The 253,002-nt window shown below is 51.3% G+C and overlaps 16 protein-coding genes and 1 long non-coding RNA gene across 44 annotated transcripts; 13 read left to right on the top strand and 4 right to left on the bottom strand.

Moving 5' to 3' along the window:
* Window positions 1-6,475: 6,475 nt before the first annotated feature.
* Window positions 6,476-11,622, top strand: GNB2 (G protein subunit beta 2). Its single transcript, XM_036904586.2, has 10 exons — window positions 6,476-6,615; window positions 8,829-8,974; window positions 9,185-9,223; window positions 9,341-9,447; window positions 9,779-9,842; window positions 9,924-10,086; window positions 10,180-10,246; window positions 10,552-10,753; window positions 10,846-11,062; window positions 11,145-11,622. The coding sequence occupies exons 2-10, from the start codon at window positions 8,918-8,920 to the stop codon at window positions 11,249-11,251; spliced, it is 1,023 nt and encodes a 340-aa protein (XP_036760481.1). The 5' UTR covers window positions 6,476-6,615; window positions 8,829-8,917; the 3' UTR covers window positions 11,252-11,622.
* Window positions 11,623-11,837: 215 nt separating this feature from the next.
* Window positions 11,838-26,359, bottom strand: GIGYF1 (GRB10 interacting GYF protein 1). 14 transcript variants are annotated; one of them, XM_036904569.2, is made up of 28 exons: window positions 26,062-26,196; window positions 23,000-23,123; window positions 21,050-21,200; window positions 20,909-20,969; window positions 20,693-20,801; window positions 20,469-20,598; window positions 20,265-20,360; window positions 19,989-20,100; window positions 19,785-19,893; window positions 19,383-19,435; window positions 19,005-19,175; window positions 18,561-18,826; window positions 18,339-18,447; window positions 17,701-17,838; window positions 17,376-17,476; window positions 17,005-17,176; window positions 16,726-16,892; window positions 16,507-16,607; window positions 16,308-16,421; window positions 16,080-16,180; window positions 15,863-15,945; window positions 15,619-15,759; window positions 15,320-15,535; window positions 14,879-15,066; window positions 14,617-14,777; window positions 14,368-14,525; window positions 14,173-14,302; window positions 11,838-14,079 (listed from the first exon to the last, which is right to left on the bottom strand). In XM_036904569.2, the coding sequence occupies exons 5-28, from the start codon at window positions 20,725-20,727 to the stop codon at window positions 14,027-14,029; spliced, it is 3,105 nt and encodes a 1,034-aa protein (XP_036760464.2). In that variant the 5' UTR covers window positions 20,728-20,801; window positions 20,909-20,969; window positions 21,050-21,200; window positions 23,000-23,123; window positions 26,062-26,196; the 3' UTR covers window positions 11,838-14,026. The 14 variants fall into 14 exon arrangements, with proteins under 14 accessions (XP_036760464.2, XP_057343286.1, XP_057343284.1 ...); XM_057487303.1 differs by lacking the exon at window positions 26,062-26,196 and adding an exon at window positions 26,222-26,357 and having other exon boundaries at window positions 20,909-21,200; XM_057487301.1 differs by having other exon boundaries at window positions 20,909-21,200.
* A 6,939-nt stretch (window positions 26,360-33,298) lies between these two features.
* On the top strand, window positions 33,299-34,490 carry POP7 (POP7 homolog, ribonuclease P/MRP subunit). Its single transcript, XM_036904568.2, has 2 exons — window positions 33,299-33,564; window positions 33,810-34,490. The coding sequence occupies exon 2, from the start codon at window positions 33,820-33,822 to the stop codon at window positions 34,240-34,242; it is 423 nt and encodes a 140-aa protein (XP_036760463.1). The 5' UTR covers window positions 33,299-33,564; window positions 33,810-33,819; the 3' UTR covers window positions 34,243-34,490.
* Window positions 34,491-42,210: 7,720 nt separating this feature from the next.
* On the top strand, window positions 42,211-45,392 carry EPO (erythropoietin). Its single transcript, XM_036904462.2, has 5 exons — window positions 42,211-42,293; window positions 42,630-42,915; window positions 43,127-43,213; window positions 43,466-43,645; window positions 43,798-45,392. The coding sequence occupies exons 1-5, from the start codon at window positions 42,211-42,213 to the stop codon at window positions 43,954-43,956; spliced, it is 795 nt and encodes a 264-aa protein (XP_036760357.1). The 3' UTR covers window positions 43,957-45,392.
* Window positions 45,393-56,947: 11,555 nt separating this feature from the next.
* Window positions 56,948-84,314, top strand: ZAN (zonadhesin). The gene is given in 49 exon segments (XM_057487986.1): window positions 56,948-57,125; window positions 57,457-57,543; window positions 57,711-57,794; window positions 57,904-58,050; window positions 58,268-58,392; window positions 58,566-58,837; window positions 59,122-59,185; window positions 59,352-59,421; window positions 59,704-60,177; window positions 60,180-60,293; window positions 60,902-61,086; window positions 63,065-63,153; window positions 63,155-63,204; window positions 63,390-63,506; window positions 64,048-64,172; window positions 64,413-64,558; window positions 64,658-64,818; window positions 65,183-65,328; window positions 65,689-65,810; window positions 65,890-66,059; window positions 66,696-66,898; window positions 68,049-68,105; window positions 68,107-68,191; window positions 68,490-68,644; window positions 68,647-68,742; window positions 68,976-69,153; window positions 69,444-69,555; window positions 69,916-70,013; window positions 70,315-70,491; window positions 71,216-71,424; window positions 71,667-71,792; window positions 71,794-71,809; window positions 72,166-72,413; window positions 72,503-72,667; window positions 72,857-72,905; window positions 72,908-72,980; window positions 73,321-73,616; window positions 76,077-76,288; window positions 76,769-76,910; window positions 77,286-77,533; window positions 77,984-78,113; window positions 78,301-78,475; window positions 78,671-78,844; window positions 79,077-79,194; window positions 79,197-79,215; window positions 79,634-79,833; window positions 79,934-80,072; window positions 80,560-80,700; window positions 81,561-84,314. Coding segments are annotated over 49 exon segments (7,212 nt in total). The 5' UTR covers window positions 56,948-56,971; the 3' UTR covers window positions 81,830-84,314.
* Window positions 84,315-84,405: 91 nt separating this feature from the next.
* EPHB4 (EPH receptor B4) lies at window positions 84,406-99,070 on the bottom strand. Of its 2 annotated transcripts, none has more exons than XM_036904546.2 (17): window positions 98,585-99,070; window positions 95,893-95,963; window positions 95,389-95,676; window positions 94,309-94,705; window positions 93,233-93,388; window positions 92,799-93,155; window positions 92,363-92,487; window positions 91,816-91,981; window positions 90,666-90,768; window positions 90,404-90,468; window positions 90,173-90,286; window positions 89,816-90,063; window positions 87,617-87,832; window positions 87,171-87,320; window positions 86,583-86,776; window positions 86,229-86,384; window positions 84,406-85,139 (listed from the first exon to the last, which is right to left on the bottom strand). In XM_036904546.2, exons 1-17 carry the CDS (start codon window positions 98,634-98,636, stop codon window positions 85,010-85,012), a joined length of 2,988 nt encoding a protein of 995 aa, XP_036760441.2. In that variant the 5' UTR covers window positions 98,637-99,070; the 3' UTR covers window positions 84,406-85,009. The 2 variants fall into 2 exon arrangements, with proteins under 2 accessions (XP_036760441.2, XP_036760442.2); XM_036904547.2 differs by having other exon boundaries at window positions 92,799-93,131; window positions 98,585-99,067.
* Window positions 99,071-110,698: 11,628 nt separating this feature from the next.
* Window positions 110,699-119,508, top strand: SLC12A9 (solute carrier family 12 member 9). 4 transcript variants are annotated; one of them, XM_036904549.2, is made up of 15 exons: window positions 110,699-110,848; window positions 111,016-111,102; window positions 111,591-111,813; window positions 112,034-112,168; window positions 112,645-112,776; window positions 113,197-113,505; window positions 114,075-114,182; window positions 114,311-114,422; window positions 114,703-114,860; window positions 114,963-115,045; window positions 115,193-115,317; window positions 115,460-115,652; window positions 115,824-115,998; window positions 116,192-116,338; window positions 118,254-119,508. In XM_036904549.2, the coding sequence occupies exons 3-15, from the start codon at window positions 111,633-111,635 to the stop codon at window positions 119,138-119,140; spliced, it is 2,745 nt and encodes a 914-aa protein (XP_036760444.2). In that variant the 5' UTR covers window positions 110,699-110,848; window positions 111,016-111,102; window positions 111,591-111,632; the 3' UTR covers window positions 119,141-119,508. The 4 variants fall into 4 exon arrangements, with proteins under 4 accessions (XP_036760444.2, XP_057343280.1, XP_057343279.1 ...); XM_057487297.1 differs by lacking the exon at window positions 118,254-119,508 and adding an exon at window positions 116,985-118,235; XM_036904548.2 differs by lacking the exon at window positions 111,016-111,102 and having other exon boundaries at window positions 110,717-110,848.
* Window positions 119,509-119,641: 133 nt separating this feature from the next.
* On the top strand, window positions 119,642-123,415 carry TRIP6 (thyroid hormone receptor interactor 6). Of its 3 annotated transcripts, XM_036904563.2 has the most exons (9): window positions 119,642-120,087; window positions 120,328-120,455; window positions 120,538-120,663; window positions 120,934-121,311; window positions 121,589-121,682; window positions 121,796-121,965; window positions 122,421-122,599; window positions 122,859-122,979; window positions 123,089-123,357. In XM_036904563.2, the coding sequence occupies exons 1-9, from the start codon at window positions 119,979-119,981 to the stop codon at window positions 123,218-123,220; spliced, it is 1,437 nt and encodes a 478-aa protein (XP_036760458.2). In that variant the 5' UTR covers window positions 119,642-119,978; the 3' UTR covers window positions 123,221-123,357. The 3 variants fall into 3 exon arrangements, with proteins under 3 accessions (XP_036760458.2, XP_036760461.2, XP_036760457.2); XM_036904566.2 differs by lacking the exon at window positions 122,859-122,979 and having other exon boundaries at window positions 120,378-120,455; window positions 123,089-123,415; XM_036904562.2 differs by lacking the exon at window positions 122,859-122,979 and having other exon boundaries at window positions 123,089-123,415.
* An 878-nt stretch (window positions 123,416-124,293) lies between these two features.
* Window positions 124,294-135,077, top strand: SRRT (serrate, RNA effector molecule). Of its 5 annotated transcripts, none has more exons than XM_036904553.2 (20): window positions 124,294-124,476; window positions 124,781-124,920; window positions 127,845-127,973; window positions 128,227-128,373; window positions 128,595-128,807; window positions 130,584-130,753; window positions 130,882-131,066; window positions 131,244-131,342; window positions 131,425-131,539; window positions 131,658-131,815; window positions 132,104-132,165; window positions 132,276-132,354; window positions 132,606-132,794; window positions 133,131-133,304; window positions 133,396-133,549; window positions 133,713-133,906; window positions 134,096-134,252; window positions 134,463-134,552; window positions 134,671-134,797; window positions 134,894-135,077. In XM_036904553.2, exons 2-20 carry the CDS (start codon window positions 124,799-124,801, stop codon window positions 134,967-134,969), a joined length of 2,640 nt encoding a protein of 879 aa, XP_036760448.1. In that variant the 5' UTR covers window positions 124,294-124,476; window positions 124,781-124,798; the 3' UTR covers window positions 134,970-135,077. The 5 variants fall into 5 exon arrangements, with proteins under 5 accessions (XP_036760448.1, XP_036760450.1, XP_036760446.1 ...); XM_036904555.2 differs by having other exon boundaries at window positions 124,295-124,476; window positions 128,619-128,807; XM_036904551.2 differs by having other exon boundaries at window positions 124,295-124,476; window positions 134,451-134,552.
* A 67-nt stretch (window positions 135,078-135,144) lies between these two features.
* UFSP1 (UFM1 specific peptidase 1 (inactive)) lies at window positions 135,145-136,743 on the bottom strand. The gene is made up of 2 exons (XM_057487985.1): window positions 136,642-136,743; window positions 135,145-136,198 (listed from the first exon to the last, which is right to left on the bottom strand). The coding sequence occupies exons 1-2, from the start codon at window positions 136,741-136,743 to the stop codon at window positions 135,290-135,292; spliced, it is 1,011 nt and encodes a 336-aa protein (XP_057343968.1). The 3' UTR covers window positions 135,145-135,289.
* On the bottom strand, window positions 136,737-141,980 carry ACHE (acetylcholinesterase (Cartwright blood group)). Of its 3 annotated transcripts, XM_057487298.1 has the most exons (6): window positions 141,834-141,979; window positions 140,565-140,758; window positions 139,174-140,254; window positions 138,334-138,818; window positions 137,506-137,675; window positions 136,737-137,413 (listed from the first exon to the last, which is right to left on the bottom strand). In XM_057487298.1, the coding sequence occupies exons 3-6, from the start codon at window positions 140,230-140,232 to the stop codon at window positions 137,289-137,291; spliced, it is 1,839 nt and encodes a 612-aa protein (XP_057343281.1). In that variant the 5' UTR covers window positions 140,233-140,254; window positions 140,565-140,758; window positions 141,834-141,979; the 3' UTR covers window positions 136,737-137,288. The 3 variants fall into 3 exon arrangements, with proteins under 3 accessions (XP_057343281.1, XP_057343283.1, XP_057343282.1); XM_057487300.1 differs by lacking the exon at window positions 140,565-140,758 and having other exon boundaries at window positions 141,834-141,980; XM_057487299.1 differs by lacking the exon at window positions 141,834-141,979 and having other exon boundaries at window positions 140,565-141,505.
* A 5,272-nt stretch (window positions 141,981-147,252) lies between these two features.
* Window positions 147,253-180,432, top strand: LOC118922158 (mucin-3B). Its single transcript, XM_036904567.2, has 10 exons — window positions 147,253-147,477; window positions 176,480-176,595; window positions 176,709-176,767; window positions 177,379-177,527; window positions 177,925-177,990; window positions 178,222-178,390; window positions 178,521-178,688; window positions 178,775-178,866; window positions 179,096-179,148; window positions 179,298-180,432. The coding sequence occupies exons 2-10, from the start codon at window positions 176,503-176,505 to the stop codon at window positions 179,337-179,339; spliced, it is 891 nt and encodes a 296-aa protein (XP_036760462.1). The 5' UTR covers window positions 147,253-147,477; window positions 176,480-176,502; the 3' UTR covers window positions 179,340-180,432.
* LOC130679374 (mucin-3A-like) lies at window positions 166,290-171,524 on the top strand. Its single transcript, XM_057487984.1, has 3 exons — window positions 166,290-166,420; window positions 168,092-171,198; window positions 171,300-171,524. Exons 1-3 carry the CDS (start codon window positions 166,363-166,365, stop codon window positions 171,522-171,524), a joined length of 3,390 nt encoding a protein of 1,129 aa, XP_057343967.1. The 5' UTR covers window positions 166,290-166,362.
* LOC130679373 (mucin-3A-like) lies at window positions 171,634-176,014 on the top strand. Its single transcript, XM_057487983.1, has 5 exons — window positions 171,634-173,337; window positions 173,439-173,647; window positions 173,738-173,919; window positions 175,317-175,505; window positions 175,911-176,014. The coding sequence occupies exons 1-5, from the start codon at window positions 171,658-171,660 to the stop codon at window positions 176,012-176,014; spliced, it is 2,364 nt and encodes a 787-aa protein (XP_057343966.1). The 5' UTR covers window positions 171,634-171,657.
* Window positions 180,433-180,967: 535 nt separating the features above from the next.
* On the top strand, window positions 180,968-203,764 carry MUC12 (mucin 12, cell surface associated). 3 transcript variants are annotated; one of them, XM_036904543.2, is made up of 12 exons: window positions 181,515-181,645; window positions 190,119-195,080; window positions 195,473-195,574; window positions 196,045-196,172; window positions 196,493-196,557; window positions 199,080-199,231; window positions 199,606-199,680; window positions 199,782-199,944; window positions 200,618-200,779; window positions 201,396-201,472; window positions 203,195-203,283; window positions 203,446-203,764. In XM_036904543.2, exons 1-12 carry the CDS (start codon window positions 181,573-181,575, stop codon window positions 203,485-203,487), a joined length of 6,090 nt encoding a protein of 2,029 aa, XP_036760438.2. In that variant the 5' UTR covers window positions 181,515-181,572; the 3' UTR covers window positions 203,488-203,764. The 3 variants fall into 3 exon arrangements, with proteins under 3 accessions (XP_036760439.2, XP_036760438.2, XP_036760440.1); XM_036904545.2 differs by lacking the exons at window positions 181,515-181,645; window positions 190,119-195,080; window positions 195,473-195,574; window positions 196,045-196,172 and having other exon boundaries at window positions 196,495-196,561; XM_036904544.2 differs by lacking the exons at window positions 199,606-199,680; window positions 199,782-199,944; window positions 200,618-200,779; ... (1 more) ...; window positions 203,195-203,283; window positions 203,446-203,764 and having other exon boundaries at window positions 180,968-181,645; window positions 196,493-196,561; window positions 199,080-199,203.
* Window positions 203,765-204,643: 879 nt separating this feature from the next.
* On the top strand, window positions 204,644-211,428 carry LOC130685152 (uncharacterized). The gene is made up of 3 exons (XR_008999529.1): window positions 204,644-204,728; window positions 210,799-210,900; window positions 211,346-211,428. It is a non-coding gene; the product is annotated as an uncharacterized LOC130685152 (long non-coding RNA).
* Window positions 211,429-217,575: 6,147 nt separating this feature from the next.
* LOC118922112 (mucin-17-like) lies at window positions 217,576-233,319 on the top strand. The gene is made up of 12 exons (XM_036904459.2): window positions 217,576-218,142; window positions 218,263-218,491; window positions 221,040-221,222; window positions 221,656-221,783; window positions 222,115-222,173; window positions 225,317-225,468; window positions 225,973-226,041; window positions 226,127-226,289; window positions 227,279-227,440; window positions 228,054-228,151; window positions 231,389-231,468; window positions 232,754-233,319. The coding sequence occupies exons 2-12, from the start codon at window positions 218,437-218,439 to the stop codon at window positions 232,793-232,795; spliced, it is 1,191 nt and encodes a 396-aa protein (XP_036760354.2). The 5' UTR covers window positions 217,576-218,142; window positions 218,263-218,436; the 3' UTR covers window positions 232,796-233,319.
* Window positions 233,320-253,002: the final 19,683 nt, after the last annotated feature.

Genomic DNA, 253,002 nt, shown 5'->3' with positions numbered 1-253,002 from the left:
CACCAGGAAAGGGAGGGAAGGGAAGACGGAAAGAGAGAGGTATGGAAAGGGGTCTGTCTCCATCTTCTCTGTGTTTCTTTCCATCCTTGTCTTTTTGATGGCCCCTTTTTTCCTCACGCTTCCCGTAGCGCCTGGGCCTTATACATACACACATGTACACACAATCATAAATGGGTGCTCAGCTAACCCAACTTTAGCTTCCCTTCCCTATCTCTCTCTCTTCATCTGTTCTGGCATTTTTCAAGCAAGTAGGTTTTCCACTAGCCGGCTCCTCTTTTCTCCTGGGCCCCTGGCCTGACACCAGCTGCACAGCAGTTTTGATAGTGAAGGCAACTGAGCCGCAGCTCTGACAGCTTGGCTTAGATGAGACTCTTGTGTGAGCACGTGTATGTGTTGGTATATTTGTGAAAGTGTGTATGTATGTGTGTAAGTGCAAATGTGTGTGTACATATGTGTGTTGGGGGCACTCCCACCTACTTGCTTAAGGGTGGGAGGAGCATTAAGACCAGAGATGGTAGAGGAAGAGGGTACTTCTTTGTGGTGTCCACATTCCCCTGAAGGTTCTCTGCTCACCAGATGCCACTCTGGAAGATGTGCCCCTCCAGCCAAAGGACAGATAGTTTAAACTGGCTCATCAGTTACACACTGGCAACAATGGCATTTCACATGCCCGGGTTTTGTTCTGAGTCCAGGCCTGGCTCCCCAGACTGGAGTAGTCCATTTCAGTGGGAAGGGTAGAACTGTAGGGGACAGAGCTGACTCAGGAGCTGGAAACTGAAATATTCCTGCATGACCCTAGTTTGGTAACTGGGCTCTATAAATAGGCCTTGATGAATTGGATGAGCCGGCACCTGTATTTCTGCCATCATTCAAAATGCTTAGGTGAAGATTAAGGGGACACTGGAGGGGAAAGTGACTCTATTCATAGCCTGCACCTCCCCTTTTGTTGATATTTAATGATGTTGCTACATTTCCCTTGTAAGTTCCCCTGTCAATTCCCACTACCTCTCCCCAAACCCAGTTGGGATATCATATTCAGAGACTGCCCCAAGTCAAGAGGAGCCTTCCTGATCATGGATCCAACCCCTGGATTTTTACAGGGGTTTACCCAGTTAGAGATAGGCTCTGTTTTGAGTCTCACAGCCCACTAGGGCAGAACCAGTACTAGAACTCACATGTCTTATCAGCCAATTGAGCTGTGACCTTGTTTCATAACTTCTGTGTCCTCCCCCTTCAAGCTTCCCGTCCCCATCTGTAGTGATAAGGACTACTGATGAGGACTCAGTCTGGTGCCAGAATCAAGTGCCTGGCTAAGGGCAAGGCACATAGGACTATTCAGTAAACATTGGGTCTTAAGAACATTCCCTGGAAAGTTTTTAAGGCTTTAATATTAGTATTAATAAGTTAGAACTCTGTAGTCTATCTTGTAATAGTGAATTTTCCTGTCAGGTTGGTGGAAAAGCTAGTCAGCTAATTAAGGGACTGGACTTGTTTTATTTGCTGGCCAACTGTGGCCAGTTTTCACTTGCCATAGAATCTGACATTAAATTCTATTGGAAGTGGTTAAGGTAAAGGTTATTATTGCATTTCATTTATCCATTCATTGATTCAACAAACATCTTTTATACTTACAGTGTGTCAGGCATTGTGTGAGGCAGGAATACTGAGATGTACGAGGGATATCCCTGCTCTCAAATAGTTTTGGTGCAGTGGGGAGCTCAGACATGCACAAAAGTAGGGTGATATGGAGATCCAGAGGAGGGAGGGGCTACCTGAGAATCCAGAAAGGCTGGAAGTAGAGTTTGAGCTGAATTATGATGAATAGGGCTTCACTGGCAAACAAGGTGGGAAAGTCCTCCACACAGAGAATAGCACGTGCAAAGTTCTAGAGACATGAATATTTCTGGCACATGTGGAAATAGTCGGGAGCTCAGTCTAGAAGGAAGGTTACATATAAGCTGGTGGTGGAGATCAGTGTCAGGGGAGATAAGCCTGGAAAAGTAGTCAAAGACCAACTCATTCATGCCTGAACTCTTTATTTAGCAAACACAAAGTATCTACTATGTGTTGGAACTGTTATAAATACTTTACAAATATTAATTAAGTCCTCATAATGACCTGATTTTTATTCCCTTTTTGTAAGGCAAGCAGAGGCATGGAAATGTTAAGTGACTTGCTCAAGGTTACTCAGCTGGACAGTGACAGAGCTGAGATTTGAATTGTGGCATGTAAAAAGTATTGATCCTGGGGAAAATGCTGCCATGCTTCTGTTCATTTCATACATGTTCTCTAGGTACCTCGTAGACCCTGAAAATAAACTGCCTCATATAACTTGATGTGACTCTCATAGCTTTTAATGTCTGTCCTGGAAGATGGATGATTAAACAATTAACTCAGTAAAGTCATTCGGAGGTTCTCATATTCCAGGCCCACATTCAGGTTGGCCAAACCTGATCACTTGGTATTGACATCAAAGGTGGTAGGGCCAGGACGCTCAGACCCCACAACCTGGAAACTATTTGGCATTTTGTGAGGGCCTCCTCCTTGCTTGGTGAGCTCTCCCCCAGCCCTCTGCCAGATAAACCAAATGCCTTGGCTTCCCAGGGAGCCCCTGGCCTACTGCAGGTGGCAAGTGCCCAGAAATAAACAGTCCAATAAAGGCTACAATAGGAATGCAGCCAGCATTGCAGTGGGGCACAAACAATGTAGTCAGGGAGGCACTATTTAAACTAAGCTTGAGAAAATGACCTGAATTTTCCTGGCTGACAAGGGAGTAGAGTTGAAGTGGGGCTGGGAGGCATTCTGAGTGGAGGGGACAAGACCTAGGTTGTGTGTCATGCAAAGAAGTTTGGCCCTTCTCATGGAATCAATGGGGAACTACTGCATGGTTTTGACCAGCAAAGATATATGACCCAGTTTGCATTTTAGAAAGACATCTCTGGCAGCTCTTTGATGGTCGGAATAGAGAGGGACTATCCTAGGGGCCAGGAAACAGGCAAGAACGAAGGTAACAGCAGCTGGCATAGAGTAGAAGGGATGGATTTATGCAATATACAGGAGTAGCATTGACAAGATGCACCCTGCAAGGACACAGAATGCTAACCTTACATCAACAGCCATCTCCCTTCTTTCTTTATTAATAATGTTTCAGCTGAGTATAAGGCTAGGAAGTACATTTCCCAGCATTCTTTGCATCTGGCCAACCTCTGAGCAGAAGTTGCAGTGTCATTAAACAGGAAAGAACTTGTGCTTCCCACTGCACCCCCCTTCCCAATGGATGAAATTTAGGTATGATGGTGGACGCTACCTCGGCCACAGTGGATACAGAGATGGCAGGTATGTGTTGAGGATGGCAGAGACCTCCCACCGTCCTAAAGGACTTATTTTGGGGTTGTCACTTAAGCCACTGAATTTCTGGGACTCTTTGTTATAGCAGCCTGGAGTATACCTTAACTAGTTGGCCATTCTTTGAATATGGGGAACAGGGAGTGAGAAACTCGCAGGTGGCTGGTGATCTTGTTAACTGGGCCAAGAGACTCAGAGAAAGCATAGGGCTAGATGGGGTGGGGTGGAAGAGGATTAATTTAGTTTTGAATATGTTGAGTATGAGATGTCTGTGAACAGTGGTGTATGATAAATGTTTTAACAACCATCTTTTTGGGAAAGGGGAGCCCTGATCTGAAGCATTTGCCAACCTTCATGGTGTAAATACTCCCATCATAACCTTTACAAGTCACTACTGTCAGCATGACTTCACTGAATGAGGCGTTGGGAAGAGAGGTATACAGTGGGCTCCTGTAAGCTGGTCTGAGCTGGCACAAGTTGACTCCAGCACGCCACTGTCTGTGAGCATCCAGATGGAGATATTCAGTCTGCAGTTGGACATATACCAAGTCTGCACATGGGAAAAGACATCTGACCTGGAGATAGAGATTTGAGAGCTTTGAGCAACTGAGGGTGAAGGCACAATAATGGATGAAGTCACCAGTGAATAACATGGAGAGTGAGAAGAGAAGGGTTAAGTGGGATCCTGGGAAAAGCAATATTTACCGTGTGCCCTGAAAAAGAAGAGAAGGCCATAGGGAAGCCTGAGAAAAAACAGTCTGATGAGGAGGAAGTGTCTGACGACTCATCAGAGCCAAGTTCTCCATGTATGCTCAGGGCTTCTTGCCTTCTCAGAAAAACTGGCCATCCATCACTCATCCCCTACCTGTCTGTACCCTTCACCTCTCTCCCCACTGTCCTCATTATAATCTAAACAAGCTCCAGTAGCTCCCATCAAAACCCAGTTATCTTGACTCCACATTCTCCTCCCATTGCTGCCCCACCTTTCCACACCCTCTCCAAGCCAAGATTCCCAAAGGCTTGGCCACTCTGGTTGTCTGCACTGCTTCATTTCTCACTCACTCTCAGCCCACTGCAAGCACAGCTTCCCTTGCAAACCACCTAGGACAGAGTCACCAGCAGCCTCCACATTACTCCATCCTATCCACACTTGCCAGTCCAAACTTGCTTCTCTGCAGCATTCGACACAACTTACCATTCCGTTTGGAACACTCTTCCCTTTTGGGTTCCAGAACTCCACATTCTCCTGATTTTGTTCTTAGCTCTCTAACTTCTCCTTTGGCAGCTTGCTCTCCTCTGCCTGACCTCTAATGTTGGAGTTCCTCAGGCCTTGGGCCATCTTGTCTTTTCCCTGAACCTCTTTATGACTTCATCAGCTCTGAACTGCCACTCATTCTCAAGGCTCTATTCCAACCCAGACTCTTCTGCTGAGCCCCAAACCTGCTTCAAGAGCCATCTGCTGAATATTCTTCCTTGCATCTCTCCTAGTGCATCAAACCTAACATGTCCCAACTTAAAACTCTTTGATCTTCCTCCCAAATACCTCCCCTCCCAAATCTACTTGCTCTCCCCCTTCTACTTTCAGAAAATGGCACTTCCAGGTGACCAGCACTAATTGTTATTTCAATGATAACAGTCTCTAGACTGTAACCTCCCTGTAGGCAGAAGACGGTGCACATGTTCATGACTGTATCTCAGTGCCTAGGACAGTACCTAATATTCATCATTGGGACTCCATAAATATTTGCTGAATGAGTTAAAACAAGGAAGCATTATTAGCACAGAAACCAAAGTGAGAGGAAGCAGTGTCAGATGCCCTTTAGAGATTAGCAAAGTTGGTTTCTAGTTTTAGGCTGCTAGTTTTCTAAGTGACTTTAGGGAAGTCACTTTGCCCATCTGTAAATTGAGAGGAAATTGGAGTAAATTTTCTAAAAGGTCCTGTCCCAATTCTAACATGTAATTGACTGCCAATATACTGTTTTTAATCGGTAAGTGCACACAAATGGAATTTGTGCATAACTAAGAATGTGACTTTATTTTCTTAAAACAATTGAGCTGCTTTGAAAACTCTTTGTAATGCCCCTAACAGAGGCTACAAGGAAAGTGTCTGTTACATACTTTACTTGTAAACTGCACGAGGCCTCAATGGAGGCTATTCATTGACGTGAATGTTCCAAAGCATTTTCACAATATGTGGAGACCTCAGAACAATACAAGGTGATTTGCAGGGCAGGTTGCAGTCAACACTCTTTAATTTTACAGGTGTGGAAACTGAGGCCTATACTTACATTCTCATCCCTTTGCAGGGATGGTCCACAAGAGGGTTCATCAAGAGGCTAGCATTGATATTGCACAGTAAAGTCGCTAGCTAGCGCTGCCTTGATTCATATCTCAATTCTGCAGCTCTAGGCATCTGTTTCCACTACTATAAAACGCTATTACTTAATATAAGTTTAGGGGACAATGCAATTACTTACCTTCATAGTATTGTCGTAAGGATTAAATAAGTAATGAACTCAAAAAAATATGAGTTATTACAGTTTCACTCGGCCCCATAGAGTTCTACAAACCCCACTGGGCAACGCTGGGAAACTGCCTGGGCAAGACTCTTTTCTCGGCATTCCCAGGTTCCCAAGGGCCAGCACCGGCTCGCTCAGATTCTTGCTCTGGGACTTCCGGAACCGCCGCTCTTTCCCTCTGTCTCTCGAGGCCGAAGACCCTGTCCTGCGCGGGTTGGGCTCTCCACCTCAGTCCCTTGTGGAGGGGCGTGGCCTCACTAGGGCCGGGGGCGTGGCCAGATAACTGGGGCGTCGAGACCCCCTTCCCAGTCTGGAGCCGCCCAATCCGGGAGGCTAGGTCACATGACCGCTGAGGGGTTTCTCCCTCCCCTATGCCGGGTCCATCTTGCCAGCCCAAGGGGGGGTGTCTTCATACTTTTCGGGAAGTAAAGTATTTATTTTGGCCCACTTTGCGTCGAAATAGCGTGGAGTAATAACCTTGCTGTGACGGAGTCAATCTGTGCCTCTTAAGTGGTGTTTTCCCTTCCTGCCTCCCCCCACTAAATAGTTGGTCTCGCCCAGCCGGGCCCTGGGCGCGGCGGCGACGGTCGCGTCACTGGCGGGCGGGATCCCTCCGCTCTGGGGAGAGCAGCGCCGGACGGTTGAGTTGAGGTGACTGAGAAAATCCATCCGCGTCGCCGCCTCCGCCGCGGAGGAAGACAGGACCTTCCGCGCTCCTTTAGCGACCCTTCGCAGAGTCCTATCGCCACAGGTACTTCCGCTGACAAGAAAAATCCTCATCTCCCCCAGACCCAAAATCCCATGGGGGAACCTCTCTTCTGTCTCCCCGGTCTGGCTCTTCGGGAACGGACGTAGCTCCTTAGACCTCCCAGCCCTCTGGCCCCGTCGCTCGCAAACCCGGAAGGGGAACTGGGGGGACCCTCGCCTCAAATAATGCACTCCGTCCCTGCACCATTAGGGGCATTTTGCGTGACTCCAGACCCCATCCCAGCCCCGCTTACCTCTTGCTCCTGGAGAAGTTGGGGGACCGAATTCGGGGCTTCCTCTAGGCCCCGTCCCGCCCCCTTTCTTCACCACCACCACCCTCCCTCCTGCCCCTGGGTAGCACCCCTCGTGTCCTTCCGTTACGCACCCCTGCCTGCATTCGCCTTGCAAAACTCCCGAATCCTCGGAGGCAGGCAAGGCCGCGAGGCCACCCTTGCCTTCGCCTCCATTTGGGTTCTGCCGGTGTTTTCTGGCCACATGACCCTAGACCGGAGACATCGGCACCCTATTACCTCTTCTAGTCCTAACCCCAAGCCTGGCTCCCGGGCGCCGCCACCCCTAGCCTAGATTTAACTTGGATAAAAATGGAGGTCGTGGGGTCCGGAGGGCCAGGCCCACTGCGTTTCGCAGCGCGGCACTGGCCGGCGCCTTCCAGCTGCCAGATCCGGTACCCTTCCTAGTTCCCTCCCTGTCGCCCCGCCAGACCTGCGGGGGCAGTGGCACCCCCATTTCTCCCTGGGGCTCAGACTACTCTGTGGCCAGAATCCGGGGCCGCGGAGGGACCCTGGAGGGTGATGGGAGGTGAAGGCTAAGAACGGCGCCCCCGCCCCCAGCGGCTTCCTCCTGGCTTGCTTCCTTCTGTTTTCAGCTTCTTGCGTTGCCGCCAGGCTTGGCTGCTGGCAGCTAGAAGGAAGGGGCTTTCTCCGGACATGGGCAGGTGGAATTGGGGGGAAGGGGGTTCTGCCACCCTCCTTTTATTTGGAGGGCATCCCCTGGCACTGGCGTATTAAGCTGAATTGACAGAGGGGGAAATGTTCGTGGGGAAGAGGAACGCCCAGGGCCTGGGGGAAGTGGGAGCTGGGTGGGGGATGTCTGCGTCGGCCGAGCACAGTGTGCATGACCAGATCACACAGGTGTCCAAAAGGTGGGGCAGGACTCCGGGTCCTGGAGCGGAGCCAGCCAGGCCCCTGGGGCCCCTGCGCGGTGTCCGCGGACTGGGCTCCTGGGGTGCCGAGAGCGCAGCGGCGGGCGCCTTGAGGCCGGCTGCTCGCCTGCCCGCCCGCTTCCTCGGAGCCCTAATTACTCGAGAGCAGCTCCCGCGGGCTTTCTGCGGGCGCGCCGGAACGGGCGGCCTCGGAGCGGGAGGGAGCTGCTCTTGGAGCTGCCTTCCCTGCTACCCTCGCCTCCACCCGCCGCGGGCGGCTAATGGGGCGCAGCAGGCCCAGGGATTATCCGGGTGAGCCGTCCCGAACCTATTAGTGCCAATCGGCTTTTCCCAAATCCTGTAAACAGCCACCCTGGCCGGTTCTGGGTCGGGCTGGAGGCTGGGTCGGGTGGGGGTGAGGGGCCGGGGGTGGGGTCACCCACCCTACAGGTCTCTGCCGCGGATGCGGTTGCCTTGGCAACAGGGCTAGGGGCATTTCACCAATGAGGTGCTCTCAGTCCGGGTGACGGTTGCCTAGGCAACCCCACGAACAGCCCAGCTTCTTCCTCTAGTCTCTCCCCCCACCCCAGTCGAAGCTGGGGGGGGGTGTGGAAGGGTGTACTGTCTGTGTGGGTGAATTTAGAGGCACCGCCCCTTTTAAAATTAGGTGCTAGGAGGGCAGTGCCTGTGCTGGCCGGGCGGATGCCAGGTCTGTTTTCTCAGGGACTCTCCCCGCCGCCGCCGACATCCCCAGCACCCCCCTAGTTCCTGCCGCGGGTGTCCCGGCCGGGCGGCTGTCCGAGGGAGGGGTTTCCCCTACGCTTCCTCTCACACTTCCCCCTCCGTTTCCGGGGGGCGGGAGGACGACTGGGGAAGTCAGCTATTCCTGGGCACCACCTCTCCCGTGCCAGAGACCCCGGCACTGCCTCGGGGACCGCGGCCGCCCCCTCCCTCCTTCGCCCTGCGCTTACCCCTTCCGGGCCGCGCTTCAACCCCGCCTTGCCCCCCTTCTTTCCCTGGCGGCCTTGGGCCTGACGTCAGCCTGCATCCCCCAGGCTTCGGGCCAGAGGCGAGGAGCTGCCTCCCCCAGCCCCCGTCTCGCGGCCCCCAGCCGCCCCCAACCCCGCCCCACGGGCCCGGCGCCATGAGTGAGCTGGAGCAACTGAGACAGGAGGCTGAGCAGCTCCGGAACCAGATCCGGGTGAGGGCCTGGCGGCTGGTGTAGGGAGGCCCAGCGGGCAGGGCCAAGTGGCTTGCATGTACTGGCCTGGGAGGATTTATTTTGCACTTGCGGGTACCCTAATCTCTTACTGTTTCACCCTCTCCATTCCTGTATCTCCTGTTTTCTTTCCCTCTGGCTCCTTCCCCATCTCTCCTGCCTCTCTTTGACTGGCTCTGCCATCCTTTATAGGATGCCCGGAAAGCATGTGGGGATTCAACACTGACCCAGGTGAGATGAATCCAGGGCTGGACATGGGGTTTAGGGAAGGAGCAAGGGTTTGAGGCATACTGCTGGGTGGGCCTTGCTGCCTGAACTTCCCTGAGCCCGTTCTGCCTCCACCTCCAGATCACAGCTGGGCTGGACCCAGTGGGGAGAATCCAGATGAGGACACGGAGGACCCTCAGAGGGCACCTGGCAAAAATCTATGCCATGCACTGGGGGACAGACTCAAGGTGTGTGTGTGTGCATTTGAGGCTGTGTGCTGAGCTTTTGTGTCGGCTGGGGCTGACTTTATAGCAGGTGGGGATGGGGGACATTAGCCTTGCAGATCTGGTGGGAGAAACAGGATGCCAGTGGTGTTGAGTGTGTTTGGAAGACCATGATTCCCAGACATGCCCAGGAGACGGGAAACAGGACCGACCACACTGTTAGGAACCTCTGGGCTTCTGTTGGGAGTTGTATCCGAAGGGCCTCCCAGCTCATAGGAGCAGAGGGAAGGGTGTCTTGCCTCCAGAGGGGGCTTCATGCCCTGACCCCTTTGCCTCTCTCTGCCATTCTCAACAGGCTGCTGGTCAGCGCATCCCAGGATGGAAAGCTCATCATTTGGGACAGCTATACCACCAACAAGGTAGAGGTTGTGCCTGCGACTGGATGGAATGGAGCTGCAGGCCCCAGCCAGCTCTGACCTGAGCACTGCCCTCCTCTCCAGGTCCATGCCATCCCACTGCGCTCCTCCTGGGTCATGACCTGTGCCTACGCGCCTTCAGGGAACTTTGTGGCCTGTGGGGGGTTGGACAACATCTGCTCAATCTACAGCCTCAAGACCCGTGAAGGCAATGTCAGGGTCAGCCGGGAGCTGCCCGGCCACACTGGTGAGAGGGGCCTAGTGGGGCATAGTGCTGTTGTTGGGGGAGGGGCTGTGCTGCCCTCCCTTAGAGACCCAGCTGACCAGCCCCTTTCCCCAGGGTACCTGTCATGCTGCCGCTTCCTGGATGACAACCAAATCATTACCAGCTCTGGGGATACCACCTGGTGAGGCCCTGCCACAACTAGGCAGTTGGGGCTCACCTACAGTTCTGCCTGGGGGCTGGTATCTGTGTTTAGTACATTGTACAACACCCTGAGAAAGCAAGGGCAGAACCTTCTGAGCATCTAGCCTCCCTCTCCTGGTGTGGGGGTGGAGGGCAGGTACAGGGAGAGACTCCTGTGATGGAGTGGCTTCCAGCACCCCTTTCTTGGAGGCTCTATCAAGGCTGACCTCACATAGTAGAGGGACAGGGAAGCAGGGAGTATGCCCTACACCTCTGATCCCTGCCTTCTTCCTGTCACGTCTCCAGTGCCCTCTGGGATATTGAGACAGGCCAGCAGACGGTGGGTTTTGCTGGACACAGTGGGGATGTGATGTCCCTGTCACTGGCCCCCGATGGCCGCACCTTTGTGTCAGGTGCCTGTGATGCCTCCATCAAGCTGTGGGATGTGCGGGATTCGATGTGCCGACAGACCTTCATTGGCCACGAGTCCGACATCAATGCAGTAGCTGTAAGTTCCAGGGCAAGTTGGGCTGGCTCATTTCTGCCAGGCTTCTGGCCCTGCTCTGTGCCCTCATCATGCTCTGATCCTGCACCCCACAGTTCTTCCCCAATGGCTATGCCTTCACCACGGGCTCCGACGACGCCACATGCCGCCTCTTCGACCTGCGGGCTGATCAGGAGCTGCTCATGTACTCCCATGACAATATCATTTGTGGCATTACCTCGGTTGCCTTCTCCCGCAGTGGCCGGCTGCTGCTTGCGGGCTATGATGACTTCAACTGCAACATCTGGGATGCCATGAAAGGCGACCGTGCAGGTGAGCTCAGCGCTGAGGTGGGCAGTTGCAGGCAGGGACGCAGAACCCAGATGGGTGATACTGTTGTCCCCTTGCCTCACAGGTGTCCTTGCTGGCCACGACAACCGTGTGAGCTGCCTCGGGGTCACTGATGATGGCATGGCTGTGGCCACAGGCTCCTGGGACTCCTTCCTCAAGATATGGAACTAACAGGCCCAACCCCACTGGGCCCAGACCAGGAAGGGCCCTGCCCATGCCCACACTACAGGCCAGGAGCTTTGGGGCTGGGTACATACACCAAGCCTCCCTCTCTGGGTCACTGGGCCTTGGGTCCCTGCTCCCCTACCCAGGTTTGGTTCCTCCCGGGGCCCCCACTGTGGAGTTAAAGATGGGGATAGAATGGGGGAAGAGGAGGCACAGAATACCCTCACCCTTCTGCTGCCCTGGGGTTGGGGCCTTATCCCTCTGGAGGGCCAGAGGCAGGAGGTGGAAACTCCAGGGGCTGGCTTTTTTAAAACTGGTTTTATTTTAATTTTTATTATATTTTCAGTTTTTCCATAAAGGAACCAATTCCAACTCTGTACCTGGTCTCCACCCTTGCTTGTCTTCCTTATTCCAGGTGTACCCACAGGGGCAGACCCGCAGCCCCCGCAGTGGCCTATGTGACCCAGGAAACCCTTTCTCAGCCTAAAGCAGATCACAGGTGGCAGGAACAGAAAGGCCCCCTGCCAGCACTTCTCAGCTGAGAGGCACCCACAGTGCCCTCTTCCCCAGAGAAGAGATGCAAAGGCAGAAAGGGAGAACACACACCAAGTTTTATTAGGGGTTAGGGGAGTATTTACAGGGGTGGGTAGAAAAGGGAAGTCACACAGGGTAGGGGGAGACTGCAGGTACAAGGCAGACAAGGGGACACAGGATGACCCCTGCACCCAGCACAGCCCTGGGAAGGGCAGAAGAGCAGATGGCCCAGGAAGCTGGATGGGGCTGCAACAGACAGTGACAGGGTGGAGTCCCTGGGCTGGGGAGCTCAGGGGCTTGTAAACATTGACCACTCTCAGAAGGGGATAGGGGTGGGAGAGGTCTCCCCCTACACTTCCTCACAGGGTTAAGGCCTCTCCAGGCTCAAACCCCCCCCACAAGTTCAGTCTCTTTGGGGGGAGGGAGGGGAAGGAAGAGACAGGGAAGTGTCATCCCCCCCTACATTGGCTGGGGCAGGGGTGGGGGGGTTACATTCAGTCACAACAGCACTCCCCCAACGCCTCTGATGCCACCACACACTGGCGTGAGGAAAGGGGGAGTTGGGGGGCCAGCAGCAAGACATCTCCCCCTGGCCCATCACCCCCTTATTGCTTTAGAGAAATATTGTCTTTTCACGGACGCTAACACTGTTGAAACCAGGGAGAAGCAGGTGGAGGGAGCTCCTCCACCCCGAAGGCCAGCTTTACCCCCAACACTGACCCAGTTGCCACTTTGGTGCAAAAAAAAAAAAAAACTCTCTAGGAACAGAAGGGAAAATGGGGGCCACTCCCCATGTCCCCAGGGCAGGAAGGATAAATACATTCATGGAGGGGAGGCAGTGGCAGAATCCTGCCCTAATACTGCGCTCTCAGCAATGAGGTCATGGGAGAAATTAGATGAGAAACTGAAAAGACAGAGCTGTTAAAAAAAACACACAAATGGAGACATACCCAGGTAGGTGATTGCAAAGTGAGTGAGCAACAGAAGCACAACCTACCCGTGACCCAGGAGAGACTTCTATTCTTGACCCCCACCTTACCCAACTAGTCAAAGGAGCAGGGAAGGGAGAGGCCATGCACTCCTCCCCCATATGGTCAATGGAGGGGGTCAGGGCAGAGCCAGGTGGTCCACATCCCACACAGCTGGCTTGCAGGTGGGGGCTCCTTCTAACACCCCCTGCACTGCAATGCCAATTCCCAAGCCAGCCCCTCCCTTGGCCTCCTGGGCCCCTCCCCTCCCCACCTTCACAGGAGGAACAGTCATGAAGTGGTGCCTCTCTCCAGCCTGGAGGAACTGCTCCACCCCCACCCTCCCTCAAGGTTGAGGTAGGGGGTACAGCAGGGGCTTGTGGCCCGAATAATACATTCATGTGGCAAGGCAGGGGGCTGGGGCTTGCAGCTTCACACCTAGGTCGACCCCCAAACGGCAGCGACGGGGGAAGCCCCTCACCAGGGCAGAGTGGAAGTTCTGCTGCCCTGATGGCCAGATGAGGTTGGCACTGGCCGGCCCTCTCCCATCAATTCCATCAGCCAGCGGAGGATGGTAGCCAGGGAGCTGAGGCAGCCTGGCCCATTTGTGCAACTTTCCCCCAAAGCAGCAAAGCCAAGGGGCTACTTGGGCCCCCACCCTGGACATCTGTGCCAGTCACAGCAACAAGGGAGCCGTTCACAGCGGGTCCGGCCGGCGGGGCTGAGGAGGCCTCGCTGTGCAAACTGCTGGCACCCCAGCTTCCAGTTACCCCAATGGCCCACCTTGCAGGGTAGGGAGGGTAAGTGCAGCCTGGGGGCCAGACAGGACAGGTCCATGGGGCCCAAGTCCCCACTGCCCCAAAATAACAGTGTGTTTTTTCTTTCAGTCTCCTAACCTTTTTTTTCATTGTTTTTCTTTTTCTTAAAAAAAAAAAGGAAACAGCGGACCTTCCATTGTCACCTCCACTATCCCCACAGGGGGAAGGCGGTGATCAGAGTGTAGCTTTCAACAACTGTTTTTTTGTCTTTCCTAATGGTTTCTTCAATGTTTTAAAAATTTTTTTAAAATAAAAGAAAAACAAAAAAACCCTTCCCCCCATCTGTAAAGTGCCTCGTGGTGGGTGAGTTAAGGTGCATCGTGTGGTTTGTAACAAGTGCTGGGGACCCTGCCCCTGCTTCCTCCTGTGCTCCTCATGGGGAGCCTGCAGGCTGGGGACCCAAAGGTCCAAGCTGCTGCCACCCCTGGCCCACAGCCCAGGGGCCTGGTGGGATGGGCTGGTCAGTAGTCATCCATGCTCTCGATCTCACCAGAAGGTCCATGCAGGGAGTACCCTGAGGCCAGGAGAAGCTGGGTGTGAGCACTCTCTCCCAGGCTTCTGCTCCAGGCTGGGGAAGGAGACCCCCTCCTGTACCTCCTTCCCTTACCCAGGATGCTGGGGTCTGAGTGCAGCATCAATGCCCGCCTCTTGGCCTTACTGCCCTCCCCAGGGCCGAGTTTGGTGCTGTGGTTGGTCTGAAAGGCTGTCTGCAGGGAGCCACTGCTCAGCCAAGCCTCCTGCAGGAGGGGAAGAGTCAGGAGGACGCTGGCACTCACTCTGCACCGGGGCTGAGAAACCTTACCTGCTGCCGCTGCTGGCTGGCTTTTTGCTTGGCCCTCCGCTCCAGGAACTGTTTGGCAAATTCTTTGGCTTCGAGCGTGTCCCCCAGGCAGGAACGGATATAATCATGGACATCATAGGGGGACTCCACCTCCTTGAGGATCGCTACAGCCATGGGCACTGTGGGGCAGGATGGGGGCTGTCAGGACCCACCCAATGCAAGTCAGGAGCCATTGGCCCAGCCCAGCCTCCCAGGGTCTGCCCTGTGTACCATCCAGGCTGCCTGTGGTGCTCAGCGTGTGTAGCATCTGCTCACACCACTGGGTGAAGCCATCCTGGGGCCGGGGGATGCCCTGTAGCAGCTTCAGCAGCTTCTCTTCCTCCTCTGTCTTTTTGCGCACAGGCCGACCTGAGAGGTGGCTGTACGAGTCACTGAGCGGGATGGGGGTCAATTAGAGGCAAGAAAACAACTCAGGTGTCCCTCATCCCTCCACCCCAGGCCCTACCCAGACCCTGCAGGCCTCAGCACCCACCTGAGAGAGGGGCTGCTCCGGCTGTTCTTCAGGCCCAGGCTGCGGGCCAGGCTCCCACTGCTCTTGAGGGTGTCCTCCCAGAGCCCCAGGCTGCCGCTGCTGCCCCCACTCTTGTCCGGCCCGCCCCACAGTGGCCCAGCCTCAGCTACCCACTGGTTCAGGGGGGCAGCGCCCAGGCCCCCAAGCTGCTATAAACAGCAGAAAGTCAGGGCCCAACAGGAATACACACACTCAAGAAAGCAAAGTGGAGAGGCTTGTTTCTGTAGTAAAAGTGGGACAAGGTGAGGGCCACATAGGAAAGCAAGCTTTCAGGGTCAGGCCGGACAGTCTAAGCTCAGCGACTCCCCCCGCCCAAGGCTCACCCTGGGAGCTGACTGGAAGGGGGGATTCCCAAGGGCCCCAAAAGTACCAGTCAGCAGGGGACAGGCCCTGCCTGCTCACCACGCGGTGGTTGGACTGGGCCCTCGATGGCTCCCGAGGCGGGGGCTGCTTGTGCAGTTGCCGCTCACCCTCCAACTGCAGCTCCAGCAGCGTCTTCATGGACAGTCCCTGCTTGGCCAGACCGGCCCAGAGCGGGGGCGGGGAGCTGGGTGCAGGGGGCGCGGCGGCAGCCTGTTGCTGCTGTAGCAGCTTCAGTAGTAGCTCCTGCTGCCGCACCTGGGCCAGAGGCACGCGGTGAGGGAAGTGGGGCCCCAAGCGCAGGCCCGGAGGCCAAGGGTTCACCCAGCTCAGGCGCCCACCTGCTTACGCCGGAACAGCTCCTCTTCCTCCTGCCTCCGCTTTTGCTCCTCCTGCTGCTGTTGGCGTCGCTTCTCCTCCCGGCGCTGGCGCTCCTCCTCCTCTCGCTTCACCCTGAGCTCCACTTCTCTGCGCTCTTGGAACTGGCGATCAGTTCACACTCCCAAGTCAGGCCCGGGGCACCTGGCCCTCCCGCCTCAGCCCCACCTGCCACCCCAGGACTCTGTTCCCAGGACGCCTACTCACTTTATGTTGCAGCTGGAGCTGTTCTAGAATTGGACCCTGAGTCGAAGAGTTTACTGGTATGTCCCAAAGACTGGCCTCACCGCCTGCAGTAGGAAAAGGCAGATGCAGGAGCTCAGGCCCTGGGCTGGAGCTGACGGGAGGAGCAGCCCCTGGCACCTACTTGCCTAGAAACTGCAAGGAGGGCAAGACAGGGCCACCAAGCTGACTAGCCACACACCTGATTGTGATGAGGCTGAGGTATGTATGTCCCAGAGGGAGCCTGAATCTGGCACCGATAGGGATCGGTTCATCGTCGGGAGCAGGTTCTGGTCCCCACCTCTGAGGAGCAAAGCACTGATTTTCAATCCCTGATCTCCAGTGTGGTTCACCCTCATCCCCACTCCGTATCCTCATATACACAGTGCAGGCACACAAAGACTGCGACACAACAGACAAGCCCGCAGACCTGGGGGGTTTGAGAGCTTGGAGCTGCTGCAGGAATGCGCTGAGCTGCTGCTGTGGTGGCGTCAGGTCCCCCAGAGCCACCTTTTCCCGGAGCGCACAATGTGGGAGCTGCCGGCTGCAGAGACAGGACAGGGGTGACAGGCAAGCTACACAGCCAGTGTGCCCAGCCCTACCTTCAATCCCTTCTGGGCTCCCCATACCTGCTGACCAGCTGAAGAAACTGCTGGTGCTGCAGCTGCTGGTACAAGGCCGCTGCCGCCAACTCCTGTTGCTTCTTCAGCCGCTCCTGGTCCATGTTTCCCTAAGCCAGGTTGAGAACGTTCCCGTGGCTCTGACCTTGTCTTGCTCTGCACCACCCACAGCCATGCACCAGACTCCCAGCTCCCCTCCCTGCTCTGCGCCAAGAAGGGTATGCTCACCAGCAGTGGGGGTGGTGAGGGCCCCGGCGCAAAGGGGACACGACCCCACATCTTGATCACCTCACCCAGCGGCTGGAAGCCCTCATCACAGCCCCGCTTCACCAGCAGGGACATGGAGAAATAGCCTGCCTGGAACCACTCTGCCATCTCCTGTGTTGTGAAAGGGCCTGGCCCGAAGGAAGAGGGACTCGATCAGGAAGGTGCGCCAGAGAAGCCCTGAACAAGAATGGGCTTGTGTGGTCCTCCTGCCCCGCTGTAGCCCTGGCTCCCCACAGACACCTTGGATCTCCCCCTGCGGGTCCTTGTAGAACCACTTCCGAGCGGCACCGTGGCTTAGGGGGAGGGCAGTGACAGCGGCACAGTGGCGCAGGCCCTGTGCCTGAATGGCAGCCGTGAACTGCTCTTCCTCCAGAGAGCTGTCCTGCAGGGAGGCCACCAGTTTCTCTGCCTCCTGGGTATCAGGGAGAGAGAGAAGGCTCAACCACCCAGTCACAAAGACATCAGGACGGGACTGGGGCTGGGGCTGAGGTCAGAGTGGGGTCAGGAGATCAGGTCACAGATGCAGCAGGACAGACAGGGAAAAGCTTGAAACAGCAGCTCTCTGTCCCCCTGCAGGGATGATCCCTAGAGCCTTCTTCAGGCCCTCACACCTGCTGCAGGTGCTTCAAGCCTTCATCATCTTCCAGGTCTCCAGGTGGGCCAGGAGGAGAGCCCACCCCAGGACTCAGTTGCATTTCCCTCATATCATCTCCTAGGAAAAGTGAAAAAAGAAGGTAGAATGGGGAGGTCCAGAGAAGGGGGAGCCAGCTGCTCATCCACCCTATCAGAAAGTGGGCTATGCTTCCAGCCCCCATCCAACCCGATGCCCTGCGCGTATGCGTCTCCTTCCCACAGGAAAGCGGGGGCAGGGGTGAGGGACGTTTTCCCATCAGTCCCAGGCTCCAGCTGCAAGGACAGCTCCCACCCTCTGGCTACCTTCAGCTGCTGGCAGGTCTTTCTCCACAGCCTCATCACCTTCCCCATTAGCTCCCCAGAGTGGGCCCAAGGTAGGCAGTGGGGACGGGGAGCTGGGCTTCTCCTCCTGGGGAGGCAGTGGGGTCAGTTCCTTCCCCCCTAGAAGAGAAGGGTCGTCAGCAGAATTCAAAAGCAAACAGGTGAAAGGCTTTATTGTTTAGCACAAACCCTCCTTTTGTGGCCAGAACTGGGGCCTCTGGGTGTTGAGTCCTTGCCCTTCACTGTGATCAACCCAACCAGTGCCCAGCAAATCACCACCACAGACCTGCTCTGCACACTTGCTTTCATGACCCCACAGTGCTGGACACATCATTCAAATGTCCACACCACCACCCAGAGCTTATACACAATACCACAGATTCAACACCATGTTCTATAGATTTCTAAAAGGACTTTCAAAGGTTGTTTCAATTATGCCTGACTTCCACCTGACATGCTGCCTTGGAGAAGCAGTGCTGCCATGCCCATGCACACTTGTCAGTACCCGCTCCTCCTATGCAGCAGGTGGGCTGCCGGGACCTGGCCTGGAGGGGGCCCCTCTGCTCCCATGGCCCAGCCCAAGGCTCTCAAGCACCCCCCGCCCCCCTCTGCAGGCTTACCTGCCTCAGGTCCCTCCTCATCTAGCCTTTCTGGAGGCTCTTCCTCCTCTTCCTCTAGGCCCTGGAAGTCGAGGTCCTGCTCCTCAGGAATGGGCTCCTTGGGGCCCTTCTGCACAGCGTTAGGGGACGCAATAGGGAGCAAGGGGCACAGGACAATGGGTGGAATGAGAAGGTGCCATCCAGCAGGCTCCCACCAACCACTAATAGAAACCTTCTCCTGACCACCTCAGATACCTTGAGGGGCAAGAAGGCCCCAGAGGCGTCAAAGGTGCCCATTTCCTCATCCTCATCGTCCAGACACCACTCCGGGAGCCCATCCTTCTCATCATCAAAGCTGTCAGGCCCGCGGCACCTCCGGAGGTGAGAGCTGCCTCCTCCACCCCGCCCCTCCTCTTCACCACACCCTCCTCGATCCCCTCGCAAATCAAATTCAAACTTGCGACGTCGGTCCCCATGTTCCCGCCAGCCAGCAGAGCGGGGACCACCATCTGGGCAGAAAAAGGGAGAGGCAGGGGATTGGAACCCAGTCAGGCCAGAGCCTCTGCTATTTCACTGCCCACCAGTACCCCTGGGAACCACCAGCACTCCCAGGTTTGCTCCGGAGCGCCGTCCAGAAAGCTTTCTGCTCCACCTGTCCCCAGGCCACCCATCTGGCCCCAGTCTCACCAGGGCTGGCTGAGCGCCAGCGGTCGCCATCTCGCCGGGGTCCTGCCCCAAGTCTCCAGCTGCCCTCTTCTTCCTCTTCTTGCTCCTCTCGGAGAGAACGCCAGTTCTCGCTATCTGAGCGGGCGTGTTCCTTCCTCAGGCCAGACCCTCCCTCCTCAAACCCGGATCGAGCTTGGGGGTGGGGGAAGACAAGAGTCAGCAGAATGGCAGCCACGGTCCCTGGAAGACTCCTACTATAACCTTGCTGGGAGAGAGAAGCCCAGCTCCAGGCCCTCCTCCCCCCCACCTCTCTCAGGCAGCACGCCCCTAAATGGGGTCACCCACTTCAGACCTCCCCCAGTTTCTCAATGGCATTCACGGCCTGGCCATCACCCTCACCATTCTCCATACCTCCATCCCTCCTGGCTGACTTCTCAAACCGCCTCTCGCCTCTGGAGGAAGGAAAATACTAGTCAAGGGAGGGCAGCCTCCCTTCCCCAGCCTGTGGGATCCCTGCACACCTTGTCCGCTCTGCCATGAGAAAAGCAGGGGAAGGGGCAAGGAGACTTGGAAAAAGTTAGGCTTGGGAGGGAGCCCAAGGGGAGCACACAGAACAGGTCAAAGGCAGAGGGCAGGAACACAGGGGTAGTAGAGTATAGTGAGGTCTCTGACCAGGCCTCATTTGGCGGTCTCCTGTTGCCCTCTAATGACAAAGACCCAGGCCTCCCTCTGTGGAACCCTGAGACCTAACCCAGGGCTTCTCTCTGCTCTGCCTCTATACCACCTCCTTCTGGCCTGCACCTGTCATCCCAACTCTGGCTGCGCTGGATCTCCCGGGGGTTTCGGCCAAAGGCTCCATCGCCTTCTTCAATGCTTCTTTGGTAAAAGCAACTGTCACCGCGGCCGCGGCCTGGAGAGGAACAAAGTGCACGTGGAACATGCCAGACCCTTTCCCCTCAGCCCCACCTCTGCCTGCCCCCACAGCACACCAGCAACCCCCTCTACCTCGGCTCCGAGTGCTGCCCCTGCCACGGGAGGCGCCACCTAGGGGGGGCCCAGCCCCTTTTCCCATCAGCCTCAGCACAGCCACGCTATTCACTGACAGGGAGAAGTTTCTCTGAGGAGGGAGCCAGGGATGGGAATGAGGACCCGGGTGCCCAACCACCCCCACGCCTACCCAGAACCACCACTTCCACCATCTGTCTTCCCCACTTTAGCCCCTCTCGCCAAGGTGGAGGAGACCCAGCGCCCTGGCCTGCGCCTGCCCTGGCCCAGCCCCACCTGCTCCTCCTCAGTCAGAGGCTCCAGTGCCAAGGGCTGCAGTGGCTCCTCCTGCAGCACCGCAGCAAACTCCTTGTCCTGCAGCTCATCAGGAACCTATCAGTTGGGGCAGGAGGGCTGAGATCCCACACGCTCCTTGGCCTTCTCTACTGACTGAGGCCAAACAGGCAATGGGCCACATACCCACACCCACTGATCACCCACCTTGTTCTCCTTGACATAGAGGGCCAGCATCTCCTCTCGCCCGTAGCGATAGTCAGCCAGCTTGTATTTGGGCATGGCGGGGGATGGGGGTGGGGAGGCCACACTGCCACCACTGGAAAGGGCCCTCAGCCTAGAAAAGACACATAAAGGATGGATAAAGACAGGAGTCTAAGCAGCCCTATTCTTCCTGCTTCTCCACACCACCCAAAGCACATCTGACTCACCACTCAGGCCCAAAGTTGAGGGTCTCTGCTGCCATTGTGGAACTGGGCGTGTCCTAGTGGTTGGAAGGGGTGAGCAGAGCGGGGGACCTAGCATTCACTCTCCAAACACCTGTGGAGGCACAGGGACACTGGACCTTGGGAACAGCTCACGAGGAGAAATCTGAGGATGAGGTCCCCATCTTGGTGGGCACAGCAATGGGCTCTAAAAGGTTTTACCTAAGCCAATCACGTGCCACTCACACCATGAGTTCACCAAAGAGCCACGATGGGGGAAAACCTGCAGGAGGGAAGGAAACAGGGCATCTAGAGCTTCTTCCAGCTCCTGCAGGGGGTGCCCTCCCTCTGCCCCAGACTCACCTGGCAGACTTGCCGGGGAAGCAGGGGGGGCAGGGGCCAGGCTTTCTTCAAACAGGGGCCTATGCTGGAATGAACCAGGGTCCCTAAGCTACTGGATGTTGGTCTGACTGCAGTGGTGCCCAGGGAAGGACCTTCACATCTAGGAAAGATCCTTCAGGAGAGGTGAGGGAAGAAGGTGGGGTTAATCTGGCCTCCCTGCTAATGATACTCCTCTGACCATCCTCTGTCCTACCTAACAGGTTGATCCTCAGCTGCCCAGAGGTTACCTCATCTCTGGCACCCACATGCTCATTAGGCCTCGAGATCAGTTAACTCACTCAGCAAAGCCTGACAGAGGTGCTGGGGGTGTGGCGGAGCAAGCCAGGCACCTCTTAGGCCTCAGGCACTTTAGCCAGATGGTGCAGCAGTTTGTAAGACGGTGCTTAAGGTAGCATGGCTGTTCAGAACAACAGAAAAACACACTCACATACACACAAGCAAACAGGAAAACCCACTGGAGCCATGAACATTCTAGAGAGGGAAAAGGTCACTTATGAAGAGGTGTATTAGAAATGACATGGGGAGCAAAATTATCTCCCTCCTAAAAAAACTCAGGGCCGGCTGCTTGGTGGCTAGAATTCAGGGTTTACAAGGGGAGTAGGGGGGCTATTCCAAGGTCAAAGGTGGGGTACACACAGAAGGCAGGCAAGTCAGTCAGCACACCCACAGGCTGCTTTACCAAACAGGGATCAACACCCAGAGCTCTCTCGATCAGGAATACCCCAATCACGAGTACAAAGAGCCAAGAAAGGAACATTATTATGAGAGTAGCTAGGAAGCAGGGCCCCTCACCATAAGTGGAAACAAGGTCAGTGTTACTGAGGTTGACAGAAGAAGGGCAATGGCAGCCATCTGTCCCCTACTGAACAATGGAGGCAGCTCTCGGGGGGTGGTTCATCCCCAGCAGTGACAAGCAAGGACGGGTGGGCAGGGTCTCAGGGGGCTGCCCTCACTGGCTGGTGGGGAAGCTAGACTGGATTGCATCCACAGTTCCCATCAACTCCAAGACTCCACACCTCTGGGAAGAAGGCAGAAGGGAATCCACCACAGGGGCCAAGGGCAAGAGGCTCCCACCTACAGCTGCAAGCTGGAAGGTGAGGCAAAGCTCCACGACACAGAACCCACTCCCAAATCCCAAAATCTCAGGGCAAAATGCAGCTTCTGAGACCATCTAGAGCAGAGCTGACTTCCGCTGGCATGGGCACCTCTTCTACAAAAGCCCAGCTGCACACTGTGGTGATGGAGCACAGCCCCCGTGGCTGTTGGGAGACACACATGCTGAGCAGCTCTTACAGTCACCGAATTCAAGTAGGCCTCCCAGAACAAGAGAGTAAGGGCCACCCTCTATGTTATGCCCTTATGTGATCTGGCCAATAGCAAACCTTGAAGGCATCATGCTAAGGGAAACAAGCCAGTCACAAAGGAACAGATATTGTTTGTGTTTCCCCATATGAGATTCCTAAAGGAATCAAATTCAGAGACAGAAAGTAGAATGGGGGTGGGGGAATGGGGGCAGCAGGAGGCAGTGTGCCAGACCTGGGAGGCAAGGGAGCAGGGAGTTGTTTCACAGGTACAGAGTTTCCACTGAAGTGGGGAAGACTGACAAAGTTTTGGAGATGGATGGGGGTGATGGCTGAGCAACGTTAATGTATTTAACATTGCAGAACTGTACGCTTAAAGTAAAATGGTACATCTATCACTGTTACAGAAAAGAAAAAGGAGAAAAGGACATCTGGGGATAGCTATCACATACCTGAAGTCTTCCCCGCTCCAAGAAAACACCCTACATTCCTTCAGACCAGCCTCAGGAGAGGCTGTTCTGAGCCTCCCCAGTTCACTCCTAAGAGCCCAGTCTCCTAGAGGGACAGAGGTGTGCTGCGGGCACAGAAGCTGGTGGGGGGGCACACTCACCCTGCCACCCTTCCAGGGAGCAGCCGTGCTCCTTGCCGCTTCCCACTACTGGCCTCTGCCTTTCTGTCTTGCTTGTACGGAGCGGACTGAGGGAAAGCAGCTCCCAGCATGAGAGGCAGGGAAACTGCAGAGACAAGGAGAGGCAGTCAGGAGACAAGAAGCTGATGAGCAGCTGGAGAAAAAAGTCAAGCTCTAGGTGGACCCAGCCAGAAAAGGACCTGGTCCCAGAAGCTGGGGGCTGCCTGGCCCTTCCTCAGAACAAAGGAAGCGTTGTGAAGCAGCGCATCCGCCGCCCCACGTTCCCAGCCCTCCAAACAGGTGCTTCTCTTCCACAGGCTGCCTCCAAGCCAGGGTTCTCACCTGGAAGTGACTCTGCTCTCCAGGGGGACATCTGGCAGTATCTGGAGACATTTTTGATTGGCATAACTAAGAGGTGCTACTGGCATCTAGATAGTAGAGGCCAGGGATGTGGCCGAACATGCTACAGTGCAAAGGGTGGCCCCACAACAAAGATTATCTGGCCCAAAGTGTCAACAGTGCCATGGTTGAGACACCTCCCCTGTGCGAAGAGCACAGGTAATGTAGCTTCCGTGTTTGTGGAGAAGAATGGAAGGCAAGAGAAACCAAATTTACTCCAGCTCATTCTCCCCTGTGAAGAGCAAGGAGATCATTCCCTAATTACACTGTCCCCTGAGAGACATCTGAAATCCTGCCAGGAGGGAAAGAAATCCTTGAGAAAATGAACAGATTAAACATAACATTATCCTAAGATTCTCCGTCTCAAACTCTCGAAGCCAAGAGTCTGGATCCCTTGCCAGTAAAGGAAGAGAGGGCAACGTGGCAGGTAGAGAACCAGGGACAGCATCCTTGCCTGGCTGCTTAATCGAAGGGGTTCCTCACAGGCTCACCCCAGCTTGGCCCCACCTCTTGACCCTGCACTCAGCACCTGTCTGCCTCATCCAGCTCTCTCCCTTGCCCAGCCTTCCCTTTCTCAGGCCTCAGTATACCCTCACTCCCCAACACCTTAATTACTGCTATTAAAAGACTGCCCCCTGCTGGAGTCAAGAGGAGAGGACACCCCAGGTCCTGGGTGTTCACAATAGGCTTGAGGGAACAGAAGGGGAGCCTGTTTTCTGGAGTTCAGAACTCAATGGTGAAGGAAAAGATCCAGAGAATAAACAGCCCCGGTACACACTAAATTAAGAACATTATTTCCTCACTCCATCACCCCTAAAATTAGCCCCAATCCAGAGGGCATTGTGCCTTGGCACAGAAAAGTACCACTGCTAATGGAAGTGAAGTCCCAGATTCCCCAACATTTGAGCAAGCAGCAACGGCCCAGCCCCAAGCCTGCTGGAGGTGACTCCGCCCTTTCTCAGGATGGATATTTTCCATGTGCGGTAGGATGAAAACTCCTTCGAGGCTTAAAAAGGGGCACAAGCCCATGGTACCCCCCAGCTGGTCTACTACCCCAGCTCTCTACTCTGAGCTATCATGAAAAATAATGCTCCTTGGCATGTCTACTGGTTTTCAAAGCCCTTTCACACTTTACTTCGCTTTGATCTCTTCTGCCCACTTGCCCAGTGTTGGGCCCCAGCCAGGGAAAACAAGGAAGGTGGCTGCAGCTGCCCGGACAGGAGACCCTGATGTCCCTAGACACTCTATCCAAGTGGAAAACGGGCGCACAGGCAGTAGGAATCACCTGAAACTCACAAGCATACTTTGTGAGTTTTAAACCATTTTTAATTCATTAAGATTTTTAAAATCCTTCACACGGCCACCTCTTCTCACCTTCTCTGCTCTAAAGTGGGCTATTTTTTCTATCCCAAACTCCAATTACAAGCGTTAAAGGACAAAGTGGGTCCTGTAATCCATCAAATTATTCACAATGTTAGTATGTCTACTGGCTGAAAAAGCCAGGCCAGCAGTCAAAAATTACAACTCACTTGGCTGTAATCCCTATATGGGACAACCTTCAAGGCCCCTGGTCCGCAGGCCATGGCAGCCAACACAAAATCCAGATCTGTCTCAACCCTTCACAATTACATGTTGGCCCTACAATCTAGGAAATAAAATTGGAGCTGGGGTGAGGGTGGGTGACCGAGACTGCACGGGAACAGTACTGACCCAGGAGCCAGAGCTCAAACTCCCACATAGCGAGCAGCAAATGAGACAGCCTGTTGGTACCAATGGTGTTGCAGCTGCAGAGGCAATTGACTGGGGGGTCTAAGTTGCAACTGGCAGATCAGCTCAGAGGGGCAATGGAGCAGTTATCTGGAGGCTGATCTCTGAGCAAAGAGCAATGAGAACCAAGAGGGGAGTAACACTTGGGCAGAGAGTGTGGAAAAAGAAAGAGCCGGCCAACAAGTACTGATTTTTAGCATCTCCTGCGCGACAAGGCCCTACTCTGGAGCAGACCTGGAAGCTCACTGGGAATTGTAGTAGTGACTGAGTAAGTGGGTCTCTCTAAAGTTAACCTGAAAAGGGAGTAAAAAGGGCAAAGTGCGAAGGGCCGTGGCCAGGGAGCTGCTGCATCAGAGATGGGCTGGGAAGAGCCCAGCATGGCAGGAAAGACTAAGGTGTTTAACACCGCCGGACAACAGGGAGGAAGGAGACCCCAATGACCAAGCACTAATGTCGCTGGCTGAAAAGAAATAAAACCCAGTCAAGGTGCTTTCGTTAAAAGGAAAAGCCTCCATGAAGCGTTAGCCAAAGTCATGGAACACTTGCACTTTGAGACCCGCAGGGCCCAGCTAATTCCGATAAGAACCCGAGGAACATTGGGGAAACCTCCAGGGAGTGCCGGGCATGATGGTTGGGGGCCCCCGGACTGGCCCGGCAGAGGATGAGGGCGAGGGCCCCGGGCAGGGCTTCCGCGGGGCCGGAGAACGACCGTTAGGAGCGCGGGGATGGGAAAGAGGCGGGCCGGCCGGGGAGGACGGCGTGCCCTTCAGGGAGGGGGCCAGGGGCGTGGGGCGAGGGCGGACACCCGCAAGAGGAGTCGACCTCCCTTGGGGCCGCGCTGGGGGAGGGCCCGGCGGGAGGCCCGGAGGCGGACGCACCGGGCAGCGAGGGCGGCGGCCTCGAGAGGAGTCGGGGGAGGGTCTGTGCCGGCGGCCCGCGCTCTCGCTCTGGGTCTCGCAGGCTCCGCGCGGCCGCCTCGGCGTCGGGGGCGGGCTTGCCCCGGGCCCGGCGGCGGGCCGGGGGCCGCCGAGCGCTTACCGCAGCGGGCGGGCGGCGGGCGGCTCCGGTCCTGGGGCGTTGGCGGCGCGCAGCGGGCCGGGGGCGGCAGCAGCAGCGGCGGGGGAGGGGGCGCTGGCGCTCCCGCGGCGGCCGCTCCTCTCTGTTTGTGTTTGTAGCAAGATGGCTGCCCGCCTCGCACCACGTGACACGGACGCGGGGCCACGGGGCCGCCCCCTCCGCAGCCGCCGCTGCCTCCTCCGCCGCCCCCTCCGCCGCCTCCCTTTGCGGCTCTGGCTCGCTTCACCCGCCCGGCTTCTTGCCCTCTCCAGGTGCCTGGCGGTCAACGCCTGCTGCCCCCGACCTCCCCACCCCCCCGGCACGTGACCCGAAGCTCGTCTTGTCACGTGACGGTGGGCCTGCCCCCCGGGATGAAGGGTCTGAGATGCTCCCCGCACGTGCCAGGCGATCGTCGCGACAGAGGCTGCGGCTGTGGCGTCGCCGGCCTCTCCTGGCCAGTGGGCTTTCTGTAGGAGGCCCACCTGGGTTGAAGGAGACAACGTACAATCCCGAGGTCGTTCATTAGATGTTCAGGGATATAGAAAATAAGTGGGGAATCCAGTGATTTAGAAACAGTCCGAGGCAGCCCTGCCTGGTGAGACCTGGAGTTTCTATCTGGCCCCTCCACAGACTGCCTTCTAGACCTGGGGCGAAAGAGTTGAAGCTTTCAGGCCTCCGTTTATCCTGTATTGTAAGGTGTAAGAGGTGTTTTCCGCCTCATGCCCGGCCCCCACTCCACTCCCTTCCTGGAGCGCTGAAGGAATTAAGTAAATGTGAAAGGGTTTGAAAAGACAGGAACTGCTATGCAAAGAGGAACTGCACTTGGACACGTCCTTTGTTTTAAAAATGGGGTTTTCAAGAATGACTTTAACGAATTCCCAAACTTTTGGGGATGAGAAAGTTTTGTATTTGCTTTCACCATCCAGAATGTGTCTACTTCCCAAACAGCTGTTACCAAGCAAAATGTAATCCTCTTCAGGATAGCTACAGGTAAATTCAGAGTTGTAGCTTGAGTCCCCTGTGTTGTGCCATAAAGGAGCTCCGACCTCAGGAGCTACCGCGAGGATCCTTTGTTCCTGCAGCGAGTACCTCCCAGGCTTCTGTGCCCTTGTAGTTTCATTGTCAGCTTTTTTCAGACCCCTCGACTTTCCTGCTGTCAGGATTCCTCTCTCAGTCTTAGTCAAGCTGCTTGCTCACAGGCTGGAAAATGCAACTGTTGAAAGCAAGAGCTCTGGTGCTGGTTCCATCCTTACTGTCTGTGGCCTTGGGCAAACGAATTAATCTCTCACATTTAACAAGGTGCCTGGCAAGGGGGCGAGCTATTCCACAAATGATAGCCAACAGGGGCTTCTGGTTCCACAGGGTGACAGTATTCAGATTGTTAACACTATGAAAATGTAGCAACAGAACCCAAGCTTGGGTCAGAATTCTCCTATAATAAAGTTCTAAGTTTATGACAGCCTTTTTTCCTTACTCAAAGCTTCTGTTGTTGCTTTTTTTCAACTTTTCTAGATTGTGTCCTGGGTAGTGGAAGTTTCCGGGAGCCTAATCTCTGAATGAATGAAGTCTTCCCATGTTTTGTTAATTAGCCAATGTGAAATTGTAAATTATGGTACAGTAACAACGGTACAGGGAAAAAAGGGGAAGGGACCTCTGGAAGGGAAGCAGCAGAGGACAGTGGCAGCCTGTGGGCAGACTTAGGAAAAGGTGGCATTGGTTTTAGGATAGCTACCATCCAGACTGATGGGAGAAGACCTGGATAGTTAGTTGAATGGGAAATTAAGTGAAACAAGTTGAGGGCATTGAATGCTACCATGAAAATGTTTATGATCGGAGAGCAGCACCCACTGGACCTGCCTGTCAAGGAGGCACTCAGGACTTGGGGGTTGTCGATTGGGTGATTACCCAGCATTCTCCTGGGTACCAGCTCGTGACCCCCACGACCCCAGCTGTAAAGTGTGAATGCTGCTGCTGATGACACTGTGGAAATTGAATCATATTAAGTGCTCTCTTGAGAAAGGAAACTGAAATCAGAACTGTGATTCTCCCATACAGAATTTATTTTTTTTTAATTATGAAGAAATCACTTGGACCTAAAATAATTTTGTTTACTCAGGTACTATGTTGTAAAATGTCTTGTTCTGTGTTTTAAACTTGCAAACTTTTGAACTAGAGATTTGGATAGATGCTTAACCTCAACAAAAGGAACATCTCAAGTAAGACCAAACAGCCACGCTCTGCCTTTTTTCCTAATGGCAGATTGCTCTGCAGCGTTTACTTTCACTGAAATGCAAAAAGATATGGACCATCTTGGTGTGGGATCAGAATCAGTTTATTACAGTGCCTGGCTTCAGCCACCTTAGATTGTAACCTTTATATTGACCTGGATGTCAAAGTTTGGAAAACATTTTAGATATTGTGACAAGACACACAACCTGAATACTGGAGCAATAGTTCATAAATTTTGCTTGTTATCACACAAAATGTGTCTTAAAAATATTTATTGTATTCAGAATTACTTTCTGCCATGAGCTAAGTTCTTTGGTTGAACAAATGTAACTGCTTGTCCAGTTGCCAATGACCTCCACATTGCTAAACCCTCTGGCCCATTATCTTAATGTGGCCCCTTAACAGCATATGACACAGCCAGTACTCACTCCTCATGAAATTTGTCTTCATGTGGCTCCCAGGACACTATACGCCCTTGGGTTTCCTCCTACCTCACCATCTGCTCCCTCAGAGTCCTTTCCTGGTTCCTTCTTACTTCCCTAGCTCCTAGGGCTCAGTCCTTCAGTTAAGCAGGAAAACAGATAGGAGCGGGGTGGAGAGGCAATTAAGGCCAGTTCCAGACCTCTCCATTGTAAGAGGAGGGATTGCAGAAGATATATGTCCTACTGCGAGACATCTCAGCTTAGCTATTGCTTCCTTTTGAAAACGTTGGGTCCCCCAAAGTCATATTGGCTATTCCTACTTAAGAGTCTACTGAATCCTGTTCATGCTCCCTGCTGAGCACTGGTCACACTATCTTGTTCATCTCATTTGCCTTCCCACTAAACTATGGACTGCTTAGTGCAGTGTTCTATGATGTAACCAGTATTCCAACAGCTTAACAGGTGTCCTTGATCTAACTTTTATTGCTGAGTAGTATTCCACTGTCTGGATGTACCAGTTTGTTTAACCAGTCACTCATTGAAGGACACCGGGGGTTGATTCTATGTTGGGGCTATAATAAAGAAAACTGCTATGGACTTTTGTTGACAGGTTTTCAAATACCCATGACTGCTCTTGCAGGGTCATATGGTCAGTGTATGCTCAGTTTTAGAAGAAACTGCCAAACTTTTTCAGAGTGGCTGTACCATTCACATCTTCACAATGTATGAGAGATCCAGTTTTTCTGTATTCTTGTTAACACTTGGTGTCATCAGACTTTTTATTTTAGACATTTTAATAGGTGTGTGGTGGTATCTCATCATGGTTTTAGTTTGCATTTCCTTAATGGCTAATGATGTTGAACATCTCATGTGCTTATTTGCCATCCTTATACCCTAAAGTGTCCAAAGTGTCTGCTCAAGACTTTTTAGGAATGGGGTGGAGAGACAATTAAGGCCATTTCCAGACCTCTCCATTATAAGAGGAGAGATTGCAGAGGTGTCTTTATTGGGTGTCCTTATTCACTTTCTAATTGGGTTGTTTGTTTTCTAAGTCTTGAGTTTAAAGAGTGTTCTTTATGTATTCTGGATACAAGTCCTTTGTCAGATATATGATTTGCAAATATTTTCTCACAGTCTGTGGCCTCTCTTTTCATCTATTCATGTGGTCTGTCAGAAAGTAAAAGTTTTTAATTTCAATGAAGTACAATTTATCAATATTTTAAGCTTTATGGAGAAGTAATAAAATAGAATTTTTTTTTTCTTGAATAGATTGTACATTTGGAGTTAGGTCTAAGAAATCTTCACCTGACTTCAGGTCACAAAGGTTTTTTTTCCAAAATTGTCTTCTAAAAGTTTTATAATTTTATATTGTATATTTAGATCTACCAGCCATTTTGTGTTGATCTTTTGCATAAGCTGAGGTTCAGTTCTTTGTCTATTTGTCCAACTGTCTGAGCACCACCTGCTAAAAAAACTCTTTCACCTGCAACTGCTTTTTGTGCCTTAGTAACAAATCAGCTGGCTGTACTTGTGTGAACCTGTTTCTGGGTTCTGTATTCCATTTTACTGATTTTTATGTCTATCCCTTGACAGATACCACACTGGTTGATACTATGTTTATAGTAAGTCTTAACATCAGGTAGTGTGAGTGCAACTTTTTTGTTTTTCAAAATTGCTTTAATTTCCTGTGCTCTTCCATATAAATTTTACAATGAATGTGTCTATCTACAAAAATTCTTGCTGGGATTTTCATGGGAATTGCATTGATCCTAGAGATCAGTTGAGAAAGAATTATCTTTACTATGTTGAATCTTCCAATACATGGACATAGTATCTCTCTCCATTAATTTAGATCTTTGATTTATTAGCGTCTTGTAGTTTTTAGCATACAGATTTTGTACATATTTTATTAGACTTATATCTAAATATTTCTCACTCCTCTTCCCTTCTCCACCCTCCCTGGAACTCCTTTATCTAGAGTACTTGTAAGTGGTATTGTATTTAAAATTTTGGTGTCCAGTTGGTAATTGCCAGTATATAGAAATACAATTGATTTTTGTATGTTAATCTTGTATTCTGCAAACTTGCTAACCTCATTAATTATGTAAGTTTTTGCAGATTCCTTGGGACTTTTTAGGCACACAAATCACATCATTTGCATATAGAGACAGATTTATTTCTTCCTTTCCAATCTTTATTTTGCTTTATTGCACTGTGTCCTTTTCTTGCTTTATTGCACTTTATTGTACTTATAGCTGAGGCTTCCAACAATGAGAGTGGTGAGGAAGCCATCCTTGCCTTTTTCCTGATTTTAAAAGAAAAATGTCCAGTCTTCTTCCATTAAATATGATGGTAGCTGTAGGTTTTTTGCAGATGCTCTTTACCAGGTTAAGGAAGTTCCTTCTGTTCTTTGCTGAGTTTTTATCATAAATGGGTACTAAATGTTAAATGGCTTTTCTGTATCAATTGATACTGTCATGAGGGTTTTTTTCTCTTTAGCCTGTTAATATGGTAGTTATTGATTGGTTTTCTTATAGTGAACCAATCCTGCATCTTTGGAATAAACTCTACTTCATTAGTTTATAATTCCTTTTATATACTGGATTCAATTGCTAACGTTTTGGTGAGGACCTTTGCCTCTTTGTTTATGAGAGGAATTGGTTTGCAGTTTCCTTCTTTTGTATAATCTGTCTGGTTTGGGTCTGATAAAATTAGTTTGGAAATGTTCCTATTCTCTTTCCTGGAAGAGATTGAGCAGAAGTTGTGTTTTCTTTTTTCTTTTTTTGTAGAATTCACCAGGGAAATCAGGTAGGCCTAATTATTTCTTTTTTTAAAGATTTTTTTTTGCACTATGAATTTAATTACTTTAGTTATAGGACTGTTCTGATCATCTCTCTCATCTTAGATGGGTTTGGTAATTTGTGGTTTTCTAACAATTGGTCCATTTCATTTAAGTTGTTGAATTTATGTATGTACAGTTTGTACTGTTCTTTAAGTATCCTTTAATATATGAGGGATCTTTAGTTCTATTCCCACGTTCACTTCTGATCATCATAATTTGAATCTTGTTCTCTTTTGTCAGTCTTTGAGAGAAGCTTGTCAATTTTATTCTTTTCAAAGAACCAGTTCTTAGTATTAGTTTATTGTTTTTCTGTGTTGATTTTTGCTTCTTATTTCCTACCATTTTCTCCCTTTGGCTTTATTTGGCTCTTCTTTTTCTAATTCATTGAGGTGGGAACTTAGATCATGCTTCTATTCTTTAAAAAATATTGTTCAGTGTTTCCAGAATACTCCTTGGTTCCCTGAAGAGCTTCTGTTAATCCAACAAAACTCAATACAGCTATCACTTCTGAGGCAGAATAGGGTTGTAGCCAGCCTTTCCTCCTCACCCCACATAAACCCCCAAATTTGTGGTTAATGAAAGAATCTGCACCTAAAGGATTTAAGTGGTGCTGGGAGGGAAGTTCTCAGGTACCCAACGTCTTTTCAACATCCAGTCAAATGGGGCCAGACTCCCCCTAGGCAATTAGATAAGGGTCTGGGGGGCATAAAAATGCCAGCTCACCTGTGTAGGCTTATAGCTTAAATGGTTATGTTGAGATTCTCAACTCAATGGCAAAATAGGAATTATCCTCATTTCGGTTATGGGGAAATTCAAGCAGAGGATACAGTTTGAGTTCCCAGTGCAGGTCTAACTTATTTCCGGAGGGGTCTCTTTCAGAAGCTACATCAATGAGGCAGAGGAAACTTTCCCCTTCTCACTAGGTGCCGCCCCCTCCCGGTAGGGGGCGCACGTGAACGCTGCCGAAAAGCTGGTGGGCAATGATTGAGGGGTGTTGGTGAGAAGGTGTGAAGCTTTCCTATGACTCGTTGCTTGGGTCCCCACATTGGCCTGGCGTCAGCCCGTCAAGAGAGAGGGGAGAGGGACAGATCTCCATGAACTGCAGGGGGGTCTCGAGGCACCGTCCAACGCCGAGTCGGGCCTTGCCACCCCGTCTTTGGGCAACAGAGACCTTGGCAGATCAGTTCTACCAGCTCTACCCTGCCACCCCTGACCAGAGGAACTGTGATGGACGCGGGCATTCAGACTTGTCTTCAGGTCCCTTCGCGATTACCATCCTGAACTCCCCGTCCTGACGCCCCCCCGCCCCAGCCCCAGCCCCACTATCCTCCACGCCCGAGAACAGCCTCCTTTCCTTCCTTCTCCCCTTCACGACCCGTCCGCGGGCGAGGAACTTGGACTGCCCTAGGGATGCTGACCCTGCAGCTTCCCGGAACCTCCCGGGCGTAGAGTTGGTGTACGCCCCCTGCCTCTGGCCCCGCCTCCGGGGCGTACACGTGGTAGAGCCTATCACCCCCGGAAGTCGCGCAGTTGCGTGAGCGCTCGGAAAAGGGGCGGAGAGAAAGGGAGACGGGAAGACGATTCGTGGATCGCTCGGGCCCGACCGCCGGGGACGGGCGCGCGTGCGCACGCCGCATCCCTTACGGGAGCCCGGCGCACACTGGGCACCTCTGGTGTGGTGCTACGGTCGCGTGCCCCTTTCCTTTCTTTCCCTTCTTGGGGCCTGTGGATCCCAGGCAGTGCTTTCTGTTCGGAGCACTCGGCACAAGGCTTGAGTCGCCTGGCAGGGGAGCGGGCTGCGTGCGTGTGGAGGGCCCTGTGGACCAGAGAGAGTAGGCGCCCGGGCGAGGAGGGCAGTGGGGGAACCTGAGGTTGGGGGCAGGGTCTTGAACTAATAGAAACTGCGGGTGGGTGAGATACGGGAGCTTGGGGTGAGTGGGAAGGGACAGAAAGGGTGCAAGGGAAGAGGGGCATCCAGTGCCTCCTCTGCCGGGTGAACCCCTTGGGCAGGAAACAGAATAGGAAAGGAAGCAAAATCGCTTGTCACCCCTCTGATCTCATCCCTTTCTCGTGCCAGACCACACAGCATGGCAGAAAACCGAGAGCCCCGCGTGACCATTGAGTCTGAGCTAGACCCGGTGGAGTACACCCTTCGGAAGCGGCTTCCCCACCGCCTGCCCCGGAGGCCCAATGACATTTATGTCAACATGAAGACTGATTTTAAGGCCCAGCTAGCCCGCTGCCAGAAGCTGCTGGACGGAGGGGCGCGGGGTCAGAACGCATGCACTGAGATCTACATTCATGGTTTGGGCCTGGCCATCAACCGTGCCATCAACATTGCCCTACAGCTGCAGGCGGGCAGCTTCGGGTCCTTGCAGGTGGCTGCCAATACCTCCACCGTGGAGCTTGTCGATGAGCTTGAACCAGAGACTGATGCCCGAGAGCCGCTGACCCGCATCCGGAACAACTCAGCCATCCACATTCGTGTCTTCAGGGTCACACCCAAGTAATTGAAATGAGGCAAGCCCTCTTATCTTCCTTCCCTCACACAACTAGACTTAGCTATGGCCCTCCTTGTATGGAGTACTGTCACATAGCTCCTACCAGAGCCATGTAAGAAAAAGCCTGTCCCCTCAGTCCAGAGGACTGAATTGAGAGGGGCCGTGTTGTTTCTTGTTGGGCCCACGCAGTGGGTCTTCCTGAATCTTTGTGGTCTGTAGCTATTGTCCTAGACAATAAAAAGTATCAAGTTGTGTTACTATCTGGCCATCTCATTGCCACTGCCTCTCCCTTGTGTGAATTCTATGTGTACCCGGAAAGGGAGAATAGGAAACTTTTCAAGTGTTGAGGTGCAGGAGGGGAATCCAAGGGTTTCCTGCCTTCACAGAGGGCATAGTATATCAGACTACAGATAATGTAACATAAAACATACTAGTACAGTGCAGAAGTCTGACGATCCCAATGTTTGCTTTACAAGTTTTTGTCTTCTAAGAGGAAAGCTAGGCAGATAGGATAGTTATATGCTTGGGAAGCATTAGGCTCTCTGCAGAAGCAACCCCTAGACTTTGCCACTGAAGAAAGTTGTATGAAAAAAGCATAGTTGTATGCTTGGGAAGCATCAGGCTCTCTGTGGTGGTTCCCAGGCTTAGGAAAGGTGAGGGTTTAAGAATGAAGGAAGTAATAAGGGTGAATGTAAAAACCACATTGTTTTTCTTGTGAAACCTTCATAAGAGTATATCAATAATACCTTAATAAAAAAAAAATGAAGGAAGGAAGCAGATGCGGGCCCCTTCTGTGGTTGGGTCTGACTCACTGCTTCATTTGATTCCTGGTCCTATAGGGCCCAGATTGTTTCAAGCAGCTATGGTCCAGAGCCTTTCAGACATCTCTGGCTGGGCTGCTCTAGTGCAAAAAGAAAGCTACCCCTAAATTACTGGGTGCACAGGTAATAAATACTTTATGTCTGGATATTTGTTAGAGGACCTGATTTCTTATGTTTATCAAACTAGAGTCATCTTAAGCAATGTTTATCAAAGCGGGTGATGATCCATTTGTGGGTCATAACCTTTTAAAAAACAACTAAAAAAATGCAACTTAAATGCTCCTTCAGTTATAGATGGTATATACACATATGTCCTAATTATAATGTTAATTGTGATTTTTTACTGTTGGCTGAAGTCACGAGTTTGAAAGCCTTTGATCTAAAGGTTGGTAAGAGAAATTTAGTCTAGTTTGCTTGAAGGTCGTTTGGTTGGGGTTCTGAAAATTGGACTTCTAATTATGAAAATCGCTCCCTCTGGCTACAGTGTAACTGTTGATGAGGGACTTTTGGGTGAGTGACTGCCAGCAACTCAGGAAAGCCGACTCCTGACAAGCACTAGTGCTTCATCCAAACAACTAACAACGTGCTGAGTGCCTGCTGTGAACCAAGGCCTGGGTTGGGCCCAGGGGATAAAATGGCCCCTGTCTTCAAGCAGCTCACCATTTAATTGGAATGTGAGTACACAGATTTTTGTGAATGAGTAAAATATGTAAGAGGTTAGAGTAGCCATGATACCCAAATGTGGAGAAGGAAACAGCCAACTTCCTGGTGGTGTGGAAAATGGTTTCACCTTTGACCTGGGTATTGAAGGATGAATAGGAGTTTGCTCGGCAAAAGAGAGGGGAGAGGTCACATCTGGCAGAGGGGTTTGCAGGCACAAAGGGGATTCATGAATAGGCAGAGTGTGTTCTGGGACTGGAGGGTCATTCGGTGTGGCTAGAAAGCAAGGAGACACTAGGGAGACAAAATTGGAGACCTTTCTACCAGACCCTCCCCAACCTCCCCCCATTGTTCTGTCAGCCTTGACTGCAAGGCTTCCTTGCCCTGGAGCCCCCGAGTAGTGGAATGGGGAGCAGGCAGGGAGCTGTTGAACCATGTGTCTCCCCGCACGTATGTGTTCTTGTGTCTGCGCTCCTGGCCTGGGCCCAGCTGAGGTGGTGGCAGGCAGCCCTTCTGCATTTGGTTTGTTTTGGCAGCTACTATTTGTTTGTTGTTTTTACTCCATGTTCTCTCACTGCTTGCCAGTGGGGCTTTCCTCAGTGTCAAGTCTGCAGAAGCAACCCCAAGACTTTGCCACTGAAGAAAGAGAGGGTCCGGGGCCACTCTTTAGTGTGTGGGGGTAGTTGGGGGCATGGGGAAGGCTCCTGCATCTATTGGAGTCCATGCATCCCTCTGGTAAGGAGGCCAACTCTGGCCTCTGTTCCATTCCCTCCTGCTGGCTCTCTGAAGTGTCTTCCATCCAAGCTTGGGATAGGGTAGGAGGTATTTCCAAATGCAGTCTTCTCTCTTCTTTTCACTGAACAGCTGCTGAGCCCACAGTGAATGTGAAATGACCCCTACTTCAAAAGCAGATCCCCAGAGGCCAGAATTGAGATGCTGATCTTGGAGAAGGGTGTAGACTTTTGCTCATGATACAGCATTATTGAGCATCCAGCAGCTGTAGGAATCTGTTAGGTGCCAGGCCTGCCCAGGGAGGTATAAACTACCAGTCTTGCAAAGTCTAAGAGGAAGCAGGACACATAGATTTAAAAAGACAAATAATTCATATAGAGCTTAGAACTGTCCTGGCATTAGTAAAGGTTCAATACATAGCAGGGGGTACTATTGTTAGTATAAGCCATTTTGCTAAAAAATGGTTTTGTGTCTCCTGATGCAGATGGTGAGGGGAAAGAAGGTGATTTGTGTCTCATTTCTAAGGCTGGGTTATTCTGTTGGCTTTTATATTCGGGGCTCACCTGGTAGGGAAGAAAACTGGCCCTCAGGACACATGAACTGGTTTGGATAGGCTGATGTCCTCCTAGGAAGGTCCCCACACACCGTCCCAGGTGAGTTCCTTGGTCAGAAGTGGGGGAAGAAGGGCATGTTCTGCAAACCCTCGACCTCATGGAGAAGTTGAACTAGAAGTGTGTGTCAAATGTAGTTCCTTACAGACAGATGTCCAACTGTACAGAAGTGTAGGATGAGGCAAAGGTTTTCCCACCAAGAAAGTAGTCTGAAAATTACCACTTATGACTCCATCTTCCTAACAGCATCTTGGGTGTATCTTAATTTATGTATTTTGGTTTAGCCATAGTTGCCAGTTTCTCTGGTGTCATGCTTTGTTTTTGTAATAAGAAAAAGTTAATTTTTTATGAAGCCTGTTCCTTCGTTCTGTTCTCTCGAGGGGTGATCAGGGGAGTTAGTTGTCAAACTGATGAGATAACCTAAAGGAGAAATTGTTTCATTGCCCAATTCAGTAACTAGCAAATGTCTGACATATGAATGGAAAGCTGCACAGATGGCTGCCCAGGGGAACAGCTTGCTATCTAATGCATAACAAGCATCTGGTCCCTTAAGAAAGAGCAAATGTCTTGTCCCTGGAAGTAAGCGAGCAGAGGGTGGACTTCACTTTCATGGAGCCTTCTAGGACCCTTCCAGCTCAGAGTCTGAATCTTACTTGCTGCAAGAAAAATACACTTTCCTGAAAGTACAGAAACTTTTTGCTGGTGCATGAAGGAAGACATGAACAGTAATGTGCCTGATGCATACATTCAGCGATACCTCTGTCCACACCCCACTATTCTCATGATCTTTTCTAGTGGGTTGCTTGGTGGGACAGCTACCCCACCAGAGATAAGTGCTATGAACCTGTGCAGAGGACACTGGAGGAAGGCTGAGAATATGCTGAAGATTTGGTCTCCTGGCCTCCAGAGGAAGGACACATAGGAAAGCTAATAAAGCAGAGTGCAATAATAATAGCTTGCATTTATTGATTGCCCTGTGCCAGGCGTTACCTAATCCTACAACAGCACTACAAAGTGATTACTATCATTTACACCATCCCCAGGCTCAGAGGATAAAGTCTCTTGTCCAAGTCAGGTGTTAGTAAGTGGCAGAACTCAGGCACCAATCTGGGCTCCCCTGTTTACTGGGCATCCACTTCAAGCCCTGGGCCACAGAGTTGGTGGCTGAGAACAGAAACACAGATATCTGGTTCTACTGGCTACTTAGTGGCCAAATAAGCAGCCCTTGCCTCAGTTTCTCAAAATTGACCTTCACACAGGACTTTCTTTGGTTCTCTGGTAGGAATCCGTTGTCCGGTATTCTTGCTCCCTTCCCAGTTCCCCAAGGGCCAGGAAGCCCTCCCCCGCCCCCACACCCTCCATGGTCCCCAGCCACCTCACTTCCCAGCACAGAAGGTCTTCTGCGCCGCTGGCTGAACTCCCAAACCAAGCCAAGAAACCACTGCTTGGAAAGGAGGAGGGAGGAGAGGCCCAGAGGTCCCACCTCGTCCCCAACACGACTCCAGGCAGCTGGGGCTTCATGCTGCCTGGGGTCTGGGACAGCTCAGGGAGGCTGTAAATTTGCTTCTTGGATTTTCAGTCTGAGTTGGCTGCCAGGAAGACTCCATGGAACAGAGACTGCCTCCACCCCCATCATCCTCTTGTCACAACTGTGCCTTTTCAGGCCTTGCCTCAGTGGCTGCTTGCTCAGGAAGTGGATGGTGGCCTCACAAGCCCCCGAGACCCCAGAGCTAGGTTGTCCAGGCCTGGCTCCAGCATGCACTTAGGATTATCTCACTTCCCCTGTCAAGGCTTTCTGTTCTCTGGTTGAGGTGTTTGGAATGGAGGGACCACATAGTGCAAGCCACACATGAATACTGAACACAAACAGGCAACATGCTGGATGCCTGCTGGGTGGCAATGTGAACAAGACCTGCCATACACTGTCCTTTGCTCTCTTCTGTGATTAATAGGGTACCTGTGCTGCCTGACTCCAGAGAGTACCATTTCTATCAGAGTCTATATGAATGGCACCCCCTGGATTTGGGCAGAGCTCAGCCTTGACAATTGTATGTGGTGGCCCAGCCAGTGGGAAACATAAATGATGGCAGTGCAGAAGAAGGAGACAGCTTCCCACTGGGGGATCAGGGAAGGCTTCGTAGAGGAGGTAATGCTTGGGCTTGGGCTTTGAAGAAGGGAGGTTGGCTGGTGACCCAGGTGGAGGGCTCGGAGTGAGCAAAGGGCAGGAAGCAGCAAACCATCTAGTTGAACCCCAGTTATGTAGGGAGTGGGAATGAGCAAATGGGAGAATAGGCTGGAAAGGTAGGTGGGTGGCAGAACACAGAGGGTCTTGGTTCTGAGGGAGCTGGGAGCCAGGACAGGCTCCTGCTCTGGGGAGTGACATGAATGAGGCTCTTCAATGGGAAAGTTAATCTAGTGGCAGACTTGGGGATTAACTGGAGAGGCCAGTAAGGAGACCCTTGGCAGTGGTCCTAGGACTGGGCCAGCACCATGCCAGAGAACACACAGAGCAGATGGAGGGGGCACTGGCTGGGTGGTGGGCATCAGAAGGGGGACCCCAGGTAGCTGTCTCCTGCTTTCTTCATGCTCTCAGGGTACCCTGTTGTCAAGGATGGCTAGCTGGACTATGCTGGGCAGTACCCAGGAGCACGTGGGTTCAAGTTGGCCCCCAAACCAGCTTCTGCCCTCTTAGTAGGATTACTACAGTTTAGGGGCTGGGCATGGGACAGGTGAGATCCTCTCTCCACCTCTCCAAAAGCCCCAGAGGATGAGCTGGCACCACCTGGTCCAGCAGGTCCTAGCACCCAGGGGCTGGTGCTCATGGCCTATCTCCCTCCTTTCTTGAAGTTAGGGGCCAAGGGGCCTCAGACAAGCTGCTATAATGAAAAGAGTAAGTCCCCCAGCTCCAAAGGCTCCTCCTCTCCTCCTCCTCCTCAGGCTGTGTCTACCCCACATCTGTCTCTGGCCCCCTCTCTGTGGTCAGGTCAGGGCAGTGACGCAGGAATCAGGACCCAGAGAGCAGAGCCGGGGGGGTGGGGGTGGAGGGTGGGACAGAACGCACGTTCAGATGTGTGTGGACGTGAGTGTACATGTGTTTGTCCCACAGCTGGGATCTGGGAAGTGAGCAGATTCTGGCTCTGCAGGCCAAGTGGGGCTGGGAGGCTGCCTGGGTACCAGGGAAACTGGGACCAGCGGGTGCAGTGGGATTGTGTAGATGGGAGTCTGTCCAGCAGTGCTGGTGGGCCCCAGAGCAGGACAGGGGAGCAAGTTCAGGACTTCATCATCTCCTGTCAGAAGCACACCAGCCTGTCTCTGCCCCTCCCACTCATCCTTCTGACCTCCTCTTTGATCATGCCCCCACCTTGTATGGTTCCCTCCCTCAACTTCATAAGACTTTATTCAAGTCACTTCTCAGCAGGCATCCTTGACTGCCTCCTCTAAAACTGCAACCTCTTGGGCCCCTTCCATGCCTCTTCTCCTTGTCATTGACTTGGGAGAACCTCTGTCTTTAATTCATGTTTGTGTTTACCATCTGTCTCTCCCCTAGAATGTCAGCTCCATGAGGGCAGGCAATCTTGTCTGTTTCACTCACCTGTTCTAGCCCCAGGTCTTATGTATTTATTTAATGAATATTCATTTCTTGAAGAACTAAATATTTCTTGAATGAGTGAATGAAAGTTTCCCATTCTTTCTTAACAAAATTCAAATGCTCCAGAGTGGCATTCAAGGCCCTTCCCAACCAGTGCTCTGACCTAATCTCCATCTCTCCCTTCCATGACCCCACACCTGATCCTCCTTTCAGTTAGCTGACTCCTGCTAATCTCACATCTCTTCCCAATAAAATCCTACCAGCCCTTCAAGGCTGAGCTCCTTGTTGTTTCCACCATTAAATCTTCCTTGATTCCCCCAGTTCAGTCTGCATTCTCCCATCCCACACACTGCCCTGTGTACCCATCTTATCTCTGTTGTAAGCTACAAACTCCAGGAGGCAGGAGCTTCTCAGTCTTTTTGTCTTGAGAGTGTGTAGTCAAGTGTCTTGCACAAAGAAGGTGCTGAATGCATTAATAAAATAATATCATAGAGGCTGGACAGGGAGGAAAGGAATACATACAACCACCTGTATTGTAGGACTTCGCTGTCTTCCATGGACCCTCAGTGGGGTGGGACTGTATTGTCATCAATGTCCATTTAACAGGGAAAGCCACTGAGGCTACTTTCCAAAGTTAGAAAGGCCAGCCAGTCTTGGACTCCTGCTCTGGGGAGCTTGCTCCTCTGCCTCAGGGCTTCCTAGAAGCCATAAAGGTTTAGCTGCCAACCTGAACTGCCGTCACTGTGCTGGTTGGCTCTGTTTCAGAGCTCTTCAGAGTTTTGCCACGCAGGCTAACCTGCATCACAGGTCAGAAAAAGGATGTCAAATTGCATGTGCCTTGCACAGCATACCATGTGCTCTGTGCCCTAAAAGTTCAATTTCTGGGTGTTTAGAAAGTGAGGAGTGGGGGAACAAGACCCTCAAATTTCTTGCTTCCTGCACTCCCATCAAATAACCGGAACGAACAGCACTGGTGTAAGTACTAGGGCTGTGGGAAGGAAGGCAACCGACTTGTGCCTGCCAGCACCGTTCGAGCTTTCAGACCCGTCAGCCTTGCAGGCACCCAGGCGCTCCCAGCTCTGAGCCCCCCGACTCTTCGAGGAGTCGGGGTTCCCACCTTTCCCATAACGGCAGCCCTCTCGCCAGCGCCCACCCGGGGGCACCCTCGAACCCGGGGTCAGGTGCCCAGGGAGCGGTGCCTCGCGCCCGCCGCCGCTCGGTTCCCGCCCAGGGGATCCCCCGACCCAGGCGTCCCGGCCCTGTCTGACCCCGCTGGCTCCCACCTCCCGCGACCCCTCACGCACACAGCCTGCCCCCCACCCCCACACACGCACGCACACAGGCTGATAACAGCTCCGACCCCCTGCCGCAGCGGCAGTTCCTGGCCAACCCCGACCGGTCGTCTCGCCGCGCGTCCTGCCGGACCCTGGCCAGGGGCCCTCGCTCGCTCTGCCCCCGACCCGGCCGTGGGCTCGCCCTGCCGGCCGAGCTTCCCGGGATGAGGGCCCCCGGCGAGGGCGCCCGCCGAGCCGCGGGTCGCTGAGGGGCTGGGAGGGGCGCGGAGATGGGGGTGCGCGGTGAGTACTCGCCCGCCCACTTCGGCCTCTGTTTGAAGAGGAATTTACCGCTGGGGCTAGTGGCCCCGAGGTGGCTGGGTTCAAGGACCCGCCACTTGCCAAAGCCCCTGGAAGGGCAAGGGGGGTGGGGCAGCCTCCACGTGCCGGTAGGGCTTGGGGAGTCCCAGGGAGAGGCGCAATCTGACCTGGAGTCGGGGACAAGGTTTGGGCTGGGGTTTAGGGGAGCGAGGGGCCGCTCTCCAGGTGGAGAGGAAGCTGATACCTGGGTCTTGGTGCAGTAACCCGGATCTGCGAGAGGGGCAGCTTCTGTCACACTGGGACTGAAGTTTGGCCTGGAGAAGTGGATGCCGGTAGTTGGCGGGGGGGGGGGGGGGGGGGGTGCGCACTGCAGCCGGATTGAATGAAGGCAGAGGAAGCAGAACCTGAGCGTGGGCCAGGTTGGGGTCGGAGGACTGACTGGGGGCAGAGGAGCGGGATGCGTGAACCTGCCCCTCAAAACGAGCCTTCTCCTCCCCTCCTTGCTGCTCACTCAGCCTGGCTCTTTTCTAGAATGTCTTGCCCTGCTGCTGCTGTTCTCTTTGCTGCTGCTCCCTCTGGGCCTCCCCGTCATGGGTGCTCCGCCACGCCTTATCTGTGACAGCCGAGTCCTGGAGAGGTACATCCTGGAGGCCAGGGAGGCCGAAAATGCCACGGTGAGGCCCCCTTCCTGGGACAAGTCCATAGAACTCAGTCTCAGGGGTCCAGCAGTCTCCTTCAAGATCCGGGAACCTGGACTCCTTCCTGGCCCTTGGTTCAGGGGTGGAGGTGGGAAGCCAGAGCCCCCAGTAAAACCTACGTGGAAGCCAGATATGGGGCAAAGCTGGAGGGTCGTATGACCCGAGCCCCTGGGGTTGTGCGTTTCAGATGGGCTGTGCGGAAAGCTGCAGTTTTGGTGAGAATATCACCGTCCCAGACACCAAAGTTAACTTCCATGCTTGGAAGAGGATGGAGGTGAGTTTATCTTTTTCCCCTTCTTATTGGGGAGTCTTATTTTTGGAAATCCAATAGGATTGGAGGGAGAATGATACAGAGAGAGAAGAAATGGAGTAGCAAAGATGAGGGCTGAATGGAGTATGTTCATTCATTCATTCCACAAAACTTATTCCACACCTTCTGTTAGCTCAGCCTCGAGCTCAGGGCTGCTGAGAGTAAAAGGGAGGGGCTGCCTTGGGCCAACTAACTGCAAGTCTCCTTTCCCTTTAGGTCGGGCAGCAGGCCACAGAAGTATGGCAGGGCCTGGCCCTGCTCTCAGACGCCATACTTCGGGGCCAGGCCCTGCTGGCCAATTCCTCCCAGCCGGTTGAGACCCTGCATCTGCATGTGGATAAAGCCATCAGCAGTTTGCGCAGCCTCACATCCCTGCTTCGGGCACTAGGAGCCCAGGTGTGTAGCACACTGCTCTTTGCCCTTTCTGTAAAACAGCGGAAGGGCCCTGCCAAGGAACCCCAAGGCTCTCTCATCTCCCCTCCAGTTCTGTCCCAAGTTCCATCTCTCTCCGGGACCCCCCATGCAGTAACTTTTTGTTCTCTCTTTAGCAGAAGGAAGCCATCTCCCTTCCAGACACAGCCTCTCCTGCTCCACTCCGAACATTCTCTGTTGATACTTTGTGCAAACTTTTCCGAATCTACTCCAATTTCCTGCGGGGAAAGCTGAAGCTGTACACAGGGGAGGCCTGCAGGAGAGGGGACAGGTGACCAGGTGCTCCCACTCTAGGCATGTCCACCACCTCGCTCACCACCACTGCCTATGCCACACCTTCTACACCACCACTCCCAACCCCTGTCAAGGGGCTATGAGCTCAGCACCAGCCCGTCCCACGGACACTCCAGGGCCAGCGGTGACATCTCAAGGGCCAGAGGAAGTGTTCAGAGCTCAACTCATATCTAAGGATGTCACTGGGCCAGCCTGAGGCCCCAAAGCAGGAGTAACTTAAAGATCAGCTTAACCTCGGGGACACTGCTGTCCTGGGGCGACACTGAAACTCATCTTGGTGATGCCAGGACAAGCTGCAGGGCAGCACCTCCTTTTGTACCTACCAAGCAGGGACAGGATGGACTGGAGAGTTTAGGTGGCAAGCCATGAATTCTCCAGGTCTCATGGGACTCCCATGACAGCAAGAGCCCACTGGAGAAGGAGGAGGGTAAGAGCCATGAAGGCAGAATGGGGGCTGGTCCCAGGCCCTCCCTGGGTCCAGGTGTTGTATATTCCTCAATTTCACTGGCAAGAACCAAAACCACATGTGGCTCTGGGATTTTCTGTTTTCCTGGGAACCCCCTACTTCCCTGGCTCTGCTCCCATCCTGGTAGCAGGCAGCGGGCCTGGGAAACTAAAGGTGGAGGGGGTTGAGCCCTACGTGCTGCCTTGCATGGCCTAGCTGACCTCTTGACCCCAGTGGACCTGAGGCCACAAGCTCTGCCCACGCTGGTCAATACGGTGGCTCCATCAAGGCTATTTCTCAGTAGGCAGTTGCCAACCCTGGCCACGGGACCCTTATTATTTCCTGCCTCTTCTGTGGCCCCTTCAGCTAATGTGACATTCCTAGCATCAGCCTTTGCCTTCTCCACACACAAGCCCCCTCTAAATACAGCTGACCTCTTTCCTTGCCTGGGCGCAGTCACCACTGATGCTCTACTCTGAAACTTGTAGGAGGAACCATCCTTCCAGACAGCTCTCATTGAGATTCATTCTGTGTCCAGGGCTACTGTAGGTAGTTCTCCACTCTTGATCCCTACTTCTAAATCTACCCTTTACTCTGACAATCCGCTTCAAATTCCGTCCCAGAAATAATGCTTCTGCTGCAAAGTACCTACCCCCCAAGAGAGGCATGTGCAGATAGCAAAAGATGTCACAGAACTGTACCAGGACCCCATTCCTGGCTATTATAGTCTATGTGGGGACTCTTCCTGCTTATATCACAAGACTTAGAGAAGTCAGACTACGCCCTTGCAAATACGCAAAAGAGAGAATATTTGGCAATTTGCTGCAGGAGAAATCATGGGCAGTTGGGGAGTTGGAGGGTATTTACCGAGTGTATTTGTGGGGTGGGGTGGGTGTGAAGCCTCAGTGGGCGGAGTCAGCCAAGGGGTGGATCCAAAGGAAAATTTTGAGGGCAGCCATCCCAGCTCCTGGAGTACAGTGCCCTCTTCAGGCCTTTCTGGGAAATGTTAGGGAAATCTGCACACAATAGAATCCTTAAGAGCTCTGACCGCGTATTTCAATAAAAATTTGTATTGTGGTTTTCATATATGGCATCTGGTTCTGGTTTCGCTGCCGTGTATCTCTCTTGCTGGCAAAACTGAAGCTAAGACACTTTTCCTGAAGTCCAAGAAATCCCCCTAATAAATGGCAGCTCAGACCCGGACCAAAGATTTAGGACTCAACTCCAAAGGCTTGTCCACCTCTTAGCCTGATGTGCTGCCTAGACATCCCCTGGCTGCGTACCTGGCTCTTTTTCCCCCAGAATCAGGGCCACTCATCTTATTCTCTGACTACTCTTCAGACCTCTTATTGCTTCAAGTTTTTTAAAAAAATAGTTAAAAGAACCTGAGCTATATGACCTGGGCAAGGTGTGATGGGTGAGTGTGTTAAAAAGATTAAGAACATAATTCATTTATTCCATGTCTGTGGAGTGTCTACTATGTGCCAGTCTTTGCACTAAGTGATGGGGAATATGGAATGACAGTCTGTGCCACTCACGGCCCTGGTCCTCTGAGGGCAGGCAGGTCCCTGGGGACAAAAGATGGGAGCTGTTTGATGTAGGTATAGCCAGCTTGGTATGTGACAGTTCTGGTAGGTCCTGGATGGGAAAACCTGGTGAGCACCAGGGTCCCTGCGACATACACGACATGCAAAGAGGCCGCTGCTAGCAGAAGCCAGTATGGGCCAGGAGAGTGAGCTTTCTTCTGTACTATTATGACAATGATTAACAATATATTAAACTCTGGCACTTACATGATCTGTTGTGATTCTCATCACAAGTTCAAGAAATGGAGGACCTCAGGGATCATCTCCATTTATCATATTGGAAACTAAAACTAAGTTCCACCAGGTAAGTGGCAGAGCAGCTCCTCTGACTTCCGGGTGGGCCAGGAGCCCGCCCCCCCAGTTCTGAGTCAGCGGGTTATGTCATTGTTTAATGGAAGTGCCTTGTGTTTGTTGAGTGCTTTGTGATTCATAGGGTTTGTTCTCCTAACCCTATAAGCAAGCCAGAGACAGAAAAGATCCCCATTTTTTGAAAACTGAGAACTAGAGAGATTACAGGCATTACCACAGTTATAAGACATTGAGAGGAAGCGTCAGGACCAGAAGCCAGGCTTCCTGACGCCTAGTCCCTCTTCGTGGGGAGAGGAGAGAGTGGAGGGAAAGAACTGAGGAGAGGCCCATCCATCTCTCCATTACAACTCCTTCCCACTCCATCCCTGCCTCCGGCTCCCACTTCCTCCCAGGAGAGGCAGAAAGCACCTACCAGCCTCCCCACCACTCAAGTCTCCCTGCACTAGGAGCCAACTCAGCGGCCTCCTGCAGCCCCAGAATCCTGCAACCACCTTGGCTTTGGTTTCTTGGCCTTGGGTACTACTGGCCCAAGTCTCTCTCTGCGCCGGAGCACCAGGCTGACCAAATAAACCTGCCTGCTGCAGCCCACAGGCTGCCTGGGCTTTTCCTGGAACTGCCCAGTCTACTGGTCTCAGCATAACAGGTAATTGTTGCTGGAGTTGAGTTAGCTAAATGGAACCTCTTAGACGTTGTAAACGAAGCTGAATGTTAACTGTATTATTTCCATCTGGTGTATTCGTCTAAAATTCCATCATAAAACTGACATTATGAAAGATTACTGGCAACAGAAAAACAGACAGCATTATGACTCCCAGCTTACGTGAATCATGCCCAGATGTTTATAAACTTCCTTCCTGATTTTTAAAAATTGATCATTAAAATAAATCAATATTTTTACCCACAAATATTTCTGATTTAAAAAAAATTGGCTGTGCTAGTCTTTCCATCTTACAGATGAGGAAACTGAGGCCCAGAGAGGGTGAGCAAAGTGTCCCAGGACACACAGGAAGGGAGGCCAGGACTGGCTCCAGGTCTCTAGAGTGATTCCCAGGTTTTTCCAAGTCCTGGAGTCTCTTACACCAATTCCTGAAGCTGCCAGTCTTGTCAAGTGACAAACCCTTGTTCCGTTCCTGAGTCCTCAAAATGCAGAGCCCAATGGTTTCCTTCTGCACCACCAGCCCTTCCTGTCCTGCCTTGAGAGCTTGGAAGCTGTTATTGTCCAGCCTGGTGGCGCCAAAAGGAGGTCAGCCAAGCAGCCCTCAGCAGACTTATTGCCCAACCTGGAGAGGCTGTGGATCAATTGGCTTCTGCTGCTCTTCCCTATGTTAACCCTTTCCTGGCTTGGTCCCTTTGTTGCTCACTCTCCTAAGCTGGCATGGAGGGAGGGTAGATCATGGTGCTGGCTGGGCATCCTTTATAGTCTCAGATTTTATCTGAAGGGGCAGAGAACCTCTCTCCCCCTGGGTTTAACTCCTGCATGGGCCCTGTTGGTGCTCATTTGGGCAGAAGGAGTCTCCAGACTGCAAAGGGGTTTGGAACTTCCTCCTCTCATGCCTGGCACACCTCCCTGACAGCTCAAGAGAATGGTCAGCCCAGATGTCAGCTGTCACTTGTCAGGGGCAAAGGAGAAAAAGATTTGATAGTAGGGAGTAGGGAGCTGACAAGGTGACGGGAATGAGAAAGGTTTCTAGGAACACCTGGGTGTGGTGGGACACAGGGCATCTGGATGTGATAGCCGAGCCCCTTGCATGCCAGCTGGCCCTCCAGCCTATATACATCTCTGCATGTGAATGAGCATCAACAGGGTTTTCAAAAGCCTCCAACCTGCCCTTTTGGCTGCCATCTTGGGTAGAATAGCCATTTATGAAACAGATCAGAACTGCTCTGACTGTGTGGGGCCTTTCCCCCATCCAGAAGCCCCCTGACAGCCCCTGGGGGGCACCTCACAGAAAGGTGGGGAAGATACAGCGTGGGGACTGAGTGCCATGCTCCCATCTGGGCAATTGATTTAGTTTCTCCAGCGCTCAGACCCACACATGGAAAATGAGGACAATAATTTTGCAGTGAAGAGGATGTAAGATTCAGTTAGGTTAGCCTGCAAGAACTGCTGTTTGCAGCTCCTGGAGGGCTCTCAACGCACTCACATCCCCACTCCTGCTGCCTCATGCCTCACGCATTGGTGCCACCATTTCTCACCATCTCTCACCCTCCGCAATTCCTCCTCCCATCTCCCAGGCTTCGACCAGCCTCTCCTTGATCCCTATCCACCCAGACTGCCAGGACAGTGATTTGAAAATGCAAGTGGGATAAAGTCACCCCCACGTTGATTAAAAACTCTTGGTGGCTCCTCACAGCAGTGGCATTCGATATCCTCCAAGGCAGAGCCTCTTCCCAGTGTTACATCTGTGCACACGTGAACACACACACACATACACACACACACACACACACACACACACACACACACACACACACACACACACACACACACACACACACACACAGAGTCATTCTCCAAAAGCAACCGTACCCTCCAAGCTTGGAACATTCCCTCCTCCTGGAAGGCACCTTCCTTAACTTCTTTGTCTGGTTACCATCTCTTTGCAGTTTAGGAGGCCCCTCATGTGTCACTGCTTGCAAAAAGCTTTCCCTAACCAGCTCCCTCCCCTTCCCGCCACCAGTGACTGGGGCAAGAACTCCACCTGTTCCCTACCAAAGTACTTATCTGCCGGCCACTTGTCTGTCTGCCTACCAGACTGGGAGTGAAGTCCTGATGCAATTGTAAAGTGTGTCCTGCAATTGTGAGGTGTGGCAAAAGGCGGGAAGGCATGAGGCAGAGGAGAGGGGGCTGGCGTGAGCCCAGCTGGGAGGTAGGGGTGAGCTGGCTGGGGCAGCATTGGTGGCCTTCTTGCCCTGGGCCCTTCTCCACTCCCCTATTCACAGATAAAGCCATTAAACGTGCACAACGCCTGCCTCCTGAATCTTTCTCATCAAGAGCTGGCTTGTCCCTCTGTTGTCTGTGTTCTAGACTCTTCCTTCCCACCTTCTCATGACCCCTTTCTCATCTCGCTGGCTGTTGGACCCTCCCTTGAGCATTTATACAGGTTCAGATTTCTCTTCTCTTGAAAAATACCCTATTTTGCCTCAATTCTGTCCCTGCTCTCCCCTATAGCTCTGAAACTTGTCCCTGCCTCTTGTTGAGACCCTTTCCTTCCACTTTCACTCCCTCCTTAAACCCTCCCGTCTGGCTTTTTCCCAACCAGGCCCCTCACATGGCTTCCTCTCAGGTCTCTATAATGAGCCAAATCTGTCACACAGGACTGCACGGCAGCATTCTTGCTGTGTGCATAAATATGGAGAACACATGGAAATCCCGGTCACACCTTCCCAGATGAACCACTGTGAGCAGCGTGCTATGTATCCTTGTTCTATCTCTACGTCTAGACTTAAATACATGTCATAAACATATACATTTGTTTGGGGATTTTACATAAATGAGATCACACTGTAAGTTTGTTTATCTGTGAGTCATCTATTTCATTAAGAGAGCTGTTCTTCCCATATCAGAACATACAGATCTGCCACAATTCCCTTCTTCTCTAAGTCAGGAATAAATTTTAATATACAATATCATAATATCAAGTAACACTTTTTAAATCACTTTTTAAACTGTGGTAAAATACACATAAAATTCATCTTCTTAACCCTTTTTAAGTGTCCAGTTTAGTGACATTGAGTCCATTCACGTTGTACAACTATCCCCTCCATCCATCTCCAGACCTTTTCATTTTCCCAATCTGAAACTCTGTCCCGGTGAATCACTAACTCCCCATTCCCCCTCCCCCAGTCCTGGGCAACGGCCATTCTGCTCTCTCTGTCTCTGAGTATGACCACTCTATGGACCTCATGTGAGTCGAACCACACAGCACCTGTCCTTCTGTGTCAAGCTTGTTTCACTTAGCAGTGTCCTCAAGTTTCATCCATGTTGTAGCAGGTGTCCAAACTTCCTTCCTTTTCAAGGCTGAATAATACTCCATTGTGTATGCATACATTTTGTTTAGCCATTTGTCTGTGGCAACTTGGGTTATTTCCACCTTTTGGCTACTGTGAATAATGCCATATAAACATGGGTGTACAAGTACCTGTTGAAGTCTCTGTTTTCGATTCTTTGGGGTATATATCCAGATCATATGGTAATTCTATTCTTAATTTTTTGAAGAGCACCATTCTTTTGAACACCTATATAACATTTCTTAATATGAATAATATTCCTTGAATATGATCCCACCACATATCTACTGGTAAACACTTAGATAACCTCAATTTTTTATTCTGATTGTGAACAGAGCTGCAATGGACATCTTTAAGGTATGTACATCTTTGTGAAAATTCCCCTATAGTTCTGTGGGAAGATTTTCTAGAAAGGAAATGCTGGGTCGAAGATAAACACATATGAAAGTTTAGTAGTCATTGTCAAATTACCTTCTAAGAAGTGTTCCCCACCATACACTCTTAGCGTCAATGTACCTGAGTGTGTCTATTTGTGTCCTGGCCAACACAATTTTTGAAATTGTTGTTACTATGACTGTTGTAGTTTTGATGAGCATTTCCCTTATTACTAGTGACGCAGAGCACCTTTCCAATGTTCACTGGCTGGTTGTGTGTCTTCCTCTGTGACATCTTTCTCAATTCTTTGCCAGTACGTGTCTCCAGTCCTATGTATTTGATCTCTAGTTGTCTTTGCCACCGTTGCCAGCTCTTCAATTTTGAGTTTGAAGTGATTTTCTGTTGGAATTCTGCAGACAGTGTTCCACTACCTCTTAGAATCCATGGTGGCTATTCAGAAGTCTGATGCCACGCTGATTCCTGATACTTAGGATGTGACCTGCTGTTTTCCATCTGGAGGTGTTTAGGATTCCCTCCTCCCCTGATACTCTGAAATTTCATGACATGCCTTTCATGGGTCTCTTTGCATTCATCCTACTAGACCCCTTTTAACTGAGAGACTAGAATCTCAGCTCTGGGAAATCTTGTTTTTTTTTTAAGTCATTTATTTTCCTTAGTTCTCTCTTTGAAACCTTTTGGTTGGATGCTCGACCTCTTGGACTGATCCTCCAAGTATCTTTCTCTTTTCTCTCTCTGGCTCTGATTTGATTTCTTTTGACTTCAATTATATCTCTTCTATCGGATTTTAAATTTTGGCCCTGGTAGTTTCCGTTGCCCAGAGTGCTCTTGTGTTCTCTTACTGTCCAGTTTTCATGGCATCCTCGGAAAGATACCAAGCGAGGAGGGCTGGGGGGTATAAGGCAGCCCGGGGCACCTCACTGTGCCTTCCCCTCTCCCAAGAGCCGCATCTGAGTGCCCTCATGGCTTCTCCAGTGTGGACTCTGGTGCTGCTGGTGGGGGCTGCCTGGCGCCAGGGCCACAGGCCTGCCCCTGTTCCGTAAGCTGGGGAGACAGATGTGGGGATGGCAGGGGAGGAGAGTGGGGTTGGGCCCTCAGAAGATGGACAACATCCAGACCAGACCCAGCTGATTAGAGAGACTTCAAGTAGGGAGCAGCAGGAAATGATGGATGGCTTGGGGTCCTGGAACTTGTTTCAGGAGGACTTGAACATGTAGAACTTGTTCAAAGGACTAAAGAATTAACACAGAGGCTTTTCTATGTGGCCCGTGCCACCTGACAAGGGAAGCCGGGCTTCTCTGTGGGATTTGTGGTGTGGAGGCACGAGCCCTTTAGACTCATCTCTATGTTCAGTTGCAGGGAGCTAGGGCAATACCACCCCTGCCACCAGCCTGACAACACAGACCCATACAGTGCCTACTCTATGGGGAAAACGTGGCCTATGGCACAACAGACCTCAACCTGAAGGAACGAGATTCCCCAGGCGTGAACTCTTAAGCACTGTGTGAGTGAGACCCAGCCACTCATGGGCCATCTAGGGCACAGAGGCGTGGAGGGAACCAACGGAGATGACAGGAGCTCAGAGGGGAGAGACTTTTTAGGAGACAGATAAAAACTTAAGGTGAGGGAGCTGTGGGTGACCTCTTCGAAACCTTAAAGAAGGCACGTATACATGTTCACTGCATTCACTTTGATACGATGTGGATAACAAGAAATACCCTGCATAAACAACCACTCAGAAAGCTCACAATCATCGAGTATTATGAGTCTTGATAATAACAAATATTACTTTTTTTTTTTTCTCCAAATCAACCCCAAGGAAAGAGAAGCCTCCAGGCTGGAAGCCAGTTGTTCACAGCCCTAGGGAAAACTGCGAGTTAGAAATCAGGGCTGCTCAGACCTTCTCTCCCTGCTCGGAGTTGGGCAAAGACATCAGCAGGTAATAAATGAGTGAAGGACAGCCCCTCCATGATAGAGGGTGGAGAGAGAAGCAGGGCTGAGTACAATCCCTACCTAAATGATTCACATTCAAAGGAACCACAAAGTATATGCTGCCCAGACAAAGCTTAACTGTCTAGCTGAACCCAGAGCCCTGGAACTCAGTGTGCGACCCCTGACCTGGGCATTCAGCGCCCCCCCCCCACCAAATTTCTCCTCAGAGATGACTTATTTTCCAGATTCTCTTTCTTAAATCACTGCTCTGGACCCTAAATCTCAGTGGCCGCCTTCTCCAAGTTTAACAATCCCACTAATCCCTGTCCTCAGGTCGGCTCTGCAGCTGCTCCGTTCCTCCCTCCCAGGCTCACAGTGGCCCATTCTTCCCAGCCATTCTCACCAAGTGTGATTTTGAGGATGACTCCAAACCGCTCTGTCACTGGACCCAAGAGTCCGAAGATGATGGGGACTGGACTCTAGCCAAAGGGCCTGCCACCACTGGCACCCCTAGGGGGGTACCGCAGTGGAGATGAAGAAGCCAAGGATTAGGGAGGTCTGTGTGCAGGGAGAAGGGAGGCGGCATGGAAGTGTGCGCCCGGGGGTGGGGGTGAGGGTGAGCCCTCTGGGTGGCAGGGCCTCACCATCCTGGGCTCTGCCTCCCCCAGAGGGCTACTACCTGCACATGGAACCAAGCGCTTTCCACCAGGGTGGGGTGGCCCGCCTGTGCAGCCCCCCTATATGGGAGCAAGGCCCCCTCTTCATGCGCTTTGCCTACCATATGTTTGGGCTGTTGTGGGGCACCCAGCTCAAACTGCTGCACTTCTTGGGCACCAAGGGCAAGTGCCCCAACATACTCTGGAAACATGTTAACACCCAGAGCCCCTCCTAGATGCCCACTGCTGATCACCATGCCCATGGGGCTTACACTGCCCTGCCAGGTGAGACAGAGGGCAGAGCCTGGGGCCCAGTGGGAATCTGGGTGCTAGGGGACCCTATGAGGAGGGGGTGGGGGCTGAGCCAACGGGATTCAGGAGCCTTAGGCAAAGGGGCTCACGGGGGTGGTTGGTTTGCTCATCCCTCCTATAGCTGATGTTTGAAGGTGTGAGGGCAGCACGGCTTACCTGGACATTGCCCTGGATGCCATCTCTATCCATCAGGGCTCCTGCGATCAGGGTGAGCCCCTGGCCCTCCTCCTCTCTCTCCCTTCCCCACCACCTGCCCAGAGAGGAAGGAGTAGCTCAGGGACCATGATCCTTATTTCCCCCAAACTTGGGGCTACTTACTTCCCTCTACCTCCACACCCTACACTGTGAATCCTGCAGCAGCAACACCTAGAGAGAGCTTCTCTTAACAGATTTGTGGTGAGACTTGTCTTAAAGTGACCAACCATTCCCAGTTTGCCCTGGGCTGTCTCTATTTTTGCATTGAAAGTCCTACATATCAGGAAACCTTCAGTCCTGGGCAAACATGGACATTTGATTGCCCTGGCTATTACCCTAGATCCATCTAAAATTAGCCCTCTAAGGTGATGCTAGAGATTTGAGGGGAGCAAATTCAAGTGAAGGAAAATTTGAGAAGCTGGGTGCAAGGAACTAACATTCCCTGAGCACAGACACTGTGCTAGACGCTTGCTGCTCACGATCTAATTCACAACAGGCTGGTTCTGTTGTGCTCGGTTTGTAGATGAGGAAACTTTGAGACTTGGACAGGTTAAGTAATCAAGTGCCAGAAACATAGCCTCTAGACAGCAGGATTGTATCTGGGTTGAAAGCCACCAGTGGCTCCAAGTAGGACCCAGATCAGGACTCAGAATTCTGACTCCAGATCAAGACATACATTTAGGAGCTGCCTCCTCTTAGAAAAAGAGAATCCTCCCTCCTTTCTTTCCCCTCAGTCTGCACTAGGCAAATGTGCAGCTTCAACACTCCAAAGGATCTCTGTGGGTGGAGCTGGATCCCGACAGCCTCTGGGGCCAACTGGGTCCAGAAGCAGGGGTCGTCAGGAGTGCCAAACGTGGGGCCTGAGGATGACTTCTCTAGCCCTGGTATGAGTAATGGCCATACTTCCATCCTTTGACTTTCTGGGTTGGAGGGACCTCTGTGGGAGTTTACAATGTTTGCCTGTCAACCCTACAATAACTGCCTCGGGATGGCCTGAGGTGAACCCCAGCAACCTCAAAGCCCTCTCAGCTCGAGCTACACAGCAGAAAGCAAACTCCATGCACCCAGCCAGCTTCTCATGCTGCCACCCCACAAGCCCTACCAGGAAGACCCAACACAGCCTGCTCCTCACCTCCTTTCCCTGGCACCATTCATTCTTCCCTCATTCACCCCACAAATATTTCCTGAGCACCTCCGACGTGCCAGGTACTGTGCCAGGCACTCAAGATACATCAGCTTGCAAAACAAAGAGTGGCAGGGGGCGAGGGGGAGACAGTTCCTGAAACAATAAAGAAGTCCATCATGTAGTTATAAGGTTAGCAGTGCTATCAGTGAGTTGTAAATCTTAAATAGAGTGGTCAGGGTCAGTCTCATTCAGGTCACATGTGAGCATAAACTTGAAGGTAAGGGAGTGAGACATGAAAATATTGAGGGAAAGAACATTCTTCTAAGCAGAGGGGCCAGCCATGCAAAGGCCTGAGGGTCTTGGGGTCTGGTGCTGAGGCCACTGGCTAGGATGGAGAGGATGAACTCAAACAGGTCCTAGGCAGATCACATGGATCCTCAAAGGGCACTGTCAGAACTGGGACTTTTATTCTACTGGATAGGGAGCCATAGCAGAATCTGGAGCAGAGGAGTGACTTGATCTGACTATGTTTAAAAGAGTCACTTGGTTGTGTTGAGAAACCACTGGAGGAAAGGCAAGGGCAGATGATGGGAGGCCTTTTAGGAGCTTTTGCAATAATCCAGGTGATTCTCTCTTCTGCTCCATCTTCTATTCCATCCATGTCTATCCCCAGCTTCTTTCCTCCCTGTGCTCTTCGCTGGGCCTTCTTCTTCCTGTGGTGACCCCTTCCCTCCCTTCCCTCCCTTCCCTCCCTCCCTCCTTCCCCCTTTCTTTCTCCCTCTCAGGTCCTGCCCATTCTCCACATTTCCTTTCTTCCCTCCTTGCTTTCTTCCAACAGCAGCCACCTCCTCTCTCAACACTGACACAATGCACATTTCCAGCTTGAAGAGTGCATGCCATGCCATGCCAAGGTCAAACACAGAGGATCACGCTCCCTAATTTCCTTTCTGAATTTCTTCCTCTTCCGTCTTCTCCTTCCCTTTGCATTTCTCCATTCTCAATCCCTGCCCTTCATTTTTTCTTTTCTTTTCTCCATCTCCCCGCCCCTCCCCTCAAACCTTTTCTGTCCACTCCAATTCCATGCTCTTCCCTTTTCCGGCTGCCTGAGGCTTACCTTCCAGAAAGACCTTGAGAACCCCCATCGCATCTTAATTCTAAGCCCCAGCAAAGCAGGGCAGGGCCAGCCCAGCTCTGCAGCCCCCAAGCACGTAGCACCGCATACCATGCCCAGCGGTGTCAGTATGTTGAGTTTTTAAAAAAATTCTCTCGTCCTTTTTCCATTTTGCTCGCTTCCTTAAATTTCCTCATCTTTCCTTTCTTTTTCTCCCACTTCTTCTCCATCTCTCAGATGTCCCCGGTCCCCACTCCTTGCGTCCTCTTTCCCCATTTACCATGACCTTCCTTCCTGGCCCTCGTCCTTCCCTGTAGTTGCCGCCCTCTCCTCTCCCTTCCGAAGCCCACCTTCCGGGGGTGAGCGCGCGGCGCAGGCAGGGCCCCGTGGGGACCGGGCACGTGCACGCATGCGTGCGCGCTGTTGGAGCCCTCCTTAATTTCTCCTGGCTACCAGTTGCGTCATGGAGCGAGGTCCAGGCTGATTGGCTGCCTGAGCTGGTAGCCGTGGTAGGTGGGGACAGGCCTTCCGGCTCTTTAGGATTAGACCTGCCCTTTCTCACCAGTTGGTGGCAATCAGACTCGTCCAAGGGCCAAGAAAGGGAAGAGGATATGACTTTGGGGAACCTAAAATGTCAGAACCCAAAGGACAGGTACTGGCGGCTGCTTATGAAAGGATGCCGCGTTTCATATGGTGGCGTCTGCATCCTTACCCAGACCTGTCACGCACTTCTTAAAGGTTTGAAGGCTTTGGCCAGTCATGAGTCATATGTACACTCATCTCAGCAATGGCTGAGCCTAGGCGTCTGTTGGGGCTCCCCAGGGCCAGGGCCCCTGCCCTGGCAGGTCCCTATCCCTGTGCCGTATGCCCTCAGTTTCAGCCATCCTGCCTTATTGGCCTTCTTCACAGGTGGCTCCTACATGCTCCTGGACCCCAAGAATGCAAAACCAAAGCAGAAATCTGCCCCTTTGAGCCCCCTGATCCAGTCCTCTGGCTGTCTGAGCATGTCCTTCCACTACACCCTCCGTGGTCAGTCACTTGGCACAGCCCTAATCATCTACTCGTCCATCTCTCGTGAGATTGGCCAAACTGTGGGCTTTACGCTGACCTGAGGCTCATCTGCCAGAGTTGGGTTGATGGGAAGCTATGGGGCATCTCTCAGGATCCAGGGAAATCTGGGGCATGTGCAAGATTATTCCATAGAATAGAATCGGGGAGCCAGAAGGGCACCAGGTTCTGGAAAAAAATATAAGTGCCAGGAGAATGAGAGAAGGATGTGCTTGCGTTAGGGAGAGGGGTATATGCTCCAAGTATTCCTTTTGTTACTCATCCTTCTGAATACAGATTTGAAGTTGTTTTTCAATCCCCCGAATCTCACTTCTCCCTCGGATTCCTTCCTATGCAGGCAGCACCCAGAAACACACTCCCTTCTCAGGACAGTTCACACCTAGCTGGCAGCCTGTTTCTGTCAACTATACAGGCCAGGGACAGATTCAGGTACAGAAGAGCGAGAGCTCGGGATACTTTGCACGTGGTAGGCACCCCCGATATTGAAATGGACTGAGGGTCAGAGCACTGGGTTCCGGGGACCTGCATCCCTGAGTAAAACCAGGCAGCGGTGTGGGCGTTTGGACTGTTCTCTCACTTACTCTGCCTTTCTCCAATTCACCGTGCTGGGTATGTTTGGAAAGACCCTGGAGCCAGCTGTGGTGGTGGATGCAGTCAGCAATGCTCCCTGTGGGAGTGAGAACAGGGCCCTGGGAGGCCCAGAGTGCTCAGAATTGGGAGTGGGTTGGGGGAGGAATAGAGAGCATGGCAAACATTTCCCAAATCTCCCTTTTTGACCCCCTAGAGAGCTATCCTCAGTGTGACTTTGAAGATGACACTAATCCCTATTGTGAGTGGGCCCAGACATCAGAGGATGGTGGACACTGGACCCAGGGAAGTCAGAATAGGTCTATCCAAGATTCAGGCCCAGTCAGAAGTACCCTTAATGGAGGTGAGTGAGGACCCCAAGCCAATAGATGACTGAATCTGCCCCCAGCTGAGGAGGTGGCTCTTATGACTGATGGAGGAAGAGGTTGTAGATAGTGAAGATCAGCCAGCGGGTATTTACTAGGAAGCTACTGTCAGGCCAGAGCTACAGAAATGACAGAGACTGGGTTGAGTATTTTCATGACTGTGGAGTTATTGAAGCCTCCGCCCTCCAAATCCAGGCATCTCACTTCATCGAGTCCAAGGCTTCAAAATCCACTATCTCATTTTCAGTCAAGACACTTACTGGTGCAGCCAGCAAAGGAATCTGAGTTGCTGCTTTGGTTCTTTTGTGATCCTGCCTTCCGTACTTACAAGTCCAACATGAGCAGGGGGAGAAAGCACAATGCTATGTTATGGGAAGTTTGGGTGTTTGCCTCAAATCCCCATTTGAAAAGCAAGATGTTGCCAAGGAAAGGAGCACTAGTCTTGCCCCATGGAGGTTTCTTACCTTGCTCGTTGCCTTCTTTTGCTCAGTAGCTTACTGAAAAGTTCTCCCAGGCAGGTCAGTCTTTCAGACTGGTGAGCCGGCTCTTCTGTGCCCCGGGAGCAATCTGTGTGGAGTTTACTTACCACATGTATGGACTTGGAGAGAACACTGAGCTTAGGCTCCTGCTGGGGACTCCTGCGGGCAGTTCCCCGACTTCTCTCTGGCACCGCATTGGGTCTCAGAGCCCTGACTGGCTGAACACCTCTGTCAACATCCCTGCCAGACATCAGCGGCCCATGCAGGTGAGCAGCAGAGACAGCAGGCCCTGTGTCTGTGTGGGGCATAGGGAGGGGAACGTAATGCCTGGATCTGGGAGCACAGCAGGGGCTGAGAAGATGGAACGCTGGAAGGGAGCAGAGCAGAGAAGAACTTGGTGTTCCCCCGAGAAGGATATCTGGCTCCAGAAAAGGGGCAGGGGCAGAGCTGAGGCCAGAGCAAGGTGACGTTTTGGGCAGAGGTCAGACTCATTGCCCAGCAGAGTGCCTGAGTTGCCAGGGATTCACTTTCATTTCTCCTCTCCCTCCTTCCCTTCAGTGGATCCTCGAGGGGAACCAGCACCACCGTTGTTGTTGCTGTGGGTTTCGTCTTGATCAGTGATGGAATCTGTCGAGTAAGATAAAACCTAGGGCTCGGGAGAGGGGGCCATGCTCTGGGATGAGTGTCTTTTGAGTTTCTCTATGTGTTCTGCTTAAAATGCAAGTCCCCTTTTGTGCTTGCATTGTCACACAGCCTTGGGTTTTACTTGCTTCCCACCTCTACCTTCCCGGCCCCTTCAGGATGCTGGCTTGAGTAAATGTGATTTTGATGCCTTGACTTTCCGTGGCTGGATCCAGAACCCCTTACCTAGTGAGTGGGGATTCTGAAGGCAGGGCTGATATCCTATTCATTTTATGTTTCCTGTGTCCAGCGCAATACCCAACATACATTAGGAACAGTGTTTGTTGGGTGTTTGTTGACTGAAGGCTGGGGGTAGGAATAGAAGGAGAGGTGTGAGTGAGTTCCTCCTTTGAAGCCACCCTCTCTAGTTAGATGTGAGTGAGGAGGGTGGAGGTATGATTTTGACTAAATTTAAGGGATATTTTTTCTTTGTAGGATCTGCACCTACAGCACTTCCTTACAAATCTCCAGTTTCTCCCACTATCCCTTCTGAAACCCCTGTCTCCACAGAAAAACCTATGTTTCCCACGGAACAACCCACTGTCCCCCCTGAAGAGCCCACCATCCCCACTGAAAAACCCACAGTCCTCACAGAAAAGTCCATCATCCCCACAGAGAAACCCACAGTCCCCACAGAGAAACCCACCATCCCCACAGGAAAACCCACCATTCTCACAGAAAAAAACACCATCCTCACAGAAAAAAACACTCTCTCCACAGAGAAAAACACTGTCCCCACAGAAAAACCCACCATTCCCACAGAAAAAAACACCATTCTCACAGAAAAAAAAAACCACTGTCCCTACAAAAAACCCCACAGTTCCCATTAAAGGACCACCATCCTTACAGAGAAACCCACAGACCCCACAGAAAAAACCACTGTCCTCACAGAAAAAAGCACAGTTCCTACTGAAAGGACCACTGTGCCCACAGAGAAACCCACCGTCGCAAAACTCCTACTCCCACCTGGCCCAGCTCGACACTTGTGCCCACTAGGCCAACAATGATGCCTCCTAGAGCTCCAAGCACCTCCATGACCACTGGGATCCTGACCACTACAAGTCTAACTGCCTCAGGTATGTGAGAGGACATCACACAAGGCTGAAAGGAAGAACGGCGGCCAGGAGAGAGAATAAGGGCACTTTTAGGAGAAAACTGCAGTCTGAGAGGGGAGATAAATCAGATGTGAACTACCCTGGGAGTGAGCAACACACACACAAGTTCAGATGTGGGTTGTTAGGAACCAAGCGTAGATTACTACGTCTTATGTTTTTATGAAGATAGAATTCATATATCATAAAACCGATCCTTTTAAAGTGTACATTTCAGTGTTTTTCGTATATTCTTAAGATTGCACAAACATCATCAGGTTCTGATTCCAGAACATTTTCACCCCAAAAAGAAACCCGTGCCCATTAGCAGTCACTCCCCATTCCCCCTCGCCCCCAGGCCCCTGGCAACACTAATCTCCTTTCTGTATCTATGGATTTGCCTGTTCTGGACATTTCATACCCTGGAATCGTATAATATGTGGCCTTTTGTGTCTGGCTTCTTTCACGTGGCATCATGGAGCCAAGGTTCATGCCTGTCTTAGGACTTCAGGTTCACCCATGTAGCAGGACCTCTTTCCTGTAGAGTGGAGGCTTGACGGAGGCCGTTTTCCCCTTAGTGAACTGCCCCCAAAATGCCCAGTACGAGTCCTGTGCCTGTCCGGCTTCCTGCGAGAACCCCAAGCCCAGCTGTGAGCCCAGCTGCGCAGCAGGCTGTGTCTGTGATCCCGGCTTTATGTTTAATGACTCCCGCTGCATCAGTGCATCTTCCTGCAGTTGCTTCTACAGCAGCAACTACTATAAGGTAAGACCACTAGGATGCCCACAATCCCCACAGGTTGATAGTGAGGATAACACCTGGGTTCTGGCTTCATCTGCTCCCCAGGTGAGATGAATTTGGATCCATAGGACATGCTCAGTGGTGGACCTGTGTGGTTTTTGATTGTCATATCTGTTCATACAACAGGCATTTGTTAAGCACCCTCTGTAGCCCAGCATGATGCCAGGCTATGCAGAAGATTCCATTATCCTGTGGCCCTGTGCTAAGTGCTCCTGACAGTCTCAATATTTCTGTACTTCTGTCCCATACTGGCAGCCTTGATGCATTAGACACCAGACCAACCAGGTGGTGCAGGGCCCTCATCTCCATCCTGAGGAAAGCTGGAGGTTCCTGCATATACAGAGAGCCCTGGCCACTGTGTAGAGCTCCAGGCATGTTTAGGGCCAAATATCACATTCCAGAACCTTCTTCCAAAAGAACTTGGAAATCCTGATGGGATACCTCAAAAGAGAGGATTACTCTTCTCGTCTTCCCAGATTGACGACCCCTCCAGGGAGTTTTGACAAGAGCAGAAGCTCTGAAGGTCACAGGATGTGAGGGCTAGCACTGTCCCAAAATGACAACATACAAGCCTCACGCATCATTTTACATTTCCCAGTACCCACAATTTAAAAAGGAAAAGGAAATAGACTAAATTAATTCCAATAATCTACTCAACCCCAAATTGTCTTATTTCAATTGTAATGAATAGTTATTAGTGAGATTGCTTACATTCCTTTTTTTTTTCCTCCATATTAAGTCATCACAACCCAGCGTGGGTTTTATACTTAGAGCATATCTCAGTTTGGACTGGCCACCTTTCCAGAGCTCAGGGGCCACCTGTGGCTAGTGGCCACCATCCTGGATAGAGCTGCCCTCGAGTCAGGCCGATCCATGCTTAAATCTAGGCTCCAGCACTGGCTCGCTGGGCAGCCCCAGGCAAGGTTCTTTACTCCTTCACATCTGTTTTCATATCTATAAAATGTACATAGTGAGATTTTCTTTCTCGTAAAGTTGCTAGGAAGGTGAAATTGGAACCTGATACAGACAAAATGTTTAATAGACCTTAATTATAATTATTATTAGCAACTTACTATAAATGTCATATACAACCTATCAATTAAACATGTGTTAAGCTAATCATTAGTGTCCAGTGCCTCTTCTCGGTTCCGGGTGTTCCTCCCATTAATGGTCAGAATTCATACTTATCTCTTCAGGGTCTGCTTCCCCCAGGTCCCCTTAGCCAGTCTCATAGGTGTCCCTGTGTCAGTGTTAGGATTAGCTCCGGCTGCAGCCTGGGTAGGGAGATCTGTCAAAATTATCAGCATCAAGCGTCTCTTCCCTGCCCAGGGAGACATGTATTAACTTACTCTATATTCATTTAAGCATTCAGTGAATATTATTGAGGATTCTCAACTCTCTCGGCACTGGGGGTCCCCATGAACAGGGTGTGGTCCTTGCTCTCATAATGCTGTCGGATTGTGGGGGACACACTGGGTCTTGGTTCCCTCTTTCATCCAGCAAGTATTTATTGAATGAGAGCTCTCTGCTAGGCACAGCGCTGTACTGGGGCTAACACATGAGTGAAGATAGGCATGATCCCTTGCAGAGAGCTTGCAGTCAAAACAATCAAAAAAGTTCATATAAAGGGTAGCTGTGGTAAGTCCTGGGAAGGAAAGGTACCGTGCTCCTGAGCTATGAGGATGACCTAGATGGGGAAGTCTGGGAAGGCTTCCTGAGAAAGTAGTGACCCTTGTGCTGAACTCTGCTGGTTGCACAGGAATGACTTAAAAAAGGGCAGAGGGAAGAGCATTCTGGGATGCGAGAACAGCATGTGCAAATGTCCTGTGGTGGACAGGAATATCTGGTAGCTGATGGAAAGAGGAAGAGTATGGGCAAGGTTAGGTCTGCTGGTGTGGTGGAGAAGAGCGAAGGGCCCTGGGAGCTATAGCATTGCTCCCAGCATGTGTCATAGTGGCACAGTCCCACCTGCACAGAATGTTACCGCTGCTGGCCCAGCAGTTGGGTGGAGTGTGATATGTCTCAGTGTGGGAAATACAGTGTGCCAGCTGAAGAACAGCCAGTATGGATGCCACTCCTATGGTGAGACCCTCTCCTCATGCTATCTCTGCCTGCCAACCAGTCAGAGTGGTGTGACACCAGGGTCCCAACCCAACCTTGACCAGAGACATGGGGCATGCCACTGGGTGGGTGAGGTGGCTGTGGGTCTGGCTTGCCTGATGAGGCAGCAGCACCAGCTTCATGTATGCACTCTGTCCCCTCGGCAGGCACTGCCACCTGCTTTGTCTTTGGAGACCCCCATTATCTCACCTTCGATGGGAGGCACTTCAGCTTCATGGGAAAATGCACTTATATCTTGGCCCAATCCTGTGGCAGTTCGACAGGTGGGGCCCTGGTGATGTCCTCCCATGGCCTGAGTGAGGGGTCTGGGGTCAGAACAGCTGGGCTTGGGTGCCCAGTGGGTGGTGGGAAAGGGCCGGGAGCAGATGGGAGCAAGGCCTTCTGGGAAGTAAGGGCTGACACATCCACCCTAAAAGCCGGACTTCTCAGGACCAGACCCTGGGGACAAATGCACTTTCAGAGGCTTCTCTTCCTCAGTGGTTTCCCAAGCCACCTTTTAGTGAGAGCCCATCTGGCATATGGCAGCAAAGGGGCAAGAGAAGAAGCACAGACACCCCGCCCTGGAGGATGTCCCCTTGGTCCCTGGTCAGGAGACAGATCTGGGGCCCACACCCTTTACAGGCTGTTCTGGAAGAGGCAAACTGTCATGCCCACTCACTTGTGTTTGGGTCTGGCCTGCTCCCTGAACCGCAGAGCCGGCGTGTCTGTGGCCCTTTCCCCCAGGTGCCACCTGCAGCGGACGCTCGGAAGTGCTTGCTGAATTGGCGCTCTCACCTGGTGCTCTCCATCCCTCTCCCCACCCAGAGCTATTCTTCAGGGTCGCAGTGAAGAATGAGGTGAGAGGACAGGAGGGCGTGTCCTGTGTGAGCAAAGTCTTCGTGACCCTGCCCCAGACCACTGTCACCCTGCTCAAGGACAGACACAGGCTGGTGAGTCCTGTTCTCTTCTGTGTGTGGCAGCCTGTCCTGTGGCTGCTGTGGCCCCATCCTGGCCAGCCCTGCAGCCTCCAAACCCTCCTGGCGGCGGGCTCAAGAGAGGAAGAGGTCGTTAGGATTGCTGTGGATGGTGTCATGCTTTCCCGCATGAACGTGGGAGTCTGCTGGGGGTTCTCCTTGACCCTTGATCTGTCTCACTGTCTCTCTGTCTCCTCCCTCTGCCCTGCCTTCCAGGTTAAGGGTCAACAAGTCACCCTCCCAGCCATGCCTTCTAAAGGTGTCCTCCTGGCTGCAAGTGGGTGATTTGTGGAACTGCAAATGACATTTGGTTTGCGGGTGAGACAGGATGGCGACCAGCAGCTGTTTCTGAGCATGTCCAGGTAAGGGGGTGACCCAGCAAGGCAGGTGCCACTTCTCCAGGCTCTTACCTCCCTTTCTCGGGACCACCTGTTCCCTCCTCCCTCCTCTTCCATTCCCAGCACTAATTTAATTCTCACTCCCTGGGTGGGAAGCACATCGCTCAACTGGCAGGCCTCCCTTTGGATGAAGAGAGAGGAGGAAATGGTTTCAGGGCAGTGTGATAACAGCAGGATATACACACAGTGCTTTGAGAATGTGGTAGGAGTTGTTAATGGGCCTTGTGAGATTTCAGAAGAGTGGTCACTTGACCCTAGTCTCCAAGGGAGAGTGGCTCCCCAGATGGACAAACAAGGGAAAGAAAGACTTTGTAGCAAATGTAAGAAAAACCTGGAATGTCTTAGGGCCAGCAGGTAGTTTGTTATGACTGGAAGATGGGGTGTGAGCAGAAGGGGATGAGGGGAGGTGGTAAGGTTGGCTCAGGGTGGGGACTGTTAGGACCTTATGCCCTTATTAGGTCCTGACACCCAGCAAGGAACCCTGTTTAGAGTCCACACCTCCTAGGTCTCTGCTCGCCTCCTGTCCGAGGCCCCAGCTTAGGTCCCTTGGCTGAATGAATGTCTCCTCCTCCTCCACCTGCCCTGCAGCACCTACTCCAGGAAACTGTGGTTTCTGTGGCAGTTATGATGGCGACCTCAGCAACGACAACCTGAAGCTGGACGGCAGCCCTGCCGAAGATGTTCTAGAGCTGGGCAGCAGCTGGCAGACGGCAGAGGATGAGGACAAGGAGTGAGTGAGGACGTCCCGGTGTCTGTCTCCTCCCTCCAGTCCTGGGCCCCTTCTAAGAATCCAGCTCCTGACTGGCATCATCCCTTTTCTCCTTTCTCATTTTCGGCACGCACTGACTTCTGTCATTCTCCCAGCTCCCATCTGGGCCAAGTTCATGAACTCCAGACCACCACACCCATGCCCATGGTCAGTGGGTCCTCAGGGATTCCCAGCAGCCTGCCTCTCTCTTGCCCTGCTCCAGGTGTTCCAATGTCCTTCAGGGTTTGGTGTTCAAATGTTCTCCACTAGGGGTTGCTGAGAGCTGGGAGACCGCTGGGGTAGGGGCTGGGATGGAGGTGAGTCTTGGCCCTTAGGGCACTTGGAGTGGATCTCTTCCACGTGCCAAAATAACCAGGCAAATCCCCCATCCGGCGACCCAGCCTTACAGAGCCTTCTGTCAGAGCCAGAGTTCTGTGGACGGCTTGTGGACCCCCACGGAGCCTTTGAGTATGAAGGAGGGCAGGAAGGGCGGGCAGGAGCTATAGACACCAGGGGTCATTCCCTCTGACCTGGCCTTTCTCCTCAGGGCATGCCTGCCTCACCTCATGGGCCCTACCTTCTTCAAGATCTGCATAACCGACATGTGTAACTTTCAGGGGCTGCAGTCAGTGCTGTGTGCCCATATGGCGGCCTTGACTGAGACCTGCCAGGATGCTGGCTACATAGTGAAGTCCTGGAGGGGACCCCAGTTCTGCCGTGAGTTGTGCCGAGAAGCAGGGCCCCTTTGTTCAGACACAGACGTGAGCATGGGCCCAGCACGTAAGGGTCATTAGCACAGGCTTGGAGGGTGCTTTCACTTTCACATGGACAGGGAAATCTGCAGCGTCTGAAACACCCACTGAGAACACCACACAGTCACTTGCCAACTCAGAAAGTGACGCAGAGTGAGGCACATGTGTGCACATGCACGCCCAGGAGGCCAGATGCACGCACAGCATACAGACTGCCGGCTGAGGAGGGCGCTCCCTGACTGCCTCAGGCCAGTATGGGGAGGCAGGCCGTGCCCTCCATCAACGACACATGGGTGTCCCCTTGCTTTCCTTCCACCCTGAATGCTCACTTTGGGCAAGTCTACATGGCAAAACTATTTAGGCTCTTGGATCAACTGCTCCCTGGGACCTGCCTCTCGGCGGCTCACTGCAGGCTGCTCCCCCAGGGCCAGGGTGGAAGCTGAGCTCTAGTCACGCTCTCCTGCAGCTCTGCTTCCGGAAATGGGGCAGAAACCCCTGGCTGTGGGTCCTCTGAGCTCCTGGCTATGAACTAGCTCCGACCTCCTTTCTCTCTTCTGCGTTCCCGTCTTGCCCTCCTCACCAATGCTGCTCCGTCCACCAGCTCTGGCCTGCCCAGCCAACAGCAAGTATGCCGTGTGTGCCAAGCCGTGCCCCAGCACCCGCCATTCTGGGTTCTCTGGTATGTCCTGCCCGGAGCGATGCGTGGAGGGCTGTGAGTGCAACCCAGGCTTCGTCCTCAGTGGCCTTGAGTGTGTCCCCCCTTCCCAGTGTGGGTGCTTCGAATACACAGTGGGCTACTTGAAGGTGAGCCGCTGGAGCTGGGGCTCACCTGCCCCACCAGAGAGCATTCCTGCTTCTGAAGTGTGCACCCAGCTGGCGGGCAGGAGAGAGAAGGCCTGGAAAGCCCGGGCGAGTAGGGCTAGGATTAGGGAATTCCGGCTCTGAGCTGACTTCCCATTTTCTTTCTTCCTCTCTAGTGCTTTTCAGGCACATGGGGATGGAATCATAGCACAGTTATTTCCCACACTGCCCGGCAGAGCCTGAGACCCCTGGTTCTCTCCCTTCCCATCTTCCCCGTCCTTCCCATCCAGAGTCATTTTCCTAGAGTTTTATTCCTCTGAAGGCTCAGGCACTTAGTGTCTCATCTGGACTCTTTCCAAGCACCGTCCTCTCCCCTACCCAGAGCCCCTTTCTCTGCTGGAGGACTGCGGCCCTCACCTGGGCCCCGTCTTCACCATTTCTCAGAGGCAGCATTTTGAGCCAGCCTGGCATCTGTGGTGCTTTTCTCTTCCTTCTTTGCTTGTCCCTCACCCAAGGCCTGGTAAAGACACTGAAGTCCATCAGAACCCTCTCCAGCTTGGCTTTCTGTTGCTCGGCCCCCATTCCAGGCTGGCCCACTGCATGCTCCTTATCCACATCTTATTCTTCTCCCAAGTTCACCGTCTTCACAGCCACTCATGCATCTTGGAATCCTTCACTTCCTCTGAGGCGCTGTTGAAATTCGGCCTCCTCCTTGAAGCCTTCCTGATAAACAAAGTCAGAAAGCATCTCTAAACTCTTAAAACCAGTGCTTATCGTCTGTGTTGCCCCCAGGAAACTCTCACTGTACCTGAATTGTCCTGGCACAAAGCTGCATGTCTTGTTAGGGCATGTGAAATATTTGTTGACTTATTTACTATCCCCTCAACCACTGGGTTTTGAGTTCTGTTAGCATAGGGACATCGTCCATCTGATTTGTTCCTGAGTCCATAACACCTGGCACATTGCAGACAGATAAATTCCTGTTGAAATAGTGAAGGAACAAAGAAATGATGGCTAGCTGAGTAAATGAGCAAATGCCAGGCTTCTGCACCTGAGCCCAGAGCTGCAGGATGACAGGACACCTCCCCAGGGAGCAGTGGGCTAGCAGGGACACGTGGGAATAACCTTTCCCTTCCTTCCTTCCATCCCCCAGACAGGGCAGCAGTGGTTCAGGCCAGGCTGCCAACAGCTCTGTATCTGTGAGTACAGCCAACAGGACTTGGTGTGTGCTCTGGAGGTGCCGGGTCCAGGAGGCCTGTGGTCAGCAGGATGGCACATACGGCTGCCATTCCCGAGGTGAGCAGTCCGGTGGAAGGCAGAGGGGGCGCTGCCGTGTGGTCTTCAGCAAGAACAGAGCCCTGCCCTAAAGCAGGCTCCCCTGCAAGCAGGGGCATAACCAGGAGCAACAGGCAGTTGCCCAAGCGCAGAGCAGCAGCTCCAGGGACCCAGGACTGAGGCTGGGGCAGTCCCTAGTCTTGTCTTCCCTGAGCCAAGCTGACCACACCCACGAGCCAGGGGTGCCATTGCAGCACAGGCTGGCCAGCGTGGCAGCTCAGGCCCAGGGTGTCTCTGCACGTCATCTCCTCCTCCACAGGGTCTGCCACCTGTAGTGTCCCAGGAGACCCCCACTACCTGACATTCAGTGGCGTCCTGCACCACTTCACAGGCACCTGTATTTACACCCTGACCTGACTTTGCAGGTTGGACTCCCTAGAGAACAGCTTCATTGTGAGCGCCACCAATGAGTTCCGTTCCGAGGCGGCAACTTGGAGGCTGCCTGCGTCAAAGCCGTCCATGTGCAGGTCTCCAACCTCAGAAGCTCGCTGATCAAAGGCCACAAGGTCATGGTGTGTGCCTCCGCCCACCTTCCGGGCCACTCCACCAGCCCACCCAGTGTCTTCTCTCTGTCCCCCATGCCCACAAGCCCACCTGTCTGGCTTCTAGAGCCCCTGGGGGCAGCCTATGGCAGACCCAGCCTCAGTTCCTGAGATGCACTCAAACAGTTCCCCTCCTGTTCTCTGCACCCTAGTTGTCCCTGTCCTAAGTGCCTATCCCTTCTGTGTCCTCCCTGCCTCTGTAGCTGAACGGTCACCAGGTGACCTTGCCTGTGTGGCTTGCACAAGGCCAGGTGAGCATGAGGCCTAGTGGCAACTTCGTCCTGCTTCACACGAGTTTTGGGCTTCAAGTTCGCTATGACAGCCACCACCTAGTTGAAGTGACAGTGCTGTCCTATGCTGGCTGGCTCTGCGGGCTGTGCGGTGAGTACTTTGCACACCTGCTGCAGTAGCCAGGATGATGGGCAGCTGCCTGGCTTGGTGCTGCTCATCCATACACATGATTAGATGGCCTAAGAACTCTTCCACCTGTGCATTGGTTGAGGGCATTGTGTGTGAAGGTTGATGTTAAAGGAAGTCCAGGGTGAATAAAAGGAGGCCTAACCTGGTCTTTTGAGTGAAGGGTGGGGGACCTCTTCTGGGGAGGTGGTGGTCCTGGGGCTGGGCCTGTTGGCCAGGTCCCTGCCCATCTTGGTAACTACTCACTGCTCCAGGGAACTACAATAACAACGCCTTCGACAACAATGTGCACCCGGATAAAAGGCCTGCGCCCAGCTCCACCCAACTGGGGGCCTCCTGGAAGTTAGCAGAGTCCTCTGAGCCTGGGTGAGAGGGAATGGGGGCAGCCAGCCCTGGCCGGAGCCTCGGCAGGCAGCCTGGGGGGTGTTCTGTCCACATCCTCAGTCTCTGCCAGACGAGAACTGATGAATGTTCCAACCCCCCTTGCCCCTGCGTGCTCATTTCTCCCTCACTTACCCGTCTCTCTGGAGAACTCTCCAGGGAGGTCCAGCCTGAGAGCTAACCTTTTCTTTCCTGCTGCATCTTGTGACCTTCCTACTGGAGGGCAACACTTTTTTCTTTTCTCCTGTCATCATTCCCCTCCCTGTTTTCCTCTTCACTTCTGCTTCAGTTTTGGGGGGGTTCCACCAATCCTCAATTCCTCTCTCTCCCGTGTCCCTCATTCAGCTGCTTCAGTGAGGCTGGCAAGTCCTTCAGATGCCTGGGGAGCCGAGTGCCAGTGGCAGACACCTGGAAGAGCTGTGATATCTTAATGAACCCTGTGGGTAAGCCACAACCACTGCTGGCCCCTTTTCCCTATCCCCAGGAGGTAGAGAAGGGGGTGTCAGGGAGGGAAGAAGAGAGATAAGAAATAGGCTGAAAGTCAGGAGGAAGGCAAGTGGAAATGCAGAGGTGGTGCTCCCCTTGGGAGTTCTGGGGTCAGTCCATCTTTTGCTGCTCAGGCAGCAGGTTCCCAATGATCACGGGTTTTGATCAGAATGGATGTTGCATTCACCCCATTGTGTGGTTCTGCTCCCTTCTCTAGCTTACTCTGCTCTCTCACACCCCCATGGTTCTGTCCTCCAGGACCCTTCTCCCAGTGCCACAGGGAGGTGGCCCCGCACTCCAGCTTCACCAGCTGTGTGTATGGCCAGTGTGGCTCCAAGGGGAACGCCCTGACCCTGTGCCACTCCCTGCAGGCCTACGTGGCCCAATGCGCCCTCGCCAGCTGGGCCCCTTCCTGGCGTAATAGCACCTTCTGCCGTGAGTGCCCTGCTCTGCTGCCCCATGGCCCCAAAAAGCCCCCGGCACCCCAAGTTCTGCTGCTCTGCTCTTCCCTCCCACCCAGCTCTCCATCCCCCTGGAGCCCTCCTCCCAGCTGCTCTCAGACTCCCTGCTCAGGGAGCCTCCTCACCTGGTTCCATCTCCTTCCCCTCTGACCCACCAGCTCTGCTCCCTTTCTTCCTCTTTCCCAGCAGCTCTTTTCTTTTCTTTAATTGTGGTACAATACATATAACAAACTTCACTGTTTTAATAATTTTTAACCATCCAGTTCAGGGGCAGTAAGTCCATTCACATTGTTGTAGAGCCGTCACCACCACCCGTCTCCAAACGTTTTCATCTTCCCAAACTGAAACTCTGTTCCCAGTAAACACACACTCCCTGTTCCTCCTCCACTCCCATCCTGGCAGCCACCCTTCTACTCTGTCTCTGTGAATGTGAACCATCTGGGGACCTCACAGAAGTGAACTCACACAGAATCTGTCTCAGTGTGACTGGATTGTTTCACGTAGCATAACGTCCTCAAGGGTCACCATGTTAGTGTTTGCCAGAATCCCCTTCTCTTTAAGGCTGGATAATATTGCATTGTGTGGATAGACCCCGTTTTGTCCTTCCATTCATCGATGGGCTTTCACAGGAACACTTGATGCCCCAAGGTCAGGGAGCTGGAAAGCGCTCTGCCCTCCTCACACGGGTCTCTTCTCAGCTCTGAAGTGCCCATCCGGCAGCAGCTACAGCCCCTGTGCCAACCCCTGCCCTGCCACCTGCTGCACTCTGGACAGCCCAACAGACTGCCCTGCAGCGCTGCATTGTGTCGAGGACTGCAAGTGCCAGAAAAGCCATGTCTTGAGTGGAATGTCCTGTGTGTCCCTCAGCCAGTGTGGCTGAACTGACCAGGGGGGCTTGTACCACGTGGTGAGAGGCCAGGCCGCAGGGCATGTCCCGCCCTTCCCAGCTCCCCGAATTTGGGGGCAGGCAAGCTCTGAGCCTGTGCAGGATCGGTGGGGGGAGCTGTTCAGAGCAAATCCAGAAACCAAAAGGCTGAAAAGGGTTAAGGAGGGAGGCCAGCAGCCAAGGAAAATGAGCCTTGGGAGCCGGGGGTGGGGCTCCGTCCATCTCCAGGTTTCTGCAGCTCCGCTGATGCCCACACCCTGCAGGTTAGGGAGAGCTGGTACACAGATACCATCTGCTCCAGGCTGTGCACCTGCTCCACAAATAACATCTCCTGCATCCAGACAGCCTGCAAGCTTGGCTACATGTGCTGGCCCCTGGCTGGGCTGATTCCGCTGCCGAGGCACAGGTAGGTGGCCCCGAGTTAGCTCTCCTCAAGGACCCTCCGTAACTCTTGCTTCATAGCCCTGCTGTACCGAAGAGCTTCTGGCCGGGAAAGATGCCCCTGCACCATCTGAAAGGGCTCATCAGCCTCACTCAAGGTTCTCTTGTAGTGGCTGTGAACTTAGATGGGCTATTATAAGTCTCTCTCTGGCAGAATAACACCTCTACCCCCAAGCCTCACATCACACCAGCTGGGCCCTCATGCCTTGATCCTTGTCTTTGTTTTCCTTTTCTTTTGTGGCCCTGTCGCTTCACATCCTCTCCTTGCAGCAGGGAGAATGCCTGTTCTTGCTAGAGGCTCAGCATCCCTCTCTCCTCCAGGGATGGGCATGTGCCGCATCTCAAAGGGCACCCACTACGTGAGCTTTGATGGCAGTTACCATGCCATCAGGGGCTCCTGCACATATGTCCTGGTGAAGGTGTGCCACTCCACCTCAGACTTGCCTTTCTTCACAATCAGTGGCAAGAAAAGGAAGCCCCAAAGCAAAAGTTCCACACCCTACGTCCAACAGCTCAACATTGACATCTCTTGTTCTTGGGTCACCCTGCAAAGGAGCCACCACGTGCTGGTAAGTGGGGTGGCATGGGCAGGCAGGGAGGAAGTGAGCTGCGGGGAGAGGGCCTTCTTCCTGCTCATGGGCTGTGCCCACCTCTGTAGATCAATGGCACACAGGTCACCCTTCCCTCAAAGAACCAGATCCAGGGGGTCAGAATCGCTGCCAGTGGTGTCTACACTGTGCTCAGCATTCTCACTGGAGTGGAGCTCAAGTCTGATGGCCATGGTTGCTTAGAGATTGAAATTCCTAAAGCCTCTTATGAAAAGGTGAGGGAAGCACCTGACTCTTTGGGTTGGGGACTCAGCCTCCGGTGTGGGGCACCAGACGGGAGAAGTCCCTCCCCAGGATGGAGGGTGCTGTGTGGGGTGCCTTTCCCTTTAGAGTGGAAAAGCAGGTGCCAGTGAGAAATGCTTCTCTGCCTTTCTGGGTGCTGAAGACTCCCTGTGCCCACCCAGGTCTGCGGCATTTGTGGGAACTTCAATGGGGAGGAAGAGGATGAAATGATGATCCCAATGACGAGCTACCCCAGGATGATGCCAAATTTGTGGACAGTTGGTGAGACGAGACATCTGGCCCAAAGTAATTGTCCCAAAAGACTTTGCTTCCTCACAGGAACACGAACAAGTTGGGCTTCTAGACCTTTCGGCACACTTGGGATGGGAAGGTGCCAGTGTTCCTTTACATTGTAACCTGATAGGGGATGGCTGCTGGATCCCAGGAACCTATTTGGGGAAATATGAAAGTCTTTCTTCCTTGGCTTTGAAACGTGGGAGGGGATCTAAGCTGCATGGAAGGTGACCAGAGCTCAGACTAGCATCCTGGTGAAGACAAGAGGGGTGTTCAGGGTCCTTTAGGAGTGCCAAATCCTTTTCACAGATGGGCATTGGCTGCTCCTGTCATGACCCCTTTCCTTTCCCAGCTATCAACAAGACGACAGGAAGATCCAAGCAGTACAGCCAATGAGGCCAAATAGGAGCTGCAGGCCAGCTGACTTAGCAAGAGCCCAGGAGCACTGCCAGGCAGCTTTGCAGGCTCTGGCCTGAGCCAAGTGTGCCACCCACCTGGTCCTTGAGTCCTTCCTGCTCAACTGTACCCACAGCCTCTGTCAGTTTGGAGGCCTCGACTGGGTGCTCTGTGAGACTCTGCAAGCCTTAGGGGCTGCCTGCCAGGCCCAGCAGCTCAGCCCCCCAATCTGGAGAAACAGTAGCTTCTGCCATAAGTGACCACTATGGTCACCCCAAAACAGCTCCCAAACCGTTTCTCTCCATGTATTGCTTAAAGCTCTCCCATTTTCCTTTCTAGTTGTTCCGGACCTATTTCTGACCTCATTATCTCTGACGTGGACCATTTCAAATAAATAGCCTCTTAGCCGGGTCCCCCCACCGGACAGCCCAGCTGCTCCTCCTCGCTCCACTCCTTTGCCAGAGCTGTCTTTCCGAAGCAAAGTGATCATGTTACTCCCCCGCATGGCTGCGTTTCCTCCAAGATTAAGTCCTAGTTCCTCTCAGATGGACGCGCTCCTGCCGGCTGCCCCAGCCTCTCCTCTCTCACCCTCTCCCTGGGTGCCTGCATGTCACCAGTACCCAATGACCCGACTCCCTGCACCCCTGCCTGCCACCCAATGCACCTGCTCCCTGCACCTGCAAGGTTCTTTCTTCTCCCCTCCTGGGGCACTCCTAGGCATCCTTCTGTAACTCCTTCCTTAACAAATGTTTTAATTTATTATTCACGTCCCATAATATTCACCACTTGAAAAGTGTACAATTCACTGGTTTTTAAGATCTTCACAAAGTTTCACTCCATCACCACTATCCAATTCCAGAACCTTTAAAATTTTAAAACAACGATTAAAGTGTTTTCAGTATATGATCCATTCACATGTGAAAAAAATCAAAAGTATTTGAAAATTCCTTGTGAAAAGCCTTCCTCCCACCCTGATCCCTTGGGTTTCCCAGCCTGCTCTGATTATATCTGAGTGTTTTTCCTATGATCCTTTATTTACACACATACAAATACAAATTTATGTTCCTTAATTTCTTACCAACAGCATCCAAGGCATAGTATTTTGCACTATATTTTTCTTCACTTGAGAATCAAGCTTGGAGACCCTTCCACGTCAGATCTCTTTTCCAGCTCAGATTCCCACATCTCCTTCCCCTTTGTAGCCGTGTAGTAGTCCATTATATTAAATACCCATAACCCATTTAATTTATTTCCTACCGGTGGACTTTCTAGCTATTTCCAGGCTTTTGCTCTTGCAGACACGCTGCAGTGGACAGCCTTATGCGGTTAGGATTCTGTGTGTATGCCCACTTCCAGGATGAATTCTGAGGTGGGGCATCCCTGGGTTGAGGCTTGTGCGGATTCGTATTTATGAGGGATGTTGCCATTCGGCTCTCCCTAGGAGTGATTGACATTGCCACCAGCAACACCAGAGTGCCTGACACCCCATAGCCTTGCCAACCCGTGTCACCTCGCTTTTGGACTTCTGCTGATAAGTGAAAAAGAAAGAGTCTTAAATTGCATTTTTCCTATTACGTGTGTGAAGTTTTTCCTATTATGTGTGAAGTTGTGCATTTACCTATTTAGGGGCCATTTGAATTTCTCTTTCTGTGAGCTCTCTTCATGCCCATCGGCCATTTTTCCACTGGGTTGTTGGTTTTTAGTGAACTATTTTATAGAAGTTCTTTATCTATTACAGGGAGTAGCCTGTTACTAGTGTTAGGAGGTACCCAATTTTTTCCAGTCCTTTTTCTTTTCCATCTTTGACCCCTTTTTGCCTTCCAGAAAAAAGAACACGTATATATGTACATTTTGGGGGTCAAAGATACTAGGATTTGTTCTACGGCTTCTGCATTTTGAGCCATAGTTACAAATGCCTTCCCTGCTCTAAAGTTGAGAAAAAGTGCCCATGTTTTGCTTGAGTGTTTTTATGGATTTTTTTATATGTAAATGTTTGATCTACAGAGACTTACAAGATACAAATGAACTTTGTTTTTATTTTTTTCCAGCATTATTAAATGACCAGTCTCTCTTCCCACTGGCTGAGATGCCACAATTTATCCTATACTAAATTCTCATATGTATTTGGGTCCCTGCCTGGGCTTTTTCTCCTCTTCCATTGCTCCATCTGTCTTCACTTAACTAGTTAACCAGTGTTGTGATCACTGAGATTTTAATTATGTTTTAATTTCTGGCAGGAACATTCATAACCCACTACCATTTATTTTAAAAACATTTTCCTGGCTTTTCTGGTCTGTTTATATGTTCATCTCCACTTTATTGTCATCTTGTCCTATTAAAAAACAAAAACAAAATCCTGCTGGTGTATTTGATTGGGATCATCTTAGTGACATAGGGAGAACTGACATCTTTATGTTGTGGAATCTTGTATCCGTGAACATTTCCATCTGTTCACAACTACTTTTGCTTAAAGGGCTTTATTTAACTTCTCCAACATAGTGAGTACCTCCCTGCTCGGTGCCCCCATTACACCTCATACACACATGCCTGTCGCACGCCCACTGACCGTACACATCTAGGTGGCGTGGCAGCTGCTGGCTCTCCTCTGTGTCCCACGCTGAACGGGGAGAGCCCTTGCTATTCCTTTCTTTCCTTGGAGCCAGGCACAGAGCCCCCACTCAGTAAACGTTTATTTCTGCCCCTCTCCCCCAGCTCTGGAATGCCCTGCTCACAGCAGCTACATGACCTGTGTCTCCTCCTGCTCACCTTCCTGTAGGGACCAGGAAGGCCAGTGCAAGGACACCAGAGGCCCGTCTACCTGCAAGGAGGGCTGCACCTGTCAGCCTGGCTACTTGCTCAGTGAGAAGCAGTGTGTGCACAGGAGTCAGTGTGGCTGCAAGGACGCCTGGGGCAGCTCCTTCCCCGTGAGTGGGGACAGGAAGCAGGGATGGGGACAGCAGCCCTCGAGGGTGGCACCTTCTCCTTCCCTGGGCATCTGCCAGCTTGGGGCACTTGTGTGTGCAGCTGGCCCAGGGGTGTGAAGGCTGGTGAGAGGGCAGGTTGCTCTCCAGACTCATGGGCCTCATGGGCTGGGGGTATGTGGTTTGGGTTTTGTATTGGGGAATCCAAACAGCTGGGGTGGGCACAGTACAGTGGCAGGAGCACTCACGAGTCCTGGGACCTCTGTTAATGCACAGTCTGCATCTGTAAGATGGGTCCAGGGGCACCTCCTGAGTAGCCCATGCCTCCGGGGGCAGTACAGAGACGTCAGGCTGCAGATGGCACCGGAACTGCCTCTGACCTGTGTCAGTCAAGCCACTGGCCTTTGGGCTTGCGCTGCTGGGGTAAGAGGAAGAAGAGGTGGCCCTTCCTCCTTACTCCCTTGTTCTCCTGGGCTTCTTCAGGCGGGTAAGACCTGGCTTTCCAGTGGCTGCAACAAGAGGTGTGTCTGCAAGGATGGAGTCATTTGGTGCCAGTCCTTCATCTGCCCCTCTGGCTCCCGCTGCCAGACCAACTCCCCCGGCAGTGGCAACTGCATACCCACCAGTAAGGGGTGCCCTCGGGGAGGCACAGCAAGAGCCAGAGCCAGGAGGGACTTGGCTGTGGGCTCTGGAGAGAGAGAGGGGCCTGGAGCACAGGCACGGGATGGGCCTGGTTCCCATTTGGCTCTTAGCTCTGTGGTCACAGGTAAGTCCTGACTCCCTCTGGGATTCACTCTCTTAAGGGCACAAAGAGGGGACTGGATAAGGAAATCCTCTCAGGTTTTCAACTGGGACTGAGAGAGGGAGAAATTTGAAGATCAAATATCCAGGGAGCCCAGGGCTAAAAGGGAGGGTGACAGGAGGCATCAGGGCATGTGGGGGATTCTGGGGAGCGTCATATCTGGGCAGGGTCCCTTCTCAGCCTTGCCCTTCTTGGCAGAGTCAGAACAATGCTCAATTTATGGGGACCCCCATTACCATACATTTGATGGCCTCAGCTACTGCTTCCAGGGCCATATGACCTACACTCTGGTAAAGGCTGTGGACATGCTCCCTGATGGGGTGGAGCCCCTGGTCATGCAGGGACCCAACAAGGTGTATTTTCCCGTGAAGCCAGTCTTCCTGCAAGAAATCATCGTGAAGGTCTACGGCTATACAGTCCAGCTGCAGATTGACCTGGATCTTGTGGTAAGAGCCAGGCCAGGCCGGGAGGGTCTCAGGAGGCAGGCTGGAGCAAAAGAAACCAGGACTCTGTGTTCCCTGAGAAATTCCCAGCAGGCACTGGGAATCAGTGCCACCCTCAACTAGTGGAGAGAGTTATGGGAGGGCAGTGGGACTTGTAGAGAGAGAGGGGAAGACAGAGGAGGAGAGGGCATGCCATGTGGAGGTGGAGCCAGGCTGAAATAGTCCCAGAGGCATCCACTCTGCCAAGTTTTTTGCAAGGAAGGGTCTGGGGCTGCCTAGAGACCAGATCTTGGGTAGCCCTTTGCCATGTGGGTTAAGGAAGGCTACTGGGATATCTTGTTCCATGGGGTGATGGCATGGAGAAATACAGAGATGTGCAGAGAAGCAGAGGCAAAAGCAGTAGAGGGTTGGGTTGATTCAGGACTCCCCTCAGCTCCTGTCTTCGTTTTCTAGGTCAACCACCAAAAGGTGACCATCCCCTGTAAGCCCAGCAAGCAACTGACGGTTATCATGCATAGCCATTGCCTGTATCTGATCACCGACTTTGAGCTGGTTGTCAGTTTCAATGGAAGGGACAATGCAGGTACCTGAGAATGGGGACAGGAGTGCAGCCAGAGTGTTTCTGGGATGGGGGAGGGAAGACTACATTTTAGTCAGGCCAAGCACGGAGTGGAGCACTGCCTGGGAGTGGAGCCCCGAGCTCTGGAGAGGACCCAGGAGGGGCCGGAGAGGAGGAGGGGGCTCACTTCTGAATGCCTCTTCCTTCTCAGTGATCCGCATGCCCAGCACGTATGGGAGGCTGGTATGCAGGCTGTGTGGGAACTATGATGGGAACCAGAGCAATGAGTACGTGCTGCCCGACAGCACCCTCACCAAGAACATCAACGAATTTGGTAACAGTTGGGAGGCAAAGAAGATCACTACAGGCCTCGCCGGCATCTCAAGGTGAGATGACTGGGGCTCTGAGCAGGGAGGGCTGGGCCCCGGGGCAGTCTGTCCACCCCACTTACCCCCACATCCTCGAGGAGGAGGCACGGAAGGCTAAGGGCCCAGACTACTCACCTGCGTTCTCTAGCCCTGAACGTCCTTCTCAGACTGACCTTGGGGCCCCACCTGGCTCCTTCGCTGTCTCTGCCCCAGAGCCATAGAAGAGGAGGAAGGGGAAAAGGAGGAGGAGCCAGGCTTCCGTGTGTGGGAATGCAGCCCGGAGCAGCTGGAGCTCATGAACAGCACCCAGCCATGTAGGGTGCTGGTGGACCCCCAGGGCCCCTTCGCTGCCTGTCATCTGACTGTGGACCCGGAGCCCTTCCAGGAGTAAGTCAAGGCCCAGGACCCACTGGAACAGCCTTTCTCCAGGTCCTGTCCCCGGTTCTCCGATCCCAGCTCTGTTTGTCTCTTTTCCTTCTGCAGCCCGCGGTCCTCATGACTCCCATCTTCAACACGCACACTGCCTTTGTGTTGGGGCTGCCAGGCCCTCTTTTGCAGGGCTAGGTCCCCTTGCCCGGCCCTCTCTGACAGCCTCCCACTGTCCCTGCTGCCCCACTAGTCACTGCGTGTCTGACCAGTGTGCTGCCTGGAGACCCCAGGAGTGGGAGCAGTTGCGCTGCCAGGTCCTCAGTGGCTATGTCATCATCTGCCAGGAGGCAGGCGCCACCCTGGCCGGCTGTGGAACCACACCCACTGTGGTAAGACTCTGACCTTCCCCACCCCTGGCCCTGACCCCCCGGCCACTTCTGCCCTCTGCTTGGCTCTGAGCCCCACCATGGCCCCTCCCTGGGCTTCCCGTCCTGGCGCCCCAATTTCAGCTCTCACCATGTCAGTGTCCTGCCAACCTCACCCTCCTGCCCCTGCCCAGGATGCCAACCCCCGCCCTCTCACCCTGTCTGGCTCCTTCTCCCCAAACCTACCTTTGCTCCTCTTGTTCTTTGCATGCTTAACGTTTCAGACACTCAAAGCCAGCCCACGATTCTGGCCTCTGCCTGTACTGAGGCTGTCTTCTGTTGGGTGACCTTGCTCCGCCTCCAGCCTCCAGCCTCACGTTCTCCCAACACCTACAGGGGGTCCCAGCCCCACCACCTTCTGACTATGACTTTGTCCCCTCAGCCTTGGCGTTTCCGGCCAATACCATCTATCAGAGCTGCATGATGCCCAGCCCAGCCTCCTGTGCCAGCCTGGCAGCCCCCAGGGACTGTGAGGGCCCCTGTGTGGAAGGCTGTGCCAGCCTCCCAGGCTATATGTACAGTGGTGCCCAGAGCCTTCCCGTGGCCCACTGTGGCTGCACCTACAATGGCATCTACTACCAGGTCTTGGCTGGGGTGGGAGGCCCTGGGGGAGCAAAAGGAGAGCCAGGCTTGGCAGGGGGAGGACCCAGACCTTCTCCACTGGCCCTTTTCCCCTCTCCAGCAGGGTGACAGCTTTGTGACTGAAAGCTGCTCCCAGTGCTGCACCTGTGCCAGCTTGGGCATCCTGCTGTGTGAGCTGCTCAGCTGTGGTGCTGGGAAGGTTTGTGCACTGGGGAACCTCACTTGCGACTGCTTCTGGGGTGAGCCTGGACCGCCCCTCGGCTTCAAGCCCCGGGGACTGGGGAATGTCCCTGGACCATGGATTGGTCCTCCCAGGCATAGGACTAGGACTCCTCTCCATCGATGCCAAGAAGTTGTATGACACACTCTCACTCGGTCCATGTCCTTTTTTGGGAATGACAAAGGGATGTTCCCTGAGCATCTGATGTCTGCCAGGCATTGTGCTGGGGCCTTTTCCTGGCACTGGCTTCCCGTGGTTCCCTTTACTCAGCACTTCGTGGTGAGCACAGCTTCCCCATTTTATAGGTAAAGAAAGTGGAGTTAGAGAAGGGGAGGGATTTCCCTAGAGCCCAGGCTGGTGAGTGGAGCATTGGAAGCCAGGCCTGCACCCCGCTGGCCCATCTCTGTTAGCCACTGATTTCTCCCCTGGGCTCCCAGTCCCCAGCCCCTCTCCCTGGCTGTGAAGGGTCCTCCCAGAATCCCCAACAACCCCCTCCATCCTTTCAGAAAGCCCATGTCTATGGAACCCATGTCAGAATGATGGATGGTGCCTGGAGCAGGGAGCTCACTTCACCTATGAATGTGAACTTGGTTATGGGGGAGATGTGTGCACGGAGCCTTGGGATGTGCCACCCTGTAGAAAGCCAGGTAAGAACTTCATCCCAGGCCCTGTATCTTCACAGCCCCTTCCCCACGCACAACTGCCACAGCATTATTCCATATAAATAATGTCCAGGTGTACTAGACAACTGTTATAGATCCGTACAGATAGTATGTTATTAATGTAATATAAAATGTAATAACATTATAATATGATCCCTAGAGATTAGCAAGAACGGGGTTCTCAAAGAATTTCTGAGTCCCTCTGCCCATCTCCTACCCGCATATTCTGGAATGTTCTCTGAGCTCTAGCTCCTTTCGGTGGGTTAGATCTCACCCCTGCCCTTATTTCCCCCTCTTACACCCCTCTAAACCTCTCCAGTGCCTTTTATTGTTTTTCCCTATCCCAAACTGTAATTCTTTTGAGCCTCTGGGCCAGTGGTTCTCCAACTTATCTTTTGCCCAAGATTGGGGAGGTGTAGGTGGGGTGGGGTTGACTTGTTTAACACATTGGTTCAGGGACTCTCCCAGAGATTCAGCTGTGGTAGGTCTGGAGTGGGCCCAGAAATCTCCATTTTTAACAAGCTCCCAGGTGACTGATGGAAGTGATTCCAGGGCTACCTTTTGAGAAGCAACAGCCAAGAAGACTAGGGAACAGGCTGGATGAACATCCTCTTAAAAAGTCTTATGGAAATTGTGTGTCACAAAACAGAAAGGGTTCCTGGCAGGTGATGTGAAGGCCTTGGAGCCCCTGGGGGCAACAGCCTCCTGGAGGGAGAACCAGCCACACCAGAGATTCAGGGGGATACAGTCCTTTCTAGGGGACAGCTGAGGACTGACTTAAAGGGAGTGTCTCTTCCCACATGCCTACCTATCTAACGTCCCTGTTTCTGTTCCCTGCACCCCAGAAACATCCAGCTCTGTGGCCATCCTGTTGGGAATGCTGGTGCCCATGGTGATCACAGTGCTGGCAGTGGCCAGATAATGCATTTCCAGAAACAGGAGGCAGTGGGTTCTGGGAAAGGGGATAAGGAGGGGCCCATGCGGTGAGAAACCAGGGGGAATGGCCCTGACTACCTCTGTTCCCCGGTGCTCCCTGGGGAGAGAAGGCAGAGCCAGAACAGTCAGGCTGGTTGACAAGGGGGAGAGCCGACCCCACCTCCCAGAACCTTGGTGACTGGCCTTTGAGTCTGCCTTGGATACAGGTTTTCTCATTATCTACTCAGATTTTGTTGCAGAGCTTGCCTCCGAAGTCACTTAGTTTTGAGTTGTCCTCAAAAAAAGAGAGACAAAAGTTATTTATATTTGAAATGTGGATTTCCACATGATTTTGGTGGAGGAAGGGTCTTGAAGGTGGGTCATGGGGGGAGAAATAGGAGGGAGACAGGTGTGCAGGGGCCTAGGGCCGGGCACGCCACATGCATCCAGAGGGGAACCAGGGAGTGAAGGACCTGTGTCCCCTACCTTAGACAAGGCCATGTAGGGGTGAAGCGTTGAGCCCTCTGGCCTCTGGGATATAAAGTCTGCTCCTTTCCTGTCTTCACCGGGGAACCCTGGTTCTTAGAGGACTTGGCCTTGAGTTCCCCACTAGTGAAAGGTGATCCTGAGGTTTTAGATTTCTCATGATGAGGTGGATCACTGAGTTCAGACTAAGAATGCAGAATGTAGCTTTTCCAAAGAGTGACTGGGCCTGTGATCCTCTGGAGAGGCCCCCACGTTCGGCACGAGTCCATTTCCCAAAAGAGCAAAGGGGTTACTATGAACTGAGGGCACAGTCTGGGAGCAGCTTGCTGTGTTTTGGGCTCCATCCTAGCAGGAGTGACCTGCTCACCTCACCCTGAGGCCAAAGGGCAGACATTCTGACCTACCTCCCCACCCCCACCAAGTGCCTCCTGCCTCCCACCAGGCAGATTCTTGCTTGGAGAGGGGGCTGGGACATCTTGCTTGGGCTCTGAGGAGAGGTAGGCTGCCAACTGGAGATCAGGGTGTAGGACCCCAAGGGACAGGGACAGGATGCCAAAGCAGGCAGAACACTGGGGTCTAGAAGGAAATCCTCTCTGTGCTATCCTCTGCGATTGACTCCTGTCTTTAAGAAGTAAGACCCCACCTGGCTGGGGAAGGGTCAGAGATCTTGGTCAGGAAATCTACCCCTTATAGGGGCAAAGGGGGCCGTGGGCTGTGTCTCTGAGCTGGGAGGGCCATGCTTTAATCTGGGCACTGCGTCCCTATTGCCTTCCTGCCCCAACCTGGGCTCCCTTCACCTGGTCTTTGACCTTTGCTTGTTTTTCTTCTGTGCTCTGCTCCCTTGACCTGTTCCTCTCCCCACCAGCTAAGGTCACCTTATCTAGCCCGGATGTCTAGTTGGCAGGGAAAGGACATGGCCTGGGTCAGCACCCTCCAGATAGACCCTTGGTCTTTGGCAGCACTGAGTCCCTCCAACCATAAAATACATGGGTTGTATGTCTGAGGCGGTGGGGAGACAGAGGACTCAAGTATTAGGGACTTCATTAGAGGCTGGTACAGGTAGGACATCGGGGACAGCGTCATGGCCCAAGGCCCCATTGGCTGAGAAGGGGAGCTGTGATTTGGAGCGTGCACCGACTCTGTACCACAGGGCAGCTGAGGTGCAGAAATGGCAAAGTCGTTCCAGCTCAACAAAGCTGGTCCGGCCACACCTACCCCTGCAGGAGTGCCCAAGGGCAGGCGGAGACTGGGTGCAAAGGATACAAAATGGCAATAAAGGAACAGGTCAGTTTGAGTGAGGGATTGATTCCAGCCTGATCTTCCGTTTGGGGGTAGACACTCAGGTGGCTCCCCCTTCCCTCCCCAGAGACTGGTGGAACTTGCCTGGGCAGCATCTTGAAAGGGGCAATTGTATTCCCTGTGACTCAGTCATGTGTGTGTGTACACATTCACGTGTGTACATGTGGGGGGTCTCCATCCACTTGATTCTTTCCCCTCCCCCACAGCCAATGTAGACACTCCTCCCCCCACTGCCTTTCAACCAACCCCAGCTGTTAACATCTGGCTTGCATCTGTCTCCTTCATCTGACCAAACCCCCACCCAGCCAATGCCCCCCTCCTCCCCTTCAGGGGGTTGTAGGGCAGGGCTCAGCTCAAGGCTTTCCCAGCCTCACACAGCCCCCTGCTGGGGCAAAGGAACCAGGGCAGGGGCGGCCCCACCCCGGAGGTGCCCCAGGCTCTTGGCAGAGCCATCTGGAGCCGTTAGCAGCAGCTGCCAATGATTCATCTCCCCTTGCCCCCACCCCACCACAGCCCTGTCTCCAGACCTCAGACCCTTCTCAGTGTGCCAGTGGCAAAGTGCTTACATACCCAGACCCCACTCTCCAGAAATCTATCCCCCTGCTCCCAATCATCCCAGAGCTGTGACACTTCCCATTTTCTTTTATTTATACCAAAAAAAAAAAAGTTTTAAATATAATTTAAGAACCCCTCCAAGCACCGGTGTCTGTCTCTGGTTTCTGCCACCACCTCACCCCCCACCACTCCCCTCATGGACACAGCTGGGGGTACTTGGGGGCACAGAGAAAATGCCTGGGGGCTGTGGCATGACCACAGCACTGCTCTGGAAACAAACACAACGATGGGTCCCTGTTTCAACCTTGGGCAATGGAGGTGAAAATGAAACAGGTCCCCCCCAACACAAAGTTATGACAAGGACGGCAGAAAAACAAAAAAATGGGGGAGAAGGGGAAAGGGAAAGAAGAAAAATAAGACCAAAAACAAAAAATATACCTCAAAAACCTTCAATATGAAGGCAGCAGATGGGGGAGGGGCATTTACAAGGGAAAACTGAGTTCGGTGGAGACAGCAGCAAGGGTGGGACATCCAAGTCCTGTGGTTTTTGTCATAGGGTCTGACACCCCTTCCCACCTCCAACCACGGCGCGCTCCACTCCCGAGCTCAGGCAGGCCACCCTCTTCTCTTTGGTCTGCAGGGCTATAGCCCCTCAAGGTGAGGAGGGGCACCTGGGGGCCCTGATTGGGGATGAGAGGGAGTCTGTGGGGATGGTGCCCAACCACCCCTGGGAAGAAGGCAGATTTTGGGCACTTTCCTCCCTTGGTCACACCCAAGCCTGAGGGAAGCGCTCCGCACCCAGGGTGTGAGGTTCTCTGCCTGGGGGCATGTGATCTACGCTCCCACTTGGCAGATTCCCCAAATCCTGTGGCTCCAAATTGCCAGCTCCCCACCCCCATGGGTTCAAAGTGCAATCCAGTGGGGCGCAGGGATGGGGGCCTCTTGGGTCCGCACCAACTGCCCCAGGAAGAAGAGCTGTGTCCCCAGCTTGGGAGCTCCTGCCGCTCCAGAGCTGTGGGGCCAGGTAAGGCGGCGCAGGTCAGTACTGTGGAGCTGGTGCACCTGACCCGCCTGGGGCTCCAGGCTTGGCCTGGGACTTCATGTGCTGGACACTGGCCAGGATTTTCTTCTGGTGTCCCGCCAGAGTGACTCCGATTCGAAGTAAATCCCTGAGGAAGAATGAACAGCTATCTGACACCAAGGAGCACCCAGAAACCCGGCCCCGCCTCGGGACTGCCAGCCAATCAGGAGGGCCAGCGGGAGGGGCCCACGTCAGTGGTTGCCGGGCAGTTTCCGAATTTGGGAGCCAAGCAGCAATCCTCCAGCGCAGCCGCAGTAGAGGGTGGGGCTAGGTATCCCGCCGCCCCTGCGGGAGGCGGGAGGCGGGAGGTGGGGGTGCGGCCTGGATGCACAAGCAAAGATTGAGAAAAGGCGGAGAATCAGAAAAGGGGAGGAACAAAAGCGAGAGAAAAGCCCACAAAACAAGGCTGGGGTAAGGGGCAGCACAGATTGGTTTAGAGCAGAAAGAAAAGGCCAGAGGAAGAGCAGGGTGGAAAGGAAGGAGAGGGGCGGGGCGCAAACTGCCCCTCTAGTCTAGCCGCCTGAAGGCTGAGATAAGGGGAGAAAAAAGTGGTGGAAGTGGAAAGAACGAACCTGTGTAAAGGCAAGGCTGCAACTAGTTAGGGAGGAGAGCGCCTAGGTCCCGCGCTGGGGATAGACTGTTAGGGAGAGGCCTCCCACCGCTACTGCCAGATTTCTTTCTACTTCTGTTACTCAGATCTGGGCAGCGAAGAGACCTTGGGAAAGAAATAGGAAGGCAGAAAGGAGAACCCAAGAGATGCCAACAAGAGAAAAACAGTATTTGGGAGGCGTTGGAACCATAAAACCATTTAACATTAAAGCTGGAAAGGATTTCCAAAACCTAGTCCAACCTTCTCCTTTTATGGGTGGGAAAACAGCCAGAGTTGACACACTGTTAATGCGAGAGCAGGGTCTGGAATGCAGAAGATGCACAAAGAGACAAGATGGTCCAGGGCCAAGATGGGGCTGGAGGATGAGGCAGGCACAGCTGTCCTGCAAGATTCCAGGCCTTTCAGCCCCAGCAGCTGTTACTGCTTTTGGGGAGCTCTGTAAAACAGAGTTAGCATCAGGAGTTGACCTCAAAGGCCCTTGCTAACTCTGTGGGGCTGATTCAGATCCCAGGTGTGGCTCTGACTGCTTGGCTCACATGCCCACCTCCAGCTCCTGCTGTGACTTACTCAGTGGAGATTTGGCTGACCAGCTCAAAGGAGCCAAAGCCAGCGGCAGCAAAACTTTCTTCATATCGTCCCATCTTGATGGCTCGAAGCCACTCACCCACGGAGCCAAAGGCTGAGTAGTGAGGCTGCCGCTGATCCAGGAGTGGGTGCGAGGCCCTGGGAGGCAAGGATGGGGAGGATGAGCGGAGTACCAGGGCTGTGTAGGGGCAGGGACGTAGGGCCCAGCTGTGGAGAGGTGGCCAGGGACAATCCCACATACCACCAAAGGCACGGATACTTCTGAGGGGAGAAAGAGCGGTTCTCAGGTGGTGGCAAAGTACAGGAGAGACAGGGCCCATTCTCTAGGGTCCTCACCCGCCATTCTCCCTGGCTACAATTTTGAGGCTCGCAGGGTTCCGGATCATCTTGTCGAGGGCGCTAACCACCTGGGGGAAGCGAGGCCGTGCATTCCGGTCCTTCTGCCAACAGTCCAGCATGAGCTGGTGCAGGGAGGTGGGGCAGTCTGGGGGTGGGGGCAGCCGGTAGTCCTGTTCAATGGCATTGATTACCTGAAATGACAGAAGCACTGGGTGAGGATGTCCAGGGAGAACAAGGACGCCAATGGATGCCAAGGAAATGGTGACTTCACAGATGCTGGGAGACGTGCCATGGCCCCCACAAAGGGGAGATCTGGGGATCCTCCTGGATGGGGCAGAGGCTCGAGGCTCAACACCCCAACAGCTCTTGGGATATGATCTAGACATGCACTCTCCTAATCCCCCCCTTCCTGTGTCCTTCGGTGACCAGACCTGCCGTATCAGTCTTAGATACAAAGACCAGCTCTTCTTTATGCCACCCTTGTCATTTCAAGGACCCAGTGGTGACAAGCCCTCTGGGATCCCCACCCCATATTCCAGGTGAGAAGACATTCCAGAAAGCTTGGTTGGACTATGGGACACTTACATCCTGATTGCTCATATCCCAGTATGGCCGTTCCCCAAATGACATGACCTCCCACATCACAATCCCATAGCTCCAGGCATCACTGGCAGAGGTGAACTTTCGGAAGGCAATGGCCTCGGGGGCTGTCCATCGGATGGGAATCTTTCCTCCCTAAAGATGAGGGAGGAAAAGGTGAGCTGAGGGACAAGAGGACCCAGACACTCTGCTCCTGGCTTTGCCTTTCCCCCAGCCTTCCTTTCTTTCTGGGACCCAAGCACCCAGCTCCCTCACCCCCACTTTCCCTAGGGAAGCCAAAATGTAGGTTCCCTAAGCTCACCACCCCTCCGTGATCTGCTCCTACATCTTGCCCTGGACCAGAGCTGTCAATCCTTCAGTCTTCCCTCTGTTCAACCTTCCCTCCCCACCTGGCCCTAAGAATCTAGTTCATACATTGTCCCCAGCCTCACCAAAGAGCTCGTGTAGGTGGGATCAGAAGAGTTCTCCTCCAAGAATCGGGAAAGGCCAAAGTCAGAAACCTTGCAGACCAGGTTGCTGTTGACTAGGATGTTGCGGGCAGCCAGGTCACGGTGGACGTAGCTCATCTCAGCAAGGTACCGCATGCCAGAGGCAATGCCCCGTAACATGCCTACCAGCTGGATGACAGTGAACTGTCCATCGTTCAGCTGGAGACCGGATAAGGAACAGAGGCATGGTTAGGACAGCTCATTTACCGTTTCCCCTTTGTCCCACATTCTGGCACTTGTAGACCCATCTCATGCTCACCTTTAGGGCAGGTCGGCCGATTTAAGCCCTCCCCTTCCTTAAATTCCAAGCTCTCTCAGCTCCTACTACAGTCCCCAACACAATGCTTACAGTTGTTCCTGTTTCAAATATATGCATTTAATTTCTCTTGATGAGATTATAAGATTATTTTTGAATTTGTTTCCACGTAACCTAGTACAGTGCTTTACACCCAGGAAACAATAAATGCTTCTGATCTAGTATGTTCTTTTTATCTGACAGCAACAGAGTTCCTACAGGAGCATGCTCTGAGCTACCTGTCCACAGATGCAGAGGCATTTGTGCCTGCCCAGCTGCAATCTCACTCTGCCCCGTTGGACCAACTGTGGGTAGCACCCAAGAGAGCAGTGAGGAATTGGGTGTGATCAGCGACCACGGGGCTGAAACCAAGATCTAAAGCTTAATCTTGACCTTTACAGAGTTCACTCTTGCCAGGTAAGCCCATTTTCTCGGTTCAGCTACTGCTTCCCAGCACTGCCAAGAGGGTCTCCTTAAATCATCTCACTCTCCTGCTGAAATCCCTCCAAAGGCTGTCCCTGACACTTCTAATCAAATGCAAATTCCTAAGGCCATGGGGCACATGTGACCAGGCGGCCATTTGCATGGAGATCTACCATTGCTCCTCTGCTCTTTTCAGCTTCACGAGCCTTTCTGTTTCTCGAAATTGTCGAGTTTGTGCCCACTGTGGTTCTCTACTCTCAGTACCAACACACCCCCTGCTCATCTTCTTATTTGCCCAATGTCATCTCCTCTAAGTGGACCCCCTTCCCTGTGCTGCAGCTGGACCTCCGCAAGGGATAACCAGGCTGTCACCTCACCACACAAGGGTCAGCCTCAGCATCCCACACAGTGGAGCCAGGTGGCCTGTGCTTTCTGGCAGACCACCAGCTGAGGCACATAGCACCCCCAATGTAGGCTGGCCACTGGTATTTAATTTTGAATTGATCAAAACATCAGATATAGCTTCTCTTATAGGAAATAGAGGAACAAGCTAAACGACCCCGCTGGGAAGAAGCCTGTAAATCCAGAAGGTGAAATAATCAAAGAGACAAGTGGCCTAGCATGATAAGGGACTGTCCTGGATTTAGAAGAGGTTCTAAAATATAAACACCAGGAGCAATGCTTAATCCTGAACTGGATCCTGGTTTGGCCAAATCAGCTGTAAGGGTCATTTGGGGGAAAACTGGGGAAATGTGAATATCAACTGGATATCGGATGATACCAAGGAATCATAATAATTCTGTTCACTGCAATGTTATTTTGCTCTGGAAGAAAATATCTTATTATTATTATTTTTTATAGGATGCATAGTAAAGTTAATTCGATTCCATTCAAAATAATAAAATACATAGAAAAATAAAACAAGCCATTCTCCCACACCTCTAGCCACTCTTCTATGATCCTGTTTAATGTTTTTCACATCTGAAGTCGTTTACATTTTAAAAAGCTTGTTTACTTGTTGGTTTTCAGTCTCCCCCATCACATTGTCTGTTCCCCAAAGCAGAGATGATCACGATTATTCCCAGGGCCTAGGAGAGTGGCTGGTGCACAAGGAGGCACTCAGGAGCCATCTGTCAGAAGTTTTATATGTGTGTGTATATATGTACATATATATATATATGTATATAGCTATATATACATGCCTATGTAGTTATTTTATATAGTGACCCCTCTATATGTCAAGTTCAGCTGGCCCCACAGAGAGCCAGTTCTGCCCAGGGCCCCAGGAAAGGCCAGTCCCAGGCACACAACCTTCCTGAAGGGACAATGAAGGGCAGAGGTGGATGTGGACCCCAAGTATGTCCTAGGTCTTGGGCTCCTTAGCTGTTCTGGGGGTTGGGGGCGCGGGTGGAGATGGGGCTCACCCTCAAGAAGGAGTCCAGGGCGCCGTTCTCCATGAACTCGGTGAGGATCATGACAGGCACGCTGTTGGTGACCACACCCTCCAGGCGAATGATGTTCGGGTGCTCGAATTGGCCCATGATGGATGCTTCACTCAGGAACTCCCGCCGCTGCCGTTCCGTGTAGCCTCCCTTCAGGGTCTTGATGGCCACGCAGCTCTCCTTCTTTCCTGGGGCCTTGAGCCGCCCCCGGCACACCTCCCCGAACTCACCTTCAGGAAGGACGCTGGGGGTCAGCCTCCCACCCTGGTCTGTTCCGGCCTGCCCTCCCCCACCCCACCCCACCCTCACTCCCACTCACGCACCCATCTTTCCTCTCACCTGCGCCAATCACCTCCTCGATCTTGACATAGGAGACATCGATCTCTTTTGCAAATTCCCTCACAGCCTCATTAGGGTCTTCGTAAGTGAAGGGGTCAATGTAGACCTTAGTACCTGAGGAATCATGCAGGGCCCATTAGCCCAGGAGTAACTTCCTCAGTACCCAGGCACCCTGATCCTCAGCTCACAGCTCTTACCCAAACCTGTGTACTTCAGGACAGGCTTACCCACCGTGCCCGATGAGATACTGTCCATGCTTGTCCGAGTATTCAGCTTCTCTCCCATTGCTCTGCTTCCTGCAGCCAATGGGAAAGACAAGGTAAATTGAGTCATGGATTTCTATGTTCCCAAAGGGACAGGACAGAAAGAGCAGAGCTGGTATCAGAGAAGCTTCCAAGTGAAAATAAGCTCCTTGGGCATTGAGGGAAGCTTGCTCTGCAGCAAGAGGGCAGGTGGCCATCGACAAGGGCCTCCAGGCACCCAGAGCCCTCACCTGAGGCAGAGCACGGCGATGACAATGACCACCAGGACCAGCACCACACCCACGACCGCTGTGCCTGCTATCAGGGCCAGCTGCTCCCGCCAGCTCTCGCTCTCTGGGGAGAAAAGCTGGTGATCAGAATCTGACAGCCCAGGAGGCCCTGGCCCAGCTTGGGCACAGGCTGTGGTTCCCCTGAGAACGGCCCCCAAGCCAGAGTGGCAGGGCCGGGAAAGCACAGTGGTTCTCAGACTGCTTTCCACAAGCCTCTGGGCCCCTCTGCAATCCCTCAGGGCAAGGGAGGAAGTTTCTCAGCCTTACTACTGCCTGAGACAGTTTGACTTTGTTCAGTTATAAATACTGGTAACCACAGAAAGTCCCAGTTTAATGAAATGTTCCAAAGGCTAAAAACGAAAAGGTTTGTAACTAAAATGTGGAAACAACCCAAACGTCTGTCAACAGCTGAACGGATATACAATGGAATATTTTCCAACCAGAAAAAGGAATGAAGCACAGAAACATGCTACAACATGGATGAGCCTTGAGAACGTTACGCCAAGTCAAAGGGGAAGCCAGTCACAAAGGACCACATACTATAGGACTCCAGGCCGATGAAATGTCCAGAACAGGCAAATCCAGAGACAGAAAGATTAGTGTTTGCCAGCGGCTGGTGGGGAGGTGACTGAGGGGGTATAGGTCTCTCTTTAGGTGCTGAAGTATTTGGAAATTATGATGGTTGCACAACCTTGTGAAGATACTAGATGCCACTGAGTCATAGATGCCCTTTAAAAGGGCAAATTATATGGTATATGAATCATATCTCAATTAAAACTTAAAACAATGTAAAGGGTTAGAAAACCACTGGGCCAGCAAATTACAACTAATTCTCAGTTAATCCTGGGACCCCTGTGAAAGCTTCATGATATTTAAATTTTTGGATGAGAGAGCTGGAGTTCAAGGATCAAGCTTTTGTTTAAGGTCACACAGCTGGAAAGCCATTGAGTGGTCTCCACACCAAGCTGTTGGTTTTATGTTTCACACTATGCTCTCCTCCAGAGGCCAAAATGCCTGGGAATGTGACTCTGGGGATCCTCTGGGGTCAGAGGCAAGGCTTCCTGCCTAGTGGGGGATGCCACCCCTACCCACACTATGCTCCAAGGCTCACCGTCCAGCTGGGTCTGGCTGTGATGCTCCTGGCCGAAGGGCCCGTAACCAGCCTCAGAGCGTGCCCGCACCTGGACCAGGTAACTGGCTCCTCGCTTCAGCCCCTGCAGCTCTGCTCGGTTTTCCGATGTCTTCAGGAACCGCACGCTGCTGGGGCCCTCTGTGCCCTGTCCAGACGAGGAGGGGGCTGGCTGTAAGCCAGGGCCCCCAGTTTCCACTGCTCTTCCGCCCTCTCCTTCACTTGTATCTTGGTCTTGCCATGTGGCAGGTGAGGCCTTTGTGCTCACTTACATATGCACTGTGCCATGAGCTTTGCATTCATGGTATCATTTAATCCTTACAGCAATTCTGTGGGGTTACCATTTTCATTACTATTTTACAATGGGGATATTGAGTTCAGAGAGGCCAAGGGGCTGGCCCAAGGTCACACAGCTAGTACACAGTAGAGCTAGAAATCAACCACCTTCCCAGTGCCTATAAATCAGGTGTCCTGGCCTGAGCACATCCCACTACCCACCCCCACCCCCAAGGATGGGCCCTGGTCTCACCTTCTCATGGTACTTAACCTCGTAGTCCAGCACTGCACCACTGGGTGCCCGGGGAACAGCCCAAGACAGGCTCAAGCTGCTGGGCGATGACCGAGTCACCCGGATGTCAGACACTGGGGGTGGCACTGCAAAGAGACAGAACATGTTGGGGCCTCTGCATACACGTGGCAGCTTTCCCAGCTCTACCTCTGCTGGCTACACTTGTCCCAGCCTCTGCTGTTTCAGGAATTCCTCTGTCTGCCCTGTCCTTAGCTCTGCAGCCAGCCTTGCATCTTTCCCACTGTCTTTCTGCCTTATGACCTGCAAGCCTTCTCAGGGACCCCACCTCCCAGCCACTGCCCTTTTCCCTTCAGGTCTTTATGCTGTCTGCATCTCTCGCTGATTTTCCCCACCACCAACTCTCCCATCTGACGAGCCGCCCCAACTCCCATCTCACCCTCGCGGTCAGTGGTAACATTCACAGCCTCAAATGGAACTGGCCCAGTGGCTAAGGAAGACACCCCATTCCAGGCGGTGACCTCAAAGGTGTAGGTGAAGTCAGGACGCAGTCCACGTATTGCCACCCAGGGCTCCACCAGGTCCCGGGGGCCGGGGTCAAAGGTCAGGTCCCCTCCACAGGGCGTGCAAGACCCCCCAGGGCGGCATTCCCGGCAGCGGAGGGCGTAGGTGAGGTCCTCTCGGCCGCCTGACTCGAGGGGGGCACTCCACTCCAGGCGCAGGGAGGAGCCGTTCAGGCGGGAAACCACACTTCTTGGAGCAGACGGAGGCGCTGCGGGACACAGAGGCAGCCACACTGACTTCTCATCTTGGTTGGGCACCAGCAGGACAGGGCCAAGAGCAGGAAGGCCTGGGAGGATGGGAGTCACTTACTGGTACAGGGTGCACCCCGGGGATCTGTGCGGGCCCGGAAGTACCCGATGCGGCACTGGCAGACTGGTGAGCCGATGGTGTTGGAGTGGCTGTTGGCTGGGCATGGCTGGCAGGACCCCTCCCCGGAGAGGGGCTTGAAGGTGCCCTGGGCACAGGCTGAGAGGGAGAAAGTGTTTATCAAAAACATGCAATTGCATAAAGTGCAAAGCAGGGTGGGGAGACAGAGAGGGAGGAGCTCAGACAGTGAACCCCTAAGGAGACCTGCTCTCCAGACCAGGGGTCCTATCCTGTGTTAGCCCTGACACCCCCACCTCCGTGGCAGTCTGGTGAAACCCACAGACCCCTGCTCAGACTTTATGTTAATTGCCCACCACAAAATACACAGGATTACAAAGGAAACTAAATTAAGTTGAGATACAATGGTCCCAACATGATAAAAACATGTTTGTTAACATAGCAATGTGTGTGTTTCTTTACTAACAAGACAGCAGCAGGTCTAGCAGCCACTCTAATACTAAAGTGGTGATGAGCAAAAACAGCATTTGGACATTCTTGCATCATCTGTAATAGGTTGTGACAATACCCATGATCCGAATGCTGCTCAATCTCAGGTCCTGCTATGACTGCTGGGCTGTTGGAAAGAGCGGTCAATTTTGGGTGGAGATGAGTGAAGACGTAAACTCATTTTTCTTCCACCAAAGTTTACGGATCCCTTACATTGTCTACAAAACCTGAATTATGAACCCCTGCTCCAGAGAAAAAGCTAAAGTGAGAATCACTATAGTAAATCAGAGAAAACCCATAACCAACAAGATACAGAGACTATGTCTTTATCTTCCAAACCCAAAATGTGTCCCCCATCCTGAGGACAGTCTGGCACCCCAGGAGAGACTCCCCTGTCCAGAAAGGAGATGGACATAATTAGGAAAAAGAGTGACTATGTTGGGGGCTCTGAAAATAGGGCCCCCAGAAACTGAGTGCCCGGGAGAACAGCCTATTCAAACTGGATCCAAGAACAGCATACAGGACCTGCCTGCATGGTGGGCAAGTTTTACAGGGTAGGTGCTAGCCCTTACCTCGGCACTTGGTACTTCCCTCTGTGGCCTCGAACCCTGCAGCACAGCTGCAGCCTGTGACCGGCTGCTCAGCCCACTGGCCATCCTCCCGGCAGTAGAGACTGGGGCTGGGGCCAGGGGCAGGGACAGCGTCTGCCACACAGCTCCCTGCCACGGGCACCACAAGCTCACGGGGCACAGTCTCAGGGAAGTGAGTGAGGTTCACGGTCAGCGGGGCACACTTCTTGTAGAAAAGATGCAGGGACAGCAGGGCCATGCAGGCGCCCTGGTCCTGGAAGGCCAAGTAGAAGCCGGCCTTGGTGAGAGGGCCCAGACGCAGTGTCTTGACGTTCACCTTCCCAGTGGCCTCAGCCCCAGGGCGCTTCCGGGTCAAGTGCTCAGCAGCCACTGTGTCCACCTGCCAGGTCGGGAAAAGACTCACTGCTGCTGTACTCCACTCCCCAAGAACTCTGGCGACTGTCTTCTTTCCAGCTCACTCTCTCCTCCATTCTTATTCTAGAACCTTCTCTTCACCTTTTGCGCATTTTTTTGCAGGCCCTAACATTATTCAGTAATACTTGCTGAGCTCCTACTATGTGTCCAGTCTTTGTTCTGCACCCCTTTTCGTCCATTTGCTCATCCTACAAACTTTTACCAGCACCTACTCTAGGCCAGGCCCTAGACTCAGTGCCGAGGTACGAGAAGCGAAGGAAGCACAGATGAGTTGGAAGTGTAGTGCATGCCAGGACAGGTGGGACCCCAAGGCAGGGTGCTTCAGCAAAGGTGACCAGGGAGACTTTGGAGCTGGAACTCAGAAGACAGGTAGGAGGTGGGTAGAAGAGACAGAGAGGAGGCACTCCCTGGTGAGGCAAGGTGTACCTGGAGAATGGGGAAAGTGCAGGGAGGCCCAGGCACAGTGTAGTGGCTGAGATGACCCCTGGGGCCCAGGCTGGGAGCCAAACTGCTTGCTGCTGAAAACCTTCTTTCCTTCCTCCCTCCCAGGCCTGAGCCTCCTGCTGTCAGAATCCAACAACCCTGCCAGGGGCCCCCGAAGCTCGCCTGTCACCTCTAGGCCCCAGCCTGCCCCCAGGCCTTGGGCACCTTGATGTAGGGGTTCTCCATCCAGGCCGGTGTGACAGCTGTGGCCGTATCAGCATCACTCTCGAAGTAGAAGACAGTGAAGGTCTCCTTGCAGGAGCGGCTGGCCCGCAGCAGGGACAGGCACTCGAGCATGGTGAAGCGCAGGGTGGCGTACACATGCACGGCTCCTCGCCGCGGGACCCAGCCCGTGCGCAGCCAGTGTGCCAGACCCGGCGCCCGCTGCACATCGCACACCTCGTAGGTGCGAACGCTGTGCTGTTCATCATCCAGGCCACTCAGCTCCTCCCACTGTGGGGACAAGGGGGTCAGCCTGGGAGCCGCTGAGCTGGTGGGGTCAGTGGGAGGGCGTTTGTCATACAGCAAGGTGGGGCTGGGGGGAGGACAAGGGCTCAGAGGACACCTGCTCTACTGCTGTGATGGGGGGCAAGGACATGGGAAGCAGGTCAGGACAGCTGCCCCTAGTCCCTCCCTCAGTTTCCCTCAAGCTCTGGGTGCAGCTCTTACCTGCCCCTCCACCTGAGGGAATGTCGCCCACTTCAGATCCGCAGTTTCCAGTTTTGTGTTCAGCAGGGTCTCTAAGACAGACAGACAAGCAGTCAGTCAGTGCTTGGGGGAGTAACCAGATTCCTGGGAACGAAGGCAGGGGGTCCTATGAGCTCCAGTGGAGGAGCTGAGGTGTCTGAGCCCAGATGGGATGAAGAGGGAGGAAAGCCCTGCCTGTCCCCCCCTCGACTTCTCGTGTAATTTTCTGAGTGTCAACCTCACCCCTAACAGCTGGCAGGCATGGCTGTCCCCTCAGGGCTCCCAGATCTGGGCTTCTGTGAACCACTGTGCCCCGAGGACAAGGGGAGCAGGGCAAACAGCTCAGAGGGAGTTAAATTAGGGCCCTGACCTTCTGGGGGCAAAGGGCTGCTGGCATGGGACACCCCTACCTACAAGGCCTGCCTCATCCTCCCCAGTCCCTTCCCTATATCCAAAGTCAAGTTGCTACCTCTCCACCCAGTTTAGCACCTCTTGCAAGTCCCCGCCTCCTTTCGGACCAAGCCGAGTCCTTCAGATCCCTTAAAGGTGGAGCCCAGCTCCTAAGCCCAGCCCTGACCCCCACCCACTCCCCACCCTCAGAGGAGGAAGTGCTGGAGGCTGGGACGCTCCCCACTTGGCCCCTGCCTGCAGGGGCCTCACATCTGGATTTGGTTGCGAGAAGGAAAAGGGGAGGAATTTTTAGGGGTGTATGTATGGGGGCGGGATGTGAACACACCTGGCTGGGCTCTGGCCTGGGGGAGGGGCGTGGTCCTGGCGGAAGGGGGGATTAGGAGAAACAACACAGCCCCTGGCTGAGAAAAGCGGAGGCGGGTAGGGGAATCCCCTGGGAGGCCAGGGCAAGGTGAGGGGCCTGAGGCCCAGCCTTGCAGGAGCCGCAGAAGGCCCCCAAGGGAGTCAGCAGCACACCTGGGACCAGGTCCCCCTCCCGTGGGGACTGCAGGAAGAAAGGAAGGCGGGTGGTAGGGGCAACCTCCTCCCAGGACCAAGTGACGTCCACGGAGGGTAAGGGGTCAGGTGGGCTAGCCCGAGGTGAAAACCGGGTCTCCATGGGTGGTGGGAGACTGCCCAGCAAGCTGGGGACAGGATGCCCGGGTGCTGGGAAGGGGGTGGATAGAGGCTGCGTCTCCACCCTCCATTGTTCCAGCCTGGACAGTGTTTTCCTGTCTCCAGTTCACACACTGTCTCTGTTTCAGGTCTATCCTCACTCGGAGTGGCTCACTTTCTCTCATCCTATCTGGGTCCTGCCTGCCTCAAGCGCTCTGAGCTGTCAGCCCTCTGCTCTCACCTCTCTGTGCCCCGCTCTGTCCCTCTCCACTTCTCTGTCACTCTCTCCTGTGTTTTCCGCCTCCCACTTTTCACCTGCACTGGGGCAAACGACCTTGGATAATTCCAACAACTGTTTGTAGCCTCAGTCTCCTCATCTGTAAATTGGGGGCAACACCGCATCCCACCTGCAGGCTCGTTGCAATGGTGAAATGCCAAGCACTAAGCAAGGGCCTGGGGCTCGGAAAGCACTTAGGGGACAGGAATCTACTGCCCAGTTTCGTCAGAGCATCTCCGTTTCCCTTTCACCACAGTTCGTCCTGCAAGGTGGGTTTCTCCAGCTATGCCTCCCTCTCTCCCCGATGGTTCTCTCCCCTTCCTTCTCAGAGCCCAGCAAGGCCCCTCTTCCCCCACCCCCAGCCTTTGATCTCCAGCCTAGAGCAGCATGGCCCACCTGGGGGAGAGGGGTTTCTGATTGCCTTTTTGATTCCTCCTCAGCAGCCCCCATGCCCAACCCCGAGAGACCCCTCTGATTCCAGGCAGTGAAGGGGGGTGTGGAGACGGCTCACTGAAAGGCGATTAGGGCCATAGGAGCAGGTTTTATAGGGCTCTTGGCTCTCCATCCAGGAGACAAGGAGAGGGGAGAGACTCATGGATGAAGAAAAATTGGGGGAACGGAGACAAAAAGTAGAAATTTTGAGACTAGGAGGTGGATGGTGTGGTTAAGCTGTTTCCCAAACATGGGGGCTGTGTAGGTCACTTTCTGCTGGCCTGTTGGTTTGGAGAAAGGGACCCAGGCGGGACTGGGGTCTAAACAGCACTTAAAGGGCTGGGGTGCAGCCTGGGGAAAGTGGCCTCTGCAGCAGGGGCAGTGGCTTTGGGAAAGATTCGGGGGGTTTTTGGAGTGTGAGTGCAGAAAGTGGCCCGTTGTGCCAGAGGCATGTGGAATTGTAGGATGAAGGTATGAATTCAGAGGAATGGGGGGCCGGGGGTAGTTTTATGGCCTAGCACTAAGTTCTCCGTTGTCTCCAGAGACGTTTCTCATGTTTGGCGTTGGTGGGAAGAGGGAGAGAAACTGCAGAGTTTTTAAGATTGCAGCAGGGAGAAAAGGAGAGGCTGCTAAAGGCGCTAGGAGTCGGGAGCAAGAGTTTGGGGAGCCGGGGCAGGGGGACACGTCCCGGGACGCAGCTCGACTCCATCTCTTTCCCAAACAAAAGAAAACTCCACTCTCCGCTGGGCCGTCTCCTCCCCGCCCCCCGCCCGCTCTAGGACTATTGGTCCTCAGTGTTCGCGGTCGGGGTGCCGGGAAGGGGGAACGGGAAGTCGGCTCCTTCACTCCGAGGCCTAACTGTGGGGCCCAGGAGCGGCGGGGCGCCCCAAGGAAACTCACCTTCTAGAGCTGCTGCGAGCGAAGCCCAGCAGAGCAGAACCCGGAGCTCCATGGCGCCGCCTCACTCCAGTTGGATCCGATCCGAGTTTGGGGGGCGCTAGCCCCCCCAGGTCTGATCGCCCTCACCCTGAGTGGGTAGACGCCGACTCCCCGCGCGCGACTCTCTGTGCCTCAGCGTAGGCACATGTGGGCGCGCCGAGCACCGGGTGGCGGCGCCCAGGTGTGGCCCCACGTCCCCGCCGAGCGCGCGGGTGGCGGGCGTCTTTGCTGTGGCCGCGCCGAGAACGCACAGCGAGACGTGGCTGCAGTCGGGGTCCCTCCGGGGCTACGGGGTCCCGCCCCAGCTGGCTGGGGGTGGGTGGTCCGCACACGGTCTCCCCCGCCCCCCCTACAGTGGAGCTGCTCGTGCCTCCGGACCGAGTGCGCTCCGCGCCGGCAGGGAGGGTGGGAGCCGGAGCCGGGACGGGAGCGGGAGGGAGGGAGACTGCGGCGCGGGGTCGGACGGGCCGGGGCTGGGACGGGCTGAGACTGGGCCGGGCGGCGCCTGGCTGCGAGGGAGGGGCGCGCGGGGGGCGGGGGGGCTCCCCAGCCCCGGCTTGGCGAGGGGGCTGCGGCGCGCTGATTGGAGCGCGCGCTGCTGAATAATTCATGAGGGAAGCAGAGCGGGGCGCCGAGCAGAGCAGGTCGGGAAGTTGGGAGAAAGTTTGGAGAAGGGGGTGGGGCAGCGGGCGCGCAGTCGTGGGACCGCCTCGACGTGCTCGGCAGCCGGGCGTCCTCCCCCGGACCGCGTGTGTCGGGGCCGGAACTCAGGGACCCCTGGGGCAGGTTCGAACTCGGCAGACGCCAGGGAGCAGAGAAACATCCAGGTGCTGCGGGGGGCCGTTGGGGCGTGCGCGTAAATGTGCACCTCTCGGACCGTCCTGCGAACTGCAGATTCTACTCCTGGATGCGCCCACTACCCTCTAGTTGGCGCAAAGGGCCGGGTTTGGGGGAAGTTTTTGAGGGTGGAGCGTGGCCCTGCGGACTCCCGGGCAGCGATCCCAGCTTAGGTAACTATGGAGAGAACGTTTCACACAATCATGCAACAAAGATGAAGTGTTGGGGACCTACCTCGCACACAGCCTAGTGCTGGAAAGTGTGGGGCGATTAGGTTGAGATGGGGAGGAGTACAGAAAAGTCGAGGAAGCCCGGATAAGTAAAAGGTAGGTGGGTCCACGGGAGTGAGGGGTCCTCTTGGATTCCCCAGTCACGGCCCTCACTCTCACTGTCGCCGGGCCGCCCGCAGCCCTGACTCCTGGGGCTGCGGCCTGAGCGGCTGCTCTCTTTCCTGAGGCTGTTTCCTGTCTGGCTCCTGGGGGCCCTCGGGATGACTGGGAGGGCCCTTCCTCTCATTGCCACCCCTCACACCCGATCCCATCAGTTAGAGGGGAGGGTCCAGGAAAGCAATACTCCTCCCACCAGTCCCCCTTCTACGTCAAGGCACCTGTGGTGTGGGTCATGGGATGGATGGGGGTCTGCAGGAGTCCACCACTGAAAGAGCTGGAAGGAAAGGGGTTAGCCTTAGAAAGTGTAAGGTGGACAGAGTCTGGAGGAGGCCAGAGAGGGAAGAAATCTCCATGCTTGGGGAGCTGCCAAGCGCCTCTGACTCCCCTGAGAGGACAGCCAGGCCTGTAATGACCTCTTGTCCCAGCGCACTTATCTTCTTGCCACAAGTGGTGCTCCCCACACCCTTGCCCTTCCTCGCTGCCCTGCCTGGGTCCTGCTCCGGGGTGGGGGGTCACAGAGGGCAGGAAACAGCCGGCTTGGCTGGAGCCAGGCAGACCAGGTCTGGACTGGGAATCCCCTCCTCCCTCCCTGATCCAAGCCGGCTCTCTTTTGGAATTCAGCATCTCCTCCAGGTTATCCATGGACCCTCCCTGCTGGCCCCCATACTCCCAACCCACTCCCTGCCATCTTTTCTTGCTCTCACTCTGCACTGATCCTTCCTTTAAAAGTTATGTCTCTGTCTCCTCCTGGGCTTTGCCCTCAAACTCCCCCAAGCCCTTGGTTGCTCAAATTGTCTAATTTGGTGGAGGTTGCAGTACATCGTTAAAAGTGGGGATGGGGGCGGTGCATGGCCTGAATGGTAGAGAGACCCAGATGCACGGAGAAATGAGGCAGGGCGGAGGGAAAGGCTGATGAGACAAGGGTGAAGTGTAACAGCTCACTGCAGATTCAAACACTTATTTCTGACCTCTGAGGACCAGGCCCCTCTCACCTAGCACCTTAGGTAAGAAAATACCCAGCCAATCCCATATGGTGGGGTCCTTAGCCCCCTCACCTCCCAGCATATGACCTACAGCCCCTAGTATATACCAATAAAGGAATGAATAAAATGAAACTTTTATTGGGTACCTACTGTATGCAAGGTGATCGCTGTGCTAGTTTGCAAGATTTGTAAAACATGGCTCCTAGTCTCAAAGGTCTTACAATGTAGGGGAAATCCCATTATTTCCTCTTCCCACTGAGATGCTGAGATTTTTTCACTCCAAAGCTCAGGAATAACCATTGATCTATCTTGTGGGTATGAGGTCATTTCCTTCACCCTCTGACCACCCAGGACCACTTCCCAACAAGCTAATACATTACACAGCTGAGCATTCATGTCACTATCTGGACTGATGACCCAAACGAATGTCAGGCCCTTCTTTCCTTGTTAGTAGAGCGTTAGAGCATTTCACTGTCCTCCCACCGCAGATATTCAGCTGTTACTCTGTTCCCTGTCCCTGATCAACATGTTGCTGTCACTCCTTGCTGTGGCAATACCTGTTTGGAGCACCCCCTGCCCCTCAGTGCACACACAGCTGTTTTCTTTAGCTATCCACATGACAGATATTTGGAGTAGTGTTGGAGTTACAACTTTTCTTATGTGTCATCAACAAAACAATAAATCGTCCCTTTTCATCATGAATGGTAGAAATTGTCACTGTTCTTCCCATATCCCAGTCCACCTACCTGGCCAACTAACCTTTTTAAGTCTAGAGTTAAATTTATCTGGAAGTTCATAAAGTTTAAGCTTGGGCACCCCTCACCTGCCTGGTTCCTCCCACTGCCCTGGTTAATGAGTGCCATCAATTTAAACAGTTTTTAAGGTGATTCACAGCAGGAGAATGTTTGAAATGGCCTGAAACCTTACAGCTCTTACATGAAAGGAATTTGGTAGAGGTTTTGACACTACCAGTCATGAGTTGTAAAGCTCAATGAGATTTTTATGAACTCTCGATAATGAAATAAGTAAATAAATAAGTAGGTCATATCAGAGGGAAGACAGAATAAATTACAGGATAATTATATGAATGGGTGGTCAGAGTACATATGTAAGAAAAAGGTAGGACATGAAAGCATCATAGAGGTGTGTTGAGCCATTATTTACTACAAATATGTTGTTTTTCTAGACTTTGTAATATTTATGGTAACATTTGAATTTTGGTAAAATGTTGTAATATTTATTATGCAACATTTGCAACTGGTGATTTCTAAATCTAAATATGAAGTTAATTTATACCTAATTTTATAGTCATACTTCTGTTTTTGTTTTCTTAAGAAGGGTTTCCCAACTTGCATAAACTTCAGACTCACAAAACCTGAATCCAATGCTCATCTGACCACCTCAAATCTTCCTGACTCATCATATACAAAGTTGTAATAGACATGTATGGAAAAACTTTTATTGATTTATAAGTGATTGCATATTTACTTGTATGTGGCCCTAAGTTTCATGAAAGTAGGTATAACATGTTGCACTCACCTCTGTAAGTCCAATGCAGGCTTGGGCCATATTCAGCAAATATTTGTTAACTATATATTCCTTTATTAACTAGTCATTCTTTAATTTACTCAGGAATCATTTATTGCATATTTACTATGGATCAGAACCAGGACTGGGGATACAAAGTCATCCTCTGCCTTTGTGACTGACAGCCTGGAGATAAAAATAGCCATGAAACTGCAACAGAACACAGGAGGCCAGGTGTTAAGCATAAATGGGCCATACATTCCGTGGGATCACGGAGAAGGCACACCTAATACCGCCTGCAGTTTCAAGGTGAACTTTCTGGAGATGATGCTGTATAAATGGGTTCTCGAGGAGACTGGAGAAGGTTGCTTTAAAAGCAGAAGGAGCAGCAAATACAAACGCATGGATATGGTGAGAATGTACCTAGGAGGGCAGAGTTTACTGTGCCAGGGTGTAGAGTGCAAGGACTGTGACGACAGACGAGCTGGAGGGGTAAGCAAGGACCTTCCAGGAGTCTGGGCTTGTCCTAACATCTTAGGAGCCACAGAAGTCTTTTAGGCAGGAAACATCATCAGATTTGTATAGAAAGATCCCACTTGTATAACTTTGGGGAACTGATAGAAAGGGATCAGGACAGAACTCAGAGAAAACAAACGCAGTTCTCCAAATGACAGTGATGGCTTAACCTGAAACAGGTGTGTGTGTGTGTGTGTGTGTGTGTGTGCGTGCGCGTGTGTGCGTGCACGCGTATATGTGAGAGTTATGGGAGAATTCAAGAGAGGTAGAGTCAACACAGCCAGGACTTGAGCCTGCCTGTGGGAGTGAGGCATGATTCCAGCTTCAGACTTGGGCAGCTAGGTAGGAGCTAGTGAAACAGGGGCCACGGAGATGCAAGGTGATGGGCAGGATGAATTTGAGATCCCTGTGGACCATGCAGGCCACAGGTCCAGAACACAACTAGATCTGAGGCTTAGAGGCAGCTTTCTGGCTGGTGATACAGGGTCGGGAATTACTGGCATAAGGTAGTGATGGAAGCTGCAGGGAGTGGGATGGGCGTGTGTGGAGGAGACTGTAGAGATTGGCAAGACTGAGGAAAACTTCACTAATTCACCTTTTCATTTTTAAGCAAACATTGCTGTTTTTAAGTCCTCGTAAGAACTTTGTTAGTGAAGCAGAATGGGCGTTACTATGACATCTACTTTAAAGATGAGACAGGCTCAGAAGGTTAAGTGATCTGTGGGATGCACTCAGCCAGCAGCTAGCGGTGCAGCTAGGCTCCACTGTTCTTCCACTGCACTGGGCATACAGGCCAGCCCCTCTAGCCCCACCTCCAAGGACCTGTAGAACACCGAATATCCTCTTCCTTCCTCTGTCACCCAGGCTGGGCAGTGGGCATTTCCCTCCCTCTGCCTTGGACCCTTTCTCTTGCGGAGCCCCTACTTCCCACTAGCCATTAGGGGATGTGATTTACCTTCTAACACTGCCCACCCAGCCCCCAGTCTTGGCACTGATGATAGAGGAAGGGACCTGGAGCACTGATGGAATGGCAGGGGACTGAAGCAGCTAGCTCTGGGAGTTGAGCATCAGCGAGATGCACAGGAAGGAGGGAAGGGGACTGGCAGAACTCACAGCAGAGGCCATAAGGAGGTAGATGGGAAGCAAAGGGGCTGGGGACCAGAGCTAAAGAGGAGTGGTGGGTAGACCAAGGGGTGGGAGGGAGGGGAGGTAGCGAGAGGTTCATTGTCCCAGCAGGGGGAAGTCTTTTGTTTCCTCTCTTCCCTTGGCAGCTTGACAGGATATGAGGCCAAGCCCCCCTCCATGCCAGCATCCCCCCCACCCACTGGACGTGGCCCTTCCCTTAACCATTTTGTCCTTGACAGGAATGGGGGCAGGGGCAATGGCTCTAGGAGGGAATATGAGAAAGACTGTTTGTGGCTGGGGGTTAGGCTACGGGTCCTGAAGGGACAAGAAGCCCCCGGGGCTAGTGCGTGGAGCTTGGCAGGGAGAGCAATGCCTGGGGAGGAGCAGGAAGCCAGGCCTGGGTGGGGCCAGTACAGAGGGTAGCAGGTCGGGCCAGGGGGCGGTAGGCTGGGCCCCAGAGGAGATGACGCAGGTCTTCAGGCCTTTCCCAGCCCCCACCATTCCAGCCTGGGAGCTTGGGCTCACCTGACTCTCCCCTGTCCCCCAACCCCCTCCATTCCCTGAGGTTGACATCACCCCCACCAGGGCAGTGGATCCGGTAGAGCAAAGGTGTCCCGCCTGGGCTTCCACATCCACTTCTGTACTCTCCCCGGGATCCAGGAGCCTGGCTTCCCATTGCGGTCCGCCAGGAATCCTGGAGTCTCATCCCTTCCCTCCACTCCCTCTTGGGCCATTTTGCTCTATCAGCTGTTCCTGCAGGAAGGGCGCCCAGCTCAGCCTAGCAGCTCTTCACGAGCCTTTTGTTTGCTGGGTCTGCAGGAAATCGGTGGGGCGGTGGCCAGGGCTCATCTGCCCCTGGGGTTTGGGGGAGGGAGTCCGAATTCACCGACTTCATCCTGAGGAGCTCACCACGGGCCGGGGTGGGAGGTGAATGATAGTGGACGGCCGGGGAATTAGCATTTGAAAGTGGAGCAGCCAGAGGCTGGACAGCCTAGACGTCCCTGTCCCCGAGGTGCGGCGCGGGTGTGTGTTCGGGGGTCACTAGAACGAGGCTAGAAAGTCACTTAATAGATTGACCCGGGAACCAACACCAGGGGAGAAAAACCCAGACACGGAATCCCACCGCCTCGTCCTACATGCCTCGGATTCCGGGGATCTCAAGCGGTGGGGAAGGCGGCAGGCAGGTCAGACCAAGCCATCTCCGAGGATGAGCTCATTTCTATTTTCCTTAAAAAATGGGGAGGAGGACCAGCACGGAGCTCCAGAATTCGCGCCTTCCCACGACGCTACTGCAGACTCGTGGGTGGCGGGGCGGGGGCGCTCTAGCGAGCAGGCGCCCTCTCGTTGGTTGCCCTGCTCTGAGGCCACTCTGGGTGCCGCCATCTTCCTTTCCTAGCGGGCGGGGCGGGGCCGCTGCAGTCACGTGAGGAGCAAGCCCCAGATCCGAGAAGGTCCCTGCAGTCAGCGAATGGCTTTTGAGGGCCACCCGAGCTCCAGGGACTGTTAGAAGTACCGGAGCTACGGTGTGAAGGAAGCAAAATGTTTCCGTTTCGTGGAGCTTAACTTCCTGGAGTAGACAGTCAATGAAAAGATAAACAAGTAAATGACACAATTAGATGGTGTTAAGTGCGATGGAGAAAAAAAAAATTAGAAAAGAGGATGGGAAGGAACGTGTGGTTCAGTTTTATATGGGATTGGTGGAGGAAATTTCACTTAAGAAAATATTTATGTCCAGAAGGCAAAGGAGCCTCATGCCCACTGTGCCACAGAGCATTTTGGGAATGGCCCAGATGCCACTGTACCGCTGGAATAGATAAGAGGTGGGGGCAGGACGGAGATCGGGTAGGGTTTCATGGGTAGGGTTAGCCGTAGAATACGTAGACCGCTCTGGGTAACTTATGAGCAAAGGAGTAACAAGGTAACAGGCATAAACTGTTGTAGTCAGACTGTAAGCAGTCAATCGGGAGGTTAAGCATAGTTACCCTACCGGTAAGGGCTATTGCCTTTTACTCAGAGGAAAATGGGAAACCATTGGAGAGTTTTAAAAAGAGAAGCATCTTAACCTGATACTGCTTTAACATCACTCCATCTGCTTTGTTGAGGGCAAGGGTTCTGCGGGGGCAAGAGCAGAGCAGGAAATGAGTTAAGGGCTAGTGCAGAAATGCAGGTAAGAGCTGATGGTGGCTTGGACTAGGGTCGGAAGATGTGGTTGGACACTGGTTATATTTTAAGAGTAGGAGCTAAAGGAATTGCTGATGGGTTGGACGTGGGACATGAGAAAGAGTATTCAGGCATAACCCCAAGGTTTTTTACCTTAGCAACTGGAGAGGTGGGAAGACCATAGGAGTAGTTGTTTGTTCAGGTATTTGATTTTGGAATTCAAAATTTGGGTTGCCCATTTGATATCCAAGCAGAGATGTTAGTAGGATGTTGGGCATACAGTCTGAAGTTCAGGTACAGATCTGTGCTGGAGATACACCCTTGGGGCACTCTTGGATAGTGGTATTTAAAACTGAGATTGGATGACATCACCAAGGGAGTGGGTATAAATGCTGAAAAGAAGTCTGAGGACTAAGCTTCCAGGTCACAGTGGCATCTTGGCTGTTCCTCCAACATTTAGGGGTGCTCCAGTCTTAAGACAAGAGATGAGGAAGCAAAGGAGACTGAGTAGGAGGACATCCTTGAGAGTGTGGTGTCCTAGATGCCATGTAAAGAAAGAGTTGGAATACTGATCACGTATGTCAAGTGGTGCTTGTTAGTTTAAATGGTAATTGATGCAAATGGTAGTTTAGTAAAATGAGGACTGAGCAGTGACCCAAGTGGAAGTCACTGGTGACTTGCTGAGCAGTTTCCCTTTTGCTAAGAGACAAAAGCCAGTGAATGGTGGGTTTAGGAAGAAATGAGAAGAGGGGATTGGAAACAGCTAGTATAGATAACTCATACAAGAAGTTTTGCTATAGAGGAAATATTCTCAATAACAAAATTAACATGTTTGTGGTGTTTTGTTTCCTCTCTCTGGTTCATAACAGCACAAATTATCTATTTAAGTTTTATGGTTGGTCTTCTGTTAAGACCTTTCCTTGTTTACTCTAAATGAAATCAGTGAATAATTTCCTAGTGTAGCTTATACTTCTTATCTGTACATATTAAGCATTTGCTGTAGACTGCCTAGTAAATACAAAGGATAGATTGTTTTTACATAGGATCTGTTTAAGTGTGACATATCCTGGGGTATGTGTAGTCACTATAAATGTTTAATGTTAATTTGGAGGGAGAGTATGACAAGTCAGTACCTATTGTGTTAGAAGTCTAAAGATCCCAACTTGTTATTCTGCTGTGTATTTCCACAGCTGTTATGATGGAAAGTTAATTACCTTCCTTTTTGTCTTATAGAATAATGGTTACATTTGTGTCCTTGGGTCAAAATTACTTTAGGTTGTAACTTGCCCACAGTTGTTGTTTTTGAGCACCTAACACTTAAAACTTAGTGTTTCCCTTGCATACCATTTTGTACCACCTTTCATTAGAAAAGGAATTGGATGTTTGCCAATTCACTCACTTGCCTTTTTAAATCAATGTTTTTCTAATGCACTAATCTGAAAACTGTAAAGGGGATTATCTTAGTTCATAGTTTGTATTTTATGCTATCCTTATATAGCAGTTTGATAGTGAAGGCATTGTTTTACATGGGAGCTGAGATTTCAAATCAAAACAAATAAAATATTAACTAATAAATTCTCTCTCTGCAACCAAAATAACGATGATATTAAAAGTGTTAGAAGTTTTGCTGTAAAGAAGCAAAGGAAAGGCGCATGACTGTGGATGGGGTGGTGGTGGTAAAGGATTCAAGAAAGTTTTTCTTTTTAAGACAAGAGAAAAACATATTTGTATACTAATAGGAATGATCCAATGGAGAGAGAAAACAAGTTGGTAAGATGGCATCTATATAAGATGGCAGGTTGACCTTAGCTGGGTGCATGATCAGTTCATCTGTAGTAACAAGATGGAGGGCAGAACCATGATGGGTGGATAGGAGCTTTTAGCGTCTCTTCTGATACCTTCTGTTTTCTCAGTGAACTGGGAAGCAGGGCAGTGAGCTGAGAGAACAGGTACAGGAAAGCACCAGAGGGTTGAAGAGAGGGGTTGAAGACTTAATAATCAGGTAGCAATGTGGGAGAGTGAGTGTGCTAGACTGTGGATAAAATGAGAGTTCCTGTGGCCAGGATTCTCACCTGGCCCTGATTGACTAGCTCAGTGCACACCTGTGGGCAATACATGGCTGTTGACTCTATAAAAAAGAGCTCCACCCAGTGCTCTGCGTGTGACACGGTGGCAGGGCTGCAAGGCTGCAGGAGAGGAGAGCAGAGGCTGGAGTGGTGGTAGCACCGAGGACAGAGGCCCAGAGGACGGCTGTGTTTGACGACTGTGCAGGACGGCTGTATGGGATGACTGTGCGGGACGGCTGTGCAGGCAGAGAGGCCCAGAGGACTGCTGTGCAGGATGGCTGTGCAGAGAAGCCCAGAGGACAGCTGTGTAGACAGAGGGGCCCAGAGGCAGAGACTGGCTTGCTGCATGTGGACTTGCTTTGAGTGAACGGGATTTTAGTGACTGACCTGCCACTGTGAGAATAAAGTTGGGTATAACCCTTTCACCCCAACGTTTTGCTGTCATTTTCTTTGGTCACACTGAATCCATAGCAAACTTGCCCAGGGCTGAAACCCATTGGCAAGACATAGACAAATCTTGTCCAAATGCTGGGCAGCATAAGGACCCACTTGGCATTCAGGGTCATGAAGTTGAAACCAGACTGGCTGTCATGGTTGGGTGTTTTCTCCCCTCCATGCTGCTGGGCCGGCTCAGGGTAGACAGAGAGTTGCATTTCCAGGGCTGTGGTTTTTCCAGGAGGTGTAATAAAGTGAGAGAGGGGCAAGGGAATGCTTTTCACTGACCATGAACTTTGAGTGAGTGGGGGACAGTGGAAAGAGGGCAGGAACAAAGGACTGGGAGTCCAGTGAGGTGAAGGATTGTTGGGGTCAGGGCATGAGAAAATCTGACCAAATTCAGTCAGGCTCCTCAGAGCCCTCCTCTGGATTAGGCCTTGACTTTGGCCCCCATCCTTGCTGGGCTTGACTAGACCAGTTTAGAGAGAATCCCCCACCCTTGATATCCATCACGGCCTGCCTTCAGCAAGGATCCTGTTAAGTCTGTTTAGCCAGAATTTCCCTACACTTGGTGTTTCCTCTTAGTAGTTTTCCATTCACTAATCCCTCCTTCTGCTTGTGGCTATAAATCCCCAGCTGTCTTCACTGTATGTGGAGTTGAGCCTGATCTCTCTCCCTGGTTGCAATAGTCTTGACATCTATCACAATTGTCCCGAATAAAGTCGTCTTTACCATTTTAACAAGTGCTAGATGAGTGTTTTCCTTAGCAGGCATATCAGAAGAGGTGAACGGAAAGGGGCGGGCAGTAGCTATTGATAAGAACAAAGTCTAGGCATTCCAGTGGGCATGGTGGAGGGGAAGATCAGTGCAGAAGTGGATTCAAGCAACTGCCAGGCCATGGTGTTAGAAGTCTCATTAATGTGGTTATTCAGATGATGAAATATTGTGACAGGGCTGCTGTTGGAGCGATGCAGGAGCCAAACTCCGTGTCCTGGGCAGCAGAACAACCACAGTTTAACTGCTCTGAGACCTTTCCCTGGCAGCAACACATTTGGGCTGCTTGGAGCCCCTTGCTCTCATAGGGAAATGCTTCAGATAATCTACAGCCAAACAGCAACGGCAGGAAAAATGGTATTCATTTCCTGAGGCTCAACTGACAGTGTAACAAACAAAGGACTGTATATACAAAAAAGACTGTATAAAAGCAATTTATTATTGCAGTTCTCCAAGCATTTTCGCAATGAAAAACATAAGTAGCAATAACTACCTAACCGAGTAGTTGTGCAGATTTAGTGCTCCATACAAATATCTTACTGAACATTCTGGCATTGTTCTCAAGGGCCTATTCATCGAGCTCTCACGGCAAATTCACGCGGGAGGTACTGGTAAATCAATTCACAGACCTTGAAATGTGGCCAGGTGGTGCTGATGTTGATGGTGCCTGTAAAGAGTAAGGCGGGGGTCCTAACTCCCGGAGGTTCACAAGTCCTGTGATTTCTGCTGGACGGGAGAACAAAACATACGGGAGGCACGAAGGCAGGCGGCGGAAGGTGCCGACGGACTGTGCCTGCGCCTCCAGGGCTCGCGCATATCGGCGGCCAATGGCTCCCCCTGGTGGCGCAAGCGAAGAGCGCAGCCGGTGGGCTGAGCTGGGCGCCCCCAATGGGGCGAGGGTTGAGTCTGGGACCTGGGGGACATTCCAGGGATTCGAAAGATTGGGGGGGTGGGACCCTGGAACCGACTTGGCCTGCGTTCCCGGCGGCGAACCTGGGCCAGGTGTCCTGGCCCCGCCCACAGCAGACTGCCTCCCGCCGTCACCACACGCCTCCTTCCGCGGTGGCTCCTCCGAGTTTGGGGAGGAGTTCCCTCCGTGCAGAGGGCGCTTGTTGGTGCTAGGACGACGCGCGCTGTAGTAGCCGTGGCCCACACCCTATCGGAGTCGCACATTCGGGGGGGCGATCCAGAGCTGCAAGCGGGCGCACCTGGGACCGAGAGGGGCGGGGCTTCCCAAGCACAGGGCGGGGCCGGCCCCGGAGACCAATGGGGCGCGTGCTTGGGGGGGGGCGGGCTACAGGCCTGGCATCCCGGTAGCCTCAGCAGTCTTTTCCGGCATCCGCGCCTCGTCTTACCCTAGCCGATTCCCCGGCTGCCGGGGATCACCCCCGGGCGGCTGCCTCCTCCGGGCTGGTGAGTGCGCGCCCTGCAGCACACGGGCTGCGTGGGGTGGGGGATGCTCCTGGCTGGGCAGAAGCAGATCTCGGCCCCCTCCAGGCCCTCCGGGGTTGAGAGCGGACGGGAACCGGCGAGGGAGTAGGACCCACCTTGTGTTACCTCCTGTGTTTTTGTTTTCGTAGTGGAGGGGTGTGTTTGGGTTGGGAAGAGTTTACGGAGCGCCTCGTGTGGATGGGAGGAATCCAGTGAGGCTGAGGAGCTGGCTTGAGGTGGGTCGAGGGAGAGGGTTCACGGAGGGTAAAGCTTTGGAAGATTTTTGGAAGTTTCTTTCCTGTGGGTGAGGTGATTGCGTGGGGGAGCTGGGGAGGGGTCTCCGGAGAAGGGGGTGAGGAGGGCTTTCTGCCCACAACTCACTTCCCTTTTGGGGGATTTGCTTCCTCTTGTACTGCTCGTTATGAAGGGAGAGGATCTTTGCCCCTTCCCAGAGCCCCTGCCATCCCTAAGCCAGCGATGTGGGGGAGGGCTGGCCCCCAGGAGATGGGCGGGGCCTAGGTACCCAAATGCTGAGGGGTTTCCAGCGGGCCGTTGTCCGGCAGCGGGAAGGACCACTCTGCTCCCCGCTAACTCTGTGTGTTACTGGTGAGTGTGTACGTGTGTTTCTCGCAGCTCTCCCTTTTGGGGAGTCTCTTGGGTGTTTGGTTGGAGGTGTTTTGGGGAGGCTTGGTGGAGCATTTCCATTCAGCATACTCTTTTGCAGGCCTCCTGACCCATTCGTGGTTTCTTCTGCCTGCTCTCAGCCATGGCCAGCGAAAACTCTCCTCTGCTGGCCTACCGGCTCTTGGGTGATGAGGGGTTTACCGCCCCTGCCATTGGGCCTGGGGGTCCAGGAGCAGCATCTACCCGGAAGCTCTCCACCTTTCTGGGTGTGGTGGTGCCCACAGTCCTGTCCATGTTCAGTATAGTTGTCTTCTTGAGGATTGGTAAGTGGGGTGAGGGCTTACTTGGGGGTGCAGTGGAGGGAGGGGTGGGGCTGGCATGAGGTCAAGCAGGGCCCTAGGAGAAGTAGAAGTGGGTGGATGAAGGGCCTGGAGGGAGGGGTCTCTGAAACTGTGTTTAGCTCTGCCCTAGAGATAACTGACAGCCAATGTAGTGGGGGAGGCGTGAGCCTCCCTCTGACCTGCTTTGCGACTCCCATCCCAGGGTTCGTGGTGGGCCATGCTGGGTTGCTGCAGGCTTTAGCCATGCTCCTGGTCGCCTACTTCATCCTGGCGCTCACTGTCCTGTCTGTCTGTGCCATCGCCACCAATGGAGCTGTGCGGGGGGGCGGAGCCTACTGTATCCTTCCACAATGATGGACTGGGCTCTGGGCTTTTCTATCTTGTAGGGAGGGGGCAGAGGCCCCTCCCTCCATCCTGTGGGGAGAAGGGGGCGGGCAAGGGCAGAGGAGGGCAAGTGCTACTGAATGTCCAGCAGGCAGGCTGGTATGGGGAAGGTGACCAACTATCCAGGTGGTGCCACTTGCCAGCCTACCACGTGTCTCCCCAGCTGTCATTCTGCTTCTCCTGACAGTCTTGTCAGTTAGGCAGTATTCGTTTTTTAGACCATGAACTGACCTCAAGGCATTAGTGATTTGTGCAAAGCCACATGGCTTGAGAGTGGCTGCCCTGGGACACACTGCCACTGGAGCAGGCCTGATTGTGCAGGGACATGAGGCTGCATGGCCAGGTGCAGAGTGCTTTGTGCAGGGTCCTTCCTCACGTTCCATTTCAGTTTCTTTTCCCTTAACGCTCACCCCCTGCTTTCACCTTCAGTCATGATCAGCCGGACTCTGGGGCCTGAGGTTGGGGGCAGCATCGGCCTCATGTTCTACCTGGCTAACGTGTGTGGCTGTGCTGTCTCCCTGCTGGGGCTGGTGGAGGCCATGCTTGACACCTTTGGGACTGGTCAGTGCTCCCCACCCGGGTGTAGACAGCTTTGCAGTTTTGCAGGGTCTGGGGTTCTGGGATCAGCAGGGAGAGAAGCCCTCTCCAGGAGAAGGGCAAAGTGGTCCATTAACTGGGCATTCTTGAGCTACTTTACTGTGTGCCCAGCCTCACGGAGACATCTGAGTGCTTGTCTGGGCCCACAGGGAGCTTACCCTGTAGTTGGAGATACTGTGCCAATACCCCTAAAATCAACAGAGCAAGATTGGTGGTACATACCGCCAGGGAGGTCTGGGATGCTGGGGTATAGTCGATAGGGGGAGTGGGAGAGATGGCCTCTCTGAGGACAGATAGGCCAAAGAGGGGTTCTGTTCCTGCTTTGAGTCATGGTTGGGGTCCCTCCTGGGGGTCTGACCTTCTTAACTCTGTTCCTTTCTGCAGATTCCACAGGGTCCAGTGAGCTCCGGGTTCTGCCCCAGGGCTATGGCTGGAGCTTACTCTATGGCTCCCTGCTGCTGGGCCTTGTGGGTGGGGTCTGCACACTGGGGGCTGGCCTCTATGCCCGTGCCTCCTTCCTCACATTCCTGCTGGTCTCTGGTTCCCTGTTCTCGGTGCTGGTCAGCTTTGTGGCTGTGCGGCCCAGGGACATCCTCTTGGCCCCTCAGCCTGGACCCAATGGCTCCTCCCTGCCACCCCACGTCGGCCACTTCACTGGCTTCAACAGCAGCACCCTGAAGGCCAACTTGGGTGGTGAGCTGGGCACAGGGGTGCTGGGGTCTCAGGGTCAGGGGTCATGTTGGGGCCAGGCCCTTGGAATGTCCGGATGAGAACAGATGTCAGAGAGAACCAGGGTCAGGATGCCTGGACCTCAGAGCAGTGCAGGTTAACTTAATCTGTCCAGTGTGTTTGGCCCAGTGGGGCATAAGAGTGGTCATAAGACCATTCTTACCTTAGAGGAACTTGCTGGGTTGGAAAGGTAAGATGTATATTCAGGATACTATTAGTACAATAAGAACGAGACTCAATGAGGGGAATGGGGAGGAGAGCCATCTGAGTATGGGCGGGAGCAGGTGGAGCCAGATATGGCCCGAGGTGGGTTGGGGAGTTCAGACAGGAGCAGAGGGAAGGTGCCTTAGGAAAAAGCAGGGGTGAAGGCCTTGTCGGAGAGGTGATGAGCCAGGGCCAGGGCTGGGGTCTTGGTGAGGTTGGGCTGTGGCAGGAGGGGCTGTGGCATGTGAGGAGAGGGCAGCAGAGCAAGCACCTGGATTCCAGGGAGGGATGCTAACACCCAGTTCTCCCTGGGAACAATGCCTCCTCAGCTGGCTACGCCAAGGACTACACCACGGGGGCCATGATGACCTTTGCCAGCGTCTTTGCTGTCCTTTTTAATGGCTGCACAGGCATCATGGCCGGGGCCAACATGTCAGGTGAGGTCCTTGCGTGCTGCAACCTCGGGGTGTGGGACTGCCCCTGTACCCCTATGGGGTGCTGAGGGCTCAGGGACGTAGAGGGTAGTAGAGGGCTGACCTCCCTCCCCCTTCTCTCCTCCCTCCAGGGGAGCTGAAGGACCCCAGCCGAGCAATTCCTCTTGGCACCATTGTCGCTGTCGCCTACACCTTCTTCATCTATACCCTGCTTTTCTTCCTCTCTAGCTTCACTTGTGACAGGTACCTGGGGAGGGGTTAGCCTGGCCCTTGAGGGGGTGGAGTCAGGGCTTGGGACCAGGGTGGTACATCTGGCTCACCAAGGGAATCAGAGGCTGGTAGGCAGGTGCCCCTGTTGTTGGGGTGTCAGGAAAATGGGAACAGTTTCTCCCGTTGGAGAGAGATGATACTGCCACCTCTGATGGGAAGGGCTGGCCCAGTAGTGATGCAGGCCCACAGCCAGCATTTGCCGTGTGCCCACTACTGTTGTCATCCGTGTACCCCTCTTCCCTTCCATCCCCAGGATCCTGCTGCAGGAATACTATGGGTTCTTTGGTGCCATCAGCCTTTGGTCCCCACTGGTGTTGATCGGTGTCTATGCCACGTCACTCTCAGCCTCCATGAGCTCCCTCATTGGTGCTTCTCGCATCCTCCATGCCCTGGCCCAGGACGACCTCTTCGGTGTGTGGCCCCCTGTTCGTTGCTCACCTTCCTGTGTCTTGGTCCCCATGTGGCCCCCAGGTGGCCCAGGCTGATGTGTCTGCTGCATTTCTGTCTACACAGGAGTGATCTTGGCTCCAGCCAAGGTTGTGACCCGAGGAGGGAACCCCTGGGGAGCTGTGCTCTATTCCTGGGGCCTAGTGCAGGTAAGCCCTCCTTTCAGGCTGTCTGTCCTCTTCCCCTAAGCCCCTCCTGGTTGTGCTCACAGGGCTGGGGGTCATGAAGGGAGAGGCACGCCATGCTGGCATTTGGCGGGGGATGCAGCAACACCCAGCCTCTTGGTCCCTGTCCAGCTGGTGCTCTTGGCTGGGAAGCTGAACACACTGGCTGCCGTGGTCACCGTCTTCTACCTGGTGGCGTATGCTGCAGTGGACCTGTCATGCCTGAGCCTCGAATGGGCTTCGGCCCCGAACTTCCGGTGAGATAACAAGTTGCCTGTGTCCCAGAGATAGGGAGGAATGGGAAGGACTCAGACCAAGGGGTGCCGCTGGGGCTGGAGCAGAGTGGCACAGTGCTCAGGGTAGGCCCTGAGTGTCCTTCCTTCTCTCCTCTGCCCCCAGCCCCACCTTCAGCCTGTTCTCCTGGCACACCTGCTTGCTGGGGGTCGCCTCCTGCCTGCTCATGATGTTTCTCATCAGCCCTGGGGCCGCTGGTGGCTCCCTGCTTCTCATGGGCCTGCTTTGTGCCCTCCTCACGGCTCGTGGGGGCCCCAGTAGCTGGGGCTACGTCAGCCAGGCCTTGCTTTTCCACCAGGTCTGGGGAGCATGGAGGAGGGTGGGGAGGGGAGGAGGCAATCTGGGAAAACCTACCTTCCAAAGAGGCTTCCACCTCCTTCGGCTGGAGTTGGGGTTTCTGTCTGAGAGGTGTTGAGTGGGGGCCGACCACTCGAGCACTTGCTCCCCACCACTTCACCTTTTTCCCCAGGTGCGCAAATACCTGCTCCGGCTGGATGTCCGGAAGGAGCACGTGAAGTTCTGGCGGCCTCAGCTGCTGCTCCTGGTGGGGAACCCCCGGGGTGCCCTGCCTCTGTTGCGGCTGGCTAACCAGCTCAAGAAGGGGGGCCTCTATGTGCTGGGCCATGTCACCCTGGGAGACCTCGGTGAGCTGCCCACCCTACCCTGTAGCCTTTCCTCTTTCACAGGCTGCACCCCAGAAGCCTCATGCTTCTTCCCAGATAACCCTTCCAATCAGCCACAGCCCTGCCCAGACCTCTTCCTTCTACACATTTGGGATTTGGATTCTAGGAGAAAGTCCATGGTTTGGCCCTCACCTGTTGCCTTGCTTCTCTGCAGACTGCCTGCCCTCGGACCCCGTGCAGCCCCAGTATGGAGCATGGCTGAGCCTGGTGGACAGAGCCCAAGTGAAGGCCTTTGTGGACCTCACCCTCTCACCCTCCGTGCGCCAGGGGGCTCAGCATCTGCTGCAGATCTCAGGCCTTGGTGAGCTGCTCTCCCTCGGGCCCCCTCGGCTCCATGCAATCCCTGCTCCCCAGCCCCAGAGAGTAAACCACAGATCGCAGATGCCAAAAGGAGCTCACAATCTAGCACAGATAAGATGTGGCACTCAGAGATAACAGAGTGTGTGATAATGTGTCTGAGGAGATGCTTAAGGAGTAGAATTGGGGTGACTGTTTTTTTTCTGATCCAAAAGTTGGGGCACAAGCTTTGAAGAGCATGTCATGTTTCTGAGGACAGTGGGGGAATTATCTGAGGCTGGCGGTCTCCCATCAAATCTAGGCCAGATGTTTCTAACCACCCGAGTTCAGAGAAAGGAAGACCGCTACACACTGATGTGGTTGTCAAAGGTTTTGTGACAGGATGGTATCTCAGCAGCCCTTAAAAGGGGCGGGGAAGTAAAAGAGTGGTGTAACACAGCCCCCAGAGACCACAAAGGATGCAGGGGGTGTGTGGGGCTGATGCTTTTGGGTGGAGCAGAAGATTTCCATCTGTGTGACTGAGTCTCGGTGCCCAGGCCTCTGGCCTTGTACCCTAGCTTCCTCCAAATCTGTGCTGAGCCTCCGCCTTCTTTCTCAGTCACTTACTGGTATCAGTGCCTGGTCTGAGGGCATGCTTCCTTCTCCATTAGAATCTTGCTGAAGTTCAAGGGCTGGATAGCACACAGTTTGGTGTAAATTAGAATCCTGGGAAATGCTCAGAAGGGGGTGTGACTAGTTTAATTTGCAAGATCAGCTGGAGTTCACCGCTGCAGAGAAGTCTGGGGTGCTATCAAGCCCTGTTAGACCTTGGAGCATCTGCAAGCTGAATCTCTCCTCAGCCCCACCTATTGGCGCGGTACCTATGCCAAGAGACCACTATTTTATGAAGTTTTATCCTATGGAAAATTACTCAAATAAAGGGAAAAGATTTCCTCTACACAGTAAATCCTCCTGGCATGTAGAATTTGATTTACTGGTGGATTTTGAGTGACTCGCTTGTTTCAGAAGAAAGGGTCTTGGAAGAAGTCTCAGAGCTTTCCTGTAAACTCAGCCCTGTTAAAGGGGGGTTATCCAATTCCACATTGGTTGTTCAAAAATGAAAAGCCAGGAGCTGTCGGCAGGGACTTGGGGCGTTGCAGTACATACATCAGCTTAGAGGCTCAGAGAATGGGCTCTGATGCTGGGTGCACTGAATTCACCTGTGGGTGCCGGTATCTACCACCCAAGAGCCTTTGGGTGCATGACTTTTCTGCCATATGCCTCAGGTTCCCTGTCCATAAAAGGGAGTGAATATGTAGTCTTGATCTCATAGTATTGCTTCAGATGAGTTAAAGCCCTAAGTGCTTTCAATAGGACGCGGCCCCCTGTTGGCATGCAGATGATAGCCAGTGCTTCTCTGGGGACCGTTTTGGACACCATCATCAGGGCTTTGTGACAGTAGAAACAGATTGTGCCAGTTCTCATCATCCCCAGTAGAATCTGGAGTGCTGTTTCCCTGGGGAGTTGAGGCCATGACTGATCAGCGGGTGTGGTTTGCCCGGTGGAGTTAGACTCATCTCCAGTCATGAATAAGGTGTGTTGCTAGAAGCTTGGAGTGAATGTATCCTACCACTGTGGACTGCAAGTGCTCATTAGTTAAAAGAATCCTGAGGCAAGCTTTACCTATTTGAGTGGGAGAGATTAGTCATGGAGGTAATTCAAATAACTGCATGCGAAAGGGTTTGGGAAAATTAAAAGTCGTTACGCAACTGTGCATCATGTTGCCCCAAGAGCCCAAGCACAGGGTGAATGTCATACCTGATAGCTGACATGTGTCACTGTCAGCGTGTGTGAGTGGGTGCCTGTTAGCATGGTATAAACTCAGCATGTGAGTCTGATTCCTGTCGGTTCCTTCCCACCTCCCCCCTCTCTGCCCCTAGGTGGCATGAAGCCCAACACGTTGGTCCTGGGTTTCTACGATGATGCCACACCCCAGGACCACTTCCTGACAGACCCTGCTTTCTCTGAGCCTGCTGATGGCACCCAGGAGGGTGGGTCCCCAGCTCTGAGCACCCTGTTCCCTCCACCCCGGGCTCCTGGGAGTCCCCGGGCTCTCAGTCCCCAGGACTACGTGGCCACAGTGGCAGATGCCCTCAAGATGAACAAGAATGTGGTTCTGGCTCGGGCCTGCGGGGCCCTGCCCCCTGAGCGGTTGAGCCGGGGTTCTGGGAGCACCTCTCAGCCACATCACGTAGATGTGTGGCCCCTCAACCTCCTGCGGCCCCGGGGTGGGCCCGGCTATGTGGATGTCTGCGGCCTTTTCCTGCTGCAGATGGCAACCATCTTGGGCATGGTGCCTGCTTGGCACAGTGCCCGGCTCCGGATCTTCTTGTGCCTGGGGCCTCGAGAGGCTCCTGGGGCAGCTGAGGGGCGGCTCCGGGCACTGCTGAGCCAGTTAAGGATCCGGGCTGAGGTGCAGGAGGTTGTGTGGGGTGAGGGGGCTGGCTCCGGGGAGCCTGAGGAGGAGGAAGGGGACTTTGTGAATGGTGGGTGGGGTGACGCTGAGGCAGAGGCCCTGGCATGCAGCGCCAACGCCCTGGTTCAGGCCCAGCAGGGGCAAGGCAGAGGAGGAGGGCCCGGTGGGCCTGAGGGTAGGGATGTCGAGGAGGGGCCCACCACAGCCCTTACCTTCCTGTACCTGCCTCGGCCGCCCGCTGATCCTGCCCGCTATACCCGGTACCTGGCGCTGATGGAGATTCTGAGCCATGATCTGGGCCCCACGCTGCTCATTCATGGTGTCACCCCGGTTACTTGCACTGATCTCTGATGCCCCATTCCTGAAGTAGAAGGTGCCCAGGTCTTTGGCCTTCCCTGATTAGTGGATGAGGAGGGGCAGGGCCACCACCCTCTTGCGGGGTACATGGGACGTGGAGCTGATGGAGGTATTAGGGGATCCTGGGCTGGGGCACCCCTCTGTTTCTGGGAGAAGGCCCCAGTGCTCTGATGCATGGGGGCCCTCCTCCTGGCCTCTCTCCCTTCACCGGTGCCTTGACGGGGCTGGGTCTCTGTGCTTGTAACTCTAGGCTACCTCAGTCTCCCCCACCCACCAGGCTCACCGCCCCTTGAGGTTGTGATGTTTTTTTTTCTGTTGTATTTTTCTAACTCCTGACCGTGAATAAAAGACGAAAACACTAAGGGCTGGCCTGGTTGAGCACTGCTGGCGGGGGTGGGGGAGGTGGGAAGAGGGAGAGATCTGTGCGGGGGATGAGGGGGCGACCTGGGTAAGAGGAGCGTCCCAGCGGCGGGGCGGCCACGTGCAGGACTTGGGGCGGGCCTGGGGGGAACCCGTGGCGACGGAGGCTGCCCTCAGCTGCTCAGACGCGGGCTCCCGAGGAAAGCCCTCCCCCATGGGCAAAAGGGGGCCGACTCCGGGGTGGGACGGCACTTTAGGGCCTCGGGGGCCACGTGACCCTCCCCCAGGAATGTGGTGACGTCACCGGGGGCGTGGCCAGTCCCAAAATTGGGGAGGAAGGGGGGGAAAAAAAGGCCAGAAAAAGTTGCTTTCCTGAAGTTCCAACCGAGGTGTGGGACGGAAGACGGGGTCAAGGCCGGAGGCCCGGGCTCTGTGGGGCCCGACCGCTGCCTGGAGCCCCTCGTTCCAGGCCATGTCGGGGCCCACCTGGCTCCCTCCGAAGCAGCCGGAGCCCGCCAGAGCCCCTCAGGGGAGAGCACTCCCCCGAGGCGTCCCGGGGCCGCCGTCAGCCCACGGAACAGGTAAGGCAGCCCCAGTGCGGCCTCCCACAGCCGCCCCGCTCACCTCTGCCTTGGGCTCCTGCCTCTCGCCGAGCCTGCCCCCGACCTTGCCTCTGGCAGCCCTCCCTGCCTCCTGCCCCATTCTCAGACCCCAGGTGCAGGGTGGGGTAAGAGGAGAAGGACCCAAGAGGGTGGCCTCCACAGGTGTCACCCTTCGCCCCTTCCCCATCCCCACCTTCTCTCTCTCTTCCCTCACCCCAGCACTCCAGCCCCACCCCAGGGTCAATTTTTGCCCCCTCCCATCTGAGCAGTGTTACCAGGTCCCGGGGGGACCAGAGGATCGGGGGCTGGCCTGGGTGGGGTGCCATGGAGCACCCCAGCGCCCGCAGGTGAGAACCGGCATTGGGGGGTGGGGGTGGGGTGCACCCCGGGCAGGTGATTCACATTCTTCCTGCTCTGTTCCATCCCTAGGGACTCCCCCAAGACAGGGGCGGTTTGCACCCAGGAAGCCTGGATGCTGAGATAGATTCCCTGACCAGCATGCTGGCTGAGCTGGATGGGGGTCGTGGTCATGCCCCAAGGAGACTAGACTGGCAGGTGACACCCTGTCCTGCCCCTGTCTTTCTCCTGCTCCTTGTCCCGACCCCACCCCACCAGGCCTGGTCATTTTTTTGGATTCTCAGCCCAGTTGTGGGGCGGGGGTCCACTACGTGAGCAATGCACTCACCAGGAAGACTGGGTTGTCAGTCTACTAGGTTGAGGGCAGGTCCTTGTCAAAAATCCATGCCTGCCTGGGAGTCACACACATGGGGGTTCCCACAGGTGTGATTTCTGGCCTGCTCACTCCTGGTCTGCGTTTCTCCGCAGGCTTATGAAGCCCCTCAGCCCCCTGCCTATCGCACGGGTTTGGGTTCAGGCTCCCTGAAGCCAAATGGAGGGGCTGCTCCTGCCCCGCTGCTCTCAGCAGCTCCCTGTGGGGGCCCCGCTCCGGCCTCCTATGCCACAGCCAGCACTCCCGCTGGCCCGCCCTTCCCTGTGCAAGTGAAGGTGGCACAGCCAGTGAGGGGCTGCGGCCCACCCAGGCGGGGGGCCTCCCAGGCCTCTGGGCCCCTCCCGGGCCCCCACTTTCCTCTCCCAGGCCGAGCAGATGTCTGGGGGGCTGGTTACAGAAGCCACCGAGAGCCAGGGCCAGTGAGTAAAGAGGAGGCTGCAGGAGGAGGAAGACGAGGTGGCTACGGGCCCCAGGTGAGCACCAGGATTGGGTGGGGGTGGTTAATGTCATGCTTGTCTGAGGTGTAGGGAGCTGGGTTGCCGGAGAGCTAGATCCCCTGGGGGTGGGGAGCAGGTCAGGAAATAAAGGAGAGAGGGGGCTAGAGCTGCAAACTGGCTCTTTTAGGTGTGCCCCTGGACCCTGTATTGGGACGTTGTCAGATGAACTTTCCGAGTGGAATTGTCTGGACCTCAGGGATTTTGACAGTGTCGGGATCTAGGCCTAGGGCTGACCCCATTTCCCACCTTCTAGGTCCCCCTGAGCCAGCCTCCTGAGGAGGAGCTTGAGAGGCTGACCAAGAAGCTGGTGCATGACATGAACCACCCCCCCAGTGGGGAGTACTTTGGTGAGCTGACCCCCTGGGTGGGGTGGGAAGGGGAGGTGGGGCTGGAAAGTCAGAGGGACAGAGGATTCAGCTTCCCAGCCTGTGCAGGTTGACCCTGTCCCTTCCACCTGAAGGTCGGTGTGGCGGCTGTGGAGAAGATGTGGTCGGGGATGGGGCCGGGGTTGTGGCCCTGGACCGAGTCTTCCATGTTGCCTGCTTTGTATGTTCTACGTGTCGTGCCCAACTTCGGGGCCAGCACTTCTATGCTGTGGAGAGGAGGGCATACTGTGAGAGCTGCTACGTGGTGAGTGGTGGGGCCAGACGGGCTGGAGGCAGCAGCAGGAGGCCAGGGCTCCCATCCAAGGTGGGAACTAGATATTGAAGAGGAACAGAGCTCAAAGCAGGGGGACTAAACTGATACATAAGAAGAGAGGAATTAACTAAGTAGCTAAATACTGGCTGTTGGAAAGGAGGACACATCCCTTAAAACGTGACATTGTTTACAATTTTTAGAGTTAAGGGAATGTGTCAAATTTCCGTAACACCCCTCTGAAGCAGATACTACTATAGAAGGAAACACGTTCAGAAAGGTCAAATCACTTAACCAGGAAGCTGCAGTGTTGGGACTTGAACTGGGGTCTGTTCGAGGTCACCTTTCACTGAATCACATGCAGGGGGCTACAAAAACAGATGGGTGGGCTGGCAGGATGCCTGCTGTGGGACTTCCATTCCTGAACTTCCTGCCTTCCTTCCCAAAAGGCCACCCTGGAGAAGTGTTCCACATGCTCCCAACCCATCTTGGACCGGATCCTGCGGGCTATGGGAAAGGCCTACCACCCTGGCTGCTTCACCTGTGTGGTGTGCCACCGTGGCCTTGACGGCATCCCTTTCACAGTAGATGCCACCAGCCAGATCCACTGCATTGAGGACTTCCACAGGTTAGGCTAGGTCCCCATCTTTGTTTCAGATCACCTGGCCTTTCCCATCTTTCTCCTTCATGTCCTAGTAGTCCCTAACCTCTGCTGTTTCCCACTCCCGGCAGTGCCTCATTTTCATTAACATCCCTCTCTTTCCCAAGATCCCAGACCGTAACTCTGGTCTCTGTGTTCTTTCCCACGTCCCTCGTTCTCTGGGCTCCACTGTTAGTCCCCTGCCACCCTGGGGCTTGACAGCCTCCTTGCTTCCCTTCCACCTCAGGAAGTTTGCCCCGCGGTGCTCAGTGTGTGGTGGGGCCATCATGCCTGAGCCAGGTCAGGAGGAGACTGTGCGAATTGTTGCTCTGGATCGCAGTTTTCACATTGGCTGTTACAAGTGCGAGGTCAAGTGGCCAGGGCAAGGGAAAAGGGGGTTTTGGGGTTTAGGGTGCTGAGTATGGTAGAATCCAGGGGTCTGGGCCTGATGGAAAGCTGTTGTTTCTTTCCTAACAGGAATGTGGACTGTTGCTATCCTCTGAGGGTGAGTGTCAGGGCTGCTACCCGCTGGATGGGCACATCTTGTGCAAGGCCTGCAGTGCCTGGCGCATCCAGGAACTCTCGGCCACTGTTACCACTGACTGCTGAGTCTTCCCAGATGTACCTGCTGCCTTCTCCCTTCCCGTCAACCACACCGATATCTACCTTTACAACTTTGTCACCAAATGCTGTCTACTCTTCCTCCAATCATGAAATAATAATCCCTCAAGAGTTTACAAAACACACTTAAGTCTTTGTCTCATCTGATTCTCACAGCAGCCCAATATAAGCACTTGTGATTGATGCCATGTTTAGCGGTCTCTATGTTTAGCTAGGGAGTGACTTACCCACAGCGCATAGTTCCCAAGTGGCAGAACCAAGATCAGAACTGGGGTTTTCTTGGTCTTTTTTTTTGCAACTGTACTGTATACTTTGTCATGTAGTTTGTTGTAAAGACACCCCTCTCAGGACTGGGAGCACAGCTGCAGTACGGTGCAGGCAAGCAGTATTTACCATTCTTAAACCTTCACACTTAGTAAGGACGTGGTGTTACCCCCTGGTGGTGGTGATTTTAACCTGGGGCTAGTCAGCTTCTGTCTGTTGATCGAGACCTCAACTTAACGTATCTTATCAAAGTACTGGTTGGAGTCAGACTGAGATTTGCCAGTTTTGCTTAGAACATGGGCGCCTTTGTCGAGGACGAGCAGTAACAATGGGTTTGCAGGAAACGCATACGTAGGCACCAGCAAAAGCTTGTTCTAGGGTGGAAGCATAAAATGGTGGGAGATGCTTTAAAATGGTTGCTCCGTCCCGCTAAAAGCCCACAACCACCCAGTCCCTGCCCTGCCCGAAGAGCGGGGGCGGGGCAACCCGCGTGAGGTCGGGAGGCACCTCGAACAAGGTTAAGGGGGTGACAGCTGCTCGCGAACTGCTTCAGACCCCAGGCACATCCCGGGTAGCACGGTCTTTGACTTCGGCCGGAGAAAACTCCTTGACATCCAGTGGGCCCTACAGCTCTCCCGAGGCCGCGCTTGGTTCAGCTCGGCTCCCGTAGTTCCTCTTGCCCACGCGCAGTTCCCGTCCCGGAAAGTGCGCGAGTCTTACGGGTCCCCGCCCCTTCCCGTCATTCCCCGGGGCTCCCAGTTTCAGCCTCTGTGGTTTAGTTCCAGTTCAGGCCGCGCGAGATGTAGTTTGTGGTTTGCAGTTCGAGGCGCTGTTACGCCGGTGACGCAGGCGCGGTGCGAGCGGCGCGCGCTGACCGCCCCTCCTCGGGTGTCCCACTTTCTTCCTGTGTCTTCGGCCCCCTCGCTGAGAGCCCTGCGTCTCCCTCTCACCCTCCTTGCCGTCCTCGTCGCACGCCGGAGGCAAGAGGCGGGCCCTGGTCGCCCGGAAAAGCAGCCCGCGAGAGCGCAACGGCCGGGACCGCTCCCAAGTGGGGGAAGGGCGGGGCTGGGAACAGGGGCCGGGGGCCGACGGGCGTGGGCGGGGAGACCTCGGCGGCCGGCGGAGAGTCTGCACCTCTCTCCTGCCGGGGAAGAGGGCTGACGACGGCGGGGACAGCGGAGGGCTAGCCTTTGCGGCGGGAGGCGGGTGTGCTGTCCTGGAGGGGTGAGCCTTTCCTTCTCTTGTCATTGTTCAACGCCGTGACCACCCCTGTTCCGGCTCCAGGGTCCCTCAGACCGCACCATGGGTGACAGTGATGACGAGTACGATCGAAGGCGCAGGGACAAGTTTAGAAGAGAGCGCAGCGACTATGATCGTTCTCGGGAGAGAGATGAAAGACGTCGAGGGGACGATTGGAATGACCGGTATGATACTGCCTTTCCTCAGTTTCGTCCCGTTGTCTCATTGGGTTGCACTCCACCCTGATTGCATTTCCCGTATAATTGTATTAGGGCGAACCGTGTGGAATCGTTTGTATTTGAGCGTTTCTTGTGGCTCAACCTATTTGGTGTTGGCCAAGGAGCCAACTATGGCCTGATTTTTACACTGTCCGGAAGAGCTAAGAGTTTGAGTATGAAAAACCAAGACTTACACATATACTTACAATGTTTGTACTTTGTAGTTTGTAAAATATTTCAAAAGAAGTAACAATTGATGTGACTGGAGAGGTTGTCAGAACAGACCAGTTTCCTTGCAGGGTTAAGTTTGTGGTTAAATTTTTTGTAACTTTTTTGCATAAAATTAGTGCAAGATTTTTGGATAGTGATGGTTGGGCTAATTGATTAGATTTGAGTTAGTGATTAGTTTTCTGGTTTGTTGAGTTGTAGTTGTTTGCATTAGGAAACATCTGAAGTGGTTTCAGATAAAGTAATCAAGAGAAACTGTGGAAGATCTTTTAATCTAATCTTTTAAGGGGCATCTCAGATATCTGATCAGTGAGTTGATGGCACTGAGTCGATTTGGCAACATGACCAGGAAAAAAAAATTGAGACGACTTACTGTGAAAGCATGTATTCATTCAGTATTGCCTTGGAAAATGAGTTTAGAAAATCATTCAGTCTGTCATTGTGTTTTCACTGTTGAGAATATGTGGTACTTTGTTTTTCTTGGTATTTTTTAAGAAGAAAATTAAAGGTATCCTGAATTCTGAAAATGGATAAGATGTGGTTATTGCCCTTAAGGAGTTTATACTCTGGGGGTGGGGGAAGGAATGGCCTTGGGTGTGTGCTGCAAATGAGTATATATGGGTTATCATCGTAAAGATGATAAGTGTTGAGGGAACAGATCTTCTAAGGGAGGGGAAAACTACAGGAAATCCAGTTAGTGAGACTTGGAAAGATGAGTGGGAATTCCCCAAACACAGGTGGAGTGAACAGCTTGGATTCAGGGTTGGAATGTGCAGAAAGAGCACATAATTGAGTTTTTTAGACAGTGGCTCTCAAAATGTCCACAGAGGGGGCCTGTGTGGTTCCAGCTCTCTGTGGTAACACTAAGATAATACTGTCCTTTGTGCTGTTCTGACACATGCACTCTGGGTGCTGCAGCAGTGGTGGGTAAAACTGCTGGTCTCCTAGCATAATTCAGGGCAGTGGCACACAACAGTTTAAAAGAAAAAAAAAAAGCCAATTTCACTTTGTATCCCAGATGAAGCAGTAAAAATTTATTAAATTGGGTTCTTGACTTTGCGTTTCTTTTTGGTACACGTGAGGAATGGGAAGTATGCATAAAGCACTTGAACCTTACATAGGGTTCGGCGGTTATCTTGAGGAAGAGCATTTATAGGATTGAGTTGGGAGCTGACCTAACAGTTTCTGTCCCATGGGTTGCCATTTTTACCTGAATGAAAAACTGCTAAACAATAGTGGTTATTCATGTTTGGGTATTTGACAGACATTTTCTTGAAAACAGATTAAAAGAACCTGTTACTTCTAGGAATATGTTAGAGTTGTTGCCAATGATGTAAGTAGAACTTTACAGTGAAAACCGACATTTTGGAAAAATTGTATTTGCTGATCTGAGGTTGACAGCTTCACCTTTACTTAGAAACTTTGCTGATGAGCTATGTAGTGATGCTAAAAATATGAAATTTTGATAGTTTAACAAGATGTGTCAAGATTCAAAGAGCAAGATAAAATAATGGATTTTAATGTACTGGAGTACAGAATGTTCATTGGTACCTGTCAGATTCAACAGTACCTAGCCTTTAGGAAACTCTCTTGTCAAGTTTTGGGTAGAATCAAAGAATATCACCAATTGTCTGTAAAGACTATTAAAGTATTTCCTTTTCCAACTATGTATCTGTGAGGCCAGATTTTATTTTTTCAACCAAATAACTTATTACAATAGATTGGATGTAGAAGCAAACATGAGAATCCAGCTATATCTGTTAAGGCAGACTTTGAAAAGATTTGTAAGTGGAGAAACAATGCCACTTTTCTCACTAAACATTGAGAAAATAGCTACTTTTTTAATAGAAGTATATAACTTACGTTAATATATAAACTTACAGTTAATGGGTACCTTTTCTGTTCCAATTTTGGATATAGTAAGTTTTGATAGATATAACCCACATAGGAAAAAATCTTTAATATTTAATTATTTTAAAGAGTGTAAGTTGGGGTCCCAAGCCAAAAAGTTTGAAAACCAGTGGATTAGAGCAAGGATTTTATTCTTTATTTTGTTAAGATGGGAATGGAGGTGGTTGGTGGCCAGTGGAGAGGCTGGAATGATAGCCAGGAATGCAGAATTTGAACAGTGTTGTGTCCTGGCCTTTAAGCAAGGGAGGGTGACTGGCTTTGTGTTGAGAGGTCATTCTTGACAGTAGAGTAGAGATGGGGAGACCAGTGCTGCAGCTCCAGTAGAGGGACCAGGCAAAGGATTAACAAGCCAGTGAATTAGTGGTGAGGGTGACACTTCATAACCGGACACCTGGTGATGTGTTGACAACAGAGAATGGGAAACAGGAGGAGAGAGCAAGTTGGGGCCTGTAGCGATAGCAATGATAGGCTCAGTTCTGACCTGCTGATGTTGAGTGGCAGTGGCTGAGTAGGGGCTGCTTAATGTGGGTCTGGAGCTCAGGAAAAGGCTGGGCAGAGGAGAGGAAGAGTTGGAGAGCTTTCAGTGAGTGGGTAATGACTGAAGTGATGGAAGCAGTGAAGAGTTTTTTTCTGTTTAGAGGGCAGTTGTATCATTTTAGGCTTTTAGTCTGGTGTCTCAGAATAGGAAGGGCCTGTCCAGGAGGGTGACCTTGGGATAGCCAACCGTCTCAATTACTTATTCTCATCTCCAGAGAGTGGGACCGGGGTCGGGAGCGCCGCAGTCGGGGTGAATATCGTGACTATGACCGGAATCGTCGAGAGCGCTTCTCTCCTCCCCGCCACGAGCTCAGCCCCCCGCAGAAGCGCATGAGGCGAGACTGGTGAGATGGCAGCAGCTTCTCTGTCTTCTCTCCTTAGTCTCAGTTCCACCTGGCCTCAACGGTCTTCCTCACTTCTGTCGAGAGCATCTTTGTCGTTTCCTGTAATCAAACTTCCTATAAACCCATCTTTTTTATCCCTTTAAACCCTTGGGTGAGCAACCACATTCCATGTGCCCCTCCCTCTGTCCTCTCCTTTGTGCTCTGGAGAGGGGATTCCCTTCTCTGTCTGACTTTTGTGTTCCCCCACCCTTAGGGATGAGCACAGCTCTGACCCATACCACAGTGGCTATGAGATGCCCTATGCTGGGGGGGGTGGGGGCCCAACTTACGGCCCCCCTCAGCCCTGGGGCCACCCGGATGTCCACATCATGCAGCATCATGTTCTGCCTATCCAGGCCAGGTAAAGACTGGGTGTTCCAGGGTTCTCTGGAGAAGGGAGTTGGTAGGCTTAGGGGATGGGTTGGGGTTGCTCAAGGCTGAGGCTGGAGCCAGGCAGTGGGTCAGGCACACAGTTGCTTGTTGAGTGGTAGCAGCTTGTGCCAGGCTGATGGTCATGGTGGGTAAAGGGGGCAGCTGGCTACCTCGGCTCCCCATCCCCCCACCCTCTTCCCTACAACCAAGATTTCCTGACCGGGCCCCCCCCAGGCTGGGCAGCATTGCGGAGATCGACTTGGGTGTGCCACCGCCAGTGATGAAGACCTTCAAGGAATTTCTGTTGTCCTTGGACGACTCTGTAGATGAGACAGAGGCAGTTAAGCGCTATAATGACTACAAGCTGGATTTTCGAAGACAGCAGATGCAGGATTTCTTTCTGGCTCATAAAGATGAGGAGTGGTGAGTGCCCCTGCTCTCCTGCTGTCTGCTCCCTAGCATGTTTTCCCTGGCCCTGCCAGTGGCCCCTGCAGCCCTGTCCTCCCCGCCCCCCACCCCTGTTTTCCCCAATCTGGAACGTCCTGGGGGTGGGGGATGGGAAGGACACCAGCACTGGCTGATGGGTTCTCACTTCAGTGTCTGCCACGGCCCCTACCCCACTCCCTTCCCCTCTGTCCTCAGTGAGTAGGATGCCTCCAGGCAGCTGGCCAGAGCCACCTGTTCCCTTGGGGCAGCAGACAGACTGCTTCCCACTTGCTGGTATTGGGTCACTGTCATCCCTGATCGCCGGGACCCTGTGTGGCTGTGGCTTCCTCCCAAAAGCAACAAGTGAATCCAGACAAGAAAAGCAAAGATCTCAGGGTCATTTGACAGAAAAAGAATTTTAATTTTTTTCCTTTTGTGGATGTTTTAATTTTAATCAACCATCTTTTCCCCCCTTCCTGCTCCTCCTCCTCCTCCTCATCCTCTTTCTGCTCCTTCTCCTTGAAAAGAGCCAGAACTGGGAACTACACCCGCTCATCGACGGAGCTCGGAGCAAACCCACCTCCACCCCCACCATACCCAGCCCATACATGAGCCCCCTGGGCTGAGCTGCGCTGCCCCGGCCAGGCAGACAGGCAGGGCACTGCTGTGCACAATGCAGCAGTTTAGCTGAATGTAACACTCAGGCAGCTAGTCAGTCAGGGCCCCCACCGCGGAGTCCCGCGGGGGTGGGGCATCCGGGCCGGGACGCCCCAGCCAGGAGCCAGCCGGTGGCCCACCTGCCAGCATGGGCCCTGGGCGCGGCTAGTTAAATCTTGAGCTCTGTTTGACCAAGCGGCCAAGGTAAAGATCCTGGAGGTGATGCCTGCGGCTTTCCTTCCCTCCACTTGTGGTTCTGTTCTGTCTCTCCCTGTCCCCTCTTCCTTCTCTATGTCTGTGTCTCATTCTGTCATGCACTTTTACTGTGTCTCTGTACTAACACTTCTTTCCTGTTTTTTCAGTTTCTCTGGTCTTTAGTTTTTCCCTGTGTTTTCGATTTCTGGGACTTTCTCATACTTTCCCTTTATTCTTTTTCTCATACTGCTGATTTCTCCTGTTTTCTCCCTGTCTTTATTTTAAATGTTTCCTTTTCATGCTCCCTCCCCACCCCACGCCTCTCTCCCTTTGGGCAGTACCTTAGGTTGTAAGGGCTCTTCAGTGTCTCCCTTTGGCCTTTCCCTGTCCCTTCACCATCTTCTTATCTTCCCAAGGGGGGAGAAAGGTATTCTGCCTTTTTTGGCTTTTCCTATCTGGTGCATCAGGTTTCTCTATATCTTCCACCTAGGGATGGAGGGAGTTGGTGGGAGCAGTCCTTTTAAATGGCGAGGAGAGGGAGGTTCTTTGGGGCCTATTTGCTTAGCCCTTTCTCTTGGAAGCTTTGGGAAACTACATTTTTTAAAGTTAGTGTTTCCCAGAGACTTAAAAACAATCGGTCTCCCTCTCCAACTCTGGCTTCCCGGGTAGTCATTGCTTTTCCCAGTTCCAGAGTTCTTAGTTCCTGGCTCTCCCCCAAATCTTCTCAGAGCATAACTCTGGTTCCTTTTGGGGGTATTGGGTGGTTCTAGAGCACCCCTCCCCCTAGACACTGTGCTGTAATGTTTTTTGTGGGTGTGAGAGGATGGGGGCTAATCCCTGACTTTGTCTGGGCCCCTCCCAAAGTCCTGGCCCTGGTCTCCAGTGACTATCTTGTCTCTTCCCTCCCCATTTCCTTCCCAGGTTTCGATCCAAGTACCACCCAGATGAGGTGGGCAAGCGTCGGCAGGAAGCCCGGGGGGCCCTGCAAAACCGACTGAGGGTATTCTTGTCCCTCATGGAGGGTGGCTGGTTTGATAATCTTCTTCTGGACATAGACAAAGCTGATGCCATTGTCAAGATGCTGGATGCAGGTATGTGGACAAGGAGCGATATGGGGTGTCTGGTGACCAAGGTTTTGGCTGGAAAATAGAAGTAGGTTGACAGCTAGAGGCCAAAGGCCAGGGCCCTTTGGTTGTGACCTTCCTCCCTTTGTTGGTAGCTGTGATTAAGATGGAAGGAGGTACCGAGAATGATCTACGCATCCTGGAGCAGGAAGAGGAGGAGGAACAGGCAGGAAAGCCAGGGGAGCCCAGCAAGAAAGAGGAAGGCCGGGCTGGACCAGGCTTGGGGGATGGAGAGCGCAAGGCCAATGATAAGGATGACAAGAAAGAGGATGGCAAACAGGTCTGAGTGCTGGGGCTCTGGGTGCTGCCTTTAGTGCTTGGGGAGAGGACAGGGCTGCTTAGGGCGGTGGGGTGCAGAGGAGATGGGATGGGTTGTGAATGGGGTTGGGAGCAGGAGGGACCCTCTGATAAAAGGTTGAAGGGGAGATTGACATGTCTGGTGATTCTTTACCTATAGGCTGAAAATGACAGTTCTAATGATGACAAAACTAAGAAATCTGAGGGTGATGGGGACAAGGAAGAGAAGAAAGATGACGCTGAGAAAGAGGCCAAAAAGGTGGGCTCTCTCTGGCCTAGGTCAGTGTCAGGGTTGGGGTCCCTGCTGCTTGGCTCACCACCTCTTGCTGTGGTGCTCACAGAGCGGCAAGAAGCGGAATAGGAAGCACAGCGGAGATGACAGCTTCGATGAAGGCAGTGTGTCTGAGTCTGAGTCTGAGTCTGAGAATGGCCATGCTGAGGAGAAAGAAGAGGCTGGTGGGTAGCGGGGGAGAGTGGGCTTCTGGGAGAGATGGGGTGGGATTTTGACAGCTTTCCTATTCTCCCCTCAAACTCAACATTAAAAATTCAACAACTCCCACTACTTCCTGCATAGAGGAAGCACTCAAGGAAAAGGAGAAGCCCAAGGAGGAAGAAAGGGAGAAGCCTAAGGACCCTCCCGGGCTGGAATGTAAGCCCCGGCCCCTGCATAAGACTTGCTCTCTTTTCATGCGCAACATCGCACCCAACATCTCCCGGGCTGAGATCATTTCTGTGAGTGGGGAAACTGGCCTCCAGTGCCATATTGTGGCGGGGCAAGGCTGGGCAAGGTAATATGGCCCTATTCTGTAAGAGGGAAGCCTCCTTCCCATGGGCCCTTGCCTGTTGAGGGCTGGCACCTAAGTGCACCATTTGCTGCCAAGTGCTGCTATTCTCCATTGGTTTTTCCCTCTCTGAGTAAAGAGTCAAAGGCAGTCTCCTAGGGTTCTGAGGATGTGGGATTGAAGGAAGAATTGAATCCTTGAGTCACTAAATGGGGTTTCTGTGCCTCTGCTTCCCTAGCTTTGTAAAAGATATCCCGGCTTTATGCGGGTGGCACTGTCGGAGCCCCAGCCTGAGAGGAGGTGAGCAGTGGAGAGAGGTGATCCTGGATTCCTTGGGGAAAAGGTTCAGGGGAAGGTTAATGGACAACTAAATCTTCATCCCAGAGTTACACTGACATTTCTTTCTTTAGATTTTTCCGTCGTGGCTGGGTGACCTTTGACCGCAGCGTTAACATCAAAGAGATCTGTTGGAACCTGCAGAATATCCGAGTGAGTCTTCGGGGTGGGCCTGTTATGGGGAAGAGAAGTCAGGGCTGTCCATGCTGCACACAATCCACTGCATACCTGCTCATTCATTCTGCTCCCAGTTCATCTACCCAGTCTGCTCACAGGTCTCTGGGCTAGGCTTTGGGACTGTTAGCACAGACAAGACAGACCTGTCCTGGTCCTCAGGGAGCTTAATCTAACCACTGGTGTTTCAGTAGAGCCAGCCTTCCAGGTGTTGCTTCTGTTCCCTCCAGCTCCGGGAGTGCGAACTGAGCCCTGGCGTGAACAGAGACCTGACTCGTCGTGTCCGCAACATCAATGGCATTACCCAGCACAAGCAAATAGTGCGCAACGACATCAAACTGGCCGCCAAGTTGATCCATACCCTGGATGACAGGACCCAGCTCTGGGCCTCTGAGCCTGGGACACCTCCTTTGCCAACAGTCAGTGGCTCTCTGTGGAACTTTTTCAAAAGCAGCAGATCCCATCTCCTCTGTTTTGGGTCCCTCTGGTCTTACTGGATCTGTAACATTGACCCCTTGTATTCACCTGCTTGCTTCTGCCTCTATTTGGGCAGAACTTCCAGCAGAGGAGATTGGCACTAGTGATTGTTGGTGTGGTTAGAACAATTACAGAACAAAGACAAATAATGAGATGGGGTTAAGCTGAGTGGGCCTTGAGCTCCTGGATGCACCTCACCTTCTCAAATGCGGTTTCTCTGCTACCTAACCCCAGGGGTTTCTCTGCCTCACTTGCCCCTCTTTCTCTCTCTCTACCAGAGTCTGCCCTCACAGAACCCAATCTTGAAAAATATCACTGACTATTTGATTGAGGAAGTGAGTGCTGAGGAGGAGGAGCTGCTGGGGAGCAGTGGGGGGGTTCCACCAGAGGAGCCTCCTAAGGAAGGGAACCCAGCCGAGATCAATGTGGAGCGGGATGATAAGTTGATAAAGGTGCCAGTGACAGCGGAGTGTGGTGGGTGTGCCAGCCTGGCTCAAGTGGGAAAGGGGCAAGTCGGGTGAATGTGTGGCTTCTTGTGCTTAGGTTTTGGACAAACTACTACTCTATTTGCGCATTGTACATTCCCTGGATTATTACAACACGTGCGAGTACCCCAATGAGGATGAAATGCCCAACCGCTGTGGCATCATCCATGTTCGGGGGCCCATGCCACCCAACCGCATCAGTCATGGCGAAGGTTAGCGGCCAGCTTCCCCACTTAATTTCCTTGGTTTTCCTGTCTCCCTAGTTGCCTCTGGTCTTTGTTCTGCTCTGGTAGCAGCACTCTGGCATCCTCTCATCCCCTCCTCCTTATTAGTCTTTTGCTGACCTGTTGTCCCATCTCTGTTCCCAAACTGCAGTGCTAGAGTGGCAGAAGACATTTGAGGAGAAGCTGACTCCACTGCTGAGTGTACGGGAATCTCTTTCAGAGGAAGAGGCCCAGAAGATGGGTCGCAAAGACCCTGAGCAAGAAGTGGAAAAGTTTGTCACCTCTAACACCCAGGAACTGGGCAAGGATAAGTGGCTATGCCCTCTCAGTGGCAAGAAATTCAAGGTCTGGGATATTAGAAAGCTGTGTGTTAGAACAGTGGGAGGAGGGGTTGAGCTAGGAAGCCAAGGCCTGGCGAGGAAACTGCACAGCATGGCTGGTGGGAGGGAGGTTGATTATCCCTTTCAGAAGGTCTGGGGAGTTAGGAAACCTACATGGCTCACCCTGTTCTGATCCTCTTCTCTCTGCACCCAGGGCCCTGAATTTGTACGCAAACACATCTTTAACAAGCATGCAGAGAAAATTGAGGAAGTGAAGAAGGAGGTGGCATTTTTTAACAACTTTCTTACTGATGCCAAGCGCCCAGCTCTACCAGAGATTAAGCCAGCTCAGCCCCCTGGCCCTGCCCAGAGTAAGATACGATCCATGAGGGTCTGCCACTTTTTCTTTCTCGACTTTTCAAGGACTCCTGGTTCTCTATCCTCTCTTCCCCTAAGAAGTTTATACTCATCCTCAGGCCATATTTCTGAAAACTGGTTGTCACTGCCCTGAGCTGTGCAGCTGTGCCTCTCCCCTCCTCCCGCAGTAATTCATGTCCCTGTCCGTGTTGTACTCCCCCCAGGCCTGACCCCAGGACTCCCCTACCCACACCAGACTCCCCAGGGCCTGATGCCCTATGGTCAGCCCCGGCCCCCCATCTTGGGCTATGGAGGTAAGTCCATAGGAGGGACTAGAGAAGGGTGTGGTGGTTGTAGGGGCTTGGGAGAAAGAAAACTTAGCTGGGATGTGTTAGGTCGTAAGTTTTCAACGCAACACTAATCTTCTCTTAGCTGGTGCAGTCCGTCCTGCAGTGCCCACTGGAGGGCCTCCGTACCCCCATGCCCCCTATGGTGCGGGCCGAGGGAACTATGATGCCTTCCGAGGCCAGGGAGGTTATCCTGGGAAACCTCGGAACAGGTGAGGATGAGCTAAGATAAGATGTCCAAGCTTGCTCCTTTTCAGATTCCCTTTCAGGGGCCCTCATCTCATCTCATTTTCCCTCTTATCTCACAGGATGGTCCGGGGAGACCCACGGGCCATTGTGGAATACCGTGACTTGGATGCTCCAGATGACGTGGATTTCTTTTGAGTCTACTTCACTCCCGGTATCATTTGTACTTGTGACTGCCTCGTCCCATCCAGCTGAGAATTTTTTGTACATGCAGCCGTACTGCCAATAAAAGCACTTCCACAGTGATTCCTGACAGAGTATATGGTATATAATTACCCACAATCTCCCAAAGATCAGCTGGGGCTGTGGTTAGCTGGTTCTTGCCACTTTATTGATGTCAAAGGCCTCAGACTCTGTCCAGACTTCGTGGGGACCTGACATCAGGCAACCTCTGCCTTTGGTGGTTGTGGGGTGGGTAGGTGAGCACATGTAGGGCCAGAGTCTCTGAGACACTGGCCTCAGTCCAGGGCATGCTGCTGCTTTTTGGAGGTACAGCTGGTCAAGCACAGGTTGTAGAAGGAGTTAGGGTTAAAGGCTTTGCCTACCTCTTGCCAGCCCACCCACCCAGCAGCCTGTAGTTGGCTGGGGTTTTTTGGAGCACCCCAGCAGTGAGGGTCCAATACCAGGACATAAGCTTCCATGCCTGGCCCCAGGGCGACTCCTAGCAAGGCCTTAGACTGGGCATCTGCATCTCCCCCAACCATTACAGGCCCCCCTCCCCCAGCGAAGTGGGAGTAAAGCATCTCCATTTGCCCCTGAAGTCCAGCTCCACGGGGCACGTGGCATAGGCGTGCCTGGGGCCCTCCGAAATAGTCAAGGCAGAGACTGGCCTCGACACAGCCAATCCAGCTCCGGGAGTCCCGGAACCCGGGGGGCTTGTCGCCCATGTCCTCCAGGGCAGCCTGCACGTTAGCTAGCCCGGGCACACCCGCGGGCCGGCCCTCTGGCCACGAGCACAACGTTTGCAGAGTGCGGTAGCCGCAGCCCCAGCCCCGGTCGTCGAGGCCGTGGCAGCCGTAGTGATAGTAGAGATAGTGGCCCGAGAGGAGGGCCAGGCGAGCGGGGCCGCGGCCGGGCGGGGCCAGGCCCAGGTGTACGTCCTTAAGCGGCTCCAGGGCGGCGGGCGGGAGCGGAGGTCGCCGAGGCCGGGCAGATGCGTCCTCCTGGCAGCGCGGAGGGAACTCCGGAGGCTGGCTTCCTTTCAGCCCTGGGGCTTGGGCTAGCTGCAGGCAGAACTGGCACGCGGGGGCCAGGGACGCTCTCGTCCTTCCGTGGAGGGCACGACCGGGCACGGGGACAACAGCAATCTGCGAGGATCCCACAATGCACTGCTGCGCCCCGCCTCCGCTGTTGTTACTGCGCAGGCGCTAGCCCCGCCTCGTTGGGTGGGGTGGTGCTTGTTGCGGCTCCTGGCTGTGGGCTTCCTGTACCCTTTGGAGATCCGCAAATCCGGTGGACTGTAGCAGCCAATGTCTATTCACTCATCCCCAGTGGTTGAGGCAATCTGCCCGGACCCCACTCTCCAGTCGCGCACACGTCTGTGGCTGTAACAGTTTATTGGCAGCCCGGAGGGGCGAAGGCACCGCGGGGGATGGGCTCCGCCCGAGACATGCAGAGGACGTGAATTCCCGGGGGAAAGTCGGAGGTGGGCAGGGTCTAGGGCTCTTCTGTTATATCCCAGCCCTTTAATAAATAGTATATACAGCTAGGGGACTGGGCGGAGCGGGGGGATGTGGGCGTCCCGTCTGGGTCACAGGTCTGAGCAGCGGTCCTGCTTGCTGTAATGGTCAAACTGGTTCTTCCAGTGCACCATGTAGGAGCTCCAGCGGTGGAACTCGGCCTTCCACTGGCGCTCCGCCTCGTCCAGCGTGTCTGTGGCCCGAGCACCCGGGCAAGTGGGTTGGGGGGACATAGGGAAGTGGGTTGGGGAAATGAAAGTGCAGGAGGCCACATGGGATGGAAAGATCAGGAGGTGAATGTGCCAAAGACGGTAGACGAGAGGGAGGATGAGGGTAGAGGAGGATGGCGGGGAGGAGGAAGGGGTAGAAAATGACCGGAAGACAGGACAGAACGGATCAGAATGGGTGAGGGTTCGTGGGTCAGTGGGGAAAAGAGAGGAGACAGAAATGGTTGACAATTATAGCCCCGCTTGGGAGTGCTATCTAGGCCCCCAGCCTCCCTCTTCCTCCAACACCCGGCTCAGTCTCCAAATAATTATATATATATATATATAAAGAAAATCGGCCTTTTCATTTACATTTGAACAACAAAGACGCTCCCTGAGATGGGTCGTGGGTCACCTCCCCCCGTTCCCCCAACGCTGCCCTTGTCCAGGTTGAGTCGGTTTGAGGCGGGAGGGGACGCTGGGTCGGAGATCCCTGAGTGGGGCCCTTCCCCACGGTCCGACCACTCATTAGAGGAGGGGGCCCCTAAGGTCGGAGGGGGAAGAGGCCCCGGTCACAGACGCAGGAGCCCGGAAAGGATGAGGAAGAGGAGGAGGAGGGGCAGGGGGAAGTCGGGCCTGGGCCTCGGGGCAGCCTCCCCGTGGGCGGGGCCTGAGCAGGTGCTGGGAGCCTCCGCGGCTGGGGGGAGAAGAGAGGGATTACACCCGGCCAGCTCCCGCTCCCCTCTGCTCCCCACTTCACCCTGTCCCTGCCCACTGGCTCCTGCGTACCGGTCGCGCTGAGCAATTTGGGTAGGAAGCGGTTCCAAAAGGCACAGGCTTGAGCGCGCAGTCCCCGTCTCACCTCCAGCGGCCGCAGATTCAGGCTCACGTACTGCTGCGCTCCCGCTGTGTACGGTGGCCACTGGGGGGCTTTGGGGTCCCGGGGGTCATTGGGGTCCCTGAGAAAAGAAAGGGAATGCTCAGCCTCAGGCAAGCCCACCCTGCCCTGGGGCATGGAGTTGGAGAGGGGGAGGCCGACTGACCTGTGGAGAACCCCTCTTCCTTTCACTGCCTCTTTAATCTCTTTTCTCCAGTATCACCTATCAGCTGGAAGTCTTCCCCTTCTACCTGCCCATCTTTCTTTTCTCTCTTTCCCTCAGTTATATTGCTGCATCTTTGTTTCTCGCATTTAAGAAATCACTGGGATTTATTGAGCCCTTACTATGCAACCAGGCCCACCAGGTACATGGCTGCCAACGTGTTTACTTTTGACAACACCCATGTGATGTCAGATTTGTTGCTCCCTTCAGACAGGTGAACTGGTGGGTGTGTATATGCTGGCACGTGTGTCACAGCTAATAAAACTGTGGTCAGTCCAGCTGAATCCAGCTCTACAGGTCACTGCTAACTGCTTTGGTAACTCCTTTGTCTACTGTCTCCGCCTCTGTCAGTCTCTTCAGGGTCTTTGTCATTCTCTCTCTGCCCTTTGTCTCTTTTTTCCCTTTGTGAATTTCCCTCTTTCTGGCCTTTTCTGTCTCTGCTTGTCTTCCTCTTTTTCTCTGTCTGGGCCTTAACTCCCTGGTGCCCTGAGGCCCTCCTCCCCTCAGCACTGCTGACCCTGTGCGGGCGAAGTTGGCCCAGTATCTCATCAGGCGCTGGGCAAAGCTTCTCTCCTCCACAGTGTAGTTTAGTGAGGGTTCCAGGGGAAGCCCAAAGATGAATTCGATTTCATAGCCGTGGGGCACCCCCATCCAGAGGGGCCAGGAGAGCGTGGACGCACGGTGTTCAAAGATGTAGGCATAGACCCGAGCACCTTGGGCAGCCAGTCGCCCAGCCAGCTGGGCCACAGGGCACACGACGTTGTGGTCGCCCACTACATCACTCATGGCCTCCCTCAGGCGCTCTGGGTCCTCAGGGTGCAGCCAGTCTGTGTAATGCAGGACCACAGCCTCGGCAGCCAGGTCACTTGCTTGGGGGACCCCGACCCGCACCCCAGCCAGGAACTGGGCCCGGCTGATGAGAGACTCGTTGTCTTTGCTGAAGCCTGGGGCCCCATACACCAGAAAATAGGAGCCCTCATCCTTCACCACACCTACCAGCACCTGTGGGGACAGGATGGAGGGACCAGGGTGGGGGCACAAACACACAGGCAGACAAATACACGGACAAAGAGCCAGAGATGAACAGTTAAAGATCCAGAACCATGGAGGAAGAAAGTATGAGATTGGGGAAGGGACAGAAACAAAGTGAAAATATACCCACATTCCCTTTCCTCTGTCCCACAGACCACCCTGGGATCTGAAGCCTTGAGGAAGGAGGGGGTGGCAATGGGGCCCAGAAGCCTGGGCCTTAAGGAGTGGGTCTTGAGAAGCCCTCATGCCTGAGTCCCCAGGGGAAGGGGTGGGCGGGAGAACAGACCTAGAGGAACCTGTGTCACCCCCTCCAGCCACTAGTCACCTGCAGGCCATGAAAGTCTCCAGCATTGATGAGGGCCTCAGGTGTGTCACTGAGGAAGTCTCCATCCACCACAGGCACAAAGGAGAAGCGGAAGACACTTTCCTGAGGCAGCACATGCCATTCGTGGTCCACCAGGTCCTGAGCCGGCCGTGTCCGCAGACAGGCCACCAGCTCTGTGTCATTGCCACCAGTGCCACCCAGGGGACAGCCTACAAGGCGGGCTAGCAGCGTGGCCCTGCGGCGGGCCTCTCCCACACCCACTGTGGCCCAAGGCCCATTGGGTGCACCGCTCTGCATCATAGCCCTGTGGAACAGGCCCCGGCTGGGTGGGGACAGCAGGTGCATGCCCACAGAAGCAGCACCTGCACTTTCCCCAAACAGAGTCACTGACATTGGGTCCCCCCCAAAGGCTGCCACATTCTCCTGTACCCAGTGCAGTGCCAGCCTCTGATCCAGTAAGCCCATGTTGCCTGGGGCTTCTCGGCTCCCCGGTAGGGCCAAGAAGCCAAAGGCTCCTACCCGGTAGTTCATGGACACCAGCACAGTCCCCTCTGCCTGGGCCAGGAAGCGACCATCATACACGTCCAGGGAGGAGGCGCCACTGTAGAAGCCACCCCCATAGATCCAGATGAGCACAGGGGTCGGGGAGGCAGGCCGGGGGTATGGTGTCCACACATTGAGGTAGAGGCAGTCCTCGCTTAGCTCACGGTTGGGGTTCCACATCTCGGTGCCCTCAAACCCAGGGTACAAGGTGTCCACGTATTGGTAGCAGACACTTTGGAAAGCTGTGGCATCCAGCACACCTAGCCAGGGCCGCTTGGGCTCTGGTGGCAGAAAGCGGCGGGGGCCCACAGGTGGCTCTGCGAAGGGGATGCCCAGAAAAGCAGAGACAGGGCCCCCAGGGGCCATTAGGCGGATGCCTCGCAGCCGGCCCCCACGCACCGTCACCAGCAGCTCTGGGTCTTCCTCAGCCTCTGCCCCTCCTCCCAGGAAGAAGAGGAGGAGGAAAAGTGGGGAAGCCAGAGAGGGTGTGTTCAGAAGACAGGAGGGGGGCCTCATGGCTGACAGGGCAGGAAGGAGTCTGTTGAGGGAAAGAAAGGCACAGTGTGAAGGCCCGAGGCTGCCAGGAGGGAGGAGATTAGGTAACACTCTTGCCCAGGGGTTATCACTGAGCTGCAGAGGAGGTGGGGCAGGTTGGCAGAGAGGAGGAGAGAAATGGGGGGAGGGGGAGAGGGAAGGGAGACAGGCAGAGACAAGGACACAGGCAGACAGGGAGAAGCAAGAGGGGTCAGAGATCAGGCACACCACACACACAGACAAATACAGGGAACAGTGGTGAGACCTGCCAAGCCATAACCTCCCCTGCCGTGTAAAAAGCCCACTGTCCTCACCTTCTTCCCCCAGCTGGGTGGACAGGGTTGGGCCCAATGGGAGCAGTGAGCAGTGAGGGCAGCCGCACCAGAGGCTGCAGTCCACGCACAGGCCACCAGACAGGGGCGGGGCCCTCACTGATGGGAGGCGCCAATGGGGGACCTTGGGGTGGCTTGAAGGCGCAGACTCTCCTGCTCTGGCCAGGGCCAGGGCCCTGTGGGGATGGGTTGGGGTTGGTGTGGGTGCTGCAGGCCCCAGGGCACCCCCAATTCTGTCCACTTAACACACATTCTTCCACCCTGCCCCGCCTCATCCACGGTCTGGCGCACAGCTCTGGGACCTGCAGTTGCCCGTCAGCTGCGCACTGCCCTTGCCTAGCCTCAGAAAACAGGCTTCCAGCTCTTGCCCCCCAGGGTTAGATCCCTCATCCGTCCGGTGATGCGGTGCATGCTGCTGCCAGCGGGAGGCAGTAGAGCCTAAGAAAAGGACCGCGTTCCCCGCCTCGAGTCTAGGAGCCCAGAACTTGGGGCGGGGGGTCTGTGGGTTCGCGGGCCATTGCCGAGGGGTCTGAAGGGCGAGCCGAGACGCTGGTGTTCTCGGAGCTCCGGAGATCTCCGGCTGCAGGCAGGGGCAGGAGCGCTATTTTGGGGCAGCAGCTGCTGCGGTTCCGGCATCTCCAGCCAACGGATCAAAATTCCCCGGGTCAGAACTCCCCCCTCTCGGGGCAGGCACCCCTCGCCCAGCCCCTGTCACTCTGAGCTGGAGTGGTGGTGCTGCTGGAGATTAACTAGGAAACCTGAGTGGGGCTAATTATAACTCGGGGCTTCCGCTGAGCCACCCCTTCCCCCCAAATAGAGACGGAGTCCCCACGGGAGGGGGACCCCCTGGGCCTCGGAGCGTGCTTCAGCTGGGCACTGCGCAGGGGCGCTGGGGTCGCGGATTCCGCGGGCACCAGGAACCTGCGCAGCTCGGGTTCCGCCCCAGGCAGGGGGCGTCTTCCAGTGTCTCCAGACTCGGAGGCGAGAGCAGGAAGGGGATCTCGGGGGTCCCCACAGAAATTCGAGAGCAGAGGCGGCGGCCGACCCTGCGGGGTGCCCGATCCGGTGCGGGCGACCGTAAGTATGCGGCGGCGAGGAAAGAGTTAAGGATGAGTGTGGGGTGGCGGGGGGCGTCGCTGGACACGGTGGGCGTCCCCTCTGGGGGGCCTGGATCCCTCTGGGAGTGCACCGTCCCCCGGGCGCGGAATGGGCCGCGGGCCGGGGGAGGGACCCGGGGGGCGGGAGACTTACCTGAGGCGGCCGAGCCGGGCCGGGCCGGGCCGCGCCGCGCCAGGAGCTGGAAGCGGCCGATGTTCCCCGGCGCTGGCTGAGCCGACTCTGACAGCCGCCGCCTCCGGCCCCCCGCACACACCCCTCCGGGCCGCTCGGCGCCCCCGCCCGCCCCCGCCCCCGCCCACTGTCTCCGCCCCCGCCCCTCCCCGCCTCCCGGGGCTGCCACTTCCCCACTCCCTCCTTCGGAGCCAAGACCCAGAGACCCTGGGGCACAGACGGACTCCAGGGACAGACCCCGACAGACGGACAGACATGCGGTGACAGGCACGACCGCAGGACACGCGGCGGTGGAGTAGACATCCACAGTTATACCCAGACGGACAGAAGCCCGCGGAGCCAGACATACACGCACACAGTTGGTCCCACGCAGTGACTGCCGCAAACACAGTGACCAGCATTCACAGACGGATGGACGGACACGCTCTGACACACCGACAGCTTTGGTCAGGGATAGGGCCCGAGGAAATGAGCATCCCTAGCCACCACACCGCAGGGGCGGCGTGGGAGGACTGGACGTGAAAGTGTGACAGAGGACCTCCTCAGGGGTCCGGGTGACACTGGTGGAGAAATGGTGACCTGGGATACTCCAGGGGATAAGGGCACACCTGTGGGAATGAAGTGAACATGAGGTCACGAGTGGAAATGAAAGGGGTACCCATAAAAGGAGACCCCTGGGGGGGGGAGAGGTGACTTGGGGGCACACACCAGAAGAAAGGCCAACGTGGAGGCACGTGCAAGGCTACGGGGCGAGGCCGCACTCCGCCGCCACAGTGGAAACTTCCGGAACCCCCATGGGTGGGTTTGCGCTGGTTCCCTGACGGGTGACCTCGGACGTTCGTCACCAGAGTCCGGTAGGGGCATGACATCACCAGACCAGGCTCTCATTGGCCACCGCGCCTGGCAGGTGGGAGCGGCCTGGCCCAGGCGCCCCCAGCCTGCTCGGGGGAGCCTGGGCAGCACGGATCCCCACGTCCCGCTCTCCCGGAGATGGGTTCCCCATGGGAACGGTGCGGCCGCGGGGACGTCCCCACGTCCAAGGTGACGTTGGAAAAAGTGTGCAGCGGTGTGTCCGTACGAACGTGCCGCACGGAGGGACCCTCCTCTGGGCTGTCGGCTCAGGAGCCCGAGGCCCGCGGCGTGGGAGATCTGCCGGCGCGGGCAAGCGCCGGGCGTGCGTGCTCGCGCGCGGCGGTGCGGGGCGCTGCGTGGGGCGGGCGCGCGCGCGCACTCTCACAAGGCAGCTGGTGGCCCCGCTGCGCCAAGACCCCCCCCCCTCCCCTAGTCCGCCTCCGCCAGCGGCTTAGAGCCCCGGGTCTCGGGGTCTCGCGAGGAAAGCGGGGTTCACCCAAAATTAAGAGACATGCCTCGTCCTGGGCTGCGCGGTCCCGGCTCTCCTAGCAGGGCTCGCTCCAGGCTCTCCCCGCGAGAACCATTACCCGCAGGCCGGGGGACCCACGCTGGACCACGTCAGTTAGCGGGCAGCGGCCGCCAGGTGGCGCGGGAGACAGCTGCTCGGGCCTCGGAGACGGGGATGGAGTACAGGCGATGAGGAGATTAAACCTGCGCCAGCTGTTCCCATCGTTTCTGCCTCCCGCCCTTTACTGTTCAGGCACCCCAAATCCCCTGCATGAACACCGAGGTTGTCTGCATCCGGTCTTCGGCCGCACTGATTGAGAGCTGTTCATCCATCAGACCATGTTCTCAGTTCTGCTGCCTGAAGAGCAGGCATAAGGGCTGTGGGTGGGGGGTAGGGCCAGGAAAATGAACAGTCGGTGTTGCCGCGAGAGAAAAGAATCTGAGGCAGGTTTCGGAGTTTGGTAATTATGAATTACTAGAATGATGAAAACAAACCATGAATTGAATGAGCAGCGAGGCCTGCCCCGGGCCTAAAGTTGTAGAGATTCTTGGCCTGTAAAGGCTCTGGTTATAATGGGGCTTCCCTCTCTGTCGCTCCCTAAAATGGGCTGTGCCACACAGGCACCTCAGCTGACTTCTCGAATCATGAGGTCCTAGAGAAGCAGGGACAGCTTACAGCCCAGGTAGTTATGAACAAGTGATACCTTAGATAGCTTAGAAAGAGAAAGGACTGGGTGAGGTCTAGGAGCTGGCCCAGCAGACACCTTGGCAAGGTCTGTGCTGACCTCAGGCTGGACCTCAGGTTGGAGTCATGGACAGGGCTGCAATCTCCCAGGAGGTTGGACCCTATCTTCAGCTGGGCGGGGGTAAGTGGATTTAACCGAGGGAAAGATGCCCAGATGTGTCTCCAGGGGATGGGGTCCAATTCCTGCCTGCTTGGGGATGGCATTAGTGAGGCAGAACCTGTGAGGGATCCATGAGACGTACGGGCAAGGCAGGTTATGGAGCGTTCTGAAGCCAGAATTTAATTTTTTGGGGGTGGGGGGTGGGGGGATGGGCTGGGGCGGGGAGGGAGGCAGGCATGGGCTATGTAAGTTCAGCCAACAGGAAAGGGATAAAGAAGTGACATCTGGAGATGCTTGAGAGTCTGTGGCAGGGAGAGGATGCAGCCATTTATGTCAATACTCTTCTTCCCTGCTCCCCAGGTATGGGGAGGGCAGGGGCAGGGCTGCACAGGGGAGATGGGAGGAAGGGCAGGCAGAGGTGAGGTTGGAAAAGGAGGAGGGTGTCCTGCTTCTGGATCCTCTGATGTTCTTCCCCAGAGGCTGGGTCAGGGAGAGATCAACTAAATGTGCAGTCAGATGAATCTGCAGTCCTACACAGAGTCCTAGGGCATATAAGTCCAGTGTCTGTGGGGCAGGAATGCAAAAGGAGGCCACGGCTCTGTAGCTGTAAGCAGTTCTGGGAAATGTGCCAAGGGCCCACAGTTGTGTCTCAGCCTGTAGTTTGCCCCAGGATTGTGAGCATGGAGGGCCTTGACCATGCAGATTGTGTCCCAATCTCAGAGAATCTTTAAATATGCAGAGACCACCTGAGAAAGCCAGCATAAAGGATGCAGGTGTCAGGAGACCCACAAGGAATCCGAATAAGCCCTGGACTGGGGACCTGATTCCTGGGTTCTCACCCAGTGATCTGCTGACTGCCAATGAGAACTTTACAGTCACACTCCTTGTCTGGGTCTCAGTTTTCCCAGTGTAAAATGGTGAATTAGACTGGAGAATCACAGAGGCCCCTTAGAAGGGCTGATCCATTTGCTAGGTGCCCCCAGAGCCAGTCCAAACAGACCTGCTGAGGACTAACAGGCTGTGCACAGTCTGAACACAGGTCAGCAGGAGGTGCTGTGGGCACTTGGAGGAGACAAGAACTAACAGGGACATGTCTGGCCTCAATGAGAGATGGACAAAGATTTGAGCCTGTTCTTAAAAATAGAATTTAGAGGAACAATTCCGCCTTTTACCTTGGAGCCTCTCCCCAGCCTTTGTCAACACAGGGATCTCACCTGTCCAGCCAAGACACCTTTTCCTAGTCCAGCATAGTAACCTCCCCAACACTCTGTGACCACTCTCCCCCCACTACCAAAGCTGTCACTGCAGGGACACCCTTGTTTCTTCTGCTGCTTCACCATGTTTTCCAAGAATCAGTCGTGTTTCTGCCACCAGTCCTGTCAATTGTACTTCCTATGCGTCTGTCTCCCACTTTTGCCAACACAAGGACCCCTGCTTCTATAACAGTCCTTGTCCCACCTCTGACAACAAAGAGGATTCTCATCTCCTCTGTTTACTGGTTGAGTTTCAGCTCATCTATGTGAAACAGAAAACCAAGCAATGATGGCTTGAACGAAATATAATGGAAACATATTTTTCTCTTACATGAAAGAGACCCAGAAGTAGACCATGCAGGGCCAGCCAGGGTGCCCTCGATGTCAGGGACCAGGTTCCTTTACACAGAATTTTGTTACTTAACCATCTTCCCCAGGTAGCTTTCACTGCATGATATAATATGGCTTCTCGAGCATCAGCCACCACCTCTGCATTCCAGCTGGCCGGGAAGGAGAAAGAACTGAAGAAGGGCATCATTCTTCCTCCTTAAGGACAGTTCTTGGAAATCACACATAGCACTTCGGTTTATATCCCACTGGCCAGAACTTAATCCTAAGATCACCATTGGCTATGCAGGAGGTTCAGAGATGAAGTTTTTGTCCTGGATGACTGTGTTCTCATCTAAAATTTGTCCTAATACTAAGGAAGAAGAGGAAGCAGCTACTTGGGGACAAGCCCTTGTCTCTGTCAGTGCAGGACTGAAGCACACTTCTGCGTTTTAACTCAGGGAGGACACCCTCCTCTCACCCTAACAAACATCCCCCATCCCCTGCGATTTCTGTCACCTGTGGTGGCCCTCCTCCAGCTGCTGCTCCACGGACACGCACTGCTTCTCAGTCCGTGCTGCGAGGTGGCTGTCCGTCGGAGGGCGCTGCTTGGGGGCCTGAGCGCAGCTGCTGCTGGCGGTGCTAAACATCTTCGTCACGCGTCCCAAGGGTGGTGGCCAAGGTGGAGGACAGTGAGCATGCTGGGGGTGGCGGTGGTGGTGAGGGAGGCAAAGGGGCAGACCCAGGTCCTTCTGCCATCCCCGTGCGCAGAGGAAGGCAGGGGCATTGATTGGTTCAGCCAAGGATGTCCTCTGGGGCTGCCCCCACGCTAGGCAGGAGGGTGCATGATGAGGCCACGTCCCCATCCCCCTTAATCAGGGTCGTTGACCTGCAGAGTTGGGAACCTGAGCCACACAACAGATATCCTTCCCTCTCCCCACTCCTTCCTGTGACCCCTTCTGGTTAGTCTAAAATTCATACTTGATCCGTTATATCATTTCACGTTTTCCCCCCAGACTTATTCAACCAACTTGGGTGTGCTTTTTTCTGTTACTAGTTTTGAGCGTTTCATACAATTTTTGGCCTGTCTCTGGATAGTCTAATTTCATTTCCACAATTCTGTTAAATTTTTAACCAGTTTACAGTATTTCCCACATAGTTCAAACATCCTTCTCTTCCCCTTTCTAGCTGGGGGTAGGGTGGAGTGGGGGTTTCATATCCTCATGCTCTGGATGGATTGATTAGAAGTATCAGTACCCTTCCTGGGTTGATTTCCGTGGTGAGCTGTAATGGTTCTGAGAGGTGCGAAATGTGTATTTTAATTCACTGGGAGTGCATTTAACTTCATGTTACCATTTATCCACCCTGGTGTCAGAATCCTGAAGGAACTCAGGATCCTGGAGAGTGACTCAGCACCCACCTGATAGGATCCCTGGCCCACTGATCTCACACTGGTTTCATGCAGGCTTCAGCCAACCCTGATGCTGGTTTCCATTTAAATGTTATCAATGCATCTTGGATAACTTCTTGGGAACAGCTGGTGAGATCTCACTAGGTACTGTGTTTGACACCCAGGGGACTTGAGAACATTCCCAGCTGCTCCTGGCTGTCCTGCAGCTAGGCTAGTCCGTGAGAACCATCCCAGAGAAGAGGTTGCTTGGATGACTGGCTGTGGTTCCCGGGACACCAAGCTTCCAACACCGGAGTGATGCAGAGGTGGTGAGGACCTGTCTGGAATCCCCACCTTGCCTGGAGACAGAGCAGGCTGGCTACAAAGTTGGCTATGTGGCCAGCAGTCTTGTGGACAGCTGGAGCCTGGAGGTGAATGTCCACAATACTGGGGCACCAGGGTGGGGTTGGTGAGTAGCTCAGGCCCAGTGTTACTTCCACATTAGTGTTTCTGTGGGGGTTGAGGGGTTGAGGGTGTGCTTGTTTGCCAGCTACCATCCTGAACACTTAGCTAAACATCATCCCATTTAATTATCACTCACAACATTTTGATGGGAAACGCCCTATTAGCATTACAACTCAACAGTCAGGAAACCGAAACTGACACAGAGAGGTTACGCTTCTGCTCATTTTCATCAGGTGGTAGTTGGAGGCCTTAGACTCGGGTGAGAGATCTGACCTGAGATGGGGTTGGTGTGCTTTGGAGCTGCTCACCTCTACTGTGTCTCTGGAAAATTAACTCCTAGTAGCCCAATAAATGAAAAGGGGTTTGGCAGGTCCCTGCCTGAGTCTCCCCTGCTTCCTGGGATACCTTCCCACCTACCTCCCTGCCCCCCTTCCTCCCTTCCTTGCTCTCAATTTCTCTCTGCTGCACAGGCCTCAGTGGGGTGTCCTACCTGTCAGAACTTCCAGCTGTCTTGGACCCTGAAGACAGTGGGCCTGGGCATTGTCCCAGGATTATCAGCGGGGAGAGTAGATGCAAGATACCCAACTCTGGGGAGGAGGACATGGGAGGGCCCTGAGTTTCCAAGGGCGCTTCCTCATCCCCACTGGGAACCTCACACCTCCGTCCACTTCTACACCTAGAAACCTCTAAAGACATCAGGATACAGGCTCCAGGCCGGAAGATGCCCAACCTCCACTGTGGCCAGCAGAGGTTAGCATCTCCTGAGTCACTTTACCCCATCCTTGACCCACAGCCCAGCACAGCCATCTCCCAGCTCCAGGGCCCATCCCCTGACCCTGTCCTGCCCACCACCCATCTCAGGGGCCACTTCTGGAGCCTCTTCCTTCTGCCCAGAACACCACATTTCCAGGGGCTCCAAAGGGGAAAGGGCACCCCTCCCCTGGCTGCTTCTCTGTAGGTTGGAGGGCTCCAGGTTGGGGAGAGTAGGACAGGGGACCTTAGATCCACAGGGACCCTGGCTCCCATGTCCCTAACCATCCTCGCCTTCCCTTTGCTATTTCCTTCTGTGGTACTTTGCTATTTCCATCAATACCCCGCACCCCACCTCCAGCCCCTGCCAGAGGCAGAAGCTCCTGATTCTCCCAGGGACACATGCACTTCTTTGAATTGTATCTGCCATTCTCTCCCTGGCAGCCTGTACTTGGTGGGGAGCAAGGATGCATCTGGAAGAGAAGCTGTGAGGGAACTGGGAGCAGCTAGGTTTCTCTCTGGGAGGGAGGGAGGGAGGGAAGCAGGTGGGGCCAAGCGCTGCCTCCTGGGCTCTCTGGCAGGTGGGTCTCTGATCCAGAGGCGGGATGGGGCAGCTCCTGGGCCCCAGGTCCTTTCACAGGGCCAGGTGAGTGGCTGGGGCTGTGGGCCATTGAGGGGTGGAAGCTCCTGCAAGGACTTGAATTAGCTTGGAGCATCTGGGCCTCTCCGGAATTCTGGCAAGGCCCCCCTCTCTTAATTCCCTTGTGACCCTTCATTCTCATGCCCCTCCTGGGCACCCATACAAATGTCTGTAGTGCAGGCCAATGTGATGCCCTGAAATGAGAGCTGAAATATTTCATAAGAAGTGACTCCTTGGCTGGGGATTTCTTCTTAAGTTACATTTTATTTGACCAGTTAATGAATTCATCAGATTAAAAAGGTGTAGAGTGAAAAATCCCCTTCTTAACAGGAAATGAACATTGATACAACATTGTGAAAAAAATCTACAGACCTTATTCAACTTTTGCCAGTTGTTTTGTTAATGTCCTACTTCTGGTCTGGAAGCCAGTCCAGGGTCACACATTCCACACATTTCACACATTAGTTGTCATGTCAGTTTAGACAGTGCTTCAGTCTTTCTTGGTCACCTGCACTATTTTGTACTTAAAAAACACTTTCATTGTGTGGACAATGTTTTGTTGTGTATATGTTTCTTCTGGATAATTTGGAATATTTAAATTTTGTTACTGGTGGTTACTGTGATAGAATGTACAACTTTTACTGTATCTGTAATTCAGTTTCTTTAGGAATTGATTCCCTGCTATGAGCAACAATGAGATCAATATCCTTTTATTCCACCTTCTTCTCCATTATGTGATTTTATTACTTAAATTTACCTTTGTCCTGTTAAGTATTTTTGGAAGTTTATTACTTGGTTAATCAGCTTTAAATACTATCCATAAATCTCCAGCTGCAAAAGGTCAGGGAATCAGCATACCTAAACACCCTGCTACTTGCTTTCACTTTTCAGTTCCCAGTGAACAATACATCATTTTTATATTGTAGGTTTTCTAATATATATATTATCTTTTAACCATAGACCTCATATATTTTTAGTCTATTGCATCAGTTTAGAGACATTCAGTGATCAGAGTTAGCACTTTTCCCATTCATCTCTTGGTTGGCTGAAATTTTTCTTTAAGTGACTTTTCAGAGATGGCTCATGAGAGTTTTTAAAATACTTAATTATTGAGACATACTATAAAACTCACTCTTTTATATTATGCTCAGTGAAATAAGCCAGGCAGAGAAAGACAAATGCCATATGATTTCACTTACCTGTGGAACATAAGAACAAAGCAAAACAGAAAGAACAAAACAGCAGTAGTCTCATAGACACTAAGAAGTGACTAGGGTTACCAAGGGTGAGGGGGATAGAGGGGCACAATAATTCGCAGTCACAATATAAGTTGGTCATGGGGATGGTAGTACATCATGGAGAATATAGTCAATGATTCTATAACATCTTTCTATGTTGATAGTAACTGCACTAGAGGGGGTGAGGATTTAATAATATGGGTAACTGTTGAACCACTGTATTGGACATTTGAAACCAACATAAGATTGTATATCAATGATACTTCAATTTAAAAAAACTCACCCTTTTAAAGTGTACAATTCAGAGGTTTTTAGTATATTCACAAAGTTATGCAGCTGTCACCACTGTCTAATTTGAGAACATTTCATCACCCAAAATAGAAACTTTGTACCCACTAACAGTCACTCTCCATTCTGCCTTCCTCTTAGCCCCTGGCAACCATTAATGTATTTTCTTTCTATATGGGTATGCCTATTCTGGGCATTCCATATAAATGGAATCATACAATATGTGGCTTTGTGTTTGACTTCTTTCACTTAGTATAATGTTTTTAAGGTTTATCCATGTTTAGCACATATCAGAAGTTCATTTCTTTTTGTGTGAATAATATTCCATTGTATGGATGTATCACCTTTTTTTATCCATTTGTCAAGAGATGCACATTTGACCCACTTCCACTTTTTGCCTATTATAAATAATGCTGCTAAGAGCATTCATATATATATATATATATATACCTAATCATGGGGGGAAAGCTTCAAGTTTCCCATCACTAAATATGATGTTAGCTGTAGGTGTTTTTGTAGATATTCTTTATCAAGTTGAGGAAGTTCCCCTCTATTCCTAGTCTGCTGAGAGTGTTTTAAATTATGAGTGGGGGTTGGATTTTGTTGAATGCTTTTTTTCTGCATTTATTGATACAATCAGATGATTTTTCTTTTTTAGCCTATTGATGTGATGGATTACATTAATTGCTTTTTGAATGTTGAACCAGCCTTGCATAACTGGGATAAATCCCACTTGCTTGTAGTATACACTTCTTTTTATATATTGTTGGATTCTATTTGTTAATATTTTTGTTGAAGATTTTTGAATCTAAGTTAATGAGAAACATTGGTCTGTAGTTTTCTTGTTTTGTGATGTCTTTTGTAATGTCTGATTTTGGTATTAGAGTAATGCTGGCCACATAGAATGAGTTAGGAAGTATTCCCCCTGCTTCTCTCCTCTGAAGGAGACTGTAGAGAATTGGTATAATTTCTTCCTTAAAAGTTTGATAGAATTCACCAGTGAACCCATCTGTGCCTGGTATTCATTTTTTTGAAGGTTATTAATTATTGATTCAATTCATTAAGTTAAAAACTTCAGTTGTATTTTAGGTAAGTGTTTACTGTTCAGTATGCTGTTGACACTATAAATATAGGCCTATTCAGATAGTTTATTTCTTCTTGTGTAAGTTTTGGCAAATTGTGTGTTTCTAGGAACTGGTCCATTTCATCTAGGGGTTATCAAATTTGTGGGCATAGAGTTGCCCATAGTATTCTGTTTTTATTCTTTTAATTTCCATGGGTGTTGTACTGATGACCCCTCTTTCTTTTTTTTTTTTTTCTATTGTTTTATTGTTCTTTATTTATTTATTTATTTTTAAAAATAATTATTTTTTATTGAAGGGTAGTTGACGCACAGTATTACATTACATTAGTTTCAAGTGTACAACACAGTGGTAAAACATTTATATACATAATTCTAGGTTCCAGCTATCACCCTACCAAGCTGTTACAATATCTTGACTATATTCCTTGTGCTATACATTACATCCCAGTTACTTATTTATTTTACCATTGGAAGTCTGTCCTTTTTTTTTTTTTTTTTTTTGTGAGGGCATCTCTCATATTTATTGATCAAATGGTTGTTAACGACAATAAAATTCTGTATAGGGGAGTCAATGCTCAATGCACAATCATTAATCCACCCCAAGCCTAATTTTCGTCAGTCTCCAATCTTCTGAGGCATAACAAACAAGTTCTTACATGGAGAACAAATTCTTACATAATGAATAAGTTACATAGTGAACAGTACAAGGGCAGTCATCACAGAAACTTTCGGTTTTGCTCATGCATTATGAACTCTAAACAGTCAGTTCAAATATGAATACTCATTTGGTTTTTATACTTGATTTATATGTGGATACCACATTTCTCTCTTTATTATTATTATTTTTAATAAAATGCTGAAGTGGTAGGTAGATACAAGATAAAGGTAGAAAACATAGTTTAGTGTTGTAAGAGAGCACATGTAGATGATCAGGTGTGTGCCTGTAGACTATGTGTTAATCCAAGCTAGACCAGGGCAATAAAACATCCACGTATGCAGAACATTTCTCTCAGAACGGGGGGGTGAGGTTCTAAGCCTCACCTCTGTTGATCCCCAATTTCTCACCTGATGGCCCCCCTGCGACTGTGCCTGTCTTAGGTTGTTCCTCCCTTGAGGAATCTTACCCGTCTCTGGCTAACCAGTCATCTTCCGGGGCCATACAGGGAAATGTGAAGTTGGTAAGTGAGAGGGAAGCCTTATTGTTTGAAAAGTTTAGCTTTTTACTTCTTTGCATATTTATGCCCTGTGGCTTCTATGCCCAGCATTTGTGATGACCCCTCTTTCATTTCTGATATTAGTAATTTGCATCTTTTCTCTTTTTGTTTAGCCTGGATAGAGGCTTATCAATTTTATTTACCTTTTCAAAGAGCCAGCTTTTGGTTTCACTGATTTTTGAAATATTGAGTTCCTATTTTCAATGTCATTGACTTCTGTTCTAGTTCTTATTTATTTTCTTCTGCTTATTTTGGATTTAATTTGCTCTTCTTTTTCTAGTTTCCTAATGTGGAAACTTAGATGATTGTTTTTAGATCCTTCTTCTTTTCTAACATATGCTTTCAATGCTATAAATTTCCCTCTAAGCACTGCTTTTGCTGCAACCCACAAATTTTGATAAATTGTGTTTTCATTTCATTTAGTTCAAAATACTTTTAAATTTCTCCTGAGATTTCTTTTTGATTCATATATTACTTCAAAGTGTGTTATTTAATTTCCATCTATTTGGTATTTTTCCAGCTCTTTCTGTTAGTGATTTCTAGTTTAATTCCATGTGGTGTGAGAGCAGACATGGTATGATTTCTGTTTTACATCTCTTAAGGTGTGTTTTGTGGCCCAGAATGTGGTCTATTTTGGTAAATGTTCCATTTTAAATTTGAGAAGAAATTATTTGCTTTTAATAGTTCAATCAACAATGTTTTCTTTAAAACCCATTAAATTCCCTGTAGTATAAAGTATAAGAATAGTACTGGACCTGGTAACATTTAAAAAATATATATGGCATTTATTCACATCATAAAATTAGAACTATATTGTAAAAGTAATACCCAGGAATGAAAAGTGTCAGACCAACACTACCTGTAACAGTTATTTAGTGATCCAAATTGTGTACCACAGACCACATTTTCTGGCTATCTATGTGTATAGTATGCTTTCTATCTTAAATTTTACTTTAAAATAAAATGTACACTACAACACATTCCCTAAGACATGTCACGCTATAGATACTTAAGATTTCTATTAAAACAAAACTCTTATGCATGCACACACATTAGGATCACCAACAGGGAAAATCCAGTTCTACTTTCTAAAACATCCCTGAGCTTTGGGGGCAAAAACATTTACTAGCATGGCTTGGGTTGAAGGTTGATCTAGAGATCAGGATTGAAAAGAAAACCATACCCCAAACTCTGAAGAACTTGGGCTTTCCAAGGCCAAAAGGTGAACTGTGCACTCATTTCTTAAACAAACAAATAAAAAACCCGAAGGGGAAACTTGTACTTATAAAACAGACTTTTACAGAAGTAACTTTTTAAACCAGAAAACAAACACAGTTTGGAAGCTGCAAGCCTCTAATGAACAGGAGGTAAAAACTGAGTGGCTGCTTATGGCCTCTGCTGCTTGGCAAATGGCTCTTTCGGTTCCATTAGTTTTAGTCTAAAACTTCAGTAGTGTTTTAGGTGAATGTTTACTGTTCAGTATTCTGTTGACACTATAAATTGCAGTCAATGGCACCCTGAGTATTTGTAGGCAAGCCGTAGTTGTTCCTGGACTGACTCTATGGGGTAGGCTTGGGAATAGAAATTTCTGGTACCCCAGACACCAGGAAGAAGGCTAAGTAAGACAGAAGAGATAAATGACAGGGAGAGAGGTAAGACTCAATTTCCTTGATTTGGTATCACTTTGTTGAACCTTCAGAAAAATCCTCAAGCTGACCTGGACTTCCTGATATGCAATCCTCAGAAATTAATTTCCTTGTGAGAAATGTTTGCACAAGCTTTCTGTTTTTTTTTTAAACCCCATAAATCCATAAAGGTAGCGATCATTTCTCTCAATGTAAGCATTCTTCCTAAGAGGATAAATTCCATACTTGCATTTATTAGGGTATTGGTCCTCATTAAAATCAGAAAAGAGAGCCTACCTAGTCATGTTGTGAACAGAAACTGGCAGGCTCAAGCTCTAACCTCACCCCCACCCCCATCCCCACCCCCACCTAGCTTTTCTCAAGCTAGAGTGTTGCATTAAATCATAAAGCCTCCGATGAATTTATAGAAACTTCATTAAAGCAGTGGTGATAAAATGACACTGCCAATAAGAAAGTTAAAAGCAGAACTGGTTGACCCTCAAAATGCCACTTTGTGGTCTTAGGTTCCTGAATAGTGTGCATTAAGCATTTGATTTTACCCTAGGAATTGCTCTGCATGCATAAAACAAACAAGAAAGGAGAGAGAGAGGGAGGGAGGGAGGGAGAGAGAGAGAGGGAGGGAGAGAGAAAGAGAGGGAGGGAGGGAGAGACTGAAAAAATTTCACACGGAACTTCATTTGGAAACAGAAGTTTCAAAAAATATATTGAAAACATTTACCCATGACATTCCTATATCATAAACATACTGCAGAACATACAGAGGGGACACCAGGTACATGAAAAGGTTCTCATCAGGGAGCTAATCATCAGGGAACTGCAAATCAAAAAACTACAGTGGGATATCACGTTGTATCTGTTAAAATGGCTATTATCAGAAAGTCAATAAATAACAAGTGTTGGTGACAATGTGGAGAAAAGGGAACCCTCATGCCCTGTTGGTGAGGATATAAATTGGTGTAGCCACTGTGGAAGGCAGTGTGGGGGTTCCTCAAAAAATTGAAAATAGAAATGCCATATTATTCAGCAATTTCCCTTCTGGGTATTTATCAAAGGAAGCAAAAACAGTAACTTGATATCTGCACCCCCATGTTCATAGCAGCAGCATTATTTACAATAGCCAAGACAAGACATGGAAACAATCTTAAGTGTTCATGGATGGATGAATGGATAAAGAAAGTGGGGTGTACCCCCACCCCTCACCTACACACAGTGAATATTGTTCAGCCATATAAAAGAAGAAAATCCTGCCATTTTCAACAGCATGGATGGACCTTGAGGGCATTATGCTAAAATAACTGAGACAAAGGCGGTGCCATATGATCTCACTTATGTGTGGAATCTAAAAAACTAACCAAACCAGCGAAAAACAAAACTGAATTTGATACGGAAAACAGATAGGTGGTTGCCAGAGGCAGTGGGTGGAGGGCAGGTGAAATGGGTAAAAGGTCAAAAGTAGTTCTAGTTATAAAATAAATAAGCCCTGGGGATCGAATGTACAGCATGGTGTCTTTTGTTAGCAATACTGTGTTGTTTATTTGAAAGTTGCCAATAGAGCAAATCTTATAGGTACTTATCACAAGAAAAAAGGTAACTGTATGTGGTGATGGATGTTAACAAGACTTACTGTGGTGATCCTTTCGCAATACACACATATATTGAATGTTATGTTGTACACCTGAAGCTAATATAAGGTTATATGTCAATTATATCGCAATAACAAAATAGAACAAAACAAAACAAAATAAACACACTATAGGACCTTTAAATAACCAGCAAAAGCATCAATTCTGTCAATTCTGAAAGTATATTTAGAGACATTAAATATTCAGTGCCCACGAGGACAGAGTTGAACAATTCATATTTTTAAACATATTTTTAAACATAAATACTCTTTGTATGTCATAGATACTAACTCTTTATCTGTCATTCACATTGCAAATAATTTCCCCTAACCTATTCTTTGTCTCATTTGAATTGTTTGGTATCATTCCTTCACAAAAAATGTTATTTTTTAATGTTGTAGAATATATTGCATTTTAGTTTTATTCCTTTGGGGTTTCTTGTTTTGATTAAAAACTATGTAGGAGTTATACATAGTCTCCTAAATTTTCTCCTAGAATTTAAAATGTTTATCATATCTTTGATTTAGTTTGTTTTAAAATTTAATATTGTAAGATAAAGACCTAAGTTTATTTTCTACTATGTGGATAGTCAGTTGCTTTTTTTTGAAATTTAATTAAATTTAATTTTTTTAATAAGCAAAGAATAATTTAATATAGCAAAAGTTCACACTCAAGGAGGGAGTGTAGGCATGCTGTAGAGGTGAGCAGCCAGTCGGGTTTTTGAATAAACCATTCTTTCATCCGAATTAAATTCCACCTTTGTTGTATATTAAAATAATTGGATTTATTTCTGGCTTTTGCATTCTGTTTCATGGATTTATTACTTACTGTTATGGCAACACCAATGGATTGCAATAGTTGATGTATGTTTTAATATATGACAAAGCAAGCATTCTCAATTACTTTTCACAATATTCTAGTATATTTTAGACATTTATTAATGTACATTTATTTTAAGGCTATTGTATCCATTTAAAAAATTCAACCCTGTTGAGATCTTAATTAAAATTGCATTAAATGTGTATACATTAGTTTTAGGAGACCTGACATTTTCATTGCAAAAGCTTGCTACCCAAGAACTTGGCACAGCCTTTCAATTTTTTGAGATCTTGTTCTATGTCATTGAATAAAGCCTTACGGAGTTCCTCATATAAGATTTGTTCTTTCTTGTTCCCAAGTATTTTTCCATTGGGGTTTCTATTGTGAATGGAACATTTCTTCCAATTTCCATTTCTAGCTGGTTATATCTAGAATGGAAAAAAATTATTTATTTTATATCCAGCCAGCTTATCAAAGCCTCTCATTAATATAGTAGTTTCTTCCCTACTAGTGTCTTTGGATTTTCTAATTATATAATAATTTCACCAGCAAAAATTGGGGCATTTAACTTTTTTCTATTATTTATGCCATGTATTTCTTTTTATGTTTTTTCCCTATTACATTAGCTAAAACTCCAAAAACAATGTTGAAATAATAATGGTAGTAGTGAACACCCTGTCTTGTGTTTTATTTCAGTAAAAAGTGTTTTTGATTTTCTAGAATGTTCTATGTTACTATTCCCTTAAATTATTTTTAATTGAGAAATGTATTCATCAGACGTGTGGAGAACACACACACACACCATTAAAGGGTAATAAGAAAAGAACATCCATGTATCCACTACCCAGCTTAGGAAATTGACCATTATGTATTTTAGACACCCTCCAGATGCCTCTCACCAGCGGAATACACCACTCTCCTCTGTGAGAACTCTCTCCTGAGCTGTGTATCAATAATTTGATTTTCTTTATAACATACTGTACACATACAGAATCCTAATCCAAATGTTATTAGATTAACTTTTTAAAAATTTGTGCAAATGGAGGTGCACTGCATATATTCCTCTGTGATTCTCATCCTCAATCTTAACTCTATTCTTGATTTTAAGATGTGGAAAGATCATGTTCTGTCAACTCTCACCAGTACTAAAATTCTTTCCATAACTGTGTTATCTCTTTCTATAAAGTGTCCAGGAATGACACTGATTGTCACCATCTCTGCTTCTCACACCACTCGATGTGTTGGTACAGAACCCAGTGTTGAAGTACCTCCTCCACATTGGTGGGAATCACTGCTGGGAGGATGGCCATCTTGCCTTTGCTAACATAAATAACTGCAATGTCCAGTTTCCAGTTTCTCTAGTATAGCAGTTACCCCCTTCGCTGTGGTAGTTCTCCAACACCCTTGACTGCTGGATAGCCACCAGCACCCGAACTGATCCTCCTGATTCTGCCCCCACAGGGACCATCTCCCTAACGCAGCTTAGAGAAACACACACAGACCCACCCAGGGGTTCCATCCTGTCTGCCACTTGCCACTGATGGATCTCGATTAGCTTAAACCATAACCACTGCCAGAATCCCAGCTGTGCTAAGTTGTGTTATTATTCAACATATTTGCTTTCCCTCTCTGGAGTGGATTATCTCTCCCCACCCCACTGATATCAGGCTTGGCACCCTGGACTTTTGGAGCCTCTCCCTAATGAAGGGCTTTAGTCCCTGTCCTGTCAAGCTCAGGGGCATCCATGGGACTTGCTTTAGCCAACATACATGGGTGTACATCATCTCTGGAAAGAAGCTTTAGAAGCTCACTCATGGTTTTGCCACCTGTCATTTCCCACTGCCTTGAGACTGGCCATGTCCCAGACAGAGGCTGCTTCCTCAGCCTGGGTCCCTGAGTGAAGGGCACAGGCATTGAGATGGGTGGTCGCATGAGTGAGAAATGAACCTCTGCTATTGCAAGCCACTGAGCCTTTGGGAGTGTTTGTTATGTTAGCATAGCCTGACCCCTCCTGACTGATAAGACCAACCACTACTGACTTCCACTTGTCTCAAAACCAAATACTAGCTTCTCATCTGCTATCATGCAAATAGATGCTCCCTACCCTGACCACAATGACCTCACAGACAGCTCTGGCTGGCACCCCAACTCCCACCTGACCATCAGGGACAATTGCAACCACAGTTCAGATAATGACCCAGGGGAGAGGATGGTGAACACACTGGCCTGTTCTCCCCAGACTAACTCTGGTGGGGAGGAGCACTATCCCTGGCCTTAACTCCAACACTTTGTCCCTAACCTTGGCTTTGGGGAATGGTCCCAGCCTGTACTTTCCTGGATTCACATCTTCCTCAGGTACCTATGACAACAGTGGGACCTTGGAGAGAGGCCAGTGCCCTTGCTCTTCTCCCATGCAACCCACTTTCATGTCACCTGGCTAGTGGAATGAGGGGCTGGGAAGGGGCCCAATGGTGGGAGTCACTGATGGCTGGGCCAGCCTCACCATTCTCAGTCTCATCTTTCCATTTCTGCCTTATGTCCATCTCACACTCTGGCTGGGACCATATTTGTCTCTGGAGCCACCCTCTGGGTCTCGGTTGTACATGGGCAGCCTACACAAAGGCTCTGTCTATCTGACAGCAGTACTTCCAGCCCCCGTCGGGCACAGTGGGCTAAGCAGCTGAAGTGCTGGCTGCTCTGTATCTTCCCTTTCATCCCCTCCAGCCTTCCCATGAAGGCTGGATGCCAGCGTGGAGGTGGCACATCCTTGGACAGCAGCAAGAAGGCTCCAGCAGTCTTAGCTGGACCACCTTCCCCATGAGTGGGGTGGCGGCTCCCTTGACTCTGGAAGCAAAGTGGTCACTGCCCCAGCTAAGAGTGCAAAGGTGTCACCTTCCCCTTGCCCTTCTGATCAGGCATTCCACTGACAGTAATACCTGCCACCAAATGGTAATTAAGTACCATGGGAAAGAGACTGGTGGTAGGAACATTATCGTGGAAGTGGGGAGATCACTGCTTGATCACACACGGCTTCCTGTGTGAGGAGAGAGAGGAGCAAAGTGGTAAAGGAAGGGTAGGATTATCACAGGCTGAGAGAAAGCCAAGGGAGACGGAGAGGGCATTCCTGGTGTAGGAAACTGCTCAGGCGAAGGCCAGGAGGTAGGAAAGCATGAGGCAAGCAAGCCTGTTGGCTGGAGCAGAAGGAAGTTTGGGCAGTAGAGGGAGATGAAATTGAGAGGATGAATGGGGAGGAATCAGGGATCCTGATGTTGGACTGGGATCCACATCCACAGGAGCCCAGTGTCCCTTGCGACAGGGGCCCATTCACATCCATGTCCCCAGCACAGTGACTGGCATGTTGAGCTCTCTCCAGCATTTTGGCTAGCCCTGGTACCTGACCACATAGCCCCAGTTCCAAGGAGTCTCCTTTGAAAAACAAAATTTTTTTGAAAACTTGTATTTTTAATGCTGTGCGCTCTGATCAAAGGTGTTAAGAAATCCAAGTGGGGACACCGAGAATGGTCTGGGCCCCAGTCAGTTCCCTACCCTGAGCCACATCTGCGGTCTCACTGCCTGGTTCTGCGTTCCACCTCATTTTTCTACTCCTTTGCTCACTTTCCCAAGTTGGCCACACACCCTCTGAGGCCAGAGCAATTTAACATATCCCTCAAATTTTGGCGAGGCCAGATGTGTGTCCAGTGCTTGGCCAGCGTTGCTTGGTGGGTATGCACAATGCCCTTTCCTTTACAATCCCTCCAGTCCTTCTTGATCAAGACAGGTTCACCCACGCGATGTGAGAGGCACAGACCCTCAGGGAGCCCTTATGGGGCTGGTGTAGGTGAGTTCCCCAGTTGCCTTACCACTTTGCAACCCCTTGTGCCTTCCTGAGTCTTGGGACTCCTAGGAAGAGGAGGATTTGCGTGGTTTCTCTCTGCAAAGACTCCAAGGCCTTGGGGATGGTCGTATCTAATTTGATAATTCATAATTTTGTATGCTTGGTTTTAAAGAGAAGCCCCCCAGTGTGGTGAGTGGCACTTTGACCTACTCCTTCAAATATTCTCCTTGGGCTTTAGTCCTTCCCAAGCCCACTTCTGCCCCCTCCCCTATTTTCCTAGGCAGCAGTCTGTATTATTATATGTTTTGAGTTATTATTATAATTATTTTGGCTTTTTTATTGATGGTAAGCATTCATTTTTTTTAAATTAAGGTATCATTGATACACAATCTTATGAAGGTTTCACATGAGCAACATTGTGGTTTCAACATTCACCCATATTATCAAGTCCCCCCCAACCCCATTGCAATCACTGTCCATCAGCATAGTAAGACGCTATAGAGTCATTACTTGTCTTTGTGCTGTACTGCCTTCCCTATGACCTACCTATATTGTGAGTGCTAATTATAATGTCCTTTAATCCCCTTCTTCCACCCTCCCCACCTACCCTCCCCAGCCCCTTCCCTTTGATAACTGCTAGTTCCTTCTTAGAGTCTGTGAGTCTGCTGGGTAAGTGTTTTTAAAAATTGCTTATGCGATGTAAGATATGCATAACATAAAATTTACCATCTTAAACATTTTTAAGTGTACGGTTACATGGTTGTGCAACCATCAGCCCCACCCATCTCCATAACTCTTCATCTTGCAAAACTGAAACCCTATACCCATTAAACAATAATTCCCCACTTTCCCCTCCCCCCACTCTTGGCAACCACCATTCTACTTTCTGTCTTTATAATTTTGAATAAGTACCTTATATAAGTGGAGTCTTACAGTATTTTTCTTTTTCTAACTGGTTTATTTAATTTAGCATGATGTTCTCAAGGTTCACCCATGTTGTAGCATATTGCAGAATTTCCTCCCTTTTTAAAGCTAAATAATATTACATTGTACATATATGCCACATTCGGCTTGCCCATTCATCTGTCAGTGGACTTGTGGATTACTTCCATGTTTTAGCTATTGCGAATAATGCTGCTAACAACATGGGTATACAAACATGTTATCCCTGCCTTCTATTCTTTTGGGTGTATACCCAGAGGTGGGGGTGCTGCATCAAATGGTAATTCTATTAAAGAATTTTTGAGGACTTGCCATACTGTTACCTACTGTGGTTGTATCATTTTACATTTCTACCAACAGTGCATAAGGGTCCCAATTTCTCCACATCCTTGCCAACACTTTATTTTCCTTTTTTGAGAGTAGCCCTCCTTATGGATATGAGGTGGGATCTCACTGTTGTTTTGATATGCATTTCTCTAACAATTACTGATGTTGAACATCTTTTCATGTGCTATATTCATTCATATATTTTCTTTGGGGAAATGGGTATTCAGATCCTTTGCCCATTTTGTAATCAGGTTGTTTGCTTTTTTGTTGAGCTTTTTAGCACTTCTCCATATATTCTGGATATTAATCCCTTATAAGATATATGGCTCGCAAACATTTCTCCCATTCTGTGGGGTGCCTTTTTACTCTGCTGATCATGTCTTTCATGCACAGAAATTTAAAATTTTCATGAAATCCAATTCCATTTTTTCTTTTGTTTCCTGTGTCTTTGGTGTCATATCCAATAAATTACTGCCAAATCCAATGTTGTGAAGCTTTTGTCTCATGTTTTTTACTAAGAGTTTTACTGTTTAGGTATTACATTTAGGTCCTTAATCTACTTTGAGTAAATTTTTGTATCTGATGTTAGGTAAGGGTCCAGCTGAATTCTTTTGCATGTGGATATTCAATTTTCCCAGAACCACTTGTTGGGAAGATTCTTTCCCCATTGAATGGTCTTGGCATCCTTGTCAAAAATCACTTGACCATATATGCAAGGGTTTGTTTCTGGGCTCTTTATCCTATTCCAGTAGTCTATATGTCTATATTTATGCCAGTACCACACTGTTTTGGTTACTGTAGTTTTGTGGGAAGTTTGGAATCAGAAAGTGTGAGTCTTTCAATTTTGCTCTTCTTTTCCAAGACTGTTTTGACTATTCAGAGTTCCTTGAGTTTCCATATGAATTTAAGACTGGATTTTTCTATTTTTGCAAAAAATTTCATTGGGATTTTTATAGGGACTGCAATGACTCTGTAGATCACTTTGAGTAAGCAATATTGATATTTTAACAATATCAAGTACTCCAATCCATGAACATGGGATATATTTCATTTATTTATGTGATTTAAAATTTCTTTCAGTGGTGTTTTGCAGTTTTCATTATCCAACTCTTTAACTTCTTTGGTTAATTGCTAAATATTCTATTCTTTTTGATGCTATTATAAATGAAATTACTTTTGTAATTTTCTTTTCAGATTGTTTATTGTTAGACTATAGAAGTGCAATTGATTTTTGTGTGTTGACTTTGTGTCCTGATACTTTGCTGAGTTCATTTATTAGTTTTAACAGTGTTTTGGGTAGACTCTTTAGGGATTTCTACATATAAGATCATATCATCTCCAAGCAGAAATCATTTTACTTCTTCCTTTCTAATTTGGATGTCATTTCTTTTTCTTGCCTAACTTTTCTGGCTAAAACTTCCAATACTAGGTTGACTAGAAGTAGTGAAAAGCACCCTTACCTTGTTCTTGATCTTGGAGGAAACACTTTCAGTCTTTCATCAGTGAGTATGATGTTTGCTGTGGGTTTTCATATATGGTTTTTATCATGTGGAGGTAATTTCCTTCTATTCCTATTTGGTCGAGTGTTTTTTTTTATCATGACAGGGTGTTGAATTTTGTCAAATGCCTTTTCTCGATCAGGTGACTTTTTTCCCCTTCATTCTGTTGATATGGCATATTATATTGATTGATTTTCATATGCTAAACAATCCTTGTATGTAAGGAATAAATCCCAATTGTTCATGCTCTATAATCCTTTCAGTATATTGAATTCTATTTGCTAATATATATTTTTTAGGATTTCTCTATCAATGTTCATAAGGGAAATTGGTCTGTAGTTTTCTTTTCTTGTGGTGTTTTTGTCTGGTTTTGGAATCAGGGTAATGCTGGCCTCATAAAATGAGTTAGCAAGTGGTCCCTCCTCTTCAATTTTTTGGAAAAGTTTGAGAAAGATTGGCATTAGTTCTTATTTAAATGTTTGGTAGAATTTGCCTGTGAAGTCATCAGTTCCAGGCATTTTCTTTGTTGAGTGATTTTTGATACTGATTCAATCTCCTTACTAGTTGTAGGTCTATTCAGATTTTCTACATTTTTCCTAGTTTCATCTGGTTTTGTGCATCTAGGAATTTGTCCATTTCATCAAAGTTACCCATTTTGTTGGCATACAATTGTTCACAGTACTCTTGATTCTTTTTATTTCTGTAGGATTGGTAGTCATGTCCCCATTTTTATTTCTGATTTCAGCAATTTGAATATTCCTTTTTTCCTTAGTTCATCTAGCTAAAGTTTTGCCAATTTTGTTGATCTTTTCAAAGAACCACCTTTTGGTTTAATTGATTTTCTCTATTATTTTTCTATTTCATTCATCTCTGCCTTAATATTTATTATTTCCTTTCTTCTACTTGCTTTGGATTTAGGTCTTTTTTCTATTTCCTTAAGTTGTTAAGTTAGGTTGTTGATTTGAGATCTTTCTTATTTTTAGCATATGCATCTATAGCTACAAATCTGCCCCTTAGCATAGCTTTTACTGTATCCCATAAGTTTTGGTAAGTTGTGTTTCTGTTTTTGTTCATCTCTTAAGGTATTTTCCAATTTCTCTTGGAGAGTGATTTCTTCTTTGATCCATTGGTTGCTTACATGTGTATTGTTTAGTTCTACAATGTTGTGAATTGTCTACAAAATGGTGAGTTTTGTTATCAATTTCAAAAGGGAGGGTGAGGGAGTACAAACAGGAGTGAGTGAGGCTCAGCAGAGCCCAGGAAATGGAACATTATAAAAAGGGGAGGGGGGCTGATCCACATGAAACCCACCTGGGTTTGCTAACTGACACCAAAGTTAGGCTTCCACCTTCCACAGAGGCTGGGGCACAGGGGCCCTATCTTTAGGGGTTGGCTGGAACAAACAGTATGCTCTTTTGGCAGCCTTGAGTTTTCTTAGGCAGGCATTTTAAAGGGGCTGGGGTCAGCCTAAGGAGGAGGCCTGGAGCTGTTAGAAACTACTTTAGTGTTTTTTCAAGTCTTTGTAGGCCAAGGTTGAAGATTAGTTGAGAAGCAGGGTCAGGGGAGCCTGGCTAGAGTTTGGTCAAAGAGAAAATCTTTGTCAAGGTAAAACGTGAAAACTATGATAGAACTCCTTAACTGTCATTCTGAACCATAGCTCCTTCACTCTTCTCTGAGTTAACATTACCCCTGTTATGGAGTAGGTGAGCCTTTTTACACATTTTGGATGTGCTTACATGTGGTGTACATGCGTGTATTCATTTGAACATATGTGGGTGTGTTTTAACAAAACCATGTCTACTGAACATGTTCAGAATGAACAAGACATTCTGAGAGTCTTTCAATGATGGTAACATTTTTTATTTGAGCATGGTAGTCTGTGGTATGACTGTTCCATAGTCCTAGTTTTCCATTGAGGGCTGTCTCCAATTTCTATTGGAATTGCAATAAACTGGATGGCAATAAATATTCTCATGAATACCTCTTTGTTTAAATTGAGGTACATACAATAAAATGCACAAATCTTTTAGTGAATTTTGACATGTGTGTACACTCATGTTTTGAAGTGCTTCTTGAATACAGAGATGGAATGGTGAAATTACTGGGTCCTTGAGCACATATTTAAAATTTTAATAGATGCCACTAAATTGCCTTTTTAAAGCAGCCTAACACACAATCCCACCAGCTGGGTAAGAGAATTTATTTTTCACACCTTGCCCAACACTGAATGGAATCAACCTTCCTAATAGTTGCTAATCTGTTGGGTCAAAATGGGTCATTTTGTTTGATTATTTCCACTGGCCATCTGTGTTTCCTTTCTGGGACCTGGGCCAAATTTTCAGATATTAAAATGACTCCTAATTGACTTCTGCATTGCTTCCATGGATTTGGTTGTGAGGTCACAGCCCCAGAGTCTTGATAAGGGCTGGATGGAGAGAAGGAAGAGCAAGGGACAGAGAGAGTGAAGGAGAGCAAGGTTTCACCTCCTCCCCCACATCTGGGGCTGAAACTATGGAGACACTGCAGCCCCAGACTCCAGAGTCCAAGTTCTTGGCCAAGTGTATTCTCCACCCAGTTTTGCTAGTTCTTGGTGGGAGGCAGGGGAGGGGAAGGGCATTGTCCTGGGATCCGCTCCAAGTGGGCCAGGCGGGCGTGGTGCTTAGGTGGAGTTGGGGTTGACCGCAAGCTGCTCTCCCCATTGACACCTCCTGGGCTTGCTCAGTGACCTCCCTTCCCACAACGCTGAAGTCAGATACAGGAAGAAGGGGGGAAGAGGGGTGAGATGGGTGGTGTAAAGGTAAAGGCAGGCTTAGGCTCACGCCCAGCAGGGCAGATAACCACGCCTCTCAGTTGGAGCTGGGTGCTGCTGGGCACACTGCAGCTGCCTCCTTGCTGCTGTCCCCGGGCTGCTGCCTGCTCTACGCCCAACCCCCACCCCACAAGGCCCATGCAGCTGCTCTGGCTCCTCAGCCTCTGGATCCTCAGGGACTTCCTAGAGGCCACAGGTGAGGGGGTGACGCAGGGGAGGGCTGGAGAGAACCTCCTGATGTTCCACGGGTGCTGGGGGGGCTCTGAGGCCTAAGGGGTAGCTGAGGAGGGATCCTTTGGAGCTCTGGGCATGGTCAGAACAGAGGCGCTGGGGCTGAAAGGAAGCGGGTGTTGCCTGGTATGCAGGACCAAGCAGGTTGCAGGGGTAGGTGCTCATGTCAGGAAGGTGGGTGTCACCTCGTCGTGGGAGGCTGCTCTTCCCACTTAGATTCAGTTTTCTGAGCCTTTTCCTCTTCTGTCATCCCTCCATCCCCAGCCCAGATGCTGCCTCTGCCCTGGACTTTCTCTTTACTTCCGTGCTGCTGCCCTCCCCTCCTGAGAGTCCGGCTCTGTCCCTGGGGCACGCTCTTCTCCCTGGCTCAGCTATGCCTTTGGTTCCTGTGCACCCCCCACCCTCCAGCTCTCCCCTACCTCCCGCAGCCCCACCCAGCCCATTTTACTGGCACAGCTGTTGCTGGCAGTATGGGGGTCAGGAGACCCTGATTGCTCCCAAAGGTGGGGTCTGAGACCACCCGGGGTAGAGTCCAGGGCCTTCTCTCTTCTACCCCGTAGATCCCCCAGTTTCTCTGTGCTCCCTTCCCTCTGCCTCCTGGTGTCCGCTCCTGACCCCCAATCCTACACCTTCCCAACCCAGAGGCCACGGGCCTCCCTTGCATTTCCTCCAGGGCCACAGCCTGGCTCTAAAGGCTCTAGCCTAGGAATCTTCATAATCCCGCACCAATCCCCTACCAAATTACCACCCTGCTAGACTGAGAAGTGAAATCCCGGATCTCAGACCAAGGTGTCTCAGGTCTGAGGTGAGGAGGAGGCTAATGCTGACAGGACAGGTGGTTTGGGCACTTCTGACTGCAAGTGCTGTGGCTGCATGAGTCCGCAGTCTCCTAAAATGGGGTTCATACTTGTGAACGAATTAACCAGAGGCCAAAAAAGAGAAGATGATGGCAAACACATCTGTTTTTATTATTAGCACTGACTGCTAAGCCTAAAGTCTGGGAATAATGCCTGCCTGCTGAGGCATTTCTTTCTGGAAGTTTCCTTCTCCATCCTGCTCCTCTACCTGTCAGTGTGGTTCCCTCTCCTTGAACCTTAATCTCAAAGGACTCTGAGCTCCATTCCCTTTGCAGTTCTTTCACCCTTGTCTCCTGGGATCAGCGATGTGTCCCCACCCCCACCCAGCCTTGGCTGGGTTCTTTCTCTCTGAGAGGAGAGACAGCCGGCACAGCAGTGGGTCACAGGGAGGAGAGCAGAGGTTGGCCACAGGGTAGGTGCAGAGGGCAGCCAGGTGAGGACTTTGGGCAGCCGGTGGGGGAAATGGGGCTGTGAGAGGAGGGATGGGGCTGACGAGGGAGAGGCAGGAGCCTCAGCTGAACCGGTGTGCACACAGTCCTCCAAGGCTGGAGCGGTGACACCCGGAGGAGGCAGGTGGGGCGAGGCTGCCGGGGGTGTCCAGATGTTGCTTCAGAACCTGAAAGGACCCAGCCCCAACCTTCCTCTTATGGGGGAATAAGCGACTGAGCTTCCTACCTTCTATGACATGTGTCTGGAAAATGGGGTAGTGAAAACTCTACGTAGGGTTATGGAGACAAAACAACCAACAAATGAATTTCTCTGTTCTATCACTAATACAGGAGCTTTATCCTTGGCCATGTCCGTCCCTGCTGGGCTTTTCCTCAGTACAGATGCAGCCCCCACAGTGCCTGGCAACCCCACAGTCTCCAGAGGCAGAGCAGGGTGGCCACTCAGCATCTCCCAAATGAATTCTCCCACTCCAGGTAGCAGGAAAAACACACCTCAGAAGCCCCTCACATCCCCCCGGTTTGAACCCTTTTCTGAAACCCTGCTCAAAACTACAAACAATTCCAGTTCCTCAGCAAGTCCAATATCTAAGATTGTCATAAAGGTTGGAACCAGCCCACCTACACTCATAATGTACATGAGCACCACAGAGTGCATCAATCCAACGAGCTTGATAATCACCACTACTTACCCCACCACCACCTGCAAGACACCAACCTCATGGTCCTACACCACGAGTATGCGCTTGTCTTCTACCACAGCCCCCACCACAAAAAAACAATCCAGTGAGACAGTCCACACAAGCCATATGTCCACTCGATCCGCCGTTACTACGGGCATGCCTATAACAACACTGACAATGACCACGACCCGATCCAGGGTTTCGACAGGTCCACTGACCACCACGATCAATCCCACCTCCAGACCCACTGCTTTGACCACGAGAGAAACCATCCCATCTTCCCCCACCATTAAAGTTACAGGCACAACATCCAGTGCCATCACGACCGTGGCCACGACACCTACCATGACACCCACGCTCATAACTCCTCACAGCACTACAACCCCCTCTGTTCCGACAAGCATCCCCGTTACCTCCTCAGGCCCCTCTTCCACATCCACAAGCAGTCCCAGCACCACTGGCACAGAGAGGACAACTTCGTCTGTGATGAGCACACAAACCCTCCACTCAACCACTGAATCACACCTGGCGCCCATTCCCACCACTATATACATGACATCCACCACCATGGGACCACCCTCCACTACGGCAGCCACCACAGGAGGAGTGGAGACGACCGTCACATCCACTAACACCACATCCACCTGGAAAACCACACTTGCTCCGACCCTTGACGTGTCTACAGATTCGGTCATGACCGAGAATCCTCCTACTCATAGGACCACATCAGTCGCTCTCACAACTACCCACACTTCTCCAGTGACCACTACCCCTTTAACATCACACACGCATCCATCTTCTGCCCCTGCCCCAACCACAGAATCACCGTCCACACTGACTACTACCACTACCACTCTGACCACCCTGACTACCTCACCCCACACCTCTCACGCCTCATCCACCCCTACAGTTCCCACTGGCACCTTCAGCACAGACACCACTGATATCACCACCCCAGCACACCCCTCAACACTTGCCACCTCAACCGCACTCACTTCGCTCAGTCCCCCTAATACAGACACAGTCACCACTGCTACCACATCCTTGGTAACAACACCCACACCGAACACACCACACATGACACTAGGAGTCACTACTTCCAATATCTACTCCACAGGGAGCACAATGACAACCACCACAACCCCTACACCCCTTACATCCAGTACCCCGGAGACCATCACCACCACAACCCAGTCCTCTGTTGGTACAGACACGCGTACCACAGCACTGACACCCACCCCCACCACACCCAGGCCTTCAACAGGTCCACTGACCACTACGATCAATCTCACTTCCACACCCATTGTTTCCAGTATGTCGGCAACCACCGCAAATACCATCCCTTCTTCCCCCACTGCGCAAACTACAGGCACAACATCCAGTGCCATCACCACCACGGCTACGACACTTACAATGACACCCACGCTCACCACTTCCCACAGCACTCCAACTCCCTCTGTCCAGACAAGCATCCCCGTTACCTCTTCAGGCCCCTCTTCCACATCCACAAGCAGTCCCAGCACCACTGGCACAGAGAGGACCACTTCGTCTGTGATGAGCACACAAACCCTGCACTCAACCACTGAATCACACTTGGCATCCACTCCCACCTCTATAGACATGACATCCACCACCATGGGACCACCCTCCTCTACTGCAGCCACCACAGGAGGAGTGGAGACCGCTGTCACACCCACTAACACCACATCCACCTGGAAAACCACACTTGCTCCGACCCTTGATGTGTCTACAGAGTCTGTCATGACAGAGATTTCTCCTACTCTCACGACCACAACATCAGTCGCTCTCACAACTACCCACGCTTCTCCAGTGACCGCTACCCCTTTAACATCACACACGCATCCATCTTCTGCCCCTGCCCCAACCACAGAATCACCGTCCACACTGACTACTACCACTACCACTCTGACCACCCTGACTACCTCACCCCACACCTCTCACGCCTCATCCACCCCTACAGTTCCCACTGGCACCTTCAGCACAGACACCACTGATATCACCACCCCAGCACACCCCTCAACACTTGCCACCTCAACCGCACTCACTTCGCTCAGTCCCCCTAATACAGACACAGTCACCACTGCTACCACATCCTTGGTAACAACACCCACACCGAACACACCACACATGACACTAGGAGTCACTACTTCCAATATCTACTCCACAGGGAGCACAATGACAACCACCACAACCCCTACACCCCTTACATCCAGTACCCCGGAGACCATCACCACCACAACCCAGTCCTCTGTTGGTACAGACACGCGTACCACAGCACTGACACCCACCCCCACCACACCCAGGCCTTCAACAGGTCCACTGACCACTACGATCAATCTCACTTCCACACCCATTGTTTCCAGTATGTCGGCAACCACCACAAATACCATCCCTTCTTCCCCCACTGCGCAAACTACAGGCACAACATCCAGTGTCATCACCACCACGGCTACGACACTTACAATGACACCCACGCTCACCACTTCCCACAGCACTCCAACTCCCTCTGTCCAGACAAGCATCCCCGTTACCTCTTCAGGCCCCTCTTCCACATCCACAAGCAGTCCCAGCACCACTGGCACAGAGAGGACCACTTCGTCTGTGATGAGCACACAAACCCTCCACTCAACCACTGAATCACACCTGGCGCCCATTCCCACCACTATATACACGACATCCACCACCATGGGACCACCCTCCACTACGGCAGCCACCACAGGAGGAGTGGAGACGACCGTCACATCCACTAACACCACATCCACCTGGAAAACCACACTTGCTCCGACCCTTGACGTGTCTACAGATTCGGTCATGACCGAGAATCCTCCTACTCATAGGACCACATCAGTCGCTCTCACAACTACCCACACTTCTCCAGTGACCACTACCCCTTTAACATCACACACGCATCCATCTTCTGCCCCTGCCCCAACCACAGAATCACCGTCCACACTGACTACTACCACTACCACTCTGACCACCCTGACTACCTCACCCCACACCTCTCACGCCTCATCCACCCCTACAGTTCCCACTGGCACCTTCAGCACAGACACCACTGATATCACCACCCCAGCACACCCCTCAACACTTGCCACCTCAACCGCACTCACTTCGCTCAGTCCCCCTAATACAGACACAGTCACCACTGCTACCACATCCTTGGTAACAACACCCACACTGAACACACCACACATGACACTAGGAGTCACTACTTCCAATATCTACTCCACAGGGAGCACAATGACAACCACCACAACCCCTACACCCCTTACATCCAGTACCCCGGAGACCATCACCACCACAACCCAGTCCTCTGTTGGTACAGACACGCGTACCACAGCACTGACACCCACCCCCACCACACCCAGGCCTTCAACAGGTCCACTGACCACTACGATCAATCTCACTTCCACACCCATTGTTTCCAGTATGTCGGCAACCACCGCAAATACCATCCCTTCTTCCCTCACTGCGCAAACTACAGGCACAACAACCAGTGCCATCACCACCACGGCTACGACACTTACAATGACACCCACGCTCACCACTTCCCACAGCACTCCAACTCCCTCTGTCCAGACAAGCATCCCCGTTACCTCTTCAGGCCCCTCTTCCACATCCACAAGCAGTCCCAGCACCACTGGCACAGAGAGGACCACTTCGTCTGTGATGAGCACACAAACCCTGCACTCAACCACTGAATCACACTTGGCATCCACTCCCACCTCTATAGACATGACATCCACCACCATGGGACCACCCTCCTCTACTGCAGCCACCACAGGAGGAGTGGAGACCGCTGTCACACCCACTAACACCACATCCACCTGGAAAACCACACTTGCTCCGACCCTTGATGTGTCTACAGAGTCTGTCATGACAGAGATTTCTCCTACTCTCACGACCACAACATCAGTCGCTCTCACAACTACCCACGCTTCTCCAGTGACCGCTACCCCTTTAACATCACACACGCATCCATCTTCTGCCCCTGCCCCAACCACAGAATCACCGTCCACACTGACTACTACCACTACCACTCTGACCACCCTGACTACCTCACCCCACACCTCTCACGCCTCATCCACCCCTACAGTTCCCACTGGCACCTTCAGCACAGACACCACTGATATCACCACCCCAGCACACCCCTCAACACTTGCCACCTCAACCGCACTCACTTCGCTCAGTCCCCCTAATACAGACACAGTCACCACTGCTACCACATCCTTGGTAACAACACCCACACCGAACACACCACACATGACACTAGGAGTCACTACTTCCAATATCTACTCCACAGGGAGCACAATGACAACCACCACAACCCCTACACCCCTTACATCCAGTACCCCGGAGACCATCACCACCACAACCCAGTCCTCTGTTGGTACAGACACGCGTACCACAGCACTGACACCCACCCCCACCACACCCAGGCCTTCAACAGGTCCACTGACCACTACGATCAATCTCACTTCCACACCCATTGTTTCCAGTATGTCGGCAACCACCGCAAATACCATCCCTTCTTCCCCCACTGCGCAAACTACAGGCACAACATCCAGTGCCATCACCACCACGGCTACGACACTTACAATGACACCCACGCTCACCACTTCCCACAGCACTCCAACTCCCTCTGTCCAGACAAGCATCCCCGTTACCTCTTCAGGCCCCTCTTCCACATCCACAAGCAGTCCCAGCACCACTGGCACAGAGAGGACCACTTCGTCTGTGATGAGCACACAAACCCTCCACTCAACCACTGAATCACACCTGGTGCCCATTCCCACCACTATATACACGACATCCACCACCATGGGACCACCCTCCACTACGGCAGCCACCACAGGAGGAGTGGAGACGACCGTCACATCCACTAACACCACATCCACCTGGAAAACCACACTTGCTCCGACCCTTGACGTGTCTACAGATTCGGTCATGACCGAGAATCCTCCTACTCATAGGACCACATCAGTCGCTCTCACAACTACCCACACTTCTCCAGTGACCGCTACCCCTTTAACATCACACACGCATCCATCTTCTGCCCCTGCCCCAACCACAGAATCACCGTCCACACTGACTACTACCACTACCACTCTGACCACCCTGACTACCTCACCCCACACCTCTCACGCCTCATCCACCCCTACAGTTCCCACTGGCACCTTCAGCACAGACACCACTGATATCACCACCCCAGCACACCCCTCAACACTTGCCACCTCAACCGCACTCACTTCGCTCAGTCCCCCTAATACAGACACGGTCACCACTGCTACCACATCCTTGGTAACAACACCCACGCCAACCACAGCACAGATGACACCAGTGGTCACTACTTCCAAAATCTACTCTACACAGAGCAGAACCACAACTACCACAAATGCAACACTCGCTACATCTGGTACCCTGGGAACAACCACCAACAGAGCCTTGTCCTCTGTTAGCATACCCATGCAAACCACAGCAGCGACAATCACCACCACCCCACCCACGTCTACCAAAGGTCCATTGATCACTACGTTTGATGTCACCCCAGTGACTTCACTCACTAGTAAATATCTGTCTTCTACCCCTGCTTCAAGCACAGAACCACTCTCCATGTTGACCAGTAACACCTCTCTTATGTCTATCTTGACTACCACACTCCCCAGTTATTCCTCACCCACCTCTTCTGCTCCCACTAGTACCATCAGTACAACCATTACTGAAATCAGCACCTCTACCCAAACTTCAGTGCTTGCCACCTCAACCACAGCCACTTTGTCCAGGCCCTTCCGTACAGACACTACCACCCCTCCTAACACACCATTGGTAACCACACCCAACCCCACAACATCAGGTGTTTCTCAACTGCCGTCTTTTCCTATGTTGAGTACTTCTACAACTGCACTGACCTCTTCTTTTGTTACCATTATCTCCTCTTCAGCATCTACTCTCACACTGTCTTCAACCCTCTCTTCCTCCAGTGTACATTCAGTGGTCACTTCTACAACTAAATCTTCTCCTACCTCTCCATGGAACTCCAGTAGAGAAAACACAGAGTCTTCTGTCAGTGCTTTTACTATTCCTTTATCTGAAACTTCAAGTACTTCTCCAACCACGTCTTCTGTAATGGTTCCTATTAGTAAAACAACCCCATATTTTGTTCTTTCTTCTACTGTCCCATGTCCAGAATCTATACCAGTTATAATAGTGCCCACTTCCCCAACTACTCCATGCATTGAAATGGGTCCAAGTAGTGAAATTACTTCTAGAGCTACCATCCCAATATCAATATTTACCTCTACTACTGAGATGGCCACCTTGCCTAGTTTCACCAGTAGGACAACTGCCTTTCCTACAAATACGGACACTTCTACTTCAGTTGTTGAAAGCGGGCCCACCAATGTCATAACCGATGACTTTAGTTCTATCAGCCCTTGGACTATCCCAATTAACACAGTTTTGACAAGCACACAAAGACCCACCAGTAGAACCTGGATGAGCACCAACTCTGCCACCACCCCACATATGCCTGGCTCTACAAGTCTCCCACCGACCACAGAACCAAGCAGCAGCTTTACAACTGCCATGATGACTTCAAGCGAGGTGACCTACCCCACCTCAGCCACAACCAGGACTCCAGAAACAGCGGCGACTACCACTCAGACTCCTGCCATCCTTACATCGTCCATGAGAACTTTGACCACTACTCAGATGACCACAAAGTCTAATTTGACCAGCACCCCAGGTTGGACTTCCCACCTCCCTGTTCCTTGTCCTCCTGCTCTGCTCAATTTCCATGCCACCAAGGTCAGGCCCTATCCTGAAGCTCTCTGTCTTCCTTTGCTGCACAGGCACCTGTGACAATGGTGGCACTTGGATGCAGGGCCGCTGCCTCTGCCCCTCGGGGTTCTCTGGGTACCGCTGTGAGCTCCAGGAGATCAGATGCCAGAATGAGGGTACCTGGGATGGCCTCAAGTGTCACTGCCCCAGTGCCTTCTATGGCTCCCGTTGTGAGTTTGCTGTAGAACAGGTGGATTTGGGTGAGTTACCTTCTGCACTTTATCCTGGGAGGTGCCATTGACTCTTCTTGGGCTTTGCTTTGTGGCTGACATGGAGGCACCCATGCCATTTTGCCCAATCCCTCCATCCCTGTCTTCCCTCTCATGCCCTCCTTACTCAATATCATGTCTCCTATCCACCATCACCTTTAGGAGATGACTGGGTCCTCCTCCTGGTCTGGGCTGCTTGGAGCTGTATTAGTTTCTAATTGCTGCTCTGACAAATTATCACAACCTTAGCAGCTGAAACAAAGCAAATTTAATATCTTTCAATTCTGTAGATCAAGAGTCTGACATGGCTCTTACTGGGCAAAATCAAGGAGTCAGCAGGGCTGTGTTCCATTCTGGAGGCTCTAGGGAGAGAATCTATTTCCTTGCTCTTTCCAGGTTCTGGAGCCTTCCGCATTCCTAGTCTCCAGGTCCCCTCTCCATCTTCAAACCAGCAGCATTGCATCTCTGTGCCTTTCTTCCACAGTCACATCTTCCTCTGACTGATTCTGACCTCTCCTATCTCTCTTTTCCACTGTTAAAGACCTTGTGATTGTATTGGTGCCACCCAGAGAATCCATGTTTATTTCCCTATATAAAGTCAGATGATTAGCAATCTTAATTCTATCTGCAACATTGATTTCCTCCTTGCCAGGCAGTATAACATATCCACTGGTTCTGGAGATTAGGATGTAAGCATTGTTGGGGGCCATTATTCTGCCACCCACTAGGGCAGACAAAGGAGACAGCACAGGCCTTAGCATTGTGCATCCTGACTTCCATTTTTTCCACCATCTCAGGACAACTCATGCTAGAATTCCTACCTCAATCCTTCCTGTTGTTCAGTTGGTCCTTGGGGGATATGGAGAGGGCCACAAGAGGGGCTTCTGGGTCTGAGTGTTGATGGTGGTGGTGGTGTCAGACAGGAGTGATGGGGAAGTGACCAGAGTGGGGTCTGCTGTGTGCAGAGACCGTGGATGCTGAAGTGGGCATGGAGGTGTCTGTTGACCAGGAGTTCTCTGCAGACCTCAATGACAACACTTCCACAGTCTACAAGAACTTCATCAGTTCCTTCCGGGACCAGGTGAGGGGGAAGGGTGGAAAGCCAAGGCTCCTCCCCTGGAGCTGAGCATGGGCCCTTGGGTACCCTCAAGTCTGGAGGTTCAGACGTGAGCCCAAGGATCCTTGGCATTTCAGGTGAAGGAGGTTTACAAAAATGTGCAGGAGTTCAAGGATGTGAAGATCCTGTCCCTGAGGTAGGGGACCCTTCTGGGGTTGTGGAGGCAGTGTTAGGTGGAGGAAGGGGGGATGAAGAAAGGCTGCGGAAGCCATCCCTTGCTTTTGGAATTATCAGACTTCAGAGAGGGGTGGAGGGAGGATGTAAGGAAATCACTCTGTGGGGGATTTTGCAATTATTTTCTGGAGTCAGGTCTCTCTAGGAAGGATTCCTCCTACCCCCCACCTTTAAGCATACTGGAAGGAGAGACATTCCATGGGACATGCAGGGAGGTGGTGAAGGGGGTGGGTGGAAAGCCTGCTGTCTGGACTGGAGCTGTCTCTCTCTAGCTTGTGCCTGGTCTGCTGAGTGGTCAGCATAAGTGAGGCAGAGAGTGCAGAAGGGCCTGGTTTGGTAATGGCTGGATACCATGCAAGAGAATGTCAATCATTCCTTGTCCCACCTTCCCAGGCTGGCAATGTCAGGGATGCTGGCAGTCTCTTCTGAAAATAATGTATCTGGAATTCCAACTCACTGCTTTTGATCCCTTCCCTCCAACACCTGTGCATTCGTTGTTGGTCCTGGAGGTCCCCTTCTAAAGACGTGTGTGCCCCAGGCCTGGGCACTCTTTAAGGACCCTCGGCCCTTTAGGAATGGCAGCATCGTGGTGGACTATCTGGTCCTGGTGGAGCTGCCTTTCAGCTCCCAGCTGGAGAGTGAGTATGAGAAGGTGAAGACAGTCCTAAAGGATGAGTTCCAGAGTGTTAACCAGGATGGGGGAAGCTGCCAGAACGACCAGAGTGAGTCAAGGCTGGGGACCTTGGGCTGGAGGGAGGGGTCTGGGTCAGAGCCACCACCCCAGAGCACCATCTGGAGCACAGCTCAGACAGGGGCCTTCTAGGCTCAGGTGCCAGCCTTGTGGTACTTCTGGCAGGTTGGGAGAAGGGGCGTAGGTCCACAGCCACCGGGGCCAAGGAGGGGCTTACCAGGACCTGGGTGCTGGGGAAGAGACCTCCTGACAGGATGGCTGAGGACCCCTGATTATTCGGGGGAGATGAGGGAGCCAAAAGAAGCCTTCCCTTGTGGCCCCTCCACACATCTCCCATACTGACAGCCCTTTCCACCTCTCTCCGTGCCTGCCCTGCTTCCCCGGCCCCTTGACCTCCCCTGATTCCACCTCTGCCTCTGTCCCTCCAGCCCTGTGTTTTAAGCCTGGCTCCATCAAGGTGAACAACAACACTAGCACGGAGCTGACCCCGACAGGTGAGGGTGGGGCAAAGGGTCGAGTGGCCCCAGGAAGCATGACCCTCTCCCACCAGGGACTCCCACCAGGCCTGCCCTTCCCTTAGCCAATCCTAGGATCTACCCCATGACACGCCACCCTAGGAAATATAGTCCTCCGGGTCCATTTTCAGAGTCATTATAACCAGATCCCTGAGTAGAGTAGAGTGGATGAGGTGCCTCTGTCTCTCGGCAACCCCCTTCCTACCCCAGCCATCTGTCGCCGAGTCGCTGCCAAAGGCTATGAGGATTTCTACTTCCCCCTGGACGAGGGGAACAGGCTCCGTTGCGTCACTAAATGCACGTCGGGCGTGGAGGGCGCCATCGACTGTCACCAGCGCCAGGGCCAGTGCATTCTGGAGAAGAGCGGTCCCGCCTGCCGGTGAGGCCCCGCCCACAGCCCGGGGGCGGATCGGGCGGCCCCGCCCGAGCCCCGCCCACCCGCAGCTCCCTGCCGGGGCCGCAGCGCGGGGCCGCGGAGCGAAGGTCGGTGACGTGTGGCTCCCCTGCAGCTGCTTCTCCACGGACACGCACTGGTTCTCGGGCCCGCGCTGTGAGGTGGCCGTCCGCTGGAAGGCTCTGGTCGGCGGCCTGGCTGGGGCCGCGGCGCTGGGGCTGCTGCTGGCGGGGCTGAGCGTCTTCTTCGCGCGCTCGCGGAGGAGCAGCCGAGGCGGAGGCCGGTGAGCGCGTCGGCGGGGGCGGGGGCGGGGGCGGCAAAGGGGTCTCCGACCGGTGGCCCCGCCTGACCGCGCAACTCCCCACCCAGGTCCTGGGACGACGACAGGAAATGGTTTGAGGTCTGGGATGAGGACCCCGTGGGGACTTTTTCAAACGTGGGCTTCGAGGACTATTCAGCAGGTGAGTCCCGCCTCCTGGGAAGGGCGCAGGGGATTCTCTGGGCAGCCCTCGGGCCTGGGCAGAGCAGGACGACCTCTCTGGCGCAGGAAGGACACATACCTCGTGCCAGGGCGCTTGTCGCTGCGTCCCCGTGCCCCTCCTGTGGAAGCCCAGGTCCTACACAAGGCCCTGCCTTTCTCAGCCTCCTTTCCACCCTTTCTCCTCCCTGCCTCTCTCCTCTTCTTTCTAGTCAAGGATGAAAACTTCCAGGTGGCCTTGGGGGACATAGACACCAATATGAAGGTGAGAGGATAAGAGGGGGATTCTCCCAGGTCCGGCTCCAGATGCCTCCTCCACCCGCCGGGGCAGGGGCCTGGGCCAGGCAGGCGGTGACCTCCCAGTCTGCCAGTCAGGGGTCTCCCTCTTCTCACTCCTGCTCACACCCTTGGCAGGTGCATATCCAGAGACCTGAGGTGGTCTTGACCTCGCTGTGAGCCCTTCACCTGCCCCGCCAGCAGGATGGAACCCTCCACGCGGTGACAATTCCGAGAGACAGCCTGAAGACTGGAGTGCCTCCATTTACTAGTTTTCTTGGGCAAAATCAGACCATCCCCTGACCCCCATCCTTCTCCCAACTTGTGTGAAACCTAACTGGAGATCCAGTTCAAATCGAAGGTTTTCTATGGTGGGACCTTGGGGGAGTCAGTAACTTCTCTGAACCTGTAAAATGAGTATAGCATCCTCCTCCAGTGGTTGTCAAACCCATGTGCTCTGTCAGATCTCTCTCCCTTCACGCCTTCCCTGTGCTTACCTGCTCTCTCTCATCCCCACTCCCCAAACCCCCTCTGGTCTCTGGCCTCAGCCTCTGCTCTCCTTGAGCACCCCTACTGCCCGCTCCCCACCCACATCTGTGGCTAGGCTGCAGTCCCTCCTACCTCTGCCAGCCTCTATGGAAACCCTGCTGCTCAGCTGGCTCCCAGTCCTTAAATCCACCGAACCCATTCCTCCCCAACACCCCAGGGCCCCACCCTGCACCTCCCCCGGTTTCCTATTGTCCCCTTCCTCAGCAACCCTCAACCCTAAACCCTTAGCCCCCCCCCACTCCAGTGCCCCCATCCCAAATCTTCCCTCCTCCCCCAGCTCCCCAGCCCCTAGTTAGGTGCAGATGCCCCATGCCTCTTGGAACTCCCAACCGCTGCTCCCCATGCCCTGGCCCCCCATTCTGAGGCTCCATCCCTTCCTGTTGTCCCAAGGGCCCTGGACCCCTTGGATGGGGGTGGGACATGGGTGGGGGTGGGACGTGGGTTTCCTCCAGTCCCCATGGATGAGGAGAAGTGGGGCCCTGAGGTGAGGAAGCTCCCTGGGTCCCTCGTCCTCGCCCTCCCCTTCCCTTACTGCCTCCCCCCTCCCGCACTTCCCCGCTCCTCCTTCCCCTTCCTCTCCCTGGCCCTGCGTGCATCCCTGCGGGAACCTCTGAGGCCAGAAGCTCCCAGCTCCCTTTTGCAGGAAGCTCTCATCTGGGAACAGGAAGCCTGTGTGTCTCCAATTCTCTCATGTGAACACAATGTAACATTTATTATAAAAGAAGCTCCTCTGTGTCTTTCTCCTTCTCAGCGTCTGGCCCCTCTTGGTTGGAGAACAGGGACTTCCCTCAGCCCCAGGGAGAAAACAGTGTAAGAGGACCCGAGAGCACCTTTGTCCCAGAGGGGAAGGAAGGGGTCTGTGGGCAGCTCCCAGGGCCCCTGACTGTCCTTTTAAAGAACATAAAAATGGGGGACTTAATTTTCTTAGGGAGCGGGTGGGGGTGGGGGCCTCCCTTGATGTCTGGAGCTCAGGGCTTCAGGGAGGAGGATGGCCCAGGTGGGTCAGCTACCATTTGTTGTGATGAGAAGAGCTGGGCCTCCACAGAGACCTTGAGCCCCCCCAAGCCTACGTGGCAGACACATTCACCCCAGGGCCTGGGACTTGTGCCCTCCTGTTCCCACTCTGGGGGCAGCCAGGCCTGCTGGACTGAAGCGGAGGGTGGTTGGGTTGGTGGAGCAGGTACCTTGGGTGGGGGTTTGGGGGAGAGCTCTGGGGCCTTTGCCTAACCCTGGCTAACATGGCTGGGCGGGGGGAGAAGAGGACCATAAAGCCTCAGGTGTGAATGGGAGCTGGACCCGAGAGATGGGCTGGTGGTTGGAGCCCCAGGGGAAGGTCCTGGATGTTTGGAAGGGACCAGCTTGAGGTGGATGCAAGGGAAGAAGACTGGGAGAAAGGGGGGCTTCTCGGGGGTGGGGGTGTGGGCCCTTTACTCATCCTGGCTGCTCCTTTTGGGGTCCTGCTGCTCCTCCCTCCATAGTCCCCCCTCCCTGGCACTTCTTGACCCATGCCTCCTGGCGCATGTCACATACTCTCACACCTCTGGCCTCCTGTCCCTCCCTCTTGCCCTGCCCAACCTGTGACTCTGGCTTCCACTGGAGGGACCCTGGCTCTGGGCAGTCAGCTCTCCAGGAGGTAGAGGGGAGGAGGGTTGACAGACTGCCCTTTGGCCAACTCCCTGTGGTCACCACGCACCACCCACCCAGCATCATCACCGCACCCCTTCCCTGGGCCAGATGTCATTCTTCCCCAAGGCAAAGGTCTCCCCGGGGTCCTTTTAATAGTTGATTCCTCCCTGGGAGCTCTCATTTCTTAGTCCCTCCTGGCGAGGGAAGGCCCTGCGGCCAGGGCCCCACTCTTCAGGAGATGCTGGTGATCTGGATCCTGCCATTGGCTGTCTGGTTCTGGGCAACTGCCACAACAGTAGTATCGTCAGAGGGTGAGTGAGAACTGGCCTTGCACTCCCCAGTGGCCAGGGGCATGTGCTGGCCTCTCTTCTTCCCTGCTCTTTCCCTTTGCAGGGAGGGGGCTGCCAAAGGGCTGGACAGCAGGGCTGTGACCTCATCCTGCTAAAGGGGTCACACTGGAGACCTGCAGGTGCCCATGGCCTGTGGTTGTGCTGTTGATGGAGCTCCTGGCCCAGGGGCTGAATGGGGGCTGGCAAGCATCCCCTCTGCTCTTCAGGCTTCCTGGGGGAGATGCAGGGCTTTTTCTTGACCTAGACACGGGTCTCCACCTGCCCTCATCCTTCAGGCTGCATCTGCCCAGAGGGCCAGGTCTTCCCAAACTCCACGGAGGCACTGTACAGGAGTGGGGGAGTCTGTGTGAAGCCAGCAGCTTCCCCCTTGCTTGGGGGAGAGCTCAGGGGTGCCTGGGAAAGCCCCCCAGTTGGAAATGGCTGAAGGACTGAGGGGGAGCCACAGGCTCTGGGATCCTTGCTGGGCCTTGTCATGGCCATATGTCTGGGAAGTGATTTCCTGTGGGTTCCCTCATGCAGAATAGACTTTCTGCTCTGACAGGGAAGAGCCCCAGGGAAGGGGTGGGCAGGGCAGATGCTGGGCGAGGGACACTTGGGGAGCAAGCACAAGGCCCCAGGGGGCAGAGGAGGGAGCTCTTGAGTTGAGGGGCCTGGGTGTTTGGAGGAAAGGTGTGAGTGGGCAGGGCAAGCAGGGTAGGGGGGCTCTGGCACTCTGCAGGTGGCTGTGACCTAACGCAGGCAGCAAGTTCTGAGAACCCCTCAGATCCACCTCAGCACACATGTCATGATAGGGGCACTGCAGTGCAGGCTGGGAATTGCTGAGGATCAGGGCTAGGGGTGAACTGTGGATTTGGGGACATTGTGAACATACATTAATTCTGGATATATTAGCTTTAAACTGACATATGGAGAGCAGGAAGCTATGTGTGGGAGTCAACCTCAGGAGGGGTCCTTCAGGTCCCTGCTCCCCAGGCCGACCCCAGGCCTGTCTCTGGCTGGGTTATCTGAGGAGAGGGATGGTGGTGGTGGTGGTGAAGATGGTGAAGAACCCAACAGTTAGCAGTGTATTGCCTCTGAGTGCCCTGCCGTGCATTAGAGATGGTCACCAATACAAGCAAGATCCCTGTTCCTAAGGCGTGTAAAATTGTATGGAAAAGATAACGTTGACACAGATGAATCCATTAGCATGCAAAAGAGACAGCGTCTATCTCTGGTAAGTGGAGCGAGCCATCAGGAGTGGGGAGGTCAGGCAAGTAGGGCCATTTGGGGGGACTCCGATGATACCCAGAGACCACCCCCCCATCCCCACTCAGCAGAAGGCTGTGCTGTTTACAAAGCTGTTTCACAGCATATAAGCTTGTATGACTCTCACAAGGAAGGTTGTGTAAGAAATGGAAAGCAGATAGGAAACTGGGGCTCAGAGAGGGTGAGTGACTTCCCTGGGGCAATAGAGCAAACAATTAACATGACCTCACCCATTTGACACTAGGTGCCCTGTTCCTGCACTGGAGGGCCTCAGCCCTCTGCAAACCCCCACACCCCCTGCATGTATTCTGGGTCTTCAGGGAGGGGTGCAGATGTCAGGTCAGAGACCACCAGTGGCATCTGTACTTTTCTTTGTTTCTAATCTGGCTTCTTTTCTGGAGGCCACAGTTCATCATTAGGACTGATGAGGTTTTGGCCAAGCAAACAGTAGGGAGAAGGAAAAGCACCAGCATGAGAAGGTAGGAAAAACACTAGCGTGGTGTGCAGGGTCCCAGGTGTCAGAAAGTGCTGGAAGACGAGGTCGCGTGGGCCTAGTGTGCATGGGCATGGAGTTCGGTGGGGAAAACACAGTGATGGAGGGTGTCTGTGGGCAACAGGTGCATTAAAGCCAAGTGGGAGGTCTTTGACACCAGAGGACCTCTTTGGGCTGAGCCTGGGTAGATGGGGAGCCCAGTGCTCCTGGAAATGGAGAGGAAGGGTAACTTGATGGTAGGCTGGGGTCATGGAAGTAGACCGTCTTCCAGCCTGTATGACTGGGAGGGCGGGAGTCTTTCAGTGGTGGCTGACAGTGGTCTTTAGGCAGGCCTATTGGGTTTGGAGTGACCATGGAGTTTCCCGGTGGAGATGTCGTGAGGCCTAAGGCTTGAGGAGACGACAGGAATAGGACACAGTCTAGAATTCTCCATGGGCCACAAAGACCTGCCAGGGCTGGGGATCAGCACTAGTATGGGAGCCTGTACCCTGTTTTGTGCATGTGAAGTTCCAAGTGCTCATAGGAAGGCTGGAGGAGGGGAGCTCCTGAGGATGGATGTGGGGACAGGGCTGAAGGGTCGGTCCTGGAGGGGTGGGACAGGAGCCTGGAGGGTCAGAGCTCTGCGACCCAGAAGGGCGAAAATGCTCAAGTACAGAATCAGGAAGAGTGGGTGAAGGTGAGAACAGAATTGTTCACAGTAGACAAAGAGGCAACCTTTGAAACTTGAGTGATGTAAATTTAGAACAATTAGAAGGAAGTGCTGTTTTATACAGAAAGTAATAAACTTACTCATTCAGCAAACACAGGAGGCCTGGCTCTGCCTGGGCAGGTGCTGTGTGCTCTGGAAGAGGCAGGATGATTAAGCCAGTTTATAGTCGAGTTTATTAGACTGGGAAAAAAGAACCACAACCCATGTCTGGTGTTGGGGCTCTAGAGAAGGGCCCAGTGTGGAAGAGTGCAGCAGGGGGGCCCCAGAGGCAGCTTCAGCCCGAGCCGATCAGGGAGGCTGCAGGGAGAGATGTGGCATTGGAGTTTGGCAGCTGTTAAGAAGTAGTTCTGGAAGGAAGTGTTAACAGATACTCAAAAGCCTTAGACAAATTCAGAACTGACAAGCCACAACAGCTATGGAGAGCATTAGATTCCCTGGGGACAGCAAGTTGGGAAGCCACACTGCCCTGTAGTCTGGGTATTATATTAAGAATCAAGGTGGCTATGTCCATTGAGGGTCTGCTCTATGTATGTCATTTAACTTTCCTAACAACCCTGGGAGGAAAATGCTATTACTGATTTCGGTTTTATAGGTAAGGAAACTGAGGCACAGAGAGGTTAAATGCCTTGTTCAGGGTTTCCCATCCATCAGGTGGAGGAGCCAGGATGTGAACTCAAGCTGTCTGGCTCCAGGGCCCCCATTCTTTACCACTTGCTGTAACTGGGGATGCCCATGTGTTTAGTTTCCTAGGATGGCTGCAAAAAGTTACCACAGACATGGTGGCTTCAGACACCAGAAATATCATCTGTGACATCTGGGGAGGCCAGAGGTTGGGAATAGAGTATCATCAGGGCCCCGTCCCTCCAAAGGCTCGAGGGGAGGATCCTACCTTGCCTTTTCCGGCCTCTGGTGGCCCCTGGTGTCCCTTGAGGTGATAGCTGCGGTCTCTGTTCAGCCACCACATGGTCTTCTTTCCTTTGTGTCTAAATCTCCCTCTCCTTTCTCTTATGAAGACCCCGGTATTTGGATTTAGGCCCACCCTAAATCCAGGATGATCTGAACTTGAGATTCTTAACTACACATACAGAGAACCTATTTCCAAATAAAGCCATAGTCCCAAGTACCAGGGTTAGGACTTGGATGTATCTTTGGGGAGACACAGTCCAGTCACTATACCATGCTTGTGCAGCAACCAGACCAATTGCTCTGTCTTCAGGGAGGCAGTGGGCAGGGGTGGGGGCACAATGCTGGCACTAGGAAGCTGGGAAGCACATTCACTTGCCTTGGGTGTGTGCAGCGGGAAGGGGAAAGAGCCAAGGAGGCCCTGGCCTGATCTCGCCCCTATGGCAGCCGTGCCATGGGGGACTGGCTTGCAGTGGAGACAGCCTGTGGATGGCAGGGCTGAAGGCGCACTCAGGACTGGGGGACCGATGCACATCCCAGTGGCCCCCACACTGCTTCTCTTGTAGAATATTCTAGAGTGAGCAGGGTGGTCAGGGCAGCCATCATTCACCCCCATGATCCAGGGGGAAATGGAAGGTCAGAGAGATTAACTGCCCAAGGTCCTGGAAGCATACCCCGACCATCACTCTGCACCCCACGCTTCAGGGCTGTTCCTGCCGAGCCTGCTAACTGAGGTCACTGCAAGCAGAAATGTGCTTTGGAGGGGGCAGGGGGCAGGGGAAGGGGACAGTTTCATAACATGATGACACTCATCAAACTTGTCCCGAGGTTCTTTCTAGGACTTGTCTCCAAGAAGGCTGCTTTACTCAAACGATTATCTTTTTAAGAAAAATGTAAATACATGTATTGTGACAACGCAATAAAAACTGTAAACAGGTCAAGAAAGTAGAAAATTTTGCCTGTTGGGTAGGAGAGCTGGTGTCTCTGGTGGCGAGTGTGGCCATAACGCAGGCAGACAAGTCATTTTTGTTAAGCTTTTTGACGCAAGGGTGTGGGGAATCCCAGCTTGGGAATCATTAACTCTGAGTGGTTTCCTCTGGGTTCTGCAAGGTATTGGACACGCCTTAACTTGTTATTTTTAATATCATATCCATTTATTGTGTTTTGAACATTATAACATGAGTGCATATTAGTTGTAGAACATTTAGAAAATATAAACAAAAGGAAGAAAGTCTTGCTGAACCTTACCTCTCAGGTAAACGTTGTTTAAGTTTTGGTCTATTTCTGAATATGTATTTAGATTTACTCTATGGGCCATTTATATTTTAATGGCCTATCAGTATTCCATTCTGTGGAATACCTAGTCATCAACCAGTTTTTATTATAATATATAATGATGTAATAAACATTATTGTACAAATATTTTAAAATCTGCATCAGATTATTTTAGGAGCAGTATCTAGAAATGGAATCATTAAAATCAAATGACTCTACCTACGGTCCCTGATGCACATTGGCAAATTATCCTTTAGAAATATGATGCCAAGTTAACACACATTGACATTCTTGACCCTGGGGAATGTCTTTGGGAAGGACAACCTCATCTTCTGCCACATCCTTTGGAGACACCATTTTCACCAGAGTCCTTGGCTGGGAGAGGTCTGAAGCTCTGTTCAGGGCACCTGGGAGGGAGTGAAAGCCATGGGCACAGAGCAGGTTGTCTTCTGGGAGGGTGAGAGATGTGGCCAAGCTTTTATGCTGGGGGTCCCACTTAGACAGTGAGCCGGGGACAGCAGCAGGAGCTGGGAGAAGGATGAGGAGGACATGCTGTTATCTTGGAACCTGAAGGAAGTGAGAGATTCCAGGAGGAAGGGCAGCCTGCTGAGATGGACAGGGACCGGGCACTTGGAGCTCATGCAGTGCCCTGAGAGGTGACTATAGCAGAGAAGTGGATGTTTAAGGGCAGATCGAATGGCAACAGAATGGAGTAAATGCCGTGAGACCAGGAATAAAGAGAAAAGAGAGCAAATGTCCAGGGTCCATTCAACAGATGTCCTGGCCTTCTCTGGGGCTTACCGTGTCCCTGCTCTGCTCTCATCAGCCTTTCCACCTGGGCCTTGCTGCTCCTTCACTGCAGGGTTCTGCTTCTAAGGCCCAGTTGGGACCACAGCCTTTTGCTGGATGCCCTTCTCTGCTGCTTGGTCAAGTCCAGACAGAGCTGGCTTCACACTGGCCTTTACCCGCCTTCCCTCTGCTCCCACTCACCGCTCAGTGTCTTACTCTGCCCCAAACATGCACTCCTATGCTTCTACATGCACTGTTACCTCGGCTTGAAACCTTTCCTTCCTCTCCTCTATTCTCCAAATCCTTCCCTTGTGCTAAGAGGAAAAGCCACTCTTGGCTTGTCCTTGAATCCTATCTCACCAGCTGGGTGAACCAGCAACGCATGTAATCCTCAGAACCTCGGTTTATGTGTAGAACAGAAATATTCATGTCTGCCTCACAAGATAGCATTAAATAACCAAGAAAAAGCATCGATAGACTTCAGTATTGATTCACTTATGCACTTCAGAAGTGCTCACAGAGTGTCTGCTCTGGGTCATGCTGAGCAGGGCGGGAATGCTCTACACGTTCACCCAGCTTCTCTACGCTCCGCTCCGCGAGGGGCACAGGCATTGCCACGCAATTCCAAACACAAGCAGTGAGTTACAGTTGTGATGGGGCTAGTCGGGGAACCTGATAGGCGGCCAGTAAATGCCACCTCTCCCCACCCCTGTTCATTCTTTGTGATTCAGTTAGGGATGTGATCATAAACTGCCTTTACGTGCTCTCTCATTGTTTGACCTGTAACAACAGTCTGCTTTTATAACTTACAAAATCCAGTAAAATTTATAATGCCTAAATCCATAAAACTTTTTTTTAAAGAAAAAAAGAAAATGACAGATCAGTTATTACTTTCTTTCTGAAGGCTTCCTTGACAAGAAAGGCAGAGGGGCTGTAGGCTCTCACTTCCCCTTCACCTGGCTGGGACTCTCTTAGCATTGCACTGGGGTGGGGGGCCATGAGCCCCCATGCTGGGTGGGGGCTGGCTTGCCTTTGATCCCCAAGGCCTGGTGTGGTCCTGGCAGTCACAAGTAACTGCTTGCTGACTGAAAGTCTAGAGAGTAGGGCTGCAGAGCTGAGAAGTGGTTTTCCTGTGGGCACAGGGAGGCAGGGAGGCTGGGGGCTGCGGTTGCCTCTCAGTGAGATAGAGGGGGCTTCTGAGGGCAAGTGGAGGAGGTGCCCTCAGAGGCCAGGAGGGCAGAATGGTCCTTCACTTCAGAGAAGGACAAGACAGAGGAGAAGGCGCTCTGAGGTCCCACTGCCAGGCCTGGGTTTAGTTTACCCTGAGCTCTGCCACCCTCTGCTTTGGGTTGACCGGGGCCCCCGAGTGCTCCCTCTGTCTCACTAATCCTCCTGATACCCACGACTCAGGGGTACCCCTACCTCCAGCCTTGACAGCTTCCCCAGATCAGCTCCTCTGCTTCTTCCATGTGGAATCAGATAAAACCTAACTCATAGGCAAGAGGGTTGGGCAATACAAACACATCTCCTGACTTTAAAACAACCCAGAGATCTTTTCAATCTTCTCATTAATTTAGAATTCCAAGAACCTTTGGCATTATTGCGCCTTCGACCCGTACTGCATCAACCAACGATTTGATAGCACTCTTCCCCTAATGTTGTGATGGTGGTCTGCAAAGCCAAAGACCCACAGTCGATGTGGGAGACATGTCTTGACTAACTGTCCACTCCCTGCTTACCCTGGCCTCCAGTCCTGGTCTAGCACCTGGCCTCTCTCTCTGTGAGTGTCTGTCAGGACCTGTGAAAATGGGGGTGTCTGGGACAGTGGAGGGTGCCTCTGCTCTGATGGCCTTCCTGGTTCCCTCTGCCAGTGGCCAAGGTCCATCCTTCTAAGAGGTGAGAAAGGCACAGCTCCAGGGCCTTGAGGATGGGCAGGGGACTGGCAGGAGGGACAAGAGGCCACTCACCCCGCCTTCTCAAGGAAGTCTCCTTACACCAGCCTGCAGAATTCCTAATGCCTCCTAGGTTTATGGCACTGTTGTCATGGAGATTCCTTCCATATTTGATCTTACTCATCTCAAAGTCAGGATAAAGAGGAGCCTGGGATCATAGTCTCACCCTACATAGGAAAATAAGAGTCTTATGCATGCAGTCACATGTTGTAAGTGGCACAAAGACAGAATAAGCCCTCCAGTCCCAGGGTGCAAGTCAGCACTCTCACTATTAAGACAACTCTAGTCTACTGGGTGGGCTGTGGAACCCAGGGTGGAGAAGGCACTCCCCTGGGCAGGTTGTGAGGGGCCACAGGACAGCCACGTAGAGCTGGCAGTTTTCCAAGCAGATAGCCCTTGTGTAGTGTCCCTAGAGAGAAAGGACAGGTAGTGAATGGTGCATGGTAAGGGGCCTTGGCTCTCCTATTCCTCCTGAGTCTGTGGTAGCTGCTAGAGGGGAGTCTCAGATGTCAAGGATGGGGAGGACTGTCAGACTAAGTATCAGCCAAATGATGGCAGATGAGCGTGCGGTCTGCAAACCACAGAGTGTGAGGAGCGAAAGGAGTGTGCGTGGGACATTTATGCAAACACACCTGTCCATTTGCGTGTATGCCAGAGGCCCAAGTAAATGAACACGCCACCGTGTGCCTGGGGAGGAATGCGCAGGCCTATTGGGCAGAAATGTAGACATGTATTTCTGACAGATTCACAGACCACAGCCTTATCACTGATTTTCCTCACCCAGTGCATCTCCAAACACCTCAACCAATGATGTGTCCATATCAAGTCACAGAGAGTCCTTTACCATTTCTGGTAAAGGAGCAGCAGGTGCAGCCATTACTGTGGAAGCCACTTTGGGATTGTCAAATTCTGTAGCCTCATCTTACACTACAAATTATTCTAATGCCTCAAGCCCCAGTGGGTTTTCGACCATAATGGTGAGCATTAGCCATAGTGCTACAACTTCTGTTGAATTGCCTTCTGCCTTCATAGCCAGTCTTAAATTATCCAAACCAATTGTTTCCTCAGGAGCCACTTCTACTACGGATAATGGAAGTGCCGCATCCCCTTCAGGTCCTGGCCAGCTGTCTACCACCCCTACTGCTTCAGCACAGACAGCCACAGGCCTAACTCTAACTGAGGGGTCCACTGTCTATACAGGCACCCCTGGTTCATCTAAACCTACAGTTACCTCCAACAGCATCGAGGCCAAGAAAGATGCATTTTCTGCCTCCCCCTCAAGGCCTGGTGAATCCTTTACCACTGGAGGTGGTCATGGACAGACAACCACATCTTCTCCTCCAGGATTCACTTTCTATACCACCACCTCAGAGGTGTCCACACCACCGTTTTCTGCCCACCCTTCGTACAGCACAGACAAGGCAAGTCCTGCTTCCCCATCAAGCCCCAGTGAGCTGTATACCTCCACTGTGGCCTCTGAATATACCACCACAACTTTCACAGAGGGGCCAACCATCTATACCACTGTGTCTACTTCATCCCAATACACAGTTTCTTCCTACAGCTCTCATCCCACAGGCATGGAGAATTCTACAGCCTCATCAAGCCCTGGAGAGACTTCTACCAGCTCAGTTGGCTTAGGATTGACAACCAGTAGCATCAACCCAAGATCCACAGGCCACAGCACCATTTCTGATTATTCTCAATCCACAGACTCATCTGCAACCACCTTTACAATAGGGGATGAAAGTCGTACATTTGTATCAAGCCTTGGTGACTCCTTTACCACCTCCAGTGGTGATGGACCACTGCCCATGTCCACTCCTGAGGAACCTCTTGTCTCCACAACCATCTCAGAGTCCTCAAAACACACAGTATCTTCTCAGAATCTGAGTTCTTCTACTCCTTCAAGTCTGGATGTATTTTCTACCACTTCTCTGACCACTGGACACAATGCAACAACTTTTACTGAATTTCCGTCTGTCTTCCCAAGCATCTCTGAAATGTCCAAGTCAACTGCTCCCTCTGGAAGCTCTTATACTAGAGAGGCTGGAAGTGCTGCTTCCCCTTCAAGCTCGAGGCATCTGTCCCCTACCCCGACTGTCTCAGCACAGACGACTGAAACCTTCACAGAGGAATCCACAGTGTACACAGGCACCCTTGGTTTGTCCAAACACACAGTTAATTCCGACAGTACCACTACCAAGGAGGATGGATTTTCTCCTTCTACATTAAATCCTCTTGATTCCTTTACCACTAAAGGTGATAATGGACAAATGACCACGTCCTTTCTTCAAGGATCCACTTTCTACAAAACCACTGCAACGTTTTCCACTGAGTTTTCCTATAGGACAGACAAATCAAGTCCTGCTTCCCCATCAAGCCCCAGTGAAGTATTGGCCACCCATGCTGTCTCTAAACAAACCGGCCTAACTCCCACCAAGGGGCCAACTGTCTATAGCACCTTTACTGCTTTTTCCAAATCAACAGTTATCTCTGAAGCTTTTCATACCACAGACACTGAGAGCTCTACAGACCCCTCGAGCCCTGGAGAAGTATATATTAGCCCAGTGGTCCCAGGATTGATGACCACTATAGTCACCCAGAAATCCACAGGCCACAGCGCCATCTCAGAATGGTCTCAACACACAGACTCATCTGCAACCACCTTTACCAAGGAGGAAGGGAGTCCTGGGTCCACGTCAAGTCCTGGTGAATCATTTATTACCTCCTCTGGTTATGGACAATCAGGTATGCCCTTTACTGTGGAATCCATGGTCTCCACAACCCTCTCTGATTCACCAAATCCTACAGTTTCACCTGACAAATTCCATACTACTGACATGGCAAGTCACCCATTCCCTTCTGTCCCAGGTGAGTCATCTATCAGCACACGGGACTCTGGACAAAGAGCCACGGAACTCACTGAGGAGGTAAATCTCCACACACACATTTCAGATTTATCCACACCAACTGTTTACCATGTAACCTCTCATTCTACCAATACTGGGAGTGCCGCATCCTCTTCAGGTCCTGGTCAGCTGTCTACCACCCTGACTGCTTCAGAACAGTCAACCACAGGCCTGTTTGAGGGATCCACTGTCTATACATCTAAACCTACAGTTACCTTGGACAGTGTTGTTACTAAGGAGGATGGATTTTCTGCTTCCCCATCAAGGCCTGGTGAGTCCTTTACTACCGAAACTGATCATGGACACGTGACTACATCTTTTTCTCCAGGATCCACTTTCTACACTACTTCATCAGAGGTGTCCACACCAACATTTACTGCCCACCCTTCGTACAGCACAGGCAAGGCAAGCCCTGCTTCCCCATCAAGCCCCAGTGAGCCGTCTACCCCCACTGTGGCCTCTGAACACACCACCACCGCTCTCGTCAAGGAGCCAACCATGTCTCTTTCACCCAAATCCACAGCATCATCTGAGGCTTCCCAGCTCACAGGCACTGGGAGTCCTATGGCCCCATCAGGTCCTGGTGACTTGCCTACTGCTTCCAGCGGTGGTGGCCACATCACCAGGTCCTTCATTGTGGAATCCACGGTCTCCACAGCCCTCCCCAACTCACCAAACCCTACAGTTTCACCTGACATCTTCCTTACTGATTACACGGCAAGCCCTTCATCCCCTTCTGGTCCTGGTGAGTCATCTGCCAGCACTCAGGCCTCTGGAAAAACAGCCATGACATTTGCTGAAGAGACAAGTCTCTACACACACATTTTAGGTTTGTCCACAACATCGGTTTCTTCGGAAACCTCTTCTCCTAGGGATGATGGAAGTGCCGCATCCCCTTCAGGTCCTGGCCAGCTGTCTACCACCCCTACAGCCACAGGCACCACTGTCTATACAGGTACACCTGATTTATCCAAATCTACAGTTACTGTGGCGATGATGGTCACCAAAGAGAATGGATTTTCTGCTTCCACATTAAATCCCACTGAATCCTTTACCATCTCTGGTGGTGAAGAACACTCAACCACAACCTTTCCTCAAGGATCCACTTTCTACACAATAAGATCCGACTTATCCACATCAATATTTCCTACCCACGCTTCCTACAACACAGACAGTGCAAGGCCTGCACCTCCACCAAGCCCTACTGAGCTCTCAACCCCCACTGTGGTCCCTGAACAAACCACTGCTCTCACAAAGGAGACAGCCATCCTCGTCACCTTTTCTGATTCATCTCAATCAACAGTCTCTTCCTACAGCCCCCACCCCATAGGCACTGGGAGTTCTGCAGCGTCATCTAGCTCTGGAGAGGCAGCCACTGATTCAGCCGTCTCAGGACCAACCGCCGCTACAGTTGCCCTGAAACCCACGGGGCACAGCGCTATCCCTGATTCTTCTCAACCCACAGATTCATCCACAATAACCTTCACCAAAGAGGGTGGAGATCCTGCATCTGCTTCAAGCCCTGGTGAGTCCCTTACTGCTTCTGCTGTTGATGGACCAACAACTCTTCGTCCAGCAACCGCATTCTATACAGTCATCTCAGAGGTGTCCACGCCCACACTTTCTACCCACCCTGCCTACAGCACTGCTTCCCCAGCAAGCCTCAGTGGCCTCTCTACCCCCACTGTTCTCTCTGAACAAACTATGATTCCCACAGAGAGGTTAACTGTCTATACCAGTATTTCTGATTTGTCCAAATCTACAGTTTCCTCTGAAACTTCCTTTACCAGATCTGAAGGGAGTTCCGCGTCCTCTTCCAGCTCTGGCCAGCTGTCTACAACCACGGGTGTCTCACAACATTCATCCTCCACCCTCAGTGAGGGGTCTGCTGTCTATACAGTTACCCCTGAGTTGTTCAAAACTACAGTGACCTCAGACACCACCCTTCCCAAAGAGGATGCAAGTTTTGCTTCAACTTCAAGTTCAGGTGAATCCTTTTCCACTATAGGTGGATATCAAAAAACACCCACATTGTCCATTCCTGTGGAATCCACTGTCTCCACAGTCCTCTCAGATTCACCACTTCTGACAGTTCCACATGATACCGTCTATACCACTGAGGATACAAGTCTTTCTTCCCCATCTGGTGCTGGTGAATTAATTTCCACCACTTTGGTCTCTGGGCAGACACTCACATCCCTTCCTCAAGCTTCCACTGCTCACACAGACGTGTCTGATTCATCTCATCCCATGAGTTCAGCTGTTCCCTCCTCCACCATCAATAGAAATCCTGTTTCCATATCAAGCCCTGGTGAATTATCTTCCATCACCTTGATCTCTGGACAAACAACTACAGTTTTCACAGAGAAGCCAACTCTCTACACCACCGTGTCCGATGTCTCTGGTCTTGTGGTTTCTGGTGGTGCCACCTCCACCCCTCCTAGAGGCGGCCCTGCATCTCTGCCAAGCTCTGGCCCCTCACCTTCCACTGCAGTCACCACCTTCGCTGAGGCCAGTGTCTTTACCACCACCACCTATTCCTCCAGCACAGGTGCTTCACCTGATGCCCCTAATACAGCAGAAGATCTTAATCCATCATCCTCATCAAGTCCCATCCATTCCTCTTCCTCCCCAGCCACCTCTGGAAACATACCCACCACCCTGGGTGAGGATTCCACTCTCTTCATCACCAGCAGTGGTTCTACCAAACCAACAGTTTCTACCTCCATCCCCTCTGCCACAGACAGCCCTAGTCCTGCATCCCCATCAATTCTCACGCCCTCCTCTACAATGACAGTCATCTCCAGACCGACAGTCACCACCCTCAGTGGAGGATCTACAGTCTTCCCGAGCGGCGTAGGGTCACCAAGCCCAACAGTGTCCCCTGACAGCTGCCAGACCACAGTCCCTGGTGCCTCCTCGTCAGCCTCAGCTATCCCTGACTTCTCCTCCAGGCCAGCCCCGGACTCTTCTTCAGCCATTAGAACCTCCGGGTTCTCTCCTCCTCGGTCCTCCACTTCGCTTGGCCCTAGGTTCAGTACCGCTTCAGCTCCCCATCCCCTGTCCACTGGCACCCGCACAACTGTGGTGACAAGCCACTCTCCGGCCATGACAACAGGTAAGTCTCTCTGGGCCTGTCCTGGCCACCTTCCATCATCAGCTGAGACCTCTCCATGGTCAGGTTCCACCTTTCCAGTGCCTTCTGTTGCCAAAGCACGCTGTCCATGTGGATGAAATTTGTTCTCTTTTGATTGGCAGGGTTCTTGTTTCCTTTGCCTGTCCTTTTTCATCTTTTCTCTCCTTTCCCCCCTTTGTCCCTCCTCCTCTCCCCACCTTCTTCTGGGGATTGAGGTAGTGATAGAGGGGTCTTGGGTCTTAGTTGCCGCGTGATCACCTGGGCCCCTGCCCCCCTGCCAGTGCAATGTCTGAATGATGGGACCTGGAACAGGAGCTGGCGTTCTTGTCCCATGGGCTCTCGTGGTAACTGCTGTGGATTCTACCCCTCCACAGGTCAGTGCCAGATTGGGACCACCTGGAATGGAAAAGAGTGTGTCTGTGAGCAAGGCTTTTTTGGCGACCAGTGCAAGTCCCTTGTGGACTCCTTCTTCCTAGGTAATGAACTTCTCTGCTGATTCTCTGCAGATCATCCCCACACCCCTTAACCACTTAAATGGGAGGCAGCACTGGAAGCATCATCGGCTACCACTGCCTCATTGTGCAGGTAGGGGAGAAAGGGTGACTTTCACCTAGGCAGTGTGCAGGTAAAGCGTAGACCTTCTGCCTCCGCCTTCAGGGCCCCTCCCACTAGCTCACCTATCCCCGCGTCAGGAAGTTTCTATCCCATCCCTTTCTGAAGCCTTCCCCTTAGCTCTCCTGGGTCGTGATCCTGGCCACTAACTCCTCATGGTATTTAGAGACAAGGGGCAGATGTTTCAGGAACTCCTACGTGCCTCTTGAATTTCCATCCACTCTGCTACCCACTTACTCTGCCTCCATGAGACCAACAGGCAGAGAATTAACCGATCTGGGAAGACATTGCTGGGGGGTTGCTGTCTCATGCCTACTGTGGCCTGTTCCCGCAGAAATCCCGGAAAAAATCAATGCCACTGTAGGTGTGACAGTGAAAGTGACTAACAGGAATTTCACGGAAGACCTGAATAACGTATCCTCCCAGGCATATTGGAATTTCATTCAACTATTCAACAGTCAGGTAAGAGTGGGGAAGCCGAGATGCTCCAGCGTGGGTCTCCAGTGGGAGAGGGGGTGCTCAGCTCATCCCGACTTACTCGTTAGAGTTTCCCAGCTTATGGATCTCTTTGGTCTTCCCGAGTCCTGAGAGGGGGTCCCCTGAGAGCTTCCTTCCTTGAGCCCTGCACCACCGCATCCTGGCAGAGGGAGTGACCCCGTGCCTCCCCTTCTTTCTCCTCTGTGGGCTAGTACGTGGACTCCCTGAGGGAAGGGGGCTCTGGGGCTGCCCCGAGACAGGAAATGAGGCTGCTGTATGAGCTTTAGCTGCCCCGTTTCTTTCAGATGGATAAAGCTTACATGGGCAAAGACTTTCCCCAGTACAGAGGCGTGATCGTCAGGAGACTGCGGTGAGTATGTTGGGGTGGGGGGCAGACTTACCGACTGTGGGAAGCCCCCACTCTTTTCCCTCCTCCCATCATGAATGAGTATCAGTACCTGGCTGGGCCAGGGGGCTCCTAGCCTGCAGGCAATACCTGAGGGCTCTGAGACCATTTGTTCATTCATTCATCATTCATCATTCATCATTCATCATTCATCCATTTAACAAATCTGTATTGAAAGCCTCCCCTGTGCTAGGTGCTGGGAACACAGTGGTCCCGGTCTTCATGGAGCTAGAGTGGCAGAACACAGATAGCAAAATGGCTGTGCCTTCTGGTTAGAGATACGGTAAGGGACGCACAGGTTGCAGTGGGAGAGGTCCCAGATGCAAGCTTGGCAAGGTGGAGGCAAATCCCCCTGGAAGAAGGGACAGCTAAGCTGAGTCTTGAAGGCTGAGGTGGAACGAGTCAGGTAGAGGGAACGGACAGGGATGCGGCAGACAGAATCAATGATGTGGAGCCCAGAGGTGAGAAGGAGTGGGGCAGATCCCAGGAATGTAAAGTACAGTGTGTTGCTTGAGGGCAAACGGGTCATGATGGCAGAGGTTGGAAAAATGACTTGTACCCAGTTTAGGCTTTAAGCAGCAGTTTAGGCTTAAACCAGCAGTTTCAGCCCACATGAGATGGCATCAGATTTACACTGCAGACTGCTCTGTCTGGCTGCAGGGCTGAGAAAGGGTGGGCAGGGGATGGAGCTGATAATGGCCTGGACCAGAGAAGTGACAATGAAGAAGAAAAGTAGTCTGGTGTGAAAGGCCTTTCTTCAGGAGGCAGGACCAGCAGACCGTGGGACTTGATGGGTGCTGGAGAGGAGGCGTAACACCAGATCTCTGGGCTGCTGGGAGTGTGGGTGCCCTGTGCTGAGAGGAGGAATGTAAGGAGGGGTAGGATGAAGGGAGATGATGGGCCATGTCAAGTCTTCAAGTCTTGGGGCCCAGCCGCACAGAGCGCTTGAGTGATGGAGCGGCAGAAGCTTGAACACATGATAGGAAATGTCTGCGGTGGAGACTGGTGTTGACATCCCTGGGTGGATGTCACTGGAAGCCCTGGGAGTAGACCAGATGGCCGGGATGGTCACAGCACAGGCTTGAAGGTGTTGCAGGCAAGAGGCATGGGAAGTACCAGTATGAGAGGGCTGGGCAGGGGAGGCAGAGCCCCCAAAGGAGAGGGCAGAGAAGTAAACAGGAGTGTGAGGGCTTCTTGTCCCAGCAGCCAGGGGAAGAGAAGGTGTCTGGAAGGAAGGTGACTTGCTGTCCAGGGCCCGTGGGGCTTCATGGCTCTGTGCCCTCCATCCCCACCCTCACGCCCGCCCAGCATTGGCACCATTGTCCCGTCTCCACTGTGGCTCAGGGCTCTGTTGGCTGAAGCCCTCCTGTCCTGCCCTCACGTCTCCGTCACAGTGGCTGCGGGCGGTGGCTGACCTTGTCTCAAGATCTCTCCCTTCAGCAACACCAACTGACCATATAATGAGCAGTTTCTCAGTTGGAATCCTCTATTTCTCAAGTGACCTCATGTTTCTCCACTTCTAAAAGCTCACTTGGTTTTCAGATATAATCCAAGAGCCTCTATTTTTAATATTTTATTTAAAATATTTTTTCTTATGGTAAAATAGCCATAACATAAAATTTGCCATTAACCATTTCATGCACACAGGTCAGGGGTATTAAGCTCACCACCGCCACCATCCAGCTCCAGACCTTTCTCACCTTTACAAATGGAAACTCTGCCCCCTTTAAACACTAGCCCCCCATGCCCCTCTACTTTCTGCTTTCTGTCTCTATGAATCTGATTACTCATATAAATACTCGTACAGTATTTGTCCTTTTGTGACTGGCTTATTTCACTTAGCATAACGTCCTTAATTTAATGTTCATTCATGTATTAGCATGTCTCAGAATTTCCTTCCTTTTTATAGCTGAATAATAATCACTTCTTTGGACAGACTGTATTTTGTTTACCCATTCATCCACTGATGGACACTTTGACTGCATCCACATTTTTAGTTACTGTGCATAGTGCTGCTCTGAACATGGATGTACCAATATGTCTTCAAATTCCTGCTTCCAATTCAAAAAGAATTTTTTGGGTGTGTACCCTGAAGTGGAATTGCTGGATAAAATGATATTTCTATTTTCAATTCTTTGAGGAGCCGCCATACTGTTTTCCACAGTGGTTGCACCATTATTTTACATTCCCTCCAATAGATCACACGGGTTCAGTTTCTCTACATCTTTGTCCAAGAGCCTCCCTTTTTAGGTGTGAGTTTTGCTCAGTGGCATTTATTGTTCAGTTGTTATTTTGGGATCTCAGATCGTTTTACTCTGTGGCTTCCCTCTAGGTTTTCAATTACTGGAGGGAAGAGCCCCTTGTTTCTGTCGCGCCTCTGGGTTATGTCTAATTGTCTCTCATCACACCTCTTGCTCCTTGGGCCTCATTTGCTGGGAGGGCGGGTGACACGGGGTGACTGATGAGCCATCGGCTCCTGCTTCCAGCAATGGCAGCATCGTGGTGGATCATGATGTCATCATGGAGGCAAACTACACTTCAGAATTTGAGAAACTGTTTAAAAACCTCACTGAGATCGTAAGGGCCAAGATTATGAATGAGACCAAAAGTCTCCTGAATGATTCTGAGAAGTGCAAAGGTAGGCCCACCTAAGACCCCTTGATGTTGGTGGGGAAAGATGGGAGGGGTCCCTTAGGGAGGTCTCAGCTCCCAAACCTTGAATCCCTCCTCTCTTCTGGAACTCCAGGAGCCTCCCTATAGGAATCCGGGAGCCTGGCCTGGGTACCTTGCCCAGAAACCTCTTCCATTCCTGGGCTGATGCTGTCACCAGCCCTAATGTCCCCATCCCTAGGGGCAGCTGGGCCTATGAGCTGGCGCAAATGGGGACATTAGGGCTGGTGACAGCATCAGCCCAGGACTGGAAGAGGTTTCTGGGCAAGGTACTCAGGCCAGGCTGGCCCTCAGGGGACACAGGGCAGTATTTCTGTTTTTTCTTTACACCACCCTTGGCAGCCCCCTCAAATCTGTGCTACAGTGAGGAGGCCACTACAGTGAGCACGACTGTGAAGCTGGGCTTTGACCTGCAGGGTAAGTAGCTCCACGGGGTGGGGGACAGAGTGTGGGAGGTAAACGTGAGGGCAGGGGTGCTTTAACCAGGTGCGTGCTTACCACTCACCCGTCACCCTCAGAGCAATGCACTCAGAAGGCTGCAAAGGAGTTTGCCCAGTTCTACTATGTGGATGAGCTGAAAGGGAAGCTAGCCTGTGTGACCAATTGCACTGAAGGAGCGAAGTTGCAACTGAACTGTCATGAGGGCAAGTGCCAGATGCAACGAAGTGGTCCCCGCTGCCTGTGAGTGCCTGGCCCCTCCAAGCCCAGCACCCATCCTGTCTGCTGGTGGAGCTGTACTGTCACCTACAGTCACCCGAGGGGGCAGGGCAGGGGTGGACAGAGCTTGCAAAGCACCTCCTCCCCCCTCCCCTACAGCCATCTTTTTTCTACTGGGATCTCCCATCACCCCCACTCCTACCAGAGCAGATTATGGATGTGGGCATCCTTGCACCGAGCAAGCCCCTTCCTGAGAAAGTTCCAGTTACTAATTTCCAAATCTGTATCTATAGATCTCTGTCTCTGTCGTTCATTTTCCTATGTCCTCCTTGCCGTAATGCCATCATCGCCTGTGGCAGTAGCTGGCATTCTCAGTTAGGGAGCCCATAAATTAAAGTACAAAATACAAAACATGATAACAGGCCTGTCAAGGTGCGAGCTACTTGGAGATTTGATGGGTGAACATCAAATGTCTGGGATGAGGCATCTGACACTCTCAGATTCTGAATTCCTACTCTGCAGTTCCAGGTTCCCCACCTCCTCACTGCCCCTTAGCCTTAGGGAGTCAGGGAGGGTGACATGCACCTGCCCTTGGAGGGGGAGCCAGTTTCCTGTGCCTTGAAATTGATTTTTTTCTTTTGGGAGACTGGGTGTGAGGGCTGCTGGCAGGTCGGCCTGAGCCTGCATGTGTCCCCAGATGCCCAACCTCGGACACACACTGGTACTGGGGAGAGACCTGTGAGCTGCAAACCAGTAAGAGCCTGGTGTATGGGAGTGTGGGGGCTGCTGTGGGGCTGCTGGTCCTCGTGGTGGTTGTCCTGACCGTCTTCCTCGGCCGATCCCAGAGGAAACTGCGAAGGTGAGCTTCTGAGGCTGGGCCCTGAAAAGGGACCACGGGCAACATATCCCAAGGCTCTGCTCCTTCCAGCTCAGCATTTGGCAGCCAGCCCTGGATGGGGACCCAGCCCCTTCCAGCTCTAGGGATGGCAGAGGGCAGCCTGCTGATATGATAGGACGCATCTGCATGGCAAAGAAATGGAACCAAAACCTTACGTATTGCAAATGGACAATGTGATGAAATGACGTGGTGTTTGTTGTCACTTTAGTTGCCAGAAGCCACACTGTGCCCCTAGGACACAAAATGAGCTGCCAGGTGTCACCTTCCCCAGCTGTGGAATGGGGAAGAGCTATGAGTGGGGTGAGCAGCCCCTGGTCAGCAGTCCGGAGGAGGTGCTCTGATTGGTCCAATGCCACATCTCGCAGGGAAAGGAGGAGGCAGGCCCACTGATGGGAGAGATGGGGGCAGACTATGGGCTGCTGCTTCATTTTCTGCTTGCGCTTCTGGGAGCAGGGCCCTCCTTGACTCAGGGCTTGGAAGTGACAGCCCCTTCCGGAGCTGAAGCCCAGGGTCAGGGCCCTTTAAGCCCCTTCCTCTGCCTCCCTGCCACCAGGACTCACGGCATTTCTGTTGGCAGGAAAGAGTACAATCTGTCTCGAGATTGGCAAGAAGAAGACATCCCTGGAAGTTTCCAGAACACAGACATCTGGGAAGGTACCTCTCATCAGAGGCAAGGGTCAGGGCAAAACTGGTGGGTGAACAGCGGCAGAGAGGGCACTGTAGCAGGCTCCGTGTGGTTGTGGGTGATGCACGCTGCCAGCCTGTGGTACATCTGCTGCAGCAGCCAGGCTTGGCCAGCTCCTCTGTGGCCTCCTGACCCTGACCCCAGGGCAGCCCCTGCTGACCCTCACCGTTTCTCAGCCCCTCCCTATCAAGTTCCCTGTGCCCCTGTGCGTGGCCACCACTCACCATTTCCCTCCACTACACCTTTGCACCAGCTGTGCCACTGTCTGGAAGGTTCCCCTCGCCCAGGTCTCTGCGTGCTTCAGTCCCACTCTGTTTCCAAGATATGGTTCAAACGCTGCCCCTCCTTGCAGCCTGCCGTGTGGCCACCCTTACTGGCTCCCAGAGCCTCTCTTGGCTGCACGCAGGTGCCATGGAAACTGTCACGTCACATCTGCTCTACTCTCTGGCCACACGCATCCCTGAGGGCTTCTCCTTCATCTCATCCACCAACACTCCCAACTCTGAGCAAACCCTGCCTTCCCAGTTCTTCCTGACAAAGACCAAGAAGGGGAGGCTGAGAGCCAGGTCCTGCCCTGGGACCACCCCGGGAGCATCAGCTGCTCACACAGTCAGTGGGCTGACAGGGCCGTGTGGGGCTTGACAGGGCACAGAAGTATGCCTGACCAGCCTGGGGTGGGGCAGGTCATAAGGGACTGCAGAGGGGGTGTTGCCTGGGGGGCCTGGGCCAGGCCATTCACTGCCACAGCTGGTGAGTGAGCGGTGTGCTTCCTGCTTCCAGGAACTTGGAACCTGGCAAAGAGAGAGTAAAGGCTTTCCGGGCAGGGGCACTGCTTAAGCAAAGGGGTGGAGATGGGGAAGAGCAAGGTCCAGGGGATACCGCAGGTGGGTCAGTGGGTCGTGAGGCTGGCACAGCTGGGTCTGGAGGGCTCTGTGGGCCATGGTAGAGACCCACTAGGGGGGCTTTATGGGAGCGGTTTTGAGACGTGCGTTTGGAGCTGCTTATTTTCAGGTAGATTTGATGGGCAGCACCAGATGGGGAGAGCAAGGAGGTGGCTCTGCAGTATCTCAGGGAAGGACAGTGAGGCTGAGTGGGGGCAGCAAGGACGGGGGGCAGGTGACACAGTATGCTATAGTGAGCTGGGCAGGGCTGTGGCTGGGGAAGGGAGAAGGCCTTGGATGGGGCTTCGGCCTGAGATGGGACGCGTGGGACAGCTGGTGGGGCATGCTGAGCGTGGGGTGCTGCGCACGCGCCATCTCTGATGGGGAGATTCCTGGCACAGCTGGTTCCTGCCTGCTGTGGCTACTGTTGCCATCAGGAAGTGTGTCTGGCTGAGCAGGCCCTTCCCTCACACCCCAGCTCCACCCCAGCTATCATCCCAGCACCTGCCTGCAGCCCCTGGCCGTGACTCTTGGCCCTGAGGCACAGGGCTGCTGTTCTGGTTCCCTCTGTGACTGTGTCACGCTGGGCCAGCGCCCCAGATGTGTGTCAGAGCCGACCAGACCCGCCTCAGAGATGGGCCGCAGCGAGGGGTTGGAGGGGCAGGCAGTGAATGATGCTTTAGGCAGGTATGAGACTGACTCTCCAAACCTGCTCCTTTTACTGGAAAAAGCTCCCCATGTTCCCACTGCCCCCAGGTGTTCCTCCAGCCTCCCGCAGGCTCATGCTCACCTTGACATCTCTCCCTACAGGTGATGATCTGAAGGAGGACAAATTCAGCCTGGAAACCCTCTACAGCCGCTTCCGGCCCTCCCTGAAGAAAGTTGACCCCAGCACAGAGGTGACTCAGGGGCCCATCCCAGGCTAGGAGCTGCTTCTTCCCGACCCTGGCCCCCAGCACCCTGGTGCTGTCTGGGGAGGGTGGGGCCCATTCAGCTCACAGGCAGAGCGTGGCCAGTGCTTAGGGGCACCTTGGCCTCACCTCCTCTCTCTCACCCCCCAGCTCCACATCCAGAGGCCCCGAGTGGTGACGACGGCTCAGTGAGGGGACAGAGACTCCCAGCCCTCACCCAGATGTGGGCAAGACAGCAGCAGAGGGCCCACTGCAGGCACCCCCATCCGCCTGTCAAGAGCAAACAGACGTTGGGGCCCAAAGCGGCCCTGCTTAGAGCTGCCTGGGCTTGGCCCTGGCCCCTGCTTGAGCCCCGTTTTGCTTCCTTGCCCTCATCCAGAAGCATCAAGGATGTCAGACATCTCGGCAGCCTTGTCTGCCCCACATTCTGGAATTTCCCTACCAATAAAAAAGCGAGGCTTCAAATGCACAGTGCAGTGTGAATGGCTTCCTTCCTGGGGGTGGGGGTGAGGGTGCCTGGCTGCAGGCCTGGGTCTCTAGAGGTCCCTCTCAGAGAGAGCACTCCTCCCAGGGCTGGGTGTCAAATCTGGACATGGGATACTCTTGGCCCCACCCCGTGCCACATGTGGAGTGGGGCCCCTTGCCCGCCCCAGGCCCAGGCAGGGCCAGGCCCACCTCTGCCTGAGGTCTCTGTGGCAGATGAGCCTCGGGTCAGGACCCAGGAGTAGACCTTGGGCCCAGGGAATGAGGTACAGGAGCCCCCAGAAGACAAATGAGTGAACTCTCAGCTCTGCTGACCTTGAGTGGGGGCCACAGTCACTGCAGTTGGCCATATGGGTCTACGGTCACCTTAAACCCACAGATCTCTGGGCCCAAGAACTCTCAGCCATCCCAGAGCTGGGTGTTGGCCTGGTGGGGCACCCAGACGGGTAGTAAAGAGGGCTTGAGAAGAGGGGAGTCCCCTTGTCAGGGGCTGGAGTCAAGTGCAAGGTGCCCTTTCCCTCCTGGGTTCAGGCCCAGCCTCTCTCCCGCCATCCCACCCTTCTCCAGGGGTCTCCCCAGTTCTCCCAGGCTGCTTCAGGCCCCAGCGCCTGCCCCTCTCCTGGGGCGACAGATCTGATGGCTTGGGTGCCTCTGTGCTGCCTGGCCAGGGAGGGGCTCCCCTCCCTCTGCCCTTTGGCCTGGAATAGGCTCCACATCCCCAGTCATGAATGAAGCTCCCAGGCTGACTCAGGTTCAGGCTGGCCCCCAGACCTCAGGATCAAAGTGCTCTGGAGCCCATTTATTTCTGGGGTTCCCCGGCTAATGTTCATTCTGTTCATTCCTGCGAGGGTGAAGGGCTGGCCTGCTGATGTCGAGACTGGTAGCAGTGACACTCTGCCTGCTGCCCCTGGCCCTCCAGCTCCCGCCCCTTGAGACTGCCGCTGGGCAGGGTGAGTGACCCCCATCCCGCTGCCCACTCAGCCCCAGCAGCTCCTGGATCGACCCACACCCCGGGAAGGACTGCCTCCGGGAAGCACAGGCAGGGGGTCCCGCCCGCCTGGAGCTCAGCCTCATGCCCCTCACCTTCTCCCTTTCTCTTCTCCATGAGATTTGGGAGATGAGCTGGCATTTTGGAGCACCTGCAAGTTAGCTTCTCTGAACCTGTTTCCCCTCCAGAAGGAGAGTGAGACAGAAGCCCCCGGGTACAATCCCTGGCACATGACAGCTGCTCAGCTGAGGTTAGGGTCTGTACTTACCCGGTGGATGTGCCCCTCGGGTCCCTCCTCTCTTTTATCCCTACACCAAAGGCTGGGGTCTTCCTTACATAGCAAGAGACAAACGCCTTCACTCCATGCTCTGACTCCTGTCCTGGCCATTTCTGGATCACAACACCCCTGCCTTGGGCTCCGAGGCTGTCACATCCCAGAACCAGGAGAGCACCCACTGCTGCAGCTGAACAGGCACAAGATGGGGCTTCGGGAGCTCCGGGTTCTACGGCTGCTATGAAATAGCTGTTTGCTGTACGGCAACTCTGTTCATCTCTGGCCTGTTTATTCCCCTAAAGGAAGGACCTCTAGGGTTCCTCCCAACTCAGCTGCTCTGGGCTCTGTGGCTGTGGGGACCAGGCTCAGGCCAGCAGAGAGTGGCAGTGGGTCCTGGACCCTCTGCCCCTCGCTTGTCCCCAGAGAAGAGAGAGGGGGTGAAAGGCGGAAACCAAAGTGCTGGCCTCCTCCCACCTTAAGCGGGAGCGGGGTGGCCTGGGCGCAGGGGATGGGGCTTGGAGGCAGACGTGGGGGGCTCACGCAGGGCCTGGTAGATGTCATTCAAACTGCTGTGTCCTGGACTTTGTTCTGCCCTGAGCTCACAATGCAGGGAGCAGTGGGGCCCGGCCCCCTGGTCCCAGACCCTGGCCAACTCTTCTCCCAGGAGGAAATGGGTGGCAGAAGGGAAGGAAGTACACTTGGCCACAGTGCTGGGAGCTGGGCCTCCTCAGCCCAAACCCACCCACCGGAGGCAGGGCCTTTCTGGGGGCCAACGTAAGGGCTGACTGGGCAAATGCAGAGGATGGGGACAGGGAGGCTGGGGCAGGGAGGGGCAGTGGTCTGGCTTCCTCTAAAGGGCTGGCTCTTGGACCTGAACACTGTTATCACTTGGCATGGACTCCGCTGTGACGTCACCTGAAGCTGTTGTCTTACTAGGAGCAATGGCAGCCTCTTCCTGGGACTTCGTACCCCTCCCAGACTCTGAGTCACTTACAGCTGATAGTGGCATTTCAGGCGTGATGATGAGTTTCTGCCGGGAAGACCTTTCCGGCTCCCTCTCACCCCGCCACCCCTGGCCCTGCCCTCTCCTTCCTTTCTCCCTGAGTCTCCCTTCCCTCTCCCTCTCTCCCTTTCTTTTCTCCCCACTCTTGGCCTCCTCCCGCATTCTGCACGCTGTGGCTCATTGTGTCTCCAGCCTCAGTCTCCCCCTCTGTGAAATGGGGCCTTTCAGATCCCTCCTGCTCTCTGGCTTCTGCGGTCCCCTTTCTGGGCCTGGCCTTGGCTGGTCTGTAGAGTCCTGGCCAGCTTTCATGTGGCATCTGACTCTCTCATGTTCCCTCTCTGGGGAACCGAAGCCACGTCCCTCCCAGGCTACTGGGCTGGAGATGCCAGCATGGGGTTGGGGTGACCTTGAGGAAATGCCTAGAGGCTCCACCTGGCTCTTCCCAGCACATACAGCCTCTCACCTGCGCTCTGGGCCCTCCTTCCAGCACGCCCTGGTTATATTGCCTATCAACACAACACAATGTCCCATCGGCTCAGCCCAGCCCTGTCCAGCCTTGGCAAATGCCCTCTGACCTCCCACACCCAGCACTAATGAGCTCGGGCCTGGGTGCTCAGTCATCTCGCTATGGGTACTTTTTGCCTCCCTGTTCCCCAGTCTGGGGCCATTTCACCAGCCCTGTTTTTCCACCACCATCCTACTCCTACCCTCCCAAGAGAGTCTAAGGAACATACGCTCAAGTGCCTACCTGGGCTCCCTCATAGTGCTGGAGGTACAGAGTCCAAAACCATGGGGTCAGCAGGGCCGTGCCCCTCTGCCCCCTCGGCGCTGGCTTCCCATGGTTTGCTGGCAATCTCAGCATTCCTTGCCTTGTAGACTCATCGCCCCGATCTCCGTCTTCATGTTCACACAGCATTCTCCTTGCACTGGTCTCTGTGTACAAACTTCTCTTTATTCTAAGGACACCAGTCCTATTTGATCAGGGCTTCCTCTGCTCCAGCATGAGCTCATCTGGACTAGTCACATCTGCAATGACCCTATTTCCCAATGTCACATTCTGTGGTCCTGGAGCTTAGGACTTCACCATATCAATTGTAGGAGGGGGACACTATGAAACGGTGGGAGGGGGAAGGGGGAAGGGGTTAGAGCCCAGGTGTGTTTTGAAGCAATTCCTCTAGCTGTGGAGTGCAGAACTGATGGGTGTGGAGGCCCGGTAGGCAGCAGAGGGATGGGGTGGGGGCCGTGGCAGCAACGTGGGTGAGAATGGAGGACAACACCGACCCGGTGGTTCCTGGAGAAATGGAAAGAAGCAGACATGTTGCGGATATGCTCTGCAGGAAGCACCAGCTTGCCTGGCTGTTGGAGTTGACAGGGGAGGTGAGAGGAAAGAGAATTAAGGTGCCTTCTGAGGTGCTGGCTCCAAACACTGGTAGAAGGCTGCCTCTGAGCAGTGTCTAGCCAAGCAATCCGAAGTTCTGATTTGGATAAGTCTGGGGTGACCAATTAACATTACCTGACAAGGTAAAGTTGAAAATGGGAACCAGTCTGCCCTTGGGAGGCCAGAGCAAGGGGTGGGCACATAGGGAAGTTGCCAGAATGTAGATGGTGTGAAAGCCATGAACTCAGCCTTCAAAGGAGACTGGGCAGAGAAGGAAGGGGCACCCAGGGCAGAGCCCCAGGCAGGCCCGCCACAAAGGAAGCCTAGACAGACCGGCCCTGCCGGAAGTGAAGGGAAGATGGTCTTCTAGTCTTCCGAGAAGGAGAGCACATGGGCTACAAAGAGCTGCTCACTTTACCCCCCTCAGTTCTCTGGTGGTGCTGTAATAAGCACCATCAACGGGGCAACCCAAACAACAGACACTGTGGTCTCACAGTTCTGGAGACCAGCAGCCTGAAATCAAGGTGTCCGCAGGACCACGTTCCATCTGATGTCTCCAGGGGAGATTCCTTCCTTACCTTTTCTACCTTCTGGTGTTTGCTGACTAACCTTGGGGGCTGGCTGGAGAAGGCTTCGCTCTGGTCACATGACCATCTCATTGTCTTCCCTCTCTGTGTTCAAATTTCCTCCTTTCTTATGAGGACACAAGTCATAATGGATTGGGGCTCTCCTAATGACCTCATCTCAACTTGACTACCTCTGGAAAGACCCTATCTCCAAGCGAGGTCACATTCCAGGGTGGTGGGGTTAGGATTTCAACAGATCTTTTTTTTAAAATTATTACTATGCATACTTAATTCCCTGCTTGATTTTCATAAGAAAGTATCATTGATATACAACCTTATGATGGTTTCCCATACACAGCATCGTGGCTCAACATTCACTTGTATTATCAACTCCTCATCCCCTCCAGTGTCCATCAACATAGTAAGATGTTACAGAGTCATTAACTTTATTCTCCGTGCTATACTACTGTCCCTGTGACCAACCTATATTGTGATTGTGAATTACAGTGCCCCTTAATCCCCTTCTCCCTCCCCTGCCCCCCCTCCCCTTTGGTAACCACTAGTCCCTTCTCAGTGCCTATGAGTCTACTGCTATTTTGTTCTTTCTGTTTTGCTTTGTTTTTATACTTCACAAATAAGTGAAATCATTTGGTATTTGTCTTTCACTGCCTCGCTTATTTCACTGAGCATAATACCCTCTAGATCCACCCATGTTGTTGCAAATGGCAGGATTTCTTTTTCTCTTTATGGCTGAATAATATTCCATTGTGTATATGTACCACATCTTCTTTTATCTACTGATGGACACTTAGGTTGCTTCCATATCTTGGCTATTGTAAACAGTGCTACGATAAACATGAAGTGCATATGTCCTTTCGAATCAGGGATCTTGTTTTCTTCAGGTAAATTCCTAGCAGTGGAATTACTGAGTCAAATCGTATTTCTATTTTTAGTTTTTTGAGGAACCTCCATATTGCTTTCCACAACGGTTAAACCAATCTACATTCCCACCAGCAGTGTAGGAGGGTTCCCCTTTCTCCACATCCTCGCCAGCATTTGTTGTTTCTTGTCTTTTGGATGGTGGCCATCCTAACTGGTGTGATGTGATATCTCATTGTGGTTTTAATTTGCATTTCACTGCTGATTAGTGATGTGAAGCATCTTTTCATGTGCTTGTTGGCCATCTGAATTTCTTCTTTAGAGAAGTGTCTGTTTAGGCCCTCCACCCATTTTTTTAAACGGGTTATTTGTTTTTTGGGTGTTGAGGAGTATGAGTTCTTTATATATTTTGGATGCTAACCCCTTATTGGATGAATCATGTATGAATATATTCTCCCATACTATAGGGTGTCTTTTTGTTCTGCTGATGGTAGCATTTTAGCTTGATGTAGTTCCACTTGTTCATTTTTTATTTTGTTTGCCTTGCCCGAGGAAATATGTTCAGGAAAAGGTTTTTCATTTTTATATTCAAGAAATTTTTTTTGTTGCTATCATTAATTTTACTATTCACAATTACATGAACAACATTGTGGTTACTAGACTCCCCCTATTATCAAGTCCCCCCCACATACCCCATTACAGCCACTGTCCATCAGCGTAGTAAGATGCTATAGAATCACTACTTGTCTTTATACTGCCTTCCCCATGTCTCCCCCTACATTATACGTGCTAATTGTGATGCCCCCTTTTCCCCCTTATCCCTCCCTTCCCACCCATTATTCAAGAAATTTTTGCCTATGTTTTCTTCTAAGAGCTTTATGGTTTCATGACTTACATTCAAGTCTGATCCATTTCGAGTTTACTTTTGTGTATAGAGTTAGACAATAATCCAGTTTCTTTCTCTTGCATCAACATATCATTTGGGTGGAGACAGAATTTAGTCCATTACAACTGCCAGGAATCAAAAAACTACATAGCATACTAGTTGCAAAGGGTGTGGGGGACAGGCGCTGCTGTGGGCAGGTGGGGGAGCCGTGTGATCTGAGAGACTTAACAGTACAAAGTGCTCCTGCTCTTTCACCCGGCAATTTCCAGCATCAGGAATTTGCCCTATGGATGCACATATGTACCCATACAAAGTCATGTGAGGATATCTATGTTCACTCTAGGATAAGGACACACCCTGCCTGTATTGGTTCTATTGCTGCTGTGACAAAGTGCCACAAACTTAGTCACTTAAATTAACACCCTGTGATTATCTCACAGTTTCATGGGTCAGAAGTGGGGACACTGATGTGATTCAGCTGGGTTCTCTGCTCAGGATACCGTCAGGCTGGACTCCAGGGTTTTGTTTTGCTCATGTAACTATACAAGGCAGGTGTTCCTGTTTGCGGGTAGCTTCCCTTCGTGTGCTGACTCGGGGATCTGCGCTCCTATTTCCAGAGGCTCTGCTGTTCTCGTGGGCCTCACCAGCTGCCTCTGACTGGCAGAGGAATCAGGACGACGAGGGAGGTTTTACGGGCCAGGCCTGGAAGCGGCATCCCTCACTTGTGCTCATATTCCATTGGAAACACTTCCTGAACTCTGACTGCTGAATTGGGCAGGAGCACCCTTTCCCCCACCAGCACAATTACACATCGCCCCCACCCTCCCAAGACCTTACCCCCACTCCCCATCTTCTTGCTTCACCTCTACTTGGACTATGGTTTCCTGCCTCATTTCTAGGCTCTGAAGCAGGCAAGCTGGTCGAGCTGCCAGGACCCGACCCGGAGGAGAGCAGGGGAAGTCACAGAGGTCTGGAGAGAGTGAAGGACAGCCAGAGTGAGAAGGAGAGTTACCGATCCAGACACTAACTTCCTTTCACTCTTTCAGGCCTCAGTGAGGACAGGGCTGTTTGGGATGGAGGAGGGCGTGTTACTCAAGAGGACGCCTGGGGCCCCGAGTACCGGGAGCTACGGCAGAGCTATGCAGCAGGTAAGACACTGTGGCCCTGAGGTACTGGAATGGGGCACCTTGGTGCAAATGCACTGCAACAATGCTCTGCAGGCCAGCAAGGGTCCAGGATTCACAGTCCATCACTGCTTGGCTTCCACAGCCTTAAAAATATTATTCACAACTGGAAAAGAACCAGTCAGGGTCCTGAGAGGGGGTTCAAGACAACCTAACAGCCTAGAGAGAGGGTATGAGAGACAAATAAAGGACAAAAATTTTGTAGGGTCAATACAGACAGTGGATTGTGATCTCAGAATTTACTGAAAATGGCTTTATTTACAGACCACCTAAAATAACTATACCTGACATTACCCTGGAAACTCCTACAGGGAATACATTTTTAGATGATGATATGAAAGTGGTACACAGATATTGGCAGAGAATAAAATTCTCAGTAATAGTGACACCATTGTGGCAATTTCCACAGATAAAAGCACAGAACAATTATCTTCATCTGAAAGAAATACCAGTGTGAAACTTTTCAACGATGTCAGGGCAGAAACAACCAAGAAACGCAAAACTGTGACATCTACAGAGGAGACCACAACCACCTCAATATCCACACAGAGCACCAGCAGAGTGACACCTCTCCCAGTGAAGAGTGCAACAACATCACCACCCACCAAGAGCACCAGCAACGCCATACCTTCCACAGGGGACAGTGCAACGACATCACCACCCACCAAGAGCACCAGCACCGTCACACCTCCCACAGGGGACAGTACAACAACATCACCCACCAAGAGCACCAGCACCGTCACACTTCCCCCAGTGGGGAGTGCAACAACATCACCACCCACCGAGAGCACCAGCACCGTCACACCTCCCACAGGGGACAGTACAACAACATCACCCACCGAGAGCACCAGCACCATCGCACCTTCCACAGGGGACAGTGCAACAACATCACCACCCACCGAGAGCACCAGCACCGTCACACCTCCCACAGGGGAAGGTAAAACAACATCACCACCCACTGAGAGCACCAGCACCGTCACACCTCCCACAGGAGACAGTACAACAACATCACCACCCACCGAGAGCACCAGCACCGTCACACCTCCCACAGGGGACAGTACAACAACATCACCACCCACCGAGAGCACCAGCACCGTCACACCTCCCACAGGAGACAGTACAACAACATCACCACCCACCGAGAGCACCAGCACCGTCACACCTCCCACAGGGGACACTACAACAACATCACCACCCACCGAGAGCACCAGCACCGTCACACCTCCCACAGGGGACAGTACAACAACATCACCACCCACCGAGAGGACCAGCACCGTCACACCTCCCACAGGGGAAGGTACAACAACATCACCACCCACCGAGAGCACCAGCACCGTCACACCCCCCACAGGGGACAGTACAACAACATCACCACCCACCGAGAGCACCAGCACTGTCACACCACCCACAGGGGAAGGTACAACAACATCACCACCCACTGAGAGCACCAGCACCGTCACACCTCCCACAGGGGACAGTACAACAACATCACCACCCACCGAGAGCACCAGCACCGTCACACCTCCAACAGGAGACAGTACAACAACATCACCACCCACCGAGAGCACCAGCACCATCACACCTCCCACAGGGGACAGTACAACAACATCACCACCCACTGAGAGCACCAGCACCGTCACACCTCCGACAGGGGAAGGTAAAACAACATCACCACCCACCGAGAGCACCAGCACCGTCACACCTACCCCAGGGGACAGTACAACAACATCACCCACCAAGAGCACCAGCACCGTCACACTTCCCCCAGTGGGGAGTGCAACAACATCACCACCCACCGAGAGCACCAGCACCGTCACACCTCCCACAGGGGACAGTACAACAACATCACCCACCGAGAGCACCAGCACCATCGCACCTTCCACAGGGGACAGTGCAACAACATCACCACCCACCGAGAGCACCAGCACCGTCACACCTCCCACAGGGGAAGGTACAACAACATCACCACCCACTGAGAGCACCAGCACCGTCACACCTCCCACAGGAGACAGTACAACAACATCACCACCCACCGAGAGCACCAGCACCGTCACACCTCCCACAGGGGACAGTACAACAACATCACCACCCACCGAGAGCACCAGCACCGTCACACCTCCCACAGGAGACAGTACAACAACATCACCACCCACCGAGAGCACCAGCACCATCACACCTCCCACAGGGGACAGTACAACATCACCACCCACCGAGAGCACCAGCACCGTCACACCTCCAACAGGAGACAGTACAACAACATCACCACCCACCGAGAGCACCAGCACCGTCACAACTTCCACAGGGGAAAGTACAACAACATCACCACTCACCGAGAACACCAGCACCGTCACACCTCCCACAGGGGACGGTACAACAACATCACCACCCACCGAGAGCACCAGCACCGTCACACCTCCCACAGGGGACAGTACAACAACATCACCACCCACCGAGAGCACCAGCACCGTCACACCTCCCACAGGGGACAGTACAACAACATCACCACCCACCGAGAGCACCAGCACCGTCACACCTCCCACAGGGGAAGGTACAACAACATCACCACCCACCGAGAGGACCAGCACCATCACACCTCCCACAGGGGATGGTGCAACAACATCACCACCCACCGAGAGCACCAGCACCGTCACACCTCCCACAGGGGACAGTACAACAACATCACCACCCACCGAGAGCACCAGCACCATCACACCTCCCACAGGGGACGGTGCAACAACATCACCACCCACCGAGAGCACCAGCACCGTCACACCTCCAACAGGAGACAGTACAACAACATCACCACCCACCGAGAGCACCAGCACCGTCACACCTCCCACAGGGGACAGTACAACAACATCACCACCCACCGAGAGCACCAGCACCGTCACACTTCCCCCAGTGGGGAGTGCAACAACATCACCACCCACCGAGAGCACCAGCACCGTCACACCTCCCACAGGGGAAGGTACAACAACATCACCACCCACTGAGAGCACCAGCACCGTCACACCTCCCACAGGAGACAGTACAACAACATCACCACCCACCGAGAGCACCAGCACCGTCACATCTCCCACAGGAGACAGTACAACAACATCACCACCCACCGAGAGCACCAGCACCGTCACACCTCCAACAGGAGACAGTACAACAACATCACCACCCACCGAGAGCACCAGCACCGTCACACCTCCCACAGGGGACAGTACAACAACATCACCACCCACCGAGAGCACCAGCACCGTCACACCTCCCACAGGGGACAGTACAACATCATCACCACCCACCGAGAGCACCAGCACCGTCACACCTCTCACAGGGGACAGTACAACAACATCACCACCCACCGAGAGCACCAGCACCGTCACACCTCTCACAGGGGACAGTACAACAACATCACCACCCACCGAGAGCACCAGCGCCGTCACACCTCCCACAGGGGAAGGTAAAACAACATCACCACCCACTGAGAGCACCAGCACCGTCACACCTCCCACAGGAGACAGTACAACAACATCACCACCCACCGAGAGCACCAGCACCATCACACCTCCCACAGGGGACAGTACAACAACATCACCACCCACCGAGAGCACCAGCACCGTTACACCTCCCACAGGGGAAGATACAACAACATCACCACCCACCGAGAGCACCAGCACCGTCACACCTCCCACAGGAGACAGTACAACAACATCACCACCCACCGAGAGCACCAGCACCGTCACACCTCCCACAGGGGACAGTACAACAACATCACCACCCACCGAGAGCACCAGCACCGTCACACCTCCCACAGGGGAAGGTACAACAACATCACCACCCACCGAGAGCACCAGCACCGTCACACCTCCCACAGGGGAAGGTACAACAACATCACCACCCACCGAGAGCACCAGCACCGTCACACCTCCCACAGGGGACAGTACAACAACATCACCACCCACCGAGAGCACCAGCACCGTCACACCTCCCACAGGGGACAGTACAACATCACCACCCACCGAGAGCACCAGCACCATCACACCTTCCACAGGGGACAGTACAACAACATCACCACCCACCGAGAGCACCAGCACCGTGACACCTCCCACAGGGGACAGTGCAACAACATCACCACCCACCGAGAGCACCAGCACCATCACTCCTCCCACAGGGGACGGTACAACAACATCACCACCCACCGAGAGCACCAGCACCGTCACACCTCCCACAGGGGACAGTGCAACAACATCACCACCCACCGAGAGCACCAGCACCATCACTCCTCCCACAGGGGACGGTACAACAACATCACCACCCACTGAGACCACCAGCACCATCACTCCTCCCACAGGGGACAGTACAACAACATCACCACCCACCGAGAGCACCAGCACCGTCACACCTCCCACAGGGGACAGTACAACATCACCACCCACCGAGAGCACCAGCACCGTCACACCTCCCACAGGGGAAGGTACAACAACATCACCACCCACCGAGAGCACCAGCACCGTCACACCTCCCACAGGGGACAGTACAACAACATCACCACCCACCGAGAGCACCAGCACTGTCACACCACCCACAGGGGAAGGTACAACAACATCACCACCCACCGAGAGCACCAGCGCCGTCACACCTCCCACAGGGGAAGGTAAAACAACATCACCACCCACTGAGAGCACCAGCACCGTCACACCTCCCACAGGAGACAGTACAACAACATCACCACCCACCGAGAGCACCAGCACCATCACACCTCCCACAGGGGACAGTACAACAACATCACCACCCACCGAGAGCACCAGCACCGTTACACCTCCCACAGGGGAAGATACAACAACATCACCACCCACCGAGAGCACCAGCACCGTCACACCTCCCACAGGAGACAGTACAACAACATCACCACCCACCGAGAGCACCAGCACCGTCACACCTCCCACAGGGGACAGTACAACAACATCACCACCCACCGAGAGCACCAGCACCGTCACACCTCCCACAGGGGAAGGTACAACAACATCACCACCCACCGAGAGCACCAGCACCGTCACACCTCCCACAGGGGAAGGTACAACAACATCACCACCCACCGAGAGCACCAGCACCGTCACACCTCCCACAGGGGACAGTACAACAACATCACCACCCACCGAGAGCACCAGCACCGTCACACCTCCCACAGGGGACAGTACAACATCACCACCCACCGAGAGCACCAGCACCATCACACCTTCCACAGGGGACAGTACAACAACATCACCACCCACCGAGAGCACCAGCACCGTGACACCTTCTGCAGGGGACAGTACAACAACATCACCACCCACCGAGAGCACCAGCACCGTCACACCTCCCACAGGGGACAGTGCAACAACATCACCACCCACCGAGAGCACCAGCACCATCACTCCTCCCACAGGGGACGGTACAACAACATCACCACCCACTGAGACCACCAGCACCATCACTCCTCCCACAGGGGACAGTACAACAACATCACCACCCACCGAGAGCACCAGCACCGTCACACCTCCCACAGGGGACAGTACAACATCACCACCCACCGAGAGCACCAGCACCGTCACACCTCCCACAGGGGAAGGTACAACAACATCACCACCCACCGAGAGCACCAGCACCGTCACACCTCCCACAGGGGACAGTACAACAACATCACCACCCACCGAGAGCACCAGCACTGTCACACCACCCACAGGGGAAGGTACAACAACATCACCACCCACCGAGAGCACCAGCACCGTCACACCTCCCACAGGGGACAGTACAACAACATCACCACCCACCGAGAGCACCAGCACCATCACACCTCCCACAGGGGACAGTACAACATCACCACCCACCGAGAGCACCAGCACCATCACACCTTCCACAGGGGACAGTACAACAACATCACCACCCACCGAGAGCACCAGCACCGTCACACCTTCTGCAGGGGACAGTACAACAACATCACCACCCACCGAGAGCACCAGCACCGTCACACCTCCCACAGGGGACAGTGCAACAACATCACCACCCACCGAGAGCACCAGCACCATCACTCCTCCCACAGGGGACGGTACAACAACATCACCACCCACTGAGAGCACCAGCACCATCACTCCTCCCACAGGGGACAGTACAACAACATCACCACCCACCGAGAGCACCAGCACTGTCACACCACCCACAGGGGAAGGTACAACAACATCACCACCCACCGAGAGCACCAGCACCGTCACACCTCCCACAGGGGACAGTACAACAACATCACCACCCACCGAGAGCACCAGCACCGTCACACCTCCCACAGGGGACAGTACAACAACATCACCACCCACCGAGAGCACCAGCACCATCACACCTTCCACAGGGGACAGTACAACAACATCACCACCCACCGAGAGCACCAGCACCGTCACACCTCCCACAGGGGACAGTGCAACAACATCACCACCCACCGAGAGCACCAGCACCATCACTCCTCCCACAGGGGACGGTACAACAACATCACCACCCACGGAGAGCACCAGCACCATCACTCCTCCCACAGGGGACAGTACAACAACATCACCACCCACCGAGAGCACCAGCACCGTCACACCTCCCACAGGGGAAGGTACAACAACATCACCACCCACCGAGAGCACCAGCACCGTCACACCTCCCACAGGGGACAGTACAACAACATCACCACCCACCGAGAGCACCAGCACTGTCACACCACCCACAGGGGAAGGTACAACAACATCACCACCCACCGAGAGCACCAGCACCGTCACACCTCCCACAGGGGACAGTACAACAACATCACCACCCACCGAGAGCACCAGCACCATCACACCTTCCACAGGGGACAGTACAACAACATCACCACCCACCGAGAGCACCAGCACCGTCACACCTCCCACAGGGGACAGTGCAACAACATCACCACCCACCGAGAGCACCAGCACCGTCACTCCTCCCACAGGGGACGGTACAACAACATCACCACCCACTGAGAGCACCAGCACCATCACTCCTCCCACAGGGGACGGTACAACAACATCACCACCCACCGAGAGCACCAGCACCGTCACACCTACCCCAGGGGACAGTGCAACAACATCAGCATTTACTCCTGGCAGCACCACTGTGATAACTACCAGGACTACTGTGTATTCATCAGTTTCTAGTGACAACACCACATCTGTGACAATTCCTACTGAGGTGAGTGCATCTACTACCATTCTTACTGAGACCACCACCCGTGTGATGACTTCTGCCACAGTAACTGCATCTCTGAGTCCTCCTGTTGAGAGCAGCACCCTTGTTACCACTTCCTCGCAGGCTAGCACATCTTCAGCCACCTACAGTGATTTCACCAGCTCCGTGACAACTTCTACAGAAACTTCTGCACAGTCGACCTCTCTGAGTGTCACCACCACACCCGTGTCCACCCTGAGTCCCAGCACACAGAGCACTGCCTCCCAAACAGCACCTCCTGTCTCCACCAGCAAGACTATGTCCACACAGAGCACCCCCACCTCAACTTCCAGTGCCTCACCATCTACACCAAGTAAGAAATTTCTTGAAGTCTCCTTTTTGAAGGTCACATTTCTTTCCAGTCCCCCCGTTTGTGTTCATCTCTTTGCACTTGTGCTCATCACCCACTTCCTTTGTTCTTCCCTGTTTTCCATTAGAGAAAACCTTCAGCCCTGTACCTGATCACTTTCTTCTGTCCCCCATCTGTGTTTCTTGCACAAATCCCACTCTTGCACAACATGTTTCCTCCACTTTGCCTGGACCCCTTCGATGCCCAGGAAAGTGTGCACACATTCCCTTCCCTCCCTGTACTCTGCGGTCTCTGATCCATTGCATCTTATAGACTATGCTTCTGTTAGCTTCATAGCTTTCATTTGCATTTTATAGCTTTTCAGTGTTTTTTGTCACAGATTTCTCTCATGCTTAAGTGCAAAGATTTTTATTATTATTGAGGAGGAGGAGGAGGATTTCGCCAACAGTATTCACGTGTACCCTTGGCCACTATTTCCTGGCCACCATTCACTCTGTTTTTGTTTATCCTCTGAGCATCCACCATAGAAGCAAGAGAAGGTCCATTTTTATCATCTCTGAACTGTACCTCCATGTCCTTAAATGTTTCTCTGTCCTTAGGTCCCCCTCCCTTCTTCTCTCTGTCTCTAGAGCTTTCACTCAACTTTCTTCACCCTGGGTAGGATAAGAACTATCCCACCCGTACATACTGTTACAACACTGTTATGACAGGCACACTTCGGAGATTCCGTGGGTTTAGTTCCAGACCACCACAATAAAGTCAATCAAATGAATTTTTTGGTCTCCCAGTGCATATAAAAGCTCTGCTTACACAACACTGTAGTCTGTTAAATGTGCAATAGCATTATGTCTAAAAAAACAATGCATATACCTTGATTGAAAATACTACATTGCAAAAAATTTCTAAAAACCATCACCTGAGAGCTCAGGAAGTCATAATCGCTGATCACAGATCATTGTAACAAATATAATAATAATGAAAAATTTGAAATATTGCAAGAATTAACCAAATGTGACACAGAGACACAAAGTGAGCAAATGCGGTTGGAAAAACGGCACCAACAGATGTGCTCTATGCCGGGTGGCCACAGACCTCCAATCCATAAAACACACAAGATCTGCAAAGTGCAATTAAGTGAAGTGCACTAAAATGAGGTGTGCCTGTGTTTTGTATGTAATACAAAATATATATTATATTGTACACCATCACATCTGTGAATATTATTTTCAGACTGAGAAAGGGTATTTGGCAGGTATTCAAGAAAATACGGTAGATAAAATATGTGACAACATACACTGATTTAGAGGAATTGCAGCTAAACTCACACATACATGATCTGCTTCTGCCCAGGGCACTGCTCAATCCTGTGATGAACTGATGAAGGTGAAGGGCGGTCCTTCAGCTGTAGGGGGCTGCGGTTTCTCAAGGCTTTGTGAATTCTTCCTCTGTTGAGTTCTGCTTTGTCTGGCCTTTATGTTATGTGGCTTTTCCTCTGGGCCCTCTCTAATGCATCTTTGTCTCAGCGAGCTCTCTGGTTCCAGAAAGGATGCTGAGCATCTTTAGAGGGGAGGTTCCAGCCCTCATTGTCCCAGGAAGGCCCCCAGGTGTCTCAACATGAATGCTAAGTGGCTGCATGACCACCAGGCCCACAGCTGATATGATGGCCCCCTTTCCTCTTTCTCTTACACCCAAGAGGCTGGTTTTCCCTTTGGACTGTTGAGCAACAGCTGAACACACACCAGCTGCTTTGGTCACTACTCACAAACCGTGTTCAGGCACTGAGATCAGGTCAGAACATCTTCAGTTACATGCACCAGAGGAGAGAGGGGCTGATTTGGGATTTATGGGTCTCCGCTGTGCTGGACTCTACTCTTGACTCATCTCTTCCATTCTTCCGAAATGTCTCAGACCAACAGCCTGTAAACAGGCTTCATGACGTGACGGTCCCAGTGTGGCCCCTGCTGTCTGGGTCTGGTGAGGGGAGTGCACCTTCCCAGACAAAACACACAGGGAAATCTGGCCTGCGCAGACATGGCTCTTTTCAAGAAAAGCCAAAGAGAACAGAGCTTTAGATTTTCCAGATTAGCTGGCAGAAGTATTTGAGAGTTGTCTATAACCAGTAACTATCTATTTAAACTAAGTCTACAACTAAACCCCACCTCCCAGCAAATTAAAAAGGGATCATGAACGGTCGCAACAGCAGGGGTTTCCAGGCACTGAGGGAACAGTGACATCTTTGTTCCCTAGCTCGGTGGGTCTGGACTGGTCAAGTTTCTCTGGGCTCTTTCAGTCCCTGTCCCCCCTTCCTCTTCCTCAGCCCTGAAAGAAAGCACACTGAATAGAGCCCAGACCAGGTAATCTGGCCTCCATGTGGAACTTTGGGCTGGCATCTCCACCTCACTTTTCCCTTCTGTACAGCAGGGTGACTAACTGCCCAGCCCACCCCAGGGTCTCAAGAGTATCAAATTGGACAGTGTCTGTGAAAAATACGCTGTAAGCTGTAAAGTGCTGTGCAAATGTACATGGTTGAGCGGGTTCTTTTTCCTTTCAGTGATCTGCTTCAATGGTGGGAAGTGGAATGGAAAGGCCTGTGAATGTCCCAGTGGCTTCGCGGGGGATCAGTGCCAGCAGGTGGTAGGCACGTGCTGGAACGGAGGCGTCTGGGATGGGATCAAGTGCCTGTGCCCTGAACTCTACCAGGGGCCGAAGTGTGAGGAGGTCGTCCCAAGCATAGGTAAGGCAGCAGATGCCTCAACCCCAGCGTGCCCAGTCCTGCCTCTCTTCCGTGTGTGGCCAGGAATATGGCCTCTTCTGGGGGTGACTATTTTACCCAGTGGTAAGAAAGGTAAACCATTTAAAAATAAAAGAAGCCAGAAGGTATCGTTTGGAGCAAAATACAAATTCAGCACAGAATTTTACCATAAGTGCAATTTAGTAAATGAGTATATGATGGTGCACGATGCCAAAAGCATGTAGAATTCTCTGAGAATGTAAGACCTGAGGTCCCCGGGGCTCCAACTCAAAGCCATGCGGGTGTCCCTGTGTCCCCTCCTTCCAGAGACCCTGGCCACCTCCCGGCTGGGGCAGACGTGCGGGAGGGCGGGGCGCCTTGGGCGGGCACTGGCCCTCGGCCGGCAGTACATGCGGCTGCTTTCTGACCCCCTCAGAGCTGCCGGATACCGTCTCCGCCCAGGTGGAACTGACCGTAACGGTGACCAGCGTGAATTTCTCCAAGGAGCTGGAAGACCCACTTTCTGAGAAGTACCAGAATTTCTCAAAGGAATTCACAAAACAGGTGGGCCTAAGACAGCGAGTGCCCAGGGGCCACTCTGGTCTCCCCAGGGAGGGTCTCTAGGGGTTAAGAAAGCAGCTGAGGGCAAGTCTCCTGTCAGAGGTGAGTTTCTAGGCTCCTGCATTTCCTTGGTCTTCCCAGGCAGGGAGGGGAGGACGAAGCAGGGCTCCCTCCGGGCTGCCGGGTGGCAGGGTGGGGCTGCTCGCTGGGTGGCCGCTGCTGGTTCGGGGTGGGGACGGGGGACCTGCAGTCTCTCCTCCACGCTCTGTGGAAAGGCCTGGCAGGCCCTGAGGTGGAGCCTCTGGGATGACACAGTGGCCCACTTGCCTTGCAGATGGACTTGGTTTATTCTGGAATCCCTGAATATGAAGGGGTCAACATCACAAGGCTATCGTGAGTATCTGGGACTCCTGGGAAGAAAGTCTTTGAAATGGAAGCTACAGTCATATTCGCAGAGACAACTGTAACCACGCCTCCCTTGCTAGTCTGTTAGCACTGTCGTAACAAAATACCTCAGGCAGGGCAACTTAACAGAAATGTATTGCTCATGGCTCTGGAGGCTGGAAGTCCAAGATCAGGGCGTAGGCTGGGTTGGTTTCTTCTGAGCCTCTCTCCTTGGCTCGCAGACAGCTGCTGTCTCTGTGTCCTCACGCGACCTTTCTTCTGCGCCGGCACATGCCTGGTGTGTCTGTGTGACCAAATTTCCTCTTTTTATAAGGACACCAGTCAGATTGGATTAAGGCCACCCTAAAGGCTTCATTTTAACTTAATCACCTCCCTAAAGGCCATATCCCCCAATGCAGACACATCCTGGGGTACTGGGGGTTAAGACTTCCACATATGAATTTGGGAGGACACAAGTGATCCTGTAACACCCTGCAACAATGATAGTTTCACATGCATCTTCCAGTTGAAAGCTCGTAACCTCCCCTGTGAGTGAAGCCAGCAGAGCTGTTCCCACTGCAGAGATGGAGGAACTGAGGTTAGAGGGATGTGGAGAGGTGCCTGAGGGGTCGTTTACAGACTGGTGCAGCCAGGACTCAAACGGCAGTCCTCTTGTGCTGGAGACAGACACTGCAGAGCACCTGGAGGCTACAGCCTGTGTGATGGGCACCCCACTGACCCTCAGAGATGAAGCCACCAACTTAGCTTGTGAAGGGAACCCCCGAGGAAAACGATGTCCATACCTGCCCCATAGCCACTTCCTCTCACCTAGGATAGTATCTGTCCCTACAGGACCTCTGCATTGTTATCAGCTCCAACTTCCTGAAACCCTTTGAATGGTGCTGGCCAATGGGCCTTACAGACCATCTCTGGAGCACGAAGGAAAGCTCTTTTCTTACAGTTTACAGAGTCACACTCACTAATTTTCAAAAGGAAGAAAAAAATGTTCACCAGCTTCCCTTTCTCTTCCTCCCTTAATTCTTCCAACCCCAAACTTCTCTCACAAGAGAGGCCACCCCAGGTAGCAGCAGGTGGGGGTCCCAAGCCCCCCTGTGTCTGCCCTCACGACAGGTGTTGCAGTCAGCCTGGGGCTTGGGTCAGGGGCTGAATGGTGGCTCTTCGGCAGCTCAGCTCCCCTGGAAGAAGAAAGCATTTTTCTTTCTGACCCTAAGACTTCCTCTCCATGACCAGCGTGTGCTGACCACATAGGACTCTCTTTTGTCCCTGGGATGGGGGGTGTCTCTAGGGCCAGGCCTCATCCTTCCTCTCTACCTGTCCATCAGAGGACAAGCTCTGTGGACCAGGCATTTAAAACAATCATTTTCTTATTTTTATTTTTATTTATTTTTTACTATATTCTCTGGGCTCTTTCATTCCTGTGACTAATTTATATTATGATTGACACCTTGTGCCTTTTATCCCCTTCACCCATTTCACCCACCCACACCCACCCTTCCACTGTGGGGACCACCAGTCCCTTCTCAGTGTCTGTGAATCTGTTTCTGTTTTGTAATTTGTTTTGTTTTGTTTTGCTTTTAAGATTCCACATATAAGCGAAATAATAATGGAATTTGTCTTTCTCCGCCTGGCTTACTTCACTGAGCATAATACCTCTAGCTCCATCCATGTTGTTGCAAATGGCAGGATCTCATTCTTTCTTATGGCTGAGTAATATTCCATTGTGCATAGGTACCACATCTTCTTTCTCCATTCTGCTCTGAGAGCTCCAGAGAGGTCTGAGGGTGTGCAGATAAGAAGTGAGAATCACCACTTCGAAAACATGAAACAGAGTCCTGGGAACAATCTGCCCGTCCAACCCTCATGTCATACAGACAAGAGACAGGAGACCCCAGGGGGCCAATGGGCTGGCCCATTGTCACGCTGCTACTTAGGGCCAGTGCTGGGATTTCATGCCACATTTCCTAACCCCTACTACACCCACATGGCCTAGATAAAGCCACGTTTGTCCATGGGAGCCCTCAAAATGGGAACTGAGCACATTAATGAAGCCTGGGACGTATCTCAGGCCACCACCAAGTGGCTACTTGGAATCGCTGTTCTGTTAATCATGAGAGAGAGCCGTGAACTGGATCTCCTGGTCTCTGCTAACTCATTTATATTATGTTGTAGTATGTATATCATTATTATATTATATAATTCTATTTTTCTGTATGTTACTCTATGAGCACCCCTAAACCTGCTATGTGTAGTTAAGCCTCTGAATGTAGCATTAAGTAAAAAGCAAGGGAAAGAGTGCTTTTGGCTTTCAGTATTTAGGAATCTTGGGCTGTGAGCATGGAAAGGCTGGACTTGTTATTGTATTTTTAAACCAGAAAGTGCTCACTCCTGGGGTGCAAATAATACCTCTGCACCCAGGAGGGAGAAGTAATTTGCATTCTGGAATAAGAGCTTGTTGACTTACAGGCATTCCCCATTTTTTTTTTGCTCACGAAGAAGACAGCCCTAACTGGAGATTCAGAGTTGGAAAATGAGGCAGAGGGAAGCTGCCGGCAGGTCTGAGTCCACACTGCCTGGGAGCCTGCCCCCGGCTCTCCTTGCTTCTAAGCAGGGAGTAGGGAGAGGCTTTTGACTGGATTTTACCCTTGTAGGTGTCAGAGACTCCTTTAAGAATTGACCAAACTGTGTGTATAGAAAAAAAAAATATATGCACCTTCAAATGTTTGCATACAGTCTTAAGAGGCTCACAGACCTCCTGAAGCACTTAGTAGTTCATGAATCCTTTCATCCCTGGTGACACTTCCTACCCCATAAGGACGTCTTATCAACAGCTGCCCAGTCTCCTGCTTGAATACTTCTAATGACACTTTCAGGATGACTTGTCCACCATCCCATCCTTCTGTTCAACTTTATCCCTGGGCCTTCTCTGGGACTTCCATGCAGATCTGCCCAGATCCTAGCCTTTGTAGCTGGTCCCCTTAGGAGCAGGCTGGGATACAAGTCCTCTGGCAAAGGCCTAGGAGAGCCTGGAATGGGCCAGAGAGGATGTGGCCTGCCTGGGGAAGAGGCGGGAGAGGTGAGCACCCATTTTGACTTGTGAGGGTGCCCAAGGACCTCTTTCTCTTTCTCCCCAGGCGTGGTAGTGTGGTGGTGGACCATGAAGTCCTCCTGAAGGCCAAGTACACCCCACAATACACCGAAGTCTTCAAGAACGTCAGCCAGAAAGTGGAGCAAAAAATCATAAATGTAACCACACAGCAAATAAGTGTAAATAATGTCTGTAAATGTAAGTTTCTAAGCTTCTGGGAGGGGCTCGAGGAGATCTTCAAGGAATCTTTAAGCTTTGTCATCCTGGGGTGGGAAGGGGAGAAAAAGCAGATTTGGGGGTGGCCCGGAGAACACTGAGAGCCCGGGAATAAGGCTCGAAGCTTGTCGCTCAGATTGGCAGCTTCCAGCAGAGGCTTTGGAAGGAGGAGACAGGGGAGGCGGGCCATAGGCTAAATCCTGCGGGGCACCTGAGTCTACAGGAAAATGACAAATGTGACTTCCTATTACTTTCAGCATAGTGAGCAGTGTGGGAGTCTTGGCAGAGGTGGGCATGGGAGAAGGACAGGGGAGGAACAGATGGTGGGAGGGTCATCATACTGAGCTGGATGTGAGGCCAGCATGCTCCCTCCACAGGCAGGGTTCCCCAGCACCCCCTCACAACCCCACCCACCCCCACCCACACACACTTGAGCCCCCTGCTAAACAAGCTTGTTGTGAGGCGCTTTGTATGTCTCCTCCACAGCCATACTGTGTTTCAACACAAGTGCCACCAAGGTGCAAAATGTATCAGTTCCCAAGTTTAAGCCTGAAGGTAGGTGACCCAAGGGGCTCTGGGTGGGCAGGGGAAGGGCAGCAGCCGGCAGCCTGATCAGGGAAGCCCCCCTATGTCCCTGCAGAGGAATGCCGGCAGAAAGTTGGGCAAGACCTGGCCCACCACTTCTTTGTGGAGTATGTGGATGGGAAACTACACTGCATCACGCGCTGCATGTCTGGCTTCAACAACTCACTGAACTGTCTCAATGGGAAGTGCCTGCTGAGGGAGGGAGGCGCTCGCTGCTAGTGAGTGTCACACCAAGCCCCGCTGTTCTCCTTCCCCCCTGGGGACTCTGCCTGGAGGCCAAGGTCATGAAGTAGGTCCTGACCCCTCCTGAACACAGCCAGCCCCAAAGAACATGCGTGGCCAGAGCCCCGACCCAGGTCCAGAACGGGCCATGGGTGCCTCAGTAGCTGCCTTCCCCTCTGAGCGATGCTGAGGACTGTCAAGCTCGGGAGGAAGCAGAAGGAAGGCCCCAGCCTCAGGGAGCTCCCAGTCAGATGGGGAGCACAGGGCCTTGCTTCCAGGGAGAGTTCAACATCCCCTGCTGGTGACATGGGGAGAGGTGACACACCGCATAGGGAGGGTAGAAAGCCTGCAAAAGCCAAGTCACTGGAGTAAGCAGGGCAGGAAAGGCGCTGTCCACCAGAGCTAAACCAAGGAGAGGCCGGCTGGAGCACCAGGGATTGGGGAAGAAGCCACACAATGCACAGGCCTGAGTAGTTATTCTGGGAAGTCTTCCTGTAAGAGGAGCTTGCAAGCTGGCTCAAGATGGAAAGGAGCAGGGCTTAGAAAGAGCATCTCTGGGGAGGATAAGGAGTTTCAGAGGTAAACCAGACTAGGGATGGGATTGTTTTTCCAGACAGAGAGGGAGGTAGGATGAGGATAGTCAATGGGTAAGTGACAAGGTTGCGGTGGGCCTCAAGTTACTGGGTGCAGCCCAAGGCAGCCCCCGAGTTGGGCCAACTATTCTAGGTCCTAGGTTGCAAAACCTACAGGCCTGGTCATGGATATTGGGTTCTGTGTAAGGTCCACCCCACGGAAGCTGGACTTGGTCTCTGGTGGTCCCCTCGTGGCTCCTGGCTCTGCCCCTAGCAATCCCTTCCTTCTTCACCTTTTCCTCATTAAGCTCCCATGGGGCCAGGCCAGCCCTAAGGCTGGGAGGCTGTGGGCACTGGCCAGCCCTGACTCAGGATTGCTCCCTCTCCTCGCCTGCCCCTTCTCTCCATCTCAGCTGCCTGACCACAGACACGGAATGGTACAGTGGGGAAACCTGTGAGTCCAGCACTAAGAAGAGTCTGGTGTACGGGCTCGTGGGGGCAGCCTGCTCACTGGTGCTAATCATCTTCATGGCCCTCCTGGTGTTCATGTTCCGCTCCAGGAGAGAGGCAGAAAGGTGAGCCATTGCCTCTGCTCTTCCGTTTGCCTCCAGCTCCTCTTCCTTTTCTTTTTTTTATTTTTATTTTTTTATTTTAATAATTATTTTTTATTGAAGGGTAGTTGACACACAGTATTACATTACATGAGTTTCAAGTGTACAACACAGTGGTAGAACATTTATATACATAATTCTAGGTTCCAGCTATCACCCTACCAGGCTGTTACAATATCTTGACTATATTCCTTATGCTATACCTTACATCCCGGTTACTAATTTATTTTACCATTGGAGGTCTGTCCTTTTTTTTTGTTTTGTTTTGTTTTTGTTTTTTTTTGTTTTTTGTGAGGGCATCTCTCATATTTATTGATCAAATGGTTGTTAACGACAATAAAATTCTGTATAGGGGAGTCAATGCTCAATGCACAATCATTATTCCACCCCAAGCCTAATTTTTGTCAGTCTCCAATCTTCTGAGGCAACCTCTTCCTTTTCTGATCCTCTGTCTCCAAAACCATTCCATCCTCAGGGTGGACAGTGGGGCAGCAGAAAGCAGGGGCTTAACTAGTCCCCAGGTCCTTGTCCCTGTTGCCCATATATAATGGGGTCTCTTCCGTGTTTCTGTCAATAGGCAAAAATCTAAAGTGACTCAGTTGTACAAGTGGCATGAAGAGGATGGTGGGTCAGCCCCTGGAACTTTCCAAAATGTTGGCTTTGACATCTGTGAAGGTACTGGAAATCCATAGAGGACTCAAAATGTCTCAAGTGTAGAGACACAAATGGGAGGTGTGTGGGGGGACAGCGGGACTTAAAGGAGCAAATGGAAAAGCATTTCCATCTCTAGAATATTTGGCTCTACATCTGCAACCCTCTTTCTACCACTGGCTCCTGCAAGGCCCTAGATGAGGTGTAAGTGTGAGCAAGAACTAGATCACAGGGGGAAACACAGTTTACTTGGTGGTGTTAGGTTTCTCCAGAACACGAAACTGTGCCTGTGTGAGCACAGGTAGGTGCCTAGAAATGGGTGAATTCATCAATAGTTGAGTTACAGCTCAGCAAAGTAATGAACTATAGATTTTGTTAGGGTAAATGTACATATTAAAATTTCTAGAAATTGAGTCTTTAAATTCTAAAGAAGGAAAAATGTAATGAAGAAAACATTTCAGCCAAACCACCAAGAAGTAAGAAAGGGAGAGCAGATGTACAATATAAGGAGGTAGTAAAGAATCCACCACATCTAAAACTACAACAAACATAAATGGATTAAACCTTCCAGCTAACCTAGCTATCCCTGTGGACAAAAGGCACTTGCAAAATAGAAACACAGAAAAAGGATGAAAGCAAAAGAATGGAAAAGGACCAGGGAAATACTAACCCAAAGATCTGTTGTTCTATCTAAAGGTGTACCCATTGTTTGGCAAATAAACCCTAAAGCAGAAAGAATTACTAGGGACAAAAAATGACCAATACCTACTGGGAAATGGTTTACTTTAAGAAGATACAGCAAATTTCCCTTGTGTGCCCTATTAATATAGCTTCAAAATCTATAAAGCAAAGATACAAAACTATATGAAAAAACTGATGAATGAATCTCTCAAAGTGATGGGAGATTTTTAACAGGTTGATGAAGCAGACAAAAAATCATCAAGGATACAGACCTGTCGTACAAAATAATTAACCTTAATATACTTGCCATAGACTGTGTTCAATGACGGGATGCATTCATTGCAAGAGCATAGTAAAAACTTGTATGAATCACCACTCAGAAAGCCATAAAAAGTCTCAATTAGTCTAAAAAAAAAAGAATCTAAGTCAGACTATATTATACAACCACAATGCACATAAATTAGAAAAAAATAACAAAAATTTTTCTGGAAAACAAAAATCTTATACCTTCAGAAGTTTTTTTGTTTTTCAAGTTTCTAAATAACTCATGGACCAAATAGTAAATCATAATGGAAGTTAGCAAATACTTGGATCTGAATGGAAATTAAAATCCTTGTGGGATGCAAATACAACTGTACTAGAAGGAAACTTACAGCCTTAAGATGCTTCTATCAGGGGAGGAAAAGAAAGATTGGAAATTACTGGGCTAATTTTTCAACTCTAGAAGTTAAGGAAAGAACAACAAAATAAATTCAAAGAAGGTAGATGTAAAAAATTAAGATAAGAGCAGAAATCAACAAAATAGGAAGCAGAAATACAAAAGGAAGGGCCAACAAATCAGAGACAAGTTATTTGAAAAGATTAATAAAGTTGACTAATTTCTGCCTCAGAAAGATCAATGGAGAAAAAAGACACAAATAGTATCAGGGAGAGTAAGGCAACATCACTGTGATGGTGGGAGATATTTAAAAGGTAGTAAGAAACTATTACAGACAACTTCCACCCAAAAAAAATCCATAGATTTAGACAAAATTTTTAAGGCAATCATGCCAGAATGGTTCTAAAGCTGCTTTGAAAAGCGAATCAGACCCAGATGGTTTTACAGGTGAGTTCTACCAAATGTTTACAGAGAGATTGACAATCTGATATAAACTCATTCAGAGACTGAAAGAGGAGGAAATTCTCTCTTATTCCCATTTTGACTTTACCATAAACATTTATAGCAAATCAGACAAAGACAGTACAAGAAAGTAAATTTAAAGACCAAACCCATTCGTGTGTATAGATACAAAGATCCTAAAGAAAAAATTAGTACAGCAAATCCAGCAAGTATAAAAATCACGACTAGTTGGGTTTATTCTAGAAATAGGGTTATTTTAAAATTAGAAAATCTATTTACACATTCACCACATTGCCAGACTTAGAAGAAAAATATGATTATGTCAATGAATGCAAAATAAGATTTTAATGAAAATCTGTATCTGCTCCACATAAAAACTCAGCCAATTAGGAAGAGAAGAGAACTTCCCTTTCCTGGTAAAAGTATTCACACAAACATGCAAATACCATTCTCAATGATAAATCATTAGAAGTCATTCCATTTAACCAGGGGTTGGTAAACTTTTTCTACAAAGGACCAGATAGCATATTTTGGGCTGTGTGGATAAAATGATCTCTGTCACAGCTACTCACCTCTGCTAATATGACATGGAAGGAACCAAACAACATGAGTGTGGTTTTGTCCAGTAAGACTTTTTCAACCTCTTAAACATGAAAAAAAAATCTTAGCTTGCAGGTGTTTTTTACGGGCCATTTTGCCAGCCCGGCACTGAACCAGGATCAGGGCACAGATGTCCCCCATCACGAATTCTATTAATCATTGTCCTGGGTGTCCTAATCTATATAATAAAAAAGAAAATTAAATAAAATGTTTGAAGACTGGAGAGAAAACTATAAATCTGTCACTTGCTGATGGTATGGTTGTCTTATATAGAAAACCTAAAAGAATGTTAAATCTGTAAAAGTAATAGAACTTATCAGAGTTTCCAGATATAAGGTCAGATCTTATAAAAGATCAATTGCATTTCTATGCATCAGCAACAATTAAATTTTAAAAATACCATTTATATAAATATATATAGTACCTAGGCATATAGCCAACAAGAAATGTTTAAGATTTTTCAGTGACAAATGACAAAATTTTATTTTACAACATTGTGGAAACTCTAAAGGAAAGAAAAGCTGTAGGTCCATGAATTGGGGTGCTCCAAAAGCCATCAAATGGCACCCTCAGTCCAAGCCAAGTCTTAACGGGCTCTTCATGAACTTGAAAAGCTGCCTGCAGAGTGCTTGTGGCTTTTCTTTGTTGAATTTTGAAGTGTGATTTTTCAGATCTTTTGAGAATCAATCAAACCATTTGCTGAGGTGTGGTAGTTTAGGTATCATGTCATGTTTACAGTGTTTTTCAGTTTCTTGGGAAGTGGGGATGCACCACTCATCCTACTGTAGGTGGGATTAAAGGGAGAGGCAAGAGTTTGTCTTCCTAACCATCTGCTTCTGTGGGGCTTTCTCCCCATCTAGAACAAGATGATGCCCTCCAACTGGACTCCATCTATAGTAACTTCCAGCCTTCCTTGGACCACATAGACTCTGAAACAAAGGTAAGAAGGGCATGGATGAGCTTTTCATCTCCCCATGCCCTGAGACCTCATCTCCCCTCCTTACCATGGTAGAATCATCAGGAAAGCAAAGTCACATTTTACAGTTTGTCGGTCCAGGTGACCATCCAGGCCTACATTGCTGGGAAATAGATACAACAGAGGGTGGCAAGCAGGTGGGAGAGAAGGAGAGCTAAGCACTAGGGTGGACTCTATCTTCTCTGGATCCCTGAGGCTTCAGGTTCAGAGGTTTCCTTCTCCACTTTAAGTATATCCTTGATGGCCAGTTTATGTAGTTATTTTAATTTTCAGACCAACATAAAAGTCAAAATAATATTGCAGTAAATACTTCCATGCCCCATCTACATCAATAATGTCTAACATGGTGCCATACTTTCATTATATATATGTGTGCATGTGTGTTTTGCTGAGCCATTTGGAAGTCAACTGTAAATATTATGACACTTGATCCCTAAACATTCAGCACACACTCAAATACCATTATCATGCCCAATAAGTTGGCAATAATTCCACATTATCATCCAATATTCATTTTTCCAATTAACTCAAGATCATCACTTTTTACTAGTTTTTTCATATGTGAATACACCAAAATTCACTCACTGACTTTTGTCATGTCTCTTTTGTCTTTGAATCTGGAACTGACTCCTACCTTTTTAATACACTGATTTTTCTTTTTTGAGAGTCTAGCATAGTTGTCTTAAGGAATATCCCACATTCTGGATTTGTCTAATTATTATATGGTGTCATCTAACTTGCCCTTTGATTCTCTTTATTTCCTATAAATTTGCAGTTAGGTCTAGAGGCTTGATTAGACTCAGCTTAAACATTTTTGCTGCACCGATGTCATAGATAATGCTGTCTACTGCACCACCTCAAGAGGAACATAATGTCAGGTTGTTCCACTATCACTGGCAAGGAATCACTTGGCAAGGGGTGACAACTCCTTGATTACAACTTTAATTTTATTTCAACTGGGTGGATTTGAGGGCAGAAGAAATACCCTCAAAGTACTCACACTTCAAAAGAAGAGTGATTGACTTCAGGCACTGTACTCCTTAGAAAGAGCCTTGGGGCAAAGATGAACTCCTTAACCATAATACCTTTAAACCTACCTGACTCAGGTGGGGTGGGGGCACAGTTGGTTTGTGCTAGACTCCAGGTAACGGGTTAAATTCTAAACTGAGGGCTTCCCCAAGATTCTCATGCTTCCAAATCCCAGGTTCTTCAGTACGTATCCCTCATGTGGTTCTATCTCTCTTTCCAGATCAAAATTCAGAGGCCCCAAGTGATGATGACATCAATTTAAGGCAAAGGCAGTTTTTTATGGAGCTGTCGGGCTATGAGTGAGGAGACCTCAGTTTGGCTAAGCTTGGTGGAACATTCCACATTGAGAGCATCCCACAGGAACCTGAGGACAAACAACACCGTACTTACCAAGGAGGAAAAGAAGAGAGACCACAGCACTGGGAAACTTAAACAGAAACGCCATGGAAGCTCTAATGGGCTTGTCATGATCTCAGGCAAGGCCCTCCTGCTCCTTTCTGGGAAGTTCTTCCTCCCACTTGTCCTTCAGCACCAAGGACAGCACCCAAATGAGTTTGTTTACTGGGTGATTGTTTCAACATTGGACTGAACTTTATGTAAAATGCTGATTTAAGCATTCTCATGAAAAACATGTTTTTAAACACATAGCTTTTCTCTTTGAGTATATAGGATTGTGAGTATTTTTAAAGTTCTAATTATCTACAGGTTTAGATTTTTGTTATTGAATATAATTGTATATATTTGTAGTAAGTTGCAATTTCATTAAATTTGTCATGATTTCCAGGCCTTTCTCCAGTTGATGCCCTATACAAACTCCTGTTTCTCACCTGCCAGGCTCTCTCTTCTCCTCCAGGATATAGGGACTGGTGAGTTTGGCTTCAAGAAGAAAAGAAGGAAATCTATATCCAGGAAGAATGCCGTTCTCTGGCCTTCCCCAGCATCACTTGCTGGCCACGATGAGGCAGGACCCCTGTACACTCACAGAATATAGGGACTCACTTCCCACTGGGAGAGAACAGAGTTCTCCTTCTGGAAATGAACTCATGTTTATTTCCATAGATTTGGGAGATGGAGCCCTGGATTCTAGTTCCAGCTTTCTCATCAACTCCCTGGTTTAAACTTGGGAAAAATTGTATCTGACCATTTGGGCACAGTCTTACCTTTTGCTCACTAAGGACTGGACTGTTAATAAAGCCCCCTCATCACTGTCATGTTTAACATTTTTAGAATGCTTCGTTAAGATTCCTGATGTGCATGCAGCTCAGAATTCATTTTGTTCTGGAAGGAGTCTCGGGCAGGCCACCCCACTTAAACCGTAAGCTAAAAAAGAGCCTAGGCTCTGCTGCCCCCTCATGGACACTTAGGGCATCTGCAGGCTCTGGTGGCTCACAGCCATCCCTTCCTGGCCCAGGGATCTTTCGCCTTCACTTGATTCATTTTCATATTTGCATTCAAAATCCCCAGATCCTAAAATTGGCTGTGGTTTTGCCAATGGGTTCGGCCCCGGGCAAGTTCACTATGGATTCAATGCGACCAAAGAAAATGACAGCAAAACGTTCTTGGGGTGAAAAGGTTATACCCAACTTTATTTCCAGGTGGCAGGTCAGTCACTAAAATCCGGTTGACTCAGAGCAAGTCTGTATGCAGCAAGCCAGTCTCTGTCTCTGGGTCCCTCTGTCTGCATAGCCGTCCTCTGGGCCTCTCTGCCCAGTCATCCTGCACAGTCGTCCTCTGGACCTCTCTGCACAGTCGTCCCGCACAGCCGTCCTCTGGGCCTCTGTCCTCGGTGCTGACACCACTCCAGCCTCTGCTCTGCTCTCCTGCAGCCTTTCAGACCTGCCACCATGTCACGCCCAGAGCACTGGGCGGAGCTCTTTATATAGAGTTAACAGCCATGTATTGCCCACAGGTGTGCAGTGAGCTAGTCAACCAGGGCCTGGTGAGAATCCTGGGCACAGGAACTCTCATTTTATCCACAGCCGTCTTAGTCCATTCAGGCTTCTATAACAGAATAGCATGGAATGGGGCGGGGAGCAGAGGCGGGGGATTATAAACAAAAGACATTTATTTCTAACAGTTCTGGAAGCTGGGAAGTCCCAGGTCAAAGGGCTGGCAGATTGGTTTCTGGTGAGAGTCGGCTTCCTGGTTTATAGCCAGCTGTCTTTTCACTGTGTCTTCACAGGGCAGAAGGGATGAGGGAGCTCTCTGGGGTCTCTAAAAGGGCACTAATTCCATTCAGGAGACTCTGCCCTCATAACCATATCAAACTCCCAAAGGCCCCACCTCCAAATACCATCACACTGGAGATTAGGTTTCAACATATGAATTTTGGGGGTGGGGGTGGAACACACACACTCAGTCTATAGGCTGAATCCAGATGTCTTCCCTTTTGAAACTGCCTCCCATCTCCCACAGGGCCAGGCATAAGTGGCCAGGGGAAGGGGTGTTTGAAAGAGCTGTAGACCCCACCAAAAGGCAGGATACAGTGATGAAATACATAGCTGCCCAGGTCCAGTGCTTGGCTGGCCATTTACTACATGGGTGAGCTGGAGAAAGAAACTTTTCTTGGTCTCTCTTTTAGGAAGAGTTGTCTTTGTTGTATTTTCAAAAATATATGTGGTTTTGGGAGGAGATTTCCGCTGCTCTACTCACACCGCCATCTTGGCTCCCGGCCAAGAAACTTTTCTTGGACTTTGGTTCTCTTATCTACAAAAACTGAGTGACTGCTCACCTTATGCCAAGCACTATTCTAAGTTATTTTTACATCAGCTCCCTCATTAACAATTCTCTCTTCAGCATCTCTTCTATTTAGGTCTCTTCTTCCCCTCCTCCAACCATAGGAGAGCTATGGGCTGGCCCAGGGGCAAGATGAAAGGGAGGTCCTGTCACTTTGCAGAAATAGGGAGATCCAAATGCACAGAGATGCACCAAAGGAGGTTGGAGGCAGATACAGAGGGTCTGGTGGGGGCATAAAGTCAGAGAATTTGGGAATCACCCACCAGGTCCACCTCTGGCTACCTGCATCCCCCAAGTCACACAGTTTCAGGTGCCATTGCTTCCCCTTGGGTGCTGCTCCTATTCCAACATGTGATTCTTTATGAGCATCATTGCCTTGTCTGCTCTCCCCATGGCCTACCCTCTGGTCAGTCACTTCTTCCTACACAGTAACTGTCTCTTTCCCAAATATTCTGTGCATGTGCTCAAAAGCACTGATACCCCCACTCTCTTATTAGAGCAAGATCTACACTCCTCAGTGTTTTCAAGGTCCCTGAAATCCAGCTGGCTTAGCTCCTGGTTCCATCTCTCCACCCCAGACTCCAGGGACTCTACACCCCCACTGCATGGACTGCTGAAATGCTGCCCTTTCCCTGCAACTGCAATGCCCTCCCCATACCTTCCTCTCTAGAATCTAACTCATCCTGCAACTCTGATTCTGCTTCCTCCAGGAAACCCTCTCTGATACAGCTCTTCACTATTCATCTCTCTTCTATGTCTCCCTGTTTTAGCTCAGGCTGCTGTAAGAAACTACCATACAAGGTGTGGCTTAAACAACAGACATTTATTTTCTCACAGTTCTGGAGGCTGGAAGTCCAAGATCAGGGTGTCAGCAAGATGGTGTTCTGGCTCTCTTCCTGACTCGCACTCTGGCCCCCTTCTCGTGTGCTCACATGAGTTACTTTTGTGTGCACACACACGGGGTTGGGGTGGAGGGCACACAAAAGCAAGCTTTCTGGTGTCTCTTTTTATAAGGACACTAAGCCCATCAGATCAGGGCCCCGCCCTCATGCGCTCATCTAACTCTACCTCCTAAAGGCCCCACCTCCGAATACCATCACACTGGGGGTTAGGGTTTCAACATAGGAATTTGGGGGAGACACATACATCCAGTCCATAGCACTCCTTAACACTGTTACTGGATAACCCTGTTATGTATATTATGTCACATTCACAATTTTTCCTACATAACCTGTTCCTGCAGGGTGAGGATGTGGCTTTGTTTGCCTTGAACCCCCACAGTGCCTAACACAATGCTTTATGCATAGAGATGCCATCAATACTTGTTAAATTTAATTGAATCAAGACTCATCTCCACAAAGATTTAAAAAACATCTCCTCTCACATTCATCCCAGCCGTCTCTGGCTTCCTTTTGGGCTTGTGTCAATGTAACATAATTGAATTCTTATTGTTCTCTAGGTGCTTATACATGCTTATTTCTGTTAAAAAAAAAAAAGGAAAGAAAAAAAGAGAGAAAGAGAAAAAGAAGGAAGGAAGGAAGGAAGGAAGGAAGGGAGGGAGGGAGGGAGGGAGGGAAAGAAGAACAGGCTGCAAATGGCATCACCTGTGTTAAGCCCTACATCAGCAAATCAAGACTTAATACCCTTACCTTACTGCAATTTCAGCCAGGAATGGAATGTGACCTTTAACTGGTCAATCTGGAATTGCCTGGTCAGCAATAGTGAGGTCAATCTGAATGATATACCCTTGCCTTTCCCCAAAGGAACGTGACCTTCCCTGAAACAACTCACTTTTTCTTAGAAACTTCCTTGTCTGCCCCCTTCGGCCTAAGAAACTTTTCATTTTGTACAGCTCTTCAGAGCTCCTATCTACTTGGTAGACAGGCTGCTGCCCGATGCATGTATCACCAAACACAGCCAACTGGATCTTCAAATTTACTCAGTTGAATTTTGTATTTCAATACCTCCAATCCTATGGAAAGCGCCATATTCTGGGGCCGTTGGATCCAGTAGACTCTGCATGCTGTGGGCACTCGCCCGTTCTGGCTTTCCCCTTTCCTCCCTTGGCCAAGTCTTTCCCTCTCTGTAAGATATCAAGATGAAAGCAATGGTCAGCCAAGCTCGTTTCTCCATCTCAGGGAGCCTTCAGGTTGGGAATGAATAACATCATCTTGATGTCCCTTCTTCGCCATGTTCCACTTCCAGCCACCTAGAGACCCTGGAGATGGTACAAGAATGAAACCAAGCTGAAAGTTCAAGGACATTCCCTAAGGATAGCCCATCCTCAAAATGTGCAGAAATGAGAGAAATAATTTCAGAGAAAGCATTCTCTAAAATTCAGCTCCCTTGCAGGCAGATGGTAGTGTGGACTTCTGGAAAATAGGAAGGGTCTTGGCATTTAGAACGCCAGAGACTTTATGAGACCTGGGAAGAGGTGAAAATTGTGTTTTGCTGCTGAGGGTGATGTGACTCTGTAGATGGCGTTTAGATTACACCCCCAGGTTGGGCAGGCCTGATTCATCTGTGATGATACAGCAGGCAGGGAAGCTGGCGGCTGCCTAGGTCAGGCTGCCTGACAAGAGGCAGGGCTCACAGGGGAGCTAGGCAGCTAAGGAAATTTACTGCGTGTTGTAGCCAGGGAAAGTGGAAATGGACCTGGGCAATAATCAGCCTGATTAGCTCAAGGCTTCCCGGTGAGAGCCAAGGGCAGGGGGCAGTGGGGGGTGAGGGTGGGAAGAACAGGTCCGCCAGCATCCCAGAGGCTGGAGTTTGCTGAGGTCAAGAACAGCCAGGGCCCAGAGAAGTGGATGGAGCAGCAAACCGAGACCAATGTCCAGTCATGGGAATGTGAAAGAAAAAAAGAGATAACTGGCCCCAAATGGAATCACTTGTGCTTTTTAACCAGTCAATCTGGAATTACCTGGTCAGCAATAGTGAGGCATTCTGCACGATAGCCTCCTGCCCTTCCTCCAGAGGAAGGGGACTTTGCCTGAAACAATCCACTCTTTTTAAAGAAATTTCCTTTTCTGCCCCCCTTCTGCCTATAAAAGCTTTTCCATTTTGTGCAGCTCCTTTCTACTTGCTGGATGGGATGCTGCCCAATTCATGAATCATTGAATAAAGCCAATTAGATCTTTGAAATTACTCAGCTGAATTTTGTTATTTAAGAGATTTGGTGGCAGCCGTGGGAACTGAACTTCTGGTGGTTTGGAGGAACCCAGGAGCACTTTGAGTTCTTGGTCTCTCAGAGTAATTTCCTTTCCATTCTAAGCTCTGATCCTTTCATTGAGCTCCTGATCTAATTGGGTTTCCAGTTAATTGCATGTTGGGAGCTGTGGGTAATTCAGACCACAGTTCCCTGGATTCCACTCTGGAGCTGCTAGTGGCCCCTGCAGTTCCCTATTTGTTTATGATCAGTCCTCAGTCCCCATTCTTTGGGGTCTGCTGGTTCCGTCCTTTCTCCAGTCCCAAGTTCCATATTGGGAACTGCTGGTGGTGCTCACAAGGCCTTCTCTTGGCCAGGGCACAGGAACATCTCTTGGTTATTGCAGATACATTAAGGTGCACATATTTGTTTTGTTTTGTGTGGATAAAGGTTATTGCTGACAGGAATCTGGGAAGCAGCTGCAAAATTATTGGGCATGAGTTGACCATATAAAAGCTGTCAGTTACTTGCCACCCAACTCAAAGATACCGATGTTAGGAGAAGTTGGTCACAGAACAGGTTAGATTGATACTAGGTTACCTGCCAACCTCAAGAAAACTTCCATGCAGTTAGACACACTGTAAGATACCACACAATCCCTAACCCAGCAGCACATCCCTTTTAGGTTTTAATTTGCCTCTGAGATACCCAAAGGCTTAGCCAAAATATTAATAATAATAATAATAATAGCCTTACATTGCAGAGTTGAGCATGCCACCTTCCAGCACTCCTGCTTATTTCATGTCTAATAACCATGGTTCCAGAAGCTATAAATAGCTACAAAAATGACAAAAATCTTATTAAAGACAACCTAGAATTACAATGACCACTATGGGGAATGTTCCAATTAGAGAAGATCACTCATTTAGGAAGTGCACTTGAAAGTAAGGGTTCCCAAATTAAACAAATAGAATGGGATGCCTATTTCAATCGGTATGCAGAAGCTTCTAGAAGGCTTCAAGATGCCAAACTTGCTTCATTAAAAAAAAAAACCTGTTGCAAAAGACAAATGAAAAATGTAAGACACAAGAAGAGGTGCCTAAAACAAAACATGATAAAACTGACATGACTCCTTCTGCTCCTCTCTATTCTCCTCTACCAAGTATTCATTTTCTACTACTCCTCTATCTGAACTGTCTTTCTACTCTCTTTAGAGTGAACAATTACCTTTTAAAAAAGAAGACCACCTGAGGTCACATGCAATCCTCCTCAGTGATCTTCACTCTTTGGTGAAAGACCAAACAAAGGTCCACGGTTAAGGAATTTCCTAAACCCAGGTAGGGTGCCCAAAGGTTTCCTAAAGAATTCAGAGTAATTGTTGGGGTCTGTGGTCCCAGGCTGCCAGATCAGCTCGTGTATATGCTGGTAGGACCCGGATGCAGGAAGCAGGATACAGTAACTAGGAGGATGTCTGAGACCCTCAACCTTCAACCTGGTCCCCTTGTGGACCAGAAAAAGCTCGCAAAATAGCAACCAATCTTTGAAAAGCCATTCCTAGTCTTCCTTGTCCTCCTTGATTGGTTTGTTACTCAAACATGCAAACAAAAGAAAGATGGATATATGGCCGAGGTTAAATCCTGACTGGAAGCTCTTTTACTACAGCATTTTGGGTTCCATTCAATAAGTCAAGTCACCCTACGTGCTCTAGCTGTTCTGTTTATAAACAGATTACCTTGATGAAAAGGCAGAAAATAGGATGGGAGGCTGCTAGCTGCTAGTCTGACTAAACTCTTGACCATAGCTGAGCACTTTGAAAGGACTTTGGAACAAGACCACAAACAAAAGTTTTCCAAGCTACTGGCCTTACAGCCTCAAGCCTGCCACCTAAGATAACACCCAGTCCTCGCACATTGCACCCTCCCAGGGGCCCACCATCAAAATCAAAATGATGGTCTAAGGGTCGATGTTTAATTTGTCATCAACTGGAACACTGGGAAAAAAGTGTCCTCTAAGGTCCTATGCAATTTCTTCAACATTAACTCAAATAAAGTACCTCTGGGGTTAGAAGCTGATAATCAGAGCTTGATAGGAAGTCTTTTAACTAAAATAAAACCATGAGCCCAGAAAAAAGTATAACCTTGTAAAAGGATTCTAAAGCCCTTGTAAAAGGATTTATGGGTGGATCAGCCTATGATGTCATTTAAGTTGCAACCCAATTTCTGAAAGAATTACAAGCAACTGTTTTTATTTTACAAATCTTTACAAAACCAGAAAAGTGGCTCCAGAAACAATTCAAAGTCAACCTGTTCTTTTCACAGTACCCTTATTTATCTTATTTATCTCAGAAGGCTTGTAAATATTGCAAACATTTTGGCATTAGGAAACAAAAGTCTTAGAGGAACTTGCATTCTTTGTGACTTTGAGAGTTCAATGTTTTATTTGATCTCCCCAGGAACTACTATCTAGGTCATCTCTTTAAAATATCAACTTCAGGGAGGAAATTCTGACTTTTAAAAATGGGAGGAAGGGAAAGCTTTTCCAAAACATAGGCAAGTGAAAAATCTTAAGTGTCTTCTTCACAAATATTAATAAAAAGTCTTAGCCACCTGAATAGATCACCTTAAATTATTCCATCTTCCAGAAACACTCTGGATCTAACCTCTTCTATAACTGCCTAATTCATGACTAAAAATTTAAAACAGAAGCTATAAGATTTGTGGATAAAATTGTAATATTTCCAGAATATCTCGCCAGGCTTCAGTACAACTGTGTATCAACAGGCGTTCCTCAGGGGTGGACAAAGGTAGTTCATCAAGACAAAATCTGAATGTAAAAATGAAAATTATAGGTTTGTGGAAAAGGAACCTTGGGAAAGGAATTTTATGTGTTGTCAAGCTAACAAACACATCTTCTTTAAGAAAAAAAAGTGTTAATATCAAAAGTACACTGGTGAAAAATTAGAATTGATTTTTCTCTCTCTTAAAAGAACAAAGTTTTCTTGAACTTTTGGTCTCTTTTGGTAACAGATTGTGAGTTTCACTCCCTTTTTATTAATCTGCCTAGGAAAAAAAGATTTTGTGTCTTACCAAATAATTTACTATGCTTCATGTTATATTTATTATTGGGTCTTGGTTGCTTACAAAAACTGAGCCATATTTTTTTTCAACTATTTAACTTTCTGTATTTGCCTGCCAAGTTTTTTTTATTTCAGTACAGTTAAGTAAATAACTAAGCATCATCTCATAGTGACCTATGATCCTGTTTGAGCAAGTGATTTTAAACATTTTGATACTTTTGACAAACTTCCCCAAATCAAATTCTAAATGAAGTCTTTTGATCTTTAACCAACTGGGTATTTCAAAGAGTCCCTGGAACCTCTTAAGATATTTTTTTCTCTCTTCTTATAGAAAGGGAGATGTTAAAACTAATTAGGTATATTTGATATGTTAAATTACATGGGAAGCATTGTCAAATAAGAGGTAATATTAAGCTTTCTTCATGTTGTATTTGTATTGGTATATGTTACAAGTGTTCCAGAAATTATATGAAATTCTTAAGTCTAATATGGCCTGCCATAATTTTATCATAATCCCAGTTATTTTTAAATGTTACATATCACAGAAATAACCAGATTGTAAATTTTTCAATTCCATTATAATGAACTCTCATCAGATCTTCAACAATGGACATTTTTAAAGTCTTTTGTCATTTGCCGACATTGTTTTACTGAGGTGCTTTTGAAAAGTATTACTGCAAACATGTCATCTTCAAGGGGATTCATAGAAAAGGACTTTGACAAGTAAAGCTTTCTGATAATTTTAAGATCATAAAATTGAACTGCATAAGAATTTCCAGAACTAATAGAACTGGATTCAAGCAGAACAAGTTTTAATTACATGGGACTGAAAGGAGTGAGCATGACTGTAATTCTCTATAATTTTTTGTTTGAAACATTGCTGGTTCTTTGATATTCTTTTTTTCCAGATTTAAGGAAACATTTTCTTAAGCAATCTATCTAACATTATAATTTTGTAAAGTAAACCTTTGTAAACAAAGAAGAAGCATTTACTTTTTCTCCCTACCTGGTTCCTCCAGAATTCAGAAACTCTTAAGTATTCCTTTAATGGCAATATAATTAGTTATTTGCATAAATTCAATAAGACTCTGTTCTCCTTGTAACAGGACACAACAGAAATGTTATGTTAAATTGGCTATATTATCAAGGCTTTAACTGGATAGTCATATTCGAGAGAGATGTGCACAGACTCACATAGTACTAGGCAGCTATATCAATACATACGTGTACATATATATGCATAGAATCTATCATCTATCATCTATCTATCTATCTATCTATCTATCTATCTATCTATCTATCTATCTATCTATCATCTATCTATACCAATCCTGCCTGGAAGGATTGACCTGGTACCTTGCTTATAGGGTTCCCAGCAGCCTTACCACGTGAGTAAGGAAGGTCACTGGCAGGCCCAGGAATATCCCCCTCAGGATATTTTGGGGGACCTCAAGAAGAAAGGAATTCACCCAAATTATAAGTATTGCAAGATCTAATGGCAAGTCCTTGGCTTAGCTTTCCAGTCCCAGAGGCTTTTAAGAGTCCAATCTGAGGTTCCTTATGACAAGTTTCAGCAAAGCAGTCCTAAGAAAGAGCATGTATGGTCAATCACTATTCTTGCTGCACTTATGTGAAAAATCAAGCCAAATTTAATGCAAACGAATTAGTTTTACTGTGATTCTCTTCGGTTAAAAAAAAAAGTGCAGGGGTAATTGTAAAGAGAAAAATTAAGTTTGCATCCTGTTGTCTTCGATGTTTTTTTACATACTTGTCAAATGGACTGGACTCTGAATTCTTCTAGTTTTCTCAAATATCTGGCTATGACCCTCCAAGCTAACATTTCCAATTTTCTTCAACCCTTCTGATTTGGAATTAGTTAAGATCAAAGACTGCCCTTCAATCTCCCTGGGCGGTCTTCACTACAAATCTCATGTCTGAAGAAGGCTCCACCTGGCATCTGGTCCTGTGCAGATCCTGGAGACCTTTGAATAAAAATTGACTAGGAAGAGAAGTAGCTGACATTGATGTAGACTGCCTCCACCCAAGAAGCTGGATCAAGACCTCTTATTTTAACTAAACATAATATGCATTCTTCTTTGTCTGGGGCTCTGGCACTGGCCTGGAAATATAGCGCCATCTTCCATATCTCCCAGGCCACTGCTCAGGTGGGTAATCTTCAGACTGTTAGATTGTCATAAAAAAAACTCCTGTCTGTCCATTAACAATGCCACCTTGTGCCACCTTAGCAGGATTGGTTTGTGCCCTGCCCGGATTTATCTCTGTGGTGGTTATCATTCTCCCTGGGCCTATGAATGCCTGGCTGGCTGGCAAATAACCTAGGAGGCATTGCCCAGTTATGCATCTGTGCCCCTAATTGTCCACAAAGTGAGACACCTCTTGGTCAACTCCCCTGAATTTACATCATCAGGTTAGAAAAGACTTACTGGGATGATTTAGGATTTATTTCCATTGATAGGACCCCATTTTCCTATTTAGGAATGAGCGCAAATGAGGCTGTGATCAGGAACCTCTCCTTAACTCTTGAGAGTATTGTGGAATCTGCTGTTAGAGCAATAGCTGCCAAGCAGAAGTCATTAGACTCTGTGGCCACGGTTGATCTTGATAACAGGACAGCCTTTGGTTATCTTCTAGCTGAGCATGGAGGTGTCAGCACCACCTGCTGCACCTGGATTAGCACTTCCAGGAAACTCAAGTTCAGCTGCAGAAGATCACTGAATAAGCTACTCAGTCTAAGAAAGTGACTCCTTCAGTGGGGTCTTTTCTGACTTACTGGATTTTAAATGGTTTGGGTCTTGGGGATCTTGGCTCCTTAAGTGTATTACAGACATTGAGAATTACCCTGCTTATAATAATCATTGTAGTCTCTCTGACACACTGTATTCTCTCAAAAGCTTTATATATGTGTTCACAACCACTCATCACCAGGCAAATGATCTCCCTAAGACCATTACATCAGAAAAGGAATGGAAAGAATGACTGACTTAAAAACTGTGAATCTGAAATTGTGGTCTGTGAATATCATAGAGATTATGCAAAAAACTGTGACCTGTGAACACCACGCAGAGGATAAACAAAAGCTGTAAAGATTATAGAGTGGTAGCTAAGAGTGACACTAATGTCTTAAAATTTGATCACATCTCTCAGTTAAGTTGGGAGTCTGATCCAAACGGGGAAATTGTTAAAGAAAAAAAGAGAAGACAGTCCCAACATGGAGTCACTTACGCTAAGCCATGTATCAGCAAACTGAGACTTAATAACCTAACTTGATTGCAGTTTCAGCCTCTCCCAGGAATGTGACCTTTAACTAGTCAATCTGGAATTTCCTGATCAGTACTGGTGAGGCGGTCTGCATAATAGACCCCTGCCCTTCCCCCAAAGGAGGGTGATCTATCTGGAAACAATCCACTCTTTGTTAGAAATGTTCTTTTCTGTCCCCTTCTGCCTATAAAAGCTTTCCGTTCCCTACAGCTCCTCCTCAGAGCTCCTTTCTACCTGCTAGATGGGATGCTGCCTGATTCAAAAATCATTGAATAAAGCCAATTAGACCTTTAAATTTACTCAGTTGAGCTTTGTTTTCTAACAGGAGTGAGGGTGGATCAGAAACAGTGACTGAGGTGGAAGGCTGGGAATGGGGAAATGCAGGTGTGGGTGGTAGGGAAGCCAGGAGTGAGGAAGGACAGTGGGTGGAGCTGGGGTGCCCACAGCATCTACTAGCTGGATGCTGGCCGAAGGCAGGCACTGGCCAGGCTAAAGGCTCAAGATCTGGCATCAGCAACGAATGCCCCCTCAGGCTCCACCCACACAAACTTGGTCTCTGCCGGATGTGTTGGTCGTGAGTGGCGCTCACAAGCAGTGACCTCGGTGGTAGGCCACCGGGTCTTGTAGGGTGGCTGCAGGAACCCCTGGAGCTCTGGCTTGCAAGATAGAACTGCAGCCTGCTGGTTCTCCCCACCCTGCCTTCATTTCCATAGGACTGAAACTTTGGATCTTTGGGGAAAGAGGACCCATATGTCCAGTGAGGACCGAGTGACTTTCTCCATGACTGTTACAGAATGTTGATAGGCCCCTGCCAGTCTTCCATGATTGTCCCGGTCACAGCTCAGTCCTTTGAACATGCAAGGCCTGATGCCAAACGTGCACATGCATTAATTCATAGCTTCCCAGCTGGGCACCTTGGCATGGTTCTAGAGGCTGGAAGTCAGCGATCAAGGTGTCAGCCGGGGTGGCTTCTCCTGAGTCCTCCCCTCTTGTCCTCCAGACGGCCCCCTTCTCGTGTGTCCTCACATGGTCTTTCCTCTGTGTGGAGCCCCTGGTGTCCCTGTGTGTGTCCAAACTCTCTCTTCTTACATAACCCAACTCGATCAGATTGGATTAGGGCCCACCCCGATGACTCCATTTTAACTGAGTCACCTCTCAGGGGCTCTATCTCCAATACAGTCACATGCTGAGGAACTAGGGCTTAGAGCTTCAGCATTAGAATTTGGTGGGTGGGGGGCAATGCAAACCATCACAGCACTCAATATTGAAGTATTTTACTCTTTGCATATGCTATACTTCATCCATTAAAGCAAACAAAAACAGAGAACCAAATGAAGACTCTGTAGTGGTGTTTGTAAGGCAGGGACCCGGGGGGTGTTGGAATAATGTTTCATTGTAGGCTCTTTTGATACAGTTGACATGTTGTTACCTCATCAATTTCCTACTTCTTCAATTGAAAAGAATTAAATGTAAATTCCCAAATATATAGATACATAAACGAGCACATATGTAAATCAATCTATATGAAGAAGGAAAGTTAAGCTATGGTCTTGCTCTCAGAACGTTAGTCGTGGGGGAGTCAAAGGAGACCCTTCGGCTGAGGAGCGAGTTTCCTCCAGAGAAAGTTCAGGAAACGGAAGGAGCACCTGGAGCAGGTGAACAGATAGAAAGGGTAAGAGAATCACCCTTTTGGTTTCAACCTATGATTCAAAAATTATGTAGTAGCTTTTAAATCCCAGACAAGTAAGATGTGTTTGCTAGCCTTTTGCTATTGATTTTTACTGTTACTCATGATAGTGAGAGACCACAGCCTCCAGCAGACAGGCCCTTTGGCAGTGGCTCTGATTCCCTGGTGATGCAGTACATGGTCACTGTCTGTGAATGGCCCTCTCAAAAGTATGGGTAGTCTCTGTTTCTGGGGAATAAAAAGACTCTCAAATAAATATGCATAACTGATTGTCATCAGTTCATGTTCATCGATAGTAATTCAAGTGTTCTATTTCTTGATTCAGCTGAAGAGAGAGATTTCCTCAGGAGAAAGATATGAAAGGAAGAGTGAACTCTGGGAGGCACAAAAGACTTCAAGGCACAAAGCATTATAGCAATAAAAAAGGCTGGATTGATGGTAACATATTGATAGTAGCATAATGGTAAAAATGTGCAGTTCACTGGAAAAATATAACAATTTTATATGTCTATAAATGTAATATAGTTTAAATAATATAAGTTGCAAACTTAGAGAATTTTTCAAATAAATGGGCAAATACATAGCCTGCATGTCTTGGTCATTAATATCTCAGGCAGAAAAAAAATACTACATGAAGAATACAGAGGAGTTGAACAAGACACTTGTAAACTTGTTAAAGCATAAAAGAATTCTGGTCCCAGAAATATAAAGAACATACATTTTTCTCAAACACACATGAGGCATTTATAAAATTCATGACACACTAGTCCATAATGCACATCTCTGTAATATCAAAGGGAGGCAAGAAGGAGCCCAAGGAGGCCAGTGAGGAGGTTATAGCAGTAATTTAGGCAAAAGGTAGGAAGAGGTCAGATTCTGGATACACTTTGAAGGTAGAGCTGACAAAGTTTGCTAATGGACTGGATATGTAAGAGAGTGAAAAGGTTGACATCTCAGTCTTCGTATTGTATCTGTTTTCTTTGCTACCTTAATCTTTGGGTCAAAAAGCTTCTGTGTAGATCTGCAGTCCTGCATGTGGACTTGTTAACCATCAAAAGAAATTTTGCTCACGGCTTAAGATTGATGCAAACAGCCCCTTACCCAAAACTCACCTCCCATCCGAGGAAATAAAGAAGTATGTACAGAATGACTACTGGATTATTGTCAAGGACGTGTAGGAACATCCTGGCTAGACCCACATCCTGGCCAGACCTTGGAGTCAACACACTAAGGACAGGGGGTTTCACCACCCTCCTCAGACTCTTGCTGACATGCAGACGTCTGAGGGCAGCTGTCACCTCCTGACCTCAACCCCTCTTGCTCCCCACTTCCCTAATATAAAAGAAACTTGAAATCAACCCTAGGTGAAGATGGTGCTTAAGGACATTAGTTCACCATTCTCGGTCTGCTGGCTTTCCGAATAAAGCCTCTCTCCTTGCCCCAACACCTTGTCTCTTGACTAACCGACATGCTCTGTAGTGAGTGGCATGAGGTTGGACTCAATAACAGACACACAGTGCAACAGAAAAAAGAGGAATTAAGATTTGTGACTATAGTTGACAACATTGTATTGTTTATTTGAAAGTTGCTAAGAGAGTAAATTAAAAAAATTTCATCACAAGAAAAAAAATTGTAACTGTGTAGTGATGGGTATTAACTAAACTTACTGTGCTACTCATTTCACAATATATCCATATATAAAATCATTATGCTGTACACTGTCAAAAACAAAACAGGCCCCAAAAGGGGTCACTTATGCTATACCCCATGTCTCCAAACAGGACTTAATTACAGTTTCAGCTCTCCTAGAAATGGAATCTTCACCAATCAGGAATTTCCTGATCAGCACCAGTCAGGTAATCTGTCTGATAAGACTCCTGCCATCCCTGAAGAAAGTAACTTTGCAATAAACAACCTGATTTTTTTTTGCCTTGTATAACTTCCCTATTCCAGCTCCCTCCTGGCTATAAAAGCCTTCCATTTTGTACAACATATTAGGAGTGGGTTGCCTGTTGGACCTACAAGTTGCAATGTCCAGCTGGACATGAGTCTGGAAGTCAGGGGAAAGCTCCAGTCTGAGGATGAAGGTCTGGGGATTGCCATCCTATCAAGGATATCACATGGGTTAGAGCCACGGGACAGGATGAGATCAGCTTGGGAGGAATGGACAGAGAGGACGTCTGAATGCCCATTAATGTGTAGGGTTAGGAAGACAGCAGAACCCAGAGAAGGGGTGGGCAGGTAGGTGGGAAATGAGTCAGGGGAGCTGGGAGCTTGAGAGATCAAGAAGCCAGGAGGAAAGAGTTTCAAGGAGGGGGTGATGTCCTCTGCCAGAGGCTGTGGACAAATAAGAAGAGCACCCTTAAGGTGGAGGTGGTTGGTGACCTTGGCCAGAGCAGCTTGCAGGGAGTATGGAGAACAGAAGCCTAATTGTAGTTGGTTCAAGAGAAAAGGGAAAACAAGACAGGAATAATAGTTGGGGGCACGTGAGGTCAGGCAGGGCACAGGTTGTCTTTTGTTTTAACATGTTGCAGAAAGAGAGGCCAACTCAGAAGAGAGGTCCTTGAGCCGGTGCTAGCGGGTGAAACCCAGCAGGGCCAGGCGGAGCCGTGTTGAAGCCTGAGGCCAAAGGGAAAATCAGTAATACGGATTCTTTCACTTAAACTTTTGGTATTTTCTTCATTACGGATTTTTTTTTGCATTAATTTTTATTTTTAATATATTGCATTAAAATGTGTTGATAATGAGTTTTTCAGTGCTCCTTTAAGATTGTGCACTTGAAGCCCTGTGGAGGGGAATCTCTACAGGAGATTTCCTAGTATGAGGGAGGTGGGTGGGGGTGTGTGTATCATGATGGAGGAGTTACGCAGTGAATGGCAAGGGCAGCCCACAGGCTGACAGGCACCTTCAACGCCTGGAGAAATGAGGACGGGTGTGTAAGGACGGCTTGGGGATGGGCCATGTCTGGAGCAGAGAGGGAGCTTCAGCAGGGACAGAGCGCCCTCTGGTGGGCCTGCGTGGCAAAGGCAGCTCAGAGTGGAAGGCACCCGGGGTCTGGGGCTGCAGGGGCCCCCCACCACTAGAGCCTGGTGGTCGGAGAAGGAAGAGGCATGGCGGCCAAGAGAGGAGCGAGTTTCGAGAAGGCAGTCTTCAACAAGGATCAGTGTCAGGGAGGCCTCATTTAATTTTGGCCTGATTATATACACAGGTGCTTCAAGAGGAGTAAATCAACACACGTATACCTCTTCAAGCATACATTAGGTTTCAAAGGAAGATGAGAAACTTACCCTCTGTGTGGAAATTTTCTAAGTGAATTTTGATGTGGGCTTTTAAAAGCCTCTATTATTTGCTCTTTTGCCCTGAGTCTAGGACCAAGTAACTCCACTTGTGAAATTTCATGGGGGTGGGAAGTCAGAGCAGGATCCTATCCCAGCACTTTTAAGTTTTGACTATCAGTCAGTGACCTTCCTTACCTCTATGAGGTTGGGGCCTTAAGAAAATAAGGAAAGCTAGTGACCAAGTGGTCAAGGAGTGTAAAAGATAAAAAAGGAAGCTGCTGACAACCTGGTTTGCAGTGCGGATTTTCTGCAACCGGGTATCTGATCCTGGTGCCTTTGGTGCTGGGCTGCGAGGGCTGGCTGGTCCGTGACCAGATGGGTTTTGAGTGCCTCAGAGCAACTTTGGTTGCTCTTAACACTGATTAAATTCCAGCAAGAGCATCGGGGACTGAGTTTGGCAGCTCTGCTATCCAGCAGCTGAGCCGGAAGTTAGTCGTTTATGCCAGTCTCACCTGGAACAATGTCTCTGGAGCAGGAGATAAGCGTCAGTCACGCGTCTTTGTGAGAGTGGACATCTGCAGCCTGATGCATCGAGGGGACACGCAAACCCTATGTAGTGGACATGCAGACTCACACTGTCTGCTTTGCTGGGAGGCAGAAGCACCAATGAATGCCCAGGCCACAGTCTAGCACTGTAATTTTACCCTTAAGTGAATATTATACAATGATTTCATTTAAATCAATTTTTTCAGCATAGATACCTGCAGAACTTAATGGTCCTTTTTAATAATACTTGTCTGGGATTTCAGTATTGCCAAGTACCCTGTGAGACCTGCATGTTGGTTTCCTCTGGGAAACTGAGGGAGCCCAGTAGAAAGTAATATCTGGGGAAGCAACGACTTGAGTAGCCAGCCACATACAAACAGGTTAATGCACGATAACTAAAGGGGGTTTATTCCAGGAATGCAACATTGCTTAAACTCTAAAAATATATTGTAATGTACCGCATTTATTTCAAAAATTAAGTATCATAATAAAGAAAAAAACATGATTATCTCAATTGACTCAGAAAAAGCATTTGACAAAATCCAATACCCATTCATGATTTTTAAAAAATTCTCAATAAATCAGGAATGGATGGGTGACCAGTCAGCTTCTGAAAAGATGGTCAACATTATTGGCTACTAGGGAAATGTAAACTAGTATCATACCTAATAGAAGAACTAAAATAAAAAATCCGACAATACTAAATGCTGGTGATGATGTGGAGAAACTGTATCTCTTGAATATTCCTGGTGGGAAGATAAAAGGGCCCAGCCACTTTGGAAAAGTTTGGCAGCTTCTTATAATACTAAATAGATAATATGTACAACTGAACAGCTGTGCTTCTGAGCACTTATCCCAGAGAAATGAAAACTGATGTTCACACAAAAATCAGTATATGAAAATGTACATAGTAGCCATATTTGTAATTATCAAACCTGGAGGCAACCTGAATGAATCTCAGTGAGAGAATGGATAAACAAAGTGTGGTACACCTGGAAGTGGACTATTTCCCAGCAATAAAAGAAACAACATATTAATATAAATGCAACAACTGGGGTGGGTCTCAAGGATGCTAAGTGAAAAAAGCTGAACTCCAAAGATTTCATACTTCAGGATTCCATTTATAAAGCATTCTTGAAATGACAATATTATAGAAATGGAGAACAGGTCAGTGACTGCCCAGGGATATAGGCACTCTGTATCTTGATTTTGATGGTGGTTACACACACTATACTTGTGATAAAATTGCACAGAATTATACAACACACACAAGTACAGGTAAACACTACTGAAATGAGAAGAGGGTGTGTAGTCTAGTTAATAGCATTGTGCCAGTGGCAGTGTCCTTATTTTTACCTTGTACTACATATATAATTGTGCTCATAATTACTTGACTATATACATGTGTCAAAACTCATTGAACTGTACACTTAAATTGGTGATTTTTATCACATGCAAATTATAATGCAGAAAGCTAATTTTAAATACAATGTAATAAATACTACAGTTACCTGTAGAGGAAGACAGGAGGAAACAACTTGGAGGTTATACAGAAACTACACAAGGCAAAGAAAACACAACACATTCGGGTCCTCAGAAAGATAGATGTTGATTCCATGCAGTAAAAATAGGATACAAAAAAAAAGGAACTCATGAATTAAAACCGTTATAGCAGGTTTGAAAGACACAATAGTTAGAAGATCTACGTCGGAAGAAACCTCCCAGAAAATAGTGTGAAAAGAGAAAGAAATGGAAAATAAGAGAAAAGACAAAATTAGAAGACCCATTTAAGAGATCCAGCACCTGAGTGATGCAATTTCCACAGGGAGAAATAGAAATTGGAGGGGAGAGAATCATCAAGGAAATAGGAGAATTTCCCAGACATGGAGGGAAATGTGCTTCAAGGTTCAAAGAGCTGCCTAAGAGCCCAACACCACGCTCTTTCTGTGAAATTCAGAACACTGTGGACAGGAGAAGATTCTAAAAGCTTCCAAACAGTATTGGCTCCTGAAAGCTCTTTGTTAAATTCTGGGAATTTTGCAACTGGTTGTTAAATCACTGGTAGCATGAAATCAGCCCCGGTGGGAATATTTACCTCCTATTTATATCCTGGAAACTGATAAGGCAGTGAAGCTGGCTTACCAGCATGTTACTAAATAGGTTACTAAAAACTAAATCATGGTATATAATTTATGCAGCTATTCATGATAATAATTATGAAGAATATGAAGAAACATAGAAAATGTTGATATAACAAAGTTACATAAGTAGACAAAATGTATATGCACACTATAGACACAATTATTTAAAATATATTCAGTTGGTCAGAGGCCGAAGGAAATACACAGGGAAACAATAGTTATTTTGTTACATTGACAATAGTGTTTAAAATTTTGCTGTAAATTGTTCTTATTATGTATATAAATCAAGATTTAAAAGCTCTGCTTGCCCCACTCCCCCGCAGAACACAGTCCAAATTTGCCTAATGAAAATTCTGTAATGGCCCCCCATTACCTTCGGGTCTGATAGAATTCTAAACAGGACGTTTGAAAGTTTGATCTGCCTGCCCATCTGCATCCCCTGCCTCTTCCCTCCACCCACCCACGCTGCAGCGCTATCAGGCCAGCAGCCACTGTGAGAGGTCTTTCCAAGAGCCGTCTTGAGTTTCCCCCAACATCTGCAAGAACTACCCCACTGCCCCTCCTCACATGTGTCCCTGTGG

This window comes from Manis pentadactyla, chromosome 10, assembly GCF_030020395.1.
Source record: "Manis pentadactyla isolate mManPen7 chromosome 10, mManPen7.hap1, whole genome shotgun sequence".
NCBI lineage: Eukaryota > Metazoa > Chordata > Mammalia > Pholidota > Manidae > Manis > Manis pentadactyla.
Note: the sequence above shows the minus strand (reverse complement) of the source record. Positions and strands in the feature narration are given on the sequence as shown.

What these genes read in the sequence shown, in the direction of transcription:
- GNB2 (XM_036904586.2), top strand. Translation starts at nt 8,918, where the DNA reads ATGAGTGAGCTGGAGCAACTGAGACAGGAGGCTGAGCAGCTCCGGAAC. An exon ending in GGGATTCAACACTGACCCAG is followed by an intron (nt 9,224 to 9,340) that starts GTGAGATGAATC and finishes CTCCACCTCCAG; the next exon opens with ATCACAGCTGGGCTGGACCC. An exon ending in CCGACATCAATGCAGTAGCT is followed by an intron (nt 10,754 to 10,845) that starts GTAAGTTCCAGG and finishes TGCACCCCACAG; the next exon opens with TTCTTCCCCAATGGCTATGC.
- GIGYF1 (XM_057487304.1), bottom strand. Translation starts at nt 20,727, where the DNA reads ATGGCAGCAGAGACCCTCAACTTTGGGCCTGAGTG. An exon ending in AGCTCCAGCTGCAACATAAA is followed by an intron (nt 15,760 to 15,862) that starts GTGAGTAGGCGT and finishes ACTGATCGCCAG; the next exon opens with TTCCAAGAGCGCAGAGAAGT. An exon ending in CGGAGCAGCCCCTCTCTCAG is followed by an intron (nt 14,778 to 14,878) that starts GTGGGTGCTGAG and finishes CATCCCGCTCAG; the next exon opens with TGACTCGTACAGCCACCTCT.
- POP7 (XM_036904568.2), top strand. Translation starts at nt 33,820, where the DNA reads ATGGCAGAAAACCGAGAGCCCCGCGTGACCATTGAGTCTGAGCTAGAC.
- EPO (XM_036904462.2), top strand. Translation starts at nt 42,211, where the DNA reads ATGGGGGTGCGCGGTGAGTACTCGCCCGCCCACTTCGGCCTCTGTTTG. An exon ending in CTGGGGCTAGTGGCCCCGAG is followed by an intron (nt 42,294 to 42,629) that starts GTGGCTGGGTTC and finishes GATTGAATGAAG; the next exon opens with GCAGAGGAAGCAGAACCTGA. An exon ending in GGGAGGCCGAAAATGCCACG is followed by an intron (nt 42,916 to 43,126) that starts GTGAGGCCCCCT and finishes TGTGCGTTTCAG; the next exon opens with ATGGGCTGTGCGGAAAGCTG.
- EPHB4 (XM_036904546.2), bottom strand. Translation starts at nt 98,636, where the DNA reads ATGGAGCTCCGGGTTCTGCTCTGCTGGGCTTCGCTCGCAGCAGCTCTA. An exon ending in GGGAAGTACCAAGTGCCGAG is followed by an intron (nt 93,389 to 94,308) that starts GTAAGGGCTAGC and finishes TCTCCCTCTCAG; the next exon opens with CCTGTGCCCAGGGCACCTTC. An exon ending in ACAGTATCTCATCGGGCACG is followed by an intron (nt 90,287 to 90,403) that starts GTGGGTAAGCCT and finishes ATGATTCCTCAG; the next exon opens with GTACTAAGGTCTACATTGAC.
- SLC12A9 (XM_036904549.2), top strand. Translation starts at nt 111,633, where the DNA reads ATGGCCAGCGAAAACTCTCCTCTGCTGGCCTACCGGCTCTTGGGTGAT. An exon ending in CCTGAAGGCCAACTTGGGTG is followed by an intron (nt 113,506 to 114,074) that starts GTGAGCTGGGCA and finishes ATGCCTCCTCAG; the next exon opens with CTGGCTACGCCAAGGACTAC. An exon ending in ATTCCTGGGGCCTAGTGCAG is followed by an intron (nt 115,046 to 115,192) that starts GTAAGCCCTCCT and finishes GTCCCTGTCCAG; the next exon opens with CTGGTGCTCTTGGCTGGGAA.
- TRIP6 (XM_036904562.2), top strand. Translation starts at nt 119,979, where the DNA reads ATGTCGGGGCCCACCTGGCTCCCTCCGAAGCAGCCGGAGCCCGCCAGA. An exon ending in GAGGTGGCTACGGGCCCCAG is followed by an intron (nt 121,312 to 121,588) that starts GTGAGCACCAGG and finishes CCCACCTTCTAG; the next exon opens with GTCCCCCTGAGCCAGCCTCC. An exon ending in ACTGTGAGAGCTGCTACGTG is followed by an intron (nt 121,966 to 122,420) that starts GTGAGTGGTGGG and finishes CCTTCCCAAAAG; the next exon opens with GCCACCCTGGAGAAGTGTTC.
- SRRT (XM_036904551.2), top strand. Translation starts at nt 124,799, where the DNA reads ATGGGTGACAGTGATGACGAGTACGATCGAAGGCGCAGGGACAAGTTT. An exon ending in GGGGACGATTGGAATGACCG is followed by an intron (nt 124,921 to 127,844) that starts GTATGATACTGC and finishes TCTCATCTCCAG; the next exon opens with AGAGTGGGACCGGGGTCGGG. An exon ending in TGAGGAGAAAGAAGAGGCTG is followed by an intron (nt 131,540 to 131,657) that starts GTGGGTAGCGGG and finishes CTTCCTGCATAG; the next exon opens with AGGAAGCACTCAAGGAAAAG.
- UFSP1 (XM_057487985.1), bottom strand. Translation starts at nt 136,743, where the DNA reads ATGTCCCCCCAACCCACTTGCCCGGGTGCTCGGGCCACAGACACGCTG. An exon ending in ACCGCTGGAGCTCCTACATG is followed by an intron (nt 136,199 to 136,641) that starts GTGCACTGGAAG and finishes AGGCGGGGCTAG; the next exon opens with CGCCTGCGCAGTAACAACAG.
- ACHE (XM_057487299.1), bottom strand. Translation starts at nt 140,857, where the DNA reads ATGAGGCGGGGCAGGGTGGAAGAATGTGTGTTAAGTGGACAGAATTGG. An exon ending in CACCCAGCTGGGGGAAGAAG is followed by an intron (nt 140,255 to 140,564) that starts GTGAGGACAGTG and finishes TTCCCTCAACAG; the next exon opens with ACTCCTTCCTGCCCTGTCAG. An exon ending in CAAATTGCTCAGCGCGACCG is followed by an intron (nt 137,414 to 137,505) that starts GTACGCAGGAGC and finishes TTCTCCCCCCAG; the next exon opens with CCGCGGAGGCTCCCAGCACC.
- LOC130679374 (XM_057487984.1), top strand. Translation starts at nt 166,363, where the DNA reads ATGCAGCTGCTCTGGCTCCTCAGCCTCTGGATCCTCAGGGACTTCCTA. An exon ending in GGACTTCCTAGAGGCCACAG is followed by an intron (nt 166,421 to 168,091) that starts GTGAGGGGGTGA and finishes TCACTAATACAG; the next exon opens with GAGCTTTATCCTTGGCCATG. An exon ending in CAGGAGGAGTGGAGACGACC is followed by an intron (nt 171,199 to 171,299) that starts GTCACATCCACT and finishes TCCTACTCATAG; the next exon opens with GACCACATCAGTCGCTCTCA.
- LOC130679373 (XM_057487983.1), top strand. Translation starts at nt 171,658, where the DNA reads ATGACACTAGGAGTCACTACTTCCAATATCTACTCCACAGGGAGCACA. An exon ending in CCAACAGAGCCTTGTCCTCT is followed by an intron (nt 173,920 to 175,316) that starts GTTAGCATACCC and finishes TTTGCTGCACAG; the next exon opens with GCACCTGTGACAATGGTGGC. An exon ending in TGTAGAACAGGTGGATTTGG is followed by an intron (nt 175,506 to 175,910) that starts GTGAGTTACCTT and finishes TGCTCTTTCCAG; the next exon opens with GTTCTGGAGCCTTCCGCATT.
- LOC118922158 (XM_036904567.2), top strand. Translation starts at nt 176,503, where the DNA reads ATGGAGGTGTCTGTTGACCAGGAGTTCTCTGCAGACCTCAATGACAAC. An exon ending in TCAGTTCCTTCCGGGACCAG is followed by an intron (nt 176,596 to 176,708) that starts GTGAGGGGGAAG and finishes TTGGCATTTCAG; the next exon opens with GTGAAGGAGGTTTACAAAAA. An exon ending in CTTCGAGGACTATTCAGCAG is followed by an intron (nt 178,867 to 179,095) that starts GTGAGTCCCGCC and finishes TCTTCTTTCTAG; the next exon opens with TCAAGGATGAAAACTTCCAG.
- MUC12 (XM_036904543.2), top strand. Translation starts at nt 181,573, where the DNA reads ATGCTGGTGATCTGGATCCTGCCATTGGCTGTCTGGTTCTGGGCAACT. An exon ending in AACAGTAGTATCGTCAGAGG is followed by an intron (nt 181,646 to 190,118) that starts GTGAGTGAGAAC and finishes TTGTTTCCTCAG; the next exon opens with GAGCCACTTCTACTACGGAT. An exon ending in TCCCAGAGGAAACTGCGAAG is followed by an intron (nt 200,780 to 201,395) that starts GTGAGCTTCTGA and finishes TTCTGTTGGCAG; the next exon opens with GAAAGAGTACAATCTGTCTC.
- LOC118922112 (XM_036904459.2), top strand. Translation starts at nt 218,437, where the DNA reads ATGTCCACACAGAGCACCCCCACCTCAACTTCCAGTGCCTCACCATCT. An exon ending in TCCAGGAGAGAGGCAGAAAG is followed by an intron (nt 227,441 to 228,053) that starts GTGAGCCATTGC and finishes TTCTGTCAATAG; the next exon opens with GCAAAAATCTAAAGTGACTC. An exon ending in TGGCTTTGACATCTGTGAAG is followed by an intron (nt 228,152 to 231,388) that starts GTACTGGAAATC and finishes CTCCCCATCTAG; the next exon opens with AACAAGATGATGCCCTCCAA.